Raw genomic sequence first — 288,358 nt, 5'->3', positions numbered from 1 at the left:
TCAGTGTCTTGCTAGACACTGAGTAGCTTGGCGACATGAGGATTTGCTATCACTACCTGAACCTATATGTTTACGTAAGGGTGTTCTTGTGGTATGTGAATAGATGCCTAGGGAATATAGGTTCTTTCCAGACTGGATGTCAACTAAATGGTAACTCTGAGGACTGAAATTTTATACTTGGGTTCTAAAAAGGAGGTTGAGGGCACCTTTATGCACATGCTCAAATTTGATGTCTGTTTCACAGCACAAACATTCACTGTTTGCAACAACAGAGCCTGGAGGCCACAGATGAATAGATTGCTGGGGTATGTACCATTATGGCAAACCTCAATATATTAATAAAGATATATGTGCTTTTTGCTGGCATGACGATTTGTTATGAAGGTGTCCATGACACCAAGGTATAATCACCAACAGGATATGGTGTATTTTCCACGTCTCAGCCCTGAAAAACTGGACAAGAAATGACTAGTCCAAAACAGGTGTTGAGATTAGTGCACAATTAAGTGTTCTTATGCCAAAAACCGGTTGAAGCCATAATATTTTTAATGTCAGACAAGTTTAAGGAAAAAAAGATGGCAGCATCCACTTCTATAAACAAGCACAGAACTGACTTTGGATTCAGGCATACATGTTTAGAGCTCAGTACCTGGATTGATCAGAATCTTATTTTGCTCTCAGGAAAATGGAAATTTCTAATCACTATGGTTTGGGGTTATAACAAACAAGCCTAGTGTAAGCAAATGCTACCTGCCTGAGTCCGTAGATAGCTCTGCAGAAATTCGACAGTCTCTCATCTCAGCGGGGTATTAATATCCAGACCCACAGTACAAAGCGAGTTCTGCCAATGCTCTCCTATAGATGACCCATGCATGTTGGAAGTAGAGTGCAGTAGACCTTGTACCATATTTTTCTCTTTAGAAGTAAAATAGATTCCTGCTGTCATTTTTGTTGGGCACCCATGTCATTGCTTTTTCACCTGAAGAATAGATGATTCTCCTTTATGAAGCAGTGCTCTAGATCATGGACTGACCCTGGCCAGTATTATTTGTGCCAGAGCAGGATCAAGTGATATGGTCTCTTTTTCAAGCTCAGAGCTGACTCAAGGCTTTTCAGCAGACAAAATCAGTCCTGTGCTGGTGGCACTGGATTTTGGAGGAGACACAGGATAAAGAATAGCCAGAGCGGATCTCTGGGGATTTGAGGATGCGGGGAGAGAAAACAGAACAAGTTTGGGGGTGTAAAAGATTAATAGGGATCACTGAGGTTCCACGGTGGAGCTTCGCTGGGATAAGGGACTGTAAGTGCAGTCATTAGAGATCTGGAACATACTGGGTGGTTTCAGAGACCCTTGAAAGAATGGGTGTGTTATTCTCTCTCTCTTTTTTCTATGAATCTATTTATTCTGCAAGTGCCCCACCCACCTTCTTATTCACCTTGTTTTTGGTGTTCACAGGTACCTTGTAGCTGCCTGCCTTCCCTTCTTCTTCCTCTGGTAGGCCTTCCTGGGCTGGTGGAAAGGGACCAATACAAAACTCACCCCCTATTGCGGAGGAATAGGAGAAAGGTCTGGGCTGGGACCCAGCTGCAGGGAAGTCCCAAAGAACCAAACTTTTTAGTACTCCCATGCTCTGGAGTGGGTAGCTACTATCTCTTTTGGGAGCTGGAAAATATTGTAAGCTCTGACTCTTTAGCTAGAAGAGCGGGAACAGGGGCTGTGCAGGCAGACAGCAGGGGGTAGATATTTAGGCTAGACACCCCAGGCCTTGCCTTCACAGGCATATAGATTTGTTAATATGTTGTACCTTGCAGCCTGCCACTCAAGCCAGTTTCCAGATCTGTGCTCCCTAATAATGAAATTGTAGCAGAATACTGGGATGAAGCTGGATACAAGCATAAGTGTGATTGGGTTAAAATCGTGATCATCTTGTAAAACAGAATGCTATTTTGGGCTGCTGTTTTTACTTTCTATTTCTTATAAAATAGTGAAGCCTTAATGGTGTTGATTGTTTATTTGACAATGTGATTTAGTCAAACCACTGATATTTTCAAGTTAGCTTTTGACTAATTTTAATCAGAAAACCTGCTGGGGTTGTAAAGGAGGATTTGTGTAAAAACACCCCATGATATAGTTTAAAAATAAAAAGCAGAATTCCAGATGACTTGGGAAAGTTCTTAAACAAGGAAAAGGGAGTTGAGATGAATAATAAGCTGTATAAAAGGAGGAAATGCTGTGTGAAGCTAATAGGAACCAGATTAAACATAAATTAATACCTTTGCCAAAATACTAAAGGGATTTAGTTTTTATTACTAGTACAGAGTAACCTCATTTCTGTAATATTAACTTTATTTGGGAAGGGAAACCTTCCTTTCTCTAAATATCTTCATGCTTCATATACTGATTTTTTTACCATCTCCATTCTGTGAAAAACAGATCTCCCAATGGGGAAAGCCGCACATTCTTCAAGGATTTCTCTCTTAATTCCAGCCAAAATGGGGATGATTTAGGCAAGAAAGATACTGAAATGCAGAATGTGGTTTATCTGGCTGGATGGCATGTTGAAGGGGACCATAGAGACGTTTACTGGGATAGGCAGGATTTTTGCGAGAATTGTTTATTTATAGAAAAGTGCAGTTTTACTTCACCCAAAGTATTCACATGCTTGCATTGACCTTCAGTGGTAATTTTGCCCAAATGCCTCCCCCCCACCCAGTTTCAACGTTCCTGAAATAATTTTATTTTGTGTGTTTAAATTATTGAGACTTGGTTAATAAAATGGATTTATTGTTGTTGACAAAACTGGCAAAGAGGAGATGGTTCTTGTACCATCCTTGTGAGTTAGAAAGCTTGTGGTTATGCAGTGTCCTGAGAGGTCTTTTGAAGATGAGTCATTCAAATCCTCTGCATCAGAGAGGGCTTGAAAATGATATATCCCATTTCTCAGAAAGTGTGGTAACCTCTAGGTTATATGGCATGAACAGGGTACAGCCAGTATGTCCTCCAGGGACCCACTGGGAAACTGAGCTTTTGCACAGAAAAATCCTGAAGTGAGACTACTCATTTCAAATATTTGATTCCATCCAAAATAAACTTTTTCACTTTTTTTTCTCTCACAGTTTTTGGCAGGAGCTCATTTTAGGTTGAAGAAGAACATTTTAATAATTAATTTTATTTCCACCACCAAATGAAAAGCAATAAATTGTTCAGAAGGCTCCAGACACTTATTAATGAAAGTGAAAGATGTAATCAGGTTTGAAACAGCTTCAGGTCCAACTCTGTCTCTGCTTTTGTTAACCACAAAACATTCCTTTACAGGAACTTGATATTATACAGACACAGAGAATAAATAATATTTTCCAAATAAATATAATTTTACAGCAATACATTCACTAAACAAACTGAAAACTAAATATATCATCAGAAATCACTACCTGACCCTTACTCTCCTTTGGATAGCATGAATAGATGTTATTTTAGACTTGCTTGCCAAAAATTATTGAAATAAAATAGAAGACAGGTGTTGTTCAATCTTTTCAGTAGAGAGCATGTCATTCTCCTGGATAATTTCAAGACCAAGGAAACAAGCTATTTAACCAATTCAGGTAAATCATCAGGTCAATTATCTTATTGGACTATCTCTTGGAAGACCAGAAAGAAAATATATAGGTTATGTCAAATGTAACTAATGGGTTCAATAAATAAGTGTGAAATCTGCTGGAAAATTTAGACTGAGTAAACCAAGCTGGTAGGTGAGAAAAAGGTTAATAAGATGAGGGAAATGTAGAATGGTCAGGTAAAAACAATCCCACTTGGCAATACCAATATCTATGGACATAATTACAAGCTAGTAAGCATTCAGAAAATCTTTTAAAATAGTTCTTATTTTTTGAGTCTTATCAAAAGTCAAATTCTGCCTTCCTTTCTAGTATTCATTGGGTTTAATTAGCAAGAGGAAGAAAAGAATTTGGCCATATGTTGAGCATTATAAGTACAGCTAATCCTTCAAGCTTTGAATGTCAGTTTGTAATCTAAGTTACTAAGAGAGATTTGAACTCAATAGTCTCACTTTTATTGTGTCCCACTGAAAAAAACAGTGAATTAAAAGCACTTTTACTTTCTCTAAAAATAGAAGATCTCAGTTTCCAAAAATGAACTTCTCAGCAAGATTTCCAGAGATCCTTGTGACCAGCTTAGCCTTATCTGCTTTGAATTTTAGTAGATCAAAAGGCCACTAAGCATAGATTAAGCTATATAGGCAGTTTAGGAGGGCAGCTACATAGGATAGAGAGGTCTATTTTCTTTTGCTCTGATAGCTTTGAAGTGGTTTATAAAAAGGTGTTCTGGCCTGGTTTTTCATGACTGGTGTTTGTTTTTGCCTCTGCTTCTGACTTTGCTTCTTCCCTAAGCTCTCTTACATGATTTTAGATGAGTGTAAGTGGTATCACTTGTCTATATAGATGACTGGCCAGTTCTGCTGACCCATCTGACTTGCTAAATGAATTAAATGTTGATTTAGCGTGCAGGTTACAACCCATACCACCTCGGTCTCTTCTTGGCCTCAGGGAGATAGGTTGGCAAATCTGTGATCTAGCTATAACACAACTTGGGTTTACTGTGAACCCAATCTCTAAGGCTACTGACTTGACTCACAGAGACAAAATGAACTAAAGAAGTTTCTTATTTTCCCAAGAGCAGTGAACTATGACTTGACTTCCGTTCAATGGTTATTGACATCCACCTAATCTAGTAATTAACATGAAAGAGTCTGAGATCAGACCCAGTAAACAAAGTGTAGAATCATTTATCTAGGTGGAATCTTGCATTTAGTTTCAAAAATCCTAAAACTGGAAAGCAGATGTGGGGTAACAGTGCTTTTGGACAACCTTACGAACTCTTAAACTCCTGGAGGTATTATATGTATTCAGCTGAGGTGTTCTCAAATAACTTCATCCCATTCACCACTTCAATATACAGACTTTGTCCTTTTGAAATAGGTCCTGATCATTTCGTAAAGGTAATAGTAAATAAGCATATGCAAATCATATTTTAATGCAAAACTTTAACTCTGATCTGAATGAAATAAAGCTATTTTGTCTTTGGGTGCTACTGTCACATATGACTTGATTCATCAGAGTTGAAGACGATAAACTGGAAAGGTTACTTCCCTGTCTTTCAGGAACAGTGGAAAGATGCTTGGCAGAGAAAGGAAGCTCAGACGGCTGTTTGACTCTGTTGTCTGAATTACAGGAAAGGAAGTGGGCCCATCTGGTGAAGTTTATTTGGATCACGGTGGCATTCTGTCTGGTCACAAGGTCTGTTTCTATGAAAGATGCTGGGTTCATCTAATTCATTTCAGAGGAGTATTTCATAATTATCTGACTCATAGGCTAACACTACCCAATCCAGATGAGGGGAGGGGAAATGGTGAAATAGCTTGCAGGGCGAGAGCTTCCCTCTCTGGTTTCTTTATTAACTCTTAAAAGCACTTTATTCATGATGTCTCTAAGAATGAATGAAGAATCTAAACCTGTTTATCTTTAAATTTCTAGTGTTGTAATTTGGGAAGGATTATAATTATTTGCTATTAATTGACCAGTGTTACAAGAAATGTTTTATAACCCAGTAATGAGATGACATCGCAGCAGTAGCTATTGGGAGCACGATTACTTTGTTTAGTTTACAAACAAGTTGTTATATAAAGTTATGGGATAAAATATATTGTATCCCTGCATTTTATCTTCATTTTTTTTTACTTTATTTGAACTTCTCTGAAGCTAAAATTACACCCATCAATACAAAAGATCTCCTAAAACTCATTCAATTTATCAGAATGACCAGTGAGATGTCAGATGAACAGCCCGTATCTCTGGACATCCTCTACTACTGCTTTATCTTCCATATGGTGTCATCCCAATAGTACACTGATGACCTAGGTGCCTCTTACCTGGCATTTCTGCCTTCAAAGACATGGCTTGAGCAGAGTGAACTTTGCAAAAATGTCATGTAAGTTCTGATGGGTTCATTCCCTTCAGTATTATAGTAGAAGCAGAGGGTAAGGTCGGGTAAGTCCGTGGACCACAGCTCATTCCCACTCACTGACAGGTCTCTGGGCTGATTTAGAAAGTCCTATTCTTCAAAGACAGGAGTGATGCTCCAGTGGAAAACATCTGCATAACCTCTTGTATGAGCAGAGGTGATCTCTTTGAATCACCCGCATTGATCCAGTAGTCCAAGAGTCTTCTGGAAGAAAGAAGAAATGTTTCATACATGGAGAAATGAGAAACTGTGATAACTGTTGACTTTAATAGTTGCAGTCCAAAGGACACCTGAATAGTACAAATCTTTTCAGAAGATTCCTGAGATGACAGCCCTGATGGCTGTCCTTGAGCAGCATTTACTCCATGCTACATACCATACACATAATGTTACCATCTGAGAAAAGACTATGTTGCATCTGCTAGTTTAATAGGACGTTTGGCTTTCTGGAAAGGAAATAGGAGCTGAAGAAATCTAAGCAGCTGGAATATAGCTGAGAGAGGAAGTGTAGGAAGTGTAGCAGTATTTAGAGAGAAAAGAATAAGATAAATTTCCTAATGTTGGTAGTAACGTATTTGTAAATAAAGCAGTTAGAGAGTGAACGTCCCACCATACTCTAAACAATTGGTGGCCTTTAGCAGAAAAGATACTAGCTTGTATTGGACTAAATGGCTACTCCATACTTTCTTGTTGCTGGTTAAAAAGGAGGCTGGGGACTTGAGAAGGTGGAACAAACTGGAATGCTGCCCACTACGGTCTTATTTTCAGCCTTGTGGAATTTTGTAAAGGTTTTGTTCCTTGGGCAGGCCAGATCCAGTGGCTTAGGGTGAAGAAAGGGGAAAGTATGAGTAACATACTCATTTCAATCAAAAAACAAAAACAAAAGCCAACACCCTTCCCCTTTCCTCTTCCCCCCCCCCCCCAAAAAAAAAAAATCTCAAGGCTTATGGAAGAAAACCAGAAAATATGATTCCTGAATGCCCAAATCCAGAAGACAGGTACTCAGTCTGGTGTCTGATCAACCAGATTAAAGAAAAAAAAAGAAAAAAAGGAATATATAAACCAGTCTGAGATAAGAAAGAGAGGCGCTCATATGATTTTTGAATACTTGAGACTAGCAGATGCTAGCTGGCACTTTCATGCTTTCTATTTGACCACTAAAGAGAAAATGTTACTCTTGCGTTCAGAAAAAAGAGAAAGTAGAGACCCCTCTACTATCTCTTTTTCATGCTGTTTGTAGTATCCTAGTTACTCAATTGAAGGGGAGCAAAGAAATGGGCAGCTTTAGAGCTTAAAGGTTTGAATTAACTGCTTTTAGTAAGTAATACTTTTTTTTTCCCACAAAGCCTCTTCTAACACACAAATTTATCTACAGTTCTAGAGCCTATCCTTAACTTCCCCATGTACCCCAAGTTCTACAAGCTGTTTCTAAGGTGAACTATCCTGCTCATTGTAAAGAACTGCAAAGTGCCATGTCAGAATTGAGTCAGTTTGATATCCCCCTAGAATATTCTTCTTTAGGCACCAGCCTGTGAATGACTGTCATGCATTTCAAGTAAACAGAAGAGCAGGACAGCTGTCAAACAGATGTGGAACTGCCATCTTTAAATAACAATCAACTATTTCCATTCTGAGTCCTAATCATTTATATATTTATTCCCTTGTCTTCTTAAAAGCTAATATTAAAAAAGGCTAACATTTACAGATTGTCCAAGAACAGAGAACTGTCTAAAATAAGGGACAGTAAATCTCTCATAATCAGGCATTATTTAAAACATCTGCTTCCATTTAGGCTTTGGAGTATCCTACATCTGTTTTACACACAATATATCTGTAATTGTTTTCCCCACCCAGTCTTCAAGTAAAATTTCTGATTTGTGCCTAACCATGCTAGTTAAAGAGAAGTTCACCTCAGTACTAATGGGAATCTTAAGATTTCAGAAATCTTGAGTCAGAAGCCTTGTGGTCTTGAAACTTACCAAAAAATATGTTCATAAAACTTACCAAATTTTAATTTTGTATTCATTTTATTATTTCTTTCTAGATTCTTGAGTCATGAAAGTGAATTTTAATCACTTTTGCAACCTGTTCTGTCTGATTATCAGCGTTAGAATGGTACTGAAATGAAAGCAGTGAGTTTTGTACAACCACATGACTCCAGATAGTGAGTTTTTAAGAAAATTGTCAGTTAAAACAATATTTTCACAAAATCACAGAACCATTTTGGTTGGACGGGACCTCTGGGGATCAGCTAATCCAACCCCCCTGCTCAAAGCAGGGTCAACAAGAGGAAGTTGCTCAGGATTGTTTCCAGTCAGATTTTGAATATCTCCAAGGATGGAGACTCCACAACCTCACTGGCAGCCTGTTCCAGTGTTTGATCACTCTTACAGTAAAAAAGTTTTTTTCTTTTATGTTTAAATGGAATTCCCTGTATTTCAGTTTCTGCCTGTTGCCTCTCGTCCTTTCACTGGGCACTGCTGAAAAGAGTCTGGCTCAGCCTTCTTTACTCCCTCCCTCCAGGTATTTACTCACAGTGAAAGAGACCCACCAAGCTGCCTCTTCTCCAGGCTGAACAGTCCCAGCTCTCTCACACTCTCCTCATAGGTCAGATGCTCCAATTTCTTAATCATTTTCATGGCACTTTGCTGGACTCGCTCCAGTATGTCCATGTCTTTCTTGTACTGGGAAGACCAGAACTGGACACAGCACTCCAGATTTTAACATACATGTTCCATTCAGGATTTCCTGTTACCCTCACACCTATTTTTATTCTTTACCTAGGCTAGATTTCTTGAAGACTGTGTTACGTAGTGTAAGTAAAGTAGTGTGGGAGCCAGTGCTTTCTTCTGCGGCTCTTGCACCATGTAGTCTTTATTTGATACCCATCCTGATTCAAGAAAAGCAAGCTAGGACTCAGTATTTTAGCACTGCTAAATTTGCTCAGTGACAGCTTTCTGCTAAGGGTAGTGAGTTCTGTTTCCTCTGATCTGAGCTTTACGATTCTAGCAGCTTCTTTTGGTCTCTTCATAACTCTTTCACCCTCCCACTTCTCCCCTGCAGTGATATGGAGAACACAACAGGATGACAAAACAAGTGATCCAAAAGAGTCAAGCAGTGGGCTAACTGGGTTTGACTGAGCTCACAAGATACTGTCTGGAATAACGGGGCTTAGTATTTCTAGAGATAGTTTGAATATAGGTAATTAAGATTAATTTAGCTGTAGCATCATACCTAAATTAATAAACTAGTTATGAAAAGGAACCAAGACCATCTGCAGAAATTTTTTTTTCCTCAATAAGGACTGAGAAACTTATTCTTTAAAAATCTCAGCATCGTTTGCAGGTTTTGAAGATGTGGTTGGAAAACCACCTTTCTTTCTGTGTTTGCTGGAAATACACCCTAAAAGTATCAAAAACCTCTCAGCTTTCTGAGGAAAGTTGTAGAAATCAGTAGTCCTACGTCAAGGAATCCTTTCATGGAGCATTTCCTAGAAGAGTGCAGCGCACTCCATAGCACATGCGTGGGGAGGAGTGCTGGTGCCAAATTCAGCTTTTTCCTTTTAGTTTGCAAAAACCCAGTCAGGCTCTGTGCGTAGTTTTACAAGTTGAACAGAACACTGAAACATTCCTCACATTGCTATGAAAACACCCACAATTAGAATACGAAGAGCAGATATCCTGGGATACTTTTAAACGCTTTAAAAGTTTGAGCTACTTGAGAAAAATGGAACCAAGAAAAACCTTATGGGGTCTGGTGGGGTTTGGAAATTTGCTGGGCTTTTCCTAATGCACTTACGTGATGTTTCTGGGAGCATGTATGACACTGCAGGATCTCTGGTCAGTGTTTCCAAGCATGGTTTGGATGGGAGTGGTCATTGCCTATGAATTATTTGTGCTTTTTGAGAAGAAATGCAACAAAGTATTGTTAAAAGGTTTGTTAAAAAGAGAAAGAACTCAGTACTTACTTTATTGTATCTTTCAAATTAGAGGTATAGCACTAACTCATTTTGCGTTCCTAAATGACCCTCGAACACAGCTGAGTACACCCCAAACAGTGGAGCAGAAATGGACATATCTGGGCTACCGTTAATCTAGCAGTGCTGTGAAACTGTGAAGCCTCAATGGAAAAATCTTCATCTACTTCTGAGCAGGCTTGAAACCCAAGTTCAATGAATAGTGTTGCTGAAATTAAGCTGATACCTGTTTTCTCTAGGTAGGAGAGATGCTGTTTCAGTGAGTCTGCATGTATTGCAAAGGTACCTCCTAGCCGCAGACTGGAAGTAGCCAAGTGCTCTTGCGGCGTGGAACGACTGCGCAGCTTGCTTCTGTTGTTTAAGGTCTTCTCTTTTTTTGTAGATGGTGAATATTGTGGATACACTGAGTGCTTGGATACACTCTGCTCACAGGTTTTAGTGTCTAATAATATTGTGCTCACAAATTTAGAGTTCTTGATAGGATACATTTGAAATGGTTTCCCAAGGTGACATCCAAAACTTCTGTCTACTCTCAACTGTCTATAAGCTGAAAAGATGTTAAAACCAGAGCTAGCAAGTGTAATACATTTTAGGGATGTAGTTAATGTCAAAGGAGCTCTGTGTCACAGGTAAAATGTTTTGGCAGGGAAGACATCTGGAGGCTGGTGCAGGCATCCTTCCTAACCTGCCACTTGCCAGAGCAATGCCACAGTGATTAGTAAATCGCTGAATGCAGTACTGTTCTGCTATTGATTCAAACTGTTCCCCCGAAGAAGTGTTTTCAAGATCTGTGCCATCATTTTTGTGCCTAATTTCAGCTTATGCTTTTAATTTTACAGCTAGCTTCCAATATCACCTCCCATTCCTTTTGGGTACCATGGGAAGAAGCGTTGTAGAAAGGCTGAGAAACAGCTTGTGGAAACAGCGCCCCGGCAAGGATGTGCTGTGGAGTTCTACCTGTCATGGCCCCTCTCATGGCAGCAGCGGGAGCTGCCACGCCGCCTCTCCCAGGCATGAGTGCAGGTATGCAGTAGGGCCCCAACTTTTTTGGTGACACTGGCATAGTGCTGCTCTCAGCAGCTGGCAACAGGAACTGTCTCTTCAGCTGGCCCTGCTTTTTGGCTGTGCAGTGTGGGGAGATGGGCAAAAATATTCTTGCAGTCCCACCTCCAAACTACCTTATGTCAAGTTTGCCGGTGTGAGGACCCTGAGGAAATAAGAAAAGAAACTGTAACTATTGTTACCTCCCCTGGCAAATGATGGTATTTGGGTGGAGACGAGATAGGTACAGAACCTGGGGTCTGTTTCATCACAGCACTCAGCAGGGGCAGCTGACTACTCTGTTTCTGGAGTATGCTGCATTAAACTAAGGAAATACACATTCCCAAGGTGATCTGCTGTGAAGTCACATGTTCTTGCTGGTGCTACTCAGGGACAAGTGCTGCTATGCAATAAATATTTGGGCATAAATGCATTAGGCACTTTACCTTTATATCAAACAGCTTTTGGCTTGCAGGTATGATAAGACATACTGGAAAACAGAAGTGCAGAAACACTTATCCCCCAATACTGGCCCAAAATATGCTGCATACATGCACTTTAATTGAGATTCTCCTGGCATTTTTTTTAGCAAATATTCCAAATAAGACTGAGTGTACTCCAGTTAGGTTGTTGTCCCTCTCTGTCAAGTCTGTCCTTGATGGGATTTGAATATTTGCATGGTTCTGTAAGGCTCTTTAGATTTGATTTCTTTTTGTGGAAAATGTTACCTCCCATATAGCAAGATGTGAGATATTCATGATGAAGTGTGTAATCTGCCATGCATCCCTCCTTCCAGCCTTATCTGTTTAAAACACTAACAGACAATACTTACACATCAACATTATATGTTGCTGAATAAATATCTTGAAGTGTATGCGAATTACACTTACACACTGTATGAATTAGCCTTATGCACATCATTGTATTTCGTAGCTTTTCCTTGCAATCAAAGTAGCCAGAAACATGTGTTTTAAATGACAGCTGGGTTTCTGAGAGAAGGAGATAACTGGCTGAGTGAGATGTTGGTATGGGATATTGTCAGTGCTAGCCCTGTCTGAATTGAGTTTGTGAGATGTGGCATGCTTCATAAGCGTCCACAGCTGGTGTGGTCTTATGGAGATATTGTGGATGCTGGGAGAAGCCTAAGAGCTCTCAGGATTTAGTTTTTCAGTTAATTTGCAAATTATTCTGGCAGATAATTTTCCCTAATATAACCTACTTAAAAAGGTGCCCTGCAGTGAAACAGTGTCCAGAATCATTTCTCATATAATTTCTCTGTGCTTTGAGGAGTTGTATTACACTGTATAAAGTTTATTAAATTAAATTAATTAATTAAAAAGGTTATATGAAAGCTTTTTTGTAAAGGCTATGACTCTGGTCCAAATATACCAATAGCGTGGGTGGACAGAATTCTACTGCAGTTAGTGAAATTGTATTTGCCTACAGATTTCACTTAGTTTCCACGTCAGTAATAAATAAGAATACTTAGCTACTGGATAGAAAAAAGATAATACACTTATTACAGAACAGAAAACCAGTAGCTCATAATGCTCATATTTATTGTGCTGTGCCTCTAATATAAATGTTTTCTAAGAGATGAAAACAGTATTTCTGTAATGATCAGATTCAAATTGTTATGGGGCAATGTGTGCTTCAGGATACTGCATGTTCTGTAAGGATATTTATAACACTGACATGGAAAAGTTTGTGTCCTTTTTTTTTTTTTTAATCTATGCTACAGGTGGACTGTAGCCAAACTGCATGTTTTGGCACGGTCTCTTACCCCTGCTATCTCCTGAACAGTCCCTAGAAATTTTATGCAAAAAAGCGAACTGGCACAGGCCAAGACCATGCCATGTGTTCAGGGGGTCCAAATACCCAAGCAGTTACGTAGCACGGGAACCTCTCCTTCCGGAGCTTCCAGAAGACAGGGCAGGAACAGGTATCGAAGTGCAGGCATCAGTGAGACTTCACACGTGGGGCCTGAAATACAGAAATGGAGCCTATAAATCTTCAGAGAAGTTTGGCACTTGTTGAGAGAGGATCTGGGGTGGGTGTCTGTCCTGCACATCAGGGTGATGGCATATGCCTGAGTGTGCATGACAACGAGGGTAACAATATCGTAGCATGGGCTTCTGTAGAAAGTAGTCTCCCTTCTGATTGCCATGTACCCGCAGATGCACACTCACAAAAGGACCTCGGTGTACTTGCTGAATCAATACTGCTCTGCTTTATTTGCCTTTTGAAGAAATCTCATCCAACCCAGCTGGTACTGCCACAGCAAGTTAGATAGTTCTGCTCAGGTTGTAGTCTCTTTCTGTTTGTGTTTTTCCTTTATATCTTTTTTCCTCTTTCTTCACAAACTTCAGGTTCAAGTTGTTAATGAAGCTACCTTTTTTTTGCAATGTTTTGTTCTGCTATCACTGCTCGTGAAGAGTCGTAGGTGTCCAAAACCTGGGTGGATATGCAGAGAAAGGGAGATGATGTATTTGGTAGTTCTGGTCTAAGCTTAGAGAAAACATGAGATTCAACTTCAAGACAGAGAAGAGATGCTAGATCCTCATTCCTATGGGTAAATTCAGCTAGTAGAAAAGGGGCTAAGGGTACTTAATCGTAAGAGATATAGATGCTCTTTGGTCATCTCTCATGTATGATGCCAGAACATTAAAATAGCTCCAAGAGAACAATGGAACATGTAGATCTGTTAACACAGAGAAATAAAAAACTAGCATTTCTAAACTCATTACAGAGGCAGAGGGATTGAATCAGACTTCTGTTATGTTTAAAAGAAAACAAATGTGCCAGTTGGTACACATATGAATAAATTTTGTTTTCATTATTTCTGTGTCTTACAAAAGTAAAAACTGCTGTAAGAGAGAGATTTGAATGAACTTCAATTTTACTGCAACTCAGACAAAAACCTATTTCAATAACATTTTGTTACTTTACATCCCTTGTTGTTCATATCCTCTTTTATAAGTTTCAGAGGTAAATGGCTTTTCCTCAGTTGTTTACTTAAATGCTCATTCACAGTTTGGCACTAGTAAATTTGTGTTTGCATTTTTCCAAGTCAGACTTCAAAAAAAGTCTCTGCATGAAAGCAGTCTATAAATTTTCAAGTACTTGAGCAAAAAACCATTAGAGGAGGCCAGGACATGGTTGGGTGATAGCAGTCCTAAACAGCTGGAATATGTTAGTTGTCCTATTGAATATGTGCTGACGTTGCCTGGTTATTGCACATTTTTCATCCTTCTTGTCAGCAAAAGAGAAAATGAAATTACATCTGTTCAATATTGTTGCCTACCCTGCTAGGCAGAAAGCATCCCTTGTGTTACTTATTGCCATTGATGCACTAGCACCAACAGCATTGATTATCTTCTGCTTGTGTTGCAGAAGGATATGACAGAACAGTTATATGGCTGCTATCTCTTAAGAGAGAGAGAGACAGGTTTTCTCTGTCGCTTGCACATGCCACCTCCCCACCTTAGGTGCATTTGTTGGCTGTCCATTGAGCTACACATTGACTTCAGCCTCTTTGTCTTGTGTTCAAGGCTTTATCTCATACAACCTGTCTTACATCCTGGGTGAAGTCATTAGAGGATAAGAACTGTGTTACTTCCATTGACCTCAATGAGATTATACAATTTTTCAGCAACTAAAGAGCTGGTCCTCTACCTTCTTGCATCTCCCAGACTATCCCATATCACCTATGAACTCAACCATGGACCATGGTGCACTCACTAACCCTGTCTCTTACTTCCATGACTCCTTTCATGTGTTTCTATTGTCTGTTGATGACAGTGCTGTGATGAGATGCTGGTTTGACTGTCTCTCACATTGTGCATTGCTGTCCATTACACATCATGCCCCTTTCACATTTTTCATCCTTGAAAAGAAAGTTTCTATTCCAAAATGCTGCTGTGGTACTCATGGAAATTGTAGTAGTTACAGCTTTCATTATCTATTTGACACAAAACGCTTGCTGCACCACTGTTCTTTGTGCACAAATACTTCAGTAGCTTTGCTCTGTTGGGCAGAAATCACATTCAGCAGGAATACTGAGTGAATCCGTTTCCACTTCTCTTTTATGCCATTGCCTCATTGTTGCTTTTCTCATTTTTTGCTTAGGAGGCCATAAAAATGCCACTCACTGGCAGTTCTGTTGGAGAAGGCAACCTAGTTTTTTGAAGTCATTTCAACAGTAAATGTATCATTGTGGCAAACATCAGAAGTATACCATTCAACACCTATGGATGCAGACTGATCTGTTTTTAATACATACCAAAACTAGGCAGGGGGGATGGGAAATATTTTGGTTCTACTAAGAACAATTTGTCTTTCCCCAAGGGTGAGAGGGAAAGCATTCTTTTGCCTTTAAATTTTTTATTCGAACTGCCAAGCCTTTCAGATGCTATGATTGTTCTCACAGCACTGGACATCCAGCAAAAAAGTGGCCAACTCAAGACAGTGGTTTTTACCAGTCCTGCCAATCCCTGCCTTGAGATTATTGCTGCCCAAAGGAAGCAGATTTGGCAGAAAAGTAGCCAGTGCTGAAGATATGACACCCTGTCTTCAGTAATCCTTGAAAGGATGCAGTATATTAAAGAACAATTGCACAAGAATCAGTACCATATGGTGGTGAGAAAATGCTGCAAATGTTTGTCCAGAGAGTGGTGCTCTGATCTCAGCTAAAGCAGCAAACCCCTGTTTCACCAACCCTGTTGCCTTGGGGCTCTGGCAAATTCCTGTCTTAATCTTCAGCCTCACCTGGAGACACACCTCGATTTGTGGAGCTTTGCAGGCAAGGAGTGGAATTTACTCATGTGGAAACAACTTGAAACATCCCTTTTTAAAGTGAATGCAAAAAGAGGCAAAGAGGATGAGATCTGCCCTGTTATCAAAGCTAAAAATCAGATGACTGGTATTAAGTTGCAGAGATAAGCTTACCAGCTCGGTAAGAGTGGGAGTATAGTTATGAATGATCATTGAGTTGCTCTTGCTTTTGCTGAATAGTGTCTTGAGAGGTTTGGCGAGTGTAAATTAATATACACAAAATTGCCTTAATTTAGCCATCTTTCTTGGGAAAACTTAAATGGGGAAAATTTTGAGATTTGTGTAGTCCACCTCAAAAAATGCATTATTTCAAAGTTAAAAGCTAAAATACTTAATCAGCAAGTTATTTCACTTTGTCAAGAGAGATATGTGTCTTATTTGGGAACTCATAGCCTTTTAATTTTTTCCTTTGTGTTATCCCCTTGTGTGCAGTCCTTTCTCCCCTGCTTATTACTTGTGGTTGTTGCCTCAGATTTTCATTGCAAGCTCTTTAGAAAAGGCCTGTTTGTTTGTCCTGCTTTTCAAGCAGGTTTTGCTGGCAAATTTATGGGCATACTTAAATATTAGAGCTAGCTATATTAAACTTGATGTGTAATTTGATGGTACTTCTCAAGTACAGCAAGAACTATGATCAGAATCCCATGTATGCTTTTAAAATGCAAAGGTCACATTTTCAAAGGTGCTGAGCTCTAGAGTTTTTTCCTGCCTTGGAGCACTCTTGCAAATTAGGCCTTGTTCAGGCTTAAACACCTGAAAAGAGTTTAATCTGTACTTCAGAATTAGCTGTCATTAATCACAGGCTGGTAACCCTCAATTACTATACCAGTTGAAGTCTGCTGGGCACAGGCTACATGTCAGTGACAGGATGCTTTGTACCAATTTTGTACTCAGAATCTGTTATTTTCTCTTTTCCCAGTTTTTCAGAGGATTTGTCTGAGTCAACTAATGGAAGTATTCCCTCTGATTTTGGTAGGAATTGTGCTTTCCTACTGCACTTTTCTTTTTGACCCAGTGTCCTGTTTCTGCCTCCTAGCTCTGAAACAGGTGTTTTTTTCACACAAGAGAGAAGAGTTTAACCGAGCTGTGATACTTAGGTATGTCACAAAGCTGGGAATCACACAGCTCTGGCATTTTTCTTTTTCAGAACAAATATCCTTCAGAGTTGCATTTGTCTCCTTGTCTAAATATCCTGCCCTATTCCCCAGCTACAGCAGTCTACTGCATTACATGACAGTGCTGGAACATGACTTTAGATCTAAAACAATTGGTGATCTGACTCATAACGCTAATCATTTTAGGTCTGAAGTCATGTTCTGTTGTGCTGTAATGAAGATGAGTCAACACAGTTTCTCCATGGATAACATTTAAGAGGATAAACTTTTACCCTTAAGAAAGTTTTCTGTACTTCATTCTTAATTCTTAGTTTAAGTTCCATGATACAAAAGACAAGGAATTCCACTGGGTGTTGCTGTTTGCGGGTTTTTTTTTCTGCTCAACTATTTGTAAAGCAGAAAGAAAGAGAAGAAAACAAAAAGGCAAATCAAGACACTGGAAATACTGTTCCTAAGTCCTAGGAGTACCTTACATTTTCGTAGTGGGAAATCATATTAGCCACTCAGATTGCCAGTGTCCTTAGAGGTCTAATCAGATCTGCAGCAAAATGTTATTATCTCATGTAAATATGTAGCCACATCCAACCCTCATCCTGTCCCCCCCCAGGGAATCAGAGATCCTTCTTAACTACAGGCCTTTCTTTCTCATCTATGAAGGGAGAGACAAGGAAAGCAACTTTATGTTACAGAAAGGTTTTGTGTGTAGTATTTCTCATATTCACTTTGATTTTTATTATTGGGAGGTTTTGTACGTGTCGGTTAATATGTAGTCCTCAGTTTCCAAGAAGTGCACCACCTCTCACAAGTCTTGGCTTGCAGGATCCTCTCCAAGCCACTGGCTTGCTAACCATGGCTCAAGGTGAGGCGAGGGGGCACCTGGGCAGCTAGCACTGCTGTTCCTCGGACAAGGGAGTCAGGTGCAGACTGTGGGTTGTTCCTAGCCCCTTCGGGATCAGTAGGAGCTGTGCCATTAGCCTCACTGAAACCTATGCTTTGGCCTTCGTTCTGCCTCTCGCTGGTTCTGCGTGCTGCGTGCTGCGCTCCCTCCTGGGGGGTTCGAGTTCTCTCACACGGATTAGGACCACTCCTAAATCTTTACATAATAATACCATGATCCTTTAAACCAAACTCTTTGTCCAGGTGAGAGAAATACAGAACAAGCCAGATGAAACCAGGTGATAATCCCTATAGGCTCTGGTTTTCAAAAGTTTCCTTCCACAGCTTTTACTGGAAATACGCTTTAATAAAATAATACAACAGCAGACAGTGTGCTGAGCCCCTGTACCACCCACTGCAGGCGCCTCCTAAAAGCGCTTGTAAAGACACAACTGTGTAGGCAGCCATCATTGTAACAAATAAGTTGCAGCAAAAAAACAGGTAAAATATAAGTTTGTAGCAAAAAACCTAGGGCATGATGGTACAGCCCTGATGCCATCAGATGGAGGAGACTGAAAAGCGCAAAAAGTCTGTGGCAACTGCAAACTTGGGAGAGTAAAACGGAGGAGACACTAAGATGCAGATGGTTGTTAGAGGTGCATTCGGAGGGAGCTACCATGGCCTGTATGGTTTCTGATGTAGACACATCCGTGTGACACGGGGTAGCTAAATATAGGCTATTATTAACTGAAGATTGCTGAAAAGCCTTGTAATAGAAGAGCTATTTCTTAATATCAAATAATTTCCTAGTATTGTGATTAATTTTTCCTAATTTTCTTCTCTCTCACTAAGGTAAATTCTATGCTTTAAGCACAGTGCTGCCCACATTATCTCTCAGACAGATGGAGATAGCAGCAGGGATTTGTTATAACACAAAGTACATGTTTTACTTGAATACAATGATTAATATGGGAATTTGGGCAAACATATTCTCTTTTTTTATTTTTCTGTAATGTCAAAACCCCCAGCTCATGCTTAAGCTGTTTTACTCATTGCTTAGTTATGGCATCAATGTTACACTTCTGATGTTGCATGACATTTAAAATATGTTCACTACAAAAGTGCAGAACGAGTTTTATTTTGGTTTAGCTTGGTTTCATTTTAACTGATGCAGTTCCCCACATGGCTCACTTGACCTAGGGTGCTTGCTACTGTGCATTATAGGCCAATTTCTTTTTGCTTTTAATACCTGAACCACAAACCTGGTGAAGTGCAGTTTCATGCGGATTTTAGGACATTTTCCTACAAGATGCAGAATGGTAGCAGAGTTATTTCATGGTTGCCAAGGAGCCCCAAGGCAGCAGCCTGGCTGGCTCGGGAGCTCTCTGCAGCAGCTGTGGTGTAATGGTTCACCAGCCTCTCATCTCCATTTTCGGGTGCACACCTCTCTACGCCTACATCTTCCAGATCCCAAGATGCAGATGACTGTGAGCCACATGTGCCCTTTCTTTCCCTCAGGTCCCTGTGCAATAGGATTGTAGTTGCTTTCCTAAAGCTGACCTGGAAGAATCCAGGAAGAAGGTATAAACATTGATTTCAGTTGCTCTGTGGGAGAGTCTCCTATCTATTTTTTCTGTGCTTTGAACTTAACCAGGGAACAAAACTGGAGTGACCATGCAAATGCTTTTCTTATTATGCCCTTGAGTTTATAGAGTGCTTTGTGCTTTGTAAATAGAACAGGTTCCTTCTCCAAGGAACTTATCATCTTAAGTCAGACAGATGTGATACGGGCAATAAAATAAAAAAAAAAAAATGCAGCACAACATGGAGCCAAAAGGAAGAGCCTTGCAGAGACATGCTTAGCACAGCCTTCCCAGTATTGCTCCACATGCTGAATTTCTGTTTGCTTGATGTTCAGACCTGTTTCTCCTCTGACAAAAACAATATGATTTGGTGCCAGCTGTGGCTCTGTGATGAGTAGAAGAAGACAGAGAGCCAACTTGCTTTACATGGGCCATGAAAGGGCCCACAGATGATGAAACTTTGGGCCACTAAGAATCCATTTTTCACATTCATAATATTGCTAATGTCTTGGCCTGTCCAGTTCCTCTTTGTTATGTTTTTAAAAGTATTTACCACTTGCCCCAGGTAGATTAAAATACAGATATAGAAAAGTTCAAAAATACCAAATAGCTGCTCTAGCAGAAACATCTGCTTAAAGGTAATAGCTCTAAATTGACAATAATGAGCGCTATCCACATTCATTGACAATAATGAGCGCTATCCACATTCAGCATTCAAACAGTCTGACTCAGCTGCTTGATTCAAACTCCTCTGCGCTTTGCATTGTGGAAGAGAGAGACTTTGTAGCATACCCACAAGGTTTATGAATTCCAAATCTGGTGGACTGAGGTAGGGAGCGAATTTCAGAAACCAGATTACCATGAGAGTGATGACACTTGCATGTTTACAAAATGGCATGTCCAGCAAAAGCTACACTGTTCAATTCTGAGACTACAACTATAGAATGTCTGCAAATAATAATAATAATGCAAATAATTGAAATGTGCTTAATGATATGGTAAGTAATTTATAACATTTAATATTTGTAAATACTGCAAAGACTGAATGTGTCAGCAGCATTCTAAATTTAATCCTGTCAAAGCAGGGATTTCACAGTGCATAAGTATGTCCAGCACTGGCAAATTTTAAATACCCAGTCCTCTGGAAAACATGACCCCACCGATATAAACAAGTAACTGTCAGCTTTGTAAAATTCTAATTATTGTTGTTGTACTGTGGAAAGGACAGCTTTGTCTTTGGACATGCTGATATGTCTTAAACACAGGAGAACTGTGATGTAGAGAAAGGTACCGGAGGCCCAGAAAGTGGAACTGTGCAGGGGTGCGAAGCACAGTCAGTACTTGCGTCAAACACCTGCCAGGTGTACAAAGATCCATAATCCACATGGCACCTCATTTAGTGTTGAGCGTTGCCTAGTGAAACAGAGATGCTTTGTCTACACTGGTTTAAAATCTAGGGAAAATGAAAAGAATAATAAGCTGAATAAGTTGAAATAATAATAAAAGAATGATAAGAGAACCCCAAAAAGCAATAGCAAACTATCCTAGGTTAAAGCATACTTGACTGACCGCTCCTTAGTGCATCAAAAAGAAACCAGCTTCTGGATTTATTTGGCAAATTGCTAGAAATATTGTCTAGTGAATAGGATGCAGAGCTGGTGCTCAACCTGAGTTCTCTATTTGATTTTACCACTGAATAGGCATAAGCTTATTTGGAATTTTTAGGCACATTCAATGTTGGCCTTTTCCTATAAACCAATAGTCCAGTTCTGCTTCCGTGAAAATATTAGAGCAATGTATGAGAGTTTCTGGCTGTGAGTACTCCAGAAAGTCAAGATAATTCAACTGACTAAATATATATTTCAATATAGTAAGTCCTACTCTAAAATTATGGGGCAATAAGTTTTAAAGCTCAAGAGGGAACAGGCTGTGAGAATGCTATTAGTATAGTCTGAGTACCGACAGGCAGAGAAACATGGGGCAAAATATAATTCTGTGGCAGAAGAGAAAACTGCTGCCTCATTTAAACAGAAAGGCCACAGTGACCTCTAGGTACTTTGTTTCGAGTAGGTTTCTTTTGAAGGATGTGTAAAACTTGACTCAGGCTTTTCTGGTTGTGACATTTGCTTATTATCTAAAAGAGTACATCTTTACAGCTGGGAATCACCAGGCACCACATCCTTATCAAGTGGAAACACTAACCATATGGCAAAGACTCTGCATAATTGCTATCCTAAGGTGTAGAAGACCAAGCCTATCAATGAGATTTATTTTACATAATATCTCACACCTTTTCATGTGACAGCACTGCTGTTTTCTCAGATAAAGTAGAAGAGTGGCCAACTTAGCAGAGGGTTATAATCTGAGAAAAGTAATTGGTTTTCTATCCAAATGGACTCAGCAATAGAAATGTCTTGTGAACATTTTAGTATCTCATTCAAGAAGCCAGTCTATTAAAGAAAAGATTGTTTGAAGTCCACAACTAAAGAGGAGGAAATAGTACAGTAACTTAGATGTTGCAATATATTTTCACACTATCTTCACCCCTTTAATACAGGGTTTCCAGAGCACAAGACAACCTGTTGACATAGAAATTTAATTCAGCAGAGAAGAGCCATTTCTTAAAGATCAGATACAAAATATTACCCTCGAATACATTGACAAATGGAGTACCAACCCTGTGCTGAATTCACCTTGTTCATTAAGCTTTTGCTAGAGAAAGCCAAGTGTGCTGGTAGGTTACAGATTCCTAGCAGCACCGCATCTGAAAAAGTGTACTTTAAAAGATACCTGTTTCCATATGCCAGAAAGTGCGTGATTTCAGTTCTCCATACCATGTAATCCCAGGCACTTGTAAATTGGTTTGCTGGGTTTCACCTGCAAAGATGGAAGATTTCAAAAAGTGAGTGAATGTAGCTGGTAAATGATCCAGGAATGTGGGAAAGAGGCAACCTCAAGCATCAAGACGGCTAAAATAATGATGTATCTTTTCCCTTTGTGGTTCCTTAATGGCCAGATCAGTTTCTTTAGCACTCAGGAAGACTATTTTACAAAATCAGAGACTTGATCATGATTTAGCTTGCTATTTACATGTATGCATAGAGTTCTTCAGTACAAAACCAGGGGCATGTCTTTAGTTAACTTCTGCCAAGGACAGATGAAAAGACTTTTATTTAATGGACAAGATAGAGAATTCAGATGAAACTTCAAAGGTATTCTCACTTAAAATGGCAAAAAATGTTCATCAGGGTAAATCAAGGTCATTTTTGTTTACCAGGTCATGCAGAAGCTGTTCTGTGTACCATAACCTAAATAACTATTCAATAATCCGATAGTCTTCAATAATGTCTTTATAGATAGAGTGTCCTAACTATAAGTGTTGAGCATGTAGATTAAATAATACCAGATTTTCCATGGTTATATCTATGTTAAATACATCCTTAATAGTGTTCTGAAGTAAGGAATTGCTGTTTTGAGATAACGCATGGAAATAATTGATATATGATCAAACATAGGGAAGGCTGGGAAGCAGAACAGGCCTTGTTTTCATTGAGAGGTATACCCTCATGGCAGACCTATCATAGAGTTATGCTGGAAAGCAGTAAAAGGTTATCTGTTCTTCTACATACCAGGTGCTAACATATTCCAGCCAGTTTTAATAATGTGTGTTCACCAAAGCTGATCCACTGGAAGTGTATGCAGTCCTGGTTAGGACTCTACCGAAAATGTAGAACTGCACCAACAACTGATTACTTGCAATGGTAAAACATTTGTGGCTTATAATTTGAATATGCCAGCTACAGTTGCGCTGGCTTTTCTCTACCTTTCTCTGTTTGGTTTATATTATTACTACGCAGTGATTGTTAATAGTGAAGCTGTTTGTATGCTGTAATCAGGACAGTTTTCAGTATCTATTTTGTTTGGGGGAAGAGATGATTTTTTTCAATTTGCCATTATAAGGAACCGTTTTTGGTTCAAATAGTTTTTTCTGGCTCTCTTCCACAGTTTTTTTCACAACTTCAACACAGTTCCTGAAATATGGACATGAGGCTGAGTGTCATATTCCAGCATAAGCCTTTTGCTAGAAACAGAGACATAATTTTCTCTTTATTCTTGTACATTGCCTCCTGACAAATACATCTGTGTGTATATATGTGGATTCATTACATGCTAATGGAGTTACCTGATTATTTGTATAAGTAGCAGACACATTGAAAATCTCCAACAGTAAGTACTTTTTAGAATTGTCATAATATCCCTATGCTAAAAATATAGCTTCTGCAGCTGTTATCTATCTTTTTATAAGCCTTCGTTTCTGATTTCTGTAAAGATCTAAACTTTGAAAAATTTTTGAGAAGGTATTATGGGAAAATTTAACTATTTTAAAATGTTTCTGACACTGCCTTTCCATGCCAATCAGCAAAATACATATATATATTTTTCTATATCTGTAGATGTATATTCTGGGAGAATGTTCCACTGAGGTCTTTTTTTTCCTTTTGATTTAATGGTGAACATTCACTTATGATTGTGAAAATGAAGTTACTTGATTTTGGATTGAGACTTCCAGTGAAGTAGAATCCATAAAACTCCCTGGTAAGTTCTTCCAAATTTTAATTACTCTGGCAATTAGGAGATTGCATTTCATTTCAAAGTCAAACTTATCTAAGCTCACTTCTGTTTTTTAGGTTTTGATATGTCCTCATTAGCAAGTTTCCATGTCTAAATAGCCATACAGAGTTAATGAATTGTTTATTATAGTTGTTTATTCTGTCCTAGCTGTGACATTATGTGTTTGTTAACTAGTCTGAATTCAGAAAAGGGACTTTAATATCAAATGTCAGTTCTATTTTCTTCTCCCTAGTGTGTTTCATCTCATCTGCGCTACACTAATCACTGTGAGCTTTGAGCACATAGCAAATATTTTTAAAAATCATTTAAAATCAGTCTTTTTTAACCTCATTTGATCTTCTTCCTCACATTGCACAGAGCTAATGCGATTCTTTCCATCAGTGCCTTTCTCCCTCTCTTCTGTAACTTAGTAATTGCTAGGAGCACCAGTATTACATTTCTAGCATCAAGCAACTGTGAGGGATGGAGCAAGAGAACAGCAGAAGAAGGAAGAGAATACTCTCTTCAGTCTGGAGGCCATTTTCTTGCAGCAGCAGGGTGGTTTAGTGCTCCATGCTGCAAATCTGTATAATTCATAAAAGAATGTTCTTTATCCTTGGGAGAATGAACTCTCTCATTCTGTATGGTTTTTTTTTGCTGGCGTGTGTTGACTCTAAGCTCCTTGCTTTATCTAGAAGATCTTGTCCAAAATACAACACCGTCTTCCCTGCTGACTAGCCCACACACAGTCAGTGACCACAAAACCACACAGATCCTGTTGTAATGAGTCGTTTGAATCTTATGTTCCAAAACGCATTACTCACACTCTCTAGCATCTTTGCCTATCTTCTTCACGAGGGTTAGAAAAATCTAATACATAGTGCAAAAACCTGGCAACCAGGAGGTGCAAGCTTGATTCTGTAGTTAAGCCATTGTGATCAAAATGTCACTGACTATTTATTTCAATGAACATGTATGTTAGCATAAGGCAGCATGATTATGATAGAAGCAGGACGTAACATTGGGAGTTGCATCATGGATATCAGCAATACTAGCATCAGTAGTTGCTTCTGTGCAGAATAAGGCAGAAATATCATATGCATATCTTGCATGAAGATTGATAGCAACAAGGTGCCTAGTGAATTTCTTCCCCATGGTGGTCAGAACTTGTTCTGCAGCATGATGGTAATATATATCCCTGCCAAAATATCATATATGGAAATATTCTTGGAAAGTTTGAAGGGTTAAGAAAAGTGGTACAGAAATAGGAGGAGGGAAAAATATGTTTCTTTCCTTTTCCTCTCCTGACTTGAATGCTAAATTTCTATCTTTGAGATGTCTCTAGTGACATTGACTTGTCAATGTCTCTAGTTAGCAGGTCTTATTATTACAGTATGATAGACAGGATGGGTGAAGCACAGAAAGGGGCTTCCTACAGCTGTTCTCTTGCTTGCTAGAATTTTTCTCTCTCTCTCTTAATATTATCCTGTCGTTAAAAGGCAGTTGAATAAATTTTTGTATCCGAGTGTCTTCACAGAGAGGAGGCAGGATATACAAAATCTGTGATTCTTGAAATTTCTTTGTTGTAACTGATTTGAATATTTGCAGATTGAAATGTACTATGGCATTTGCTTTTTAAAGTAGAACTAAAAGATTTATGATTTAATGCTATGAGAATCACCAGAAATGTGTTTTTAAAGATTGCTGAAGGTTTAGGGCATTGTATATAAAGAAAACCAATTAGCTGCTGAATGAGAGTTCTGGCAGGCATTTCCTATCATGAGGGCATTGATTTACTTTGCCTCCATTTTTCAGTTTTATCCTTTGCTGCCTTTATTTCATTTAAAAGAAACAGACAGACTCCTGAGGCAGTATTTTCAAATGCAGCTGTCCAGTCCTGCCATAATACCCATTAGTCTGAGTGACACAGAACATAATGTAAAACAAACGGATAAATACTTTGTACTGTAAAATACAATTAATCTAGTTTCAGACTGAGACAGGGAGATTAACCCAAAGGAAATAAAGAAATATAAGCTTTTCACCTATTCAAATTATATTTCAGATTGTAAGTAACAAGTAAGGTAATAAGACATCCACACAGAGACCAGTTTTCTACGAACTGTAGGACACAGAGTCAGTGATCATGGCTTTTTCTAAAATATGTTTGATAGAACAAAGCTATCATTCTCATTAGCTCTTTTGAGCCTTTGCATCTTTTAAAAGGGTCTGCAGTTAGAAAGGTTTGTTTTAAGGATAGTTGGCCAAGATGCACACCAAAATCTTCTATCCATAAAATAAAGTCCAAAGCCTTGTTTACAGTGAGGACACATTGCCCCTGGGAGAGGATTATGAGCATGAGGCGCCTGATCAGATGAGCTGCCTAACAGCAAAGTCTGGGCAAGTATGTCTGCCTTTAATTGTGTTGTCCTCTTGGAACATGAAATGTGTCTTGTTTTCTTCCTCCCACCATGTCTATTCCCCTCTAGAAATAAAAGGTACAGTCCCCCACCTCAGGGAGACACCTACCAGAAATGCTAGTGCAGTGCGAAATACTGGGCCCTCAAGGTCTGACACTGCTTAAGTGAGACCTTAAGATCTTCCTGATTCCACAGTAGTTACACATGCAAATCTTAAAGTTCAGACTGTAGCTCTAAGCAGATGGACAGTTGATGTGCAGTAACTTGTTACTCTCTGAGATAATTTGTTTGTGTGGTCAACCTCCAGATTTTCAAAACAGTCTGGGAATTTTAATGGAAGCGATATATGAAATTCCTTAGACTGATCTGAAACGGGATAGTAGACTTTTTCCCCAGATGTGAGAGAGTGAAAATGCAAACTTACTTACAGTTCCCCATCTCCTCCTCTCATAAAAAGTCAAGCTGCAGCAACCGGGAGATGTGTCATGACACATCTCCCAGTTGCTGTGGGGAATAGTTGGCAGGGTGACATCCTGGTGTCAGAACAAACACTCAGAGCCGCAAAATGCAGCCTTCTGACTGATACCCTGTTAATCTAATTTCCGAGACTCCTTATGCTTGTGGTCTCAGTGTGACATAGTGGTTTGCACTTTGGCAAGTAGAGTTAAAATGTTACTGAGCTGAAGCTCAACATTATTATTAGAGTACCATGTTTCAGAGAACATGTGCAGTTCTGCCAATAACAAGTTTACTGGCAGAAACTTCTATATTTACATCCAGATTATTAATAAAAAGTCTGATTATCATTGGAGAACCACAGTCCTTGTAGTCAACTAAAAACATCCCCATTCCATGTTTATTTCTCAGTGGCATCTACTTTGATGTCTATCAGTCAGCTTTCTTAAACTGCTTATTTGGTACTGCATGACATTCTGGTTAAAAATAACACTGTGCAATATCATTAACATGCCAAGTCAAACACTTTATCATCAGTCCAGGCATGTTACCTCTACATTATACCTCAACCAAACCTGTAGTCTGATTGGAGAAAGCAGTTTCGTTTGACAAGATCTGTTTTCTATAACACGATGTTAACAAGCAATAATTATATTCCCATCCTTTCATCTTTTATCATTTGCATTCCATATTAGCTCATCTCATACTTCACCTGGATTAATCAGGTGATATGTATTTAGGTCATTTTGCTGCTGTTGCGAATAATGGCACATTAGCCTTCAACCTGTCTCTAGGATGTCCATGGTTTTGTAAGATATATTTAAAACTAACAGTAGTGAGATATTCTTAGCCAGCTCTTTTAGGATTATTGAGTGCAAATCCTCCTGATTTTAGCAAATTTATCTCCAAAGATGATGTTGAACATAGCATTCTCCTTAATAACTGCAGGACTGGGCAGGACTTTATCACCTTTGCTGTACTCTCCTGCTTCTCTGAACACACACAGACACACGAAAGACAGGAATCTACAAAACCTTTCTGCCTTTTCTGCATGATCCCTGCTCAGCATACTGATATAGCTGCTACACTTTTCATTGTTCCTACATATTTTACCCAAACTCTTTATCCCTCCCTGTAAGGACTTTTCTCCTGACTTCTTAACTTTACTCCTACATTTTAACTCCTCCTGAATTGCAATTATCTGTTATACATTGCTACTTTAGTTCTAATTTCTACTTTTACTTTCCTGATTCACTTTGCCATGGGTAGCAAGCATCTTTTCATTCCTGATTGTATTATTTCCTCCATCTAATCAACTCTTCTAAAAGATCTTCCTATTTCCTTTTTTAACATGTATGTCACTCAGTTTTGCTGTTTTTCCTCAGTGTTAGGCACTTTATAACACAAATTGAGCTCTCATTTCAGAGTTTTTCATTAATCTTAATGAGTATTGTTCATTTAGACAAATCAAAATGATCAAATTTCAATCTATATTTTTTGGTTTAACTCTTTGATTTGAATACTGCTGAAAAGCTGGGATTCAGATTTGGATGTGAATGTCACCAATGTTTGTATGTGTCCATTTCTAGTATTATAGAGTTGTCCATTATAGAGTTGATATGTCAAAATCACACCGCAGACAGAATTAATTTTGACAAATACAACCATGCAGTATGTTGGTTGTGTGTCTTTCCCAAAGTCAGTGCCATTGCATCTGTGCTGCATGTCATAACCTGAGTGTTTGCTGCCCTAGATCTTCGTTCGTATTCACAGGAAAACTGTGAATGAGACATTGGAAGTTCTTAGTTAGATATTTTCAGGCATTTGTTGTCATTAAAATAAACCTTTTCTTGTTTTAAATATTCTGCTTTACCATTTACATTTCCTTGTCTTTTTAATTAATAGAAGCAAGGTTGCATCCTCTCCAGGTGCCTGGGCCTAGTCTGGGTGCCTGACTTGATTTACTTGAGTGGTAATGCATGTCCAGATAATGTATGTACATGCCCTATTATTTATTTTCCTTCACTGGTGATTTCCAGCTCAAGACTGGAACCATCAGGACAAGACACAGACCTAAACAATAGCATTTTATTGACAAAGTTTCAAATGAAGCATAAGAATAGAGGGAAATAAAGATATAAGGTGAGATCTAGGTCCTGGATAAACTTAACTAACAGAAGTATTTTGATAATTTCCTTATGACATGATGAAATCTTTGAAAACTTTTGGGATAAATGAAAGTTATGATTTCCCTGGAAAAATTACTCAGCTAACAACAGCAGTGATCTGTTGGGTCTGGCTGATCATATTTAGGAGTATTCATTAGCAAATGAAAGCTAAAATGAATGAAGGACAATAATTTTTCTGATCTAGATCCTCTTGCTGGTCAAATCTCCTAGCTGGTTAGCAATTTAACTCCCCTGATGTTAGCTTTCCTTCCTTAGCGCAAGCTTTGTCAACTGAAGAGTTGCAGAGTCTTATATAGCCCCTTTCTAACACGGGCCTCCTGGAGACCCATATAATCTCGAACCACTTTCTCCGTCATGACTCATGTTCCTTTCCCCAGCATAGTGATGTTGCTGTTTTTGGAGTGGAAACTCTCTGAATGGAAAAGGAGAGCTGGATTATTCTTTCTATTTTGCTCCTTAGATGTAGCCCTCTGGCTCTTGGTAAACTGCCAGTGGTAGATGTTTGGATTTTCTTGCCTTAGCAGGACTTTTTCATGTAGGTGGCAAGTTCTTAAAGTCCTTCTGTCTGAGTCAGGGCCATGCAGCTAGACATAAACTCAGCAGGAGCCACATGTTCAACAGCGAATATTGTGTCTCCAAGATTTCATATTTATTCATGGAGACTTTTTAATTCAGCTTCGGCCAAAGCAAAAACAAACAAGTCGAGTCTACCTCCTCCACCTTTCCTTCAGGCAGCTTCCACAGTCTATAAACAACAAAACAAATCATTGGTCTACAGGCTGTCTTCCTTTCTTTTGGTAGAGCTCAAGATTTAGTTTCTAGTTAACAAATTCCTGCCTGTTCCGGGATTCCAAAGCTCTGGCCAGATGAGATTGGCCAAGATATACCACCTGAAGGAAAAAAGAGAGGAACAGTCTCCTCCAGTCATCACTTTCTCAGGGAGATGTTTCCAAATGGGGCAATAAAAGCCTGTTCAGATCCACAGCTGAGACGTGCCATCAGGGCCTGCTTCTGTGTCTGACTTTCCCGGTTTCACTTAATCCCTTAGGTTATAGACAATGCGTAGTAACGGTTTATCCCAAGCATTTGACTATTGTGAGTTAAAGCCCTCCAGATCCTGAGACCAACCTCAGGAATTCTCTGCAATGCTTAAAAATAGTAATTTATGTACCTAAGGTTTTTTAACCTCCTGGTACTCTTGAATCGTATTTTCAAGCTTTTTCCTGAAATCAGGCAAGCTGGAAATTTATCCTTAAGCAAACAGCAGCTGTGATCATCTAAAAAATCCTTAAAAATCCTTCAAAATGCCAGTGACTGGGAATTTTGCTAACTGCTTCCTCTTTAATCTTGAATGACAATTAGAATGAGGCTTCTAGGCTTTACCAAAATGTTTTAAGACAAAACTGACTTATCCCTTTAGAGATACACTAGAAGGTTTCTCTATCACCTATACCTTGACTTATCTGTACACTCCTGACTGACTTGGGAAACATGAAAAATTGCCAGGGAATTGCATATCCTTCTCTTTTCTTTGTTTCCATTTAGCTTCCTCTTGTCATTGTGAGCTCTGTCTGGGGTATTAACATCTTGGCCCAGGTCAGGGACACCATCATATTAAAAAGAATTGCACAGACTAAAGTTGTGCCTCTTTGTAGCCATAAATACTATTTTCCTGCATCAGCAATAGTACATGTCAAGGGTCTGACATAGCTCTCAGTGTAACACAGATTTCCTTATTAAAACCTCTTTCATTCTATTTTAATATTAACTTATAATTTCCATTGCTTTAGAAATTCCTGTGTGTCTTCTTGTGGTTTATATCAGGACTCTTTCTCTTGCAATTAGACCCGATCACTCCCTTTTCTTGCAACAATATGAACAGAAATTATCTATCCCGTTAACCATAAACAGTTCCTTCTCCAGTGATGTGGATATTAGCCTTTCTATCTCTCTCATACCTGGTAAGTGGTGATTAAACCACTTGACCAGAAAGTTCAGTCTTGTTTAGTTTCTTTGTAGTTTTATTATACTTTAATTTTAGTGTTTCTATTTTAAATGAAAATGTACTGTTCTATCATGAGAAATTGGATGAATGAATTCATTTTTATATATATTGTATGCATATCCTCAGAATATGCATAAAAAGAGCACTGAGAATGTTGCTAGCACCAGCAAATGGTGTGCAGCTTTAACTGCTCCCACTTTTGCATTATGTTGGCCTTGAATTCCATGATTTCTTCTTATTTTTCCAGTGATCTTTGCTGGTTTTAATGCAATCAAATAAGGCATTTATGCTATTAATGTGCTTTCTTTTTCTTGTATCTGTAAGAGGCTGCAGACCTCATTCACTTCTCTTCTGGGTTATGCAAACCCTACCCTAAAAAGCGTTCAGTTTTTTTTTTCCTGTTTTCACAAGTATGCCTCCCATCCCTTTGGAAGTACTGATATTTAATAATAAATCTTTAGATAACTGGAGGCATTGAAGAGCTGCAAGTGGGAATTATTTGGTGAGAGAAAGCTGTTTGTGAGGAAACAAAGTAGCAAAATACTAAAAGCTCTGAGGTAAGCTTCCTCTCTTACCGCCCACATGTAAAAAGCCAGCATTAAAGCTGAATTTCATGGCAATGGACAGCTCTGGACCATATGTTTACAATCTGGACAACTCATTTTGGCCAAGCCTTGCAGCAATTACTCCTACTTTAGGTTGTGCTTAGGTTTCCACAATAAATCCAATTTCATGACATCCTAAGCCCTTGAGAAATAACAAACCTTCCCACTCTTCTGACTTAGGCAGAAGTGAAAGAGATAATTATACTGGCCTCAAAATTAGTGGTTTAGATATTAAAGAAAATGAAATTTGTCTACAGACTTCAAAATGAATTAGAGTAGGAATTCTTCAACCATGGCATCACTATAGTAGAGATGTTCAGCACAGGTATAAAATCAATCTATTTTTCTTTACTATTTTGGAAAATGGGAATAATAAAAAGTCAACTTAAGTAGAGACAAAAGTGAAATTCTATGCCCATAACTAAAATATGGACAATTTTAATAATAATTCTGAAACATCTTTGAAGTTAGACTACTGTCATATTATCATAGACCATTATCTCTCAAGGTTCTAATGCAGAACATCAAAATATTGCTGGAAACTTATGTTTCCTTTCTACTTTTAAAGAATTAATCGCTAGTTATCTTTCAAAGTAAAAACTCAGTTTCCAACTTCTCTGATACTCTCATCAAAAGAAAATATCTTTAATGAATAGCTTCACAAGGAGTCCTCCTCTTCTGCAGATATAATAGAAGGGCTGGAAATGTACTTTCTACTGCTTCTTCTCCCAGAATTCAATGAGACAGGCACTGCTGGGCAGCTGAAGACCTGGAACAAGAAAAAAGAGTAGAAAAGAAGCTTGGAGAATTGACAACTGCCTATACAAATCCTGAAATCAGAGCACTTGTGAGAGTAAATACAATGTGGCACCAAACCATACACTGCTCCTGGAATCACCTTAGCATGGAAATGTACAGAACTGGTGCCTTCTGGTAAGTATTTTCAATATAGTTCATACAAGGAATGGAAGAATTTTACAAAGGCAGGAATATGGTTTTGTGCACAGCCTGTCTGAGATGGTCAGCTTTAATCCTGCACTTCTAAATTTCTCATGATTAAAAGGGGGCTTGGAACTCATCTTCTGGAAACACTATATCCACGGATACATCCTTGAAATATTCACATGAACACAGTGTGTTAAAATGGTGTCGTATATCCTAACAATGGCTAAAAATCCCCTCAGAATAAAGTCTCTTGAAAATGACCTTCCACGTTGGCAAAAATGCTTAATATTGCCATGATAAAGAAACCCCAAGAAAATAAACAGGGAAGTATTCAACCAAATAGCTGAATATGGATTTGTGTGAATTTCTGTAGCTTTGCAATTTCTTTATGATCAAAGTGTGCCCATCCCTGTGGGAAGTAACACTCCAGAAATGGGTTTAATTGGTAGTTCAAGGCAAAAAAGACTAAAGGGCATGGAAAATACAGTATACTATTGTTCTAGCAGGTTGAGAACTGTTTTTTAATCCCAGAACAAAATCCCTTTTTCTGGCTTCCCAAGAATATATAACATTCAAAGAAATAAGTCAAATATTGATGTTTTAAATGGTTTACGCATCTGACCACAAATATATTTTTTACAGAAGTGAACAAAATATTCAAATAAACCTTAACTTAGAGGGCTCTAGAAGTACTGTTTTTCTAGGAAATGTAGGAAATGTTTAGGCTGTAAAAGCAATAAATATGTCTAGCATTTCATTTTTCACCCACACTATTTTTATTTTTCTCTCTCATTTGGGCTGTTATTCTAGGATAAAAATTTTTCTCTGACAACTTAGTTTCGACTAAGTTTGACTACATGAGGAAGTAACTGAGAATAGGTATGCTATCCGTATTTGTTCAGAGGACAGGGTTAGAGTTTGAGTTTATCAACAGATGAAAAAGTCAGGGTTTGACTGAATGGAGGGGGAAAATGGGACATCTTTTAGACTGGAATCTCCTTCCTTCTCATCTGCTCATCTTTAAAGCTATACCGTTAATTACTTTGGTGTCTGGCTATGCTTGTACTTCATGAGGGCATTTATTTAGTCTAGTTTCAAAAGGCAGAAATTCTTAAAACAAATAAATTTTCCATTTAAGACCCCCTTATTTCCCAGTTCGACTTTTATTTAGCAGAAAATATGCTGACAAAGTAGATTTTTTCTGGCCTTCATTAAATCACTTGGATATGTGTATACCTTCCAGAAACCCAGCACCATGAAGAAAATCAGACCCTCTGGCTTCAGAACTCATTATATTATATACAAACATAAATATCAAGTATTCTGTATTGTCAGAGTGCACGCACTCTTCTTCAGCTTGGGTAATGTTTGCACCACCTTTTAGTTTGACTTTTCTTGGTTACCGACAGCCATAATTATGATAATAAAATGTACCTGGGGCAATGTACTATTTCAAAAAGAACATCTAGTTAAGATATTGTATTTTTGTTGTTATTCTGGGTCAGTGGTTTTTAGAATTTATCTTATAGCTAGATTACCTGCAGGTTTCAACACATTCCTTAGCTCAAGACCAAGAATGTTAATTGACCTAATAAAGTGCTTATTACATATTTCATACTTTTTTAATGTTTAAAATACAGGATGCTATAAACTCACTTTTAACATAGACCTACATCTATTTTTTTTTTTTGCCTAGTGGGGCCTAATTCTGAGCTGTTTGCCTCTGTATTCTCCTGTTAGTCTGTTTGTTGTTTACAACATGTGTAGGATGAAACTATAGCCTGAATTCACAAATATGATCTTGATATGGGAACACTGGATTCAAGCTGATTTGACTGGAAAAGATCTAAATCTGCATCTGTCTCAGATTGTGCAAGGTGTCTAACCTCAAGGGTACTGTACAGAGGAGTTGCTGTCTTCCGCCTGGGAACTCAACATGCTGAATCCCAAGTTGATGGAGGTGCTTTGGTGCAGACCTGAGTCCATGATACATTTCATATATGGTATGATTGCCACTAAACATGATATTTTGAGTCATATTCTGGTGGTTTTCATAAGCCCTGCTTGTTTCATCTGAGGAACACAAGAAAAAATTTGAAAAAATAATAGAAGATTATTTGAAAGAAGGAAAGACTTTTTTTCTGTAGCATTTATATTAAGGGTAGATCTTGATCTCATTTTCAGCATTTCAGATACAGAGTAAATTCATCAAAACTGATGGACTAAATGCAGCATCATCAGCTGAAGATCATCTGGAAACAAATTCACTCCAGCTTTATACTGTTTCAGCTTCTGAATTTGGCCATTTTGCCTTTTCTATGATATTCATGCTAATTTTTAGAGTACTGCAAGAATTGGCCAAAGAAATCACATATTTTATAGTTCTCCAATGATGGCAGAGCCCAAACGTGCATTAACACATTTTCTCTGTTCTGTAGTCCTCCTGCAGCTTCTCAGCACACAGGGATGGGAGCACACAGGCATGGGAGGAGGAACTGGCTGTGTGCACAAATTGGTGATGTAGCCTCTTTCCTTGCAAAACCCTCCAGCATTTTCTGGTTCCAATTTCTTTGCATTTTATCTGGTTTATATATAATGTATCCCTATGTTTATTAAAAGAAAATTAGCTCAGCCCCAAGCATCAAAGACACATTTTTCTATGAACATATTACAGGAATGAGGTATACTTTTTCTTTCATCTGAAATGTGTCCACTAATTTCCAAAATAACATGCCTATTAATGGCAAGCTGCCAGCCCTACTGCACAGCCAGAGGCATTGTGCCCAAAAGGGACTGGAGGGCAAAACGGTTTATAGTTGACTGAAGAAGAAAGGAGGAACTGCTAAAAATGGTCTCATGGCAGCAGTGCCCTGTTTTTGAAAAACCAAGCACTTGCAGCCCACAGGAACATTCACAGCATTTGTGGGGATTGTTCTAAAACAAGATTTTCATCTGCCCTAGCCTTGAGGACTGCAGAAAAACATTTATTTTTCAAACAGAGTTTGAGACAACTTTGATTAGTTCGGTAACCTGTGTGCAGAGTCTGGATATGTGGAGCCTCTTTTTTTCATTGTGTTTGTTTAAATGAGGACAACTATCTACTTTAAAGATATGAAAGAGGACTTTTATGCTGACTGATTGATGGAATTACTCAAGCTTGCCTCTGATAAAGGTAATGTTTGCCTTTATTTCATCGTGGGGCACCTTTATTCTGCTGCCACTGAGACTTATATGAGTTCCATGACCACAAAGCTGAGGATCAGCTGGTCGTTGTTATCAACAAAAAGACTTCTGTTGTCTTCTGTGTATTTTGGATCAGATCCAAAGCCATCATACTGGACTAAGTAGACACAGTGTGGCCTACTGGATAGATTGCTGGTTTCAGACTGAAGAGATCAAGTTTAAATTTTGATCACAAGAGGTCTGCTTGGGTATTTGGGTCAAATAAATTCAGCATTGTGAGTGCTAGCTTCCCCAGCTGAGGAATTTTTAGGGGAAATAAAGTTAATGCAGAGTTTCCCTTCTCTTCCCTACTCTAGCACTGATGATGCTAGAGTTTCGTCATTTCTTTGGATGGTGGATCTTTGGATTTGGACTGTTTTGGCATCTCTTTGGATTACATGGACAGGGGGAGAATATGCTGTCTTTTTTTGTTGTCCAATTATGGCTACATCTGGTCCTGTTTTCTGAACTGGTTGTCGTAAGCTTAGTGATGTGCTTTGAGAATGTGCTGCTAAGAGGTAATTACCATGACTGATTTTTAGGTAGGGCTTTATATTGTGTTAAATATGGATTTGACCACTTCTTCTGCAGTGAGGCTGTGGATTTCTGTTCTTACAGAGGGATCCTGTTCTGTTATATACCAACAAACACACCACAGAATGACAGTCAGTACAACATAAGAAGACGTACTGGGAGAATCAGACTGACAGATGGTGGGTAGTAGGACAGGTCAGCAAGACAGACCGTATAGTCACTTGTGCTAAATAGGAGACGTGTGTTTCTAGGATGAATTTGGAAATGGAGTTAAGGGAATTCAACAAGAACTAAAAGTAAGATGAAAAGAATGAAGTGTGTTTCCTTATTAGGAAAAGGACTGTTTTCTTCCCTGTTTTAGGTGACCGCCATGCCAGATCATGATGCTATTGAGTAGTTTTACTTAATATTAGTTCTGTGGCATTCAAGAGGATCACTGTCAGAGTGAGTGTAAAGTAAAAGTGAGTACGTGATATCTATTCAAATTTGGGCAATACAGAGTTTATCCACTTTTCATATGCAGCAATAAGATTGAGTTTATTGCCGACTGGCATTGCAGTGTGAATGTACGTGACAACAACGATAATATTATCTTTACTTGACAGCACATAAGACACTGCTTAATAATAAATAATAGTACCTATCTCCCATAAAGCGTTCTTCCTCGTGTGAGTGAAGTTGCTCGTGTGTGTAAATAAATCAGGCTCTTAACTTATAGAGAGTTGCTTAGAAAAACAGAAAGTCCATGTGTGCCCTAAAGATAACAAGCTGCAAGTTGTGAATAAACAAGTTCTGTTAATCTGAGGCTGACAACCACTTTCGCAGCTGTCAGTGCTCTTAATAGAGTGTTAAAATAAGGAACTGTCATCTTGTCAGTGGTGATAAAAGCAGAATTTAAAAATGGATGGGAAATTTTCAAACTTTGTATCCTGGGAAAGTATTCAAGGGAAGGATCACTATGTGTTTATTCTGTTATTGTGTGTTTTCTAATTATCCACTTTTGGCCACTTTCAGAGTCTTTTGGTTTGATTCACTAGTCTCGTTTGTAAGCTTCTGATGTATGAAAATGGGAGTGACAATGCATCCATTTCAGTTTGGAAATACATTATCAGTTCTTCCAATCTGATGGTGCTAAATGAATGTGAAACATTGCTTCCAGTAACTTCCAATATATCTGTGTTTGAGAACTGGCCAGGGACTCTGCTAGCCTCATTAAGGAGAATCATGGAAACACAAGGCCATGAGAAAATGATCCCGTATTTGCAAACATTTGGGATAATTTACTGAGTCAATAACTCCCTCAAGTAGCTCTTGTAGCTGTATTAGTGTGCCAACTGAAGATAAAATATATGGTGCCTGTGCGTTCGGTGAGATATTGCTGAAACAGGTCATATTAGCAAAGTAGATGAGTCTGTATTTACCACTGTTTGATTTTTCATCATGTTCTCATGCTTCACTCTGCTCTTTATCTGGAATATTTGATGAGATTGAGCCAGGAAAGGGGAGCGGCACAGAGGAGAAGCTGGGTTGTGTCTGAAATATTGGTATCAACAAAGTTCACTTTGGTTCAAACTGTGCTGCTAATGACTAACCAATCCTTCTTTTCTTCCTCAGCCCCATTATTTCTGTTGCACAATTATCAGATCTTTTTCTCTTGATCTTAGCTGTTTCCTTTTTGGCTTCTTCCTCCTTGCCTGTGATTTCTTTTGTCTTCTTCTTTAATGGTCTTCCTTCCTGGATGGCTCTTACCATTCCCAGGGGAGAATCAAGGGTAAACTATGTGAAGGTGGCTAGGCATATAGGTGAAGTAGGTGATACCTTCTTAGGTCCTCATATGGTCTGTATCACTATTGCATAAAAAAGGAACTTGACAACAACTAAAATGGAATGAAAAAAAAAATACTGTTTGACATTAAATGAAACAGAATGAATTTACACAGTATCAAATCTACAAAACAATAGTGTTTTCTCAGTATTAGATTGGAATTAAATCTCAAAATTAAATAATTAGATGAAATTAAAAATAGTCCATCCTTACTGACACAATCAAAGAGATCTCACTTTTTTTGGTCTAATACCCAGATAAAGAACTGGACCAAAGCTGGTTTAATCAATGACTTGTAATTGGTAAAACCAGGATTAATTCTGAATCAGGAGTGTCCCAGAATGACATATGTATGGTCTAGAACATGAATGTGTTTACAAGATAATATTTTGGCATGATTTTCCTGGTATATTCCTGAAGTACATTTCCAGAGAGTATTAGCATCCCAAGCACAATAAGCTGCATGTTCATGTTCTTAATTAAAGAATGTAAAAATGGACATACAGCTCACAAAAATGGATCAGAGAGGGCTATATAACATTGTGAGAAATTTAGTTATTCCCAGGCTTCTGCTCAGGCAATACAATATAGCTCTGACATACAATACCTATAATGCAATGTTTGCATTCTTTTTATTTTTTTACAAACAAATCTACAATTTTTACGTTTCACTGTGATGGACCCGAATTATTACTTCAACTCCAAAACTGATGGCTAACTTCTATTTTGCCATCCTTCATTAGTATGAATTTCTTTTCATCTTTAGTAAAATTTAGAGTAATTTTTGCATGAGCAGCAGTTAGAAAGATCATGCCCTCAGTGTACAATCTCTCTCTCTTGTAGCTGAAATGCTTTGTGTTTTCATCTTTATCAGTATAAATAATTTTCATAGGCCTTTAATTCCCTTAAAATACACATAAAGATCAAGAGGCAAACTGATCTATAGCTGTCCTATTTTCCTTATCTATCATTACCATCATGTGTATTAGTTAAGAAAATCTGTCTTTAACAATGGATTTTGTTTGTAAACTCTAGGAAAATAGTCACTGTGAATGTCACAATCAACCTGAGCAACAAATTATGTTGTTATAAACAAGGTGGTTTTATATTATTGTCTTTAGAACATGAGAAAAAAGAGTTAGCATTTCCTTCAGTGAGACGCCTGTTCAGCCGTTATGTGAAGAAATGAAACCAAGATGGAATTGCTGAGACATTTCTGGACATACTGATACTGTGGGCACAGATACCTGAGCTAGCTTCAAACTACTCTCTGTTACGCTGTGCAAAATGTGCTGTTTGTCCTTGTATTATCCTCTCACTTATGTGAACACTCTATAACTAAAAAAAATGGGATTTTACAAGCCTTTTATGAGTAGGGAATGTTATGAGTAGGGAAGTAGTTATGTTACCTCTAAACAAGGCACAGAGATTTGCCCGTGGCCACAGCTGAGGCAGAAATAGGACAAGCATGTTTCTCTTCAGACACAATGGAAAGACAGACACTTGTGATGCATTTCCAGCCTGTGGAGGAATTTCTTGTTTTTATTACACCTGGCAAATTACAGTGGAGAAGTGACACTGAATATAGCTCCATACTGAAGAGTGGAGGCAGTCCTCGGGGAAGAGGACAAAACGTGAGATAGATAGAATGAAGAGCTGAAATATCAACAGGTGGGAGTGTGATACACCAGTAGAGGTGCATGGAGTTAGTATTTCAAAGAGCCTGTGATTTTCCAAGTAGGAAAATACTCATCACTACACTCTTAATTCTGCTGCAGGAGCATGAGTTCTCCTGAGCAAGCCAATTTCTACTCCCATACACTGAAATGAAAAATAAAAATGGAAACATTTTTTATATACTATACATGCAAATGTGCATGTACGTATGGATGTATGAATTAGATTTAGAAATATTAGCACATGGAACACAGCAGTAACATAAAACAAGTATGAAATAGTACTTGAAGATTACTAAAATCCTATTTCTGTGCAAAGAAAAAAACCCTTCTATTTCCTTCTAGATTTATGAGCTGTTGGCCTTCAGCTGATGTAGTGCTCCTCTAAAATAATGAAAAACAAACAGTGTAATGGCCATTGAAGTTGAAGCATATTTCCCCCCTGTGATTAATTGCCATCATTAAAAATCATGTCCTTTAGTAAATCTCATGTTGCCAACACAAATGTATGATCCAGTCATTTTGTGCTGGGATTTGGCATTGTCTTCTGTGAGTCTGCTTATACCAGTGTCTCTGAGAACAGATTAAATCATGTCAAGATTAGGATAAAAAGAGACATCTGGGTAATATATGTACTGAAATAATGAATTTGAGCAATAGACTTATGGAAACCAAGAGCCACTTGTTTTCTTTAGGCTCATGTGTTCAGTGCAGATGGAGATTGTTTCTGAAACTGAAAAATTCTTGTGGCTTTCAGCTTTAGGTTTGTTTTCTTTTCAGTCTAGAAAGACTAAGTAGTATGTTTGAGTATAGTAGAGGTATTATATGATATGATTGCCTTCAGTTACAAGGATCTGGACTTGATATCCCAGGATGTCCCTTCTAGGCCTGTGTTCCCAGTCTAACCAGAATAGCCTACTGTCTTCCTAGCCTGTGTACTTCTGATCTCAAGCTTTGCCCTCCACAGCATTCACAACTGAAGTTGGATAACACATGGTTAGTACTCATGAACAAGTTCCAGAGGAGGGAAGGTGTGCAAGAAGAGCTAGCACTGCATTAGCATAGGTTAAGCTGTCAGAACTATCTGTATCCAGTCTAAAAGACTCACATTCCTTTTCAACCAAAATGTTCCTCTACCCTTGATAACACAGGGGAATTTTAAAGGGATCAATAGCGGCATGTTACCTCGATTCTTCCTATAGCTTATAGCTGGATACATATCTAAACAGCAGAATATTGGAGACCAGGTATGCTGGGATGTTATTCTGGCAGTGTAGGAACTACTGGTGTGGGGAAGTAGTTTACCTTAGTAGTGGCGCGTAGCAGATTCTACTCACATTTTCTTTATACGTCACCATGTGAACCTCTTACTGGGAAAAGGAAGTGAAGATGAATAATGAAGAACAATTAATCTATGGTAGCGGTAGAAGATATTCCTCTGTAAAAACAATTCTGAATAGTGTAGACAAGTAAAAGAGACTAACTTCTTTTCTGGATGTCTAGTTTTGTCTGGGAGAAATGGCTGTGGTCAGTGCAGGAATAACTGAATGAAAATCTGCAACCTATTCTAGAAAGAAGAGGAAAAGAAATTATCTAGTACCTCTTAAAATCTGTTCTATTAAATGGGAGTGAGTGGAAGAGCTAAGTTCAGAAGGCTTGCTGGAGAAATCGTCTGATAATGTCAACATCCCCCACTGAGTTAGTCACCTTGGGCATCCTTTATACACAGTGGAGAGAACGACTACTTCTGGGGCTTAAGTCATTTTACCCTAAAGTGGATGTCTAGAAATAAGTTGGATGGATGAATCACTCCACAAGGGAGCTAAGGACAACTGTCTCAGATGTCATAATCTATGTTGCAGACATCTCAAATAAGTGAGATAAATCCCAGCCTTAAGGTCTTCGTTCCACCTCAGTGTCTTGCACAAACAGATATCTGCCTGGGCAGTTTCAGTTGTGCATCTGATTTGGCAGGACATGAAACAAGTAGCTTGAGACATAAAATGCCCTACAAAACTGACTGCACTGGGAAGCTCTGCTATGTGAACAGACTGTAAATGAATGCACTGTGGCCTTACTTGGACTACAGAAAGCAAGCTTCAGCATTACTGCTACTCACAACATGGTAAAGTTCGGCTGTTACTGCAAGGCCTAAATGAATTTTTAGAAGTTTACTGTTGATGAGAGATGGATTCCTATCAATAAATTCTGCTGGCCTTTCATTAGCTCCATGACAGGTTCAGTTATGACTCTGGGACACCTAAACGAGTTCTCATACACATACCTGGGTCCATACAGGAGGCAGTGGCAGCGTCAGGGCTAAGGCTAAGCAACCGGACTAAGGGAGAATATTGCCAAGAATCTCAGGTGACTACAGACTGCTTAGAGTGGAAACTTCTGCTTCAACATATGCAAGTCCAAACCATGCAGGTACATGCAATGACTATGCTTCGAAGCACACGGAGAGCTGTCTGAATATGGGTATAATGTGCTTATGCCAACTCACTCTCCTAAAGAAGCTAGAATGATCTAAAGCTGTGACTGTTTTGTTGAAACAACTCTCAAAAGAGTGTACAGCAGAAAACCAGCCTGACGGTGCTGGACACATGCAGCTATGATATCAGATGCAATCCCCAAATTGTTGCTGCGTATTGTGTTACATACCACTGGAGTGGACATTGCAATACTGATACTGAAAACATTATTTTGAGGCAGAGGGTTAGAAGACATCAGACTTATGGCTTTTAAAGGCTGAAGTCAGCATAATCCATGTGGAATTAGTCATGTTAAATATGTGACAGTGGGAATGACAAATCTGTTTACCTATACTAGGAAATAGAAATAGTGTGTAGAAGCCCTTGTAGTGGAGTGGCTGAGCAAGCGCTGTCTGCTTATGTAAGCACAGATGATGGGGGCAAGTGAACTTCAGGAAGGTGAATATTTGATGGGATGGAAAGAGTATTTCAGCACACTGTGCTACTGATCCCCAGACTTGAGCAATACCTGATGAATGTCATACCTGGGAAACTTCTTCCAATAACTTCAGGATTTTAATCAGCACATTCAGTGTGACATGACCAGTAACTGATTCAGCTCTGTTTATTCCCTGATGTGCCCACTCTTTTCTGCTTCACAGAAGTGTCATAATTGCCCCAGAGAAGTGTGTTTCACATTTTCCATTCCTTTTCCTTTTTTAAAACCCATCTGAAGTGTAAGCTTTGGTTCAAGTGGGTTACATGGCTTTTGGTTTCATTAAGTAATGTCTGAGTTAGAGAGTGTTTTTCCTTTCTCTAGGTACTTCCTATTATTGCTAAACCCATTTACCACTTACTCATTTACCCATTATCTTTGAGTTTATATTGTTCTGTCTAGGAGCTAAAGAACAATACAAATAAAAAAAAGACAGCATCTAATAAGCCTGAGATAAATTGTGTTTAATCTCTGTTTAAGGTTTATTTTGATAAATGTTAGTCTAAGTACAGGTCTGGATGGCTGTTTAATGTTTGCACTGCAAGTGGAGTGCAAACTGAATGTATTTCCAGCTCATTAGGCACATAACATAATGTTACTTTTGTTAATTTAATAGCCAAACTACTGTTTTGTCGGTGTCAGACAGGATGATTTGTCATTAACTGACAACATAAATCCTCTTGTAATAGGGTTCGGGAAAGAGATTTCAGTTCTTTGAACGGATACACTGAAACACCCTAGTGTTCCATTTTAAAAAGACCATATTTTTCCATACAAGAAAAGCACCTTGAGCCTGGCCTTGAGCTAATAGAAACGGGTGTCACTTCATTGGTTTAACTGAATCTAAACGGATGATCACCATCAAAATGGGGACCTTTATCCTTATTGGTTTAAGTCATAATGATGCTTTATTCACATTGATATACACATATCCAGCCAGGGATTCAGGGTGGAAAGGATTCAAAAGAAATGCCTTCTGCTCACTATGCATAGCCGCAAAATGGTCTTCCCAGCATCCCATTTCAGTGGGGTGGGTTTTTTTTTTGTTTTGTTTTTTTTGCTTTTCTAGAGATTTCAAACTCTTTGCCAGTCCCATTGTCTTTGAGTTGGTGGTGTTACAGAGATTTGTATGGTTACACTCTACATTGGACTTTCTGTGAAGCTGCTGAATAATAATACTCGGGGAATAGTCCCATCAGAGGAGCAAGAAATGTAGGGAATGCTCCATAACTCAGGCTCATTTCTTTGACATAGCTGTGGTTTCACCGAAATTCAGAAGAGCCTCACCCAATGCATGGTACGTAGCAGTGAAAGAATCCCACCATATGGATAAACAGTAACTCAGTAGGAGATGAAGTCTTGAAATTACATATTTTGGAACAGAAATTTCTGTCAAAAGTTTAATAGTTCTACGTAAATTTCCAATGGAATCTAAATTATCACTTTAAGCTATCAACCTGTATGATTTTATTGCACTTATACTGTTCAGTGCATTTTAAAGCCAAAGCTATTTTCCTGGATCTTTGCTTTAGGGAGGAGGTCATTTTTAAAAGAAAATAGATTTAGAGCTGTTGTGTTTGCAAAATAATAGTTGGAAAACAGGATCAATCCATGGACACCACAAACACTATAAAGGCATGAACCTCCATTGTAAGAAAAAAAACCACAGATCATGATTTTAGAATGTCTGAGTTGGGATTTGGGTATAATTGCAATGAGACAAGTAGAAAGAAGAATTTTATCCAACACACAGAAGTTTTCATATAACTAATGCTTATAATAGAAATGTCCTTTGGCTAGTGTAATTGTATTACATATTCCGATAAAGTTACTGGCAGACCAAAGGAAATATTTTTAGCTGTAGGAAAAGGTCTGAGATTTCCTGTGTAAGGTGAGGATTTGCCATGATACCTTCCATAGTCACTTTATTTTTTTTTCCACAAATTGCTCTGTTGTGTTACTTACTGTATTATTTAGTCTCATTCAGCTGGAACTCATGACTCTTAAAACCTCAAAATTACTTCCATAGATTAACAGTGACAATAAATGAATTTGAAAAAGATGGTGGTAATCACAAGAATATGAAGAAATTGTGATTTAGTCTGAGCAGTACTTTTCACTTATTTCTGTGTAATGCCACATTTATCAGGGAGGAAGGGTTGTTGTGTTTGTATGCATGTACAGTTTTCTTTCTATAACACTTCCCACGGTCTTGCAATATTGCTAAAGTTAAAATAAAATTACTGCTATGGAGAGCAAATCTATATTAGAGAGAGATGTTTTTCCTGTCAGATACTTAACTGGATGTCTATTTTGAAAGTAAGGTTACTATTTTAATGTATGTCAGTGTCTTTTGGTTCTATTCAGTATAAGATGGGGCAGGCTGAGGTTCTTCCATTGCATCAACAAACTTTTTAGCTGCTCAGTACAAGAGACAGGCCTTCTGACTGCAGCATAACTACTTTGAGATTATTGTGATAGAAACGACGCACAATATACATGCTTATTTACTGCTTGGTTATCAGTATTTCTTATCAGTTTTCATTACCACGGGTCTTGCAGCTTAACCTTCAAGAGTTTACATGCTAAGGTATAACTTTGTAATCAATGAGACTACTCCCATGCAGAAATAAGCAGATTCAAGAGCAGATTATTTGAGTACAAGCCAAAAAACCCAAGAATATTTATAGTGTTCACCACCAGGTGTGTTTTACACTACCCCAACATTTGAAGACAGCGAATCAAGGTGCAATAGCTGCACAGATAAGAAGCGTGGGTATTAGGTGTGGGTGTTTGTATAAAAGCATTTTATAATATGAGAAGAGGAGAGACAAACCATCCAATGTATTTTCAGCATGTGCTTTCTAAACAGATGGTGAAACAAAGGCTATCTTAACGTTGCTTTTGAGTTAGAAGCAAAATATGACTATGCTAACATACTGCTGTCATTGTAATAATACTAAAGTAATCTCTTGTCTTTGAGTACAACAAAAATATCACTCTGAGTTCTGAACAAGCAAATCATAAATATTTTACAGGAATATTTGGACCAAAGGCCCAGTTTCAGTTTTGCCTCTGTTAAGTAGTTACAGAACTAAAAATAAACTGTGACTATTAGAAGTGTACCAAGAAAAAACACTGTTCTGATTGTTGGCTATCTGTGTCTTTTCAGAAATGTGACCTGCCACTAGAACAAGATGGGATATAGAACAACTGGATCACAGTATGGGTACTGAAGTGAGTAGTCTTGGCAACGTTTCCCATAGAATCGGGGTGAAAAAAAGTCTGTTCTGTCATGGCTATTCCCTCAATATTTGCTTTGTTTGTTTTCTTCTGATGTGAGTATATGTAACTGTAGTAAGAATACTGACTTCAGTTTTATTCATCTTTCACCACTACTTGATTTTTGTTGACATTATTAGAAAAGTTTTGTTTAAAATGGCTTTGCAAAGTATGAAGTTTGCTTAGAAATGAGAAAACAGCTTGAAATATGTAGCTGACTTTCATCTTTTATATACATTTTTCTGTTATTCAGTTTAACACAATTCACAGCATCATGGCTAGCAACATAGTAATAACAGTGCAGTAGAAAGTTTCCTGTTGTCTTTACTTTTGTTCAAGGAAAGGTTACATCCTTATTGCCTTTTTCCAGTTACACAAATGATGTTTACATATATTATTTTCAGCCAAGTCAGTGATTCCTCATTGCTTTGAGAGCTGAAGTTTCAGACAGTAGGAATACGTTACATGTTTTGTACCAGCTGTCTGGGGAGACTCACAATGTTTGTTACAAACTGAAAAATTTTTTATTCGAAAACATTTGCTTAAAAGTGAGAAATCAGAAAACTGTATTACAATCTTTTCTCATTATGATTCCTTTGTAATAATAATGATGATAACTCTGTCTTGTCTAAATCTCTAGAAGCAAGGAAGAAAAATTTCTCATTTGCTTTTCTGAAGACCCCTTGCACAGACCCCTTCTCGTATTGCATGGGACAAATCTGAAATTAAGATGAATGCTCCTTTGTTCTACGTTATACAGTTCTATCAAATGACATAATAAAAATGAATATTCCAAAATTTCCACAGCAAACACCCTCAGTAATTACTCCTACAATTTTAAATGTAAGACATTAATCTTCCTTTGGCTTCAGTGACATTAGGAATTTTTAAGGGTGGAAAAAACTTAAGGAACTTCCAGGAAAAGTATCTTTTCATAGATACGTAAGTGTGATTCTGATCACCTATGATATACCTTAGAATTGACTTACAGAAGATTCTGAGCCAAAAGGTATGAATAGTTCATACTATAGCCTAGGTTATGAAAATGATCACTGGAAAGTCTGTACTTCATTTTCTTCTGGTACTTCATGTTGTTGGATATTGCCTGCTGCCAAAGTTTATCACACAAATAAACAGAAGTAGATTATTTTACAAATAATCCTCACAATTGCTGTTCTGCAAATTACTTTAGAACAATGATGGAAGTCAAATTTCAGCCAATACTGAATCAGTGGGAACTGGCCTTTGAGAGAAAAACAGTACATGATGCCTAAACCACTCACCATCACTTTGATATGTATCAGCAAAGCTGATATGAAAACTTTAACTGAAAGTAAAACATAAATGTGATCATCTCTTGGAGAACAATTCAAGCATTTCAGGTGCTAGCAAGGACATTCCTCATCACACCTGCTTGTGCACCATCAGCATTTGTCCTAGCCTTTGGATTTTTTTACCTCTGCTGAATTCACACCTTTAATCACTACCTCTACCAGTTACTGTCATTCCTGTATCATAGTCTTAGAGACACTGTATTTGTTAAGTGCAAGGAGTACAGAAACTCCAGGACAGGCCAGTCCAGCAGGCAGGATCCCGTCAATCCTGTTGTGAGTTCCTCAAGGTCTCTAAACTGAGCTTCAGGGCTCACCATTGGTTTTCTTCAATATCTCTCTCACCTCTTGGCTGTCTGCTCCTTGTTTTATATCTCTCTGCTGGCTGCATTCACCATAGGTTCCAGCTACTGCTTCACTTCTGCTCTCCATTTTTCTGTAATTTGTTTGGCACTTCCTAAATCCCAAGACACATTTTCTTTTTAAATGACACTCAGCAGCTTCTTTGCTCTTCATCTCTTTTGTCTTTAAAATGTTTTAATAGTGTTCTATCTAAAGACGATTTCTAAAGAAAGCAGAGAAAATTTCTTGGGTTTACATATAAACTTGGAAACTCTTGTTTTTTCTTGCTTTTCCCAATCCAGTTGCTTCACAAGTTTGACTGGGGATGTTTAAGGCTATTTGGGCCCATTCAATTCCCAGAACACTTTTCAGAAACTTTGAAATCAGCTTTTTATACACACGGGGAAACAGGAAAATGTTTCAACAGGGATTTGTAGCACTTAATTGGTCATCCGGTTAACAACTGGCATTGTTTTTGCCAACAATAAATTAAACTTAACAAACATGCCATAACCTTCGTGCCAAGGTCAAGACTGAAAATAACATGTATTTCTGATAGTTATGTCTTAAAAGAGTGCTAGAAGCCTGATGTGGTTGTTTTTGTTCCCATCCGCTTGTTGAAAGACCAATAGACGAAAATGGCAAAGACAGGATTTTAAAGGATTCTCTCTTTCTTTATTAAAAGGAAATGAGCCAAAGATAATAACTTTCCTATTGTTGTTTAACAAGGCATGGTGAATTGTAATAGTAATAATGAAGAATTATTGTGAAATGATGAAGAAACAATAGGAAATGCCAGAATTAAGGTTTCCCATGGAACTTTAATCTTTCCCCATGTGCATGCATTAGGATACAGACTGTAACTGCATATTGTTTTATTGTTTTTTCCATAGTAGACCTCTCCATTAGGTGCAAAAAACAGTGTTCACTTAATAGTTATTAACTAGTTACCTAATTATTAACTAGTTAGTATTAATTAGTTCACTGAATAGTTATTCACTGTTTTCTTTGCAGTGGGAGGGCCATACTTCTTTACTGTTTTCATGCAAATCAGTAACCTAAAGATAAAATTATTCCTGTTATCTTATGTTATTTTCTATGGCCATGGCCATTCTGAAGTCGAAAAGCTGATATACAACTCAACTGAAAAGCAATTAAAAGATTGGAATATAGCTGAGATCTCTGAGTTAGTATCAGTGTGGGCACCTAACACAGGCAAAGCATTTCTGAGATGGCTCTGTCTGGTTTGATGTAGATCCTGTCCATTCAACATTTTCACCAAAGAACTGGAAGTAAACATAAAACCACCATTCAAAACTTTTGCAGATAACATACAAACTTAGCAGAATAATGTATAACAGCAGGGACAGAACTGTTACATGAAGCAATCTGGATCAATTGATAATGAAAGTTATTAAAAAAAAAGCAACTGCCAAGTGCAAAATTAGTCATCTTCAATCAAGGATTACATGTCATGCCTTTCTGGGCTTTACCCAAGCTGAGCATTTCTTATTCCCTCTGTGACCTGAGTCCTTACTGTGATCTCTTTTCTCCCTGCCTCCTTGTAAGAAATCAAAAAGATTTCCGTGAATGCTAGTTCTCTGGCATTTTAGCACCTATTTTTCACTGACACAGCATCTTCATCTATCTTGCCAGAAAAGAGAACTTGATGTGCTCAGAGGAAATCTGCTGTTTTCAATATCAGCAATCTGACCAAAGAAGCCTTATGGCTTATGGGAGAAGCCTTATGGGCCTTTTGCCTTTTATCTCCGGCCCTTTGGAGATGGTGAATGCATGGTCTGGTGAGCCTAGAGACTACAAGAGAACAGAGCACAGGGAGAAATCTTTTAGTAACTACTGGTTGTATATGAATTGAGATTCTTCAAAGGGTTATAATTTGTTCAAATATGGATGTGTTTTCACAGAAGCAACAAAAAAATCTGTCTTGGAAAAAGGCTGTCCACTTCCTTAGCAGTCTTCATATGGTCTTTCTAAGAATAAGGGGTTGCGGGGCTTTTTCATAGAATGGTTGCCTATATTTTTAAGAAAGGCGAAACATATTTTTCCTTCTCTCATTCAAAGACACAGCGGTGAAATTCTGCCAAAATATTCATCATCGATATGTGAAATTTCAGCCCCCCTGGAAAAAGTTTGGCAAGTGTATAAGTAAGTGAAAACAAGATTTTATTAGAATAGGAAGTTTCAGGCAGTCTTAATCCTAGAAAAGATTAGCATCCTATGAAGAACAGCTGCCTGAAGCTGTACTTGAGCCAGTAAGATGAGGCTGGTAGATAGAAGCAGCTATTTGAAGCACTTGCAGCCAATGCACAGGTTCTTTCCACTGAACATACAGCAGATATACATTTCTGAATCACCTGTTCAGCTTAGTCTATCATTTGGGAAAGTTCAGCATGTAATACCCTTGCATAGTGCTTCTTCCTTTTTCCTTCTGAGTGTAAAAGAACGTTTCAATTTGCCATATCCTGTCCTGTCCTCAGTTTTTGAACCTTTTCCTTCTCTCATCCCAGACGATGTTGACATGTGTAATGTGTCTGTGTGTGAAACCATCAATTCCTAGGCATATTCAGCAAACACAGAACATAGTAGCACTCTCTCGAGCAACATGTATTATCACACATATTAGACGTAGCCTTTACTCTCTGTACTCGCTCCCTATTGAATCCTGAATCAGGTTCGAGATCCTGCTGTTCACATTCAAGACATTCCTAAGCCTGAGAAAAAGACATCTAGGAGGAAAACCATGTCCAGCTGTGCTCTTATGACATAAAGAAAGAAGCACGCTCTTACCTGGGGGTCTGAGGAACTCCTGCTCTTTCTGAGGACCATTATAATTGTTACACCTTTCACTTTGACTCCATGAAGCATTTCTCTAACATTGTGTTTTCTGTTATAAACACATAGCAACATTCATGCTAAACAAACAAACAAACAAATGGAAAACACTCCATCAATACCAGACTCTCCCCTACGTCTTCCCCAGGGAGAGGGAAGAAAACAAACAATATGTGACAGATGTTAGTCATGTTGCTTAATGCGTGAGTAAAGACGCCCAGATGTCGTAGAAATGACCACAGCAAAAAGGCACAGAATCAAAGAACAAGCCAGGTTGCAAGGGATCTCAGGGGGATCTTATGTCCAACCTCCTGCTCCAGGTAGGGTCAGCTATGAGATTAGATCAGCTTGCTCGAGTCTTTGTTCAATGTGGTCTTGAAAACTTCCAAGGACATACATAGATCGGTCTGATATTACAGGGGTACAGTGGATTGAATGTACCTGCATCCTGTCTGCAAAGTATCCTTAATTCCTAGATTTTATTATGTTTAAAGAACCCTGAGATGACCAAGTAGAAAAAAAACGTGGAAAGCCAAAAATCATAATAAACTAAAAGGAGGGAAAATGAACACTTGACAGAGTAGTACTATTGAAAAAAAAAAAAAATCCACACACACAGCAATCTGAATGCCAGGAAACATAAATCCTAGATTTTATGTAGCAGAAAACCCTGAAATATTTATGTGACAATGGGTCAAATATGTCAGTGACACATGTCAGGGTATGCTGTAAGGTTTGCTTAGCTATTCTTCAAATTAACCCTGCGCATTTGATTTCTAAAATGCTTTGTTGATGCTGTGATTCATGTGTGGGGATGCCTTGCAGTGACTGATGAGATAACAGCCTCTAAGTGTCAGCCCAAGCCTGCTGCATGGGCAGGTGAGTTGCAAATGCCTGTTTGCAATTTGCAGTGCAGTATTTTGAGGTAAGCCAAAACTGGTGATTGTTTTACTCTAAGAGACCTTATGGTAAATGGAGATGGTTGAACTGCTGCTTTGCGAAGGGCAGGCAAGCAATGACCTGACGCTGCTCCATGCTCTGCTCACCCCAAACCCCAGTCAGAAACCTCAGACTCTCAGGCTCCCGCTCCTTGAGCTGGTTAGAGACAAACTGTGACTACCAGCCACGGCATGCGAGTGGGTAGGTAAAGGCGATGCTGGAGCTCTAACAGGCTAACTCTTCTCTGCGGCACAGAGCACTGGAATAGCATGGGTCAGACCTGGAAAACCTTGGGGACACATCAGGAGTTCGTAGCTGGGGCCACATAAAGCTGATTCTCTTGCAGTGTCACCTGGTTAGTGATGAAATTGGTGGAGACTGGGATCTGGTTTGCACTTAAAACTTTGCTTCTGGTGAACACAGTTATGCTGGCAAATAACATAGAGAGCTATACCTGTGGAAACAACCTTTCTTACTGTGCAATTTGTTCCTCTTGGGGAACTGGTTCACTTTTGCTGGAGGCGAGGGGAGAATGCCAACATCAATCTTCCACCAAAATCAGGACAGCAAACCAACTTCAGTGATGACTCCTGTGGAGGACTTGCTGTTGTGTATTAAATCTTTATTTTTTCTTAATTCTTCTAATTGGAAACACTCTGTTTTGAGAGGCTTAATTGGTCGCTTAATCCTCCGTTGCTGCAGACACCAAAAATCTGGCCATACTCTGGAGGGGGGGTGCATCTGTCTGTGCTACTTAAGTGCAGTTTGAATTGGTTTAACACACTGCTGTTTGCATGTACCTGCAGCGATAAGAAAATATTTGCACAGACTCCTGCCGCTACGGACCTGTGAAAGGCCTGGCAGCGGGGACGGGGGCGGCCGGCTCCGGAGGTGTCTGGCCTGCGGGTCTGTGGCAGGGCGGCAGCCGCCCTGGGGCCAATCGCGGTGGCTGCAAGCCCTGGGCCTGCGAGGGCGGGTTGGGAAGGGGCTGAGGGAGGGCCCGGGGAGGAAGCGAGGCTGCCTCCCCCTGACTTCTCTGAAGGAAAATACCCCGGGGGGGGGGGATCCCCCAAGGGTTAGCGCCCTGCAGGAGAGGGGCGAAGGGCAGAAAGCAGAGTCCAGCAGGGCAGAAGCCGCTTCTTACATTTCCTAGTGCCTGGATTTGGTGCTGAAGGAAGGTGCCGCATCTGAACGCCTGCTGGGAGGGAAGGGAGGCCCGAAGCGGAGGAGAGCGGGGCTCTCCGAGGCATTGTCAGCGGTCCCTGGCACGGGGAGGCCGGCAGCGTGCACTGGCAAGTGGGGGGCTAGGCCGCCACGTTTACCTCAGCTGGGGAGGGGGTGAGGAAAGAGGCTCGCAGATCCAAAAAAGAAGACTGTAGCATTTTTTTTACACCCCTTTGATGAAGGGGGAACAGAAGAGCAAACCCAGAGTGGCTTTGTGGTGTGTGAGCTGTCGGTCTGCCCCTGCAGAGCCCGTGCGGGAGGAGGAGCGGAGCCGGGTTGGGCGCCCCAGGGTCGGGCTCCTCCGCAGGGACGGGCCGCCCCGGCCAGCACGAGGAAAGCCAGGTCCCCGGCCAAGTCCTGAGCGACATTTCACCCCCCTCCCTTGGCGTGGTTGGACGGACAACGTGGGAAAGGTTTGAACAGGGAGCGTGACTGTAGTGTTTGCTCTGCCTGGGGTCTGTGGTGGCGCTGGGTGCCAGCCTGTCTGTGGCACAGCGTCAGGGAAGGCCAGGGCTGGCCGGCCCTCAGGAGTTGTGTGTTTTCATTACAAGAAGGCAGGAGGTATTGGAAATCTCTCCCACACTCCAAGCTCGGGCTGCAAGAGAGCGCTGCGTCCCTTGGGAAGGATGGCAGCGCTGCAGGGCCAGTGACTCCTCTCGTAACAAGTCTCATCTGCTCTGTAGATCTGAAAAACAGTTGCCACTAGCTGATGATCTGTAGCCTGAACAAACATTATCGGTGGTGAAATATTAAAAAGGGTAGTAAAACCTGGTGCTCCATGGAAAGGACAGCAATGAGGATGAGATTTTTATCTGTCATATTTCTTGCATGGTTTCTGTATTTACATATACTTTCAATCTGGGAACTGCACAGTTTGCAAATGTCAATTAATTGAATCTGCTGTTTTGACAAATCTAGGGTTTGTGTGGTTTTAAGGTCTGCAGTTCAAAAACTAACCTCTCTTTCTGAATGCCTTCACCTCTTGTATTCAAATAGATGCGAGACACCTGTGTTGTGAGAGGCACTGAGCCTTTCATTCCGGTGAACACTGTTCTCTTCTCTTGAGGAAGCTTTAATGGGTTTTTGAAGCTTGGCCTGTCCTGGACTAACCCAGAGTAAGCCAGGCTGACATCTGAATGCTGCCAATAGCATTTATATCTTCGATACTTTAGGCTCTTTCCCGCTTTGCTCAATGGGAAGGACTATCAGCTGATCTCTGGATAAGCACTTCTACTTTTCTCCAAACACAGTTGCTGGGGCATCTTAAAAAGATCTAATCAGTCAAAAAATGTAATTAATGATTGTGAAGATCCATGCAAAGCATAAAGCCTTTGCCAACACATGCTTTAACAACAGTAAATTAATCCAAAAATTGTATCTAATTTTTTGTAAAGTTTTTCATTTTAGTTTCAGAGCACCTAGGCTAAAAGCCAATATAGTGCTTCTTAAAAATCAAAGTCCTAAAACTCTGTTAAATTCTATTTTAGAGCTACCAGTATGAATATACTGTGCAAGGCTGTCTGTTTCCATCAGTTCAGAGAATGCCTTGCCAAGTACTGAAATGTTAAGTTAAGCCCTGATGTTCCAATAATTGTTCTTTACTTCTTGATGCTGAATCTTGTGGTTAGGAATTGCAACATCTTAATAGACAGTAATTTGCTTCCCTTAATTCTTTGAGAATAAATTTCCATGCTAGAAGAGGAAAAGGAAAATAATCAGTCAAGTATTATCTGCATGAAGGAAAGAGAAGAAAAAAGGAATGAAAGATATCTGCCTGAGATACTAAGTAATTACCTGTAATGATATCTTTTGGCCTGAATAGAAATGAGTTCTATTGATACATCTCTGATAGGGAAGAGGGCTGTAAGCCTGTCTCTTCCGCAGTGCCTGTGATATGAGCACAGCCATATTCCATTATCAAATGGGACTGTGGGAGTGGAAACTCATATTACCTGGCTCTCCCTCACTCCTGGCACTGGGGAGGCCACCGCTGACATATTGTGTCTGTTTTGGGCCCTCATTTCCAGAGGAAAGGAAAGAAACCAGAAAGACTCTGGCAGAGGGGTAGTAAGTTGGCCAGGAGTCTAGAGCACATTCTTGCGAAGAGACTTTGAGGGAAGTGGGTTTGCTTAATCTGGTGAGAAGACTAACAGGTGATTTAATAACAACCCTGTCGGGTTACAGAACTAAACTTAGTAGTTCCAGATGATACAACAAGGGGCAAGCACTGCAAATTGCATCTTGTCGGGCTCTGCTTGGATATTAGGAAAAGAAAATTGCTAAGAAGTTAATGCAGTTCTGGAGTTGGTCAGTCACCCGCAGAGATTCTGGATGTCCATCCTTGCAGGTGTTTGGGCCATGGCTGATCTGATCTGTTGTTGGTAATGCTTTTTGAGCAGGAGGTCGGACTAGAGAACTCCAGAGGTCCCTCCCAACAACGGTTTCTGTGATTCTTTTGAAGTGTTTTCTAGCTATCCATGCAAGCCTGTATGTCAGGAATCTGGAGAGCCCAAACTGCTGTGCTGGAAGCTCATGGGTTTTTAGCCTGTTGTAGATAGGAACGTGGACGGCTTAGTCAGGTATGTCCATAGTGGTATCTTTCCATTCATCTCTATAAGCATTCTATCTGGTCCTCATATTTTGCTCTGTGTTTCCTCTGTTCCTAATTATAAGGGATGTATTAATGAATTATGCTTCTTTACCATGACTTTGCTAAAGAACATTGAAATGAATGATGGTGGCAGAAAGGATTATGTTCAGAGAGTCAAGTGGCATTGTCAATACTGAGCTGAGTTCAGGGCAATCAAAGAAATTTTGACCGGATGAGAAGTGGGCAATATCCTATAAGAAAGAATCCTTATGTTGAGGAAAATTTTCTGTCTCCTGAAGAACACTTTCAAATACCATCAGAAATGGTAACTTCTTTGTCTCTTCATACTGAGAAAGAAGGGAAATTCTGATCTGACAAACTTACTTCTGTCATCTGCTTCAGGTTAGAGTCTTCTGCATTTCTAGCTGAACTATGCTGAGGGTAAGAAAGGCTGTCCCACAGGCGTACAGAAGAGTTGCTAGCAGAAGATGTCCTCACAAGCCAGTGTAGGCAAGGGTGTGTGTGTGTGTGTGTGTCACACAAATTAACTCCTGCTTCCACTTGGAGAATGGGAAGAGAGCACAGGACACGGAGTGGCTTTCTAACCAACACTCCTGTGATCCTATGCGGTGTGAGGCTATGAGGGTTTGGGAAATGTGTTTTTTGGCTCCTTGTCACTTCCACTCCTAACTTCCAATAAACGTACATCCCCAGACTAGCTCCACAGTTCAGCACAGCTGGTAAGATCTACTTAAGCAGTGCAAATGGAGAAACTTGGCAGCTGCATAAGCCTAGGTAACGAAGTTCTACAGAGGGGATTGTGTGGTTCCAGCCTGCTTTGCATTTGGCTGAAGCTGTTGGTGCAGTCACTGTCCCTATAAATATTTGACCTCCAAGTTTTTAACAAAGTGAAGTGAGTTCATATAGTGTTTTCTCAATACAATTTGATGTTATGAGAACTAAGGAGTTATAGTTGGGAGTGTTGCGTTGTAATGATAATGACTACTTTTATTCCTGGGTAGATTAGAAGAAAGAGGATGTGCCAAGGTTGATGGAGTGGGGTAAAAAAGGGGCTGATGGACATTTTTGTGGTAATGGGATCGACATGCATGCATTGATTTTTTTCATGCATTAGAAATAAACCTATTTTTCTGGTGAAAAGGAATTGAGTGCAGGCAGGTATGGTTAGCGTGCATCCTGTTCATGTTCATGTGCAGCAGTCTTTGGTTTCTTCATACAGAAAGCTTGAGAAATTGGCTCAAAGGCAAACAAGTAGTACATAAAGATGAAAACCAGTTGGAGCCACTGGATATGATTCAGTATGAACCGGTGAGTCAGCAGGCTTGGGAACTGGGAATGATTTGTAGTGTAAAATAGCAGACCTCAAGTCACTGGAGCAAAAGACTTTAATATGAATAAACTGTAAGAATTCCTGTAATTTGAAGTTCCTGTGGTTTGCTGTCCAGCAATATGAAATAACCAAGGGAAAGAATTTCAGCATGGGGCACAGGGAGTACTCTTGGCAGCTGGAGTGTAATCCATGTTGCTTACTTGCATTGTTAGAAAATGACAGGGAAAACCATAGCCACTTCCAGCAATCTAAGCTGGAAAAGAAATATTTCACGTGACCTACAAAGGCATGCATCAGACATACCTAGTAAATTTCCGTTTGAAAAAATACAGTATACTTCACCCAAAATCATACTTGTGATGGTAATCAGATGGCTTTAAAATTAAAAACATTTTCTCTCTGGTAAATTAAGTTATTTTACACGGCCTTTAGATACTACATACATAACTTAACACACACTTAATAATCTTAATGTTAACCTTAATTATGGCAAACAATTCTATTTACAATTTGGCCCTTTAATGTTAGTTGATCAACTTGTGGACTAGGATGATTCTTAAAGAGAACGCAAGTACCAGAAAGCAGTGAGTATTCAAGCACTTGCACCTTCTGAATCGTCTTTGGTGGAAAAGGCAGGCATAATTCCAAGAGCAGTTACTGCTGTTCGCCTGCTGTACAGTTGAAACTTGGGTAGTTACTTAATGGTCAGTTCTGTTAAAAGTGCAAATCTGAGTAACTATAATATGTTCGAAAGAGTTCCTGAAAGTCGTTGCTACTTTGCATGCCTTCAAAGGGCACTGAAGGATGATGCAATGTCTTCAACAGATCACACAGCAACAAGGTGATTAAACCAGCATAGTAAGTTTCACAGATGATTGAGCTGATGGCAATGTATATTGAAATACTGTATTAGTGCTTTTAGTTCATTTACTGAATTCAATGAGAATAAACGGAGTTGTAACCACTAAACTATTAAAGCTGGGAGATCCCAAGGATCATTGTCTCCTTCATGCCTATTTTGTCTTCAGGTCAGTGTCTAGTTATTATTTAAGGGCTAAATTATGAATCTGAGTGGGCAGCTAACTGCCGGAGAAATAGCCCTCAAGTTAATCTTTGAAGTAGCAGAATCTGTTGTCTGATAGCTTCTGCTTTCTTGTGTGACTGACTAAGGAGTCCTGGAAGGGAGGGAGCAATGAAATGCAGATGCAAGGTTTCGCTCAGAAAAGAAAGCAGAGGGCCCAGTGCAGAGGTGAAAGCAGAGGTGAAGGTGCCTAATGGAATCTGTCAATAAGACGCAAGCAACTGTAAAGGAAGTCTGAGACAGACTGCAGATACAGAGGAGGATGAAGGGACTCACAGTATACTGTAGCGAGGGCAATAGCAAATAATCACTCTTTGAGTTTGAAGCTCAGATGAAAAAGCTGAAGAAGCAAGAATTTGCTGAGGTAAATTACTTTTTTGTTGGTTAATCCTTTAAAAATTCCTTTGCCTTCTATTTCTTGAAACAGGTGAATTTTGAAACTAGAAGTGCTACTTCAAAAGGAAACTTTGTAAGACATTCTTTTAAATTTCAATGTAAAGACATTTGGCCAGATTTTTTTGACAAAATCAATGTAGAATACAACTAACATTCTTTGAGGACTGACTCTGAACCTAACTCCCTCTTGTTAGGGGATTTTCATTTGGTGACTGACAGCAATATACTTTTCTAAAGCAAGTTTGCCAAAACATGTTCTCCAGTCTCTGGTGACACACGAAGTAGTGTAATAACCACTCATCCAAACCTTAGTCTAAGTGCTAATAAGCCTAAAAATGATTTTTTTTTTTAAAGATAGCTCTTTCTTCAGTAGCTTGATATATAGGAGTCTTCATTTAACCCATAGTGATTACTATGGGTAGAGAATGGTCCTGCTGGGTGACATGGCCCTGTTGTGAATGACATGTGATGTAGTTGGTGTAGGTTATCAGATGAGTGTGAACCAACTGGGAATGGGGTAAGGAGAGATCAGCAAAGCACCTGTTCCCATGGTAAGTGATGTTGTAGCCAGGCATGTAGCTCTCTCCTCTGACCTCCACTGGAGATATGTTTATGTTTGATTCAGCTGTCACTGATTCTTTGATTCATAAGTGACAAAGCCCAAATAGGACTGCCATCGTGCGATCTGACCTGTAAAACCTTTATGGAGGACTTCCCTTACTGCTTGTTTATGTATAACTTTTACTTTTTTTAATTACTAAATAAACTCTATTCTTGATTTTTTTGAATAGCTTTATCTTTAAAAATAAAAAGAAAAAAAAGCCTCCACAGTTAATTATTTTAAGCAGTCAAAGTGTATCTTATGCTTGCTAGGACTCCCAAATAGCAGGGACTAAGTCTTGTTAGGAAAGCCTGGGAAAGTTGACCTGGCAGTATGCCCTGATGCTCAAGTAATAACAAGCTCTGTTGGGCTAGTGGGGTGGGGAGCAAATTCCAGGAAGAAACACCAAAAATACCTCTTCTTATGGGGAAATTGTTTGTTTCAATGGCTAAATCCCACTATGCTTGTCTGGCTTGCACTGGTTTCAGACCTCAGGTCTGTGATACTTTCACCTTCTTTCACTCTTTTCTACAAAATACCTAATATTCCTGGTGTTGTCCAGGGCTTCTTTCTTTTTTGCTTGCTCAAAGCCGTTTTGCAGTCCTCCTGTTCTCCTTGTAGCTTCTTTGAGATAATAATTAAAAGAAAAATCTGTCATAAATCATAGCCATGTTAACTCCCCAGCTCTGCCTGATGTGCTTTGCAACCCAATTAGATATCAAGCCTCATCCCAATAGCTGGGCCTATTCAGGCTTGCAAAACTTCTCAGATATTGCTCACCTTAAAAATAAGGCTAACAAATCTCCCAGTCTCCTCTGTAAACTGTCTTAGCTTCCAAAGGAAAATCACTATAAAAAGGTAATATTGCTTGTTTTGTCTGCTTTTCCCCAAAGAAACCATCATTGCAGAAACCTTTTTTGTAATAAAACCTTTTAATGATATTTTGGAAGTTTGACTATTAAGACAGACTAGACAAAGGGAATGTGGCAGGAATGTTATCTATAAAAAGCAGAAAAGATCAGTGCTTGGGAACAGAACAGTTGCTTTCCCAGACCAGGATTTTTTTACCCATCAAGCCTGCTCTGCTGTTAATAGTGGGCAGTAATGGATGTTTGCAAACATTCCTCCGATGAGCAGCTTTCAACAAATTGCACTGGAAAGCTTTTCCCTAACCACAGACAAAACTCTTGATTTTTAGGCACAAATATAGTACCTGTGGCTCAGGCAGTCCCTGAGCCACAAAGTGCTGGAGGCTGACTTTGCGGAAGACTTTGCAGAAGAACTGGACAAATATGATGGTACTTAGCCCTTCCTTAGGCATCACTTGCTGGCCACAGTAAAATGAGCTAAGTGGTAGTCCTGGTCTGAGTAAGGCCACTGTGAGAGTTAACATCCCATATGTTTTTATAAGAGAGTTCTACCGTTTTTCAGACTCGAGGAAGCCTTATAAATGTGATTTGGTAGGAGAAGCATTAGAGATCTGCTCTGAATCCTGAGGATTAAAGATAGGCATAAATAAATAAGGAAAGTTAAGATTTTTGGGGGGGAGGTGGGAGTGGGGGAGACATGGGGAGGTGAGCTCCATTCCCTACTGAGATACATATTATTGTTAGTTTTATGTGACGCTAGCACCGACTACATGACTTTCATTCAGTTTAAAGTGTGTCTGCAGGAAGATATAGACAATCTGAGGGAGAAGCTATTTTGAACTGTCCTGACATATGTCCTTAGCTCCCAAAACAGATTGGAGTCCATGACAAACTTATCAAGTTCTATGTTGAAGCTTAATGATTTGATGGCTAAATTTCCCATCTAATTTCTCACCCAGCCTTATTAATGGTCATTGTAAATTTTCTATGCTATCTTGTGGCTTTAAAAAACTTTTTGATTTGTTTTGTTCTTATTTCTGTTCTCCAAGGATGTCTGAGAGGAGACTAAGAGCTCTGAAATGCATCAGTTCAATCTGAAGCCAGCTCCTCTTAACATGGATGACCAGCCCTGTATGTGGCATTCAGTGAACCCCCCTAGCATTTCCCAGTTCCTATGTTTGCTTCTATCTCTTTCATCATTCCTTACTTCAATACTTCCTCTGCACAGAACATTTGCTCTTGACTGCTACTAAGGTCGGAGTGCTCTGATAACTTTTCCCTCCTACTTTCTCTATATATTGTTTTTTTCCACATATGGTACTACCTAAGTTCATAGGAAGATTTTTTTTATATATATATATTCAGATTGCAGTGTGCTTCTACTCTGAGAAATTACCATTTCTCTTTGACCTGGCCACACTGAGCTTAGGTTCTGCTTCTCAAATTGGAAACTTCCATAGTCTCCATTCTGCTAGACAATCTCTTTGCTTTTAAACTGAATATCTCCACCCTTGTTAATAATGAGATGAAGTAATCATCTTGCTATGCAGTGAAGACAGGGTAAAAATTTAAGAGAATAATCCTACTTCTCCCCCTGCCACCCCTTTGTTTCTTTAAAGCTAAAGAACTATTTTCTGTTTAATATTCTGTGAAAGAGTTGCTATAATTTGATTCTTCGCAGTTCTTATACAATCCCTCTGCTTCCAAGAAGTAGCCTTCTGTGCTGAGGACTTCTTTTCCTCTTCGATAAGAGGCAATTGAAATTAAATTTAAGATGTTCCCTCCTGTCCCAAGACCTGAAAAGTCAGAGATACATTTTGAAAGAATCTGAGTCTTGTAAAGAAAAGGCAAAAGTAATATTCCAGATCATTGCATATGCTGTTCCTACTGAAGCATTTAAGAAGCAGGAGGAGGAAAGGGGGAGTTACCTAGTCATGGTTGAAGTGGATGTTTTCTTTGGCATTTCTAGAGTGCTAGGTATTAAAGCAGGTGTACGCTAAATGTGTTGTGGGCAGAATTACACCCTGTGAATTAAATTTTTACTCTTTGATGTCAATGGAAGAACTCATTTGGACTTACTGGGTGAAGCCTCTGGTGCTAGTGTGTGGTAATGGTTCAGTAACCATTTTCTTTCTTAAAACTTCTGTATTATAGCTCAAATTGTCTGCCTGTATTGCAATAGGCGGAGAAACTGGCTTGGAAAAAATAGCCTTCTGCTGCTGGAATTTGCTGCTCCTCTGCTATAGAATGACTTTTTCCTTAAAAAATTCTGTGTATGAGTGAACATACATGAGTTGCCTTCAATTTCCTTTCTGAACTCTCTTGGGTTCGTTTAAGTGACCTCCTTCTTTCCATCTTTGTGGTCACATCCTTTATGTGGTCATAAGCAGCCTCTACAACTCCTATTCATTATACCACCGATGACATTGCTGACAGGCCTTTTATTATGGAATAAGGACATGTTTCTCCCTAGGCATATCTGCATGCAAATCTTCCTCTTTACCTTGTCTAGCATCCTCATTCAGCCTTTTTTTTCCTGACATCTGTAAATAGTAATGACTCTAATTGACTCTGAAGACTTGACACCACACAAAAATAATCTGTATTGTACTCTTTGTTTTGGTGGTGTGTGGGAAGGACACACTTTGATCTTGGTTACGTCAGTGTAAACAAGGACTGGCACTATTTGCAATAAATGGCATTTGTGGCAATATACTTATGAGCAGAATCTGATGGTGGAGAGAGAAATGTCATGGAAGTGGCATTTGACAAGAGATGTGGTTGATGTGTGGTGAGCATATGGTTCAGTTCTGTTTAAAAGTTGAGTTAGGTGGAAGATTTGTCTGAATCCTTGGCTGCTTGTTAGCAGGTGGCTGGGACTGAACGTGCTGCAGTGGTGGTTACCCTTTGGCTGCCAGTCGATGTGCTGCAGCTCTGGGAGCAGAGGGCAGTGCCGTTGCCATCATTAGAGGTGCCGACTGCGCACGGCAGGGTTCTGCTGCTTTAGGTTCCAGGGCAGCAGGCCTCCGAGAAGGCTTCTGGCAATGAGTGTCCAAGCAAAAATACAGTCCAAGGAAAGCTACGTTGTGTTTGCAGTATTCTGACGTGGCTTATGCTAAGGGGCCAGGATGTGTTGCTGAAAGGCCCCTCAGCACCTCCTTCTGTTTTTCCCACGCAGGAAGCTGTGCTGTGCATCCATCTGCCCAGGTGCACCTCTCTGGGGTAGATCTTACTAAACTCCCCACTTGCTTGCACTGTCCAAATGTCTGTCAGGGTCTCATGAGACAGGAGGTTATGGAGGTGAAAATTTAGGCTTTGAAAGCAATTAAGCAAATTAGTGGAAGGAAGCTACAGTAACACAAAGATACAGAATTCCCTTGACCATAAATTGCTGGAAACCTGGAGGGTACACAGAGGAAAATAGTACTTGTTCTTTTACCTTTTTCTTCAAGCATTTGCTCCTGCTAGCCTCTATTTTGCTGAATGGAAAGCAGACAGCCAAGTCATTTGCATAGTCTCTTAATGTGGAAGCTCCCCAAAGCATAATGCTTTAAATAAAAGTAATTTGTGATGAACTGGCAAAGAAATAAACATTGAGAAACAAAAAGGAGAAACTGCGCACTTTGCTGAGGGAAAATTTTAGCCATATATTCCACAACTGGAAGTTTTCGCCCCCAGAGAGCCTGTCTTGCAGTGCTGTTCTCTGTGGATGTAGCTTTTCTGAGGTAAGTATTCAGCTCTGTATTGAGGGATTAAGTGATCTGGGCCTCAGATCAGAAAAGGCTTTTAGGATATTGCCTGTTTGGCTCCTCATTCCCACGGGGAGTTAGTAGGAATTAAGTTCCTAGGTGCCATTTGAGCATCTGGGCCTAAGATTACAATGCATGCTCTATTTTGTTCAGTATTAGCAGTGTTTGAAGGCCTGATTCTGCATCTGTTGATGTCTTTAAGACAGCCTTCTCTGAAATATTTTCTACTCTGCAGCATGTGTAACTTTTGCTAGATGAAAGGAAGCAAACGTCCTTAGTCTGGTTAATAGTGTTCACTTACGTTACTAGACAGCACCTCAAAGATGGAGAAAACAAGGGTGCACAGTAAAAATACACATCGTGGTCTTTGTATCCCCTTATTCCAAAAAGAGGAAAATTAGTAGATCAGTAACAAGGATAGAAACAAGGCTTTTAAATATGTAGCCACTGGGAGTGCTAAATATTTATTATATCACTTCAATGAAATAAAGGGGAAATCGGGAAAGTGGTGTTCTTCTATTTTAATCAGGAAGTCTTTCCCCACTTTTTAGACACTTGAATGTAGACTGGAGAATATGTTGGTTTTTTTTTTTTTCTCTACACTCTGTTGCATGACCTTGTCTTTAATAGCACATCCAGTTGCTGGAAAAATTATTGTTTTGCCTCATACCAGGGATTACTAATGTAGACTGAGACATCAGAGAGGGATCAGATGAAGTCATAAAAGAAAGTCTTGTTTTCATCCTGATATCCTCCTCAGTAGAAAATAAATGAGTAAAAGAGAGCATCAGGGAAATAAAAAAATAATATAAAAGAACATTTATATTAACTAGGAGAGCTTCTTCGTATTCTTTTGAGATATTAGCTGCTTTGTCTGGCTCTGATTCAGAAAAGCATTTCTGCTCAAGTAAGTATTTAAGAACACATTTATCTCCTCTTGAACCTGACTTGAGTGAAGATGCAAAGCTGGAATGATCTAGCTCAAATGTGAAGACTGTTTTTGAGAAATATCATTTCCTCTGTCAAGCAGCATATTGATTTTTAGTGCTAAATCAATTTTAGAATAGAGTAGATGTGACAGTGATTTCCCTTCAGGTACATTTATACTTTGTAAAGATGCCTAGTCACATCCAGGTTCAGATCAGGTTCAGCTGTCATCCATGTAACTTGAAAGTGGCAGGCTGGAAGACATTACTCATCATCTGTCCTTCTCCAAGTAATGCTTTCACTAATAGGCTTAAATCAAAATTCCCCAAAATTTACTTAATAAGTAACTTGTAAACAGCCATACAAGCCCACAGACTTTTCCTCCCATGCAACAGACCATACAGTCATACAAGTAGTGCTGAGCAAATAATTGATTTCTTTCATGTGGCTGATGAGCTAAAAGATAAACTGGAAAGAATGTGTTTCTGTTACACTCCTTACTGATACTATTTGGAATATTTGTGGATCTAAACAATTAGGCTTGGATAGAACAGAATATAACACTTTGTTTTGGGTGTCTATTGCTGTTTTGGAGAACTATCACTTTTTATGAAAGGAAAAGACGATTCACAAAACTGCTTCTGTGGGTTTTGTACTTCTAACCTAGCTTTCAACAAGATTTGGTCCATCTCTACAGATATCTAAGTGTTTTAGAAGAAATTAACAAGTTTTAAACAAGTGAGTATGTTGTAATATACTTTTTCAGAAAAAAGTATTTCTAAAATGAAAGGTTATGGCTATGGAATGCTAAGTCTTGTTCTTCTTTTTTTCTCTATTTCCCTGTTTCTCTTACCTTACCACTTTCCTCAAGCCTCCTACACGGTCTATCCTTCTGTCTCATATGCTCAAAGTAAATGAGCAAGGCACTTACTTCATCTCCTCTGGAAGGTCTGGTTTGGTATAATGGAGCATTTCACACAGCGTGCTTCATACCTGTCTGAACTCAGCTGAGCTTGCTGACCTCATGTAAACAGTTTACAGGATTTTTAGTATGAAATCTTTGAACCGGTCGCTTGAAACTGGTAGCATATTGTTATAAACCAAGACAAAATAAAAATTTTGAAAATAAGTATTAAGGTTAAGAGCATTCTGGATGCTTGTATAAAGCATACAAAAGTTTTTATCAAGCTCCTATTCGTCAGTAAGTTTTATATTAATATGTAATAATAATATATTATATTATATATTAATTGGTCATCATATCACAGATGGATCTGTTGTGATTTTTTTCTGAGTGGCAGTATCCTATACAATGATCAGCTATCATTGCAGGTTTGAAAGCAAACTAATATTAGACCTGAGTAAATAAGGTTGTGTGTAATTTTGTGTATTGAGGGAGAAGAAAGAAATGGATAGGAGCCAAAGCAGGCATGTCTCTGATACCTGATACCAGGCATGCCTCTGACATTGATATTCTCTGACACACCACCAGGAAAGAAGCAGTAAAAGTGCTTATAAAAATAAAAGCTAAAGCAGTAAGAAGTAGCAATGTCTTAGCAGAAAATAGGAATGAATGTTATTTTAAGAATTCAGCTAATCCATCCCTATGTTCCACTGTGGGAAAGGACAGAGGGAATAAACTAGTAACACTGAAACAGGGAGTCACTTTTGCACTTTACTTCCATTGCAAACAGGTGTTAATAGGCAAGTTTGTCAGTTTAAGGACTGTTGAGGATAAATAAGGAAATCACTTTGCAGCCATAAGAAGCCTGAAAAATTAAAACATGGGGAACTTGCAAGTAAAGTTCAGTTTGTCATTATGTACAATATTTTGGCCTTAATAATACTAAGAATATTATTTTCAGGTGATTTAGCATCTCCATTAGACAAGTCAATGCAGATTTTCATAAGATACTCTTGAAATAAATAAAGCTCAATGTCATGTGATAAAAGATTTTGACAGCACATCTTCTCCTTTTCCAATAAGCATTATAGCAATATTCAGCCATGAACTGTCTGCTCATAACCACATGTTAAACTGCACTCAAGAAACTGTGATGAGAAACCAGATGAAACTAGAGAGCAAGCAACGGAGAGAATACGATGCTCAGTGCTCGTCTGTATTCTGATGTGTTCAGAAACTAGAATCATCAGGAGCAAGGTGGAGAAGGATCTAATTAGTATTTCTGTTTTGTGTTTAGATGAAAAGAGAAGAAAGAATATTCACTTATCATAGCTGAGGATGTTTTTTATTTAAAACATTGACTATGTGGACTGCTGTGGCCAATAAGCTCTCTGGGCCATTAACTGACTTTTAGTAAATCTTAGAACACCATGGAATTTCCAAAGACAAGAAAGGTAGTTTTGTGTCAAATGCTAAAAAGGATAAACAGGGTGGCCGGATTAGGGCAGGATAGTGCCTGGACTTGTAACAAGTGGATTAATGAAGCTCCAAGACAAAAAAGTAGTGTAATGTAACTCCATCAGTCAACATAGTTTTGCGGAGAATAGATACTGCAAAACAAATGTGCTTTCTTCTGTCTCAGTGACAGCTTTGGTCCATAACAGATATAGTATGATGTAACACTGAGCTTCTGAAAAACATTCAATGTAGTATCACACAACACTTCAACTGAGAAACTAGAAAAGTGCAAACTTAAATAGGTGGATGAAGAATTGGATTGTGGATTGACCTCAACACTTGGCCGTAACTTGCTGGGGAGTCACACTCACATTTTGCATTTTCTTCCTGGTAGGACATGGAAATAGTTCAGGATTAAAAACATAAAACTTACCAATAAAAGTGGCCGATGGTGCAAAGACTGGGGCATAGGACTCTCTTATGATATATAAGAGGATGGATGATGTAGCATAGTCTGGACTGATTTATAACTGATTGCAAGGAGATGCCATGTGTTTTTATACAACTAAGTTTAAAATCCTACTTCTGAGAACAAAGAACCATATCTCTGAGTATAAAAGTTGTACTTTTAAAAATGGGGATTCTCTCTTGGGGAAAATGGCAGCCTGAAACAAAGACTTGAGAATCATGGCAGATAGTCTTTCAGCCATGAGTTCGCAGCACAGCTCTGCATCCCAGATGGTTGATGCTGTCTTTAGTGTACCAACAGAACTGGGGAAATTTATACTACTTCTGTATTTAGGACTTGCCACAAGTGTGATTGGAATGCTGTGACTAGTCTTAATGTCAACAGCCTCTTAAACTGCTGGCAACATAAAGTAGTTTCCTAGAAAAGCTACAAAACCTACTGAAAACACCTTCTAATGTGCAAAAAAAAGGGGGGGGGGTTAGTTTTCTTCATTCAGACTGGAGTTGGGGTCTAGCCTTTAAACTACCTACCAGCTAGAAAGAAAACAGACAGTCATATCTGCATCTCACAAATGTTTTGAAAGAATGTGAAACTTAGCTTCACTTCTATGACACTCCTAAAACCACTAATAATTATAGATCACATAAAAAGTAGCAGAACAACAAATGTCCCTATATTTAATTAACAATAATTCATGTATAATGAACAGTTCCAGTTTGGGTTTACTTTAGCCAATGGATGTCACTGTTGTTCCATTACACATCTGAAACAGAGTTCTGCTGGTACTGAAAAACATCTCTCTGCTTAAATGAACCAAAGCTGAACCAAAGCTGCAGGTAGGATGTTCCACTGATAGAGACAATCAGGTAATTTAAGACAACGGCGTAGAACATTCTACTTCATTAGACAGGAAATTTTGTACTATTTGCTCAGAAAAGCTCTTTGACTATTATTCAAGGGTACTTGGACTATTATCCAATCGATGCACTCTGATATAAAATTGTAAGACTGGTTTAGGAGAGAAGGATTGGCAGGGGAAGATAGAAGGCCTTGAATCTCAGGAATGTTTGTATTTGCTCTGAAGCCCAGTAAGAAGCAAGAGAAGTAACAGGAAAGAGAAAAATGACATCTTAGAGGGTTGCAGTTCAATTTACCCTGCCAGATTAGCAGTAAAGAGTTATGAGGGTTTTTAGTAAGTGACAGTAGCATGGAAAGGACCAGTTGGTACTGGGCGACTGCCTGCCTGGAAAGCAGTGCCAGGATACAACCCAGCTGGAAACAGGTTTTTTTAGTTTTACTTTTTAATGAAAGTGGAATAAACTATTGAAGTGATTACTTTGGATGTGATCTTGCTAGGGAGAAGTTAATTAAAACATCTGAAAGTGGAAGAAAATTTTAGATGCAAGAACAAATTGATGGAATTTGGGGAGTCAAGGAGAAGAGAGGGGAGGGCAGCAGAGTGAAGGCAAGTCATGCAGCTTCATTTCATCAATTATATCCTTACCAGTAAATTTAAATAGCCAGAACTCTGTCCTGGCTATAAGATTATGTGTCTATGCAGCCCTGTCTACTCATATACCCTCAAAAAATCCTCAGTGGCCTTGTCTGTGCTGCCTATCAGCATGAGACAACGACTGCTCCCATTCCATGAAGTGTTGGGGCAAATACTGGCTGGCACAGGCCAAAATTATGTCAGGAGCTTCATTAACAGCCACAGTGTAGGGATGGTTGCATGTCAGGGCTTGAACCTTAAACCCTGGCCTGGTTTAATTTATTAGGAGAGACTCATCTGTTATGGTACGTGAGAGTAAGGCTTGCCAGTCTCTGTGGTTGAGTATAATGAAAAGGAGTCAGGCCAGCCCTGACCAGTATCCATTTTGGTCCAGAGCAAGTTTCAAGCAGCTTCCACCTTAAAAGCCCTACTGGGAATATATCTAAACTACTGGGCCCTCTAGATGCACAGAAAGACCCCAGCAAACTTGAGTACCTGGTTAGTCAGATCTTCTGGGAAAGGCTCTAATGGAAAAGTACAGAGTTTCAGTCTATCCTGAAGGAGCCTAGATTAAAGACACACTGACAAGTCACTGTGTGCTTGTCTGGAATAGCTTTCTGCTAAGGTTGCTAAAGAGGTTAGACTTCTCTAGCATATGCGAGGGGACATCCTCGGGCTGCATCTCTCCCCTCACTCTTAGTGGTGCTGAGTTCTGACAGAGCTGGTGAGTTCCTTCTCCTATGGCACTATGATGGCCACCTCCACGGGGACTTGCTGTGTGAGCTGAAGTACTACGTGGGAGAACAGGAGATATGCCTCCTTGTTAACAGGCTCTAGTAACACACTGTCTGCCTACAGCACCGACCCGCAGTGCCTTACTTGCTCTGCAGCCCCATGTGCCAGGCCTTATGGGTTGACAGGTCGCCGCAGCCTCCTGACTACATGCATCTAGTAGAGAGAAAAGCAGAGAGGCTGCAACACCTGACGGTGCTGCAGGGGATCCAGGCCTGGCTTCCATGGTGTGTGAAGAAAGCCCACAGAAAGCTTATTCCCAGTCTGACGCTCAGCATGTGGAACATGATCAGCCTGCTGTGACCAGGGATCTAGCCCTTCCTTCTCTGCTCTTGCTTTCCTTGCTTTCAGCTTCCTCTCCCACATGAATAGAGATAACAACCTCATCCTTGTCTGAGTAATGTTGCCAAAGCTCCTAAGCATGGGATTTGTGGTAGTATTTCCCGTCTCCAGGTACCAGTCTCTCTGGTCTGGGTTTGACAGAGTTTATGGCAGATTAGTGGTTTGCTGCTGTTCCTTGGGAGACAGGCTGACCAGACGGAGAGAGACGCATGCTTGCACATACCTACATATGCTTCTAAAAAATAAAAAAATGTTAGAAAGAAAATGCTGCTTGATAGTGGAAGCAGCCCCTTTGGTGTTCTCGATGGAAATGTACCATTGTGTTTGAAGGCTGGGACTGGGGTAAAAGGGGGTGGGGGGCCACAGTATTTTATTTTTTTTTTCTATTCACGGAAGACATAGTTTATATTTCTCATCTGAGCACCTGCATTAGCACAGCTCCCTTTTGTGCTGTCCTGTGGAAGGAAGCCAGTACTAACCCTGAGCGAGGTAGCCACCAAATTACCACCATCTCTTACAGCGGCCCCATTTCCCCTAGAGAGCCATTGCCAAGTGCCGTTTCGGCCAGAACCTGCTGAGCTGAGGTGAACTTTAATGGCTGTACTGTGGTTTGAAGTGGTTATGTGCAATACTGAGAAGTCATAAACAGCTCTTATGTAAATGGTTTATGAGGGAGTGGGGAACCTTTAGCCATGTTAGATTTCTGTAAAACAGATCTAGGCTGATAAATTCATACCACACCGTTCTCACAGATTATTTTCTTTCATGAAACAATAACAAAAACACAACCCTTTCCCTCCCTTCCCAGAGCTGAGTATGAAGGTGGTATTTCCTCTTGCCTCCAGGGATGAGGATGATATTCACACACAGCTGAAGTTTTGAATTCAGCAGGCTGAACAGGGAGAAATCTGGACAAAGACCCAATGTTGCAAAGCAAATCATTGCAAACCCTGGCCTGTAGATCTTGCATTTGATGTAGGTGGGCTAGTGGCTAAAACTGACTCATCATTTTAGAGAGATTTAAATCAATTATTTCTAGTCTCTAAATGATAGCAAAAGCAGAAAGATGTTCTGTTAAAAAATCATTCCAAATAATGCAAGTTAAACATGAAAGCAATTGCGCTATATGCAGTTTTCTCAAGGGTAAAAGAGTATCTCCTCTGAATGAATTGGGCATGTTGCAATAGTAAGGTAGAATACAAGGCTATCTGATGTACAGATACTTGAGACTGTCATTCCCTGGAGTTATTTTAGAGATCTTGGCTCATTTTTGCTTTACAATCTTCATTTCAAACATGTCTTACTTGTATGAATCACATTCCTTTGCTTGTAATACAAGACTGGGTTTTCATGGAGACATGGCTGTGGGAACAAAAATAGCTTTTTGAAAGCTACTTTTAGAAAAGTTGATTTGTTTATGTATGAAAAGTCCTTTGGCAAAAAGTTTAGGGAGGTAAGAAACTCAGTGACTTTGCATTGGGAGCCACAACTTGGGAAATCTTAGGTTTAGGCTAGTTTCTTTATGGAAATTTGAAAATGATGTTATTCTATTGCTGTTTTCTTCTGTAGTCACAAAAACACATAGCTTGTTAGGAAAGTCAGAGTGATACCACATTGCTAATTTGTCTGTAGATATAGTGATAGTAATGAGTAAAACAACTCAAATGTAGTAATTACTTTAGACTTCCTCCCTCTTTTCCTCCCTCCGTCCCTGTTTCTGTTCAAAAGCACATGTACACCTGGTAATTGGTCCAGGCAAAAGAACTCTGCAGAACCTTGAATAGCAAAAAGTTCCTATTCCACCTGAAAAAGTTGTCCCGGGGGGAAGGAAATACTGTAAATGCCTCTGCTGAACACTAGCACACGGAGGTGACTGAAGGAAACTTAAGCTGTGAAGCTAAAAGTCTTAACTTTGGATAGAGTTAACAATGAAGTCTCAGATAAGTGTTTCTAACAATTTGAAAATTGAATGCAAGTGATTGAGTCTCTTGGTTGGTTCACTGAGCTTTGTTTTTACTATGCATGTAGCCTCCTTGCTTTGTCTCTGTAATTATTTTTCTTTTTTTCCTTTTTCCTTTTTTTCAACTTTTCAAATTGGATACAGTCTGCTTTCTTTTCTGCCAGATGCTTTCTGTTGTCCCTTCTTTCTGCTGCAGAATTACAGCTGACAATTAGTTCTTTTGTTTCATCAGAAAGATCAGGAATCTGAACTGTTCACTTTTTTATGAAAATGGTCTCACCAGAACAGTTATGTTAGTACAATAACAGATGTTGGCACCTTGGCCTAGTAAACTAACGCAGATGATCCCTGCACTGCCTCTGTTCCAAAAGAAGACGACATATGCCAGCTCAGTGCATTTATCCTTTCGTAAAAATAAAGCAACCTCCCCCAAAACAACGAAAAACCGAAAAACCCTCCAAATTCCATTAACTGGTCTTGATCACAGCAGCCAAATAAATCTGTGGGCTCAGTTTGTTTGCTTCAAAATCAATTTTGCTAATAGGATCTGGCACGCTAGAAAATGGTGATTGCCTAGGTTAAAACTGGGATTCTAGTAAATAAAAATTTTTGAAGCAGGTTCCTATCTGGCAAACACTGAGACCTGCTTTACTGGTGTGACTGTTCCACTGGAAATGTGTGGAACCCACTGCCCAGCTATTGAAAACCCAGGCAGAAAAGCCATCTTCTAAATATCTGGAACAATTTCTTCCTAAAAATACTGGTTTTAGATGAGCACATTTAGCGTGTTGGACTTTAGTCCAGAAATGGAAATTCATCTGCCTCCAAGTCAAACCATAAATCATGATGTATTAAGGCCCAGACCCAAGTGCCTACAAGATCATCCTGGCAACTTATTTTGAGTTCCCAGATATAGACAGCTGTGGATTTATGCAGGGCTTTAACTGCTTGCTTGTCTGTAGCAGCAGGCATTGCAATGCACAGTGGGCTGCACTGGCACTTGCAGCAGTGAACTTATGGCTGTGCGGTACCCCTCACACATTTAGATCAGAGCTGCACCCCCTGATCCGTTTAAAAGTTAATATACCCATTATATTTATTCCATAGTAATTACTGTGGAGACTGAGCATTTAATAAATGCTTAAGGCTAGTGCAGTTTACCAGTTTTCTTGTTCCTGTGGAATATGGCAACTTTTCCTTGTCTCTCACCCTGTTCTGTTAATGTAGATATTTCTTTTTCCATGTCTTTCATCATGCCATCAAAATGGTTGCCAAATTCACTGTCAATCACCTCTTGGTGGGAGATTTTCTGTTGACCAGGCCAAATGCAGAGAGGATTCTCTTTCATGCTCTCATGAGACACGCTGTTGTCCTTGACAGTTTTATTACTCATGAGGAATGAATTTGCCATTGACAGCTTCTTGTCCTGGGTAGAGACATGGAGAGGACACATAAAAGAAAGACTTAGTTCATCTCTGACATTTCCTGCTACCTATGGAGCCCACAGGGTGAACTTTCTTGTGTTTGCCTATAGCACATGGAAAGGGCTTAACTTAAGATCTTCATGTCGAATAGGGAGCTACCTAAATGAGACAACAGGGAATGCTGAAGCAGCTCAGTGCTTAATTTCAGGCTTCCAGGTAACATGCACCTCCGCTTAGGTGTGCAGGAAACACATTAACCCCTTCTCAGCCAGCATCCCGCTTTGTTCAATAGCTGAGCAGCTGGAATGCCTCTGTGGAGAGGGCAGCTCTCCTCCTGACTGAGCACCTCACCAAGTTGCTCTGAGCACCAGCTTATTGGATATTTTGACATTTTCTTAGACCTTCTTGTGGAAGCTCTATCATTTTGTGTAGAATAGCTGTCATCAGTCCGGGGGAATGAGGGAATTTACAGCTGTAGCCAACTATTTAGGGCACTGCTGAGAGCGGGCAGACATTATTTTCAGGCCCTGCTCTATATGCTACAGAGCAGTATTTAGACACTCAGAACCCCCTTAGACTCTTCAGAATATGGGACAGAGGCTGAGAAGCTATTTAAATTTAAGTCTTCTGAAACCTGGATAAGTTCTGTAAACATGGCACTGTTAGGTGTAAATTAAAAAAAAAAGGAAAGAGAGAAAGGAAAACATCAGTAGTACCTCCTCTTTAATGAGGCTGGGTTTTATGCAATGTGAATCCAGCAAAGCACCTTTCCTGCACTCAGTTGAAAATCTGAGAATGAGGTAGGGAGTTCCAGAAATGCCTTTTACGTGCTGAGGAAAGTTTACTGGTGGCTTCTGGGGACTTTTGGTACCTCCCTAGTCAGGATTAGCATGAACAAATAATAGTCTTTTTCACATCAGTTGTGTCACTGTTGTTAGCAACAGCACTAGGTATTTAGTATAAACTGTACAGACGAGCTTGATAACTGTAGGTTTTAGAGGCCTTTGTATGAGCATCCACAACACATTACTGTGACATGATATCCAAATATAAGTATTGCTATAGCCTTGTCAGTCCTATGGTTTGCAGGCTGAGTGAAGAACGGAGATTGAAATGGTTTAAAGGGAGTGCCCTCCTCTGCTTACAAATAACTGAGAGGCTTAGGTTAGCTTGAGAAAACCTCCACAAGCATCTGCTGACCTCAGCTGAGGCTGCGAGTGCTCAGCAGGTGGGGAAGCCCTCCTCTACCACTGTCGAGCAATTGTGACTAGAAGCAGACCTAATGTCAAGGGGCATGTGATGCCAAGACAAATATGTCATCTTCGTTCGTTTGGATTAGACTCTGTAGGAGGAAGTGGTATGCAGCTGAACTTTCGGGACGTTTCCTGAGTAGCCTACACAAAGTTAAACACTTGAAATAAGTCTTCCTTCTTCTTGTCTTGGCCCATCCCTTTCTGTACTCTAATACATACTTTATTTTTCTTCCTTTTGATTCTTCTTTGCTTTCTTAATTTTAACTTTCTTTTTTTTAAGTAATCTTCCATTGAGACAAACTAAATGAATGGCAGAATATACAGGTTTTTCTGTGAACAGAGCCTTTTGCAGGACTCCCACTATTGGTCAGATTTTAGTGAAATTAGTGTAAGGACTCTGGTCAGAATGAAAAAAGAAAAGAAAGAAAAAGAAAATGTAAATAGGAGGAGGTTCAGAAACATTTTGCTGTTATTTTCCCACTTAGTTGATCAGCTCTCTTTACACATTTGATAAGCAAAAGTTTTTAAAGAACTAATATCTACTTGGCTTTTTTTGCTTACCTCAGTTAGTTGTTTTCTTTTCAAAGTAGTTGTTAAATATTTCTGCACATTTAGACTGAATTATCTATATCTTCGAAAGACACAACCCAGAGCCATCTCCCAAAGCTCTCCTCCACTTTTTTCCCCCTGGGAACTAAAGAAATGGCAGGGCTTGTTTTTTTGTTCTTTCTTTCCCCCCTAAAAAGTCAGGGTCAGATTTGGTCTCCTTTAATCGGCAAATTGGTGGCAAACATAATCACTTTGAGTACGGGAGACTTATGTTCTAAATTTTCAAGCCTGAGGGCGGAGAGGTGGAGGATTTTAACCTCTCTTACCTCCCAGAAGTGCTGGTGGAGACTCCTCACTGTTCCTTGTTGCAATTGCTCCACTTAAAACAGTTACACCTTTGTTTGAGCAGAGAAAGTGGGAGTGATTATAAAGACTAGTGATTAGAGATTACTTAGCATGAGCCCTTTGTTTCATTTTCTATTCCATCAAAATTTAATTTAAGACAAATCATTTAAGGCTTGTCTCTCCAGCAAACTCCTGGCCTGGAGTAGTCAAGTGGTGAAGCACTTTCCTTGAAGATGTGCAAGTTCAAAACCCCTCATACATGTCAGGGAGACAAACCAGAGTTTTCACAATGTGTATGCGTGAGTCAGCTAACCACTAGGTTATTATATCCGCAAGGTGGGGAATTCCTTTTTATGCAGCTGTTTTATGTTGTGTTGCATCAAATAAATCTGCCAGATCAACTCTATCAGAGCAAGATAAGCAGATGAATCCTTATTTTCTCTAATTCTGCCAAAGTCTGGGTTTGAGCTAGATGCCTATCTGCTCAGGACTGCTTGGACTTCAGCAAGTGTGTATGTGTGTGCACCAAGCAGCAGCAGAAAGTAAGTGGGGGAATGTGACTCAGCTGTGTGCCTTTACAGCAACGAAGACAAGCTGTGTACTGGACTGTGTTAGCAGGAGCGTAGCCAGCAGGTTGGGAGAAGTGATTATTCCCCTCTATCCCTGCGTCCTGAGGCAACACCTGGAGCACTGTGCCCAGTTTTGGGCCTCCCAGTACAAGAAAGCTGTTGATAAACTGGAGAAGGTCCAGCAGAGGGTTACTAGTTAGGAAGAGGAGAGTACAATCAAGCAGAAGCTCAGGAACAAGGTTTGTTTAGCCCAGAAGAGGAAGGACTGGGGGCAGGGGAGCGCAGGAGTGGATGGGTGTAATTTCTCTTTTCAACTACCTGATGGGAGCTTATAGAGAAAATGGACCCCAAATCTGCTCAGAGGTGCACAGCTAAAGGACAAGAAGCAACAGTCACAAACTGAAGCAAGGACATCCCAAATGCATGTATGAAAAATTCTTTCCTTTGAGGATGGCTAAGCAGTGGACAGGTATCCAGAGAAGCTGTGGCATGCCCAACCTTGGAGATTTTTAAAAAGCAACAATATTTACAGCAAACTAATCTAACTTTGAAGCTGGGCCTGGTTTGAGCGGGGTGTTGGACTAGATAACCTCAGGAGGTCCCTTCTAACTTAAGTTCTATGATTTTACTAAGGAAGTTTGTGTCTATGGAGTTAGGTGGGTTTTGAGAATGCCATTCCTACATAAATTCTGGTCTTAGGCATTCAGATGGGTATTTGGCCACTAAAGTTTCCCTGTAAATCTAGCCTTCCCAGACTAGGTTTTTCTACTGTTTAATGCTTAGAAATTAATGCCAGTTGTGGATGATTCTTTATGCCTTCCAGTACCATCAAGTCTGCTTTTGATTAAGTGCTTGCAAGGTCTTGGCAACAGCACCTGGCTGTGCAGAGGTCCGACAGACTGGACGTACTGCTCCAACGCAGAAGAATCTGTGCTGCAAGTCTGCAGGTATGATATAGAGTCTGTGTTGGTGCGCGTGTGCTGTGCCCAGGGTAGGGCCATGTTATGCGCTAAACAGATTGCTGCCCGAAGGTGCTGTGCGTATACAGGAACACTGCTCACGGCACAGTGCTCTGTGAAGATGGATAGTCCTCCCCATAGTCCAAAGTGAGCCAGGTGCAGACTAAAAGACCTGTAGTCACATAAGCCTAGGATAGCACTTGAGCAGGGATTAGTTGCATTGCTTGTGTGCAGTGGGCACAGTATGCCTGACATTCACTTTCTGTGTGCCGGCTGTGGGTGGCCTTTGAACTGCCCACCTGGGGTATAGGGATACAGGCCTCATAAACTTGCTCTCTACCTCTTGAGTCAGTGAAGGAACAGATCGTGTGGCCAGAAAGGACCTTTAAGTCTAGTAATCTGGCCCCTTTCATATAATGCCATCCAGTAGTTCTCTCAGACCTTAAGTTACAAAATTTAAGTGTAGACTTTAGGAAAAGAAAAAGATATTCAGATGCTGATGGCTCAGACCCTAAATTATACATTAACTTACCTATGATTTTCATAAAACAAATTACTAGGGACTAATGATTAATTCTTGATTTATGATAATACATTGGCTCTAATGAAATTCATATTAATATCTTATTCATCATGAGTTGAGGAATTTAGATGAGGTATGATTGCCTAAGAAGACCATACCACAGTAACACATAAAATCATCTAGTCCAGGTTTTTGCAGTTTAATATTCCCATAAAGCTATTTTGTGGTTTTCTTTTTAAAATAAAACACATGTTTTTCTTTGCTGTAGTTTCACTCCAACCTCACAGAGTTAACAACCTGATGCACCAAAGGTTACATTTGTATGGTGCCTTTTTTGTTTATTTGCTTCTTTTCAAATATGAACCTTTATGAACATAAAGATATTTATGTATATTATGTGTTGGCCTAGTGCCATATGACTTCTGGCAAAATTTTTTGTGTATTCCTGTTGAATAATCCTATATAATTATGAAGACAAACACCAGAAACATTTCTGCTATGTTAAGTCATGTCTCATGACTGCTGAATCCGGACTTTTTCTTAATTGAGCTTGGTTTAGCGGTTGGTGCATCAGTACTGAAATACCTTCATTTGTTGGAAAAAAGCATCAGCTGAGAACTTGATGTGTGTACCTATTTGTATACATAGTAGGGCAGATAGATAGACTGAGCATAATACCACACAGTGCAAGGACAGCAAAGATGCTTAGAACTGACCAGTTTTCTGGGCTGTTTCCAATTTAAGGCCTGCTGTCAATTTCCATTTCTGCCCAATTTGGTGTTTTGGCTTGGAGCTACCCAGTGTTACTGCTGATCAGTAATTCCCTGGCCTTTATACGGACTGCCTTTTGCCTATTCCTGAGATTTACCAAACCTCCTCATAACAATACCTCCATCTTAGATTAATTCCAGCTTGGCCAAATATTAGGCTTTTAGGCTAAAATGTACCATTAGATGATATTGGGATCATTTAACTTTTTTCCAGAAAGTTTCATCCAAAACAGTTTAGCTATTTCCAAGAAAACACTGGAGAAAACACAGTGTGTTGCAATGTTAAAACAACCCTGGCAACATTTTTTTTGACTGACAGTTTACTATCCACACTTGGGAGCAAAGAGTTGAAACTTGGTTGGAGTGCTGTGGCCTTTGTATCAGGAAAGTGCTCAGAAAGTGTTCCTTCTTGAACCTATAAAAATTTTTGACAAGTTTTGGGAAGTCTGAATCTGCACGTGCAGAAATTGTGCTTCTTGTAATTGGCCAACTAAATTCAACTTAAATGATAGTCTCTCTCATAGCTTCTACCTCTGACTGGTCTGGGCATGCAGTATCTCACAAACCAAGTGAACCTGCACGCTGCTATGCATACCTAGAAAAATATATGCTCACACAGCCAGATTTCACCTCTGCTGTTTCTTGTATGTGATGGCTGGTAGAAAGTGAGAAAAGGGATAGAGATGTATTTCAGGTGGGACAAAAACTGTGAAGAAATTGTTGAGACAAGATGGACAAGACCAAAATGTCCAAAAGATAATTTTCTTCAGGGTGATTTACAGAAGAGTCAGCACTTGCAAGAAAAAACTATGTGCTGAGGCCTGGGAGAGAATAAAAAGGAGGAACACTTCAAAAACTTTCTGGCTAGATGCTTTCCTCAGAAATCGCAAGTCTGAGTGCAGGAACAATTAATTTGAAACATTTTGCATCCGTGATTTTGCCAGCTTCAAGGCAGATTTTCACCTTAACCGTCGTTTCTGAGTATGTGTACCATTTCTGGGAGGGCTCTGATTCATTCAGGACTGTATATTTTCACTGCACAGTATAGATCTCCATTTTATTTGCAGTACACTACTCAAAGGTCTGTTCAGTACACGATAAAAGAAACTGAATGTTTGGATAATTTATAAGGCCTTTACTTCTGGCACTTAAAGTTTTGAGTGCTTGGCTCTCCAACCTTAATTTTCTTTGATCACTGTATGAAATTTAGAAAATGCTTAAAAATTTAAGTTGCTGTATATAACTAAAAAATTAAGAGGAATAAGGATTAATGTATAACTTAATAGAAGACTTAGTGTGCTGGGAAGAAAGAAAAGACTTTACAGTGTACAGCTCTGTATATATAGCAGACCTATGCTAACACGTTTCAGGGGCTATTGCCCAAAACCTCCTACTACATTCTTAAAGTTCAGTCTGTTTCATGTTTTTAAGTAATCCTTAGGGAAGCATCTGTTCTACTCAAGTAGAGCAATTGCTCATCATTATGGCTACTCTGTAGTGGTGTTATATGGTGCAACTAATAGGATTACTGAAGTGCTTTCTCAGGCCCAAGGCAGGCTTTTGATGTCCCTCTATGCTTAACTCTTGCTGGCACTGATAGCCCCGGTCAGTTGTGAGTGTCAGAAATTGATTCAGATTTTAATTTCTCCTGTTTATTCAGGTCCCTTTTATTGTCAGGCTACAGGGAAATCTGGAAAATGCATTTACTTTTTTCTCTGTCAAACCTCTGAAGCGATCAATTGCAGTGAATACTATCTGAATGCTGATGGTGAATATTCAGACGTACGAGTTTAATGTGCATGCACAAACTGTCTGAAAATTCAAATAAAAAATGGACTCCTCAAGTGCTTGATTGCAGGAATGGCTCTTTTATATAGGTTCCAATTGGGATGAGAAACTTTTTCAAAGTTCAAAGGCTTTTTCTTGGTGGCCTTGTACCCTGGCTTACAAGAACAGTTTGAGGGAATTGGGCTTATTTTTAATTTGGCAAGGAGTAGGCTAAGGGGCAGTCTAACAGCAGCTGACAAGTACTTGAAGAAGTGTTATAAAGAAAATGGAGCCAAACTCTTCCCAGAAGTGGCAGACAGGGTAACAAGGGACAATGGCCACAAATTGCTGCTTGGGAGGCTCTAGTTGGACGTTAGGAAAAGCTTGTTCCCATGGAGGCAGTTGAGCATTGGAAGGGGCTGCCAGGGAGGTTGTGGAAAGTCTGTTGCTGGGTCTGCCATGGCTTTGTCTAGCCAAGTATTCAATGTCTCCAGTCTAGTGCTGTTCATAGACTGGCTTCAAGCAGCTTGGCCTGGATGGCTTGCAAACAACATTTCCATGATTTTGTGTGTATGTCTGTGAGCTTCTGCTGTGTCTCCTAGATTTTTTGGCATGTGCAAGGCTGGAATTCCAAAGTTATTTAGAAACCTAACTTCTATTGAACTCAGGTGGGTGCACAAAATTGTCTCAAACTTTAAAAACAATCAAAAATGTTGTTGTGATTGTGGAGTTTCCCTGTCCCTTAAAATGAAGACTGTTAGTAACCAAAGCCTCTGATATTCAGCAAGATAGTGAAATACTGCAAAAATCAGGCTCTCAAAGTTCGCTTGCATTTATTTGTGTGTGTGTGTGTGTGTGTGTGTGCGCGCGCGCGCATGCATGCACGTGCATGCACATGCACTTTAATCTTTCACAACCATGACTTTCTTTTAGTTGCTAGGCAAGGTTTTCTTTAGCAAGCCTATTTTAGGGGACTCATCCTGTCAATTTAGAATGGCCTCTATCTATTCTAGGGTCAAATGACAATTTTAGGCTTGAATTTTCATTGATGTCTTCACTGGCAGACACACAAAGTATGCAGAATGGGTTACTTAACAAATATTAACTTTTTAGATTTTTCATAAATCCTTGTTCACAGCACAAAAGCTCATTTTTAGTCTTGTTGTCGCTCCTTTGTTTCAGCAGGATGTGGGCCTGATGCTGAGATTCTGGGCCAAGGCAGTAAGGTTGAAAGTGTGATCAAGTCTTTTAAAATGTTTTTATTTGTTAATCTGTAGTTCATTTTTAGAGGCAATGAATCCTTTCCTGTTTTTAATAATGGGAAAATAGGTTTGTTGTTAAGCAATGGTAATAAGCTTGTGACTAAAGCATCATAAAAGTGGATGGGAACTGCACACCATTTAAGTGTATCCCAAGGTCAGATTTATGTTCATTCTGAGGCAAAATACCAGTTGAGATGAAATAAAGAAACTTCAATAAATGCATGACTATTATTCACTTCTTGGCAGAAGATACAACTGCCAGTTGCTCAAAAACTGGGGTCAAAACAAGAACCTTGATCCCTAGAGAACAGACTACTTGTGGTTAGTTCCCAGGATAGTTTTGCCAGGTTTCCCACTCTCAGAAATTGGCACAAAGCATTAACAACATCCTCAAAGTTGTTGAATTAAAAAGTAGACAGATACTAGTGGACAGAGTTCAAAAGGATTATATGTGATAGCTTATTTGTACACTCACTTTCAAGTCCAGGGAGAAAAGTTTGTTTTAGGCAGATAGTATTTCATAATGAATTATCTTCTTGCTGCTCTTTCCCTTGCTGTGCAAGGGTTTTACAATGTGGTTAATCTTTGGAAACTGTTAGTTTATTAGCTGAAAGCGAAAAAGATAGCCTGTATGATGTTTGATAAATTTGCATTGCTTCTCAGCACCCTGTGTGGGAGAGCTCAGAAGTTAGTTAATAGAGCTTGATTTTGATTGCCATTCATCACATTTACTTGAGTGATGAAATTACTGTGATAATATTGACATGAACCAATTTCTACCACCTTTGTGCTTTAGTGATTTGAAGAAGCTGAAAAAAGATTATGATTAAAGGGAAAAAGAAGAAAACTGGCCTGCAACGTGCTATCAGAAGTGACAGTTTTCCTCAAAGTTTAGGTTATTAAAGCAGATCAAAAGTAATACTATGGGTCTCATAAATAACTGATTAAATTGTAATACCTAAAGAAGAAATTCTGATAATCCTCAAGGATCATCTTTAGTTTTATTGAAAAACAGTCTTATTGCAACTCAAAACCAAACCATCAAGAATCCTACTCTGGGAAAATAAATTTAAACTTATGTGACGAGTTGAGAGGAAATCATTTTGAAAAAGCAGCTCGGGGGGAGGAAGGGCTTTTTTATTTTTTTTTTAATCAACCTCCTTGCTATGGCCTTCATAATTCTCATATTTGCCTGTAAGAAAGATAAAAAGTTTATATAAGAATGAACTTAACTTCTACCACCTGGGTATCATAAACTGAATTGTTGACAAAGACCATTTTGAAAAATCTGTATGGAAGAGACATGCTGTAAAATGTGTTCACCACATTGCCCTTAAAATGGGAAGTAGTAGGGGAAATCACATGAAATAGGGCTGGAGAGGATCTCAGGACCTCATCTAATTTTCCCTCTGCCCCAAGTCAGGATCAACTGTATCCAAACCATTATCGAGAGATGTCCTTAAAAACCTCTAAAGACAAATCCCATAAGCTCCCACACAATCCAAAGCTTCATTCTCCTTGTCCTAAGAAAGTTTTCCAGACTTTCATATTTCTTTTTGCAATTTGTTTCAGTGCTACTTTTCCTATCACAGTGGACAGAGGCAGTATCAGATTTTTCTCTTCTTTTTCTTTATTTTTAAAGGTAATCACAGTAAACTCAGACGTGCAACTGTGTCATTTTATCTGTGTCAGGATCCCATATGTGTGGCAATTATTCCAGAGGTGGAAAAACTCTGCTTCACTGGCTGGTATAAAGTAGAGGTTACAGAATTATCATTTGGTTGTACTATCTTTATAAACTGAGAAAATGCAATCAACAAGTCAGTGGGAGAGACCTTTTTTTTTAAAAAAAAAACATTGTTTTTCAGCCTTATATTGGAACTAGTTTTATTCTTGTATAAGTTGATGAAGTTCTTGCTGTGGACTTTCTTCAAACAAGATCTAAGTACACAAGGATTTTCTTATATGGGCTCTGGGAAGACAGTCTGTGTGGCATTTTTGGGTAGCAAGATTAAATCAATGAATGTTGTACAAACCAATAATGCAAGCTTCTAGATTTAAGCCTAAATTTGGCTGAGGAGATAGTGTCTGGCTCTTGGAAGCTGTGTAATTATTAAACCAGCCAAGAGAGACAGAGTATCAGCTGCAGTGCAACATTAGAGTGCCTGAACAAAAAAATCCCCAACAAAACCAACAGATTATTTGACATGTGAGCATGATACACAGCTTTAGAAGGCTTTGAGCATACCCTTCCAGGTCAGTTTTCTGAACACTGCAATTTGGTTGAAGGATGTGAAAATTTTTTTGTGCTTGCAAGGTAACTCAAATATTTGTGTCATTTTATAATATTCTTGACTTCTTTGTCCTTTGGTTTGTTAATAGAATGATAGACTTTTGTATACTCTACTAATGTAATTTTGTATTTCCATGCTTTTTTACTACTTTGTATTGAAAGAATGTTGTAGTGTGTCCTTGACCAGGCTACAGGCAGTGTCCAGCACATTAACCCATTTAAGTATGATTTACAGAGGTACTTTGCATAAACTGAACTTTAATTCTGTTGACATCAGTGATAAAATTTTATGACTAAGTTCACTGTGATAAATAATATAAATGACAACCACAGTAAAGTTACTGGCTAGTAATATATAGGTTATCTAAACAGTGGTGATGGGTGGACATCCAAAGTGATTTCATGGTCCTTTGGAGACGAATGAGCATCTAAATAATGAGCATCCGTAGTGAGAACACCTGCGGAAGATCTGGCAAGGAGTCAGTGACTGGCAGAGTACGTGGTAGCGGGCCATGCATGTGAACCTACACACTGACCAGATTCCCAGGGCCAGGACCGCCTATTCCGTTTTGTCAACAACGTCTAGCTCCTTACTGGGCAGTAGCTACTCAAGGTTAGCACAGCTGAGATAAGGAAACAGTTCTAGTAGATTTAAGGGGCCCTTAGGAACAACGAGTTGAGTCCTGCCCAGCCCCTGCATCCGACCCGTGCCTCCAGCAGCCTCCCATTGGTGACCCCTCCTCGCAGTTCCCAGGGCTCCCCATGCAGTCTGTAGTGTGAGTCCTTTATTAAATCTATCCTGTTTAAGCCCTTATGAACCTTGAGTGTCTGTGTCCACTGGTATCTGACCCTCCCTTGCCCGCCTTGCAGTGACAGCATCTAACTCTTCCTTCCGCTGCACAGAGCTGACTGATTGGGAAAAGTAATACTTATGGTACTTACTGTTTAGTAGACATGCCAAATATGCCCTACGATAGCGTTTTCCTCATTCCCAAAGGCAGAACCAGAAAGAACAAGGTTTGAGGTTCAATTTGTAGTCTGATTAACAATTTAAATGATTTATCTTCTCAACTATTATTTACTTAATTTATAAGGTGCTTTTTAAACATACAATGTAAATAGTATTTAAATAGTAATATCGGAAAACAGAATCAGAAACAGAATCAGAAAATAGTAATATCAGAAAACACTATCAAAAATCCCTAGGCAGTCCATTTTCAAAAGAAGTTTTACCAAGAATAATGACTGTCAGCCGGAGGAAGTGGTTTTACCTTAACAGAATAAGTGTAAACCCAAACCAAGGCTCCTCAGGTAAATGTAAATAGCCAGCAGGTTGTCTCTTAAAACAAACAGCTTTATCAAAATAAGGCTAGTACCTTCCTTAGTATTGTTTTTGCTCTCTTTGTTATTTTTGAGAAATCAGGAGTTCAGTTGTAGAAGCTTTAAACTGTCGAAACTTGCTGCAAGTGTAGTTACTGTAAAGAACTGCATTCCAAGTTTTCAGTCATGTAAAAAAAAATTTCCAGTAAATATCTCTGCTTCAAGGTCAGCCTGCGTTCATCAGAGAGACCAGATAGCAAGAAGCACGTAGCGTTGAACGCTTTTAACATGACTAAAAGCCTTGGACACTGAACATGTGAGTGCTGGGGGCACCGACATCCCTACTCCAGGTCTTCAAAACTACTCTCAGCTTGCATTTAACCCTGGAGGCATCTAGGGTCCTAAAGTCTCTTTTTTTCTTTTTTTTTTTTTCCTGTTAAAAGTTCTCTCAGAGCCTGGAGGTTTGCTTCTGGACAGGCCCAGAACTGTTTAAGTCTTGACAACACCTAATTCATGTCCAGTCCCACTGCATTTCATAAAGAAGGTACTCTGTAATTGACCTCAGCTGTGGATAACAGCACAACCCAATGGCTGACCTTGCTGCAACGGCTGGGTGGCATCTCCAGCAATACGTCACTACCAGCAGTTCCTCCTTTTCACATGCCAGTTGGTTGGTTGGAGTATTTGCCAAAAGGCCCATGGAGTGAAGATGGCTCTGTTGCCTGGATTGAGGAGTTGATAGGGAGGCTGTGAAAGTATACACAGGGTATAACTGTGAATCTGTGTCTTGTATGGATTCCTTCTATTATGGAGAGTGCTGATTAGTGGTCTAAAACCACGGCCTGTGACTCCATGAGAACCTCATTACAGGTGCTTGTACATGTTGTATTTTGGCTCTTTTGTGAATCTTGATTTGTGAGGAAGTTCTGCTTAGCAACCTGGAGCTGCCCGTGAATATGTTGTCTCAGTAGGTGTCTAACCCTAAAAAGTACAGAGGATCCCGGAAGAAAACCCTTCAGTTGTCACTGTTTTTCATGGTGGAACCGCTTGAGTGAGGAACTACACGCTCTTCTGCGTGCTACAGTTATTCTCCAAAAAGCACATAAGATTAAGGAAAACAGTTTAGGGAAGCAGTGCAGGGAAATAGTCATCCTTTGAGCAGAATGTGATACTATTATGAAGAGCCTCTTTGTGGTGCTGTTTGAAGACTAGCTTCCTAATGTGAGGCATGGGCAAAGAAAGAGCGGGCCTGGGAGAGAAGGCAGAAAGAAACAAGGAATTCCTATGGGAGATTCCTGCATTTTGACCTGTCAATGCAAATAGGAACCCTGATAAATGGCTCAAATTCTTGCTTTATCTGTACCCAGAACTACATTTGCAACCAAATGTCATTACCTCAGGTCATCTTTCTACTGATTGCTATTTTGTCTAAGTTCTCAAGTGAACAGTGAGGGTTTTGTGTTCTTTTTTTAAACTATGTCTGTCATGTCAAGGTTAAAAAGCTGTGGGTAAATAAACATGCTGTTAGTATCGAAGCAGAACAGCTAATCTAGAGTAAGGCTGATTTATATGTTCTGAGTTATAAAAAACTAGAAATTCTCAAGCAGAGATCAAGGCTGTGATAAGCACAGTTGCACTTTTGTTGCATAAGATTAAAACTTTTTAAGCTAATGTAAAGAACAGGAATTTTCCTATTGGTCTGTTAATAATCAACATTTCATCAAATCTGAAGAGCCAAGCCCATCCTGCATATAGTGCAGCCATAAACTCTGGAATTGCAGGAGGTATAAGCCTGGCCCAACACACTTCTAGAACTCCAGCAAACAGTTCACTTTATTTCAATTTGATTTCTCTCATTAAAGATAAGGGGGAAAGGGAAGTTTTGAAACACTCATAGAGTATTGTGTGAAAGTGACTGCAAAATTTAAAGCTAGATTGATCCTTCTCTGGCATTAGTGAAAATTTTTCTTAAGAGTCTAGTTGCGATTTGGATCAAGCTTTTTTGCTTTTAAGAAAAACTCAACGGTTCAATAAAAAAATCATAACTTTAATCACATCGTTTTGTAGCAGAGGGAGAAGGCACAGACCAATACGCCAGGTGGGAACACTTCTATTTAGATGACATCTTTGAAGTACTACGTTACATGGTTTCTTCCTTATTGTTATTTTTAAATGTAAGCGCCCTATACTGTGAGTGATGCTCTTATAACCAGTTTCATCATCTTAACATATTATGTGAAAAATCACATGTGCATACATATATATAATTGCAGCCCCAAGGACAGAACTTGCATTGTTTTCTGTCCATCAAGAAAATTGAAGGAATTGCTCAGCTGATTCATTTTCTGAATTTAGGATCCTGTGTTTAAAGAAGGAAAAAAAAATGAAGCATTGTGCTGAAGACAAACAAGTGCACTTGTTTCATTCTGTGACCAGGTTCATCCAGGAATATATTGGAGCACTCCATTGGAGCACTCTCAGTCAGTGTGACTTGTGCCTGGATCATATGATGAGGATGTATAGCATACAGGTGATCCTAAATATTAGATGTATCTGCAAGAGCCCGCTCTCACTTGCAGCGCTCAGGTGCCTAAGACAGTTGGGCTGAATTGATAAAGCCCTAGTTTTCATTCTTGGTTTTTCCACTTGATGTGCTGGAAGTCCTTCAGTCAACATCTTCTCATGCTCGCTCTCTCCTCCTGGTCTGCTCAGCCTATTTAGATATGTATTTGGGTGGAAACTGTCTCTTACTGCGATGTGTGTCAGCACAGTGGGTTATCAAAAAGGACTGTGGGCTTTAAGTACTGCTCAGCATCATCAGGATTTGAATTCTGATCTGTAAATTGTGTTCAGTGCAATATCCCAACGTAAAGTAACTTCAGTTCTCTTTTATGCAAAGTGGTAATCATAAACGTACAGAGAAAGCTGCAAGAAGAAAAGAATAATCTCAGGATATCCCTGACGGTCCAGAGTTTTCATTCAGATTTGTTCTCTCTTAACAGTACTGTCCTTACTGGTGACAAAACAAAAACTAGCCGTAGCATTCCTCTCCCAGCAATACTGCTTGACTGAAATTTGATTTGAAAACAACAGTACAAGCGGAGCTGCTGCATTACAGGGACAGAAAGCTATAATAATCTAAAAGTTTTGGAATGGGATTTTCAGTGCGCTAGGAATTAGGCCTCAGAAAATGCATCTACTGAAAGTGGAGACTTATTTTGTAGCTGGTTTCAAGCTGCTTTCTTAGACTGTTTCATACAATTGTCTGGAGTTGTGACATTCTTTCTCTAGCACTTGTTTAATTGACCCCTTCTTATAGCTTGTAGTAAATAGGCTTGGATTTACATACACACAGATCTGAAGACTACTGGGTTGGGTTTCTTTTGTGCTATATTTAAGTTGGTTGAAGATGAGTATTTTTTTTCTAGAGGAGAATAAAGTATAAATGCAACTTAAAAGTAGTGTTTTAAAGCATCCAGAGAAGAGACTGAGTGAAGAGAAGCTGCGATCATTGTCCTCTCCCCTCATGCAAGGGACATAATTTTGACAAACGCACAGGTTTGTCCTTTTGTTTCTCTAGGAGAGGAAATAGTTTTTTGTCATGTCATGCTGACAAATGACATCTGGAGCAGTAATGCTGCCCAGCATGACATCCAGGGATAAAGTATATGACCATTTACTGGAAGATGTGTTTATTCATCTAATATACAAAGAGAGGCTTTATTAAGCTTTTTGTAATAGCTAAATTACAAGTTAGTGCAGTTACAGCTATTATGGCTGAATTTCCTCTTCCTCTTTTGTTATAATGAGGCATCAGGCCTAAACTGGAGAAAGAAATGTGTAACACAGCCGTAACATAGTTATGAGCTTTTGGCCTCAATTCCCATGTGAAACAGCCACCCTAGCTCTGTGTTTTGCCCACGCTAAGACTCTTTTATTACCAATTTGATATTATTGATTGCTGTTATTGGTATGTCAAATCCGTTGTATCAATTTCATATCCCCAAATCTCTTTAGGCGACTAAATTCCCTAACAAATACCTTTGAGGACCATGGCTTTAAAAAAAAAACAGGCAACCAGACAAGAAATTTACCTAACATAGCAGAGCTTGGGTGACTTCTAAGCTACAGCACGATCTATCGGACTATGCCGCTCCCTCCCGTTATGTGCCAGAGTAACGGAGTTCTGCTGCTTTCTCTGCTAAGACTTCTCTTCCAGTTCAACAGTTTTTTCCTACTGAGACCTTCTTCCCATCTGAAATACTGTTTTGATTTGCTCTGCTTGTGCTTGGACGGTGATCCAGAAGCTAAGTTATTTTCATCTCCCCTTTGAAATATAAAGCATCGTTGCCTTTGCTGTCAACACACTGGTTTCTCTATCTCTACTCGTCAGCATATTCAACAAATTAGGTATCTGTTTTGGGTTGAAGTGTGTCCTTGAAGTGTAGCATTAAGATTGTCAGTGTGTGCTATATTGTTGTAGATGTCCGTATGGAAGATAGTTTATGGTCTTCTGTGGCAATGACAGAGATGTGAACCGGTTGTATAAGGCGACACTGCTGTTTCTCTGAACCCTACGCATTCTAGCTGAGGATGAATATGCCTCTGTGGTTAGGTATGCAGAAGGAAGGAGAAACTGCAGAATAAAACCTTGACAGACAAGCACTCCAACATGTGGGAAACAAATAATCCAAAACTAAAGATAAAACTTACAGCTGATCAGGGGAATTTTGTTAGAGGTGTATAGTATGTGACCATGCATTTCAGCTGAAATCAAAATATTTGGTGAAATGGAGCCAAGTTCATCATGCTATTACATGTATTTTTTTGAGTATTTTTAAATTTAAAATTTTCATTTCAAATAAAAAGTTAATTAAATATCTAAATCTCAGACACCTGTGAAATAATATTTCTTTCATCAGAACAGTTCTACTAAGAGTGTCTTGTTGACTGCATTTGTAGCAGGTTCCCTTTCTTATAAGGTTTAGTTTTTTAGTTTTTTAGTTTCTTATAAGGTTTAGTATTGAAATAGCATCATAGATGGCGTTGTGTGTTGCATAAAATTTGCTGTTCTTGTATTTTATGGACCATTTTGCCATAATGTGGTTAAGAGTTTGCAGTAGAAGTGCAAAATACCTTAATATTTCTTGGAATATTAAATATTATATTCCTTGGAATATATTGTATTCCTTGGAATAAAACTTGGAATTTTTGGTTGCTGTATTCATAGAATATATGTTTGTAGTACCCTACCCCAATCAAACAAGTTTTTGTGATCCTTATGTGCTTTGACTAAGAAAAAGAAAGATGGTATTGACTCCTGAAGCTGTGGTTTAGAAGCATGACTTCTGTCAATCCCCCAAACTAAACAAACAACCTGTTTTTCTGGAACAGATGCACTTTTAACTGGTATTTAAGTTGTATGTATTGTGCCTGTCACTGAAATACTTTTGGAAAAAAAAATTACTTGTTTTCAATATGATTTGAGAATACTTGGTTCCAGAAGCATGATTTTTAAAATATCCCAGCTTGTGAATTTCTAATGTACAGAGGAAGATGGTTCTTCTACAAAAGGCTCTTTGGAGTTGAGCCTAAGGTTCATCCAAGGTTCAGATGCTTCATTACCATCAGGCAGGAAATGAGCAAGTTAGACTTCAGACCAATATCGCCCTGCAAATAGCAGGAGAATTTGCTGACTAACATCTGATCTCTGATTCATCATTTATAATTAACATCGTTGTTATTCCAGACTGCTACAAGCATTATAAACACCAGCAGTAAACATTTCATTTATATGTTAGATAGCTACAATCAGGTATTGAGGCATGGGCAGGACTCGTTAAAGAGAAAAGATGAAGAAGAAAAATGAAAAAAAAGCTAGAAAGGAGATTTTAGAAAATACGTAATAGCTATGCCGTTACAATGTTATTCATTAATTAACATATGGCAGTTCTTTGACATGTGAGCAGGATTGAGGCATCTTTGTGTTGTGTGCTATAGAAGCACAAATATTCCCATGATTTCTGCTTCAAGGAGCTTGGTCACATTTTCAGTACCATCTGCACTGGTACTCTGCTTACCAGTAAGTCTTATTTACTGAATCTGCATCTTTACTTTTTCTAGGTTCTAGACAAGACAATTTTTTAGCCTCTGCTCCTCAAAAACAGGAGGTGGAACCATAAATCTCAAAGGACATGTGGCAAGCAAGAGAGGCACAGCAGAAACAAATTCCTGTGAGAACAAAGTAAGTTTGACCAATCTGTTGTTTTCTTCTTTGCTCTGTGAAATGATTTGTCTGACTCACATTCTTACAAAGCTGCTTACACAGTTATGCACAAGAATAATTCTGAGTAGTAAAACACTTTGTAAGAATCCTAATGAATTCATAAATAGTGTTTATGAGAATACAAAGTATTACAATTTACCAAATAAAGGCAGTGGAAACTTTGTTATTTCTTATTCCTATGGTGTTCCTTGCACAGCTGCTTTGATAATTATTTCTAGCTTGATCAAAATCTGCACTTATCTGAAATTAATTCTGGTGCGTCATTAAAATGTTTTCTGTCTTTCAAGGTACTTTGCTTTTATTCACATTCTGCAGTTATCTGCTGCTGATTGCTTTGAGTGAACTCACTGTTCAATATAGTTGCCTAACGGTGCCTGAGTGAATGGAAATCAGTGGGACAATGTCTGGGTGGAAGAACCCACCACTGATAGACCCACTTGTGCAAGCAGAACAGCAGAACTGAAACTTTGGTCAGGCGCTTGTGGTTGCATTCAGCTGGGACTTGCCTGTGTTCACATCCTCCATGAGGAAGAGTTCCATATTGCAGTCTAGAGAAAGAAAGTGGAATATGCTATATAATATATTCCATATATCTGCGGAATAATTATTCTAATTTTTATGATCTGGCATAGTGAACTAGAATAATACATGAAATTAATACTGATGAAAACTGGGGAATCAGTAAGCATTAGTAACTGCTTTGTATCAGTTAACCTAGTTTGCTTTGGGCCAGTTTACTACCCCAGTATGTCTTCAATTCAAATTGCAGAATTATGTATAAGGGTTGTAGGCCATACATAGAAGATCAAGAGTGTTATTTTGGAAATACGTGATGCACGAAAAGAACTTGAGGGTTGTAATGGGTAGTCAGCTGAATGTGAGCTTCCAATGAAAAGCTGTGACCGGGTGGAATAACATGATCCTGAAATGTATGAACAAGAATTTTGCATATGTCATTATATATTCCCTCTGTATTAGACATTGGCACCACCCAGTTTTGGATTGCTGTGCCCAGTATTAGTATCACAAATTAGGAAGGTTATCAATACGTGGAGAGAAACCATCCTAATAATGACAGAATTAGTAAACATTTCTCCTAATGAAGGGCTCAGGAAGCTCTGCCCTTTACCTTTTAAAAGGGGTTGAATAATAAAGAACTTAATTGGCATATATTAATAAGTAGTTGCTTCTGGAACAGAAGTCTGATAACAAAAGGCTCTTCAATCTGCTAGAAGCAAAATTCAAGAGCTGGAAATTGAAGCTTTACATTTACAGAGGAAAAAGAATATACATATATATTTATCTCATAGGATAAATAATGACTGGAAGAACTTGCTAATGGTGGTGGTAGATCTTTGGCAATCAAGAGCAGATGCCCACTTGAAATAAGTAAATAAAAAGTACCCTATAAAATAGGATTCAGTTTAAGATTTGCACTATGTAAGAGCTCAGAGTTAGTCAGTCATCTCTTCTAGTCTGTATTTTCTATGAATGTCATACATCATGCAAGAATAATTATATAATTACGTTGCTGTGCAGAGCACTAAATTGGGCTCATGTTACTTTTCAGTAATAGACTGTATGTGCAACTGTAAAACTATACTCCTATAGATTTGTCTTTCCAAGAATTCATTCCATTCAAAACACCATTTCCTATATACGTAGCACTTGTGAGCGCTTAAACTCAAGGGAAGCCACACTGAAGTCAGTAGATTTATTTAGGTACGTTGATGGCTGTGATGTAACCTAGAGAAATAGGGTCCAAAGGAAGAAGTAAAACAGCTCATTTCTTGAATTAGTAGAAATACTCTTTCTAAATGGAAGGTTTTGCGGGTATTTTGAGAGCATTGGACATAGCTGCTTTTCTGTAGCTTGCTAAATATTTCCTGTATAGATGATTTCTGTGTCAGCCAGCTAGTGAAGTTTTTATGTAACTAGCTGAAAGACAGGATACAGTAGGAATGTAATTTTTCTAATGCAAACTCTAGAAAATATTTTAGTTGCTTCTATTTCTTTTTTTTTAGTTACTATAAAAGACCACATAGATGAAAGTGCTGAAAGTGAAAATAATGAATGAAAAAATGTGGTATTTATTATTTTAGTACTATTCTACTCAGCATCAGAAATAAATACTTGATGGGAAGTGAGAAGGATCTTCCAAACACTGCCAAAATTCACTCTGCCGTAAGCCTTAGATTTTAGATTTTAGTCAGCTGAGGTCTTATTGTGACTGGCAGTAACACTTTGTCTCTTCTTTCATCAGTCTTGGAGCACTCCTGGAAAGTGTGTGTTCCTGGAACAGTAAAAGAAAAAAAAAAAAAGATTCAGGCTACTCAAACCTGATAGAAAAGAAAGTGAACACTCACCAACTTCAGAGAAGTTAGAAAACTTGTTTATTCCCAAGCTGAGCAGAATGCACAGGGAAGAGTAATTGTACTGAACAGAGTAACTCAAAGGAGGAATAGAAGCATCACTACTGCATCTCTGTCTCTTTACCATTAAAGTTCCTATCCTCTCTGTTGTTTTCAAAACAATGGTTGCAATCTCTTTGTGTCAGCAAACCCTGCCACCATCAACCTGGACATGCAGTCTGTGGCAAGTCTTGAAAGAGTGGAAACTGGTCCTTGGGCATGTGATTTGTCTAGCTGAAGGTAAAAATCTCTAGTGGTACTTTAGAGGTCCTAGTGTTCTGCAAAGATTCATCGTGATTATCCTGGCCTCTTAGTTTCTGAACACGTGAGATGTTTACATGTCCTCAGCTGTTGTATTCAGAGACACTGAAAGCTGTCTGCTGCGGGACTTCTATACATGTGCCACATACGTAGCACCCATAGCCTAAGCGTTGGACACCTGGCACTATCCTTGTTAGAGCACAGTTTTTCTTTCCATCTTTTTTTGCTGAGGCTGAGAAAGGAGAATGTCCTTAAGGGTTCTGGAAGATAAGGAGCCTCTGTCGACAGAGGACCGGTAGAGTCATACCCAGGAGAGAGGCTGCACAGGCCCACTCACCTCTGGTAATCCTGGGGAGAGCTTGCTGCAGGCCATAGGTCCTTCAGGTGGCAAAAGAAGGAGAGGAAGAAAAACCCCTGAAACTCATCTTCCACACTTAGTGGTTACAAGATGATATCATAGATGGTTTATTCACCTAGCAGAGGAATGCTGGTAGAATGGTCTTATTGTTAATAGTTAAGTTATTAAAGTAGGGTATCCAGATAAGCAAAGAAAGATTGTGTGTGTACTCTCTGACAGGCATATCCTCCTATATAAGAATAAGTCAGAGAAATAGCAATAATTATGTCATTTTCTGGGGTAGACACTGGCAACCACACAAGATGCCTGCTCCTCTACTCAGCCCTGGTTAGGCCACATCTGGAGTACTGTGTCTCGTTCTGGGCTCCCCAGTACAAGAGAGACATGGAGCTACTGGAGCAAGTCCAGCAGGGAGCTACTAAAATGATTAAGGGACTGGAGCATCTCTCCTATGAGGAGAGGCTGAGAGAGCTGGGCCTGTTTAGCCTGGAGAAGAGAAGACTGAGGAGGGATCTTATCAATGTGTATAAGTATCTGAAGGGAGAGTGTAGAGAGGATGGGGCCAGACTCTTTTCAGTGGTGCCCAGTGATAGGACAAGAGGCAATGGGCACAAACTGAAACACAGGAAGATCCATCTGAACATAAGGAAAAACTTCTGTACTGTGAGGGTAACTGAGCATGGGAACAGGTTGCCCAGAGAGGTTGTGGAGTCTCCTTCCTCGGAAATATTTAAAAGCTGTCTGGACACAGTCCTGGGCAACATGCTCTAGGTGACCCTGCTTGAGCAGGGGGGTTGGACTGGATGATCTCCAGAGGTCTCTTCCAACCTCAACCATTCTGTGATTCTGTGATATCAGTTTCACCCTTGAATATCTCTTGCTTTGGACAACCAGACAGACTTGCTCTCTTGGGTTTATTGGGCTAGGACAGTTTGATTCAAGTTATGAGCCTAAATGATTACTTGGATTTCATAAAACTGCCCATACTGCTACTATACAAGAGTTTATTTTGTTACAAGTATAATTAAAAATATACAGGAAATAAAAGCATAGATTTGGTATTACTTCCATCTTACCTAAGGGAGTAGGAAGAGTTTGAACCCTTTAGGTCAGCCGTTACAGACAGTGGGAGAATACTCTTTGCCATCCTAGGAGCTGGCAGCCATGTTTCAGTCCCATCAGGCCATCTCAGGGCTTCCCCAGGATGTCATCTGTCATGCTTTTTTTTGGTCTTCATTTTTTTGAGTGATTTGGAACATTTGGCCTTTCCTGATTCCCCTCCCCCTATCTGCACCATAGCCCTGCAATTAGTCCTCCTTCAATGCTGTCCCACCTTGGGATCTCCTAAAATATTTTCCCCTGACATTTTGTAGTTTCCCTCTCTGGAGGAGGGGATGTCTGTTTACTGCTCAGAAGGCTTTGCTTGCAATGTTTGCCTTCCTGCAGTTGTTTCCTTCATACTGTTCAAGTGACACAGGAGATCCGTGCCTTTCCTTGGTAGGTCTGTGATGAGGAAGGGGCTTGTTTCCAGGGTCTACTCTGATGTGGGACTCGAGCCAGGTGTGCAGCAGAGCTCTGAATCAGTGCATGCAAATATGAACAGGCCTGTTCTGTCAATAACCACCATATGCTCAAACGGTTCAGTAGGACAAATGGGACAGTATGGGATATGTTGAAACAGTAAGTAAAAATCAAGATATCTATTCAGTTTGACAGATATGTGTCATTAATGGCCTAATAACAACAGCATTAAGCCACAGTCAACCTGATAGGGAAAGAGCTAAAAGTTGTAGAGAACATTTCGCCATAGCCAGCATAGGTGGAAACATCATGTAGCCAAAAGCAGAACTCATGTACACACTGAAGAACAGAGATTAGTTTTCAACACCCCTAAAATGGGGAAGTTAAGCTGTAGAGGGAAAAAGTGTCCGCTGTTACCCAAGTGGAAAATATTTTGTACTTCAAAACTGAAGAGAAAGTGAAATAACTGACACGTGAGTTGAAACAATTGACAAAAGCACTTAACTATATATCCTACATGATTGAATGACTCTCACCAAAGGTCAAGCGGATCGGTAGATTACTTTTCTGAAGTCACTTTGTGCTTTTCTAGCAAGTTCCCTTCAAGGAGTTCAAAGGTGACTTTATTGCCCCAAAGTCTCCCTTTTTTGTTTGAAGATTAGTGTGATCAAGAATCAGCATCTTAAGAAAAAAGTAGTTTGATCATAAGAAAGATGCATTGATATATGAGACGGGAAGACATGATAAAGCCTTTATTTGGGTAATGAAACAAGTAAGAGTTGTTCCTTACAAAAGTTTGCTCTAATGTAACTGAACTTCCTGAGATAGCATTAAAAGACATGGAGGAACTTGAGAAAATGTACCCATTTGATTTTATGAATCTTGGTTGTAGAATGATCCACTACCTACAAGCTATCCAAACTAATAACAAATATAATATTCTAGACATTAACCCGTGAAAGGTTAGTGTCATACCTACTTTAGTATTACACAGAAAAGGTATTCAACACTGCATAGCAGATGTCTGCTGGAACTTCTGTTCCAAATGTCAGAAAGCTAAGCATTTTAAAGAATGAATGGATAATTTGTATTATTTAGAGTGTTGTTGGCTAAACAACAGTTCAGGCAAATAGGCCAAGACAAAAGTCTAACTTCTTCTTTTGGAGTACCACAAACCGCATGTTGAAAAGCAATGTTCCTCACAAAATTACCAACAGGAATGCTCTGCAGCTATGTTTGGATAATAGATGTCCTTGTTTTTCCCATGACTTTGTTACACATCATAATCCCATCTCCTCCCTGATATCATTAATAACTAGGTTCAGACTTGCCTGGCTTTTCCTGGACTATTTTCAAGGAGTAATTTTGTTTTATATTATTCCTTCCTGACCTATTTCTTCTGCATTATAAACTCTTCAGTATTTTTAATTAAACTTGCTTGGGGCTAATGATTTTTGTTTTTAAATATGAGCATGATGAGTCTGTGGTTTTCCTAGGCTGTTGCTGATTTAGTCAAAAAACAAGGCAGTGGGATTTTCAGGGAGTTTTTGTTTGTTTTTAGAAGGTTACAAAAATGAATCATCTTGGGCACCTGAAATCCAAACGCATATATCTGACTCTCAGAAAAACATTTCTGAAAGTCCCTGCCACAAATTATGTTTTAATGAACTAATTAAAAAAAAAAAAAACACTGTGTTAACCACTCTTCCTAAAGTAGCAAGTTTAAACACAACCAAAATGTTTAATTTAGGAATCTGAAAGTGTTACGAGGTTTATGGCTTTGAAAAATGTTGGCATACTGCAGAATGATGGCAGTGTCCATAAGGCCAATGCCAGCAAACTTTTCAGGTAGATTATGTTTTTCTTTCATGATTTATCAGTGAAGCATGTGATTAAAAGTTATCTGGGAGACACAGCGTGGCAAAGAATCAAGATCACTCATCAGTGTATCCGTGGTACTTTGCCCTTTGCAAACAGAGGCTTGAAACTCCCACTGAATTTGAGAGTTAGGAGCTGTTGTTTCTCCTGGATGCCTCTCTTGGGATACTGTTGCTCCCAGCCTTGCTTCATGTCACTCGAAATCTGATGAGTTAACAGTGAGTAGTATTGTCCCCCCTTTGCCTGTGCTTGGACCAAGTTCAACTCATCTGTGGTGCAGGCCTCTGGATACCCTTCCCCCTCTGAGCATTCACAGAAGAACAGCAGTTGCAGAATTGTAGGAGAGGCATATAAACAAACTTTATGCCGCTCATCCCAGCTAAATATAATTTCAGGAAAAGACATAAACCTTTAAACTTTACACTCACTATAAAATCCAAATTAACTCAGCAAAGAGGACTTTTTTTGCAGAAGAGAAAAGGATTTCACCAATGTTAGCAGAGGGCAGAATTCACCCGCTTGGTTCCATATGATATTCAACTAAGCCTGGATAATGTGTCATTTTCAGCACTTTTTCCTTTGGGCTTGTCTACATGCTTGGGACTGACATCAAAGTGGGAATCTTCAATGTAAGTGCTCTCTGGTAACTGGTATGAAGAAGCATGTCCAAACAGCTCAATTGCTGGCTGTTGCCTTTACACCAGAGGGTATTTCCTCAGCATGGTGAGTGAGCTTCCCCGTGCTTCTTTGGGCTGCTCCTGAGCCCTATGTATCGTGGAAGTGTTTCTATGGTGTGAGACAGAGTATCGAGATGAAGCTATGGGGAAATTGGCCTGGTCCACAGCTAGGAAACCAGCTGTGCAAACTTCTGGTTTCCTTTTTTCCTAAAAGGCTGCTTCCTATAAGGCTGCTGTCTCTGCTTTCATATTCCTATCAGGCCACTGGGGATGCTGCAGCTCCTTGTGCTGTGATGCTGGGTAACTGGGTAAATGCTGTAGCTTGCATGGATATATAAAATGTGCCATCACTGAGCAGAAGCTCTTCTGCAAGCCAGTAGCCATACTACTAAGCAGCTTTGACTTCTGTATTTGAACCAGCAGTTGGAGATACATACTAGAAAGGGTCCCCTAAGAAATCACGTCATGTAGACTTGAACTCTACTGAAATGCTGTAAGGGGGATGTATTCCACTGTATACCCAAAGAAGGGAAATGCGACATGTCAACGTATCTTTAAACCTGAAAAGGCTGTATAGGTGATGTGCCTGAACCTCATATGGTCAGGGACCAATCCTTTGTGTATTAAGTTGATATATGTTTAAGAGCAATGGCCAAATTCACATGCAAATTCATATGCATGAAGTGGAGTAAGTTTCACAATGTTTTACGGGGAAACAAAGGCAAGTCAGCTTCTAAACTCAGCATACTCACTCCATCATTCACCATGTATCCTAATGCAAATTTTGGACTGTAGCCTGGGACTGATGTAATGATTGGGTGTTTCAGTATAGGACAGGCAATATTACCCAAATGTTCTAGAGATCAAAGGATGATCTGTATGTGCATGTAAAGTGCTGATAGATTTTTGCTGTATTGTTTCTGGATTTGTAGGTCTAACAACATTTCTTATTGTTTTCCCAACATGGGTTGTATGCACAGCAATGCTTGCTTATGTTCATCTCGGATAAAAAAGAAGAAATGGAAAGATATCATCAATTTCCCTGTTACACACTGGAGATCCTAAACTCTATCTCATCAGTCAGTATCTCAAATGCATAACAAAGAAAGATTAGTTATATCTCAATCTCCATACCCCCTTTTGTTTACAGAAAGATTAATGCAATACCTTTTTCAGCATATCCCTCCCCCTTTGAACTGAGTAATGCACTAGCCACTGAACTGGGACAATAAAAAAGAAGTAAAATGCATACAGACCATAAGATAGAAGCAATAGGAACTAAATTACATGTAGTTATTTAATTTTACAAAGCAGTAAAATATGAGTTCTTTGCCTCATCTTTATTATTAAGTAACAGTGGTAAGAAAACAAAACAGTACAATCACATGAATCTGATATTTTGCCATATTGTTACATGCATGTATCATTTCACAGCCAAATACAGTACAGGACATTACCAATAACTTACACTCTATTATTTACATAAAAATAACCTTTAAATTACTCAGGCTTTTTTTCAGTCTTTCTTAGTTATACTCATTGACAGATAACAATTAAGGAAAGACCGGAGGATTTGGTTTACAGTCATGGAATTTCATGTTATTTTCTATCATGAGAGCAAAAACCTGTCAAACATGGAAATATTATCGTTCCAATTAAGCTAGACATTTGGCTAAGCAAAAGATTTTCATCGAGTCAGAAGTATTTATCTAAAATGAAATGTTTGCTAAGCTTTGTCATCTTTTAATGATTAGAACATTGAAATGTGTGTCAAAGATGAGGATGAATCAGAGAAATAGGTAGAATTACTGCTATATTTCATTGAAGAAAGCCTGAATTACATATTATTCCATGGCAAAGCTCACAACCTCTACCATAGTCATGTTCATTTGTCCCCATAAATGAAAGAAAAATACTCAGTTCAGTCTTTCTGTCATTGAATTGGTATTAAAACTTCCTTAACCCTAAGCAGAAGGAGCCTAAAAATATATAGAAGCTCTGTATACTTACAGTTAGTGTGATTGTAGAACAACCTTTGTGTAAACACTTATTTTACTTTCTGGCTTCTGCACAAAAAGTACATGGACCTTGATGAGGTGACATAGCCAACATATTGTATTTCTTTTTATATAGGAAAATCACAGATTGCTTAGGGCTTTTTCCTGTCCCTGTGTCATTTTCAGCAGGGCTACTATTTAGCCAGTCACTTCCCAGCCTGAACCAATGCCTGCAGTACTTCTGCCCCAGTTGCAGATCTTTGCACTTAGTTAACTTACTTAATTGACTTGCCCAATTTTAAGGTTTTCATGCTCTCTCTTTCCAATGGCCCTGCTCAGCCAAAGAGGCGTGTTCTATACAGTGTAAACAACGTATGGATTTCCTCACAGTGAAGTGTTTATTTTGGCAAAAATTAAAGGGTGGGATGATCTTGAAAAACCTAATTGCCTTTCAGCTCCAGGATGGATTTTGCTGTTAATGATTTGAGCTGCATATTCATTGTCTCTGGGTACAGGAATTAGCTTGTGTTATATGGCAAATACTCAAACAGAGATGTATTTGAAAGCCTGCTATACAACAGCAAAGCTAAAACATTCTGTGCCCTATCTACCCTGTGTCTGGCACACCTGGGGTGGGTAAATGTACCTTTGGCATAACTTTCTAACCTCCGGGCTACTAAGACGGACTAGGAATGATGCCAGTTTCCAATTCAAAATAGATTCTCTCGAATAGTGTTTAAATTCTCCTAAGTGAAAAAGCTTAAAGATTTGTTCCCGTAGCCAGGAATAATAGCGCTAACGGAGAGGTTTGTCATTCCCCTAGACATACCGCAGTGATTCCTCTTCTCCACATACCCACGCTCCCCAGTAATGATCCCCTCCATAATCAATCACTAGTTGTCGACTCATGGGCAATTCCTTTTACGTAACTGCCTGAGCAAGCGCTCTGATTTGTGCAGTCAGTAGGGGGACCAAAATATTTGTGTGCTGAGAAAACAGAAAAAAAGTGAATCACGTTCACGTAGACGGAGGCTGATTTAGTGGGTCTGCGGAGAGGGTCCATGACATCTATTATACAAAGGATTTCACTAGGAATGTGAAATGGCTAGCAAATCATCTTTCACCCGTATTGTGAAGATATTCAGAACATGAGCTAAAAATTGAACGTATGCTCAGATCTGCAGACAGTCTGAAATGAAAGAAAGGAGAAGAACAAATAGTTCCTGTTGTGTTAATATAGTAGTGTTGACACTGAAGTCGAATCATGGCTGAAATCTCCTTATTTTAATTCTGATCAAAGGAAGAAGAATGATCATATCATATAGATCTGCATTGTCCAGTGATTTTGTATTATGACTGTGCAGAATTTAAATTGTGGACAAACACTTTTTTTCAACTTTGCCTGTCAATGCAGGACTTTTTCTTTTTTTTTTTTTTTAAATTTATGTTGAGTTCAAATCAAGAAACCTTCTGTAGTCTTACAAAAGGAATAGACACCAAACAGTCCACCAAGTCTTATATATACCTTTAAAGAAAAGAATGTTATCTAATTCCATACCTAATCTAAGCTGAGATATTTCACGATGTGGTAATCTTTTCCCTTCCACACAGTAGTTTACCATCCAGTCCTGTATCTCCATGGTTGTTTTACACCAGTTGACCAAAATTTCTCCAGGCATTTGTTCTATAAAGCAAAACTCCTGGCATATGGTAAAGAACTAAGGAGTCAAAGAAAAATACTACCCAGAAACTAATCTTCTTGGACTGAACAATAGATAAGGATAGTTTTGAAAGAAATGGTGGAAACAAGTGGATTGCTTCTGTAATTCTTTGCCCATGGCTTTAGAATAGAGGAAGTGAAGTTTGAATAAAGGAAGATTTGGCATGAGATAGAGGAATATTGAGGAATAGTACAATGTACAGTAAAGAAGTACTAATGTCGTATGCCTTGGAAAAACAATGCAGTTAGAGAAATATTCCTACCAAATTGGAATAGAAAGTTGGGTGTGGACAATAAGAATCCAAATGTTTGTTCAGTAAGGCAGGGAGTCTAAGTGACAAAAGGAAGGAACTTGATTCAACCAGGCAGGACTCCAAAAAGGCACCAAAGGCATGATAGCCTAGTGGTAACAGTAATCATAGCTGGAACATGAGCATTGAGTAGTACTGACAAGGAAAGAAAGAAAAAACAATTGATATGGTGGAGTAGTATTGGAGAGAAAAAAACTTCCACTAGAAATTATGGCATCTGTTCCTCAGCAAGGATGTTTACAGCCATGTTCTTGTTTTTCTCTGAAGCCTCTGATAACCTCATCATTAAAGCAACGTATTTACGTTGGTTCAGATGACTAGTGATAGGCTAGAACAGCGACCCATAGAGTCTAGTCTTGGATCATGAGTTGATTCATGGAAAGATAAACAAAAATAAATCTGTGACAAAAGTTCTTGATTTCAAAGGGATCTGATTTGCGCTGACTACACTGAGGACTTCTGTGATGTGAATGTAAAAGAAGGCTGTAATTTCTCTGAGTCAAAGAAATAAAAACTATGCAAAGCATGTATCCTATCCAATGGGAAAACTTGCAGGTAAATGCTCCAGATCCACAGGTGTGAAGATTTACCTCAAAAATGATCTTCAGCGTAAGCAAGGAGCTTATAACCAGTGAGCTAAAATGGCTACACAGCACTGGGACCAGATCTGGCTGGACAGATCAATTTGGGCCATAACTGTCTGGTTTAAAACACAGGGTTGTATCTGGCTGAATTTTTCTGTCTAGTTGTACGCTGTAATGCAAACAACTAATGTTTTAGCTTTAGCACACACTAATTCTCACAGAGCTGCAGCTGACTGCTGTCCTAGTGCAATGCTCTAAAACAGGAGTGCACTCTGAAGTGCCGGGGGAACTGCTGTGATTTCCCAAGCAACAACCTCCATTTTACATGGAGTTTTGCCTGCTATTCCTTTGCTGTTCCTATTAATAATGCATTTTACTAACTAGACATATTGTTCTGTTTAGAGTTTGTTTTGTCTTCTCTGGTAACTGCAGCCTGTGCTTTGGCAAACTTTTGCATAAGAAACTACCTGTCTCACAGGCATGCTATGCACTTTTTCAAAATATTACAATTTTCTTTTCTTTCTTTTGATTAGTCTTAGGCAGTTAAGTCCACAACTTAACAAAAATGTAGGAGGTAGTCTAGGAAGGAGTTTCCTTCTTAGTTTTTGAAAATAAAATTGTATGCTTGTGTTACAATATACCCAGAGAGGAAATTTGTTGTGTTTTTTAAATTTGCTTTTTAATGATAGAAAGAGAGTTTGTTATGTAACAGCTAGAAGTGCTTGTCAGCAACATTACAAAACAACCCACAACTCAGTCTGGATGGAAAAAGGAACAAATGTATCTCTGATGTTAGCTGACTGTAAACAGTTCAGGAAGAATTTGACCCTTGGTTGCATATGGGATATTTCTCTCCCCGCTGAAGCAGAACTGGAGGCCTCTCCACAGCTCAGCAGAGATGTCTGACACAGTGGAAATAGCCTAAACTGGGGAATGGAAAGCTGTTCAGTGGGGTAGTTTGGCACCACTGCTGAGCTAATTTGCCCAGCTGAGAAGGAGACATGAGTGGCTCAGGTCTGACGCCGTTTTGACCCAGTTTTTATACAGCTCCTGAGCTGCCACTTTACTGCCATGCCGTTGGGTCATAGGCTGCACCAGCTCAGGGTGTCACAGCCACAGAGCTGGCTTGGTGTCACTGCGTACCATCGTTCTGCTTAAACCTGCCTGATACCATTCGCAGTTCTCAGTGGCAGTCTCCATCCTTATGATTTCATAAAAGTTTTTATAACAGGTATAGAACTTCACATTTTAAAAGCAGGTCCTTATACTGGTGGAAGGCCAGATTGTACCTGCCCAGAAGGAAAAGCCCCAAGATAGAGACTAAGGAAGAAGAAACCAAGACACCCTTTTTGCCTTTTTGTGAAGTGTTCCAAGGAGCTCTCGGATCTCCACAACCTGCACATCTTCAGTTTTACTGCATCCAGTCACTTCTTGCCAGCTCTCTCAATGACTTTCTATAGCACAAACATAGTAAGACTTAAGTTTTGGGCAGGGGCCAGATGATTACAGTCTGAAGGATGTGGCCTAAACATTTTCTGGTTTGATGGCTTCCATTTATTCCAATAGTTACAGTATATTTTTTAAACCATCAATCATATCAAAAACTTAAGAGAAAACTAGCATGTAGTATGTGGCTTCATTGCTATGGCTTCATCTCCAGGACAGGAAATGGTCATCTGGATCTTTTATTATTGGTAATGATTTATTTGAAGTAAAATTGTTGTACCTTCCAAGTTCTTCAGTGGCTCTAAAAGTAAAAATAAGAAATATACCAATGTTAATATTAATACTGACTTAATGTATAACGAGAGATAGAGGAAGCTTAAAGATATGTAGGGAGCCAGGGAACCACATTTTGTTTGCACAAGACTGTATAAAATTTTCAAGGCACTTTTCTTCCAGCAATGACTTTTATGATCTTATTGCATGTTATGACCTTTCCAGGTAAGAAATTCTGAAATGCATCAGTAAGTTTTGCCTTAGTCCCATGTTCTGACATAAAAGCCTAATAAGCAGAGACCTAGGGGAAACGTTAGAAGCTGACTAATTGTCTTGTAAATGATTTTGTCATGAACTCAAATTTTGTTTTATTTTTTGGGGTGGGGGGGTCAGAGTAAATTGTAGTAGTGAAGTAGTAGTTAAATTATTATGGGCACTAGTTTGGCAATGTTTATTCTAAGGCAGCAGATATGCAATTATAAAACATGGCACAACATGATGGTTTTGGTGAGCGTCCCTTTCCCTCTTTGAGAATTTATGTTGCAAACCCATCCAAATCCCATCTCTTCTTGTCACAAGTCAGCTCTTTGTACAGATCAAAGCAGTATGAATGTGCATGGATGCGGGGAAGGAAGGGTAACAGAGATTGTGTCCATCTAGTCGGTAACATTTATCATACCTTGTTTTAAATCTATTCCCACTCTCTCCCAACAACCTGGCTATGGCATACATTCCCATTATATCTGTCTGAAATCCAGAATAGCCTTTTGGTTGCCAGTACTGTCACATCGACCTAAACCGAGTTCAAGGGAGAGGCTTGGTTCTCATAGTGAAAATGGTCCTCAAAGCAGTTCTTTAAAAGAAAGGAAAATTCAGTTCTCCTTATAGATGCCAATGTAACTTAAGTTCCTTTCTTTTGGAAGGAGAGGCTGCAGAGCCCCATCTCTCAGGGACGGAGCAACTCAGGGTGTCTGGGAGACCAGGCTGAGTGGCTGAGCGGGAGGCAGGCAGACAGGCTGACAGATTGGCCAGGCGACTTGTGGCCCCAGCAGCTTGGTTTGCACTAGGTGTTCTGATGATGCTTCATATCATTCTATCCGAACTTCCATGTTTCCAAAGAAATATGATGCATTTGGAAAAGTACTCCCAGCCCTAGCTTTGTATTCAGTTTAACCTGCAACAGGCCTATTTTACATTTTACTTGTGGTTGAACAAGGACAAAAATGCTGGTAAGACTACTGCCATATCGACTTGGACGTATGTTTTACAGTGGTATTTGTGGTAGACTGACGGAGGATCTTTGGTGCTATTAGGAGCATAATTTCCCAGACTTATCTAAAGGTAAATCTGCTTTAGCTGTATTTTCCATTCTCCTTCTGTTGTGGATTATTGCAGTGTAAAAAGAGTTTTCATGAAACCAATGCACAGCTGACCTGCCAATATTGAGAGATATAATACAGACAGAGCTCTCAAATGAGACAGGGAAATAGATATACTGATAAAATGAGTGAATACATATTGTTTACAATGCAGAGCAGTGAAAAAAGAAAAGGAAAGCAAATACCCTGAGTGTATTTCCTCATTATAGGGAACTGACATGAAAATAAATAAAGTCCTGTTCAATCAACAGCCCGTTTGAACATCTACACAAAGATGTCTAATCTACCAGGAAGGGCATGTACCGATATTTGTGTCACACAGGTAGGTACTGCAGTGATGAGCGCAATAGAAAGATATGTTCTGAAGCTGACATACACATTGTCATATGCAATGCTTAATTAAACATAACTGAGTCAGATCGCACCTTCTAGTGTGGAGGCATGTTGGAGCTGAGACTCATTGTGCTAGAGAAACCATGTAGATCTTCACATAGAATTATTTTATTTTTGAATGAATTTGTCATATTGAAATTCTTTTCTTGAGGTGGAGTAGTTTTTGATTTAAGCATCAGTAAATAGACTGGCTATATCCGTGTTTCTCTCTAAGGCCAGTCTTCAAAGAATCCAGAATCTGTTTGTGCCTATCATCTGCCATCTGACTGTCCTGGGGACAGCCCAAAGGCTACCTGAGGATAGCCTGCCCAGGTGTGGCTGGCAGTATACCAGCCTCCAGAAGGTATACTCTGGCTGCACGTAAGCCTGCTCTGCCAGACCCACCCTTTGTATGGCCTAGGAGAGTGATCCTTTGTGAGGATAACTTCTGTGGCTGCCCCGTTTTTGCAGTGTAGGCCAGCCTGGTGAGTTGCCTCCTTCCTAGTCATCCAAGCAGAACACCTGCTGGAAGCAGAAATTCTAGCTACACTTCCTGAGACAGCTGGAAGCTTTGTAATAAAGTGGCTTGTTTTTCAGAAGATGAGAAATCACTGAAATGGACACCTCTGTATTGCCAATTCCCATTGAACCTTCTTGGAAAACTCTCTGCTCTAGGGAGACATTTCTGGTCAAAATTGCAATGCCCCTTGCCTGGAGCAGACAGACTAGCACTTACAACGTTAATTTAGGCTGAGTGATAGAAGTAAAAGTCTGTTTTTCATCTGGCATAGAAACATCAAACTTCGTCTTTCCCATTGGGAGGTTAACGCACTAAGCTATGAAACTGTGACAGCATTTTTTCTTTATTTTCTGCTGTGTTAAAATAATTAGACATTTCTTAGAACAGAAATCTTGTTTGCCACTATTGCAGGAAAATTGATGCTGCCATGTCAAATCCTTGTTTTTCTGGGTTTGAGTAGTTAACTGTTCAATGCAAAAAGCTGCAGTAGACACAGCTGGTCTATTGTGGCCTACTTTGGGAGTTTCTCCTGAAATTTGGCACAGGAGATCAGGCAAAGCCATGGCTTGAGTTCATTCTCTGCATACGAGCTGAGGGCACTCATGGCTAGATTACTGTCCAAAAGAACTGTTGTCTCCTTTGGCCTGATGTGCTCCTTCTCTGTCATGTTCATGAAAATCCAAAGATTTCAGTTTCACTGTGCAGAACAAAAGAAAAGGAAGGCCATATATTATGGAAATTCAAAATGCTTTTCAGGACAGGAAAACTCATTTCCATCCACTCTGAGTAAAAAGGGCCTTGATACTACAGAAATGAAACATCGTTTTCTAGAAACAGCATCATTTATTGCAAAATAGGCAAGCTATTTTCAATAAAAAGCTGGCTTGCTGCTAGGTACTTCTGGTATTTACAGTGTCTTTTTTTTTTTTTTTTTTTTTTTTTTTACCTTAGGTTGGAACTGGTTAATTATAAGCCAGATAAAAAGCTTTGATCCTTTGCTGAAGTAGTATAAATCATATGATAATTGATTTTGGAGTTTTATGTCAAACAATGGCATTGCCACTGAATAAAAAATGTTTGAAGAGTCTTAGGGCTTGTCAGTAATTAGGTATGCAAACTGTCAATCCATTGCATGTGATAGCTACACTAGAAAGTAAGTGTTATAAAGAGAGATCAGAACATACGTCTAGTGTTTAAGTATCCTTTTCATTTGATCCAAAGCCAATAAAAGGTAGCTAAATCAAATACATATATTTTAAAGTTATGGTCTGACAATTTTCTGCAATGGATGTGGGTCATTTCCATGACAGCAAATATTGACGGGTAATACCCAGCCTGAACAAACTAGAGGTATATGTGGCTTTACCAGCTGGTGAAGATCTTAATATATATCCTTACATTCTAAAAAATATGATAGAAATTTTATACTGATACAAGCTTATTGTGAAAAATATTGTGGAGAAATGCACTTTATACATGATGATTTCTACCAATTTATGCCATTTGAGAATAAAAAAAGGACAGGAAAAAGTAGAAATCAAGAAAAAAATAGTAATTCTATATGGAAATTAGCTGTCACAAGATAGTAAATATTTAAAAGAAACCTCCTAACTCATTTGTCCAAAAAGTTCCCCCTTGCAGAAGTTAGGGAGGAAGTAGTAACTTTCTGTAGGTGCCGTGTGGAACACCAGATTATATGTACTAATAACCGACTCTAAGAGCAATGAATCAGAGCACTTTGAGGTGAGGAGATATGCAAGACCCCTGGTACAGAACATGAAATAAGGCCAGAAGACCTGAAAAAGTCCAAACTAAGAGAAACTATTTAAACCTGACTTTTCCCTGAAGTAGATGAGCAATCACACAATCTTTTTCACTGGCTTGGCTGAGGAGTAATAGTTTTTCTCTGACAGGACAAATATTGTCATATTTGCTTCTGAGTGCTGCCTTGATGAGGGATTCACTTCTGGTCAGTTTATTCAGCTTGACGCTCTCCATTTGTTTATGTTATCGTGCACTTTTGCTAGGACATATACTTTTGTGTTCCCTCATCCCTGCTATTTTTAATGAACTGAAGTCTATGAGACTGAATGAAATATCTTTGAAAGAATTTATTCTATTAGGCCATTTACAGTATTCCACTTTCAGTAAATTTGAATGATGATCTATATAAATTGTTCAATAATATATATTTATGCAATTGCTAAGGCAAGGGCTTTCACAAAGCACGCATGGGAGGAATAAACCCAGCAAGGGTATTTTGTCGTAGTCAACAGATCGTGAAGAGATAAGCCAACACAGATGACATGTTTCCATATTAAATTCAGTCCTGATGCAAACGGATCCAAATACCACTGAGACTAAGGACTTGAAGGCTGAGACTAAAGGTGTTTCTAAATGTTAATGAGAGAAATGACCACTGGGTCTGGCTGCAGATCTGTTGATATGAGGCTTTCTATTCTTTCTTAATGGGGACCTGTAGAAAATTCCCACTTTCCTTATACCTCAGTTTAGCCCCTTCGGTAAGGGACACTAGAGTCCTGGGAGGTTCCGTAAAGAAGGGTACAGGGAACATTATTTTCTGGTTAACATTTAACGTAAGGTTTTCTCTTTTTTAAATAGTAGATAGTAACTCTTAAATGATTGTAAAGGAAGGAGTCAGTAGGGAATGACTTTTAAAGGTCACATTCAAAGCCAGTGTAATGTAATTAAAAGAACGGCTCAGAAACATGTGCTTTAAAATCTCATTAACTACATTTATATTTGTCACAGGAAAGTTTACCCAGGTATCAGTAAGAAACATGCTGAAATGATCTCAGAGTTATTCTAGTTTAGTCTTAATGAACAAAAATCTCTTACCTTTTTGTTTTGTATAAAAACTCAGTAGAATTGAACAATTGTCTTCTATCCCCATTTCACCTCATCACAGTCATGATATCTATGGGTATGTCTACAGGGCTCATTGCAGACGCTCCAACCTGTTACACATCTTCCTGGCTGAAGTTGGACACTGAGGTGCCCAGTGAAGCCTGGAACAGGAGTAAGCATTCTTGCTGTGTTTTAAATTATTCTTAATAATCCTGGTCCATGTACCATGCAGCTTCCTTAACTCCTTCACATATTATTTTTAAAAAACATACCAATGTATGGTTCCTGTCTTGTATCTGATATATTTAAGTTTACTGAGTTCTCTGTATGTTGATGCACTGTTTCTTCTTGCATCTGAATTAGATTGCAAGTCCACTGTAGAAGGTTTCATGGCCTTTGATTTCTCTAGGATGTGCCAAGTGCACTGCTGACATTTTGCATTCTCCACACTTGTTTTCGTCAGAGTCTCAGAATATCTTTTCCATATTACTGTCAGATAAACTGAGGGAGAAAGAAGTATATTACAGCTTGCCAGGAGGAAGCCAGGATGAGAACTGTGACTTTCCCCAGCAATATTTCTCTGGAGAGTCACTTTAGCTGTGTGGCCCACACACACAATTTTATTAAAGGTCAGTGTGAATTTTTTTAAAGCTCCATCTGTTTTCAGAGTCATGAGCTTTTTTGTAAGGAACCCCACATTTATTTGTAGTAATGGAAGTTGTTCACCTTTATGGTTATCAAACAAAACTTGAATTCACTTTTACATGGCACAAACAGATGGCCAATAAAATGTTTTCAAAGTGTACTATTTTTGATACATAGTTTTGAAGCTGACCTTATGATTCTTTGTGATGTGAATTAATATTTTTCAGCATCTGGCACAGACATACTGGCACAGACATACTGGTACAGACATAGCTACCAGAAAGTAACTTTCAAATTTGTTAGAGATGTATTATTTGGAAGTAAAATTCTCAAGTCTTCTAGTGATGGCTCCAATCATTTTGGTTGCATTCACATGAAGGAGTGCTGTGTACTGCTTAGGGGCTCTCCCTAGTTTCCAGAGAACAGCAGAGGGATTAGGCGCAGGTTTCCTGTCCTGGAGTTAGCAGGAGTAGGGTTATGAGCAGCAGTATGTGAAAGGGCTGCCTCACTCAGTTACTGGTACCAAGCAATGTTGGTTAGCTGCTTTCTTTGATTTATATGGCTTCATACCTCTAACACCCTTTCCTGCTGAGCAGACCTGCTGCAACGCTGTATTTATCCCACCAGAATTCTCACCAGCTTGTAGGTATGGGAAAGAGGAAATACCTAATCAGACGAAACAGTTAACGTAAGTTAAAAGGTAGTTTATGAAGTTTAGTTTTTAGGGCAGCTTAAAGTTGACATTTGGAATAGATGTGTATTATAAAGTCATTCTGGAAGGTGGAGTTCCATTGCCCAAATGGCATTTTCTATAATTAGATGATTTATGACCTTTAAAAAAAGGGAAATTCCATTTCTACCTCCTCTTCATTTCCTTAAGTCTACAAATAGTCTCTAAAAGGCAAGGTCATCAGTAGGGCTGGACAAACTGAGCAGTGTCAGTACATAAGAAATGCAAAAAAAAATTTTTTTTAAGTAGTATGCTTTTTGCTTGCTTTTCACTTATATACCACCATGTAAAGGTCTGCAGCCCTGCTTCTCAGCTTGTCTCCTCCTCTCAAACACACAGTGAGCAGAAAGGGAAGAGAGGTGTAACTCTAGAGTCTCCCTGAAGAACGGGTGCTGGGAACCAATGGCCCTCTCAATGCCCCTCTGAGCAAGGGAAGGGAAGCAAGGAAATCAAGTGCCCATCATGACTTTAAGCCCTGGTTGATTAGGATGTCAGGAACACTTCAAAGAGGGGATTTTTCTACTTCTCCCAGCAGCTGGGCAGTGGAGAAAGAAGTCTGATGTTAAAAAAGGGGGTCCGCAACTCAGTCCCTGGGGGAAAGGCGAGAACGATAGTCCCTGGAGTCTCTATCATGCTGGCGTGTGCAGTGCCCTCGGAGTATGTGCTGCAGGGCTGATAAGATCATTTGTGCCTGTGTGTATATGGCAAGGTCAAGAGAGCCAATTAATCACCCCTGGCTTAGGGAGTGATATACTACTTCCAGTTCATTATGATAAACAAATTCTAAATCTTCTCTCTCCCGATCTATTCTGAAACAGAAGAAAATGGGAGAAGCTTGGCCATAATCCAATCAATATGAATGCCAGTTCCCTGAGCTTGATACAGTGCTTTGTCTGCATTGCACAAGGAAACAAATATGCTGTGTGAGCTAATTAGGGGAGAGGGTGCCCACAACCCCATTACTCTACCCAAATCATCTCCTGTCCCCTCTGACATTCAAAAGGATTCCGATGACATTTTCTGTTTCAGACTTCCCTCTATATATACAATGTCTAAAATAAATCTAGAAAACTTTTCAGAACTGCATTTTTCTATAAGACAGTTAATTTCCTAACCTTTAAATTAATTTGAAGAGGTTCACCTAATAACTAAGATCAGTGTCACTCAGTCATTCCTAAAATTACAATTAAAGGCAAATAAAATTCATGACTCGTAGATTCTTATAGGAGAATCTCTTCCTCAGATCCACCAAACCAATTCCCCTCTTCCATTACTACCCTGTATCTGCTCTGTCTATTGGTTCTTTAAGAATATATATTTTCTTTAAGGACTAATTCTGGTCCTTTAAGCTTTTGCCTTTAGTGGTATTGAAATTTGCTTTACCTGCTTCTGTATCTTCACTTCTTATAAAACAGAATTGGGAGAATAAGTCTAATAAACAATCTTAAATTGCATGGCGACTTATGAACTGGCTGTGAATAAATGTGTCCAGGAAATAAAAGTGATTTTAAAATCACATCTAGAATAGCCTTCTACAGAAGAAGTGGGGACAAATTATTAACCAATTTTGAGGTGGAATTTTAGCAACTATAGCAAATCTATGAATTTGAAAAGCATTTAAAGAAGTGCATTTTGCATGCAGAATATTGTTAAAATACCATGAAATTCAGAACAACCTTTGATTTCACTAACTGACTTGTTGTCTACACAAAATGTAATCTAGAAAATCCAAATTTATTAAACTCTTAGTTCCAAAATATATTTTCCTTTTAATAAATTGCAATGCAAAATGCATTGTGTTCTGTGGTAAAGTTTCTTAACTGCTTCTACCAAGGGTTCATTTAGGGTAAAGTCACTGATAAAACATACTTGGATTGTGCTTGATATCTCACTAATTAAAGAGGAAAGCATGCTGTGAGAGACTGCTGCTGCTCTATCCCTTCTCAGACCATCTCTGTCACTAAGCTAATGGAGCGATTCTGCATTTCAGTCTAGAAGCAGACATTCTTATAATTGTCTGCAGTCTCATACTAAATGCTTCATCCAATAAATAATTTTTAGCTTTAACTCATTTCCTCCACTTCAATACACTGTGTGTTCAAAGATGTAATTAAAAAGTAGCGCTGTTGTCTAACATCAGTTGAGTCTAGCAAACAATTGTTCACCATCTGGAGGTTAGGCTATAAGAATGCTAATCTAAAAAGAAAAACATATTTGATTTCCCCTAAAATGTATAGCCTTCATTTTCATTTGTTTGATACAAATCAAGAGCAATTCTACTGTATACTCATCACAGTTGTATATTAATATATACTTGTATACTAATGTGATTTGTATGAGGCTGGCTGGAGCAGCAGAAGAGAAGAAAAATGAAAAGCAGGAAATAGAAAAAAAACCTGGCTCATATCCCTCCTCTTTTAAACTGCTTTTTACAGAAGCTTCTGGTCTGGCCAAATGAGAACAGGAGGTATAGCTTTCTTCAGCCCAGTATAATCGGGTAAGGCCAGCAGCAAAAATCATTTGGCTTGCTTCCTCTCATGGAAAACAATGTGGAGTGGAAAGAGCATTCTTGTAAACTATGTATTTTACCATAGGTCTCTTGATATTTAGCATGGTCTTTAAGAAAAAAACACCCAAATCTCTGGTTTCTCAAGGCATGTGAAAATCTTGCCTTTGTTTTGTTTTGTTTTGTGTTTTTATTAGCTCATTCCTGATGGTGGTAGAAAAACAACAACTGGTAGAATGAACAGCACAGTCTCAGAAGGCCAATAAAAGAACTCATGATTTTAAAATCTCTTTATTTTTCAGACTAGATTGTGATTTTAGGTCATGGTAGAGGAAGTGATAGATGACTTTTATACGCTTCAGTTGGCCTTACTGAAATATGCAGGATTGGCCATGCTGAAATCTGCAACTCTAAGTTAAAACCTCTGGGGAGGTGTTTAGGTGTTACAGCTGGGGTAATCTCGTGGCTCACTGCTGCCAAAAGGCAAAAGTCCTTCCCTGTTTCCCTTTCCCCTCTTTCCTGCTGTGCTGTGCTGTCCCTTTCTTTGCACCAATTTTGACACTTGCTTGGCTTGCTAGCACAGGAGCAAAATATCCACTCTTTCTGCACTGGGCTAGTTTTCTGATGCATTAGTGAGCTGAACTGGCTCTGACAAGTGCAAGAGTGGGTTCAAGGGCCAGAGTAGGAACATTTGGCTTGAACTAGAGGGATGAAGTGGGAAAGAAAGGAGCTTTCAATTTTTTGTGGCAGTAAGCCGTTAGATTCAGCTGTAACAGCTAACTTCACCTTGAGAAGCACAAGTTGTCTGGCTTGAACAAAGTGGAAAGATTAATAAACCCTTGATGCCTTCTGGTAATAAGGAATTTAATAATTCAGGTATCTGGGACTCTTGTGAATTTTCTCCTTTTTTATGAGCCTTCTGATGCTTTTTCTGTCTGTTCATGTATCTCCCTCAGTGAATCTTCTTGTAGATCTCCTGACCAGTTTCTCTGTGGTGAGAATGGTTTTCTCTTTGATGTCTTTTCTATGGACAGCTTTCTTGGTAGTTGTGTAGGTGTAAAACTATTGCAAGAGAAACTTGCTTCTAGTTGTTAGTGTTTGTTCCTGCTAAAAGACAGTTCTGCTGGAGAAAAAAAAAGATAGATTTGTGGGTACTAACTAGGAAAGTAAGAGGAAAGGTATTATAGTGCCAAGACAGTTCTTCATTTCGAAACAAGACTACTCATGCAAAGTAAGAGAAAATTAGCAGTAGATTTGACATGCTTGCAGGCAAAAATTCTGTCAGATATAAAAACTGTTCACCACTTCATTCACCACTTAGTATTTTCTTTCCTCTTTATATTTGACTTTATAGGGAATCCTCTGAATATGGAGGATAGGTTTGGAGATTGGCTTTTCACTTCAAGAAAGAGGAAAAACCACTTCAAGAAAGAGGAAAAACACACTTGCAAACATTTAAGTGACCTTGAAAATGTGTTGATAAAAGCAGAGTCTGGACTAATCGCTGCTCTTTGAGGGTTTATTTTCAGCTGCCCTGTCAAGTTGGGAATTGCAGCCGCTAAAGCAGCACAGTTTCAGATCTCATTTCAAAGACATTCAAATGAAGAACTGCCAGTTGTGACACATGCCCTTTTATTATCCTAAAAGTGATTGATATCTTGCTGGAGGCAACAGTACCTGTGAAATGTTATGCACCTTTTAAACAACTTCTGCAGTCTCTGCTTTAAATAGCATGGTACTAACAATTACACAGGGCCAAAAAAAGGCTTGTTTTTCCCATATGTCTTTCTCCACTACATAGGTACTGTGGAGATATCTTCAGCCTATACTACATATACATATATGTATGTATATATATAAGGTGGTCTCAAGGCAGCTCTGTAAATGCCACACGCCTTAAAAACATCCAAAAAGAGGTCAGACAAAATCATGGACAGCAAGTCCGAAACAGGCAGTGAATGGACATTCCCTCTAACATTCCTAATCATACTGCTGGAGAAGTATGAGGGAATGCATCACTGGCAGTGTCACGCACTGCACCTGTGTTCTTCCTATATAGCATCTTCTATCATCACTGTCAGAGAGAGAACACTGGACTTAAATGGACCATTGATTTGGCACAATAAGAGGTTCCTTATAATGGCAATTGAACAAAGACTGCAGCTGGCTGTGTGGGATAGCAATTTAAAAATCAGGCTGAGTTGCAATTGTTTTGGAGGAGGTACACATTTTGATTTAATGCCTCAGCTTCACACTTTTAATAAGATTTTTTGAAAATGTTTACCTATAAGAAAATACTTCCTGAACTGAAAAAGATCGAAAAGGATTTAAAAAATTAATATTCTTATAATTTGGTCTATATGAAACAGTGGGTGGGAGGGGTCTTCTGGCAAGCTTGGCCATGTTGAGGCTGGGGCAAATTTGCAATATGTACTTATCCACACAAGAAACTCAGATTTGAGATAAAAGTTTTAAAATTATCACCCAAAGATTACTTTGGTTATTATTCTTTTATAAACATACATACGGTCCAACATACCGTATTTGTTCATGTGGCTCTGCCATCTGTTTTGCTTGGATCCATGTTTGTCTGCTGTAGTGGCCTTCCTGCTTTTTTGAGTCCTTTTCACTATGACAACAATCTGTCAAATATTCTGGAGATAATTCTAATTCTATAGTCAGAAAGCTACAAAAATTGTAAAACTGGCAAACAACATATCTTCTTTAAACAATTGTTAAGAAAACGACTTTGATTTTAGAGATACAGCTTCCAATAAGAAAGTGAAGGAAGTCAAGGTCTTACTTAATTTTGTCCAGAAATGCTGACACTGGAACTCCCCACCCTGTTCTATCCTCAGTCTAGGCATATAAACCTACATCTCTGAGCACCCAGGAGAGTGGCTTGTAGGAAAAGAGTAGGAAAGTGAGGGATAAAGTCTGCTCTTCTTGTTGAAGCTGTTCCATTTCTCTGGACAAAGAATTATTGTACCTCTTCTGACACAAACAAGCCAGTCAACCGGACTAAACTGCTACCCTCTCACTGGGTCAAAACTTTTGGTACTTTACACAGAGCAATGGCTCTGGTACAAAGACTGTATACAGAGGTACTTCCCCTTTTCTTACCGGGCATCCTGTGGCTTTTCGGTGTGAGAGACTCGGTTCTAGTTTCTGCATAATCATTACTCTTTTTTTGTTTATTTATCCCTTAGTTCTCTTTTCCCACAAAAAAATGTTTTGCAAATTTACAAATAGTTCCAAGACAGTTGAAATTACATTTTTCTGGGTATATGACTGCTCAGTATTTTTTCATTTATCATGGATAATATATCCAAAAATGTCTCTCTAAAATTAAGTTCTTCAATGAAGTTTGACTATAAATGTGCCCTTGATTCTGAAACCAAGCTTAATTAGTAAACACAGGATTAGTTCAGTTCTGAGTAATACCATTGCTTTTTTGCCAGAGAATTAATACAAGAAAAATGCTTGATGGGCTGTACTGTTTAATGGTGTTGGCCTTTAGCATTTCTGCCAAATTAAAGGCTATTTTATAGTCTATGCTTCTAACCCAGACGCACTTGGTGGCCTCAACTGTCTTGAGCCAAGAAAATGTCTTCAAGATGGTTTGGTATGATTTTAAGAGCAAAAGTGGATGCTTAATGTTTACCACATGATAATTTCTTAAACAATTACAAGCAAAACTGATGGGAAGCTGGCTTGGGCTGTGCTCCACTCTTTGTTGGAGCATGTTTTATTGAATGGGAAAGTGTTTGGAGATCTCCCACTAGAAAATACAGGTCTCCTAATCTGGGGCTCTTGAAAGTAGAAAATTACTGTGCTAGAAAGTATCAGTGATTATCCATTTACACCAGTGAGAATATTTCTTGCTTTCATTCTGTGTCAGTGCTGAAGATGGAAATATGGGAAGAAAGGAGGGACATGGGACAAAATCTTGGTCATATGAAAATTGTTTATATTAAAATGATCTCAGCTAATTGCACTGTATTGTATTTAAGATGTTCTATGACAGGTTGATTGTGAATCAAGCAATCTCACTGCAAGACTATGGAGTTCAGTGCTGACTCATTTATAACCATGCTTCAGTGGAATCTGTTGTTGAAATTAGGCTGCTTTTGCTGTCTGTGCTATCATTTTTAATGCTGGCTTTGATGACTCCATACTATGTTATTGTCAATAGTTAAGATGAACCCTAAATTTCCAGATAGAATGATAGTTAAAGGGTTTAGATGAAAGTTATGTCAGCTCTTATATTATGAACTGCTCTCTTTAGTTTCTTAATGTCATTATAAAGCTTCATCTGCAGTGTCAAGGTCTTGTAGATTAGGTCTAGTCACAAAGGTATTTTCTTTGTTATGAAGTGTCTAAGAACCAGCACAAAATAAATCCCTAATGAACTAACATTGGAGAGGTAACTTGAGTGACTTCTACTGGGTAAAGAAGAGCAAAAAATTAATTTTTCTGCATGTGAAGACTTAGGGGGTAGGGCTAAAGCAATCGATTTTGCTTTTACAAACTGTCTTTGGTAACTATTTTTAGTTCTACCCCATAGGCGAAATGGATAGAGGCATGCTTAGAATAGGAATAATTCCTGCAGGTATAAGGCAAGTACCAGTCCTGTGAAAACCTGTTCTGAATTGGCTGGTAAGTTTATATATACTGTGCCTGTGCAATTACTTTTTTACTACATTTTGAAGGATTAGCTGAAAATGAAACTTCAACAAAAACACATGTGGAATTTTCCATTTCTTTTTCTCTGGTTTTCTAGTCAGCTTTATTGGGAGGTGCTCTAAAAACTATTCACTATTCTGGAACAACAGATGCATGAGTATGTAAGTGGGATCTTCTGTGTTGCAGACAGTATGTCTGACATGAGCCTCACTGAACATTATAGCATATGCAACATAGAGTTGCTTTGTGCATACGTGGTGAGCATTTGATTTGAACAGTCAGACATCTAGAAATCTGCTAGATCACTACACAGTGCTATAGGGCTATAGCCAACACCCCAAACCAATTGGATGTGCAGGTCTGAATATCTAACCCTGTGTGTAAAGGGAGCCAGGCTTCTCCATGTGGCAAACTGGTGGAGGATAGACCAGTGAGATGGATGAAATTTGAAGAGTGAGGAAACTACTGGACTGTGAGACTGATAATGGGACAGATAAGGAGCTAGGTAAAATGCCTGTGTTAGGGTTAGAGGAAAGTGGATTACTGTGGGAATTCCTGACCTGTTTAAAAACAGATTTCTCCAAAGTATGGTTTATTATCTTCTTTCTCTTTTTATAATGATTTCTTGCTGTTCAATACAGTACAGCAGTATAAAAAGATCTATTTAGACCTACATTGTGGGTTGTACATACAAAACGTAATTTTTAACAACTGGTGTTAGAACTGAAAGATCAAGCCAATCACTGCACAATAGTGGTTTTCAAATAGTGGTCAAGTCTATTTCCAGTTTAACCAGAGAATAGACATAAAATGTAGACAGAAGCATCCACTTTACCACACCAGCCGAAGTCGTAAAGGAGAACTGTAATCTTCCATAGTATCAGTGTGGTATCTGAAAAATTTGACAAAGACTGATCGACTGCAGAATCATGTTTCATGTTGCATAGCACATTTTGGAACACTTTCAAGGTTCTCAGGTTATTCCAAAATGGCATAATATTCAGGATCAGGAAGCTGGTTTTATCAAAATGGTATGAGTGGTTAGCTTTGTGATAACTTTGTGAATCTTCCCTGCAAAATCATTAACATGTTTCAGTATAGTAATCAGTTCAACTACCTGTTCAATTGCTAATAAAAACCAAAAAATATTTCTTCTGAACATACAACATACTACTGTGGCCAAGAAATGAAGCTGATATTTAAGTTACGTAGCAGGTTCAAACTCTCTGCCTGCATCAGTTAAGACTAAGATGCATATGCTAGTGGCTTGTATGAGACATTGCAGTTGAAGATGGAATCTGCTTGCCCAAATAAAAATGAAAATGATCCCACCTGTCTTGGTGACCAGATATGTTTTTGTAGGAATGGAAGCCAGGTAGTATTTCTTCTTGGAGTAGTGAAAAGACTTAAGAAAGGGATCTGTTTACTTATGATCCCCACCCATGACTATCTTGGAGCCACTGGGAGACCTGAAACATGGCAGTGGTGACATAAGGACCCTGGGTGTGTGATGCTAACTCTCAAGTTGAAGCTTCTTCTAAGGTAGCCAAACTGTCCTGTTTACATGTAAAGGTCTTGGTTAAGCATTTAAAAATAGAATGGTTAGATGCTTTTTCCTGACTAGCTGAACAAAATATAGGCTGAATGTCTGATCAGAATTTTTCCCAGAGACTCTGGCTTGTGTCCAGCTTTGGAAAGCGTGGTCCTAGTTTTAGAACTTTGTCCAGATTCTTTAATGTTAAGGTAATGGATTGCCTTTGCCTACACATATGCTTTGAGCTCCATTATGCTTTTGGCTTCCAACTGATCCCAAGTAATTCTGACTTCTCCCAGTTAATTTTGAAAACCTCACTTTTGGCACCACTTCAGGTTAAAGATAGAAGTGTGGGATTTTTTGTTTGTGGTCATTTTCTGCCCACATATATGTACAAACATACAAATATATGGGTGTATAGTATGAAAAAGTCCATCAGGAAGTTAGTACTTATTTCCAAATTTGGAGATAAAATGTACTGTCAAAATCTTTGAATGCCAGATAATCAATAATCAACAAATTAATGAATAAATTTAAAGTGTAAGTACATGCTCATAAACAGTCTATGTAGAATGTAGTCTGTTCTTCATTGCAAGGTGACAAGGAAATGCCATCATGGATAACAACATTTATCATTCTCTCAAGGTCCATGTCATAGGTACACCAGGATGCCTCTGACACTCTGCAATCTGGTTTTCTGATCGTGCCATTTATGTTTAGTTTGTTTTATAACTTCTAGTGCTTTTCATTTAGAAGAGAAACATTTGAATCTCTACCAACGAAATAGGAGTCTCCAGCCCTTAATAGGCAAACAGACAGACACTGTGAGGAGCTGTTTGGAGGATGATGACTGAAATGATGCTCACATTCCTCAGATCTACTCTCTGCTAAAGCAGATCTAGAGCTCTCTCTGCGTCCTCAGTGGGGAGAACGGGGTGGGGAGGAGTTTCTTCAGGATCTGTGGTTTAGAGCAGAGCATGATGTTTGCTATCCAGCGTTGCGTTTAGGAAACACTGATGTTGGATCTGTTTGGGTAGTGTGGGCAGGTTACACCAAAGCAGCAGCAGGTAAAATCTCTTTGACTGGCTCTGGGTATTTGAATCTGATGCCCATCAACATATTTTAATGGGAGCCCAAGGTTCAGCTGAATATTGCAAAACCCGAGTAACATTAGTCTGGCTCATGCAGACCTATGAGACAGCCAGTAAGAGGCTGCCAATATCTGGTGACAGAGGGGCTCTGTGCAGAAGGCCCTGTCTGGAAACCCAGGGCATTTCAGGGGAGACCTAGGAAGGGGGAGAAGGGACCACTGCTTTTATTGTACTTTCCAGACTGGTAAGAGTTGTTTTTGTTCTATAAAGTTAATTTTTTTTTTTGAAACAAGGATTTGATTGGCCTCAAAGAGTTTAGTTTGTCTACTTTCCAGGCAGTTAAACTTTCCCATGGCCTGTTTCGCATTCACTGCTATTGAAGTTGTTGTTTTGTTTTGTTTGAAGAAACCACTGCTCTGTGAGGCCACAGTAACAACGCAGACAAATATTCTTCTGCCTTAGTTTTTGAGAATTCACCCAGTGCCTGCTCAGATACAGACCATTTTAGATGGCTGTCCTACTGAAGAGAGAATCCTTGTGTTTCGTTTGTTTGTTTGGTTTGGTTTTTTTGGAGGGGGGAGAAAATTAAAGAACAAACAGTAGAAGTCTTTTAGGGGTTAGTTCTCCAAAAAATTTATTCTCCCTTTGACCTCCATAGTGCTTGGACAAATAAACTCTTTACTTTTGGATTCTAGAACTAGATTTGTGTGTTCATTAGGCTCAAGCCAAGTGGCTTAGGCCTCAGTTTCAGCTTCAGAAAGGCTGCTGTTGCCATAACAAGGCTTGTGTGTAGGACCATATGTTTGGGATGGGCTGGCGTAAAGTCAGGGCAGCGTACGTGGTGAAAAGCACGGGTCCATATCTGCCCTGTGTGTTGGAAAGGCTAATAACTCCGCATGGCTTTCCAAGCACAGAAGAAGGAGAGAAGCCAGGGGATTCAGTCCCTAACACAGCATGCTGTAGCTAGAGTCATTGCAGGAGGGAGATAGTTGATGGCAGATTCACTATAGGGTGGTAAGAATGGCAGCACAGGGCAACATTCGTCATTATTTTTGAATTCGTTTAATAGAATAATCCATAACATTTCTGCGGGGAATATCGCAGGATTTAAAATTAGAGCTGTGGGAAAACTTAGTGGGGAAAAAGCCGGCTGGAAAGAAAGTAGTATTTGTTTTGTTTTGTTTTGTTTTTATTCAAGAAATTAAAAATCTCTGTCTGTCAACTCTTTGAGGCTGAGCACAGCCTCAATAAAGCCCATTGAGAATTCAAATGCCAAATAAAAGTAGCAAAACTAGTGTCTACAGAGCCAAGCAGTGGGTCTCACTAGTTTTTGTTGTCATTGCACAATGGATCATGTGCAATACAAGGAATGTGGGCATTGCAACTCATAACCTATGACCTTGCTTGTCAATTCGCTATTTTTAAGCACACATTTGGAACCACCTCATTAAAGGTCACAGTTTCATGTGATATGAGCCAAGGCTAAGTGAAGAGCGTGCAAAAGGGTTTTTTCATTGCTGACTGAATTTTTCAAAATAATTGTCCACTTCCGCTGAGTTGTTGCTGTGTGGAGCACTTTTCCATGACAAGCCTTAATTTAATTACATTGTTCAAACTATTCAAGTCTATTAAACATAGATTCTTTGCCAAATAAGGATGCTGATGTTGCATATAAAATCATTGGATAGTTTCAGTATCAGAAAAGCATTTCTGAGTTTCTTGGAGTAAGTCTATTCACAGATTTTTCAACCATGGAAATTGAACTGCAGAAGCCAACATATTTCATAAGGGCTGGTAGAAAATAAAGCCCATCCCGTATTTTCTTTTTTAAAATGGGGAGAAATGGAGAGAGAAGAAACAGAGGTTTTGTTCCAAATCACAAAACTAATCAAGAATGGGAAGAATCATTAACAGTACATGTGTCCTGAATCCCGGGATCTGAAAAGATTAAGCAGTGAAGAAAGAGTACTGGAATGGGTGAGATATTTCTCAGAAAGGACCAAGGGATTTTTGATGTGTACACTTTCAGCAGTCCCAGTTGCAGGACCAGCACCAGCACAGTTATCCATCTTGGCTGTGTCTCACAGCAACCTATATGGATTTACCTACCTAGATAATAGGAAAAACTTTGAAAAATGTGTTTCCCAGATGACTCCTCCCATTGGTTAAAGATTTCTACTCAAATTGGGACATTATAGAAAAATTCTACAAGATCCCCAAAGAATCATATGAACAAAAAGGTTGTATTTATACAGCAGCCAGTCATGGGGTACATCCTATTCTATCAGGCAGAGCCCAGCTGGTGGTAACCCCAGCATCCATGACAGTCGGACTGGCATGGTGCAGGTCCTGGTGCCTGGCATTCAAACTGAAACAGTTCACAACACAGCAAGTAGTCTGGTCAGTGAGACATACAGTCATGAGCATTTTCCCTTGCAGCTGTCCGTACTGGCTTACAGTGTTACAGGACTGCAGAGTCCTTTTGAAATCTCTGTCCTCACATTCAAATCTCTGCATTGGCTCAAGCACATATGAAACCATATTTTGCCTTCAAGACAATGATCTCCCACAGTGCAAAATGGATCAAAGTGAAACTCTCATACAGTCAGAGAGAATGTAATCTTGGACAATATTTCTGTTTACCTTCAAACCAGGCATAGCTAGGAAAATATTCTTAAAGCTTATATTCCTATACGAAATTATAAACCAATGTGGGCTGAGCACTGTGCTAAAATTTAGTTCAGTTTTATAGACAAGTATTATAACAACTTCTTCAAAATAAGTATTTTTGAAGTCTTCAGAGGCATTTAGATGAATCACGGCTCAGATTTTTATGACTTTGGAAAACACAAAGTATGAAATAGAACCTAAAAAAAAACTTTTAGAAAAACATTCCCACAACTATAATCTCACACATTTCTCAGAGAATTGGTAGGTCTTCTTGTCACTTCAATATATTAAAGTCCAAAATAAGGTGAGTCACCGTAAGCGAATTGGGTGCTGAATTCTTCAACTTCATTTGCAGCAGTAGAACAATGCAACTCGTTCATTGAATACTGCTGTTTCCCCACTGCTGATTGTCGATAAATGGCTCAAACCCCAACGTGTCCTCTGAGATCCATCATTTATGACAGATAAGCACTATAGAAAAAAACAGAAAATAAGAAGTGGAATTTTAGACACGTTTATTATATTCATTTGTGATGGTATATTCTAACATGCTGTATATCAACTTGGAAATCATTTTTGGCAAATTGGCTGTTACTCAATTGTTCAATAGATTTTATTTTATCTCTCACAATTAAGTAGCATATTATGACATTCACAAGAAGTAGGATGCGTTTGCCAAGGAGCAATCAAACACTAAATTGCAGCCTTTCTTGGGTCGTGTTTTGGAAGGGCGTTTCTGCTGGAGGAGTAGATTTGGCATTGTTTTGAGAGATCCACGGTAACGTGAAAAATCTGGCTCGTGGAATCATGGTGCTTGCTTGCTTAATGCCTAGTATGAGCTCCTAGCAGTACTTTAAAAATAGCAGGACTTGGCTTTATATATGGAAATACAAATTGCCATGATGGAGGGAAATCTTTCTGCGTTGGCGGGGTTATTTTGAATAGATTCTTTTATTAGTCTTTTTTATCGCAGCATGAACCTCAAAAGGCGTTGGCCTTTTATTTTATTTTAGGGAGAGGAACTGAAATGTAAATGGTGATACCATCTAAAACTGCTGCAAGCTTTCTGCTAAACTGAGGCCAAAACTGCATATGCAGGGTTCTAAAGTTAGATATATACATTCTCTTCTCTCTTTTGGCACTTTGGTAAGTGTACTGAACATTCAAAGTGCTGAGAGCCTCCAGATTGCACAAAGATAATGGAAGCTGCGTTTCTGAACATCAACACTTGCATGCCAAAATGTGGCTGTCCTGTTCTGGCTGTCTGTAAACAGACAACTAAGGTAAACGATCTCTTGGCAGTACCTGAAAATAAACTTACTTTGCTGACAGAAGCATTCAGCTGTGCTCAGGTAATCAGTTGCCTATATTGCACATGTCTGAGTCCGGTAGGCATGGTTTTAAATTCAGGTTTTCTCACAGTGTTAGAGCCTGAAAAATAAAAGGAGCTTAAACTCTGTTGTTGGAAAGTAAATTATATTGCCTTTTAATCTCAGAAAATTCTTAGTGTAGTAAAACCCCTATATAAATTTTCTAAACTCTAAAAATAACCAACTGCTACTTACTGTAAGAAACATGAAATGATTTATTACAGATCTAGCACCCTTACAATATGTTGAACTAGTTAGTTATAAAACATCAGCCTCCTCTAAGACAAAAGAGGCATAATCTGGCTATATTTATCATTGAGAATGTAGTTCAAATGTATTTCTATCAGATGAGGGTGTCAAAGAACTGCAACAATACCCTGGCATCTTATGTTTGCTATTAAGCTCTGCAGAGTAAACATTCGGGTAGTGACAAGAGAAATCAAGCTGTTCTACCACAGAATGCCCTAGCTTTAAAACAAAAAGGCATTTCACTAATTTAGCAAGTCATCAGTTTTGTTTCCATGCTTTGGAAAGCTCTGGGGAAGAAATACCCAAATCACCTGATTTCATATTTAGAAAAGCTCCCAGGCATGGAAAGTGACTCTTTTTGCCATCAGTTTCCTGTTTTGTGATCTATGTCAGCTAAGTCACAGATACATTTTACCTCAATCCTCTGAATAAACATTCTCTGAACACTTAGAGAGAAGAGACACCACAGAGGAGAACACGAGTGTTCGCATGTGGGGGTAGTGAAGAGTTGCATATATAGCCAGTAAGGGGTATGTACAGTGTCTAGTTTATAGGACCGAGTAACAAGAGGATCCCTTCATTTCCTGAGTAGGTAATAGAGATTCAAGTGGTCTCCATTAGGTGACTCAAGTAGATCTGAGCCTTCTAGACAAATTGGTGACTTCTCATTGACCCTACATGAGAAACTGATAGCCACATCCCTTCTCCACTCCATTCAAAGTTTTTGGCGGGACTGCTGAATATTCCCAGTTTTAAATGTCTTCCAGAGATGTCATATACATCCCTTTAGAGCATTTTGATAAAGATACATAGGAGATACTTTGGGGTGGGATTGGAAATTCATTAATTTAAAGCTAAAACCTCCAAGCAAAATATGAATAGACCAGTTTAGTATGTGTATCCTAGGCAACATCCTTCATGGCTGTATCTGTACGGTGCTGCAGGCTTAAGACAATTGTAGTTATGTCCACAAAAAAGACAGAAAAAAGCAAATGATATTTTCATTGGTACTTCTTTTTACAAGCAGCTTTTCCTTATCATCTCACCACTACTAAGTTTCATACAAATATTATTTTTTAAAAAATATTATAATGTGTAAGACTTCATATGAGCTATGTACATGCTGAGAAAATAGGCATTAAAAGTAACCTTTGACTTTTTCAAAACAGTTCTTTCATTACATCTTAACAACCTAATAAATTACGGTCTATCAGGGAATTGCATTTTGGCTTGGAAACAATGACCTTACACACCATTCTACATAAATTAAGACTGAGAATAGTTTTCAAATCTAGTCTTCTGCTGTGCCCAATTTATACCTCTGATCAGGAGATAACAATGCAGTCATTTCAGGCAAGCACAAGAGAATAGTGGAAAGTCTCTGCTTGGTTCAAGGCAATAGTAACAAATTGTAGTACTAAGTAAAGCAGGACATTTGAAAATTGAATGTGTAATATTGCTCCTGAGGCATATCTGAATCAGGACAAATTCTAAGAGCAGCAGAAGTAGAAGGGCGTAAGTAAAAAATATAAGCTATGAAAAAACATAAGAGTTTCTCTGATATATGTGATAGACGATAGCAGGATTGTGTGTATTGTATGTTCTGCTTGAAGTGGGTGGCTGGCCAGAAGACTGTAAAGTCCCTCAGCTATGAGCTCCTTTCCCAACTGCTGCAGAGCATACTCCTGTTGAGCGGGTGGGGAGGGAGAACCTACTAGAGTTCAGAGCATAAGGGACATTATCCACAGGGACCCTGCAGTTTATAGACTGAATGTAGTCTGAAACTATGAGTTCATTCTGCCAAAATGTAGGATAAGAGCAAATTACACAACAAAAGGATCATTTTCTGCTATCTCCCCAGAGTAGATTCTGGCACCTTTGTTTTATGGAATTCCTGTTTGTTTTCATAACATAATGCCCATGTTCCCGTACAACCCATTGTAGAGGATCCAGGGAATGATAAAACTTTGTTGTTCCCATAGTGGTGTCTCCACAAAATGGGTCTTCACTGCAGTAGAAATGTTAATGCATTGTGTGTGCTGTAGTGTCCTGAAAGATTTCTTCATTAAGCTGTGCTTTAGTAAGATAACATTGATAGCAATAAAACTCATTAGAAATGTTCCTATGTACCACAGAAGGCGAAACATAGGCATTCTGAAGATGTCTCCATATTGTTCCCAGAACAGTACCCCAGATATTAGAAGATCAACAGTAAATATATCATCTTCATATCACTTGTTGTGGGCATCTCAGTAGTTATGATCAGAAAACACACATAATATTCCAAAACATTCTGATTTTGGGTATATTTCTGCTGCTTTGTCTTAGCATCTAATCAACTTATATCACATAATATTTGAGCTATGATGCTAACCTTCATATTATGAGGGGGAACATGGAAAACAGTATCTATTCGTGTTAGAGAATGTACAGGAGTGTAGTTCCCTATTTCCCATTGCCAATCCGCACCACTGCCCAGGAGAAGCTAATTAGAGAAATCTAATACGCAAAGGTGATGTCAGAAGTTGATGACCAATAGTCTCATACACTGTAGAGAGATCCTGTAGGACAAAGCTAGAATATCTTTCCTTTGCCTTTAGAAAAGAGCAACAAGAGCAGCTTTTGTATGTCCAGAAGCACGTTTGGATCGAGAGTTTAAAAGCCGAAAGCTGGAACTGCTTTTGTTAACTCCTCCAAGTTCAGGTTCATGAAAGGGATGTTCCAGTTGTTTGCAGGGCCTTCACTATCCAGCATTGGATGAATTTAGGACTGTTTTTTTTTTTTTTTTTCTTTTTGTAATGTTCTGTCATTTCTGGAGTGTCTTTGGAGCACATAGCTAGTTCTGAACCAAAGGGAACAGGAAATACATTATTCTTGGATACAGTAGTTTATATATAGCCTGCTTAGTACTTATATTCCTTTGTACAGTATATGTTCCATCTTGCAGTCTAGGACGTTGTTGTATACCATCTATCAAGATAGCACTAAAAGTCTGCTTCACAGCTTAGAGTAATTTTAGGTTTTGGACTGTTATTATACATTGACAAGCTGCTAGATGTCAGATGTCTTTTTTGTAGAAACAGTTGTCCCCTAAGGGACAATTTAAAGAAGCTATCTGGAAGAAAATATGAGTGCATTACCGTGTTCATCTAAAGGCATTCTGAGTTTTCCACTTGCCAGTGATTATGATCAAAGAAAAACTGGAGTACAAGTTACTAGTTGCCAGGTCTTGTATAAAGCTGAATTTTGAAGATAATTTCTTGTCTTTGATTGAAATGATTCTTCTGAAAGTGAGTCCTAAAGCTTATTTTTTCAACTAACTCAACCCGACTGTTCAACTAACATACCTGACTGGAAGCAAAAGTTCAAATTCTGTTGTCATTAAGAAATATAATCACTGAAACATGCAAATGTGCTAACTGATTGCTAACAAATCTGTAGCAGTTTTGCTCCGTTAAGGACCGAATTGTTTATTATAATCTATTAGGTAGCCACCATAATCACTGCGTACCTCCTCCTATCACACTGCTGTCTTTACTGCTTTGATAAAATCAGTTCACAAGTGGAAAGAAGCTGGGTGAACTGAGCCTGAGCAAATTATATAATGTTGGTGAGCAGGGAAATTATTAATAAAAATTTGCAGCTACATGGCTATATCCTTTTGTGGAAATACTTGCCCCTATTTGGTCTGTTCAGCCTAGAGTTTACAGCTTCTCTGGGATTATTGCAAGGACACCAAGACCTTGTGTAGGTGTGTTAATGAGAAAAGCAATCTGGCATCTTTCCTTGATTAGATGATGACCCATCTTGGCTTCTTGGCTGTCGGTGACCCTTCCTCACTTATTCTAGTTTACATTACATCTTTGCTACATTATGGCAGTTGTGATATACTTCAGTAAGGGCCTATAGCTTCCAGTAAGAAGCTTCATCTAATCAAGAAAACTTGTAGCCTGTTTCCTCAAAAATGGAATAATGGACTGTAGATTCTGTGTTTATAGCTGTGTTACTAGAAAAATAGACTTACCTGCTTGGTCCTCAAGGAAAGGCATATTTATTAAACTCTATCAGATGAACAAATTGTCGCTGGAAAATTTTGTTAATACCATCTAAGTACTTGCTGGGATTATGTGTTGAAAAAAAATTAGATTAAACAGTGTGGGCATGATCCCAACCCAGTCAGTAGGAAGCTCTGCATAAAACTCAGTGTGCTGGTATTAAGTTCATGGTTTGACCTTTCTGGAATAACGCCCAAAAGTCTGGGTACTTGTTCAGAATACAATGACCTTCAAAACTGTCCTGTCACACTGAGGACAGGCCTTTCTTTCTGTGGTATGCTGTGACTTCTTGGTTCTAGTTCAAAAAGCAAGTTGAAGGGCTAAGTAGAAAAACTTCAAAAAAGACCATGATAAATGTCATCTAAAGTTGTTTTTAGGTGACTTTGACCTGAAATTTTCATTCTAGGTTCAGAGGTAAAGCTTAAAAGCTTTTGCAGCGATTTTTATTTTGTGTGACCTCTCACACCCAATCTTACATCTGCTTCATTGTTACTCCTGGTGTTTGAAAATATTTCCATGAAAGAACGTGCTCAACAACCTCACTGTCTATCTCTTATATCGTTCGTAAGAGTCTTCTTTATCATAGTAAAAACGTGACAAAAGTTAAAATGTTGCAGTGCTGTGAATTTTGTTTGTTATGCTGGCCAATATCATTTCAGTGATTCTTGTGCTCTCCTATTCATTTGTGTTCACCTGTGTGCCTGTTGGCTTGTACACAGCTCGCATGTGTCTGGAGTAGCGGCTATTTGTTCTGTGCAGTGCCTGGGACACAGGGTCCTGTAACTCCAGGGGCTGTGCTCAGGCTGGTGATTTCAGCTTGCAGAGCTGCTTCCCAGCTCCTAGGTTGAGACACACATGCCAACTGCATTCTTACTTTCTTTCAGGACAAAATCCAAGAATAAACTAGCCATCACCACCTCTCCCTAGTTTTCCAGTTTTCACACAAAGGAAAATCACAGAATCATAGGGCAACCTCTGGGGTCCATCTGGTCTCATCACTTGCTCAGAGCAAGGCCAGCTTCAAAGTCAGATCTGGTTGCTCAGGGCCTTTTCTAATAAAGTTCTGAGTAAGTCCAAGGATGGAGATCCCACAATCTCTCTGGGCCCCCGTTCCCACATTTAACCACCCTCAATGAAGAATTTGTTTTCAAATATGCCCAGTTAGAACTTTCCATGTTACAGCTTGTGTCCGTCACTTCCTGTCCTTTCACTGTGCACATGTGAGAAGAGTCTGTCTCCGCGTTCTCTGTAATCACCAGTTAGGTAGCTGAGGACACTGATTAGGTTAGTTCAGGCAGAGCAAACTCAGCTCTCTCAGCCTTTTCTTGTGCATCAGATGGGGGAGCATGGGGTGCATTGCAAAAGGTACATGTGCAGGTAATGGGGGGACAGAGCCTTTGGACACATGACATAATATATCAAAATGTCAATCTAGTTGCAGTCTTAACTTAATACAAATAATAATGCCATGGTGACAGTAGTTTATAAAACTCCAACTCCTCCTTACCTTTTACACACATAGGATCACTGTGATTGTCTGTGCAAGTAAAGATTTTTCTGAGAGTAAACATGAGCAAATAACATAGTGAGTGTCTGTGTATAAATGATCTATAATAGCACAACTGCCTCTGTGTTTTATAACATCCCTCTCCATGCTGAATCCATAGCAGATGTGAATCTCCTGGAGCCAAGGCTCTACCCAAGCCAGGCCAGCTGGTACTGTGAACTCTGGAGATTCCCAGCCCTGTTCCTAGTGTGTTGGCCATGATGGCAACCATCAAAAAGCATGGTGGTGACTTTGGGAACCAGAAAACCTCAGAAAAAAGAATGAGAGGTGAGATTCTTTGCATAGGAATTGAGTCTAAGGGTTACTTGTATGCAAGAAATGGTGAATTAAATTTCTTGATGTAGGCTGTAGGGAAGTCCTTGTTTACTTGGATTTTGCATGTTGGATTGGATTTAGCGCTTAGATACTGGAACACTGTAACATATTTTTTTTGATCCTGTACACTGAGAACTGCCAAAACAAAGAAAAGCTATCAGAAAGTGCTAGTACTGCTAACAATGCACTTTATGTGCTATAAGTGATAGCAAAATCAAACAACAAAAAATGTAAACATCTTAGAATTTAGCCCAATATATTTTTTTTTGTCTCTTCAATGATTAAGAAGCTTTATACTTTTAGGGAAAAGTAGAACATATTTCTTAATGGAGAAATGTTCAATCTGTCAACCTTTTTTTGACATTTTCTTTTGCATTCTTGTAAGAGGTGAGACTTCTCTGATACCACCTATGTTTTGAGAAGCAGCGGGTACTAAATACCAGCTCTATGTTAAAAGTAATATGTTAGGAAATTGAGATAGGCAACATAATTTTTGTTTGATTCTCCTTAAAATTGAAAAAAATCTAAATGATGTAAATGTGAATTTAAACTGAACAAACCAACCTTAAAAAAACTGTTTTCAAGAAACGCTCCCCCCACCCTCCTTCCACCAAACTCAAACAAGTTATTTACATTTGAGCTAATGTGTTATGTCAGGCTCTGGTCCAATGTAAACACAGTCAAATTAGAAGCCTTCAGTAAGGGGATTAATTACTGAAGCCCCTTCAGTCAGGTATCTGACTGACACAGCTAGATATCATAATTAACTCTCAGGCATTATATAACATCAAAAGAAATATCTGGATTCTTCAGCAAAGGCTTTGTTTAAAATATGTGTTATATATATATTTAGTACAATCTTTTATCACTTCTCACAAGCAGTACTTTGGCTTTGGAGGAATATTTGGCAGGATGTTTTATTGGTTTAAATGTGTACACAACTGATATAAATTGCTATAATAAATATGCCATCATTGCCCTTTGGGTATGGGGGAAAGAACCAGTATCTAAGTTTTTCTGTTGTGTTATACAAAAAAGTTGGATAATCACGAATGAATGTTGGAATATTTTGCAATATTGGTATGATGGGTTTCAGTATTGTGCCACCTTGCATGCTTAGGCTCCCTTCAATGGCTTTAGTGAAAGTTTGATACTTGAGGACTACAGGGAAGACCGCCTTCATTTTTCCCCCTCCCTACTTTCCTATCATGCAACAGGCATTTTAGATATTAATGCACGTGCTGGAGGTGCTGCCCTGAGAGCTGCTGAGCTCTCTGGACTTGTTTCAGCCACATGCATACAGTTAAGCTGAGGAGAAGGCTCACTGACTTCAGCTTAACTCTCCTGAGGAGTTAAGCCCCCAGAGCTCAGACAACTCAGACAAATAAAAACTTGAATAAAATGGTTACGAGAAAGGACAGGAGCGATCAGCAAAAAAAATTCAAGTGGGGGAGAAGAAATAAGCTGAGGCTTGACTGATGTAGAGCAGGACAGAATGTAGCTGTCATCCAATAAGGGATAGATTTTAGGGAGGGACCAGGACATGTATCGGAACATCCATATGATGCGAATTGCCAGTGTAAATGTGAAAAGGCTGAGAGCTGAATACAGGAAGCTTGTATTTGTGACAAAGTACAAATATCCAGACTGGTAGGAAGGGAAGCAGATTGACAGCTGCTTCTGTAACACATCAAAAAAATAGATGTAATTAGAAATATAGCTCAGTTGCTAGATAATAACAGTTTCGGAATAAGGAGAGTGGCTATTGCTAGAGAATCAACACTGATTAAACTAGGCCTCAGTCTGTTTTATTACCACATGCTTGTGGCAAAGCTATGTTGCACTCCTCTTTAGTAGACAACTCACCTTTTATCTGCATTTTGTTTAGAAAGACTATGCTGAAAAGGAAAGTATATTTATAACTGTATTTCCATACAATAAAATTTACTGCAGATTTTAACGAGAATAAAACTTGACCTAGCTACCCTGGTATTTAGGACACAGTTGATTCTTGGGGCGTTGGCTCAGTTGTTTCATTGAGGAAGAGGTTATATGCAAGACTGGATGTGTATGTTAGGTATGGTAAACAGTCACACAAGTATTAATACCAGCTATATTCTCATGCAACTGAACAGTCAGCTTGTTCAGATAGTTCAAGTGTCTGAAAAGTAGCCCAACAACAATAAAGAAGGAATAAATCAACACCTTAACTTGACTTATGTTGCAACTGCATGAATGCTGTTACTGGTACATGGCAAGGGTGTGACCATATGGCAGCCCAGGGTTAGCTTGGCTTAAACTACTCTGTAGTGGCAACAGCTTCAGTGACAAAACATGTGGTCTTAAATAACAGATACTCATACCACCCAAGCCATCTGCAGGGATAAAAAGTTGGATTTCATTAATGTAGAAATGTATTTAGATTTGCATTGAATTAATAGTGCACAGCAGTTGTAGAAGAATGTATATCATGCCTTGTAATTGACACAAGACATTCAAGAGACAATGTAAAGATTCCCTAATGCGATGCTTTCTCATGAAAGCTTACAACTCAAGGTGGCTGGAAACCAGAACTTCCATTTTGTGGATAATTCAGACAGTACAAAAATATTTGTTCCAATCAAAATTGGAACAGAAAGTAAAGATTTCCAGTGAAGCAAAACCTTTTGAACATCAAAATTTATGACTCATGGAATGTTTGATTTTGAGAGTGTCAGATTTCTAAGTGGCTGATGACGATGCTGAACCATGAAGATAGCTTATATGACATGAATTTTTTACAATATTAACACAATGTAATTGTGTTATAATTGTGTAAACAATCAATAGTCAATTTGAAATACTAACTAATATATTAGTGAGACTAATATATTTTTCTTTATGGAAACAGCAATGTTATTGTGGTATGATTTCATCAAAAGCATCAATCAGTATATTCTGGGGAAATGTTTCATTTTCAGTGAAACTGCACTTTCCCATAGGAAAAAATGTTTCACTGAATTTTTGACCATCTGTACATAGTAAAAAGCGGTTGGAGCATTCACTAGCAACAAATGCTGCCAGAAGGTGCAATACTCCAAAGCAGGTTATTGGATTGTCTTTTAGCAGATGTTGTATTGTTACCTTTTACCACTTGTGTTAGGTAACAGCTCTTTCAATTATATCGTATGGTAAGGTTGTGGATCTCTGTATGAAAGTTAAGAAAACAACAAATTGCTGGTCTACCTTTCAAAATTCAAGTAATTTTTTTATTTCAAAACTGGGAATACATAAATGGCCATTCAGAAACATATCAGATCATGAGCCAGAATACCACTTGAATGTCAAGAGAAAAATGGAGAAAAGACATCAAGTGACTGTGTTAGCAAAGCCAGTCTCATGAAGCCCCAGACACATGTGTTATCTAGTCCTTCCAAAACATTTTAATTTTTACCTTAAAGCTAGTGAGAATGGGGAGCTGTTTCAGAACGTCAGCCAGAGTGCTATGTTCCCATCTGGGCTTTGTTCTTCAAAAAAATATGTGAACAAGCTGGAGACCCCCAAGGAGATCACCCTTGTTTCATCTGAGGTATGGAAAACCTGAGATATGAGGAAAAATTGAAGGAATTGGGATTTTTTAGTCTAGGGAAGAGAAGAATGACAGAAAATATAATAAATGGTCTGAAATATGTAAAAGATCACTGGGGAAAAAAAAAAGAAACAAACTGTTCCATATGGCCCTGGGGACCTGGTTAGATGTGATAGGCCTAAACTGCTGCAAAGGAGATTCAGATTACTCACTGGAAAAAACTTTTGAAGAACAAGTAGAGCAAAGCATTACCTGGGGAGACTGCAGAGATTCTGTGATCAAAGGTTTATAAGAACAGGTTAGATGAACATCTCAAAAGAGGCTGTGGAGAGGACCAGGTGCTCTCTGCAGGACCCTTCAGTTCCTTGTCTCCTTCCCACAGTTCTGTGATTCTAAACACTCCAGTTTCTCTCTGACCATGTTCACCACTCACGTGTTAAGACTGTACATCACACCTCATATGTCTCTTGATACTAGACAAGCAGTAGATTTTTATACCAACATCACCTTGTAGCTTAAATAGATCTTTTGCTTCCCAACTGTTACTCTTTCTTCCTCCTCTGATTTTACAGAGTGCAATTATATTCACCCTCTGAGCAAAAATTATGCTAAGTAAACAAGCTGAGGTCTTTGAGTTCAGATAAGCAAAGCAGAGCAAAGAACAGACATCTGTAAGCTGAAACAGATTTGTTGAAATGGTGTAAATACGACAATAGCGCTGGTACCCTAGCTTGCTGAGGAAAACACAGGTTGTTAACTGAAGTACAGTACTTAGCATTGGATCTTGCTAGTACCTCTGCCTGCTGTTGCAGTGTGGATGTACCAGAACAGTCAAGGAACTGCTGCATGATGCTCCATTGTATGCTGTATATGTGCAACGAGAGGCTTTTCATTCCCCTCAAGATCTTATTTGCTTACCTAACGCAGCTAGTCCAGGTTTGTTACATCCTTCTTGAATGTAGTGACCAAAGCTGCCTGATACTATACGTGTGGCCTCATGAGTGTCTTGTCCAAAGCCACGAGCATCTCACTGTCTTTACTGGGCCTCTTCTGAGGCAGCCCAATCACATTTGTCTTCTTGCTGGTTACTTCACACAGGGATGGCGTCTTATAATTTAGGGACTGACTATTGCACCAAAGCCTCCTTCTTTCTTCTTTCTCCTTCTCTGCTCTGAATCTATAACTTCAGTCTCCTAGAAAAAGAAGATAAGATCCAGTCAGAGACAGAGATTTTGATGCAGAGATTGGCTTTTAAGGGTACATGAAAGAAAGGTATCTGGACATGAAAAGACTGAGGATATGAGAGAGTAAATCAAAGCACAAGGTTGCTAGATGAGATACTGGGCAAAGATAATGTCACCTTGCACATAGCAGCAGCAGCAGCTGAAGCAGGAGCATCAGGACTGAGAAGTTTTGAGTATGGTTGTAGTTAATGTACACCTGCAACATCCACGCATTACTATCCCTGCTCATTCTTTGACTTGGTTTCTGAATAGCTGAGGGGCAGATGGCCATCCCCGATGGCCGTCCCTCCTACTCAGGCTTAATCCCTGTGTGTTGCCAGCTCATGTCCAAACAACTCCTAGTTGGACAAAGCTGATGTGGGACTGTCCTTACCCATTAGCTTTGCTGTCTCCTACATAATCCCATTACAAACCAGGTGCCAGAGCCAGAATTTTCATTAGTTGTAATGGTTTTCATTGATTCTTTTTGGGAGCAAGATTTCTATTTAGGAGATTCATCATCTATTAAATTCCTAGCATGAAAGAATTTGTATTATGTTGTTACTGCTATCTTGGGTAATCACCATGAGCTGGGTTGTATCTCTGCTTCGGGAAACTGGGATTTTAGGCAAGCCAAGTCACTTCTCTAGTTCAGTTTCCCATTTTTCTCTCTCCTATGTCCTGGCCCTGTAAAATAGAGTAAAAGAGTCTTTGTAAAGTTTTCAAAGATGTGTGGAAAAGTAAACAGCAAGCCTTTTTTTTGTCTTTTCATTATTCAGCATATAGCTCTTTTAGCAAGAATGCGAGATTTTGTGGAGCAGTATGAAATAAGAAATGCTTTTGTTTCACTTCACAATGATCGTCCAAGACTAAAATTTTCTCTTCTACTGGGTAATTAGGTAGACAGACTCTTTAAAGAGTATTAGAACCAAACTGGAAATAAAAAGATGCTTAGATAGTGAAAAAGAATATCTCTCTTGAAATCTAGAAAGTCACATGTTAGGTGAAGGCTGGAATTATTGTGTTGTAATAGCCACAGCCTAATAAAAGGAGCTGGATATCTACTGAAGAAAATTACTGGAGTCAGTCACTTGTATTCCAGGAAGGTTGGCTATTGATCCAGAAATCACAGTGAAAGTGAATGTATCTATCATGATTAAGAGCCAAAAAGGCACATATTTATTGCTTTAAAGCACCTTATCTTTATGCCGATCTTTTGGAAATTACGAAAACAACTAATTCTGCAGGAAATGGTGCCAAAAGTAATGATCTGGTGGCACATAGAGGCAAACGGCTCGGTAAAATTTGTGAAGACTGCCAAGTTGTTTGTTCCTGGATGTATCTGCTAGGCTGTTGAACAACTGCTTGACCCTCTCAAGATAACTGGATAAATCTTGATCAACATGCATAGATCGTAAAGGAAAATTGGCGACAGGCTGAAATCTGCATGCTCAGAGAGGGAGGGCCGGTGTTCTTGGTATTTATGCTGCCGTGCAGTCACCCCTTACAGGCTGCTACAGCAGAGCACAGCTATATGAAAATCTGTTGTGCTTCAGGGAGACGGGGTGGGTCTGAATGACCATCCTTCCACTTCGCTGCTCTGTGCAGTGGAGCCGAGCCAGTTCCTCTGCATTCCAGGCTTTTCGTTGTTTTGAAATCAGGAAGAATAACTGAATGTATTATTCCCACACATAAGTGAGCTCCTTATTCAGCCAGCCTGATGAACAGAGCCTTTTTAAACCATTTGAATAACATTTAGAAGTTTAGCCACAATTCAGTCTCATCATAGTCATTTAAATAAACGTTACTTTCCTGTTTCTCATACTCGAAAAGTCAGGAGCAGGTGTTGATTCTCTACAGGGACTCATAACCTCATTCCTTGTTGTTTTCTTTATTTCTATTGGAACAAGTATCAGCTTTAATCCTGTAATAATTCGTACAAAGCTGGAGGCTGTTCTTTGAATGTTCAGGGTCTGAAGATTGTCTGTGTTTTGCCTGATGCTAATTATTTTCTCAGTTTGTCTTGGCACTTTGCTCTGGATAATGAGTGTTTACCCTGAATTCCCTGCTGGCTATGCTGTGGAAGAAATAGGCACACAGACAAGATATCAGTAGCAGAGGAAATATATCCAATTAACTACATTCTGTTGGTGAATTAATTTCATTAGCATATTAAAATTACTGTGACTCAAATAGAAATTGGCCTGAAGAATTTGGATCTGATTTTTAAAACCCCAACGGTTATGGTTTGACAGGGTAATATTTTGGTTCCCATCCTGTATTAAACAGTAGAGGCTGGAGTTATGCATGAAACCTGGATCACATTTTGGCTCCAGATACCCATACGCATCCCAAATTTTGCCAGCGCCCAGATCTCTCATTCTGATCTTTCCACTCACCTTGTTAACTCTGCTTATGTGCAGACAAGATACACAAATAATTCAGTCAGGAGAGTCTTCTGTTTCTCAGTCCATTATCTTGATGGAATCAGGCTAAATAGGAAAAAGGACATGCATTAATATTCTTGAGAATTCATCATTTTCCTTAGTAAAAACATTGTTGCTTTCATCAAAGCCTTCCTTTTTCAAATAAAATTTATAACAGCTATTAATGTTGTTTTGTACTTAAATAAGTAGGGTAACATTTATCTTTAAAATATAGCACTCTTTCTTTCCAGAAGGAAATATCTGGCTCATCCTGGATATTTTTCCTGTATGCAATCAGTACAGTAATTTCTCCAAATTGCTTCCATTTATGTAGGACATCACTAATTTATAATTGCAGTTTAAGGGTGGAATTGTCACAGTGAGGTGAAAAATGTCACAGTAGCACTTATTAGATACTCTGTCACAATATGTCATATAGAAAGTAATATCTAACATGATTTAAATCCTCAGTCAACAGAGATGCTTCTTAGGGCCCAGACTGAATTTGTCTCATGCATAATGAAGCCCTATTCCTCAGTCTGCTTTTAGAGTGCTATGGAGGACTATGGAGAAGCAGATCCTTTCAAAGTGGAAAGAGAGAACTTGATATTTACTCCACTGCCACAAAAATGCTTCATCAGCTTTAACATCAGCATTTACACTAGATTCTTAACGCAATGGCAGAGGGACGAAGTGACAAAACCAGAATGAGAATCTGAGGTAAAATTCTGGCCCTATCAAAGTCAAATACATCTTTAATGAATTTCACCTAGTTCTCCTTGTTTTGCCTTGAGTGGCAAGGCTATAGCATGTTGGTTCCCCATACAAATCTTCTGAGCTTGAAAACCATCGGTCTTGTCCGCTGGAAACTATGTCCAAGGAGGACTTTGACAGTGAAGAAGCTCAAGCTCTCTGACCCTAATGTAAAGGTAGACTTAGATCTACTAGGCCATAGTCATCTGTCGATTAACTGTGACAGGGTAATATAGAGGATGAGTTTGACCTGATACAATTACATTTACGAGCAATCTTTTGAGGTAATAATCTGAATATTTATTCCATGTTCTTCTTCAAAAACAGAGCATAAAATTGCCCAGAGCCCCAGATGGAGCCAATGGGAGATTCAGATGCTGAGCTTCTAGTGTCACCTCTTGAGCTCAGCACACTCTTTTTACATCTTCCATAATATACAATGAAAAACTGAGACTAACAAACACAGAGACTAATTTCAGCCCATTTTACAAGGTTTACTTAGCAGCACTTGTGCTGATTTGGCTTGCTGCTTTTCTCTTGAACAGGTCACTACCAGCTTTAGGTGGTAGTGGTGTTGGCAAAGACACATTTTGAGACATAATTTTTGATCCATATATTGATTATGGCTCAGCATTAGAATAGAAATTAGGTAATAAAAAAAGAATTAGGTAATAAAAAGGCAGCAGAAAGAATGCATTAAAGCACTACTGATGTTTTCAAATTAGAAAGTGAATCAGATCGAAAAACATTCCCTACCAGCATGAGTGCTTTATGAATGCACTGAGTTCAGGAACCTGCTGAAAGAAAAATAATTAAGAAAGTCTGCTTTCTCTGTTGAATTAAAAGGAATAATACGTCTAAATAAAAATATGTTCTTCATAACACTTCTTCATAAATTGAGTTTTTCTAATGGTTATGTTTACTGATACAGTCAAACAAGGAGCTAAAGCCAGACCACTGTGTAATTTTGCATTGCAATATAATATCTCACTTGCTAGTTTTCATATCTGAGTCCTTGATTTGCCATGCAATTTAAAGTGTATGTTGTCTGTGTAGAATTAACTGCCAAATGATGAATGGAGAAACAATGTTAAAGTTGTTTAAATCAACACCTAGGTGAAGGTCTGTGAGTTAGCTTAGGGCTTAGGGAACAACAGTGGTGTAATTTTGTCTCACTCCATCTAAAGCTTGTGATTTTTCAGCTGAACTTTTGAATAGGCTCACTGAGCAGCCGTGGCCATTCATTGCAGGCCAGTTTGTTAACAGAACGATGCCACCTAACCATTTAGAAAGGTCTTCTGAGTTTCAAGTAAGAACAGACAAGAACCATGTTTTTAAAATCATGTCTTCCAAAATGTGATATTGAATATCCTCTTTGTGGTATGTTGGACTGCATTTTTCCTGTTTTTCTATTTCTCTGTTGAGTAAAATGTTCCATCACAGTGCTTCATTCAATCTGTGCAGTCATTTCCAGAACTGGTTTTCTGGTGTTGAACCGGATTTTCATTGGCTGTCTTTTACTGCTCTGCATGTCTAAAAATTAACAAGAAGCTATTGAGAAAAAAACAAGCAAAGCTATTTTCAGAAACTGCTTCTATTACTGTGTTTGTGGGGTTAGAGCAGTCGACGTTTACATGTTAACACTCACTTGTGTAGCAGGTAGTCAGATTAAAGAGAGAGAGAGCTAAGAATCACCGTGCTTGACCTTCAGGCATTACAATGCCTGAAGTGGAAGAATCAAATTAGGAAATTTAGTTGACATTAAATAGAGGATAAAAGTAGGATGTTAACTATGGGTATGTCACCCCTTCAGATAGACTGAAATTTTAGCTGTTCACTCTGTGATGCAGTTGCAAACGAGCCAGTTTCTGTCTAGAAGCAACATCACAAGGTTAGTGGCCCAAAACCCAAGGCAATAGGCTGTGCTGAGAACCAGGATAGTGCTGAGCACATGGGAAAGTAAGTTAAATACTCCGAACCTTATCTGTGCAAATGGTACTGTCGTAGCCGTTCATGAGGGACTCTGCTAGTTACAGTGAATACAGCCCGGTGGTTGATTAGGCAGTCTCTCTGGTCTCTGCTTTCTTTCTTTCCTTCATATTTCTTACTTATTCTTCCCTTATCTCCTCATCTACACTCTACCTTTTCCTGTCCCTCCTCTGCTCCTTTTTCCCTGACAGACTCCCTTTGCAGAATGTTAATTCAATATTATTTGAATTTACAGTTTGTTTATACCTAAAATCTTCAGCACATCTGCCCTTTCTATCAGTGCATTAGCACATTGCTAGTTCTGTCCGATTCAGAAGGAAGAACACTCAAACCAATTTGCCTATGGCACATATCTTGCATTTTCTTTTTCATAAATTGCTTTTAACTTATTTACATATGAACACTAGTTGTAATCTCTCCTATTAGGAAACTGATCCCTGTTCCCATTATTGCTGTACATTCAAACAAAATGTTTGAAAATGTTTTTACCTGGTTTTGTTTAGACCTGGAAGTGGAATGACACTGGATTTAAAGCAAGACAGCAGCTTGGTCATAGGCCTAGGTTACATGCAAGATGCCCAGACTACCCCAAAAGCTATGATAGAGTAGGAATAGAGGCAGGACTCTGGCTCCGTAATTCATACTGGGACACCTTCAGCCCTTTCCCAGGATTTCCATAAAGGATGGGACAAAAAGGATGACTTTCCATCCAGGGAAAAAACAGTGATCACAAAACAGGGATTTGTTTGCTGTTGTCCTGGCTTTTGTTGATCCAAAGTCAAGAGAAGCTTTGCATCTGAGGGAAATATGTTATTTCTTGAGAAAAGATGTTATTTCAGAGCAGTAGAAGGTGACTGCGGAATGAAATGGATGTTTTCTCTTCTGCTCTAGAGGTGATAATCCAGTCCTATGGTCCAGGATTTGTTACAACTCTCTTCAACTCTCTTCTGTCTGTCTGTCTGTCTGTCTTTCTCTCTCTCTCTCTCTTTCTGGGTGAGGTGGGGGTGGGGATTGGTAGGTATCTCTTTTTCTGTTTAGTATCCTTCATTGGTGACAAAAGACGGTTAATCTGGATCAACGCTAGATGTTTAATGGTCCACTGGTAGGCGCTGTCTTCCACGAATGCTACTGCTGGCCTCTAGGAAGCCATGGGAGAAGCATCCCTGTGTGGCACCATAGGGGCGTTATTCCCTGTGGCACTCATGCAAGTAGGCACAGGCTAGCTGGAGCTTTCCTCAGCTTGGGAGAATGCCAAGTGGGTAAAGCTTCTGTTTCACCTCCTCCACAGATGCTCTCTGAATGATTCATCTGGACCCAGAGCTGCATCTACAGCCTTCTACATCTATGCAAATTATCCAGAAACAATGCGCATACTGAGAAAAACTCTTAACATTTTTTCCTAAAAAATATAGATAGATAGCGTGTAATTAAGTATTGATAAAACAGCAGCTATATAGTCAACTTTGGAATTGGTGTAGACTAGAACACTGTATCCTTTTATGCAAAATATCAAGATTGGTTGATGATAGCTCATTCTTCTGCAATATACATGTCTTTTTAAATATTCTTCAATGTCTTAATTTATTTCATTGGAGTTCTGTTATCTGCTGGCTGTTATTTCATGAAGCAGAAAACAGTGTCTGGAACATGCTGTCTTTAGTGCAAATGTACTGAAGAAACATTTCCTAATTGGAACAGAATAGTTCAGCAGCAGCACAGCTATAAACATTTTTCACAATTTTTTAAAAAACTACGTATTTTCTTTTTAAAAATAGCGTAAAGCTTAGAAAAGATAATAGGAAAATAATGACTCGTTTTTCATGGCAGTTGATGAGATGTGACATTGCTAAGGAGGACAATCTGTTAACAAGTAGTGATTTGTTAATTCTTTGTACCAGAGTGAAATCTAATTCAAGTAGTGAAAAGCAAGTAACAGAGTTTTGAAGGACATGTTCAAAGTCTCAAAAAGTGATATATGTGTCAGTTTTTTGTTTATTTTGAGCAGTATTAAGTATGCATTCCTCTACTTATGGTCACCCAACATTTATAATTACAATACTTTCTTGTCGATGACTCTGAGTGCATCCATTCTAAATGTTTATGCAGAGTTTTCCATCCCAGCCTCTTGCGGATGTGCACCTTCTGTAGCGCCAGTCACAGGAGCAGGTGGGATGCGCAGCTTTGCCTCTCTTCCAGAAAATGGGCTTAACTCTGTAAAGAAGTGGGCATAAGTCTCTGCAAACAGAGGGAAGATTTGAACCAGTGCAGGCCCCATGCTAGGGATGGGAAGCCCATATCCACTGAATAAATGAGTGAAAAAGTGATAGCTTCCGTTTTCCTGGCTGTCATAACCACCTGTGACCTGAAAACTGTATGTTGCAATTCTAATACTATGGTAAAAATACATTAAAAGACCGCAGAAAGACTAATTCCGAGGAAGTCAGAAAAGGAGGGGTAACAAGGTAAATAAGCGTTGACTCATACATGGAGGTAGGAAAACACAAATAACTACTGAGTTGCTCCTGGGCAAAATAGGAAATATCCTGAACACAAAGAGGAGTAGTATTTTCTAGTACTCACTCAGTGGTGGTTATTTAGAAAATGGGCCTTCTATAAAATGTAAAGAATCTGTGGTTTTCTTATCCAGTTATATAACTAATAAATCTGTCATCACAGGTAGAGAGTGGTTTCAAGTTTCTGAGTGAGCAAGGCGGCAGCACTCTGTCTCCTGGTAAATAATGTATCCCATTGCACAAGATGCTGTAGAATAAGGTTGCCAGTAATTATTTCTCTAGTTTACATGTTATGTGAACATTAAAAAACAGGTCTCTGATCATCCAGTGGAGGGGAATATGTGTATAAGGAGAGGGGGAGCACGATTGTTATTGGCCTGCATCCTGTATAGCGAGGCAAAGAGCACACACAATGCTTCCTCTCTAGATCAGGAATGGTTTAAATCTACCGTGTACTCATCTCACACTGTTGAAATTTGTTTTCAACAAACAGCTCCAAAAAGGTGTTTGATTTTGAACAAGAACCTTTCTGGTTTAGGTTATCACCAGGTAAACCAGTCAATTAATATAACTGAACAGGGAAAGAGAATGGAGGGAAAGACAAGATTGTAGATTGGTTTTGCTTCTGAAGGCGTTTTAGTGTGGAATGGTATCTGAAAAAAACAAGACAATGGAGAATTGAACCTCAGATTGTAAAAAATTGGCATCGTATCCCTTTCTACAAGGAATATCCTTGAATATTTATTTATAAAATACTGTGTATGGATAATGATTATATCTAGAACATTTTCTAAATCTATGGCATTATCCATAACTTGGGTGATTAATTAATGCCATCTAGAGAAACATTATCTATACTTAATCCATTATAAAATAATAAAACATAGATAGATGGATGCACTGTGATTATATCTGACTGAAAAATATGTATTTGTAGAACTGCAGGAGAATCAAGAAGAATTATATTCTGAGATACAATGGCATAAAGTTGAAACAATTGTTTTGTGAAAAATGTAGGAAAGAATGCATAAAAATAGCAATTGCAGAAGAAATATTGAAAACGATTAGGTCATGGATCATATGGAAATGGCCGTCAACTGTATGGCCCCAAGTCAAATGGTCTAAGTAAATCATCATAATAACCATATTCATTACAGTTAGAGACTGAAAGTTCACATAGTTATTACAACCCCTAGTGATATATGGTATATTGCTAAAGAGAGACTTTGTATTTCTCTGTCCAAGACAACGAAAATTCAGATGAAGTGATCATGATTTTCTTGCAAAATACCACAAAATGCAGCCTGCATGTTTTCCCATGGCCACTTTCCTGTCCTATGTCATTATATTTTTATGTCCCAAGTTTTACAATTGTTTAATCAATTGTTAATATGACAGTTCAAATGCCCTTAGAGTGTGCCAAGATGACTACAAAAATTAAAAGGAGGATATCCACTTTGCTATATTCTTGCCTTTTCTCTATTACATGCGGTTAATATGACTTAAGTTGATTTTTCTATGTTTAGAACTTGTATGGTCTATTTTAACTGATAAATTGGTAATGTTTATTTTCTACTGTGCTTTCAGGGAATATCCCAGGCTCAAAAATAAACAATAGTGCAATCACATACTGAACTCTGTTTGGCATTCCACAGCACAGTTATTAGCCATTCAAAGTAAAATTTAAAAAACAAGCAAGTACAAATCAACACGTTCCAGATGGTTTTCCAATTGCAAAGTCTCCAAATATTTTACGTGATGACAATGACTGCCTGAGTTAGAACTATAATTTGCTCTGGCAAGAATAGTTATGTACATCCCACACACCCCATTACTGGCAGAGATAATAACTCAATGAAATATTTTAGCTTGATCAGTCTGCACACCCACATCTGCCTGTGGATAGAACAGAAACTACCAGCTGGCTTGGGGAAGATTGAACACACAGGATTTCCCGACTTCTCCCTAGCAGAACGCCTGCACTGGCATGTTAAATACACTCGTAGACTACATGGCAAACTTAGCAGGTTCAGGGCACAAGCACTGTGATGATGTTATTCTTGCCATTAATGTGCTCCCTGTAGTGGCACTGGTTGGTGCCAGCTAACAGTTTCTCTGATAATGTTGGCATATTGTTTGTGGAAGAGCCCGGGCCCAGGCCATTCCCAGTGGGCAGAATGGAAAAGGCCACTAGGTTTGGGTCAGGAAGAAAGTTTAGCCATATGGATATTATTTGTTCAGTGTAATTCTCCCCCTAGGTCAGAAAACAGTGTCTGTTCCCAGTTAGTTTGCTGGTATAGGCGTGCTCTAAGTGTATGAAGATACACAACTCTGCGCAACGGGCCCGGCTAAACTAAGGGTGCCCTGATGCTAAGGCAAAGTGGTGCAGCCTGGCCTGTGTTCCCACTGCTTAGAGCCAGCTGATTAGCAGGATCCATATAACATAACCTTGGGTCTTCTCTGGGCCCTCTTTGATACCTTTGCAACCCGAGGCATTATTGAACGTGTGCTTTTCCAGTTCAAATGTCTGACAGAACGTGAGAACTGTGTTGCACAGGCCACCAGAGTGCTGGTGTTACGGCACAAAAAATCAGGGTACGTATTGCATATCTCCAGAGTGTAGCATAGGGGGAGATGGGGGCTTTGAGGTTTCAAAGCCTACCAAGATAGTGCTGGAGGAGCATGGATGGTGCTGGTAGAGGGACCCAATGTCTCATAGTCTCCACACAGTCTTGGAAGCAGTCTTTAAAGTGAACTGTCATCAGAAGTGTTTCCAGGCTTTATATGGGTGAGAAGTAAAAGCTATCAACTAATCGTTGTGGACAGGCAAGGCTCAGTGTTTGATATCACTTCTAATCTACCAGCATAGCTTTATCCAAAGTGACTTGCATTACCATAGACTAATCACATGTATTGGAGAAGGAGAAACTCTTCTGTATACTTTACTGTGTAACATTGCTTCACATGGAATAATATTCTTTTCCCAAGTAGTGTTGCCATGTGTCTGAGTTTCCCAAGACTTGTCCTTTTTTCACAGGAATGAATTTTACTGAAATGCACAGCAGCCATGTCAGAGCAGTAGCTTTTTCCTGGCTGCCAGATATCTGGTATTGTCATATGTATCCACGTCAGTTTGGCTGCACGGGTTAGATGAAAGTATAGTGAGTTGGATGCTTCTAGGAAATACTGGCTCTACAGCTGAAGCACTGGACACGTTTGCATACGTGTGGTCCACCTGACGGGCCCTGAGTTCCAGCAAGTGTTGGAAATCCCAGCCTGAGCCATGGTATCCCTGTTTCTAGTGACATAGAGTGGTGACTGATGAGCATGCCTGATGCCTTAATCTTTGCATATGTTGGCTGTTTTCTGTTTATCTTGATGTAATTAACTGAACAGTCCCCGTATTAGTTCATTTAATGTCATGAGAACTGGTATCTTCCTTTCCTATCAGTTGCAGCTGTCCTTTCCTGATTTAACTCCAGTGCACACACTGTACTTCTTACAGTGACTCATATGCTGAAAAATGTTGTAACCACATGAAAACTCAGAAGCGACCCAGAGAGATCATACAGATGCATTCAGATATGTGAGTGGTAAATAATACTTAGTACAGACCAAAAAAGCACGGAAAGCTGAAAGGCCTAGCCAACAGTGGAAGTGAATGAGAGCAAGCTGAACTATTCATCTTCATATTTGTTAAGAATAGATGACTTGCTACGTGTGCGTAGATCCTTCTGACTGGCAAATGATTTCTAGGAAGGAGTTCGTAGTGACATAGCTGATGTTCACAGAGAGTTTGCAGCACAATTCCTGTGAACAAACCTCAGACTTGGAATTGATTGCAGAGTTTATTTTATCTGTTAGAGGTTCGAAATATTCCCTCTTCATTATTCATAGGAAATAATATAGATCCCAATGGCCCATGCACCATCTAAATCCCAGCAGGCCCTTGCGTTCTGCTGTCCTCACAGATTATTCAATCTGTTACGCAATTTGCTAACCCCTGTGGTGGTGGCTGTGGTGGTGAAGTGAGTCAAAGGTTTTTAAACCAAAGAATACCTGAATAATAGTTCATTTCTCATTTGTTTCTTAGACAAAACTAAAGCTTATCACACCCTTTTTCAAAATGTCAGTGGAAAATTAGATATAAATCAGCAAAATTTTATCACCTTCTTTTTCCTGCCTGAATTGTTCATTTATATTTTCATGTAACAGCGGACCTTCGTTTAATAACTCAGGACTAAAAGGTGATATATTTCTGCTTCAAATGGCAAAATACTCTCTCCACCACCCTTCGAACCTGCTTGCAAATTCACATCTTGTGCAAACTGATCTACTCCAGTGTCAACCCTCATTACCAACTATAGAGGGCAGGTGAGGATTATAAACCTGTTCACGGACTCGTAGAGTTGGTGTTTGAGTGCCTGACACAAGGCCTTTTCTGGAATGAATCTAAGCCAGTTGTTTCTTCCAGCTGTTGACTTGCACTGTCTCTTTCAGTTGAGATATCACTTTTAAATTTTCAGATGCATTAAGGAGTTCATTTTTCAAGATAAGAAAGAGGTAACAAGGGTAAAGGTTGCTTCATAGATAGAGACTGACACCGCATATTCACAATATAGGTTATGTAAAAGACTATTGTTTATGTTTCTTCTTTTGTTTTCTTGCCACCAGAGGTAACCCTGTTTCAGCACTTTGAAAAGTATTAATTACTGAATCGTTCGTTCCTGGCTGATGAATGGCACATAGTTTCTCTTAATCTAGCAGCTGTATGTTGTGCTTTCGGGTGGAACTTGGGCGATATGATGGTCCACAGGTCACATTGTTGTTTTTATACTTAATGGTTGCAAACTGCAGAGCTCTATAGATAGCAACAATGAGAGGGCTGTGTGAGAAAGCAGCAGTGTATACATTTATTCTGCTCTTTCTGAGTGGCAAATGACAGATATTTTGAAATAATTACAAACATTGCATTCAGGGGAAGAGTGAGGTTAGACCAATCCTGCAGGTATGTATAGGCATTTGGCAACATGACGTTTAGTTCAGTAAATAATTTCTTCCGATCTAAGTTCAAAAAAGAAAGCACGCATGTTTATATTTTTTACATAACACGGAAACTCTGATGCGTCAACTAGCTAGTGCTGTGAGTGGAATGAATTCTCAAGAAACAGAGAAAAAAAGTTTAAAATCTACAAAAGGAATTTTAAACTAGTGTCAGAAGGAAGGTGGTAATGTTATAGGAATGCAGGTTTATCCCTTTTCCTTCTCCCACTGTGTGATGTCTTTTTAGCAAAGACCAAAGCCAGGAAATCTTTTCCTGATTTGGAATTTTGTTAGAAATAGTAGCTTTCTGAAAAATTGGATGAAGCTTACAATGGATCCTAACCAGGTAGAATGGATCGTTTTGGCTACACTCTGAATTTGTTTAAAATAAAAATTAATTTTGGAGAGTACATCCTATGTGCTTATTCCTTAACATCCTTAGAAGAGGGAAGGAGTAGGGGAAACTGTGATGAAATCTTTTATTTTCCTGTACTTGATCTGGTTTTTAAGATTTTTCAGCTATTGAAGTGATACAGTAGTGCAGAACTTCAGTCCCAGTAAATGGTCTTGTAAGAACTTTTTGTTTGTTTGTTTTTTGATTACTCCTTAAAGTTGTGATCACCAGAAAACAGTCTAGTTTTGTGATGAAAACATGCAGTGAATCACTATTATACAAAGCACAGTTGGATTCGTTATCTCCACATACACATTCTAACCTTGCAGAGGCTTATCCTTAAGGGACAGCATTTTCATATCAAATGCATGTCCATTTCATGACTTCTAGAGACAATGTATCAATAAATTATTAGCTTTCTGTCCTAAGCAAAAACAAATGCATTTCCAGCTGAGTAAATGCAACCGTGTATTTACTACAGGTGGTAAATTCTCATGAGTGCACTCTCAAAATCAGACGAAGATGTATTTAATCTGTACAACAGATAAGAACAAAGCTGGTTTATTTACCAAAGTTTTTGTCTCATTACTGAAACTGAGACACTAAATTCCTGAACATATACGTTCCAGCCTCATTACATATACAGAGAGCCCCGGTGTTTTGAGAAGAGCCATTTGGCAGCTAGTAATACATTGATCAATTGAGTATTGGAATAGTTCAGCAGTTCCCTGCAGTGAGTGCATTAGTGAAAGTAGCAAGCCTATTGCCAACCTGCTTAATTTGGTTTGGTCAGAATTTCGTAGCCAATGCTATAAATTTTTATCTGCTTTTTCTCTCAAAGAATCGACCAGTCCTCCAGGCTGAACACATAGCTTTACTGATAATTCATGGACCAGAGGGCTTGGGGCTTTTTATTAAACAAAACTTACTTTACAAGCAAGTGGAAACTGGAAACTGGAAACCTTTTCCCTCCTTAGCCTTTCCCCAAGAATCACAGATATTAACCAGACTGAATTTTTCCGATCTCAGCTTAGATTTTGTATTTGGACTCTGCGTGTAATACCAATGTTTATTCCTGAATGCAAACAGAATCATGACCAGAGCAAACTAGAGCATTCTGAATTCTCCCAGAGATGATAACATCTGTAAAATTATCCCGAACTACCATTTCTAAACAGAACCATTCTTCTGTTTGAAGATATATTAGATTTTTTTTTTCATTTCTGACGTATTCAGACACAAGTATGTCTCACAAGTTTAAACTGCAGGCAGGTTCCCTACATACAGCATTGCCTAACTAGCATTTTTCCAGCTGGAGAAAAGCTTCTTCCTTCTCCAGAGCATATCCTCTCCTCCTGCATCCAGAGCGAGCAGCTGAAACCTGAGCACTGTTTTGATCCACAGATGTGGTTTGGGAAATCAGTTTCAAACTCAGATTTCTGTGATATTATAGTGAAGGCCTGGAAGATCCTATGTGCCCTGTAGCCAGAGGGTTTACCTGGCCAGAAAGCAGAGATGAAAGGCAGGAATAGGGCCTCCCCTTCTGGGCAACAGTAGCTTGATCTTTAATGTAGTTTATCTCATTCTAGGGAACTCTAATGGTAATTTGGCCACTCCACTGTGCAAACTGGGTTGAAAATCACACATAAACACTCTTGTTTAACCTTTCTGAACAGTACTTCTTGCAACTGAAGGAATGTAAAAATTGAACTTGATAATAATTTTAGATGCTATAGTTATTTTCTTACCTTGACAGCACAGAACTTAATTTTTATGTGAAGAATTAGATTAGTTTTTCCTGCTGTTTACTTTTATCCAGGAAGATCAATTTATCTCTATTAGAGACACAGTTATGACAAGATAGTGGAAGATTGCCCTAAGAAACACTGATTTAGCATTTTAGAGTAAAGCCCTATGTACACTCCCTGTCCTTGGGATTTCCCTTGGTGTAGGCAATGTTACCATCATTTTCTATTTCTTGGTGAGCAAAGTAGTGTTTGTTTTTGAGGTTTTCTGAATCACTTTAGGATTTTAAAGGATCAAAGTGGTCTCCAGTGTTACTGTATGTATGCTGCAATCTGATCTTCCTTAGACGGAAACAAAATAAAGCTAATTCTTTTGAAATGAATGAGGTTGTTTCTGTATGGAAAATAGACTGGACTCAACCTTTGAGGTTATCGAGATTGCATATGTGAGTGGAGTGGAACAAAAGGCTATCTTGTTTAGTGTTAGCTTTTAGCTGACTAGCTAAGAGATGAGTCAAAGTAAACTTCCAAATATTTAGACGCTCCCTGTGACGTATTTGCTGTTTCATGCTATCGAGTAGAAAAGTCAAAAATTTCCCTGTTACCCAAACCAATGAAAAGTGCCTGTCTTTATAACAGACAGGAGTTAGCAATTCTCTCAACCGCATAACTAGGAGAGCAGGCCAAGGTTGGGGTCAAATGGGGAGTTATCTTTGAAGGCATAGAAATGTTCTTCTTTTCCCATGAAGGAAGACTGAAATGTCTTGGGACATTCCATACTTGCATTTTGGGGGAGTGGAGGAAAGTCACAAAATATCTAGGTAATTATGGTAAAGCCAGATCATTCTGTTTAAAGCCCATCAACAAATGTATCACTGTAGTTGTTTATTGTTGTAAATGCTGCTTTGATACATAGCTCCAACAAAAATTTGGTTTCAATTAGTATTGTTTATCTAACAAGCAATGAAACATGATGTTTACATCTGAGATAAGCAGGGAATTGTACTTAAATGGTTGCATTATTTTAATGGATACTGGAGTGGCAAAAGTTGCCAACATAATAAGGCTTTTATAAATGAAATAATGAGGAAATCTCTGTGAGGAAGTGCTTAATTCAATTGAGAAGCAGAATCTCTAACTGATGCAGTAGCCTCACAGCTACAGTTCATGGCAGATTATGTTAGACACACAAAAATAACAAAGAGAGAAAGGCAGCAGGGAAAGCTAGAAATGTACAGACAGAGAACTAAATTGTGTATCTGAAAGATCTTGGGAGCTTAGGATGTCTTCTCCGTAACACTGGAGTGACAAACTAAATTCTCAGAATGAGGATCTGCTAGGGAGAAAAGTGCCACCTAATGAGTATCAGCCCTCAGGGCTGGCCAGCCACATCATCGCTAAGTTGCTAATAGTTTTATGCCCAATTGCACAGATTCTGAGACACCAAAAATTGATGTGTCAAGGGGGAAAGGTTCTGTGTGTCTCCCCCTTACGTATTTTAATTAGAAAGGATCAGCTTCAGTAGTTTGTTCACACTGATCAGTATCTTCCTGCACAAGCCAGTGGGATGTCATCGGAATAACGCTTTGAGCAATGAATCTTTGAGCCCCCTGACATTGCTCCCTGACGTTAGCTCAGCTGTGCAGAAAGTGGTCCCTTTAAATAAACTAATTATTTTATGAGGAATACATTTGTTTTACCCTGTTGCTTATTAAAGTTGTGTCTATAAGCCTATCCTTCTTGTTCAGCCTTGACAAATCAAGTATGACTTCGTAAGTTTGCAGCAAAAATGTGAACATGTTAAGCTGAAAAATTTTGTTAACACTTTTCTAGTCCAACTGAACAAATATAAAATGGAAAATTATTTCAAAATGACAGATTGAATCAGTTCAAGTGATGGTGATAGGCTGCATCTGACCACCTTTTTTTCTTCAGTCTACCTTTTACTTCCAGCTGAAAGCAAGGGTGCAGTGTAATAGTGCTGTCATCATAGACTTTTTCTTCTAAGTACTGAGAATTACAAGTAGAAATTATATAGGGCCTGTCTTGTGAAAAATCTCATTTTGCATTGCAGTCTGCCTTTATTCTCAAATGTTATCTGGGAGCTTGGTATCCTATATTACATCTTCAGAGAAATCACCAAATCTAAGACACTAATGGAATCTTAAAACTATTTTGCAGTAGCACTGAGATGCCCTGGGTGATACTAGGAGAAAATGGGGACAGCAGGGAGAGGAACGGTACTGATGAATGTTGGAAATGAAGAGCAGCCATCATTTGTCAGATCTTACAAGTTAAAATTTCAAGCCAAAGCACAGAGCAGGAGGAGGAGAAGGAGAGAAGTGACACCAAACTGGTAGGTATAGGCTAGTTGCTGTTACATGACTGGGAGTTTTCTCTTTAGGGAAGATGTTCTCTGGAGAAGTGTCCTGGCATGCTGATATCTTACTCTGTCTCCCTCCCCCCATCAAAACACAAAACAGAATAATCCATAAAACTAAAAATTTCAAAATGTCCAGGACAAAAACAAACAAAAACCAACCAACCAACCAAAACCCTCCAAGCAGTTTCAATCCCAAAGGGAAAAGTTTCAGAGACTCCAGAAAGGGACTACTCATTGCAAATCCAAGGCACTTTTAACCAATAATGTCTCATAAAGTACTGAGATACCCAAATTAGGATGTAGAATATGTCTTCCAAATCCCACTTCAGAAGCAGATTTTTATGCAGTGTCACACACTTTTTTTTACTGTGGACTGAGTTGGAACATCTCTGATCCTGAAACATTTTATCCTTATTGATTTATTGATCTGTGTTTTTTCAATGTTCTTTTTAGTAATGCATTCAGGAAGACACTCATATATGTGTACCTGATTTATTTATAATCTGAAATCATTCAGGGAAATAAATAAAGTACTTACCTTTGCATCAGTCATAAAATAAAGACAGTTTTTATCCTGGTAAGACTACAATCTATTAAGGAAACAGTAAGGAAAGGGAAAAGACTCTGGGAAGGCAGAGCATTTTTCTGCTGCAGTGTAACTTTTCTCTTTTGGACCAAATTACAACCCTCAGAATGAATTCTAAAAACATGCAGAGAGATTAAAAACAAGTTTTCAGACAACCAAGTCCTACCCAGCCCTGGACACAAACCTGAGTAAATATGGAGGCCTTGCACTGTAACCTAAGAATCAGTAAGTTTTGGCTCTGTCAAACTTTGGCACCAGTGAATTCCAGATTAAGGGAATGCTGCTAACAATCGTTTGCTTCCCAGCTGCACATAACCCATTGCACAGGCTATATGCTCAAGAGCCCTGACTAACCATGGCTGCTGTGGTGCCTAAAAAAGGCAGAAGTGGTTTTTCAAGTAGCTAAGCTACAAATAACATGAAGAGCTACAGATCAAGGTCAATAGCTTAGTTGCCACAAAATGTAATCATTTTTTAATGGTAATAATACCTAATATCAGAGAAGATCTCTATCTTGTTCACTTCGATATGACGACATTTTTGCATCTGCAATTACATTGAAGCTTGAAGGGCATTTGTTATTATATCCCCACTCAGACACCAGCTTTGAGAGTTGAATCGCTCAGCTGCTTATGAAGGAAAAACCAGGCCTGTGAGGAAGCGTGGAAATCTCATTTTTTTCTTCTAAATCAGGACACTATTAGTAATTGGTAATGCTTTTTCTTGCGTAATCCTAAGCCAAGCAATGAACTGTTTGGTTTAGAGAAGGTGATGCTGTTTCTGATGAGGGATGGCAAGGTGGGAGTGATGTGAACTGCAGATTTGACTCATTACTGAAGAATTTCTTCGGACTGTTTGTTTAGATGACAGAGAGTAGAACTGCACTTGTGTTCAGACAGCTGAGAAGTAGCGTTTCCACTCTCAAGTTTGTCAGTGCTCTGCAGTGAGTGATAGAAAATGTTTTCTTTATTTGGGATAAATTTGCATGAGAATACGTAGAATAACCCCAAAGAGCAACGTGGAACATTTTAGAGTGTCAGAAAGTGGTGCGCTCATGTTTATAAATAAATGGCCATTCCACTACAGTCATAATAGAAGATTTGAGGCCAGATTTATGTCACTGTGGAAATATGAAGTGGATGGACTTTGGCCTTTGATTTAGGATGATTCCTGGTGGCTTACAGTTGTCTCCTATAATATTCCCCCTATAGCCTTAGACGTCCATTATATTGAGATGTGTTAGCAGAAGTGATCCAAGCAGGTTGCAAATGGAGCTGTCTGTTGCCTACTTGTACCTAACTTTTGGGTTAGTTAGTGTGTGCTGCCTAGGGTTGCTTGTGCTCTCTCTGAACTTACTCAGGGGACAATGAGCTGGTTTCAGCAGGAGGGAAAGCCAATTCAGGGTATACATTGAGGCCTTTTCTGTTCAGCTCTAAAATGTTAAGTTGGCAAGGGTATATCCGTATTCTATTTCTGTATAATTGTTTCATGCAGCAGTCACAAATAGCAGCTACACGGACACTCACTAGGGCATATCAGGATGAGGGTCAGGATGTATCCCAGAGTGCCTGTCTAGCAGTGTTGTCCCATGCAGAGCAGTTGACTTCGAGGTTACTTCATGTCTGGAAGCTGTGTGGTGTGTGGTGTTTCTGAAAGGCATCCTGCCCACACTCTGTCCTTACACTTTGGGTATATAACTTCACAGGAAAATTCTATTAATGTTCTCTGAGGCTGGATGTATTTGGTCAATTGGCTTGATAATTTGGCAAGCAGCTCAATATGTGGTAATGCTTGTTCTTTAATTCAGCTTTCATTAGTGAATAAAAGGGTATCTTGTATATATTTTTTTTTATGTTGCACGCATTTATTTCTGTGTATTTAATGAGAGTACATAATGGTTCTCTTTTCACTATTAGCACTACAAACAAACCAGAGAAAAAGCAATAGATGTTAGATGTGATAAGCGACTTTTGGGGGACCGTTCTTGTAATGAAGTCCATATATCAGAGTGTGGAAAATTAAGTCTGAAAGCAAAGGCAACAGAATTCTGCAGTTCTTGTTTCTTTCCCCATTCCCTAACCTTCAGAAATTAGAAAGGGCTGCTGTGTTCTGGAGACAGATGAGTCAAACAGGGGGTTATAATTAGCTCTTTGGATGTAGATTTCTATATATATTTTTTTCTGTTGAGACATTTTTTAGCTGTTATAAAATTTCTCCCTTTTGACCTCCAGTAGGTCCCAGTATACAAGGGAGTCAACAGGGAACAGGAGAATCAGCTAATTTATTTTCATACTTAAACAAAAATATTCTCCTCTAATAACAACTGGAGAGAAGAAACAGCGCTGCTAGGCCAGTGCTTATACTATGCTGCATTTTGCAAGAAGTGTTTAGAGTGCAAGTTTGGCAGAGAGATCTACTACATATACATATACACTGTGACAGGATAGTCAGCTTTGATTAATGGAGGGCTCTGAGCTTGAGACATATTTTAGTGGGGATTTTCTTAATAAACCATCGTCTATAGTCAAGTGATCATAAGAGAATCTAGGTTTGTTTGTTTAAGTATGTTTCCAGCTCTTGCCATTGTGGGGACGAGACTGAGAGCCTGAATTACATGCTCTCCAAAGGTTCAAAATGCAAGTTCATAAGATGAGAATCCTTAAATACAGTACTGTTTTTTTAAATCAAATTATTTTCTGAACATTCAGAGTTGAGTATATTGGATGAGTTTTTTCACAGACATGCATATGTATGTCTCCCTGATGTGTGTAGGCTCTGTTCCTTAGAAGACACCCTTTATTATATGTATTTTATACTGGGACTGCCATTGAACACAGATATTCCCGTAGGTATATTGGTTTTACCTCCCAAAACAGGGAACTAGAGCACTAAATAGGCAAGAACTCCAGCCTTTCCCCTCCACCGCTGTCCCACGTCCCATCCACAGTTTGTCCCTGAAGTCCCTAGAGCAATGAGTAGTGATGATGGCTGTAAGCCGGCCATTATTTTCTGCGACATGACTCCACGAGTTCACCAGGAGCACATGCCACCTTTCCTTGAATGTTGTGGAAAGCTAAGCCCGTGGGCCTCTGTTTGCCTTGCAGTCCCAATGCAGGGTGAGCTCTGCTTAACATCAGCAGAAACATAGTCTGTGAGAGAAGCATAACAGTGGGTCCACAGATCACTCCCTCCCTTGCCTACGATCAGCACAACATAACGTCCAGATGAGTTTTTTCCCATCTGTCTTCTCTAAAAGGAATATTGGCATTTCCAAGTAAGTAGAAGCTACTTTGTTTTTAAATACCAGCAAGACTGCTTAGAAGGCAGATGCTTTTATGGAGTGCAGCTGCCACAGTGTGTCTTTAATATCCTCTGGGATTGGGTTAGAGTGGGAACAAATAAACCTTCTTACCTATGGTACAGCTATGTTAAGGAGTCTTACTGACCCTAAATAAAAGCTCCTATATACACAGGCTGTGGAGCAACAACAGAGCTGTCCTTTGAATTGTGCTACTTTGTGCCTTTACCCTTGCACAGCTTTGATTAAGGTTCAAGGTTGTCCTACATGGCACACCATCAAGTCAGCACAGATATTGCCTGGGTGCCAAAAGCAATGTCAGCATGCCAGGGCACTGCTGTTCCTGGGCTGATACATCTCATTTCCAAAGAAAGTTAATTTGCCTGGACACGGTGCACAATGATGTAGGTGACTGTGATTCCAGCCATAGTGGGGCACCCCACCGCGTAGTGTGGTGGTAGCATGTCCTTACACCCCTACACAACTTTAGGTGCTTCATTGATTGTTTTTTTACACATTTGGACTCCAAGCAGAGAATATAAAACTCAACATAAGGGAGTTTTGGCTCTATATAGCGTGCATAAGAAGGGTGAGAGACCTAAGAAAGTCATATAAGAAATGCAAATACTGGGGAGAGGTCCAGTTACAGTGAGATAGCAGAAAACAAATATAGGACATCTCCAGCTTCTCAGAGCTAGTGGTCTGAGCCATTGCTGCAATGGAGGCAATGACATCCATTTTGGGTTCAGGACTTCAGCTCACCGCTGAGAGCAGGCTTTACCAGTGCCTTTTGAAAGAATCAGGCTGGGCTCACCCTTTTTCACAGGCAGTAGTAGCAGTGTGGCCAACCATTCTAGTATAATAACCAGTGAGTTAAAATGCTTGCCTGACAGGCGAGAAACCAGGGTCCCACTCTCTCCCCAGCTGGTTGGATATACAAGCCCAGCTCTCTGCCCTTGTTACTTGGGTGCTGGACTGCAACTTCTGAGGAAGGAGTTTTCAGCAGAAGGAGCAAGGGGCTCTGTCTAGCTTGTAGCTGCAGCTTGAGACACATTAATGCAAAACAGGGAATTAAACTCAACTTTGTTAGTGCCTCATTAAACTGACTACCCTGGTCACCACCTTCTTTGTCACATATGGATTCAGGGAAGAGATTGACTTCAGTCTAGTAATTGTGCATAGCATCCATTTTCAGGAAATGGTCCGGCATGGGGGGGATTCACAGCCTGGAGTGAGATGCCAGCACCCTGGGAAGATGCACTGTCTCTCCTGCAAGCAGGCCCTAGACAGAACTCACTGTAGCTGAAATGATCTCAGGCAGCTCCCTGACTCCCCCAGTGGCCTCAGTGGGGCCCATTCTGAGGTTCTTTCCATGCTTTGCATAAAGCCCACTGTAGCACCAGGAAGTGGATTCCCCTTGGGAGAGAAGTAGGGGGAAATCCACTAAAGCATTGGTGTTGGAAAGTCTGACTTCCAAAAATTTGTACTCGTGATGTGAATAAACACACACATTTCACACATTTCCAGACTGTGCTACAGCGTTTTGAAACCACTTGTATCTGCTTGAAGATACAGTCAGGAAATTCTCATCTATTGTACCATGTGCTCTGTGTAAAGTCTTTGATAAATGTTCCTATTAGGCTGGACAATTTAAAATAAGCCATTATTTATTTGAAATTATGTAACTGCCTAAGAACTATTTAATAAAGGAATGAAATCTTTCGATGGAGTCATCTGAAGATAACACTTACCATTCAGAAAATGGATTTGGTTAGAATCCTTCTAGTGTAAGTCTATTAGAGGATATGTTGTTAGTCATAATGGACTTCAGTCATTTCAGAATGATGTGAAGCTTGATCCCAGGTGGCATAAATAAATGATCTGACTGATGGAACCAAGATTCCTGTTTGCAGATATTAACCTTGTGAAATAGATGATGAAATGTAAGGCAAGTGAGTTCAAAAGATACTGAGTATTTAAGTGACTGGATGCAGTGTAAACATTATGCCACATATTTAGTTTGGGAGCTACAGAATATGAGGTGAATGGAAGAGACATCTAGCAGAGTGATTAGAAAGAAAAGTAGCCCAAGGTTATTTTAAGAAAACAAATCTGAAACTTTCATTCCTATACAAGCAGGCAAGTAACTTAAAGTAGCTGGGCTTTTGTGGTTGTAAATCGTGCTTACTTTTAGTTCACCTGTAATGCCGGGGAACATTCCTGATCTCACTAGGGTATTCCTGAGTCCAAAAATGTCCCAGGACATCCTCTTTTATTCAAATGCTCGATGCAAAGACCAAATATTACCTCGGCCTGACAAGCCCTGAAGAAAGTCTGCCAAGAGACAGCCAGAAACGCCAGCTGCTATGAGCTGCTCTGAAAGTGGATTAGGAGAGACTTGGATATTTCAGTAACTTCCCCCTTTTTGGACTAGACTCTTTTGTCTAGGTGATCAAAAAAATAACATGGAGTTTGCTACCAAACCCTTATTCCCCCTTCTTACCTGACCCTGAATCTCTTGGTAAACTTAGACTGTAAACTGCGTGGGGCGGGAACTGCCTGCTCAGCACATATCGTAGGTGCTCCCCCCAGCATATCTCTTCTTGACACTCTACAACAACATTTAGAGCTTAGGTACAGTGATTTAGTTTTCTGTTAGAGGTTTTAGGAATGAAAAACAAAGTTCTGCATACCCAGGTAGAGAGTGGGACCTATTTATGTTAGAAAGGAAGTAACCCGGTGGAGAGGTTGAAATTAAACACTTCTGATCCCAGCCCTGGTATAAGCCTTTTGCTGTTTTAAAAGTTAGCTCATTTGCTCGTTTGTATTCTTGCTTACCACTGTGACCCTCTTGCTGTCGACTAACTAATAACCTCCCCAAAAATTCTGAAGATTGCTTACTGAACCTGGTTGTAGCTTTCACGTAGTTCAATGAGTGTATGAAATAGGCAATCCAAAATTCTGCGCTTCGATATATAATAGAAGCTGAGTACATAAAATGAAGCAAGAAATAAAATGGAATTCCATGTTAATGGAAGCCAAGTTAATTTGATATTAGTGAAGTTAGGAAAATGTAAAAGAGAAAGAAAAGGAGACTAAAGTAAACCAGGAAGAGGGGACAAACAGTGGGAATGATTTTTCTTGCTCCTCCAGTTTCTAATGTTCTTATGTGAAGGCACATTAAAGTATATTTACTTCCTTATATCGCATTTGGTGTTAATGCTGGTGCTTGTTTACTAAAGACTTGAACAAGCACCTTGTTATTGGGCAAGTTCTTATTCTTAAACAAATAAAAGGGATCAAAAGTTTTTGAAACAAAGAGCGATTCATGGAAGGAAAAAAAGCAGGTAGGTTGCAAGACATGATCCTCAACATGTTAATTTCAACATAGTCTGGCATTATCCTGACAGTCAACATTTTGAACAGCCAGCAGTACATTTAGTTACATAACAAGTAAAAAGTCCTGTGAACTGACAAGCCAGAAATCCAAGTAGAAGACAATCAATCTAAAAGCAGTGTGCTAATCATCAAAACTGTCTGATTTACCATAAACCATTAAAATGATTTTTAGGAATAGCATTGTTTGTGGGGAAAATCTCTCTTAGCAGGGTAGCCTCTCTGCCCCAGTGGTTGAAATCAGGAGATCGAATGTGTCTGACTTTCGCTTTGGGACTGGAAAGAGGAAGGTTATTATCATTGACACAAAAACTTCTGCTACTTGAGCACAAGAGGTTCTTAAATGAAACATAAAATTATGTTTAAAATGCCTGCAGCAGGAAGCTCTTATCACTGCAGTTCCTAATGATTTTATTTTTGTGGTTGGGAGATATGTGTTTCAAATGGAAATTCTTTCTGGTTTTTATTTTGGCTTTTACTTTGTCATTTGTAAAATCAGCAGAACTGAAATTGCTGTTACACTAATGTGTTGTTTTCTTAATAGCAGTTATTGCCAAGAATTTCTTCAAGTATATTTAAGCAGAAACTTCCAGTACCAAGGAAAATCATAATGATAGCTAGAGACAAAAAAAATCATGGTTTCATGAAACAAAACTTTCCATGATGCTTTGGCAGAGCAAAATTTTTTGGTTCTTTGTTGCAGCCTGATCATTTTGTTAACATCCTTGCTGTTTAGATGGAGTCTTTACTTCCACTGCTTCATTGTACCTCGTAGGCAGAATGTCCATGCAAAGTGCCACCTAGGACAACTGTGTCTCCTGTTGCACTCCCGGACCTGGCAGCTGTTTTGTAAGCTGGGCAACTTAGCAGCTTAACTACTGCTGGAGAGAACAGAGGGAAAATCAGTTCTGCATTTAAGGGGGCAAATTTAGGCTAATTTTGAGCCCTCTGAAAATCCCACCTTGGAAGTCTATCCGGTAGCTCTGCTTTCTAGAAAGACAGATTTTACATATCTGGGCCACAGTATACATCAAATAAGATGAAATACGTAAGTGTTTTGTCGGGCTTTAATTAGCTGGATGAGACTGGAAAACATATGAACTGTCATTACCACATCCAACAGCCACTGAACAGTCATACTAGGACACTGACAAAATGTTGCCATATGTATCAGGAAAAAAGACATGAAAGCACACATCCATGGAAGCGCACAAGCATGGAAGAACATGTTATTTTGTCATTCCTTTTCTAGAAGCAGTCCCTTAAAATACATTAGCTTGGATTCAATAAATAGGTAGTTGATCGAGAAAGTCCAGCACTATCTGCACTGAAGTTGGAAGGGTGGCTGCAGTTTGTGGGAATACAGTTGATCAATGTTAAACAAACTCAGTATGATACAGACTCTCTAATGAAGATAGTGGCTGCAAACATCTCTCCAGAGTTCTTCATAGCTGTTTCCGTGGCTGACACGCACTGAAAGCTGTCCACTATGGTTCCTGCGTCAGCTAGAGTAGAGTTGGTCTGCGAGTGACCCACACATGGCCTGATCACACATTTAAGCCCAGTGAAGGTAGAAATAGCATCGGTGTCAGTTTTGATATATAGTTTTCTTCCTGTTTGCATTTTAATCTTTAGATACATTTACTAAATACTTTGTATTAACATCTTTTTTTTTTTTTTTTTTGCATGTTTATCTTGAACTAGTTCAAGAAGAATAAAAAACAAAATCGAGGACAAGTATTCTCATATTTAGAGCTCCTTATAGGCCCTTGCAATCAAATCCAAGTGGAACACCAGACCAGGGCAAAGCCTGTCTAATTGTAGGATCCTACTCATAAGGTTGTAGTAATCTCTTTTTTATTAAAGAGATCTTTCAGAATTTCCATGGACCTGTGAAATATATGTTGATACTGTGCATAAAGTACGCTTATCTCTATATGCATTAGAAAATGTTGTAAATGTAGTAAAACTTCCATGCTTTCAAACTTTACTTAAAAAGAAATGATTTACCATGTGTTTCATGGTTTGCGGTTTGCTCAGAGAGCGGGCCCAGTAAAACTTCTCAGCAATATGATATCTCTCCCTGGTGAATTTTCCTATGACCTGATCCAGTAGTACTTTAGTACTTGACCTTGACAGTGATCTCAATTCCAATATTATAATTTATTATTTAAAGGAATGGTGTAGGAAACATTGGCTGATTATGTACTGGGAACATGGAAATAATGAGAGAACTCTGCTTGAGATCTTGCATGCCTAAACTGGTGAGACCTCTATCTTGATTTGGAGCTCATATGCACACATGCATGTGCATACACATATGTGTACACATCCCCCTTCATTACCATCTTCTAAGACTGCCCAGTTTTGATATTCTTGTTTTTTATATGATGTAAACTCTTTATTGTATACATTAAACTGTGTATTTTCCACATGTAATACAATACTGAGGTAAGTCAAGCACCTTTACTTTTGGGAAGTGATCTTTATCATCTGCTGAGAAGTTGATCTAAAATATTTCGCTATGATTACTTGACAAATTCCAGGGGAATTTGATTTGCTGTGTTGAAAAACACAAAATAACTAGTAGTGTGTGGTACAGCTTAGTTATTTAGATCAGCAATTGGCGGCAGAAGTCTCATTGTTGAGTAAAACACTGTGCAAAGATAGCTGCACACTGGCTTATCACCATCACACAGATCCTGGAAAATATCAGCAGTAAGGCTCTCATAGATAATGTTTTCAATTAATAAATCATTACTTAAATAGAAAACTACATTTCCCCCCTTTTTATACTAAAACAGATTTTTCTTTTCACTGTTCGTTCTTTCATTTATTTACCCATGACATTCTGATTGATATGATAATGTAGAAATAGTCTAGTCAGGTGGCCACAAAACCATTTTCATCAGGGAGAGCTCAGTGACAAATGGAATTTTAACTCTTGACTAAAAGCTATGCTTAGAGCAGGGATGGAATTATATTACAAAGTGCTTTACTGAGAATTTGTGAAATAAAAAACCTGGGATTTGGTTGTAGAGGAGCATTACTAGGAAGCATAATGAAAGTGCTACTTATAGGGCTATAATAAATTGGGCTAGGCTGAAATTAGAAATTATACTACATTTGAGGAATACATGCTTTCAGGAGAAGGCAGCAAACTAGATGACTTAGCAGTGTGTTTTCAACTCCAAAGCATATACTCAGTCCATGCTGAACAACTTTTATATCTTTTAGTCATGTACTTAGCTAAGGTAATACAGGGAGAATACAGAACAAACACAGGAGCTGGGATAAAGGTGTGCTAATGCTTTTTTATAAAATGCTCTCAGATATCCAGAAGGGAGAAACTTTAGGAGAGCACAGCTTTTCTATATGTAAGGACGATTTGAGAAACATCCTTTGCCTGCTTCTGCTTTGATTTTGATACAATGCATGTGTGTAAACACTCATCCACAGAGTAAACCTATTTGAAAATCTAACCACAGAGCTGAAGAGGAAGTGCTCTTCAGAATAGTTGTTGCAGTGTTTTAAGAAAGTTTTACTTTAAACTTATATAGTTGGAAAATGTCAAATATTCACTTCCCTAAATTTGCCAGGTGCCTTTTTCAAGCATGGCTGACAGAGATGGAAGTGAAGGGCATAAAAAAATCACACTCTACCTCCCTTGGCTGCAGTTGTGATGAAAAGAGGTGTCCAAGTTAGCAGAGCCCAGCTGAAAGGAATGGTGATAGCTATCAGAGCATTTGCTTTGGAGGGCTGGTGGTTGTTGCTTGCAGAGTGCTACTTGTAAATAGGCTTCCTGCATCTTGGCATTACATGTGGGATTTGTCAGAAGGTTTCTTTGTGTGAGACAGCCATTACTTTGGCCACTGGGGCTGAAGTAAGACCTCTAGAGCTAAGCTACTTCAAGAGTTGAATTGTCCTGGAGTAACAATAGACTCAAGTCCCATGTAGAACAACACAAGGAGAGAGCTGGACTGATAACAAGTGCTCTAGGGCTAGAGGAAACCCCAAACAAAAAAACTCATGGTCTTAGTATGGCCTATTAAAGAAGGAATTGGACCCTTCTTTCCCTTCTTTCCCATTCCCAGCAAACCTCCACCCGGTCACTCATCTGGGAACAGGTCTTCCAAAATGAGTGATCAGACAGCAGGCAACAATGCTGTGACTGTATTCTTTATTTGACTTTCTTTGTAAGAAAAAGGTGGAAAAATATGTTAATTTGTGAAAACATTAAGGAGCTCTCCTCAGAGGTACAGACCCCAGCTATCTGGTAATTGCTTGAATCTACATGGCCTTCTCACCATCATTCCCATTCATCTAAAGTATACACACGTATCTTACAAAAATATGGTAATCCCTACTCACTCATAGGGCTAAACCTTCTCTCTGTGATGCCCATGAAGATTTTCCTTTGGCTTCAACAGGATGGTGACTATAGCCCTTAGAGGAACTGACTGCTCTCAGCTTTTTCAGCAGCTGTGCTCAAGGAGCAGAAGAGAGGGGTTATGTGGACTTTCTGTTTGTTTTTGCTCACTTGTCAGGGACAAAAAATGACAGAGACATGACAGGGACAAATTTTGCTCTGTCTGCCAGTGGCTTCCTTTGTGGAGGAAGGCCAGGATGAAGCTCCAGCTCCTCCTTCCATTGGTCTCTAACTGCCTGGGATTTAAACTAATGGAAATTCAAAGCTTTTCACTAAAGCCTTGGTAGGGGGAGAGATTTGAAGGCACAAATTTACTGATGTCAGCACTAAACAGAGCAAAACCTGAGTTCCACTGTTAAGTGACAGGTTTTATTTCCAGGACACTGATTTTTTTAAAGAAGTCTTACAAACCCAGCTCAATTGCCTTTGGCCTTCACAACTGACAGAGAGAAACAGGATGCACTTCATTTCTCTTGCCTGCAAAACAAGGCCTCTGTAGTTAAAAAAGTTCCAACAAAAACCACAGACCACAGTTTGTAGCAATGGATTACTGACCTAGAAACATACTTGCAGGGCTGACAGTGGTTTTTGTGTTAACAAGTACTTATTACCCATTTTGTCCATTTAAACTATGATAAATCTTATGCTGCATGTAACGGTCATGTGTTTCCTTAAATTGGCCATGATTCTGCAAGTGTTTGCAAGATGTGCTTATCTGTATGCGCACAAGTGATCTCAGGAAAGGCTATGACACTATGCTTAAAGATAACCTTGCAAACAGTCAGGTATTTGATTTTAAATTACAGTTTTAGCAATTCAGCACAGATATGCAGGATATTTTGCTGTTGCAGACAAGCTCCCATTAAGTGGACTCATTAAAGACACACTTTGCTACCCACTGCGTTAGTTGTAGAACTTAGGATATTTATTTTTATAATAACCCTTTTGCAACAGAACAACGATTAGAGGATAACTTTTTGCTGAGGCAGGTAGGTGACTAGGATTCTACCGTTTTCTCAGACCGAAGACCATATTGCGTCTAAGAACTGTCTTTCATTTCTTCTTATCAGAGATGAGAACAATACTTCTACCTTTTAGCTGATGACACGAAGTCCAGAGGCAGAGCATAACTATCCCTGTTGAAAAGTGGGTAAAATGACATTCAGAGAAATGAAGCGATTTTTGCACGGACAAACTGTAGGTCAGCACCACAGATTATCTTCTGCTACCTGATTTTCTACAATAAAGGAGTGAATTGTACCCTTCATAGAAGTCCATATCCTTGGCTACAGAATATTTGACAGCTGCTCTTACATGTAGGGTATACCCAGACTTCTGAGAAGTATCACAATTACAAGCAAAGATCCCCTATGGAAGTATTGGCATGGCTAAAATATATCCGTACATTTTAGGGAAGTAAAACCTTTTGTGTTTCTTTTTTTACAGACTTGGGTTTCACACAAATAATCATGCTACTTTGGTTCCCTCTCAGAATTATCTGCTTTACAAATGAAAGTGTCTATTGAAGACCTTTATCAGTACCTGTCTGATTCGCATAGAGAAAATAAAGCTGTGAGAAGAGGGCTGAAGAGGATTTCAAGAGGTCATCCCTCCGTCCTGAGGCAGGATCAGCTGTTTATAGATCATTTCATGACATACATTCATAACATATCCCTGATTCTGTTCTTACAATCTTTGACTGAGGGAGATTCAACAGACTCCTGAGATAACCTGTTCCAGTACCTGACTACCTTTATTGTTAGAGAAAATGTCCCTGTGTCTGACCTAAACCTGCTAGCCTGCAATTTAAGCTCATTATTTTTTTTCTCTATCCACAGTAGACATTATTACCTCCCTCTTTGCAACAGCCTTTTACATATTTGAAGGCTGTTATTATGTTTCCCCACAGTTTTTCTTCTCTTTAAGAATAAACAAATACTGTTTTTTCAGGGGTCATGTTCTCTAGACCTCTGACCTCTTTTTAGCTCTCCTCTGCACTCTCTCCACTTGATCTGCATTTCTCTTGGGGAAGAGCTGAGAACTTGCCTGCCGTTCATGAAGCAAAAGGATTATTTCCTCTGTCTTATACATGAAACTTCTGTTTTGACATCTCAGTAAGTCTGTTTTGTTTTCTATTTTTCCTCTCCATATTACGGCATTGCTTTGTGCACAGTTTATAATCAGTTTTAATCCCTAGTCCTTTGTCTGGAAAACTGCACCCGTACCATTCATTCCCCAGTTACTAAAGCATAGTATTTTGTGACTTATTCACATAAATCCATTTGTCAAGAATGTGTTGAATTTAGATCGTGTTTTCCAAAATAACTGCAGGCACTCAAGCCTGTCACTTTTTACAAATTTAATATGTGAACTTTCCACACTATCTTGCAAGTTATCACTGAAAATACTGGCTAATACTAAATCCCAGACAGACTTTTTTGAAACCCTACCTTATACATAACTATGCAGTGTGACAGTAAATCCTTGGTAACTACACTCTGGACTTTCCAGTTAACACTAGGATTCACCTAACAAAAACTGAATCTAGGCTTTTTACTAATCTAGATGGCGTAGAGAAAAGAAGCCCTCTTCAAGTCAAATTTGTACTGTGTATTCCTTTTCACAGAGTCTGTTACTCTGTCATAGATACAAATTAGATTTGTTTGCTTGTTCTTGACAAATCAGTGGTTGTTATTTACTTCTGTACTGTCTTTGGGATGCTTATAACAGATTGATTGCTTCTTTTAATATTTTCCAAATAGTTTAAGCTAGGCTGATTAGTTATCACTCTTCTGGCTGCTCCCATCTGCTTTTTAACACCCACTGTCACTCCATCATTGCTTTAGCCCTGCAATTAGTCCTGTGCACCTGTGCAGACTGATTCAGAAATCACAGGATAAGAGAGTAATTCAGGTGGGAAGGGACCTTCGGAGGGCTCTAATCCAATGTCCTGTTCAGAGCAGGGCCAACTTCAAAGTCAGATCAGGCTGCTGACAGCCTTGTCCAGCAGAGGTTTGAAAATCTCCAGGGATGGGAATTCCGCAGCTTCTGCGGGCAGCCTGTTCCAGTGCTGAACCGCTCTCATTGTGAAACATTTTTCCTTCTGTCTAACTGGAATTTCCCTTGCTGCCACTTGCAGCCGTTGCCTCTTTCCCTTTCTCTGTACAAATGTCAGCAGATAAAAAACGTGTTCACTCCTTATGTGTGCTAAGAGCTGTACAAGCTGTAAGAAGATGCAGAATCAGGCCTGGTCTGTGTAGACCTGTTAGTGATCACTTCTTTCAACTGAGCTCTTGACAAATAAGTACTTCAGATAATATTGTGTTAAGTACCGGTGAAGTTTATCAGAAAGTGTTGGCAGACACATCTCATTTGTCTATAGATGTACAGTAGAACAATGCCTGCAACAAAGCCCCTTATCAAAAGCTGTTAAAGGAATGACATTGTAATGGGTAAAAGGAGACATCCTCTTGTTGACTGATAACTGCATAAAGTGCAGAATAAACAATCAGTTTTTACAAAGGAAGGTAGTTACTGAAAGAGTCCATGTGGGACCCACAGAGGGGACTTTTTCTGTTTAACCAACTCATTAATTCAGAAAAAAGTAAATAATGAGGACACAAGATATAATAATACTGCTGACTAGTGCAAATACTGCTCTGAAGGTGCAGGGTCAGGAGGAAAAAGTGGCCTTTTAGAATAAAAGCAAAGATGTGCAGTTTTCCAGCGGAAGGTTTCTCCAAAACTCCAAGCAGATGTAGCAGCAAAGCACACAAAAGAAAAATAAAGGGACCTGGAATCAGATAATGCATTATGCCACTTGGATAATTTTTCTGGGTATCTTATTTACAAAGTTTGGCAAGGAACAGAGTAAACAGGAGGGAGATTTAGAGAATAGTGATAAAAAATGAGCCCAGTGTGCTGGAAAGCAGCATGCTCTATCACCTTTTCCTTCCATGAATTTCTCTCTTTTTGCGAGGCGCCTTTTAAATGTTCCTTTTATTCTCTCTGCACATGTTTGAACACCACGTACTGATCATAAAGAGTGTTTTTGTTAGATTAAAGAGTCTGAACTTTAGAAAGTAGAGTGCATGGCTTTATATTAGAACTACGGTTAGGTTAAGAGGATAATCATGTCTTTTGCCAAGTGGTGATATATTAAGAGATGATAGCTATCATCCAGCAGAATGATGGAGGTGAACCTCAGTGAGACTTCTGATACCCACTAGCCTTCTTGTCCATTTGCTGAGGGATAAGAATGCCCTTCAGTGAAGTGGTTTGTGATTTTGAGTCTATTTATGAGATACCATATAGAAATATCACCTACAAGTGAGGAGTACATCATGGAGGCAAATACATGCACTCATTGACTTTCAGCAAACAGAGCACTCTGGGTAGTTATAGAGGGGTGTTCATGGGCTTCTTGCAAGAAAGTCTTTGCAGGGGGGTAACTATAATTCTGCTTAACATAATACCCTTCTAGGGAACCAGAAGTCTTCTGAGAAGACAGTCCGTGTGAAGGACATTGACAAAATATTAACAGAAGATCTTTCCTCATTCCATACCTCCACATAAAATTCATTCTACTTTCCTTCCTTCCCTCAGAAAAACTCATGACATTTATGCTCTTTCCTCCCCTTTTAGTAATCATTTCAAGCATGTTTTCTTCAACTTTTTTTGCATCAGGAAAATCTTAATGGCAAAACACCAACCAGTGAGTCTGTGGTTTTGCCAGTCTCCTGTTGTCTGAACACTACTCCAGCCCTAAATTAGGACATTTCGTGTGTCCTTGGGCTCTTCTGTAGCTGCTTAGTCCTGTCTCCTATTAACTTAGACTCTACAACCCAATACATGGCAGAACATATATATGTATGTGTGTGTGTGTGTGTGTGTGTAGAAATTTATATAGACAACATCTATACTGGAGTCACCACTTATGGCTTATGAGCAGTTTGAGTGCAACATCTGTGCTGGAGCATGAAGAAGCCCATGAGCATCAAGAAACTGTGCTCTCTTGGGGACTATAATTTAATCCATACTCCTTACTGTGGAAAGAGGTGAGCAAGTAAGGGTTGCTGAACTCAAAACCACAAGGTTGCCCTCGTTCCCATTTAGCCCAACTCTATCTTGGCAGCATGATACCGGGAAAACTGTTACCAACTTTTGTCACTACCACTGCTTGCCTTTTTGACTCTTCATGGTGTATGATGTGTGTCTTGTGGCTCTTAGTCATGAGATATTGGTGTGCAACAGGTATGGTCAAGAATTTTTATTTGGTTTAACTCCCTAGTGACTTTTTGAAGGCCCTGTCCATGATGCACTGGGTTTCAAGAAGATAAACACATGCATAAAATAACCATGGAACTTGCTTTAAATCAAGTCACCCAAGCTGTTATGCATTACAAGCTTTTGAAAGATGGGATTTCTGAATATTTATACAGTGTTAGTAGAGTAGTGGCTGGTAATAAATAGCCAGATATTGGAATCTGAAATTTTTTTCTGACTCCAGTGAGAATAAAAAAGCAATGTTTCCATAGAATAGTTTTTGAAAGATTACTTTATCTAAGAACTGTTGCAGTAAGATCAAAGCACATGATTTTGATTTTGCTGTTGCAATTTCTGATTATTCCAAATGCTCATTCAGGTTGCTCCCATGGAAATTTCAACAAACAATGAAAGCATTTAATTTTATCTTTTTCTGATGAAAAATGTTCTTTTTGAGAATCTACATTGATTTTAAATGTTATTGAAGTGCAAAGCAGATACAGCCCAATTCAATTGAATTTCAAAGTGAAGTAACATAAGAACACTTGGAATTGCTTCCTCATGCCATGGTGTTGCTTTTATAACTTACCATAAATGCTTAAAAAGCATAAATAAGTGTACTGAATTACAGTGGTATTATCTGCGATCCATCACAGGTGAATAGAAATCTAGAGCAATAATTAATCACAAGTTTTACATTACAAACTTTGTAATACAGAAATACTGATAGTTTATACTGCCTCCAATCTAGCAAGCAAATATTTCCGTAGACATCTTTTGGATAAAGGTACATGTGAGGAATGTATAAAACCTGTAAGATTTATGATGTTCCAAGACTAAGTGTTAGTAGTTTAAGTGTCTGCCTGATATAATAAAAAACAACCCCAGTCTGCCAGGTAATTTTTTGCGAAGCATATTTGATAGGAATCCAAGCTATCAAAATGCCAACAAATTTCTGGTGCTGGTGCCCAGACTTCTGTTATCTAAGTGAAGATAGCCATGTTCAAAAGTGCGTGTGGACGTGTGTATCTGTATGCGCAGATGATTCTTGTGGAAGTGTGGCACTTCATTTGACTTTCAGCTCAGCACAAGGATATCTGCTTCATTTCTATGAACCTGGTTGCTGAGCCTTTAAACTTGCTTTCTATTTCAAACAACGTGTCACATGTTGATCCTTTCCTGCTGGAAATGGAAGAGCACTAGCTAGCTACTTTGGGAAACTGAGTACAGTCGTTCCCCATAAGCTGCATTTTCAACGTTGACCATTATTCACATCATACAAACAGGCTGAAAAAAAGATTTCAGCGTGTAGGTCTGTTCTTTATACTCAGGTGTCACTGAATTACTTCCATTTTCTGTGGGATGAATTTGTTCCTAAGCATTTCAGTTTGTATTGGCCAGGATCAGAATAATTATAATATTCCTAGTTCTGTTTCCATCTGCATTGCTCCCACTGAATTTCTGAGGAATTCAGATTGCTCTCCACTGATGTAATTCTCAAAGGATGATAAGGATGGAAATCACCCCTTGCATTCACAGAATTACACAGAAATGCAGATTCTTATGAAAAACTGGAATCCATTTTCTATTTTTGGTTAGGAAAGTCTCCTTCACACTTGCTTCTCTTTCCATTAGCACAGTGATTTACTTGTAAAAGTCTCACTTGGGAGACACCCTAAGGACAAAACAGAATATCAAAAGTAAATGCTAAAACCTTTGGAGGAATTAAGGAACTGTAATATGTCTTGAGAAGAAAAGAGGGAAAACAGCTCAAGACAGCGAGCAGAAAGCTGTTGGCAAAAAAAGAAAAAGACAAGACACTGGTTAGAAGAGCAAACTAAAAAGCTGCAAAGTTCAGGAAGGGTTAAAAGAAGGTGAAGACTCCTTCAGCAGACTGTAGTTTGTGCAGACAGGAGAATCATGGAGAAGCTTTGGCCAAAGATAAATGTAGGAAAGAAGGAAACAAAGTGACAGAAACTTGCCAAAATGTTGCTCAACTTCTTGTAAATTGGGGACTTGACTTGCAAAATATCAGGTCAGTTGAACAACAGTTTTTTCCTCTAAGAACTGTAGAAAGGAACCACAGCAAAAAGCAATGAATAGAGCTTAACTCTAGAATTTGGATACAAATCAGGATGTGGTGAGGTCTGTTTATCAGTCTCAGATGTCTGATATTCTCCTATTACATTAACGATATACTTAAAGTAGCTTCCATGTAAGGATTGTGCAACAGCTTGTATGAAATGACCTTGGTGGTCTCCATCCTGTTCCTGGTAGGCATGTGCCAAAAACTGCCTTTGTCCCATTTGGCACTCAGTGGAACTAGATTGGGGTTGTAGTTCTCATGTCCTTACATCAGTCCAGTCTGCTCTAGTGTCAAATGTGGACAAGCCTCTTTCCAAAGGGCATTACATGGGGAATAGATTGACATGTGCTCATTCTACAAGAATATATTGAAAGAGGTGCAAAGAAGTGGTGAGTGAGATTCCTGTTGGGGAGTTTCAGAAAGAAGCTTCAGCAGTTCCCTGGAGTCACTTGCTTTTACTGCTTTATCAGAGAAAGTAGCTGTGATATGGTGACAAGGCCAGATATAAATTCTCCTCCTTATTCTGATCCTACTTATAAAGCAGAGATGATGGTTTAAAAAGCGTTTCAGTGGTTTACCATGTCTGTCATTTTTCATCAAGACAGAATCAGAATCAGGCACACTAGCTGAAAAGAAAGGCTGTTTTCAGAGATTTGCAGCTTTTGTTGAGAATAGCTCCTTTCCTTTTGAACATCAAGGCTGCTATCTTAGCCTAATTAGCAGAGGTACTGTTAACAAAGGAATGTATTTTGTTCTGCACAAAATGCTTACTGCCTGCTTACACTATAAAATCTAGAGAAAGATCTTCTGAAAGCAAATCCAAAGAAAAGCAGAGAAACTTTTTGACCAACTTAAAAAGAGTGAGAATAAAGGAAAGAAAAGAAGTTATCAAAGACTGAACTTTGCTGCTGCTAGATGTAAAGGGCTATTGTTTATATGGAAGACAGAAAAGACTGTTCTGCCCTTTAGTTCATACAAAGTTAGATTTACACAGGGAGTTTGCCAGCTTCTATAGCAAAGTTTCTATCTAGTTATTTATATTGCTCTTAGCACAGTAGTCTCTGAGAGCTTCATTATACTAATAAATTTATTCCCACAAATCCACTTTGACAAGAAGACTTTTTTAGTATTATACCTGTTTTACAAATATCACAGATTATGTGATCTAGCCAAAAATCACATAGCATATCTAAAAGAGATCAAAAAGCATGATCTGAGTGTCCTGCTATCAGTCCTGCTAAGTGCCTTGCATATAATTCAGTCCTTCTGCCCTTCCTTAAATCAAAAACTTCGCTTGGAAGAGTCTTTAATAGCACAAAGCACTTCTTCAAAAATGGCTGTGATTTGCCATGAAAGCCATAGAGTAGGTACTGGCACCCAAGGGAGTACAAAGTGATGGCACTGTATCTGATATACAGTGAGTTTTCTGCACTGGAGGCTGACCCACATCATATCTACATCTGTCAGCCAGTCTGTGGTATGTAGGAGCAGACTGAAGCTTTATTAGTTTATAAAACAGCAGTTTATTTTTTTAAGCTGTCAGCAGTTAGTCATAATAGCAACAAATATGGCCAAGTGTGGTATGATTAGTTAGTAAAAGTTGTTATTTGGGGTCTAGCTGTATCTCAGCGGTTTCCTTCATATTATTGTTTTGTAAAGAACAAAAATGCCCAAGTGCATGACTTTGCATGAAAAAATCCCAGAGCAAGGGAGACACAAGCTTCCTCATGGTGAATAGTTGTAGTCTGTGCAGCTCAGTCTAGAACTGACAGTTCATGATTCTTCATTTCTGATAGAAGCACACACACACACACACACACACGCACACACACATATATTATATATGTAAAAGGAACCCTGTGGCCACAAGTGACATCTCTCAAAGGTCCAGTATTCTCAGTTCTTCCTGTCTTCTATATGAAACTGCAATTGAAACCTGATCTGTGAGGAGCCAGAACAGCCCAGAATGTTTATTTCATCTCTGGTGATGTAGCAGAAAATGTAATAGAAATCCTGGGTTTAGAACTGCTTTCTGTATTTGAATGACTTTGTCTTGCCTCACTGTGTCAAGTAATGGGGCTCCAACATCAACTGAGATGCTGTTGTTTTTCTCACACTGCAATATTCATGATGTTCCTACCATTTTTACACCTGCATTTTTTACCTGTCGAATGGCAGTTTGTGAATCCCAAGGGGACTGGCATCATGCTCCACACAAGGAGTTTTTTGAGCAGTGTTAAGAGAACTAGTCATAAGTTCTCATGAGGAGCAACACATTTTATTACTGAAGGATTAAAGAGTAAGAATCAAGTTAATGTCATGAATGTGGTTTCATAGAAAAATAAGTCTTTTTCTGTAGATCTGCCTGCATCGTCTGAGGAAGTTGTATGTTGAACTGACAGATTTAACTGTATGAATGCCATGTGCTAGACGTTTTACAATGTGTTTTGAGCCACACACTATGCCCTATCAGGATAAGTGAATACCAGGTAGTCAAGAATTAGCTAACTGAAAGAGCTCAAAATAGTTATTAAGAAATCAACACTGCGTGGAGAGGTGCTCCAAGTGGGAGTACAAAGGATCAGGTGTTAGCCCTAGCATTTTTCCAGACATACACCAATGATATAAAAGTACATATGGAAACCAGAGAAAATAGGGCTGGAAAGGATCTTGAGAGGTCATCGCTTCCAAGTGTGAACAAGGGTCCCCATGCAGTTCCCTACAGGTACTGTCCAGCCTGTTCCTGACACAGGTGCCGTCTTCCCCTCGGCAGATTCTCACACTCCCTAGGCAGCCTGTTCTGGTGCTGCAGGTCAGGATCATGAATTTTTGTCCCATCTAAAGTCAATGTGGAAAAAAGATTATTCCCCTCCTGCTGGCTTTTTCATATCTGAAGACTGTTACCACTCAGTCCTCTAGTGTTTTTGTTTCTAAACTGAATACTGTTGATTCTGATGACTTTCTGATGACTTCTGATGACTTTCAACTTCTAGATCATGTTTCTAGACATTTTTGTTTTCTAGTCATTTTTTTCTTCTTCTCTTCCTCCACAATTGTTTGAAGAGGGAAGGAAGGAGGAGGAAGAAGGAAATTCCCTATTTTTCCCCAGTACAGAGGTGAAGGTATTTGAGCTGAACTTTTACCAAGGACAAGTGTGTCTTACAGAGAGTCTTCCTGTTCATAGAGCCATTGTTTGCCTTTTTCACAAGAGCATGACACTGTTGACTCATGTCTGTTTATGATCTTTTGTAAGACCCAGATCCTTTTCTTCCAAACTGCTACCTAGACCACTGTACTCCACCTTGGCCTGGAACAGTTGCGTATTCTTGACAAAGAAAGTTTTATGTTTGTGTTTAGTTGATTTATCTGTTTTACTTTTCTCAGAACATTTTTCTCCAATTTATCCAGATCATTTTGTATTCTAATACTGACCTCCAATACCCTGGCTGTCCCTGCCTGGCGTATACATATCCAGTTAATTCTGAGCCTCGTGAGGTGGTGATGGGAACAGAATAGCTTATAAGGCAGAACACAGTGTTATATTCATTGGGATTTGGTTTTCTCTTCTATATGGATAAATTAAATACATTAGGGACTCATGTCTATCATCAAGACCAAATGCATAGTTTCTGTCCATATTATTAAACTCCAGCACAAAATATCTGCACCTGAACTGTGTATTGGGATTGATTCTGTGATAAATACTGAATGGTGGCCAGGATTTGTTTGTGAGGGTAATCTTTGACCCAACCTAGAACTGTGCCAGGACATTGTAACAGTCCAGGTAATCAACTTGCACTGCTTGGGAACCTCTTGTTTTCTGTTTAATTTACTAGTATAGACTTTGCCACAGTGTTAGCAGCTAGGCAAATTTAACGAAAGAAGTTATCAGAGCATCCAAATGCTGACGACTAGGGCACCCGCTGTGTACAGATCTGTAAACACGGACACTCATGTTTGAAGAAGAAAGTAATCAAGACTAGGAGTCTTCCGCTTTGGCAGCATAAAGGGGATGTCTACTTACCTACCTGTGTGTTCAAAGTAGTAAGTTACTTGTTTGGCTTAATCTGGACTAATAGCTTTTCTGAGTGAATGGTTTAAAAATAAGTGAAATCTAACAGAAAACTACAAGGAGAAGGATTGCTCCAACTGAATGGCTCACCATTTCTGATTACAGCTCAAATAGGATATCAGGGTGCACAGAAAGTGTTTGGGTCACTCAGAAAAGTGTGTATTAAGAGAACTAAATTCCGAGGGCCTATGAAAAAGAATTGTTTACTCTCCAGTAACGTATACACACCTATGTATAATACTTCATATTGTTGTATATCTTGTTCCCACTAGAAGTGCTACTTATTTTTGAAAGATTAAATTAATGTTTGTCAGCTGAAGGACAGCATAATGTTTCTTCTTTCCCTTGTGACTATTCATTAGTCAATACAGCAAATGCAGTACAAGATTAGGCAAGAACCTCAGACACTGCATTTGGCATTGACAAGATCGTTCCATAATCTCTAATGCTGAAATATGTTGTTTCATTAGAAAGAAAGAGGACTATTCTGTTTGTCCTGGTTCTTATACTGGAGTCTATCCTGGAACATTTCAGCTTATGCAAATACAAACAGGCAGACTGAACAAGGTATTATTTGATAAACTTGTATTTGTAGGCTATGCAAAAACCTTTAGCATCTGCCTGTTGCTGTTGTGGCCAACACCAAACTTTAGATTCGGAGAATACCATTCAGCAACCATGGGACCTTGAAAGTGCACAGAGAGTATGTCTTTTGGGAAGCACCAAGAATCATGTCAGAAGACTCATGGCTTTTCCCTCAGCCTAACCTAGATCCTCTCTGGCGCATGCAGTGCCATATATGTTGCAGACAACCTGATTAGGTCAAGCATGGTACACAACAGGGCAGTGACTGCTGTCACCCACCATACACCCAGCAGTTGGTATGGAGCTTCACAGCTGTCACTGCTTTGCTTATTTCATGGAGAACAGGACCCTGGAAAGCTGTGACTGAAAAAATCTAGAGGTCACAGACGATAGCTCCCCATGCTCTCAGCTGAACCAACAGAAACTGTATGTGAGCTGTTCCAGCACTGACAGGGAGTGTTGACAAATTCCACTTCTAGTACAAATTGTAGCTGGAGTCATTTGTGAACTCCTCACTTCCATTCTTATGGCAGGCCTGTTTGGTGGTATCTGTTCAGTTGATGTTTTATTCCCCTTCCATGCACTCTTTCCATTCTGAAACCTAGACACTGAAATGCTCTGATCTTGAGGGACCATCCACTTGCAGAAAAGCTAGTGACAGTCCCCTCCTGTGCAATGAGATCTTATCCTCCACCTCCCAAGAGTGCTCCAGACCTCCAGAGTGTAGGGCATCTGACTGCAGGTTACTGTTCATCTCTCCTCTTGCTATGGATTAGATTCCAACTGTTTTTGTTTTCTTTAATGAATGCCCTTGCCACTGTGATATAGTCATTCTTTTTGTTTACAGCTCAGTTCAGAATTGTTTTCTGTATGGAAATGGGAATAAGTTCAACTGGACAGACTGAAGGAATCCAATTCTACCACTGTTCTCTAGGTTGGAGAATGAAGTATTCATGGGGGTAGCAATGCAAAACCATGCAGGCAGTGGAAGAATGTGGCCCTGCATCTCCTACATCCTGTGTGAGATCTCTAACCAACGGGGCTATTCGTTAGAACTGGACTGTCGCCCACTTCCCCCTCCATTTTATGAGGAAGAGTTTGCTTTAGATGCTGGCGTGGAGGTTAGCACATTGAAGGTTACAGAGTGGAAAAGGGGATCAAAATAATACATCAGAGCACAGGGACCCTATGGGATAGGCAGCAGGACAGCCATGTCTTCAGGGTGCTATGTCTGAGCCTGCTGGTATGTCTGTATGCTGCTCCACAATGTGTTGCCTTTTGTGGGCCTGCCAACTTGTTAGGAGCTTGTTTAGGATCCTCTCAGTCTGTTCTGCTCTGCCTTGTGGGGATGATTGAAATTCCTAAGAGAGAGGGTGGTCAGATCATCCACTTCTTAGCATTTTCTATTGGTTTGCTTGGGCAATGGATTGTTTTGATTTCAGTGGATGTTACTCTGAGATACCTATTATTACCCATAGGATGTATGGGGAGTTCTTTTAATATTTATGCAAAATATGTCTAATGCTGCATGCTCAAACATCTCACGTGTATGCAGACTGAGAGCACACTCTTGGAGGGCAGAAGCCCTGAATGGGGTCAAGAATTGAACATGTCAGGACATTGTACTGCATGCGCTTTCCCTGAACACTGGGGAACTTGGAAGCAGATCCAAAAACTCGAGTGAAACCTGTGCATTTTGCTTATTACCAATTAATGAATTGATTTTCATTTGACACTGTTTTCAAGGCTTCTAGAGAAAGGTTTTAATTATTTAATGGAGTTGGCCACATAATTTGTAATGATTTATTTTCTGCTGGAAAATGCTGGACACTCAGAATGTCTGCATGTCAGTTCAGGCCAACTAACTGAACGGCCAGTTTCCCTGTCTGGTCTTCTGTTGGTTGGTTACTCATAAGCACCCTGGACTATTTGCTGTTCAGGGAGTCAAAAGTGTGGGAGCAGGCCAAAAAATTCCTTTTCTATTCTCTCATCATCTTCCCACTACATTTTTTGGTTGAAATTTCTAATTTTAATTCTATCTGGAGACATTTTCCCATCTGTGTTTTGGTTTCTTTTACAGGGGAAAAATACATGTTTTCTGTTCACCTCTGCTATTTACCTGCAGAGTAATCAAGAGACAGGAACACACTGGACCAGATTCACATTATGGAAATCATAAGTCAAGCTCTTAAAGAAATAAGTAAATATTAAAATAAAATGCATAGTGGGGCCATTTTTTTCTTCTGTGCTATTGGTTATATGTGATTTTTCATACTTTTGCATAACCTGGTCTGGAATCTGTTTTAAAATTAAAAGTTGTAATTCTTCCAACTGAAGTGGATGTGGTAAAGGTAGATTTGACTGCTTAGCACTTCTCATGTTCTGCCACCCTGCAGAATCCTCCTCATGCCCAGTTTTTTATTCCTGTGACCCTAAGGAAGAAAAGCATATCCAGAGAGCTTTACCTGTCAGATGCAACCATTTTTTGCAGACTAGCTTGTCTAAAGGGAGAAAAACCTCTATGAAGTACTTTTGCCAGTTCTTTTTCTATTGCTTCTTCCACTGCTTCCAGCTTATTACTCATTAGTCCTCTCACCCGGTGTTTCTCTAGAGATAATGTGAATTCTTTACTTTGTGAAAAAGAATAAAATGTGCAAGTTAAGACAGATCTTTTCTAAGCTGAATCAAGCTGAAATTCATATAGGATTTCTAAACTGTGCAATAAATTCATTGTGTTTCTCAGTGTGTGTTAGTGGTGGCTTTTGTGCATAATCAGTATTCAGCCATGTGCTCATATGAACTCACTGGTAGCTTCATTTATTTCCCAGGTGAAGTTTCATTTGTTTATTGTTATTTTCAGAGTAAACTGAAAAAGCATCCAAACATACAGAAGTTTCAGTACGGTCTTGGAGAGAATTGTGCATGAGACCTGAGGCATGCAGTTTACTTTAATCATCTGGAACATTGATTTTGATAGACTAGCTGGATGCTGCTTGCTTTTCTATTATAAACCCCCAGAGGTACTTCGATGCATAATTAGAGCAAGAAAAATCTCAAGATCATATTTGTACATAACACAGCAAGTAAGTTGCAAATGTTCAGGAACATGTTTTAATTGTCCTTACCTGTAGTAACTGAGTGTAACTTGATTTGTAAAACAGAAACAAGGCTAAGACAAATGATTAAAGCTAGGTTAACCCGCCGTGAATGTTTTTGCTTCTGTACTTTAACTAGATGTTGGTTGAATGAAAGAAAATGAAGAAAAATTGTACGAGTTGCTGTCTTAATTTCTGATCTCATTGTGTGTACACAGATAATATGAATATTTTACTGTGCAGTTTATTTGCGGACCTATGATGATGCTTGTAAACTATGCCAAGATACAGAAGTACCTGCTAATGGAAGATGTTAAATCAATGACTTAGCACAAAGAGGATTTTTTTTTTTCAGCTGGTAATGCCTAGAACTTTTCCAATGTAGTTTGCAGAGTGGTAAATTCTCACTTCCCACTTGCAGATGCACATGAGAGCAGTACAGGCAAGTGGGTAGGAAGAGATTGTTCTTCTGGGTCTTGGAAGAATTTCATCGGTGATGTTCCCCCATAGAGAGGGAGGAAGGAGGATTCCTCCATTCAGAGGTTCAGGAAGACTGGCTGCATCTGGAGGGAGTGTGTGGGACACGTTCATGTTTCTAATGGTGCGCCTGAGAGACTGGCGACTCTGGGTTGGTGTTCTTTGCCTATTGTGATTAGAATAGTTGTCAGATTTGCTCTTAACTCTTTTCCAAGTCCAAATGACAAGGCTTACTGAATTTGGATTTTATTTTTGCTGCTTTCCGCTTTCTCCATCATATAGAATATGCTCTGTGTCACAGGATCACCAGGGCACATTTTGCCTGGGCATTCTTCTCTGTTATTGCAGGGGTTCAACATATTGGCAGCATTTTCTCTCCTCTTTTTGGTGAAATGATAGAAATATTGAGGCCTCAGGACAGGCTGGAGATATGCCATATATTTCATATAGAAGTCTGTTGGGTATTTTGTGGCTTGTTGTCTGCATGAACTAGGTGAGGTGGACTTTTGGTTACCCTTCTTGGCATAGTTTTCCGCAATTGCGGGGGTCTAGACTTACCTGGTGTGGCCCCTTCAGTCTTACACTCCAGAGCACAGTGGTAAGCATGGATGTGCCTGTCAGAGGGCTAACATCATATAGGAAAAGCATGGGCCAAATAAGGGCAGAGCTTTGTGTGCTCAGACGTCAGCGCTGAGATACAGCATTCTGCTTCTGTTAGGCTGGACAGAAATGTCGTTTTGGACAGAGGCCATGCCATCTGGCTGGGACACATCCAGTCAGAGCTTCATTGCCAGTAACCAACTGGTTGCATCCGCTAACCTCCATATCCCTTACTCCCTCAATAGGTTAAAAGACGTAAATTTAGCCCCAGAAGGGGTCAGCTAAGGAGAACTGAATTGGCATTCAACAAGTCTATGTTTCTTCATAGGCAATTTTGTAGTTGAAGACTTTTTTTTCCGGCCCCATAATAATATGCTCAGAAATTTTTTGGAGCCAGATAAATATGTATCTCTAGACTGCCAGTGCATTTATTCTCTTTATATCCACCTCGTTGCTATATACACACTGCTCAAACGGGATATGTGTGTGCTTGCACATGCAGTGCTACAGGACATTTGTACTTCATTCCCCAAATGCTCTCTATAAGTCCCTCCATCCGCATTCAATGCAGCAGTGTGCAGCCCTGCAATCTCAGAGGGTTTTGTCTGGATTGCGGAGGAGAAAGTGAAAGTATCCTCTCCCTTGGGTTTTGGGAGCAACATTCAGAAAGAAAGGCAATGAATGGGCCAGCTGGTTGATACGTTTTTAGATAAGCCAGTCGCTACTGTACGCTTAGGGAGGGTAATTAATCCCATTCCTGGGATGTGAACTTGTTGCCTTTTGGAGGAACCAGGAAAAATGTTACCCTTGTCAGCAGACTGGAGTAGGGTAAGGGTTTGTTAGATTATGTTATTTTGTTCTTTCCTTCTCCAAAGCAGGTTAAGAACTCCAAAGAAGGCAGCAGAAACATGCATTAGAAGAATTAGATTCAAGTTGTCATAAGTTATCTCATGCTGGGTACTTCATTCTAGTTTAGCTCTGTGGTAAATTGGGAACAGGTGAAGGTATTCCTTTAAAGGGCTGAGGAATGGGGTTGGACAACCCTCTTCTGTCTCCTCACCAGGGAAAATGGTAGGTGTATTGATGTATTTTGTGTGAATAGCTTATGGAAGCTGGTGCAGACAAGCCTATATAGAAAGAAATAATATGAATTTGTTCTGTACAGATTTGTAATTATTTGAACATTAAACCAGAGAGAGAAAACTGTTTTCCATTGTAATCTGTGAAAATAACAGCTTTCTAGTCTTTTTATGTTGAGGTTGTCTAATGCTTTAATAATTCCAAACCTTTGATCACTGGAAAAGCTAAAATATTTTGGCTGTTTTCCCATATTCTGTAGAGTCTCTTGGATTTACTTTAATTACCTTCTCCACTGATATTTGGCCTGGGCTCATAACCTCATGTGCTAGAGGCCCCGAACACCACATTTCTGTGTGAGCAGCCAGTCTAATGCAGTGAGCTTACTGCTCACCTACAGTACAGCTCCACACCCTCTATATTTTGAGACTATAGTATGTCTATGTTTATTTGCTGTATTATATGTTTTCTCTCTTATTCCTGTTTCTAGAGTGAGGAGCAGAGGTTGGTGTACAGACTAACTTGGTTTGTTACCATGCTTCATAGGTTTGATCAGAGGACCATGTTAAACTGTTGTGCATGTCAGTACCCGATTTAGTCTATTAACCTGTTGTGACACTACTACATGGCTAATTGTTTATCTACTAGTTGTTAGTTTTGAACTAAAAATCTGTGAGCCAAAAATCTGTCTTATGCTTTTTAATATAATGATGTTTCCTTGCTGCCTTTCCAATCTGCAGTTCTGATGAATGTGCTGAACTTCGTTTTGCAAGCCAAATCATCCCCTTTCTTTTAAGTTAACAGAGGAGCTTACCTTTGTTAAATTGTGTTAAATTTATTAAAAATAAATTTTGTAAGATAATTGCAATTTTCTTAGACTGCCCAGATGCTAAAAGCATTAGACTAAAAATGCCTGTATGTGCTTTCCTCTGTATATTCCCTGTAGTGCATCATGCCACTGAAACAGGCTTTCCAGCTGCATGTTCCCAGCTGTGACCAACTGAAGGGAGAGAATTACCAAATAAGAACAGGCTGAACAAGACAATAATCTCCTCCAATCAAAGCCTGCCAGGTAGGATAATTCAGAAACATTGTTTACATTACCAATTTACCTGAACAAAATTGCTACTCTGAACACCTGAATTGGGACTTAAAATACATGTTTTGATTCTAATTTGAATGGCTCGTGAATTTAACTCCTTCCTTTCATTCTGTGGCTTGTGTCCATCTCTGTTCCTGTGATTTAGACCTATTTGACTGGATTGCTTTCTAAAGAGAGTTCTGATCTATGTGCTGTTATTCGTCAGTTAAAAATGGCTCCAGGACGTGTTTCCTAAAAGCTTTAAGTGTTGGTTTCCACATGTCTATAAATCATTCTGAGGATTAGGGTAAACTCAGTGTTGTATTCAGAAATCTCTGATATCGATGCACCCGGTATTTTAATACCTGAAAGCTGTGGTTTCCCGTCATGGGAGAAGAAATGTGAAGTTTGTCCATTGGAATCTGTGCAGCAAAAGAAATGCAAGATAAAGGGATGATTTCTTTCCACCATTGCTTCCAAAGACCTTTATAATTATCGCTTTGGGTCAACAAACATACAAATCATCATCTCCAGCTTCAAAAATATTTAAAATCAAATTGCTTCCAATAACATGTATTAGGTTCATATTTGGTTACCTTTTTTGGAGTATCAATATGCATCTCAGCCTCAGTAATATAAAGTTAGGAGTAAATCTTATGAGAAGTTTACATTTGCATGTTTCCAAATTATATTAAAAAAAAAAAAAAAAAAAAAAAAAAAAAAGCCAAGCAATGAAAAATGTGGAATGGCTTTATTATGCATTACTCCCTAAAGATAAATATTGTTCAAGTTCTTTGCCAACTGCTTTGGCAAAAAAAGTTATTCCAAATAATAATAAATGTACACCAGTAGCTTTCCACTTTATTTGTGTCGATTGACCACTATTAAATATTTTTTCCCAACTGTTTCTTTCCAAGAATGCTTAAAATATACAGCTTTATATGGGAAATAGTGAACTGACAGTAGACTGACAGAGTCTACTTCTCTGAGAGGTCTTTGACTATACTGCTTCCAAGAAATGTGGCACTTTATTTAATGATGTGTCTCATTGTAATTTTGAAGGGGTCAGTTCACTGAGAAGACAAATATCTTAGATTCTGTGAACATCAGTTAACAACTCTTTGTGTTAGACTTGTAACTTTGCTATAGACTTAAATATGATCTGAAAACCAGTTAATTTGACTTCTATTTTCATTATAAGAAAATACATTTACAGGGTGCTAGGAATGAAGATAGAGCCACCATCAGCTGACTGCATACAGGATTATACAGATATAAGCAAGTAAAGTAAATGTACAGATGGAAAATATTGTGAGGGCAAGTATATGCAGTGTATCTGAATGAAAAAATGCACAGTGTTAAGGGAGAGCATATATTTTTAAGCTATAAAATGGGCTGGATGAAATATGTACATTTTTATAAATAGCCTGACATCTGGTATATGTTACATGGCTAACTTTGTTTGAAGAAACTCTACCAAGCCACTATTAAGCCAAGCCACTCCCTATTAATGAGATCTGTAGTTCATAAAAAGGCAGCCTACATGCTGCCAGTTCAAGTGCTCTGAGAAATGTCCTCCAAAATGTCAATTCAGATTGTCGCGCTTGTGCCGATGCCAGCAGTGCAGGGGAACTCTTTTCCCGTTTGTGTGGACCTGCCTGTGGCAAGTTGTTAATTTCATGGTCAAGTTGTCAGGGATGTCATCACAGAACGTGTGCCCTCATCTGCCTGCAGTGAATTTTCTCTTTGATTTTATGTACGTCTGAGAATAGTAATTAAGAGTTCTAGCTTGAGGCTTCGCCTTGCCTGTAAATGGAATCTATACTGCACAGTTCAGTTTGCTTTAAAACAGCATTACACCAAAGCTAAGATTTCTCCCACACACTTTTATGAACACAGAATGAAATCCCAGGGTTGGAAGAGGATATATCCTTTCTTTGCATTATACTGCTGCTAACTTCCTTCTCTATTTCTTGGGTCAATGTCCAGATTCAAAATCAAGGCCTCTCTCCTACATCTGAATGTGACCATCTATTGCAAGAATTTTCTTGCACGCTAAAGAAATACATTGTGTCAAGTCTGGATCTCAAATTGCCAAATGCTCTGTTTCATGCATGAAGAGCAAGTTTTATAGTAAGATTTTCAGCAGCAAATGGGACTCCAAGGGGAATTATGAATATTTATAATAGTTCATGTTTTCTTGAGAACTTTAGCTGTTGGAGGAAGGAAGGGTCAAGAGGCTACATTTTTATGCATTTCTCCCTCTCTAACTATTAGATATGATGTATAATTTATGATTTATCCAAATATGGACCTAGACCTTTCCTATAATGATCCTTTTATGGGGGGAGTTTGGGACAGCTAAAACAGTTATTATTATCAACTCCTCCACTCTTTAAATTTCTGATTTAAAAAGTGCCAGTGATAAAGGCCTTCAAAACATGAATCCCAGAACTGAAATTGTAAGCAATGCAGCTCCCAAGCTTGATATGAACATGACATGACATGAATGAAGAAAAGCACCCAGGGAATTAAACTCATGAGATTTCTGATCTCCCTTTAAAAATCTTTATTTTATCAGCTGAAAGAAGACTCCGTGTTCTGGAAATGGGCATGAGCAAGTCTCCCTAGATAAAGCACTTCTCCCAGGTTCAGGACAATTCACTGAGAAAAATTGATATGTATAAGCTGAAAATTATCTTTGGCACACGAATGCATATGCCTCTGCCACTGTCAGTACTGCCAGCCTGGGAACTTCTAAGCACCTGGTTAACAATAAGAATCCCAGCACTAACTTTCCTGGGATCTGGATCAAGTCAGTTAGCCTTAGACTGTTACCTAAGACTACGCAGATAAGATGGAATCTTGACCTTCCTTGTTGGCCTGAAACTGAAGGATAGCTCTTTTGTCCGAAAATAAGCTTTCCTTTGCTTTTAATCCATCAGAACAACACAGCCATTCATACCCCATGCTGCCAGTCATTTGTATATCGCTTTTCATGTTCTGTTTTACAAAACAGTTTATATAATTAAACAAAATAATACCTTAAGGCTTGAATACACAATCTGGGAGCAGGTTTGAACTAGAAAGGTTGTTCCCGTGTCTCTTCTTTTCATAAGCATTGTTTTTACACTGTCCTCATATGCCACAGAGCTAGCTACTTGTTCAGCTTGCTTGCCTGCCTCAGAGCTGGGACACTGAAGGTTTTGCTGCTGTTTCCCTTTTTCTGAGTGGGTCCCCCAAAGCCTCACAGTTTCAGCCACCCCTGGTTACTCACCATAACAATGTCTCAGCCCCAGAAAGTCGCCTGTAAGCCTTTCTCCTCTGTCATCCCATGACCAGGAACTGTTAAAATAGCTCCACAAGTTTTTTAAACAAAGTATTGTTTTCTTTCCTGGTGATATCTATCAAGCAGGGGAAGACTGTAAAACAGCAAAAGGCCCATATGTCCATGTCTTAGCTTAACTATATAGTTTACTTGCAAGTTTGGAGTAAATTCCTCTTCTCTTTGACTGCTGCCTCTGATCCGGAAGAGACAGGCAACCCTCACACGAGTCTCTCAGCATCTCTCTGCCAGAAACTCATTAGCTTCTGCCTGCTTATTCTCCCTTTCTTCTCAGCTGATTTCTCTTCATAGTGCAGAGTCTCCTTTGATCATGCGTTTGGTCCCCCAAATTCCCCCCAGGAATACATCATATTATGCTGCTCAGAGCCAGATGGGTGGATGTCCCTTGTGATAGCTCTCCCTTGTAGAAACAAGTACAATAAAGCCAATATGTAAAATATGCCAGGGTATGAATGCACAGCATATCTTTTATTTCAGTTATTGCTTGTGCAATTACCCCATAGCAGCCGCAAGGTAACTCACCTCTCTTTCATAACCCTTAGGCCTTACTGTTGGTGTACGTACACTCAATATGTAAAATCAGCCTCTCTGCTGATGTTAGTCCATGTTGTGCCACTGATTTCTGTGACCCCTGTCCTGTAGCACCTTCCAATAATCTGATCCAAACCTCTTAGATGAGAGGGCATCATCAGTCCTTCTATTTTTTCCCCTAGTTTCTTCCTTAGTTATATCACTGATGTGTGAAGTTCTCTGTGAATTTAGCATAGCCAACATGTTTTAACCATCTTTTTGCCCTCCCTAACTGGGGCTGTGCTTTATAGGCTTGAAGACAGTCCAGAGTCTCTGTAGCACTGTGTGAATCAGTCCTGCCTCTGGCATGCCTTGGCCCCAGGATATGCTGCACACACCCTTTTGCCCAGCTGGAGAGGACTTCACTGAATGAATGGCTTTTGGCAGCCTTCCATATGGCTTACCTTGACATATCCTTCTCTCAAGAGGTGGGATTTTAGGGCTTCTTTTATTGTGCTTGTTCTTTTGCCTCGTTTAAAAATGATAGGCTGATGAAAAGGCTGCATTTTCCATGCTGTATTACTGATGCTGGCTCTAAAAGCAATGTTTAGGTGGTGTCATCACAGAGCTGTGTAAGGGGACTGGTGTTGCCCTTCATTACCTGTTATATGCCACCCAAAGCTGAGAGCCCGGACGCCAAAAAGGAACAAAACCAGCCCCTAGGAGCTTCCAGGTGAAATGAGCAGAAGGGACCATTTAGTTTGCTTCGAACAATACTAGATAATGAGGCACAAAATGAATGTTGAAGACTCTAAGGGCAGTCCTGTTTACCAGTCATCCAGTAACACAAAGCCATTCTTACGTAAGGCCCTGCTGTACAAAAGTTAATCAAATGATTCAAAAAATGTTGTGCCTTTGTTCAATACTAATGACATCCCCATTAATCCAGCTACAGCTGCCTGTCTCCATGCTTCCAGGGATAAAAATTTTCTTGTGAGGTATTAATGATCAGGTAACTGAACATAAGCAACTTCTGGAGCTATCACCTTCTAAAATACTGCCTTATTTGACCACTGCCAAAAGCAAGACAGCTGGCCGATCCCAGAAGCTGGATCAAAAGTACTCCAGCTAAAAAGTTTTTATGTAATAGACAAATTACGAAAATATTACATTAGGATAAAACATTAGGATTAAAGTGATCAGAAGTAGTTTTGGACTGAAAAGTATGTGAAATACTCCATATAGATCATAAGGAAATTAATTTTGAAAAATGACCTTCATTTTGTACAAAGCTCTCCAAATCAACTCCTGTCATTCCCTATTCATAAGGAATTTGGCAGGCATGTACTAATCCAACTTGTATTTTTTTATGAAGCCAAGAAAAACAATCAATAAATTTTGATAGTCTTGTCTGTGAGCAACCAAAAACTATAGAAGCCCAGGGTTAGATCTTCCTCTTCCTCTCCTTCTCCACCAGTCCCAGAAGGCTTTGGGGTAATAAACTGGGATTTCAGCAAAATTAAAGTTCCATAGCCCTAAACTATGATTTTGCAGCCAACCCATCAACATGTGTAGTGCCTCTGAGCATGTCCAGGACTGCCCCACACCTTGACAGGGCTGAGGTGGTTGGCACTGAGATCATACCTAATCCCAGCTGCATCCTGAACTTGGCGTTCTTCCATCAGAGCTCCCTGAGGGCCCAAACCCAGGGCTGCTTTCCCAGGCAGCACCTGACATGCACTGATGGGATTGGGCTTCCTACAGAATATATGGGTGGTTGTCATTTTCTTTTAGAATATCTGCAAAAGGAGAAGTTCTGGTTGTGCCCCCTTCCTTTTATTCCTTATTAAGATAACAGCCTAGGAATTAAAGTATTCATGGAGGGGAAGGGAGCCTAGGTTCTGCGTCTCCTCAGGCTGAAGGTATTAAAATCCACATGCCCCAGTATAATGAGACAATTTGCTTGACAGTCAGTCTTTCTGTAGAAAGCAGATGTAAACAGCAGCACTTCTAATAGAATCTTCTGAAGTTCCCAGTGAGCATTAGTGAAAACATTTCTATAGTAATCACCCAGCTGTAGGGAGAACTTTGTCTCATGGAGCCAGATGAGGTGCCTTAAATAGGTCTTTTCCACTGCTAACTGCTCTCATTGCTCGTAGAATGAATCCCAAAAATGTCATCAAAGAAAAATCACATTTTTGTGTGTAGGATGATAGCTTCTGTCTCTAATATTATTCTTTTTCCTTTGTTTTTACTGAGTGCTGGTCTTGTTTCCCTTAGTGAGGCAGCCATAGCTGCATGGGAAAGTGCTACTTCAGAGCTCTATTATTTTGGAAACTGAAAACTTTGAGTCAAAAACTTTCCCACTGAAACCCAAAAATTTTTATTTGGGACGGCTGCCAAGCTGCCTGTTGTCCCAAGTAATTTGCATGTCCTGTGCCACAGTACTTCAATATCTCTCTGGGGGGGAAGAGGTGTACAAGTTAGCTCAACCAACGGAAAAGGGGAGCGTGTCTTCTCTCATCCTCCTCCGTGGTCGGACCGAACTCCACAGAGACGTGCTGGTTCATTGTGTGTCTGTGCAAACAGACTGCATCAGCCTCCATCCTTGTGATTCTGCTTGCTTAAAAGCTCTCTGCACAGCCCACCAAAAATCACAAAAGGCTTCATAAAATATACCCAAATCATGGCTAACTCCTCTTTTAGATCAGAGCTTCTTCTCATCTTTTGGGCATGGTCCAGGAAAGAGAATGAAGCCATGGAAGGAGGCTTGCCCTAGTCGACAAATCGCTGAGGTCAGAGTGAAAAAAATTTGTGTCTTAGCCAGGAGGAAGTTTCAAAACATCAGTGAAAAAAGCCATTTTATGCGCTTTCTATAACGTAAGACTTACTTACCTTTGTAGTTTACAGAAGTTGTTGCTTGAACTTTTAGCACTACCAGCAAGTGAAGAGATAAAGAAAACTCAGAAAAGATCTGCTAGCATTGCAGCACTGCTAAAATTTGGACCTGGATTTCCCCAACAGCTTGACCATTTTAATCTTAGAAAACAGTCGAAGTTTTGCCATTTATTTTGACAGACCTAGAATCTGGCTTTCAGATATGTAGTACTTGTCCTACTTGTTCCAGAGAGACTATATATCATTTTGATCAACACTCAAAGTTGAAGTTCTCCCCAGAGCCAACAAAATGACATTTACTGAGCCATAACCCATCAAATATTTATGAATCATATCACATTAAATAAAAATAGAAAAAGAAACTGTGAGAGAAAATGTTTAGATATATTTGCTTGTGTTATTCCCATCCAAAGTGAGCTCTTCTGAAGATTTGCTTAAATATGATCCATGTTTTTTTCCACACAAGACAAGCCCATTTCAAAATAGTTATAAGACATTGCAGTGTGCAGCATATGGGATATGCAAAGCTAAACTGATGACTAACTCTGTAGGCATTATTTATTAACTTTAATTCATACCCTCTCATATCCTCCTGTCAGCTCCCTCCTCCTCCTCCTTTTTTATTATAGATGAATGAAAACTGATGCTTTTGCATTCTTTTTAAGCCATCAAACTATGTTAATTATTTACGGTAAGGCACCACAGCTAATAACAAAGGTCCCTGAAGTTTTCAGCTTCCTGTTGCAGATGGTCCAGAAGTTTCTTAGCTTAGGCATTGTTTAAAACAAAAGTCGTGAAATGATCACAAGCAAAAAAAAACCCTTTTTTTTCAGAATTTCACAGGGCCAAGTTTGAAGGGGTCAGAGATTGTCAACACTGATACTTGGAGTAATCTTCTGAAACAGTGTAACACTCATGTATTCTAAATTTATGTGGCCAAATGTAATTTCAAAAGCTATCTTGTCACAGGAAAAAATTAAAAGAAATGGAAAGGGACTTTCTGTCATTGTAGACTGAAAATGCAGCATAAATTTTAACGTGAAGTGTGCATAAAAACAATTGTTGATGTGAATATCCTTAGCTACCATGAAGAAAGGGCTTAGATTCAAGTAGATGTTACAGACTGAAACTTTAGGCCTCTTTTTGCTAAAGTGAAGTCCCAATCCCAAACCTAGAGGCTGGGAAGGGCGACCTGATAACCTGTCATATACTGGCCTCCTGGCAGCTGAAAGCATCTGCCTGCTCCAAGCCAGGTCACATAGCTCTGCTTGTCTTCAGCCGGGAATCTGCTCCTGGGGGAGGATCTTCTCCCTAAAAATTGAAATGTGCTAATTAAAAAAAAAGAAAAAGAGGATTCTTAACATTTTATAAAAGAGTACAGACTAAGGGCCTTCATTTACAATGGGTAAGACCCAGATCCAGTTCTAGTCTCTGTCTCTGGAAGCTAAAACCCATCATCCTCATCTCCCAGGAGGGGTGTTGGAAGCTGGCTGAGCAGTGGGTATTTGCTACCTCTCACTCCCCTTGGGTTTGTGTTACAGTAAGCAATGAACTGGAGATTCGGCAGGTCAGAGAAAGGAGGAACATGAGGCTGGCTAACAACGCTGCAGCTTGGTCATTCGGGCAGTAAGGATGGGCAGATACTGGATTGTGGACTGTCCTTGAAGGACTGCAGCAGTATTTTACCCAGTGACCCTTTGAAGCTAAATCTGTAACATGTGGCCAGTGGCACCACTGGCACCAGTTTGGAAGACATTGGGTGCCATTGCATTTCTGTCTGCATTTTGTGACAGGGTCAGCCTTATCAACACATTTAGTTTTACTCTGGAAGTGACTGCCTATGGGACAGCAGGCTCATGCATGCTTTGGCATTGATACAGCATACCTAACTGTACGCATGAAAGTGAAGCATTTCTGGTAGCACTCAATAGCTCCAAAGGAAAGAAAGACACCTCCAGAGAGTGGTTCAGCTCTTCCACAGGCTGAACGGCCCTTTTTTGTATCCTCTTAAGATTATGGGGGATCAGGACTGGAGCTCTCTTCCTCGTACCATACTTTCTAAATCCCAAACTTGTGTAGCCAAACTTACTTCCTGTGTTGATCACACTGGGTCAGTTCTGGGCACATGAGGATACCGAAGGACCTTAAAAGTTCAAATTTCAGTGAATTTTCCTGGTGAATGTAGTGTTCCACCAAGTTTAGGCAGCAGGTATGGCTTTCATGGTAAGAGTTTGGAGCATTGCAGTTTTTAGGTATGTATCTCAATTCCTCCCAAATCTCATTTAAAGCAAATAAACCATGGATCTAGTCTTCTATGAATAAAGTTTCCTTCCTTCTCAGTATATTTCTCCTATTACTTTGAAAGACTACAGAGTCCTACAAGAAGGCTCATATATACTGGTAGCAGCATTTTGGATCTTTGTAATATCATTATATCCTGGTAGGTTTGTATTCCTTGTAATTCATGTGATCATTGCTGTTTAAGCTTATAAATAAGAAATAAGGTTGCTTATTGAAGTCAGTTGCATGATCTTTTAATAGCTGGGGATCTAGCCCTAAATATATACCATCTGGTGAAAAAATGTTCAGTCCAACCAGTTTGCCAAGGACTTTTCTGGGTTGGTGGTATATTGGTGGAGAGGCAGGATGAAGGAGACAATAAGTAACAGAAGGAAGAGCTATTTTATAAAAGGTGATAAGTCTAATTCTGTTCTTTCTTACATTGGCATCGGATTTCTTTCTATCAGTTTTGTTCTATATTATTACCACATTCAATGCAGTCGTGGGTATTACATTCATAAAATAAGTAACCTGAGATTAGGGACAAAAATCAGCTTTCCATGTATGTTTTAAAAATAATGATTAAGAAATAAGTTCTTGTCATGAAGTGGTCAAAAACACAATGAAGCAGCTGCATCTATGTTGTGTTTTAAAAACAGCTTCCTGATTGAGGTTAAAACCTAATTTAACATGAAACTATCTAATTTATCCACAGGAGTTAATTCAGGGCCAGGTTTAAGGTACACTAACTGCTATGCTCAGCAAATAACTGTACGTATACTGAGTACGTTAGTGATCTCCCCAGGTGCTTACTTCTGTATTATATGGACATGCTTGATAGAGCCTGCCTGGAGTGAGCACTTCCAGGTTTGTTGTCTATCCTTTCAGTAATGTTGCTGGGCAATAAGTTGGCCGTGACTTCTTCTGTGAAGAGAATCAACATCTCTCGCTGTGAGGGCAACTGACATTTATATGTAGCCTGAATTAAATGAAACTTTTCAAGGAGGCTTCCAGGATTACCCAGACCAGATAGAGATATAGTTGTTCAGATAGAGCCTATGCACTTAATCAGTGGTTCCTCAAAAAGGAGCACATTGGGTATATAAGAACCACAAGACTAGTCTCCTGAGAGTCAGACCTTCTGTAGATCCTACTATTTATCAGTTTCTTCGGTTCTAGGGAACAATCCACATCTTTTGTGACCACCAAAATAGGCTGAATAACAGTTTCTTGTATTGTTTCTGATATTTACAGCCTGAAAAAGCCCTCTTAACTCTTTAGACTATTCCTGGATGAATTAACACACAAGAAACAGAAGAAGAAAGCATAGGCTCTCTCAGTCTCAAAATTATTTGGATCTGAACTCTGAGTAGAGTTGTGGATCAACTCTTCCATTTAGAATGACTGATTCTTATCAGTGCGGGAGCATGCCATGGTTTTCATCGTGTTTGCACAACGCAAATTAAGTCAGGACCGTGCTACAAAGATGGATGAGGAGCTACCATATCCCCTTCTAATTACATGGCAAGTGGTGAAAGATGTGATTCATGTCTATATGATACTAGATGCAACAAAGAAATTAGAAGCAGATTTTATTTGGTTCTAACAGATAAGCCAAGAATTGCATGCTGCAGTTTTGAAAACATAATTATGTCCAGATGTAACAAAATCTATTTAATATAATTCAAAGAAAAATCAAGGGGAAATCTATGGCTTGAAGAGGATAGAAATGAAGACTAGGAAAAGTTACTTTGGGATAAAGGGATTTTGTATTGTTGCTTCTAATCGCAGGAGAGAACTCCCATCCAAACCACCTACGTTGTGGTTATCATCAAGTGCAGCTCCAGCTGCAGAGTTAAAGGAGTAGTAATATTGATCTGATAGCTACTGAATCTGTGAAACAAGAAGAGGCAGGACCCCAATTCTGAAAGAAATGTTTACACCCTTCCAAACCACTGTATGTTCAGAAGAGCCTGGCCCCTCCGCAATACCCAGAGGTGCAAAGTTCCCACGCTGCAAAGCTTCCGGACCCAACGACGATGCCTCCCTCTGTGCTGTGTGCAGACAGCGGCCCTGGGCCACAGCGTAACGCAGGAGCCCACAGCAGGGTGATCGGCAGCTCCCGAACTATCCTTCAGCTGCAATACAAAATGTGAACTGTGTGTCACTGAGCAGCATAAGCCAGTCTTTCCCGAGCCTGAGTTATGTTCCTTCATCTGCAAAGGAACAAGGAAGAATGCAGCTTTGGATAAGACTTTTCCAGAATTTCTGTATAGTCTTTAAAGTGAGTCTGAACCAAATCTATTTTGAGCTTTGAGGAATGGAGGTATCAAAGTGAACTGGTTTCAAAATCAGGAAAATGTCACTTTTGCTCCCCTGCATTTCCTAGTTCCAACAAGAGCTGGGCATAGATGTGTTTGGAAACTCTGGTGGAAGCTGTCGTGACAATATTTCCAGGCCAGTGAAATACGGGAAATATCAAAAATCTTTGGGGGATTGAGGATGATGAGATTAGCACATTAGTTTTACTTATCAGTAGAATTCAGAGAATTTGGAAAAGATTTTGTTGAGCTTATTGGAGAAAACTAAATCTTTAAGCCTTTGGAAATCCCACTTTAGGTTCTCATGAGCTAAACTGCCAGGGCTCTCTGGCAGGAGAGAGTAATTTTGCATCTGGGAAGATCATGTGATAGTTCCCAATTTCCTTCATAACAAAAAAAAACCCATTTCATTTCATTAAATTGTTTCTCTGTAGCACACAAAATGGCTCAGGCTACAAGATTTTTTGTTTGTATTTCCTTTGTTACAGATAATTTTGAGTAAATTTTCCTGTTAAAATTTTGAGAAATAGGTTGGGGAAGTCATAACTATTCATTATACAACCTCTTCTTAAGCAGAGTAACCTTGGAAAAATGTAATGCCTAGAAACTGGAGCATATACATATGCCATTATATCACAAAGTTATTGCTTCACTGAATAAATTCAGTTTAAAAAAAGGATATATTTGTGAATAATATTCTTAGCAGCTACACACATACTTGTAATACTTCAAATTTTGGGGGTTTTAGCAGGTTAGGAGGCTGTTTGCTTGTTTCCTTGTTTTTGAATAGTAGTTGACACCTAATAGAAAATTATGTAGTGCCTCTTTCATGATTTCATTTGGTTTGGGTTTGTTTTTTTTACTGAGAAAGCTTCCTTTCATTGTTTACCAAAGTGTATAACAAAGTGACACAGTTGATCTGATCTTGTGATCATTGCATGTCATTGGTTGTGTTGCATCATATGACCACATGGATCTGAACAAAAAAGGGGTATTTTTTTCTGTTTGTCTACAATGAGTCTTGTCAGGTCTCTGGGCCAAATACCCCAAGGTTTTAAGTGCATATTCTACTGATTATCTAGTAATTTTCATCACATCAGTGATATCAGGTGGCACTTCACACCTATGGAGACTTGAGGGAAGATGTGGAGTCCAGAGCGCCATCAAATTCCCATTCAGAGAATAGTTCAGAAAATAGGTGAATATGGGCCAGTTGGCGAATGGAGTACACATGTACTCACAGCAAAGAAATGCAGTGGTCTAAAACATTTCTTAGCTCAGCTGATTTATCTCTCTTGCTCAGCTGATTGCGTAAGGTTTCTTTGTATCTGTGAGATGTTAGTGGGGTTATTTGTAAGTGCTCACCACAGCAAAGAAATATTGCAAAATCTCTCTCTCTCCTGGGGAAAGGAGAGAAGCAGGTGAGTCTCTGTGTGGGGAACAGAGGGCAGGGAGGGGAAGGGATGTCACCACCAGCAAAATAGCTGAAATTTCCTTTTTCTCTTTTACAACCTGTCCCCTTTTATTTAGTATTATTATTTGGTGTCACTACAGGTTTTTGAGTTCCATTAAGTAGTCTTCCCTGTCATTTTTCTTGGAAGCAAAAAAGACCCTGGGCCAGATTTTGAATTAAAGTAAATCAGGATGGCGTCACTGAATGCTTTATACCAGCTAAAGATCTCTGCCCCTGCTTGGCACAGATTGTCTTCACTCTTACACTAAAGCAGGCTTTTTCTCACCAATAAAATTCCTGATGTGTTCTTAGCTGTGAACCAAAGATTTGTGTGCTTTAGCAGAACTGGGGCCTGAGAGGCAGAGGGAATATTTCACAAGTTAGGACACATTTCCACAAGTTGCCTTTGCTCCTCATTCTGGCTGCACTCACAAGTGACTTCATTCAGCAGCCCTCCCTCTTGAAAGGCTTGGAGATTGTTATCATAAAACTCGTGAGGCAATAGTCAAAATCATCTGCCATACCTAAAAGTTAACAATTTAGTTACAGGCTTTGGGAGCTTTTCAGAAGCATAATGGAAGGGATTGTCCAGTTCCTTGAGAAGAAATGGCTTCATAAATTCAGGATTTCCATTAGAAGAATCTAGGAATGAACTCTGCGAAGCTGGAGGAGCGTGATCGGGAATGAGGAAAGGGTGAGGGTATAAATGAGAAAGAAAGAGGGAACTTCTCAGAAAGGGATAATAGGCTGATTGTCGTAAGGATTTCAATTCTTTGTTTCTAGAAGGGCTGCAAGACAGGCAACTTCTGTGCAAGTTTCCCCAGACTACCCCTTAACCTTGGTGAATCAAACAAAGAGAAGGCCAAAGGCTTCTGGTTTGCATTAGGAAGAGTGTTGCCAGCAGGTCAAGGGAGCTGATCCTTCCCCTCTATTCAGCCCTGATGAGGCCTGGTCTGGAGTGCTGGGTCTCGTTCTGGACTCCCCAGTACAAAAGAGATACAGAGCTACTGGAGTGAGTCCAGCAAAGGGCTATGAAGATGATTAAGGGACTGGAGCGTCTCCCATATGAGGAAAGGCTGAGGGAGCTGGGACTCTTCAGCCTGGGGAAGAGAAGACTGAGGGGGGATCTTATCAATGTGTATAAGTATCTGAAGGGAGGGTATAAAGAGGATGGGGCCAGACTCTTTTCAGTGGTGCCCAGCAACAGGATGAGAGGCAACAGGCGCGAACTGAAACACAGGAAGATTTGTCTGAACATAAGGAAAAAACCTTTTTACTGTGATGGTAACAGAGCACTGGAACAGGTTGCTCAGAGAGGTGGTGGAGTCTCCTTCCTCGGAAATATTTAAAAGCTGTCTGGACACAGTCCTGGGCAACATGCTCTAGGTGACCCTGCTTGAGCAGGGGGGTTGGACTGGATGATCTCCAGAGGTCCCTTCCAACCTCAACCACTCTGTGACTCTTCTCTGTGCAGAAGAGGTGTGACGGTTGATGCTGTTCCTCGGGCAGGTATACCCAATCTCTGCATGCATGGGGCCTCACAGCTAGTTTTTTACAACAACTAATTGGGCAACTCAATACCACTGAGCTAGAGATGAAGGTCCCTGCATCATTTAAGAGCACTAATTTTCAAATTAATTGTAAAAAAAACCTGTCAGATTCATTCCTCAGTTATCACCAGCATATTCAAACTCTGGAAACCTTCTATTTCTTGCTTGCTGGATAACTACATTTTCTTCATTCATATCCCTTATCAGCACTTCTACAAAGCCCTCACTGGCCATGTCAGGAAAGTGATGCTATAGACCTATTATAAACAAACAGCAAATATATTTATGCTCTGGGCTATGTCTGAGTCTTTGGGTATATTTTGTACTTGTAGACTATTGCTTTTTTCTGTTTATAAACTTAAGGGTTAATTTCAGAAACTAATTTAAGACCAATAAATACAAAGGGCAAGTATCTACCCTCCCTTAGCTTCCTCCCTTTTTCGGTGGAGTTGTTCCTCTGTGTGAGTGTCTGCTTAGATTACTGGAAGTGAAGACACTTTCATGCTAAAAGTAGCTGAAAAGGATAGTGAGGAATCCTGTAGTTGGCAGACTGTTTTTTCTTTGCTTGACAGAACTTTCTGAATAGATGAATGCTCTTGCATCTTCTCCAGATTTCCCAGCACAGTTCCCTAGACAGTGTTCTTTGTCAGTCTGAAAAGTCAGTGAAAGAGGATATGATGGTGGTGTCCTGTATCTATCAGTCTTCCATTTGAAGATACAAGTTCTCACTTTTAGCATAGAAGAGATGACATTTATTAACTCTCTTGCAATTGCTGCTCTTCTTTATGTAAACTCTTCAAATACGATTTGATAGCACGGCAAGCAATCACAAAAATGCTAGTTCATGCAGTGTGATAGGACAGGTGACACTGTGACCTACCATCCCAGTTAAAATTTGAAATGACAGATTTTAAAATTCCATTTCAAGACAAAATTGCATTTCAAGATATTCCTCTTCAGTTTCTATAATGCTCGACATGACTGTTGTATATGAAATACAGCCAGCTCCTTCTAAGGCCATTGAGGAATGTTCAGATTTTAAAAAATACAATTTTGAATGAAGTATGTACCTATTTACAGAAATGTTTCATAGCTACAAGACTTGCTACAGGAGTTTCGTTTGGGAAAATGACCACAGACATTCAAACGAAGTCATTTTTATTAATTCATTTCATTTATGGAACTTTCCTAGAACCTGGACAACTTTTTACTGTCAAAGTTTAGGGATGGAAAAATGCCAAAAGGCAGAGAGGTGAAGCTGCATCTTCCACTGTATAATCTTTAATAGATAAGAGTTTGTTGGCAAAACTCAAACCTGAGTCATCCATAGAGCACTGATATTTCAGTAGACCTATTTTGAACTTTGCATAAACCTGAATATGGAAAGGAAAGTTTGGCTTTACATCAAAATTCTCAGCATCTTTCCCTTCTTTAAGCCTCAAACATAGCAAAAACTGTTTGCATTTGATTTGGTTTGATCACTCAGAGTCAAGGGCCTTGGTTACAGTGTTCCTGAACTTTTATATAACCCTGTAACTCTTTGCCAGGATTACCAATTCTTGTAGCTGCCCTTCTTAGCCTACAAGTAGCCTCTGCTCTGGTAGATGTTCCCCTCCCACCAGCTGCTCTTTGCTCCACTGGTAGCTTTAATGAACGATTCCAGCTCTGCTAACAGATTCTGTTATTTTAGCTCTTAGAAAGAATGTAACATTGTGAACAAAGACAGTCTATTGCACACAGGATGCCCCTAACTAAATTTTTCTGAGTCCCCATGAGACTCTTAAAAAGCTTTTTATATTTCAGATCTTACAAGAGACAAATTCTTCTGTATTTTTTTACTTTTTTTTCTTAGCTATAACGTTTGCATCCCTGTGCTAGAAGCTATTGCCTTATATTAGGATGATATACTACAGAATGGCCATACTGGGCCAGATTTCTGTATGCTATTACAACTAGAGACATCTTTCTAATTTCTGATATGTCTCTTTTTTAAACAACAAAAAAACCCAGCATGTAAAATAAACGTATTATAGCTTTGCCCCTTGATTCATAACATTTATCTCCATTTCCATCAGATGTCAAATCATTGGCAGGATCTTCACCAGGTTCCTCCCTGCTTGATCTCCCTCCCTTCTGAAGTTCTCTAGGGGAGAATGAGTAGCTGCGGGTGTTTTTCTTTGCTTTAGGCAACAGACGTCACATCTAAGAATCAATCTTATTAATTTATACAGGGTTTCAATTGGCACTGCATCAAGAATATCAGGAATAAAAAGCAATGCAACCTGGTCAAAAGAACATTTTATTCATGAAAATATGCAGATTCAAGTAGACCAAAGTTATCAGTGAATTTGTCTCAAATTTGGTAGCATAAGCCAAAAATAAATGGATATTTTAAGCTTGTTTTCACATTTTCTTAAAGAAATATATTTATCTGAAAACAAATCTGAGACTAAAATTCCTTATATTTAATTAAATATATTTTTAAAATCACCTAAAACTAGCATTTTTTAAGCATATTTTCTGAGGGAGGAGGGGGTATTAGGAGGAAAAAAAGCAAAGATTTTGATTTCAGTTTGATTCTGGAAATGGTGTCTCCAATTTTTCATTTTGATTTACCTCTTGTAATTGAATGGCAAAACTCTGCTGCCAAGATTCAAATCCATTTCAGCTGAAACAAGGAAAGGGGTTTTCCTTAAGGAATGAAGAATGAGTTGTAAAAACTGCCAATGTTATATCCAGTAAAAGGCTTAGCTACTACTTATCTTTTAAACAGTTGTCCCCTCCTCCTCAAGTGGATTCCACACCTGAGCACTGGGAGCTTGGGGATAATAACAAGTATGTGAGGACAAGTGTCTGAGAATGGGTCCCCAATAGGTGATAAGGTGACAGATACTGATAATAGGTCACAGCAAGAAATAACCAAAAGATGGTAATTCACACCCCTGGGGTACTCACCTGAGAAGGGGGAGTCCTGGTTCCTGCTCAAAGACTTACATCAGCGGTCACTAGATACAATGCATAGCAGATACCTAAAACTCACCACCTACTTGTAGCCCAGTATTTAAAAACAAAAACTTTTCTGAGTTAGTTTAAGCACCTGTAGGAGTCAGCAGATCCTTGCAGAGGAGTATTTCTTTCTGGACCCCATGAGCTGCTCTCTCCACAGCAGCACAGATACAAGCGGATGTGTAGAGAGCCCCCTGGCCAAGCTGACCTCTCAGACCACTGCTAGGACATCCATCTCAGGCACAGGAGAGGCAGGCTTAAGCCCTTGGGTCCGCTGGCCAGATAAATAGCCCAGGCAGTCGCCTGTCGTAGAAAAGATGGGTACACTTGCTGCTGATGTGCTCTAGCGCTTTCAGAGCATATCTGTAGGCACTTCCTCAGAGGACGATGCCATGGTCTGTGTCCCACGGGGAGGAAGATCTCAGCCAGTTCTACCAGGGGCTGGTGGTGGGTGTTGTGGCACAGCCCCGTCTGCAGCATTCCCTGCTGGCCAGTTCTAGGCAGCTCCCTACTCCGTGCACAGATTTTTGTATTGCTCTCCTGAAGCAACTTGTTCTTGCTGTAAACTCAGGTGTTGAATTCGGGGCCTTAGATGCTACACCAAGAACTACATTCCTAAAGTAGAGGTACTTGTGCTCCTGTTCGGATTTTGCCTCCAACTGATTGTAGGTCAGGATGTCCAATTCCCAGACATGTTATACCCTCACCTCCTTGCCTCCCTATCCGTGCTTCCCTTATATTTCTGCAACACGGGCAATAGCGAACACAGCTGCAAACATTACAGCAGATTGGAGGAAGCTCAAAGGGCTGCAGCAGATTTGCGAGAAGGCAGTGTGAGAGAGGTATTTGCCATGTGTACCACTTGGAGGTTGAGATATACTTAAGGCCACATTTATTGCTGCAGTTGCTTAGGGGAAGGCTAAACATCCCACAGTACCTTCTTTCCCCAGCGTGGCTGTCAGGTTCCTGCCACCACGTCAGTCCTGCTCTGTTGTCTTTGCAGGGTCAGAGGCTAGGCTGCCTGGCCCACCACCTGCCTTACCTACTTCTTGCTGGCTGAGGCACTCTTGAGACAGTGTGCAAGCAGCCTGCTCCCTAATAGCATCAGGCTTCAGAAGAGGACAAGGCAGAGACTGGGATGGGCAGATGTCCCCTGAGATTCAGAGTTGCTTCCCTTGTTCCCCATTCCAGACACTTAGTAAGGGCTGCTGAAGAAGTCAGTGTGAGCAAAAGCTGCATACTGGACCAAATGTGAAAAGAAGAATAGCTAATACTTTCAGCCTCCCCAGACAAAGGGTAAAAGACAAGATAAAAGACAGCATAGATGGATAAATGGGTCATTGACATCTGAGAGGGAGTTACTTAGCAGTATGACAATAACACTCTGAAAGAGACACCTTGTATCATAGTGATCCCAGTCTTTTGGAAAGAAAACTATATCTAGGCTCTTCCGTAAGTGTGAGGGAAGGATTTCCTCCTCTCCCTTTGGCATGTTTATTCTGTTTTTCGGGCCATCATTCTGCCCTCTGAGCACCTTGTGCAGGGCAACACTGGACAGTGAGCCTCCCAGCCAGAAAGATGATCATAGCTGTCTAACATAGGCGCAACTATACGTTGTCTGAAGTAAGAGTTGCAGCTTCAGGTTCTCTACTCATAGGGTTGCAATTGTTTACACCGGCTTTGTCATCATTAACAGGGCTGAGAACGCTGTGCAGTCCTCTTCTAAGCTACTGCCAAAACTGCCTCTGCTATTGAGCAGTGCCATGGCCGTTCTGCTCATCCCGCCATTGCATGCATGTGTGATAGTTCGGATGACACGAATGATGGACGTGATCTTCATGTCTGACACAGAGAGGGAGCTGTTGAGGCTGCAAATAGCAACAAGCAAAAAAATCAAGAGTGAGTAGGATGTTTGTGTGTCTGCTGGCTCTGTATTATCTCTGAAGGATTGTTCATACCCCGTCTCTATTTAGGGGGTTCTTTAAATGTGCAAGCAATAAATTGAAAGATAAAGCTTATTTAAGCTCTGTCTTACTTATGGCAATTGAAGCAAAGGACTTTTAGATCGTTGCTCTTTTATTGGCAGTTCTCGGAATTTCACAAAAAACTGAAAGCCTCAAGTTTCAGTTGAGAAGTGTTAGGGGAAAAGCAGAATTTTTCAGTCTTATTTCTCCTGATTTGTTCAGTTACACAGTTTTTCTGCCTTATTAATTGCCTCAAATCAAGTTGATAACGCCTGTTTAGATCTACTTTAGCTTATTTCTTCCTGAATGACAGGAAACTTTGATGATAACAACTTGAATGTTTATGAACACAGATTTTAATCTTTCTACTGGTATCTGGGAATGTATTTGACAGTATCTTCAGAGCACTTTCTGTTCTGCTAATACTTATCTTTCTGTGTATTTTAGTTTTACTGGATGTGTATAATAAAATGCCTACATGGCATGTCTTTCACTTGGCTAACACAGAACAGGTGTTTTTCTGTTGTTGGGACTTCTGGGAAAATATATCTAATTCCTTTTTCCTCCACACCCAATTATCATTATTTATTCAGTTCCATACTTAATAAGCAAAGCATGCCAGAAACACACATCCCTGATTTTATGATTCCATCTCTGAAGGCAACTTTATTTAAACCAACACTGCACACTGCAGTATAAAGTGTGGCTTTTCTCACAAACAGCTGAGCAGCTAGTCTTAAATCCCATTGATTTGTTTTGATGATGAGGCATGTTGAAGTTAAAAACGCACCAGTAAGATTGCTGTTACGATATTGCTTCCAGGTCAGGTGCATCTGTACCAAAATAACAGTCATATGGATCGATAGACCTTTGAAGGCCTCTGAAAACACTGTAGCTTCTGCATCATCAGAGCCAAGAACAGGCCTACCTCAAGTTTCAAGTGATCCCTCTTCTCTTTCATTTTTCTGAAAGAATATCTACACACATGGAAAAGATGGATTTATAAAAAGTAAGAGACAAACGCAAGGTTGTATTTAGTTGTCATATTGATTTTATTCACTTGAGTTAACATAGTTGATATTGTCTCATAACCCATAATATGGCTTATTTAATGCAAGTGCTCACTAAGAAATACAGTGTCAGGAAGACTGCAAATGTAATCCAGTAGATTTGGGCTAAGCATGATCTTAATCTAATTGAGGCCTTGGCCTCTTCTCCTGTAGCTAAAGAAAAGGCACCATAATATTACTTTATTTGATTGCAGGCTCTTCAGTATCTTCCTCTGTGTTTGTACGCTGTCTAGTGCCAGAGAGACTTCTCCCCAGTTAAGGCCTGTGGGTGCTGCTGCAGTATAAATAAATGAGAGTAAGAGGAGTGAAATGAAAGAAGAGATTGTTATAGTCATTTCATTTGTGAAGCTGTTACTCTCCCCTTCCAGCAAAAGCCCATCAAGGTAGAAGTGTAGACATTTCCTCAGAAAGTCTTAGTGAAGAGAAATAATCATCCTTGTGAGTGATTTTGCTTTAGACCTGGAATCAAATTAGGCTTGCTTATAATTGAGAACACTCTGGAAATGTATTTATGGCATGAGTTTGCCCTTTTGTCTGAAAAGCAATAAACAATCATCATGAGAAATGAGAGTCAAGAAGGGCTTAAAGTTTGAAATTTATGAGAAAGTTGTTTCCTCATACCTAGTGCTGAAACCTTCCTCCATTAAATGTCAATTTGATTTCCTTATTGAAACAATTAGAACTGCTGTCAAATACGGCCTGTCTCACCCTAACCTGTTGTCTAGAAATCTCTTGCAAAGCCAAACATTATATCCTTTGCCTGGAGCTGGGAACACTGGGCAACACTTCATCTGCAAATGGTAATGTAAATGGGGGAGCAGACTATGTCGCTCTGCAGACCTATTTAGTACTTTGAAAAACTATGGGGGAACCAATCTCTGAGCTCTGTAAGCAAGGTCCAAGGCTTCAAAATGGAAAACTTGGAAATATACTTTACGGCAAAATTGTCCTGCTCCTCAGCTTCCAGTGTAGTGCTTGCTTGTGTCCGCCCTCTACCAGCCACGCTGTTCAGAGAGCTCAGCAGAGTGTAGTGAGCTAGCGCAGCCAAGCCACGTGTCTCTGACTTTGACAGTCATGCTGAAATCACCCAGTGCACTGCCCTGCTAACGGAGGGCCCTGTGGGAATAGAAACACTTGAATTCTGTTTGCTCTAAGTAGCCTTGAAAGTGCTTTGCAGATGTATCACATTGTCAACATTATTTAAACATCCCTGACATTCCTAGCACACACGGAAAGAAAGCCTGGAGGAACTCCCTAAAGAACACAGTGTGTGTGTGATGGACCTTGCTTTGAAATTAAATCTTTTCTCTCCCCTAGTCCTGAATTTCAGCCTATACAAAAGCATCCCTTCCCTTTTTATTTCATGTAATCTGCTCCTTGGCCTAAGGATTGCTGGAAAGAAGGGCCTAAGCAACTCCCTCATTGATTTCATGTCTTGTAGCCTCCCCGCAGTAGCAGCGTAACACACCTATGCATGCAGGGAAAGGTTGCCAACCACTTTGTGTCCCCAAAAATGAACTCCATAGCTCACAGGACTTCAGTAATTCAGCCATATTTGTTTGAGGGCCCTGTACAGAGTAACAGAAGGACAAATGATTTTCCATTTGCATAGCCCCTCCAAATTGCAAAGGCTGTTATTCAGTAATAGTCCTGTGACACCTAGTTTACATTTTCATACCACTGTGTAAATAAATTACTCCTCCCTACACTTCCGTGGGATAGGTAAGTAAATGTTTGATTTTCCTTTCACAACCACAAAAGCTGACACAACTGGCATATAACACTCAGGTACAGCTTTGTGCTGCTTTGGGAGAACAAAAATTCACAGTCGTAGAAATATGCGTTGGTGAGGACCTTTGAAGGTCATTTAGTCCAGCCTCCTGCTCTAAGCAGGACTATTTCCAACCCAAGATCAGATGGCTCTTTTAATTTTAAATAATGATTAAGATTAGAAGGGATTCTTTAGAATGTTACAAATATCAGAAGTCTATCATTTTGGACTGCTATTTCCCCCCCCCCCCAAATCATTTATCTTTGTTTTAAAAATGCAGTGACAACAATTGATCCTTATTTTGCTGTCACACAGCAAAACAGCTATCAAACCTTGCTCCTTGGTAAGTTTGGTCCTATTTCTCCGAAGATTGTGTAATGTGCTCTCTGAAGGCAAGTCTTATCAAGCAGGTTCTGCAGTGCCTGCCAGTGACACATATACATTGTCATTAATAATGTTTCTGCAACTTAATTTATTTGCTGTTTATGTTGCCACAGTTGTGGCAATGCATTGTATTAAATCTGACAATTTGTATATGCTATTAAATGTATACAAATTCAGCAAGATGTTGCTGCTTTTTAAAATACCCTGTCACTTCAGCCTTCAGGGTCACTAAAGCTATCAAAGTACATTTTAATTCCATTCTAGTGCTAAGTGAAAGATGCTGCAGTTATGAAAAATAATTAACCAAAACCATTTGATGACAACATTTGTGGTTGTGATTGCCTGGCTGGACACACTTACAGAGGTCCACAGGAGCACTTTCAGCAGCCTCTGGAAATCTGAGCACATCATTTCTTCTCATGCCACAGGCCATGTCAGGTTAAGAAATGGGAACGGTAAAAATCATCCTAAATGTGAGTCTTCTGTGCCTATTGGAATATGGAAACTCATAATTTTAACTATTCATTTTTTCTTCCAGTGCTGTTTTTGTCAGTTTTAACTAATTTGTTTATTTCCAGAGCAAAGGAGTCATGAGGGACCACATATTGACCATACAGAGGTTATTTTCTTGTGGAAATCCTTGAACGTTGTGTGGAAATGAGTCGATGAACACAGTGTTACTGTAAGGTGATCATCCTCTAGACCTGAAGTGGGCAGTGCTGAGGAAGGTTAGCAGGAAAAGGGCTGATACCTACTAAGCCACAGGTTTACTGCAAGTGAATATAATTTTATGCTGTCAGGGAGATGCCTGGAATTCCTTGGCAACCTTTTGGCATCCTGGTGAATGCTCTCCTTTGCCCTTTCTCATCCCGAGGAGCTCAAAAGCAACAGACCATTTTACAAGTCTAGTGCTCCTTTGAGAAATTGCTAATAACAGCGGCTGTGGAGGAGCAGCTGGGGTCATACCGGAGGCTGCAGGGTCAAGAGCACTGCCCTGTCTCGCTGGACAGCTGACCTCTTGGAACCCCTAACAAGAGAAGGTATTTCCAGTAACCACAAAGAAGATAAATTAGCTTTGTTTTGTTTGGCAGGGACACGATGGACAGCCATGTAACTGTCTCAGCAGGAGTCAAGGAAGCTGTAGAGCTGCTTGGCTTGTTGAGTGCAGCACAGACTCACAAGTCTGTCAGACATGTAAAATAAATGAATGAGTTTTTTCCTGTTTTAGTGTGTAATTTACAATGGAGAGTGGCCAAACTGACCTCACTACTCTATCTAACCATGTCTAACCACCGCACATGGCCTCTACTGCCCCAGATTTTACTTCCTTCTGTGAGACAAATCTCTCTACTCACCTGAGAGGCTCTTGATTTCACTGGTATCTTGGGCAATTTTGGAGATCCAAACATATTTAAGTGATAACACAGACAGATTTTGCTACGTTTGGAATCCCAGGCTTCCTTGATTATTGCTGTTTTCTCAAAAAAGATGGCCTGATGCTCCACATGTGGTCATTAACATCAGGTAAGTGCAAGGGAGAGACAAGTTCTTTATCAAATCTGTTTTACACTGATTTTATATAGTTTTGACCATGCAAATCAATGAAGGTTCCTGTGCCTCCATTTTGTTGCATTATTCAACTGCCAGTGAATTCAGTAAAGTGGCTCCTGCTTTATCCTGGAGACATATATATACATGTAAAAATAAAATATATATTAGATATATATATATGATATATATTATATGTGTATATTACTGAAGCTGGATGTTAGTTCACAGTAATGGTTGTAAAGTAGTGTATTTCTTTGTCTGGCCAACATATCTTATGGTCATTTCCGCCTTCTGATAAGAAAAGAGATGAACTGAAGTACTCTATTTCCATAAATAAGCACTTAAGCCTCAAAAAAGTAGGGAATTATAATTTCTGTGTTGCAGTCAACTTGCCTGCATCTTTTTATCATTTCTAACTGGCCAAGTGATGTACCTGCATTTGTAAAAATATGCAATTTACTTTCATAAACATGCACATGAAAATATACAGGCAATGGCAGCCAATGAACCTTTCTGACATGTAGATAATCTTGAAGCCTTCAATAAACCAGCTAATAAATTATCAAACCAAATGGTAATCATCATTATAAAAATGATAAGTAAACGATAAGCCTAATGAAAAGCATAAAAGAGCATCATAAAAGTAAATGACATCTCTTGCTGGAGTCATAAATGGTAGAACATCGACTATCAATGGCCCCAATATACCTGAGTCAGAAAAAGTTCAGTAGCAAGGATGAGAACAAGGAAGTTCTCAGCCTGTCATCTATAATGTAGGAGGCTGGTCTTTAATAGATGTAGCAAAACAAGAGGCTGCATGAGTCTCAATACTACCTTTCAAAAAACTTTGTCCTTTTGAAAAATGAATGTATCTCCGTTCATGAAAAGAGAGGTTAAAAAATTTGACATAAGAAAAGAAAAACAGGCACTGTCAAGTTACAGGTGATCTGGTCTTCCAAAGGGAGGCTGTTGATTATGCTTGATCAGCATATCTTGTGGGCAGCAGCAGGAACATGCAGGTCTTACAGAAAGCTGAAATTTTCATTGTGCAGATAACCAGAGCTGAAAGACCCTGCAGTGATCCACTGAAAAAACTCAGCCAGCAGGTCCTGCTGGTACCTGTTCCATGTAAGTATTTTTCTTCCTTCTGCCCACAGTTACTGTCCATCTCTTTCTCCATGCTCTCCTTTTTTTCAGGAGGGGAGGAGGGCAAGGGAAAGGAGAGAAAAAGAAAAAGCAAAGGAAAAGGAGGGGAAAGTTTAAAACCAAGTGCCAAAGAAAATGAAATGTTAAACTTGAATTTTCATCAAAAAGCTTACTGATAAAGTGCAGGCCTCCTCCCAACCCCACTTACCAAATTCATTTCCATTCGAAACCTAGAATTAAAAAGACTTTGATGCATTTATTATAAAGTGTTTTCTGTTTGGATCAACTTCAACTTCCATCCATGACCACACTGAATAGGTGAAAAACAAAATCCACACAGCTATGAACTCTGAGGTAGCCTGACCACAGTAGATGACCGGCCTTTCTCATTTTAAAGCTGGATTACAATTTCACAATACAGCCTCAAGAGGAAATGTGGAGCTGAACCAACAGCAAGATAAGAACAAAGTTTTGGCATAAGTACAGTGTTAAAATTTAGTTCTTGCTTTCTTCTTTTTTCCAGATAAGGAGGAAAGCTAGGTCGGTAAGCAGCTGCTATTACCTTCACCATTTTACTTAGATGAGTATCGTGTGACAAGCATTTTTGCACTTTTCTGCTTTGAGCAGTTTCTGTGGCAATGTGCTACAGAGGAACAGTTCTTACTATACTGAGGGATCAGTGTTTGATCTAACCTAAACAAGTAAATTATCTTAAAATTAGATGTTACTGTCACTGAAAAAAAGACATCGCCCATCTCTGGAATCCACTCAATGTTGACTCTGATTTTCTTGAAAACAGATAGTGTTTTAATCCAGTTTCAATGTGAAGGATTTTTCCCCACTGTCTAGCTGCAATTTTTCATTCATTAATTACTTGATTTTGTCTCTAACTTTAGTAATAATATTGTTTCAAATAAGAAACATTAAATCTTTTCAACTCTGTTCTCTGTTCAATTATTAGTTGATCAGTTCAACAGTTGCAGGTGGGTTCTGCTTTTCAGCCTCTATTTTTTTCCCACATGGGACTTCTCTTTTTTTTCATATTTCTGCTCAGATTCATTGCCAGCTGAGTCGAACCACGAGTGTTTTGTCCATTTGCTTCTTTTGCTGCCAAGATGTTAAACAATTCCCTGATTTTCAGCACAGTTCCACTGGCGAAAAACCAATCATTTTCTAAAAGAAAGAGCAGAGCCTGTTCCTAAATTTCTGATTTTTCAGAATATGGTGGGCCATTCAGGAAATCCTGGGTGCAATTCAAGGAGCTGGACAGGCTAGGCACCGCTCTCAAAAGACAGCTTGGACGTGGCGCCCTGCTTTGGAGGGTAGAGGCCAGCGATGATCCCCAGCCAAGGCAGACTGCAGCCCGGAGCCTGGCTGGGGCTTCGGGGAGGGAAAATGAGAGGCTTTTGGGAGGAGACAGGGATTTACAGGTGAGACCTACTGGAAAGCTTTCGGCAGCTTTCTTTATGGTTGCCTTCCTCCTCTTTCAGAGCTATATTATTTCTTCTTCCAAACACAAGACAAGTGCCATTCCCTTCTGCCTCCCTTTTTAGTCAGCCCCAAATTTTGTCAGACAAGCTCTGCTTTGTATTATGCTGGGTGCTTTGACAGGGACTAAGGCAATGTACGTCCAACATGTTTCTACCTCCAGCTGAGAGTTGAATATATCACCCTGTAATATTAAATAATTCTGTACATTTTTTTATTTAATTAAGCACAGTAAAAAAAGATTACAAATAAACTATTTCCGACTATTTCATTCACTCCCGTAACTTCACTACTTCAGTTGTCTTCACAGTGTGGTATTCAAACTGTTCCCCCAAAGTACCTGAAATCCTTCAGAATCGCACTGGGTGAATACTTGAGGTTTAATCTGGTTTGTTGTTGTTTGTGGTGGGTGTGTGGGTTTCCAGCTCACACTTGAGCCAGTGACCTAATTATGTGGAGAGCAGAAAGACTCATAAAAGACACTGCTCCCAGAACAGCTAGAGATGCAAAGCACTGTTTTCAGCGAGTGCCAGGAAAATACCAAGTCCTGAAGTGTGTCCTGCCAGGTAAAATGGTTTTCAGTTCACTTTTAGGGGATTACATAATGAGGTGAAATAAAAAGTTGTTTCCCTGTGTGCCAGCATGATTCCTTACCATCTTAAAAGATCATCTGCAGAAACACGCTTTTAACATTACTGGCGACCTGCGCTCTCTTTCCACCACTGTGTTAAAAGGGACGCAGTGCCTTTGCTGATGTGTCAAAATTACGAACGTGCAAAGTGGGGTGGGATTTTCAACATGCTGAGCACTGGCCCAGTTCTCTTTCTCTGGATGTCAGTGGCCTTTCGTAGACTGCAGCGGAGCAGCTAGGGCAGAACTTTCTGTACTTTAGAAAATCCCACCTGTTTCTCTCTGTGAGGAACTGGCAAGATAGTTTTGGTATGTAACTCATAAAATGTATGTTTCCTGCAACAGAAAATGGTTTTCAACAGGCAGTAAGTTGTGTAAATGCCATCTGAAAATGCCTGCTGGTGTTTACATATAATGTGAGCAAACACTCTGCTCTTCTTATTGGTGGTCTCAGAAGAAAAAAAATGTTAAATTTACCATCGTCATTTTGTACAGTTTCATATTATCCACTACAAATAGCTCTCAAATACACATGGTGCTTTTTCCATAAACAGAAAGGGTAGTTAGTTTTCTGGCTGCTAGAAGAATGTGAAATGGACTGAACAAATTCAAATTTCAGTTCAAAACTCAGACAAAAATTCCAAATTTCTCTTGATTTCAGATTCAATCTATGTAAAACCATTAAGTTTCACATGCTGTTTGCTCAAAAACGTGAATCAGTTTATAAGTCCTAGAAACACTGTTCAATCTGAAGCTTAAATTCAATATAAACAAATAAGTGTTGCAAATCAGAGACTGCCTGGCTTAAATTTCAGTTTTGTAACAAACTTGAAAAACAGTGAACTTTGTTTGTTTTTAAAGTTAGTGTTTTAAAAATGTCCGTAGCTCCTTTCCTTTGCGCTATCACAGATTCTTTGAAAATCCAGTGCTTTAGTGCATGTTAACATTGTGTATATTGATGTTCATGTAAACTGGGAAGTTTATCGAATAAGCAATATTTTACACAGGTAAAGGCTGAATTAGTAGTGTCTTTAGAGTTTGGCACTTAAAGTTTATACAGAATGTTAAAGGGAGGCAGCAGACAGAAAAACAGGCAATCCTAAAATTGCAAAAAGACGGGGAAACATTCGCATTCTTGGATTACCACCTAAGTAGACCCTTTACATATGCAGAATGAATCACCAGAACAGTCCAGACTCCGGTTTGTCCCTTGGGTACGGTAGTCAGCTGTGTTTAGCTTTTCATTGACTCAAGCATATCAGTTCCCTGCTTTGTATGTTTTCCAGTTTTGTCAAGTCCCCGCTTTTCTGATATCCCTTTCCCCTGATGGTCAATTCGGGAATCACTGTCGCATAGTGTTCACACACTGAGATACTGCTTAGTCATCTCTGTAATGGCTTTCTTACAGCTATTGGGATTTAGTTTCTGGGAATACAGTCATTTTGCTCTGCTGTTCAGATAACAGTGTAAAGCACACCATCTTGTTAGAGTTTCAGTTTGTTTGATTCAGCCTCTCTCTCTTTTCTAAACATCATCTGTCTGCCCCTATTTATACAACACAGGACAGTTCAGATGCCAATGGCATCTGAATGCCAATTCCCTGATTTGGAAGTATCTGCATCTGGTTCAGTTATGGTTAGAAAGCTAGAAATTGACTGATTTGTATTATTTAGGATGCACTATGCACTGTTTTTAAAAAAAACAATAGCTAACTTGAGCTAATCACAGGTCTTAGGATGGAGGATTGAAGAGGTCAGCTGTGTCATCTAGTCCAGTTCTCTGCCATTCCACAACCAATTAAATATACATATGCCAAATATACCTACACACCAAGAAACTTTCCCAACATTGCTAATAAAATTTAAGACACAAAGCTACAAATAAATACATGTCACAGGTAAGCAGCTGGAGAGACAAAGCATTCTGCTGCTGTCTTAGATCCCTGCTACAGAAGGGAATTCATTGCATGAAAATGCTCTGGCTGGCAAAAAGAAAAATGTTAGCTTGGGGAAATGGGATAGAGAAATGATAGCAGCACTGTCAGTTCCCCATCAATTCAGTGTGTGGGCCCTGTGGTGGGCTCCATCATGCATGGATTTGAGTTTCTGCTGGGATCAGTGTTATTTTGGACAGCCAGACAGATTCAAACAAAGGCCCAGCAGCAATGATTTGTTCATGATATGTTTCTTTGTTTAATCCTCACGCCAGGAGTGTTATTTGGAGGGAGAAAAAAAAAACAGAATGAAATTTGTGGTTTATCATCACAAGATAGAAAAGTCATCCAGAAAAGAAAAATAAAAGCAAATTATTTTGAATGTTCATGGGAACTAATTAAAGTAGAACAGCTGGCTGATCTGAGACTATGCAACAGGGCTTAATGACCTATTAACTTGTCAGAAGGGGAACATGTGGTCTGATTTACAGAGGCGTCAAATGCCTGAAGCACCTATTTGTTTCAGAGCAGGGTACTGATGCTCAGTTATTTGAAAAATGGATCAGTGATTTTAACAAGGATTAGAAGTCTTATCACTAGTTTGATAGTGGTGTTTATTTAGCTGATTCCTTCTCAGGCCCTTCTTGACTTTGCATTTCCAGCTTTAAATTCTTTATAGAAGTTGGTCTTCTGGCATTTCTTCAAATAAACAGTCATTCGCAGATGTACAAAACGAAGCATTCAATGAAATACCAGGCCAACATACGTAAATACAACTGCATTGACTGCAGTGGGAGTTCAGCCTTCTTACTCAGAGGCTGGACATGACCCAAAGAAAAGTTGTGACTTGCCCTCGATCACAGTGAGGAGTCAGCATGCCTAGCACCTGAGTCACGTATGTGGCCGAGTCATCCACACCTCTGCTGGTACATAGCTTCATGCAGGATGCGTCATGCCTTCTTCCTTCCACTCACCCTTGGCTTGCTCCTAATTTAAGCTGAGTGATCCTAACATTTATCCTGGAGTCAGATATGTGTATGTGTCCCTCTCAGTCAACATGGTATTCTCCTTCCCCGTTCTGCCTCATCCAGGATTCGTGTCAATGGCTCAGCCCTTTCTCCGAGTTTCTGTAAGAAGTGTGGATTCGGAGCAACCCATCTCCCTTATCACCCCTTCCTCACTCTGGCTTGCTCCCTTCCCTTGCCCCACATAGGAGTTTGAGGACAGTGGGACCAGTCCTGATTTCTATCCATAGGTGATGACTACCATGTTTTTCTGTTTTTCTCTGATCAAACCAATCAAAAATCTTTCCCAATTTCTGATCATGATAAAGCTTGTTTGGTGTGAGCAGGGAAAAGATTCGCTCCACTTGAGTTGCAGCCTGGGGGATTTCTTCGTTAGTAAATTAGCATAAGGTGTAGGTAGCTCTAAGATACTTGTTTAACCTGGTGCCTCTCAGCATGCAAAACCCTACTGCTGTCGACTTGCGCAATTTTTATTGATAAATAGCACAATGTCTGTCTGCAGCTAGAGCCAGTCTTGTGATAACATGGGTCAGAAACCAGAGAGTAATGTGAGAAAAAGTGTATTCTTCAAAAATAATTCCATGATTTGTCAGCAGATATCATGTTTTGGGAGAGCTGTCACCACAGCTGTACTGTTGCTGAGAGACTGGCAATGCTGATGGATGAAGGGGTCCAGGTACTGCCTAGTTAACCAGGGCTGTATGGACAGAATTCGAGGGACCACACATCCTGGAGAGGAGACAGCTGAAGGTTAATGGCAGCAAGACAGAGACAGAGGAAAAAAGATAAAGGGGAGAAACTTGTATTAAATCCAGCTCATGTTCAAGAGGCTGGGATGCTTGTATAGCAATGCCTTGACATATCCACAGGGAGTTCACACCCAGTTAAGAGCTCCACAGTACCATACAATGCAACTGAAGTTGCATTATTTAGGGATGGAATGGTCCATGTCCAGTGTATTTTACCACCAAATACAAGAAGGAAGGTAGCAGTGATGCCAAGCAATTTCATGACACTTGACAATGCTCTATCTTTCTTTCAGGATTCTTTGAGTTTTTTTGAGTTCAGTAGCTTTGTTTTGGGCTAATATCAGTTAGAAGTTGCAATGTCTGATTCATTTTTTTATAATACAGCAGCACTGTCTGTTTGGAAAAATTTTAATAAGTATATTTGGACAATAGTCTTCTAATTTGTGTGTTCCAAACAACTGTAGGGAAACTTGAACTGAGGCATAAAATGTTTAATATTCTCAAATTTAAAATTCATACAGAAAGGAATGCCAACCAATTACAGTAATCATTATTCATCACTTATACCCATTGTCACAATCTTAAAAAAAAAAAAGAAATCAGGAGGGGTAATGATGTAATATGACTACAACTCCTGTTTCTTCATTAGGGAAGTCTTTACTTAAGTCTTACCTTGTTTTGACTGACTAGTACTTAAATCAAGGTTGTTAATGTCTCTGTGTGGACATGCCTAAAACAGGTGGACATGTCTTTTAATGGGTAAAGAACAAATATGGGTTTAAAAAAAATGAAGAAAAGTAAGCAGCCAAACCTCTCAAGTTGCTCAGATCACCTTTGGAAAAATCACAAGAATGGGTAGGCTGGAAGAAGTATTATGAAGCTTCAGCTTACATAGTGTTAGCTGGCTTTCAATTGCCTTGGACAGAAATAAGCTTAATATACTGAAGTTCATATAAACGTGTCTTCAACATCACCAGCTGCTGAATCAGGATTATCCCCAGATGTGAAGCAGGCACAAGAATCATCAAAGCTTCCTCATCTCTCTCTCTCTCTTCTCTCTCTCTCTTCATCTATGGTAATTGCAATTTATGATTAAAAGCCATTAACATTCTCACATGTTGTCCAGTTAGCAAAAGAAGGAAAAAAAAAAAAAAAAAAAAAAAAAAAAAAGGTGTGGTAGCTTTTAAGTACACTGACCCACTGACCATAAGGTCAAATTCAGAAGCGCTGAGAGTTGCCCCCTTCCCGTAGGGCATGGACAGAGCTGGAAGCCCTATAAGAGTGATTCAGAAAGCCTGTGTGCTGAGGAAGGCTCTGCCAGGACCTGGCAATAGATAATGCTGAGCACAAGGGTATGTCTAAAATCCCATCCTTCTCGGAGCCTGAGCCGCTTTGCGAGGGCTGTCTGTTAGCTACACAGGGTCTGCAGCCCCAAACCCCTTTGTGAAGGGTGGTGCCTTTGCATATTTTTCATTCAAAGGATGAAACAGGGTATGTTATTTTGTTTCTGGGAAGTCATGGAAAAAGGCTGCTCTTTTGAGTCAGGTTCTTGCAGCACCTGGGGAGGTGGGAAGCCTGAACTGATTTCCCAGACTGAGGAGATTTAAACTCAGCCCTCTTAGCTCTGGCTGAATGGCCCAGCCACCTTCTTCAGGACCATCCACTGGTGCCAGGTTCAGCAGCCACGGGATGGTTAGAGGAGCCACATCAGGAAGCACCAGATCCAAACCTCTCACCTGCTGCTGGGTGTCTAAACTACCAGGCTATACATACAAGCTTTTTTCCCCCTTTCTCTGCACAGTGGCACAGCCTCAGTGGGCAGGGCAAAAATGGCCCTTGCACTTGTTTTTGAACCCCCATTAGTCTTGGCACCAGCCTGCCCAAAGCAGGGGAGCTCTGCACAGGCACAAAGGCAGGACTGAGGGCACCAGGTCATACAGGGAAGCACTGCATGAACCCAGGTCCCCCTGCCATTAAGTTTTTGACTAGATGTTTCAGTTCCACTGAATTCCTGTCTTGAGTTTGTAAATCCTTAACTGAATCTAGTCCTCAATTCACAGATCTCCTGGCTATAGAATAAGATGGATAAACCATAGCTTGAGACCATCAAGAGATAATACATATTTCCAAAACTCATTTGGCAGTATAAATCATTTTAATAAAGCCAGCCCCTCCTAAACTGACTTTGTTAGACTATGCCATCAAATGGAATTTTATAGTGATATCTAATGGCAAACAGGTTGAATTACAACATCCCATTCAAATAAAATACAGCACTGTCGCTTCTCCTACCGTACTGAATTCTCACCTAATAATAAGAAACAATAAAAAGAAATGTATTCTCATATTCCTTAGCAGTAAAGTAACAATATTTTCCAGCTGTCTGTGTGCAGCTTCTGTCAGACTGCAGTGGAGTTTTTTTTCCAACAAGCCACTCTTCTACCTGCCAACAGGCAAAATACAATAGCACAGCAAAATGCCAAAACAGATTAGTCACTTTTCTTCCAATGTTTTCTGACTCTTTTCATCTACAGATGACATAGCAAATTGTAGGAAGGATGAAAGGGTGTGAAGTTGTAGGAGGTCAACAGTTAGATCTTTATTATTTCATTCAGCTGTTAACTTCAGCAAATCTTTTATGCTTATTAACACAGCAGTAAAGTATCTTCTGTTTTGTCATGAACTCCACAGTACATTGTAATTCTCATTGCAGGTGAGAAGTTTGACAATGAAGATATGTAAAGCACAGGATGTGCTACTCTAAAGGTAAGGCTTAATTGGTGGAGGGGAGAGCTCAATGACTACAAATTACCTGCATGAAAAATGTCATTAGGAATAATCTGTTTTTTTCATGGCAAAAGACAAGCGGATGCCTAAAAGATATGTGCCAGGCAGGTCATGAGTTCAGTGCTGCTTGGGAAAGAAATTGCAGAGCCTCTCTGCTACTGTGTGATGATAGACTATGCCCAGTACTTCTAGTAAGGCAGGATTTAGTCCTATTAGCCTTCTTCCCTCTGCCCTGTGAATCTTTTCCTGCTAGCAACAGATTTACTTAGCACATATCTCAGTGATTTACAAAAGTGAATGAGTGATAAAATGGGTTGATTTGCAGCCAGTCTGCATTACTGATATTTATATTGTTCTCTCACCCTGGCCAGTGCTTGAAGAGCACTTTGTATGGCAACTATCAGTATAGAGCTGAACATCCTCAATCTGTTCAGGTCCAACTGATCATATGACACTCAGGAAGATCTTCAAGCTGTTATTACAAAGTATGATTTGCATGAAACTGAGTAGGTAATTATACTGACTCTGCTTGGGCTTCTTGATTCATTTTTACTTTTTCAGCATTACATCAAGCAGTGAATGGCCTCAAGGGTCAGATTTTCAATTACCCTTCATCTTACATACTTATTTACATCATAGCAAAATAAAACCATTCTGCTTTGGGATTGTGTCACAGCAGCAGGAACCTCTTATCTCCATCTGATAGAGCAGCTGGTAGAAGCATCTCAAGCAAGATTTTTAACACAGAAGGCCTGATTGCCACTTACATGATCCTGGGACAGAGAAATAAGCTAATCAGAGATAGACATTTAACTGAGACCCTTAATGAGTCAGCCCACGTTGTAGAAGTTAACAATATTAATATAAAGTCAGCTGTCATTGAACTGAGAGCAAGAAGAAGGTGACTGGGAACAGCCAGCATGGATTTACCCAGGACAAATCATGTCTGACTAATCTGATTGCCTTCAGCCATGAGATGTCTTTGATTCTGCGGACAAGGGGAGAGCAGTGTATGTCAAGTGCCTGGAGTTTAGCAAGGCTTTTGACATGTTTTTCCATAAAATCCTTATAGCCAAATTGAGGAGGTATGGACTGGATGTATGGACTACAAGATGGGTAAAAAACTGCCTGGACCATCAGGCTCAAAGTGTAGTGATCAGTGGTTTGAAGTTAAGGTTTCACAGTGAGAGTAGTCAAGTAGGCCAACACGTTGCCCAGAGAGACTGTGGCATCTCCACCCTTGGAGATACTCAGGATTTGGCTGATGGCCCTGGGCAGCTTTATCTAACTTAGAAGCTAGCTTTGAATAGGATGTAGCACCAGGTGACCTTCAGAGGTTCCTCCCAATCTAAATTATTCTATGATTCTGCAACTTTAATTCAAATGAAGCTTTTCTTTTGTCTCACTGGAAAATGAACAAGACTTGCAAAAAGCTCATTTAAAAAAGAAGCATTTAAAAGGCAAGCTCTTAGTGAAACCCAGAACCATTTGGTTTCTTGTGCAACATCTGAAAAAAGTTGATGCCTAAGACATGCATTCAGAATAGGCAGAATACTGAATTTTATTCTCAGAGAGCAGCCAGCTTGACCAAGCATGTGATGAAAAGTGCTAAGCTCAAGACGCTCCTTACTGTAGGTCCTGGGAAGTTCCCTAATTCACACAACATTCACAGCCTGGATCCCCTCCCAGTGTAGGCACCAACAATCTTTTTTCCAAAAGCCAAACAGTATTTGTTTTCTGCTGCCATATTCCAGTGCAGTCTTCAGAAAATGTCTTGTTTGCCTTTGTTTACACTACAATAAACTGAGAGAGAGAGAGTGTCAGTCACTCAGTCTTCCTTAACAGACTCCTCAATCAAGAGCAGGAGGAGAGCTGAATTTCAAACACGATGAGTTCTCAAAGAAAGTGACAGTGTCAGCTGTGTTTGTCAGGTGCCCAGTTCTGCTGCTGTCCAAATGCCTTCTGGATAAATCCCTTCAAGGCCTCAAAGAAGAGGCATGCTTCTCTTTGGGATGCCAGTTCAGCATGGACATTAATTAAGTTCAAAGTGTTTAGCACTGTGGACACAAGGCAGTCTTAGAAATGAACAGAGCTGCAATTCTAGGCATCTGGAGAATGCTGAGGTCAAAACTAAGGTAACTACAGAGTTGTAAACATTTCACTTTAGGTGGCAGTTACATGAAGGGTTTCCAGACCATGATGCTGTGTGTAGACATCTAATTCTGCTCTGCCATGCAATGCGGGGGGGCCCGCAGGACAGCTCGCACCCGGGGTAACCCAACAGTGTTTGGATCAGCAGGTCTCATGGGGTCATTTTCTGCCACTGCCAAGAGGTTTGATTTCTCAGCAACTGCTATGCCAGATCCACCATGGGGCTTGTGGTGTAACACCGGATTTTTGCAGTCAGACTGGTTGCCAGCCCCTCATGAGTCAGAAGCCATAACCCCCCCGAGCCGGTGTGCACAGTCAGCACACGAAGGCCCCCGCACCCCAGGGAGATGCTGATCTATGCCACCTTCGCTCCCTAATCTGTGTCATCCTCTACCACTACTGCTGCTTCTGCACAGCTCTCCCTTCCCAAATGTACTAAACAGTCATAGGATAAAGACACTGGGGAATGATTCGCAATTCTACAGTCTGTGTGTTGGTTTTTAACCTCCTCTTTCCTGACCTGATTTAGAGCCACCAAAAAATTAAGTAAAAGTTAAAGCAGGTATTGTCTGGGTAAAAATGATAAACTGAACTCTTATAGAGCTGATATTACTACATACAGATTTTTTTTTTCAATAAAGGAAAAATGCTGGGCATAGTAGCAATGACTTAGTCATACGGTATTTGCAAAATAATGATTTAAAGGCCTCTCACTGAAAATTAAATAGCATGCTTGACTTCTGAATGTATGATTTTAATTCAAACATTCTATATATTAATACATTACATTTTATGTACTCCTGAGGATCATTTTCCTCCTATTCCGGGAAACTCCAACAACTTGTGCCTACCATAAGTTCCAGGACGAGGCAAGGGAAGGGGCAGATTATGTCTCTTTTCAGGAAGAGCCATGGCCTCTGTGGTCCTTTCCTAGCTCTCATTCAACACCAGGCAGTTTCCTTCTCTCCACTGGAATTTCTCAAGGAACATCCTGGTAACCACTCTGCTTTCAAGCCTGGCCTTGGTTAGTGCAGCCATTATATTCATAATTCATTTGGGGTTTACGAAAGAGTTGTAACACCTTGTCTGTTCCATGCTGTAATGGAAGTAAAAGTTAAATGCTTTCTTTTACAGTCGCTGCTGAGAATGGGGATTCTTGGGCTCTGTGGTGGTGCTACTACCAGCTAAACTCTCTGTTAACAAATATCTTAAACTCCTTTCTTGGGCCTGAGCATTTTCATTATGTGGTATCTGGTCCCTGGTGATGTGTCATCTCTTAGCACGAGGTGTACATTTTGTTAAAAAAGCAGTAAAAGATACAATTGAGGAGTGTCTAATAGTATTTTTATATGTATAAAGATGTAGCAAGATGACATACAATACAGCTAGCAACATGCCAGCCATGGCAAAATTGCTGACTGGACTTTTCAGTCACAGGTAAGCACAGAAATTAGCCTAAAATCCAGTCTGGTCCTGGGATTCCCTAGGTCTCTGTAAGGCTCCTTGAGATACCAGCATCTTTCTATCAGCCTAACTTAAGCACTTAAGAATATATAAACTTCATTCTGTGCTGCTCAATGGTTTTCTCTCACTAAAAAGAGATTCCAGTAGATGACTAACAGACATGTTATCAGACACGTTGCTCATTTGGGCAACAACTACTCCAACCTCTAACTGAAACATACTCCTGTGGCCAAACGCCACTAGATACATCTCAGTCTTGTAGCAGTTAGCTTTTGATGGACTATGGCTCTCCTCAGCTCTACATAGATTGAGAAGATACCTTCCTCTTCTGTAGGACAGCCAAAATCAAATGCTTTGTGTGGTTTACACAGGCAAAACACCTTATGCCTACAACGTATATATTGAAAGAGGACTGCTGAGAACCCACTTACACTCTCCATTCTCAGGCTAAGCCCTGGCAGGGACTGTATTGTCCACTAAACCCATTAAAAATGTTTGATATGTGATGAAGGTCCATTTCAAAGTATTGTTGGTTTAAAAAATGTGAAGCCTAATCATTGCTGCTAATTACAGAAATGCATACTGAGAAGGCTACCAATTTCAAAGGGAAACATTAATGCTCAAAGTAGCCCACAAGAGTATGCGGTTGGGAAGAATAGCTGATCTTAGATTCCCTTAATTTCTTTGAACTAAAGGATAAAAAGGAAACAATTCTTGAGGTTCTTGTAAAACACTGCAGAACTGTTGCTGAGGCTGCAAGCTGTAGCTGTGATCACACAGAAACTTGCACACCTCTTCGTATGTGTTTCCTTGGTACAGTCACCGAGGTCAAAAGGACAACAAGATTCAAAGAAGGGCTGTGATTTATACAGATGATGTGAACACAACACTTGCACTTGGAGTTATTTATTCCAAAAAGAAGTCTGAAAAGCTGTTGGACCCCCTTCCCCCCCTACTTTAGAGTATAAGTCCATCTCTGATTCATAAAGGCTAGGAAGAAACCTGTGTAGTGGGCAGCGAGCCTTGCACTTCCAAAGTGTTTGATAGCGGTACACTCACAGGCAGGAGGATAAATTATTTGGACCTCAAAGTAGATCAGGTGTGGATATTTTGTGTCCCTGGTTTGAAAACAAATGAGAGGTGCCCATGGGCAAAGAACATAAGAGGATGGTTGTGCAGGGCCAAAGACTTGCTTTGCTCCCTGCTGTCTCAGGCAGAGGCCAACAGCGGCTGCCAAGGGGAAGGTATAAGAAAGCAAGCCTGCAGCCATCTATTTTTGAGTGCTAGTATTTACAGAAGGGGATAGTCACACAGATCAGGTTTTGGGACCTCATCTAGGAGGGAGTCTCCCTAGGTTCCTGAGTCACTGGTAGAGAGAGGTGTCCCCACTTGTGGGGTACCGAGGTGTGCAGGGAACCGAGGATAATGAGGAGCCCAAATCACCACCGTAAGAGTTTCAGTACAGAGCCTCTGAGCTCCTGCATACGTGACAGTCTGGTCTGTGGTGCGAGACCCCTGAACGCCGTCACGTGCAGTGAAAGCCTCGGTGCTCTGCCACCACCACTGGGGAGCACCACGTAGCGGTTTTACAGCTGAACCCATGAGTACAGCCACTGCTCTCCTCACCTTGTTGCCTGCCAGCAGTGCAGAATATGCTGAATCTGTCACTAAAACTAAAATTATCTGACAACATTACGAGCGTTCAAAATTTTGGAACCTATTAGTGGAAAGGTTTCTTCTTTACAGGAAGGTGTTGCACAGGAGTATCATAATGCTGAGTGGCTTTTAGTGACTAACTTGGTGTGGTTAATGGTTAGGGCTTCTGATCTATTAGAAGGAATGAGCACTTTAGCAGCGCTAAACAAAGCCATAAAATAAACTTCCTCTCATCACTCAGTCATTATATTTGAGCAGTATCATCCCTATGTGGGAAAAGTTGATGGTAAAAGCATTCAGATTTTTGGCCAAATAATTGAATGGAAATTATGAATTATGTTTGTGCTACTCAGATGGGTCCACCCTTTTCTTAAAGTAGAGAAAGGACTCCAAGCTTGTAATTTTTAGATCATTAATTTAAAGTCCTAACCCAAGATGCTATAATGCTTATGATTGCCATTTTATAAGCATAATTACTGAGATTTTGGTGGTTACTTTGTCTTAGAAGTCACAAGAAAACTTGATGACATATACTTTTATTTTTTATTATATTTTTTATTGAATTATAATGTTTTGCCAAGGCCAGCATTTTATAGAGGTGTCACTGGGTCAATACGGTTTTCAACAGCATCATTCATTCATTTTCATTGAAACAAAAAAAGGAATTAAGAAAACAGACCTTTTTGATTTAAAAAGGAGTGTTTCGACACAATTCCATTCCAAAATGCTTGGATGGTTTCTCTTCTCCTTCTAACCCAGAATGAAAACAAATTTTGAAACTTCAACGTTTTCTTATGTACTGGAACTGCCGTCAACTGGCCAACTCCACTTTTTTTATTGAATCCTTGTGTTCCAGCTAAGCGCTTTGTACTGTGTGTTCCCAAGGCTGAGATGACAGAAAATATGACTACTCTTTTGAATATATATTTCTTTATAGGCCATTTTCACACAGGGCTTATAGATGGGAGCAATCCCTCTGTGGATGGATTCCCAATTTACAGTTTTGGAGCATTTAAAAAAAAACCTGGAATTCAAAGAAATCCCTGAAAAAGAAAATAGTTGAAAAATAATAGTGTTTAATTACAATTCACTTCATGCACTGTTCTTTTTATTTGTGCATGCAGGTGTATTGTAGTGGAAATATGTTTATAAAGCCAAATTAAATCATATGTACAAGTAATATACATATATAAATTAAAAATGTGTAAGCTTTCAAAAGTTGTTTTAATTCCTTCAGAACCTCTAAAAGAAGTCTATTTTAAAACCTAAATTTAAATCAGATTTTTTTTAACACAGATATAAGCTGCACATACAAATTCCCAAACTACATCTTACTATTTGGGGTTTTGGTTTACAGTTCCCTAGCTTAGGGACAGTTTAATAAACAAGCATTGGGAAATCCTAATTACATCTGCATGTCATTTATGAAGTCAGTAGATCTACTTGTATAATGTTTGGACTAATCATGCAAATTTTATTCTGCCCAAAGTATTACTCTCATTCATATCCTCTTCATTTCCTGTTTCTGTATTCAGCGCGGAATTAATGAAGCTCTTGAGACTTCTTAGATTGGACTCTTTCTTGTCCAATGGATGATGGACAAGATGAATGGATCTGGTCGTGTAGATTTTTTTATCTATTTTTGCATACAATTATAATTCACTTTCATACTTGAATTATAGAGAGAATTTCTTGAAGATAAGTGACATATTTAGTGACATGTAACAACATCTCTGATCCCATTTGAAGAATAACAATCTTCAGCAAGAAAAATGTGAATTTCTTTTATTGTTAGCTTTATTTAGGGATTGTGGCAAGCACAACTTTCATAGAATCAAGGATTATTTCTTCATACCTATAAAAGGGATAGTAAACAATGAGAACATTAACCAACAGAGATTAGATGGAAATAAAAGATGAGTCTTCTGAGTGTTAGGCATAACCAGCAGGGAAAAAAAAGACTATTAGAATAATTCATAACACTAATGTAAATAATATTTAATTGAAAATGTGTGGTTGAAGAAAATGTTTTAAAATACAGTAGCTTCATTTCCAAGTAAAGTATTAACTATAAGCACTTTGAGGAATGGAAATTGTATTATTCTAATGCATTGTTAAGCTTTATGAAAAAAATATAATATTCAGTAACTGCTCAGGGAGCCCAGTTCAGTGAAATGTGCACTTACTAGCTTGTTATATTCCATTTATTTCATAGGGCATAGTGTGTTGCTTGAAATAATATATCCTACAGGTAAAAATATAAGCACGTGAATCATGGTCAAAATGCCTGTGCTTTAAAGGATGCAAAATTTCTGTAAACAGAGCAATATAGTCCTGCTGAAATGCCATCTCCATTTTCAGTGGGACAACTCGTTCCCATGCTTCCAAAATAAGATAGCATACCTTATTAAATTATATTTCCTACACGTTTGTCATCCAGGAAACCGAAGGGCTGGACTTATTTGAATACATGCAGGTTTCTTATTTTCCTAATTATTAACTAATACGGTCCTCCCTTCATCATTACAAATTCATTTTTGAAATCATAATTAAATGACTAATAAATATAATGTTTTGTACTTAGTAAAGGAAATAACTAGGCAATTTCCTACATTTGATGCCCTTCTGGTCTATAAACATTGTATGATCTCATGCTCCCTGATGCTGGCATCGGAGCATTCTTAACAGCAGCATATGTGAGCCAAGACTAAACCCTGCAGCTGCTTTGTCTGTGAGAAGTTTGGCTAAACTTACAACCAAAAGTTGTGCAAAATACACTCTTTTTTGCTCTGAAAAAGGGGGAATGTGAAGGAGAGGGAGAGAACTGTAGCGATAAGATCCTTCTAAAGTTGAGGTAACTCCTAAAATACAGAGTATTTGACCTAAAACTTTACCAACAGTCAAAATGAATTGTTGCTGAAAAGTTCTGTTGCATTTTTAATCAATTGACGAGCACTGGAGAGTGTGATCATAGCTTTTGTTCCTCTTTATATGAGCTGTCTTAGAAATTCATATATACAAGAAAGGTCATTATAAACAAACACTAGTCAGGCATCAGTTATTGCAGATGACTTCTATTCTAATTATAGAGGGGAAATACAATTTTTTGCATAATCTTAATTGCTACTTTTTGGCAGTGTTAGCAGATGAAGAGTTGAAAGACATCATTACTGTTGGTAGATAGCTCTCACATTTATTTCCTTTATGTGATTTGCAGGAGAATGAGAAATGCTAATCCTGGTCCAGGAATCAGGTTCTGAATTCTTCTTGAAGTCACATTCAAGTGATATTATAGACTTAGAAAAGATGGCAATTTTAAAGCTGTATTAGGCTCTCTTTTTTGTTAAATATTTTGGACCTCCAGTCAGTGGCTATATCTGTACATTCAAATTCTGCAGAAAGTACTGCAAGAACCAGTATTGATAACTGAAAGTCTCAGATGCTGCTGTTCAGAAAGTGACTAATCCACATGTGAATGTACTATTTTAAGATAAATATTTCAATATGCATCTGTGAGGCCAAGAGGGAGAGAGTATAAACATATCAATTGTAGTAAGATGGAAAATAAGTAATACCCTCGTCCAAGCAGGAAAAGCAACTATATCCTATTGCTTAGGGGCTGCTTACGAACTGTGGTACTTTGGTCCCTTCTCCATACCAGTACTAAGCAGATAGGCTACCACTGCTCTAGTTTGCTCTGCAAGTGCTTTCAGTACAGATGTGAGCTGGTGCCACGTGTACCATCCATACCCCATATAGGCAGTGGGGAAGTCTGGAAGCGGAAAAGTTTGGTCTATTTCCCAGCATGTCCTACCAGTACTCCCACAGCTACCTTTACCCAGGGCAGCAGCAAGAGCCGAAGGGACAGTTCAACTCCCAGAAGTTAAATCTGCTCCCTGGGATGTGCATGGAAAGCAGCATGCCTTTGCTTGGTCAGGCATGTCATGAGACTGTGGACTTGAACAGTGCCGAGAGCATGTCGTTGCAGATAATGCAGCCTCTACCTTATAGGACTACCCTCGTCATCAGCCTGGGCAAGAGGTCAACAGGACGTGTGCAACTAACTATTGAGCTTTGAGATTTTATTTTTCCACACTGGTGGCACGGATAAAAAAGGAAATGGATAAGCTCAAAACCATATCAAACAAAAAGCCCAAATCTGCAGGAAGTGGTCTGTGTATTAGGAAAGTATGGCTCATTGAGTGGGTGGCCTCTGGGCATTCATTGCCTCTTATGTATGAAGGAATGAATTCTCCTAACAAGCAAAAAAAAAAAAAAAAAACGGACGGACAAAAAATATGCTTGAGAACAAAAAGCATAATATAACTATGACAAAAGAAATCTTAGAACTGCCCACTGTTTGTTGCAGGAGCAGACACCTTTGAAGAGCTAAAGGTCCGGCCTTACATACACCAAAGTTCAGCACAGAGGACTGGTGCTCCTGATCAGAAATGTTGGTTCAGGAGAATTAAAGGCTGTTATGCTCTGAGGCTGTTATGCTTCTCTTCCTGAGAAGTCAGGAAGGAAGTGTGAGGTTATTTAGGTCTATGTCTTCCAGGTGAAATGAAGTGCCAGGCAGAGCGCTCCTGCATTGCTGCCAGCCTGTGCTAGTAAACCTTCCTGGAGTCATGCAAAAGACCAGTTCCTGTACAACTGCAACAAAGCCAGGTTATGCAGTTCTGTGCCTAACCTAATAAAATTTTATTTGGAGATTAATAAGCCTTCTTAGAACAGTCACAGGGTCACAGGGTCACAGGTATACTATTTCAAACCAAAGCTGGCTTGCAGGGGAGACAGCTTAGGTTTCTCTGCGCTTGTGACATAGGTGCATCCGGAGATAGTGAGAGTAGGCGGGATTCATTTGCAAACATCACTTGGATTTGACGGGGAGCTTTCTAGACTCCCTCTGTAGTCAACTGAGAGAAATAGACGCTTCCAGAGCATGATTCATTTGAGCTATGTCAGATGTCTACTTTAGAATAAGAGGAATTGTTCCCAGGAAGTGCCTGGTTTTCCTCGGAGCACAGAGTGTAAACAACAGCCTTGCAAGTAGGTATCTTTGCTGGAGACATCCAGTATAGGAAAAATGAATCCTGCCTTCTGTATCCTTCCAGACTTTGCTGAGTTCTGAAAAGGGCTTTTGAAGAAGCGAATAAAGAGACTTGGATCTCAAAGAGAGACTTAGGTCTCAACGAGACACGCTAGGAAGATAAAAATGGAGAGCCTTAAGGATGACTCTGACAATGGAAGAGAAAGGTTTTATTTTAGTTTAGTTTTCAGTACCTCTTCAAAAGCAGAGTCTTTTGGTCTCGGCAGAAACCAAACATCCCTCATGCGTGACAGGGAAACTGCATCTGCCAAAAAGCCATGCCAGAAACTGGAAGCTAGCAGATGCAGGTTACTGGAAGATGTTGGTGTAGGACCCAATGAATAAAAATACTATTGAGATTGTCTTATTGCCTCACGTCCAGACTTAAGCAAGTATTTCATTACTCTTTATTTTTGTCTAGTTGCAGGCTCATGTTTCAGGACTTCTCTGGATGCATGCACACAGCACAGTGGTCTTTCAGCAGGGACTTTCAGTTCAGGCTGTGCACGTTCAACTGTATGGTGGCCAGCCCCCAAACAGAGCCACACTGTGCCGCACTGAGCCTTTGGGCTTACAGCTCCTGTCTCTGCTGGCTGAAAGAGTCATGGCACCACACTGCTTTCCTGCAGGCCTTTTGTGGCCTGTTTTGAGAAATCTACCGTGAATTTCAAAGTTGCAATGCAATATAAAACCAAGCCAGTTTCATATAGTTTCAGGTTTCACTGCTAACCTTCCAGGCAACTCCCTGAGTAAGATGCAGGCAAGCATTTCATGACCTTAATTTCCCATATGGTTGACTCATTATTCTACCTCCCGCAGTCAACACTTGATTTCTTAATGTATTTTCCTTTCATCTCCTGCTTACAGTTGTGATATTGGTTAGAAGGTATTGCTACTATTAACACTAGAAGTACTGAGGTAGTGCCATTCCCTTTCTCAAGGCAGCTGTGAAACTTTTAGGAATAATCAGCACATGTATGCACCACATTTTCTTATGTCCAAATACATATGCATAAATACATAAATTATAACAAAAATGATGACTGGCCATTGTAATTTTATTTTCCCTCTGCGAGAAGTCATCCTGCCAGGAAACAGGGCTGTTGTCACTGTAAACCTTTCTCAGCGGGCAGTCATCTTTTCTTATGCTTAATCTGGCATGCGGAAGTCCTTGTTCATGGCTATAGCTCCTAAAGTTATCATTACACCAAGTATAAATATGGAAGGAAACAGCAACTTATTTCAAGCAGAGGTAATGCTCCTTGGTTGGAAAGGTGGCTGTGGTAGTGGGGAGCTGAGTTATGTGATGTGAGTGGCCCCAAAATAGGGATGGGTAGTAAAGTGCAATCACATCGTTACCTGCTGATGAGTCCTCTCTGCCTAGGGCTGTGGAAGGAAGCTGGCATCATGCAGTGCCTGGGACTACAGCTCCAGGTGCCTCAGGAGGATGATGCGAAGCACAAGGTACAGCGGCCAGTCATCATTTTTGTTAACAGATCATGAGAATGAAAAATAAAAGAATTCTGTCCAGTTATTTTGTAGATTTTAATTAGTCTGTCTGAGGGAAATAACACCATTAGAAATATTAAGGAATATACAATGTATTCGCAATCTGGGGGCTGGGACCCCAATGATGTGGGGTCATTAGCATTGAGTAAAGAGGAAGAAGAGCCTTGAAATTCATCCCTCTGCTTCCCTACAAGTGATCGATAATGAGAAATAGCTAGTTTCCTGAAAAAAGACTCATAACTGTGGCCATCCTCATAATGCTAGAAGTCACATTCCAAAAAAGTAGCTAATAAATCCTGTTGTCGTGAAGTAGAGCAATGATGTTACCATACAGGAATAAATGTGACATTTGGCAAAAGAGAACTCATGTATTTTATACTGATTATTTGCAGCCATTACGGTAACAATTTTTTTTTGCTTTGGAAAGACTTGAAAAACCTCCTTTAAGGGTTACACTTCCTTAATTATGCATTCTGCATGGTTTGACCCTGCTCTTGCTGACTTTCCTGACAGCAGAAGCAGGGCTGAAATGTGTTCCCTTCCAGAGGACTTCATACTCTTCTCCCTCTGCCCCTCATTTTTTCAATGAATATATGGATTTTTAAGTAATTTACTAATGCTTGACGGCACAGACAAAATTCACTAAATCTCATTTAGTTGGGAGCATTTACTGGAAGGAAATGCCCACTGGGAAAGCCAATGAAAGCCAATAATGGATCATATTATTTTCAATTAGCCAACGGTTCTGTTCATTTCTAGCTCCTCCACGTGCTGGCTAAATCCCCTTAGAACTATTAAACAGTTTATTCTGAACAATACCAGTCAAAGAGAACAACTCCTGTTCTCAACACAATCAGTAGTTAAATGGTGACAAAACCTGCTTATTTGGACAAAATGCTATTTCACCTTTGCAGCATATTTGTGGAAGATTCGTTCTAGAGAATGCTTCATTTCCAGAAATGTTATACCTCAGGTGCCAGATATGCCCAAGTATACTTCCTCTAGGCAAAATCTGTGTGTTGTAAATAGAGTTAGGAAAATAAAATCCCCCAAATACGCAGACTGCATGGTCTGCTGCTCTGCAAAAAGTATATAAAGAATTAATGCAGGAGAATAGGGATGCTGTTCCAGGGCTTTCAGGATGCCAAAGGCATCTACAGCCTGAAGAATCAGTGTTCTTAATAATGGGTTCTCCTCCTTTCTGTTAGGAGCTAATTAAAAGTGACACGTGGTATAAATGACGTGTGTAAATCAGGAGGGGAACGGGTGATCTGTAATGGAACAAATCCTTTTTTCATTGGCACCTCTGAAAATGCTTTTTAGGTCATTCCTTCTCTCCTCAAAAATGTCAGTGCTCTTGTGCAAGCCTGACAAATGTTCCCTCTCTTCTCACTCTCCTGCTGTTGACTTATGGAAGTGTTTCAAAGGCCGGCACCAGCCAAATGGTGTAAAACAAACTTGTCAGTGTTTTCGTTAAATTGTCATGGTTCTGGGCTTTGCTTGACATACTAGAAAGAATTAAATATTAGCGTGAAATGAGAAATTACACATGAATCTCTGCAAAACCAGAGAGGAACTCCCAGGGAAGTCAGGCACATTTCCTCCTCCATGGTCTCCTGTGACTGTGCAGCTCAGCCCACAGCTGGGCAGGAGGGTCCAGCACGTGAGGAACCAGAATTCTCTCCCAGATACTCGAATCACTAGTATTTGCTAAATACTGTCATTCTGCAGCCAGATGTCATGCAAATATGTCCAGACGTTTTCCTTTCTATGGAGGTCTTAGTATTGGTATCACTTTCAACTAACTTAAAAGCTAGGGTCAGTTGTGATTAAGGTTTCTACAGAGGGATTTTGATACTCAATTGATTTGATTTGTGTGTCAACTCTGTATGCTTCAGTTCACCTGCTATAAAACTGGCCACAGTTGGATTTGCTGTGTTACAGTGATGTGCGGGTAAATAAAATAGGTGGTGAGCGGATTTGAACAACGCAGTGTCAGGTACATGTGTGTGCCTCAGCTGCACTGATCTAGATTGTATGCATGGAATGGGAATGGCCATTCCTTTCAGATAAGTGGGAAGAGTTTGTCTCAGGAACAGGATCCCCTAGAAACCTTGAGAAAGGCCTCAGAGATAATATAGAATATACTCTGGAGAAAAGATATAGCGAGATTTTTCAGGCAGAACATTTATTTTAAAAGCCATAAGAAGATTAAGAGATGGTATGCCAAAGATGCAAAAAAAAGCTGAAAAGTACAGAACAGGACATAAACTTTCATGCAACACAAAGTCAGCCAGCTGTACTCAAACCTGCAATGTCTCTGGAAGCAAAGATGTTTTCTGCAGAAGCAAGTAACTTTCATTTTGAAAAATGAGAATGACCGGAGTTGTCTGCAAATCCTCATGAGTCAGAATAAAACTGCCTAGAATTCATATTTTTTTTTACCTGAAGTATAAATGTCTACTGTGAGACTTTTGAAGTATCATGTACTACATACTTCATAACCCAAAACACTAGATAAGATGAATGTTTTTTCTTGTGTGGCAATTCCTAAATTCCTTTGTCTTTTTTTTCTCTTGTTGACTATCCTGTGAACTCAAGAAATCTGATGGCCTAATGGTGAATCATTATTCTTTGATTATGGCTTAGTAATTATAGGGAATGACATCAGTGCATTGTGATGCAGACCTTGAAATTACTCAGAGAGGTTTAATGCTTTTTACTCGTTCTTTTTATAGCTACACAGATCCATTTTATAACTGTATTAAGGCACTCCGGGGCTTGCATTACTGAGCATTGTAACACTTCTCAAGCGTCTGACAGTGTGCTGCCTCTAGCTCTCTGTTCTACAAAAAAACCCATATTGTGTGGAGCAAACAAATTATTTCTGGGTTTCTCTCTTCATGGAAATCCCACACATTTTACAGTGTGCCTTTCAGAGGCAAATAATTCAAAGCCCCAAGATGAGATCACATAACTCACATTCACTGAATTTCACCTCTTTTCTCTGAGAATTTTCATTCATTTCATTCATTCATTTCGTCCGTCCAGTTTCAATACAGAAACATATCTTCTTTTCTAAAATTGGGTCCAGGAAGCATATTGAAGTGATCTTCTTAGCAAGCAGCTTTTTAATGAAACCTTCAAGCAAGCTAGCGTCATGCATATGAGATCATTTCACGCAGCTCTGCTGTGTAATATATATGTTTGGGGTGTTTTGTCTATTAGTGACGGATAAAGCTCAGCACTGAATTTTTCTGATTTGGTTCAACTAAGAATGGCCAGAGTCCTAACTTTAGAGAGACTGAGGAAACAGGAAGAAAAAACTGAGAGAGGAAAAATAATCTAATGAAAATCTACATCTAATAGCATATAATGTAGTAAACTTGGCCAAAATGTTTAAAGTAGTAATGTAATATTTAGAACAGAGTTCTTGTTAGCATTAAAACAAATGATGAATCCTTATCCTGCTTTTCATTTCATCCCCTTCTGCAAAATTGCTATAGATTTATGCTGGTTTGCATTTGGAAACCTGAAAATTATCTGAAGATTTTTTTGCATGCTTTTCAGAGGTTTTATCTTTCTGTAGACTTTTTGTTTTACTTCTAGTATTTCAGGTACCAGCCATTCGTAACATTGGTAAGATTAGAAATACTGCAAGAGCACAGAAACATGGAAAATCAAGAGGGAAAACAAAGCCTAGGTAACAGCCGAACACAGATATTGATTAATTAAACATCAGTGGTCCCAAAAGCTCCAGCTGAGCCACAACTTCTGCTGCATATATGACATAGTTCCCCTATCCCCGTCCACCGTAACAAGAAAGAAGCATGTCAAGGAATAATTTAGACTTCTGGATTCGGTAGCTATCAGTAGAAAGGTAACACAACTAGACGCATGCTAAGGGAGGATTTCTTTTTAAGAAGACATATAACTCACTAAAATTGCTTGCATGTTTGGAATGGATTATATCTATCTAGGTGTGGGTGACAGGAAAATATAGCGAACTTTGAATTACAATACTAGCTTGTCAGAATCTAAATTAAGAGCTATATTTATTATATGTATAGTGTATTAAGGTGCTGGATGAAATCACATTCACCTGTGATTGTTTTTATCACCAGGCAGTAGCTGGGTAACAGTGGGCCAACAACAACCGTGAAAAATGCCAGGATTACATAACAAGTCACTTTGATTTGTTTCGTGTTTTATCTGCAACAGATTTGTTATGAGATTAATCAGCTGCTGTATTGGCTAACATACTGTGGCACTGCACATCAGCCCTATGGCCTAAAAGCCTCCTAAATGCCTTTACGTAAAATTCGCGCTTTTGTTGTGCCTGAGGCCCTGAAAACCATGCTTTTTGTGCCCAGAGGGTTAGCTCCACATTTTGCCAGGGATGGCGGCGAGCAGGGATTTCAGGCCGTGCGGCTCGCTGGGACGTGCCAACGGTGGTGCCACCAAAGGCTGCACACGTCCCGGGGCAAGGAGCGGGGACTCTCTATGTACGCGGGGCCTCAGAAAGCAAGGGCAGGAGAGCGCTCGAGGAGTCCCCCCAAGGATTAAAAGGCACATGTGCCACCCCCACTCAAGTCACCTCTAAATAAACACTGCAGGGAGATCACGAGTATCTTGACACTAACTCAGTCGTTCTCATGTGTGTCTCGCCCTCGGTTAAGGTCGTGCCTTAACCTCTTTCATGGGTCTATCAAGCTGAGGACAAAGCGTTGGCTTCTCAGAAATAGGCTGCAGATGTGACTGTTTCAGGCAGAACTGCCTTTTCTGATACACCATGGTTATACTGAAATGAAATCCTACACAAGGAAAGGAAATCGCTGTATATAAGGGCATCCCAAAACCAATGCTGCAGCATGGTTAAAAAGTATTTTAACATGCAGGTCTGCTCAGGTTCCTCGGCTGAATACTTTCTTCTCTTTTCAATTGTCGGGTTCGGAAGTAAAATCTTAGAGTGGATCTAAGCTTTCCAAAGTGTCATTTCAATCCAGTCACGGCTATGCATATAAGCATGGCCATAAACAATCAAATTTACTTGCTACTATTTGCCAAGTTACTGTTCGTTAGCTGAGCTGCGGTAATTGTGCGTGAAGGCTCCCTGCCCTAGGCAAATGTGAAATAATTTGAATTAGCTGAGCCTCAGTGAAAAAGCAGCAAGCTGGGACAAATTCCTGTGCCGTGCTGCAGACGAGGAGTGCGCACGCGGACACTGCCGTGACTCAGCTGATGCGCAGGACTGTGGCTAAGTGCGAGTCCTCCATTCTACAAACCAAATTGCTATTAAATGTCATTTATAAAGGACTATACTTTACCAGACCAATCTGATCCTATTTCCATTCCAGTCAGTTGCAAAATACCCATCAGCTTTATGGGAATAGGATCATGTGCCTAAATGTCATTCGATAGGACTTTCATCTAAGCACTTAACCAATTTCACTGAGGTCAATTAAAGCTGAATATTCTGTTCTCAGGACCTTAAAGAGAGAGCTTGCTATCTTTGAGGGATTCAGTAATCCTTGAGAAGTTAATTATTTGAGAAGGCATTAATAATTAAGATCTTACAGTAAATGCATGGCAACATAGCGGACTGATTCATTATTGTTTTTTTCACAGCGTCTGGAATTAGTAACGTGGGAGAAAATGTTTTTAATTTAAAAATGATACCTTAGTTAAGCAAGGCGGGGGGAAAGGTCAAATGATCATGCAACACAAATATGAACAGCCCTTTGATTGTGTGCTTTCATGTAAGCAAATAATAGAAACAAACATTGTTTCAGAGCAAATATAGTTGGAAATGGTCGCCTTTGGGAATACAGTTACACTTTTTGCAGCTCTGTTAGCAGATCAGAAATGTTGCTCTGAAGTGCAGCCACTGACAAAAAGGGAGGACATCAAACATCTGTATTTCATTATGATTAATACTAAAAAGGGAATTCTATTTAATCCCACTAACTACCCCATCACAGCGACTTAAGGAGTCTTGAAAGATGACCAGTGTTTTTCACAAAAATTTTTATATGTAAAATAGAAACAAGAAGTGAAAGAAAGGAAAAACTGACCATCTATGTAAGCACCGTAATACTTAAATGAAAAGGATCCTCTACCCACAGAGTTAAAAAAATTATAATATTTCTATCAAATGTGGTCCTACGAATACACTAAAATAACAATGTAACAGGAAATCTTTAGTCTGTAAATTGCGTCCCTTCCCATTTTCTCACTGGTCACAACGTAATTTGGACCACTGAGTTTCTCTCATGAGTCGCTGCCCCATGTACAGAAAGGCTCAGTATTAATTTGCAAGCACTTACATTTAAATGACTCATTCTGATTAGTAAGATGAAGACTGTAAATTAGAATAACTCATGTCTCACTAACATGGCATGGTTGTGTACAGTACTAGAAGTCCACAGAGAGAGCTTTTCCATTAATTCAGTGTCCTGTAATTTCCATTAATTCCATTCCATTTTTAATGTTTTTTACATACAGTCAGGAAAGCAAGAAAGTGGCGAGACAGAGTGGGAGGAAGTGTGTATGCCCAGCTCCTATATACCAAGGAAGCTAATGATATTTTGGAAAGAGTATGTCATTCTTCATTGAGCAGTGCCATCTTTAATATACTTCTCTCAAGCTTTGGAATTGTTGACATTTTATAATTATTCGATGATTACAAGAGCACTTTTATTTTAAGCCTTTTTTAAGCAGCCCTGCCCTTTCCATTTTATTCTCTCCATCTTCAGGAGTTTCCGGCATCACGCAGACTCTCCTGCCAGCCAAGGAATGAGCGTGGCTTCATCCCAAACCCATCGTCGAAATTCCTGAGTCACCCACAGGGGTGGCCGCGGGGCGGGTCAAAGCTGTCCCTCTCCCAGGATGCAGCGAGCGGCCACCGCTTTCTCCCAGACACTGACAGCTCTTTTTCTAAAAGGGGAACGCGTGTCCCCTGATAGCACTGGAGCATCATTTTTGCATTGGTTCCAAATAAGTTCACATTTTTGGGCAGCTGGTTCAAAAGCAGTTGCAAATTCCCTTTAACACAGTTGCGTAAAAAGCAGGACCCGCCAAGCTCAACCGAGAAAATATGGATTCCCAAGGAATCTGGACTAGCTCCTAAGTTTCTGCTAATTTTGTTCCCAAAGACATCTGCTTCTATTTGCGCATTTCTTCAGATACTAAAGACAAAATTAGAATACAGAGATTTTGGTGTTAAAAGCATAAGCGCAGATGTGCTGAAACTGCCACAGCCCTTTTAATGGTCATGCTTCAGAGAGAGACTCTGGGAGCAACTGGTAGAAATCAGTTTCCTGCCGTAAGCATACTTTTGAGGTTTTGAACCTCCAATATATCAGAAGACAGTGCCAGCCACTGAATTATGCTGCTAAGCTTCTTAGCAGAGCTCCTAAAATCATCACAGTAATTTTCAAGGTGTTTTTCAAATATGGCACTTTGGGAATCTGTTTCTGTGAACCCATTTCTGGGAAGGTCTTGCACAAATTCCAGGTACAAACAGTAACCCTGTAAAATGCCCTAAAATGTGCTGAGGCAAGCACTTCACTAGCTTTCCCCCTTCCTACAAAAAACAGCAAGTCAGATCACAAATTATTACACAATATTGACTGCACTTCCAGGACTTCTTTTGCTCAAGCCTCATATACGATTATAAAAAGGTTACATAAGATGACATTTTTTAAAGTGGAGGAGCCTCTGTTTACCATTTAAACTAGGTATTCTAATTCAGAGCTGCTAGTTATAAGGGATGCTCCTTAGACTTCGGCTGTTCTCTGAAAGTCTGATCTTCTTAAATGAAGCAAGTAAGAAACAAAATCCGAAACCACTTTTGAAAAATTGGATTGTAATATGCAGACCATTATTGACTGGTCTGTAAATCTGCAAAGTAGTAGGAAGTTTTAATCAACTTGGATTTCTAGTGTGGAAGGAAAGGTCAAACTCCAACAGCAGCAATCTTTCTCACGATAATGCAAAATATCTCCACTGAATTGTCACTGGGAAATTCACAGATTTCCAGAAATCACAGTGATATTTCATTTTCATCTTTTTAAAAGAGTCAAAGCTTCTAAACACTGAGTAGCTCAGGAGCCTGCAAATTCCTAGAGCCAGGTCCACAAGACTGCTGAAATGCTGAGAAGTTGTGAAATTGGGATTTCTGAGCTGTGGGACGATCCACAAGGAGAACCTAGAGGTGCTTAGGAGCCACACGACTGCACTAAGGCTTCCAAAATACCACAAGAAATAAATCAATTTCAGATGTTTTAATAAACAGAAAGCCTGCCGGCTTTCCACCAGACTTTCATGAAAATTGATGTTCCCACAAAATGCTTCCATTTTGACAAATATATTCCAATTAAAAATAAAATTTAAAAGCATTGTGGTAGAGAATTCCCCAATTCTCAATTTTTCAACATAGTTTTGCTTCGTCTTTCACAAATGAAATCTCTTTAGTACAAAACACCACGAACCAGCAGGTGGTAAACCAGCACTTAGTGATTGCCCTGTAAAAGTATCCCAGTTCAACTGTAAGAAAGAAACTAATTCACATTTTATCTGCCCATTTATCTTCTCTGAATAAAAGGAGAAAATTGTGGGGAAGAAGTCTGCCCAAGGGTTCAATATATCTTAAAAAAAAAAATCTTGCTGATGTTTTCTCCTCCCTTCCCACACAGTATACGAACCAGTAACGTTGTTTTTATGTGGCACACAGTGCTGAAGGTTTAAGAAGAAAGATATGAAGCTGGACAACTAGGAGACAGTAAAGCATGTTAATGTTCCCCTAATTGAGACAACAGCCTACAATCATTTCACCTCTTGAACAAAGGCAAGATTCACAGACTGTCTTAAAGTTTGTGGTATAGCACATACTAAATATAGTCAAGCTATGTAAAGCAGAGCAGCGAGGTGCTTTGGCACATTTTCAGGAACTGCACAGAAGAAAGGCCAGCTACTTTCAGTTCAGAGCAGAATGAGTCATTTATCACCAAAAGACCCATTAAACACAAACAAGATCCTGCAGAAACCTGCAAAGAATGAGACTGTTACTGAAAGTACCAACCTATCTGCCTTTTGTGAGCGGCCCCTAAAAAGATACAGAGTAAACAGGACTTCTCGCTGAGTACTGACTCTGGTTTCCAAGGTTGGAGCTCACCCTATGAGGTAAGTGTACAAACGTACTCTGCTCTTGCCAAGCAGCAGTGTTGGTTTGCCAGTGAAACAGCGCAGGTGGAGGCAAAGCCTAAGAAGAAGAAACGAGCTGGGTTTTGCTTACAAGAATGACACTTGCAGCAAAGGGAATTGTTTGCATTCTGAATTCATTGCCAAGGACTTCCCTGTGCCCTCTCACAACTGTCAATCCTTCTTCTCCTTGTTGCCAAGCTTCGCGGCTCAATGGGCAGTAACTGGACCCTTACTTCTGTCCTGTGCGGACCAGCAGAGCAACGACGGCCTTTCTTCTGAGCAAGCTGGCTAGTGGGAACTCCACCACAACTTCTTTATGCTGGGCAGCCTAATCGAGGTGTTCCTGCACAGAGACATCAAGCAGGTTTCTTTTAAATCTTGCTGACCTAAGGGCCAAGGACGGGAATATTATCCTCAGTTAAAAAAAAAAAAAAAAAAAAGGTGCATCATTATTTTAAGCAAAAAGAAACAAAATTGTTTGTTTACATTTACAAACCTTTTGTATACGATGAACCAGTGGAATAGCTGACCCCATTCCTAAGGCAATATTGCTTTGCCTCTGTGCACATAGAAGACAAAAGTAACCATCGCAGTAGGGCCATAAAAGGCCGTTTTCATCTCCCTGCAAGTGACAACACAAATCAAGCAAAATATGGGTAGCCAGAACGAGAGGGATATCAGAGCACCAACTTTTTCTTCAGTTGTATTTATTTGCTCCTTTACATTTGATTAGCGAGCAAAATAGATGAGCTAAGCTTTCAAAAATGGAACTGAAATGAGCAGCAGTTTAATGACGTGGTCTTCGCTGCTAGCCAGGAATAGCAAGGGGACATGGTACGGATACTGGTCACAGCACCGTAACAGATTGAAGGTCTGTCCACTCCATAAAACCTGCCCAGATCTCAGATTCTTGCTTTTCTGTGGCAGCTGAATTATGGCATTTCCCTTGAAAAAAATTACCGTAGGTACGAAATGCAGCTCTCCTGGAGCCAGTCTCATTTCTGGGGGAGCCTGCCCCCAGGCTCTGTCCGTGATGCTGTGGACTATCACAGCAAGACGGGGGGAGCTCCTAGGGAGCCTGGCACTGTCTCGGGGATATTTTTCCTGCATAATTGGAGAAGTTACGGCTGCTACTTTCCTTTCTGCTTGCCACATACCTCTTCCCTGGCCTCCAAGGGGCCCCGGAGCTGCATCAGTCTTGTGCAAGCAAATGCCCCTGAAGTCACTGGGAATTGCTCTTATGGCATCTGTCCGTGAGAGCATCATGAGTGGGATGTTGTTTTTACTGTTTACGGCATCTCTATTTTTGATCTCTCCGTCTTCGTGTAAAGTGCGTACATGTGTTTATGAACTGCTTGTTGCAAAGATAAGCGAATGTGGGGTGCTGGCCAATCCCTTTTTCCATTACTCCTTTGTTTTTTCTGTTTCCTACTCCTCTTTTACACTGCTTTTCTCTGTCTCCTATTTTTGCTTTTTTTTCCATCTCCTTCCTTCTATGGTAATGAGCAGGGTTTGCTCCTCAGCACATGCCAATCAAAATTCACAGGCTTTGTCCCTGCTGCTCTATAAGAAATCTGTTTTAAAAAAAAAATAGAAGAGAGAGAGAAAGAAATATTTGTTATCTAAAAGTAGCTCAAATTAAGTCACACAAATGCTATGCCCCATGCTGTAACATTAATTTAACATAAAGTTTAACCTGAGATTGAATCAGAACTGCACATTTTGGGGATCATTATTCCTTGACACTTAAAGCAACCATTTTGGATAAGCACCAAAAAAAAGCACATGCTGTACACTCCTGTTGCTTTAAGCTTAAAAACATTTCTTTGCATTGTAAATGTCGGTTCCAGGATGCTATTAATGCCCAGTGTCTAAATACCTCTTTGCAATTGAAAAAAGAAAATGACCGCATATGTAGCTGTTTTTCAGGTCCCCACCAGCCGACTGGCCTGCAACCATCTGACTATGGGTTGTGAAGCTCCCAGACTCTTCCAGCCAGAAAGATGACACAACTCTGAAGGAAACCCAGAAGTTCAAGAAGTGATATTAATATTTGCAGTGGAGTAGATTATTTCTGTCTGTGCTAGCAAAGCACAAATGCTTCAACTTTATTTCAAGCAAGTACAAAAGGCATTACTCTGATGTCAGGTATTTTTGAAACCCTCTTGTTTGAGGGGTGAGTCACTCATTACGAGTTGATGTAAAGGATTTTACATCAGATCCAGATTAATTCTTCAGCTTGCTTTGTGATTAAATTGAGCAATGTAAATGCATGTGTTTCTGCCATAACAGCATAATTTCTATCCTTTTTCTCCATATATTGCAGTGAAAAACTTGAGAAAAATGAATACAAGTATTTTTGCACAAACTTAAAATTCACTTTCTAAAAATACTATGATTATGATTCCAAGTTTTTGCAGAGGTATTTGTGCTGACAGGTATTACATATAGATCTATTCAGAAAATAAAGAGAATCAAGAACATTAATGGAAACTACATAAACAATTTGAGTTGTACAAAAGGAAAAAAAAGAAAGAAGAAGCCCTGGATGGTCTTTGGTCAAAAGAGTACATTTACTCTTGTTTTTTGCAGGGGAAGGTGTTTTTTTTAAGGTAGCCTCATGCACTCTGGATATCTTAGATTACCGTGAAAAAACACCTTTCCAGGTGCAATCATGTTGGGTATCAGAGGAAAGAGCTCCCACTGGAACAACCAGCACCAGTTGCTGCAGAACTTCCTTCCAGAATTTCTTTGTTTTGCTACAGCTGTTCATGTTGTTGTGTGCTTTGGTTTGTAGCAAAAACAGATTTTAAATTGTTTTCTTAAATCAGCCTTGATAATTTATAAACTTATGCTAAAAGCAGGGTTATCTTGGATTTTTGATAAATACAGCATGTTCAAAGACAGTGTGCTTGGTGGGTAAACAGTTGGATGGGTAAATCCCAGTGTGCTTGGAATTGAATAATGCTACAAAATACAGCTTAAATGTCAAACAGCTGCTATCAGTCCATGCAGCAAGAACATCTGCCAAGATGCTGCATGAGGCTGGTGGTGCTTTTTAAGTATTGAGCTCTTACATTGGATTAGGCCTGCTTCTGCTCGTAAGTGGGGAACAGGAATCTTACTGACAATTTCATGGAGAGCAGCATCAGCTGTCCGCCGCCGCGCTACCACTGAAACCATCTGTGAATAATTGTTTTGGGAATAGACAATTTAAATCTGGCCTTTCAAAACAGTCTACTGTGACAGCAGGGAACAGAAGGTTACTTTGATGCCATTCTGGTTAAGGAAATATTAACAATATGAGACTCAGCATAAAAATTAACATATTTGGAAGAAAGCCAAGAAAATAACAGATTTTATTTTTCCCTTTATGTGCACACCATGGTGAATAAAAGTTCAGAACACAGGTTAAAGAATCATCTGCCAAAGATTCACGTGATGATACCATTTGCTGTGAATTAGGTTTCAGAAGGCTGCATTCAGGCACCTGAAGCCAAAATGGTTTTTGGCCGATGCCCTTTGGAAGGAGGAAGGACACATTTCCATCAGCCTCTGTTGTCTGGGGCCTCGAGCTGTCTCTGGCCTTGAGGACAACCAGAACTGAAGGTGGTTTTCTCTGCTGTTGGCCTTCTGAGCGGCATCAGCCCTGCCCGCAGCCTTGGGTTTTCGTCATCCTCGTTAGACAAATCCATGTGCTGAAGCTTTCCTTCAGAAGGAGCTGGAGCTAGTGTGAGTCAGCCTGCAAGGCACACTACAGAGCTAGGCAGAAATGCCTGAACCAGCTTAAAATGATAGCACTCAGATACCAGCAGCAGTGTCGGTATGTTTATGTTTAGATTTATTATATTGCCCTCGACTTCTGTTACTTGTTCTGCTTAGTTTCACACCTGTTTCAAAACCCTTGAACAGATCCCGAAGTTCAGCACCACAATGTCTGAAATCAGTTACCGAAGTGAGCACCAGGCTTTAGCTGCCCTACCCCAACCGCCCATCGCTGACTGAGCCTGTCCACACCAAAGTCACTTGCAAATGTGGGCAAAACAAACTACATTAAAGTATTGTAGTTAAAGCCTTCTGCAGACTGGAAAACATCTAACTTGCCAAGTGGGTTCAGATCCCATTGGAGTCCTTAACAAAATCTGGATTTTTCACCACAACATGTAAGGTCAACATGTGCTGATAATCTGGCTCGTCACCTCAGTACCTAAGTGGATGGTCCTTTGAAAAATCTAGGTCCCTCCTGTCAGTGCTGAGCTTTGTATAAAGCCCTTCAGTTGCACAGCTGTGTTCTTGAGGTTTGCAAATGTACAACAATCAGCTGTCCGTGTCTGCATTATATATAAACAAAAGCCAACCTGCTTCCTCCACACAAACTGGAAACAATGCCTGGAAGATTTTAAAGCATTCAACAAAGATTAAAATGATTGTTTAGCATGAATAAAATATTTATATATCAGTGCAACATTTGGTTTCTGTTAAAGAAGAAGCTACAACACCCATCCTTAGCCCAAGAAGTGAAAAAGAATTCACAGGACATTTACTCTCTGAACAGTAGGAATTCTTTAGCCTATTGACAAATATAAGAAATTAGGGATGTTTGACATGTGGTGTTTGACTGCATCACTGACAGAAAGCTTGCACCAATCATCATTTCCAAGCAGCACGTCCAAACACATCTCTTCTGATTTCCTTAAAGAAAGCATAAGGTACTTCAGAGGAAGGACACACTCTGGATTTCTAGAGTCCAACAAATGGTAACCTACTAGTCACATTTGTGCCTTTCACAGAAACATACTTTCTGCCAGAAAGCACTTTGTTAAACCAAATTTCATAGCCAGTGAAGGAATCAATGTTTTTGTCTTCCAAAGAGATTCCTTTTAGCAAAATTATTATCTCCAGAGAGAAAAATGTAGCATAATTTCAGGATATATATGTTGTGATCCAGGTGGAAATTGCTTCTATGTGATTTTGACTTGCATAGGATTTAGGGCAGCATTTACAACTCCATCAATTAGATTTTTTTTTTCTTCTGTCTTTGATGGTCAAGTTCACAGAAATAAGTTGACTATCAATCAGGCATGAGTACATAGCAATGCCTAACTCATACCAGCAAGTGTGACAGCTGGAAAAAAAAGGTGGCACCACTGGTCCCCTGCCATGACACTCAGGAGAGGCCCAGGCTCCTTCTCACCTCCTGGAGCTGGGAAGCCTTCCCATGGCCATTACTCCTCCGACCAGAAAAGCTGGAGGTGAGCTGCCTGTGCAGCCAGCTCAGCCTCTGGGAGGCATGACACGCTCTGGCAGCACTGCTTTCCCACCCCATGGCAAGGCGAGGCTTCCAGGAGCCAGGAACCAGCCCTTAGCCACGTGGCAGACAGGCTACGTCCTCCTCCACCACTACTATATTCAACGTGATGTTAAACTTCTCTGATAGAGCAATTCTTAAAGTAGTTAGGAATAGATGACTCTGCTCTATAAAATGCAGTTTACAGGTCACTGGGGCAATGTATCCTGTATTTTATATTCCTTTAACATGTACAGCTCTTCCTGCTGCCTGTACCGTGACTGAAAAGGTGGTGCCCTGCACTGAAGTGAGCAGAGACCCTGCACATTCGCATGATACCAGCTCTGCTCAGGGACATGTTGAGCTAGTGCGGGAAGTGCCTTTTCCATAAAGCCATAGTACTGATCCCACGTGCTGTTGCAGTTCGCTGGCTGAGGCAAAGGAGCTGTGCTTTCAGGTGCCAGGATGAGCATGAGAGCTCATCCCATGTTCTCCTAGTTCCCTTCCGCTGAGACTGAGTCTTCAGGCTTTTCCTGGGATACAAATGGAAGATCCATTTGTGCCTGTCGAGAGAACCAGTCTGTGATAGGTCTGTGTAGTGTGACACCGTCTTCATTTTAGCATGGGACTGTCTCACGTAGAGTTGACATCTCTATTAAGGCACCTAGGTTGCATTTTGGAAAGGGTAAACTGTTGTAGCTGTTCGACTGTGACTTGAAATTTAGATTCAGTTATCTGCCCAGGTATAGACTGAGTCCCTGGTGTTTGTTCTGTTTAAAGAATATTCTTTGTCTTCAAGAAAAAACTATTGGTGTTTGGTTTCCTATCAATCAGCTTATATTTGAACATACCACTTGTTTTTCTTCCCAATACCTTTTGGGTGGACTTTTTAAAGGAATATATGCAGCAGTTCAGGATGTAATATATGCATTTTAATTTTTGTCTTTTATCGCCTCCAGCAATTCAGGCAATAGAGTCAAGTTCTACATGAAATCCATCTTGGCCATCATCAAAACAATAGTTGAATCAACATTTTCCCTTTTTCAGAAACAATTAGGCAGCGAACAACAGATTTACAAACATATTTAGGTGCTCCAAGAGACAGACATATACTTAACAGATTTTCTGAGATATCAAAAACAAATGAGGCACATAACTGCTTTTTAAAGCACGAGCAGCCTACATCACCTTCAAAAATAGAAGTTTAGACTTCCAAGTTGGTAAGGAGTTCTCCCTAAGTAACTACAGATGTTAGTAATTTTTTTTCCTTTTTAAATATAATTTTATTTAATAATTAATCTAGATTGATTATTCTTGTCTGGGGACATCACAGCCCAAGTCTTTTGGAAATCTGGCCAACTAAGTCACTGTATTGAATAGTATGTAATTATCTGCATGTTTTTGACAGCTTCAACATCAAGGTTTCAAAACTGAGATGAAATATTAATAAAGTGACAAAACATGACACTTGCCATTTCTGAATAGGTATTCCTTAGGTAGATTTAATGCTTCCTCAAGTATTCATGGCTTGATTTAATTACATTAAATGCATGCTGGTTTTGAAAGATATACTCTCCAGAGTAGCAGAAAGGGTGATAGCACAGCAAGGAAAATAAAAAGAAGAAGAATAGGACAAAGTTATTTAAAGTAATGGAGGACTTTATCATATTGCATGAGGAAGTCAGTCCTTTTCCTAACAGGTAAAACAAGTAAGTATATGACTTACCTGTGTGTTTATTTCACATATCTGGATTATTTGTCTCCCCAGTAACATTTCTGTTTGCAGAGCATTAAACTTTAAGTGGATCCAGAAGGAATATTGTTCAAATCAAACTTTCTGTTCACCCAGGAAATTAGAAATCTTTGCATCAGCTCTGAGTCACATGTTCTTTAAAAGCTTGTATTTACAACTTTATACGTTTCTTATTTTGCCACTAGGATGTTATGACTGAGACTGCTGTCTCAGTGGTCCAGAGGCAACATTGGAATCACTTTTTTCTCACTAACATATGTAATGATGGAGATATTCACTCTGCTAATAAAAGACTAACTTCAGTCAGTCTCTTCAGGCTGCTTTTGCTCAGCTTGTGGTTTTTTTGAACACTGACTGCCCTGAGGAGGCCCATGGAACTCACGTCAGTCAGGCCGGATATGGAGCTATTCTTAAAAAGAATGGAACTATTTTTAAAAAGGTAATAATGAAAATGAAATGTGATAATAAAGTGAGCTAGCCTTAGAAAATATAGATTTATCAATCACTCACAATGTGTATTTAAGAATTCCCTTAAGTTTATTAGACCAATATAATGATTCTCAGTGTGACAGACTTGTTCTGCTTTTCCAACTGATGAGGATAAATATTCTCCCATATTCTTTTGCCCCTGATCCTTGGCTCTCAGAAGTTGGTGGCACAAAGTTGTTGCTTCTATGCCCAGTCCAGCTGGCTGGGGAAGAGATGGTTAAATGCCTTGGCTTTGCACTACCCCATCCACAGAGGGTAATTTGCTCCAAGAGCTACTAAAATGAAGACTGTAGCTCTGAGTCAAACATCCCAGGTGAGCAGCCTGTGCTGAGGACAGACTTACTCCTAGACCATAGAGTTTCCTCCAGCTTTAGAGGCTGTGCTTCACAGCCCTTGAAAAGGGACTTGAGGTTGCCTAGGAACATGAATGTATTGAGTGATGACTGCCTGAAGGACCATATTAAAGCAGGCTAAAGGAATGGAGAGAAGTATGAACAGAAAAAAAGCTCAAAGGCAATATCATCATTTGTTATTTTTGAAACTGGCAACATAATGAGAGGAGTAGGTGATAAGCCATCAACATAGATGGACTGAAAGTCATAGAAAAACAAATTACAGGTTAATCAGGTGTGGGCAGACAGAGCTGAGAGTGCTCGGTGATGGTGAGAACAGGAGCTCCCTAACAAAGGGTTCGTGGAAAACAGGACAGGAAAGGACTTCCACTAGACGCGCTCAACTACCCCAAAACCAAATGAGTAGGTGGAATGACTGGGAGAGTTGACTGAGGTTTGTGGGTTGAAGACAGGAGATCAAGGAAATTTGGTCCAGGAGTCAAAACAAGAGAAGAGGGCTGTTAGAGAGGAGTCAGCTCAGCAGTAGAAGGCAGGAGCATGGAGCAGGAGAGAAGAGCTGGATGTGGTATCCTTCAGCAGACATCAGAAACTGGGAATATTAAAGAGGAAATGACAGCTGGTACTGCTCGAAGAGAAGATATCAGGCTGAATGTTAGTACAGCTTCTCATGCTCAGCCTCGTGACTGAGATTGTTAAATATTTGCATTAACAAACTCAAGTCAAAAGGTAGGAGAGTGCACAAAAATAAATGACATTCTTAACTTCGTTAAGCCTGCCATAACAGATGGGAGGAAATGAATTATTTCATGGACATGCAAGGTCTGGGAATGAAGAATATGATCAAAGAGGCGGCTTGTGATCAGCTGGAAATATCTGGAGAGGGGAGAAACCCACAGATATGAGCTGACCACAGGATAACAACGAAAAGTCAGAATGATGAATTCACAAATAAAGGCAAAAACATTCCCAGGATTTTCAAGGAGAGGAACAGTTTTGTATTGTGCAAGATATTGGTGAGGATGTATTGAGAATATTGCATGTTCCAGTCATCTGTGCTCAATAAAGATTCAAAGTAGATCAGACTGGCTACTAAGATGGTCAGAGGACTGGACAGACTCTCAGCTAAGGCCACTAGAGATCCTTGGCTAGTCTAGAAAAATTAAGGTTGAAGGGAAATTAAGAGCATGTTTGCTGTCTATAAATTCCTACTGGAGAGGAAACCAGGAAGGAAAAGGGTTACTTGTTTTACAGGACAATATTGGCACACGAGCTAACAAATATAAACTAGTCATGAAGAAATTTTGGCTCAAAATTATGAATACAAAGAGAAGTGATGTTGTGTAAAAATGCCTTCTGGGAGTAGTGGGCTAAAAAATTATTTTTTTTATTAGAATACAATTCACTCCTTATTGGAGGGATGATGAAGAAGCTCTTTAAGTGCTTTAGAAGAACAGATGTTGTAAATCTTGACCTGTTTGTGTGGAACTGTTCTCTGTTTACCTCTGTTGGGTCTTCAGATCTCCACTCAAAACTCACCATCACCTCCAGCCCATATTCCTAGTTTTCAAATGTTCTCTTCAGTGAGAGATATCCTTTGACATTTCATACCTAGGTAACTTTCATCAGGAAGCTATGCAGCCCAGCTTCCAGAGCCAAACACTTTATTTGCATCTTCTTTCCTTTGGCTATCTTCTGCTGTGACATCGGCTGCTAGTTTTCTTTGCCTAGTTCCCATACTTAAAGAAAAAAGATTGAAAATTCTCCAAATTCCCATGTTTCTGGTCTCCATTTGCAGCTGGCCTTTGTGGCTTTGGTCTAGATCAGATCTGCCTCTTTGTTCAGGCTTGGCAGTCCCTGCCGATCTGCCATGATCAAAGGCAGGAAGCATCCAGCACACATTCATCCCAAGACTTCTGGCCCAGTTACAACATAGTCCCTAAACAGCCCCTGAAATATAGTTCCCTAGGCTGTGATGTGTTGTACACCCACACAGAGGCTCGCTGACTTCACTATGGTTCTGCCCATGCATGTTTTCCTTCCATAGTTATGGCATTTGTATAGGAAAACTTCATATCATTTGAAACCCTCAGGCAGAGGAAAAAATACGAATTGTACTTAGGCAGTCTTTTGTGTCTTTGTAAGAGATAAAATTGTTTTGAAATATGGTTGTTTTGTTTTTGTTTTTTTCCCAAACAAACGCAAGTCTTCCCTTTATTTGGCTTGTTTTTTTTGCAGTATAAATTCAGGTTTGTCTTTCTTCCAAGGCTGTGTGATGACAAGGGAACTGCTGAATGATGATGTCATGACAGACTAAAGAGAATACAATTGAGCAATTTGACAGGAAACCTGACTTTTAGTTGGACTGTACACAATCCTTTGTTTTTTATTGGTTAACCACTCCAATACAATGACTGATATTTTTGCCATTTCAACTAAGTCATGACAGGTCATGATAAAATTCCTAAAACCTCTTCAGAGTTTCTCCCAGGTGAAAAAAAGGAACAATAAAATTGACAGTCAGAATGCTTCAGAAGACCATAGACTCTCACTTCAGCATGAAACATGTTTAAACTGATCTAATGTAACAGGAACCCATATAACCTAAAACGGTTAACAACCTACAGTCAGGTAAGAAAAGACGTAACAATTCTAGTATTAGCCAAGTAAGGTATCAAATAGGATATTCTTCAGAGTTGGTAAACCAGCAAAAGATTACATAATTCAGACTTTTAAAGTCCCCTTCAAATCCACTTTTGAAATTCTTTGCAGCAGATCTTGCCTCTCCAACTGTGTTTCTAGCCATAATTTAGAGAAACAATGTGGCATGTGCTGAAAAAAGTTAATATGGCTGGATGCTTGACATTTCTGGAAACTATACTTTTGTCAAAAATGGAAAAATAACTTGGATTTAATCGTTGTTTTATTAAAGGAAGCATCTTATTTGAATACCCATCCTATAAAGAACTACCACAATTAAAGTCATTGTCAGCAGTTTCTGGTCTGATCACAAACTCGTCATTAACAAGGCAGTGATCATTAGCAAGGTGGCAATACCAACAAGTCTGAACGCAGAAAATCTGGAAATATACATGATCACAGATTTTCAGTGTGAGGACACCCACCGTTCAAGAAAGGCCAATAGGTATTAAAATCTTTAAGTTGTATGTTGCCAAGTGTACATTTCTTGCTCACTTTTTCACACCAATACCACCTCTTATATTTTTTTTTTACCAACATTACGACTACCCAGCTGCACAGTCCATCACAAGTTCCTTTGACACATTCATGTTCTTAAACCTTTAAGAATTTCTTAAACTTTTAAGAATGAAGTACTAATATCCATATTACACTGGACTACTTACCCATCTCTTCTTATCTATCCAGCAATGAGGTCTGAGACTGATCTATTGCAGCAAACAACTCCACAGGTTGACCATTTGTGGCATAAAACACTGTGTGTGTGTGCATGTGTTATTTCATTTTCTTTAACTTAATTCAGTTGCCCCCTACTTTTGTGATGGCTTCAAATCAAAGCTGTACTCAGTGGACGCTCAGAAAGATTTCTCTCATCATGGGAAAAACGGACAACTAAGTCATCATGAAATTCCTGTTCAGTCTAAAATGTATTAAAGATTGATTTTCCTGCTTAAGGGAAGGAAATTTTAAAACTCACTATACAGTATTTAGCATCTGAAAGCAAATTGCCCACTGATTTTCATAGGACTGTATTCCCTTTCCTAGGATATTTGTGTGTTATGGTAATCCTATACAAATTGCATGGATTGCATTTTTCTGGATTTGTCTGTTGAAAGAACAGTATCTCTACAGATCTTTCGAAGTATTTGTATCGTAATGATGAAGGCTTAAATTGTCCATTGATCTACTGATACAGTGTTATTCAATTCCTAATTATATCTTTTATGTCTGTGAGTAAATGTTGTGTTTGGTCCCCTAAATTACTCCAAAATTACTATGTCTGTGCCTTCTTTCTAAATTAGTTCTGAAAAATCGGAGAAACCTCTGTACCTAGTTTTATAGGACTTATAGGACTGTTCTCTAATTTTTTTCTCTTTTTTTGAAACTGCTTACCTTTTTGTCATGAGAATTCTCTTCTGAGAAAATTCTAGCAGCTACCTGTGTGTCTTTGTCAGCTGAAACGTTGCTTTTGAAGACAAAATACAAACCCAAGTTCTTTTGTATATGCAATTGCACTATAGGAGGAAATGAGAGACGTCATTAAATTGACCTTTTTAAACATTGTGTGTCCTTTTTTGTCCTACTGTTTCTGCTTGTCTTCCTTCCCTACTATAAAGCAGAACTAAAGAAAATCTTAAGACCTAGTTTGTCATACCTTAATCGTTTTAGCTTAGTATTTTTATCTCTGCAGTGTGCTGAGTATTGATATACCTACTTGCCCTTACTAAAGTATATTTAAATCTATTTTTTTCTTGCTGAGCTCCATTTCACTTTGGGAGAGCCATGAGGGTGACAGTTTTCTGCAGACTGAGTAGATATACCTAAGTGAAAAAAAGGAAGCAGTCATTTTATTCTAAACACTGACACTATCCCCAGATTTTAAACCTTCCACAGAATGCAAAATTGACATGTATTACTTTTTGAAACATTGAGACATCTGCTTTTCACATCTTCAGCATGTTTGTTTGTATAATATTGACCTGGAAGGCTTGGATGGCATATTAGTTCAAACTTTTTTGAAAGATTTCCTTTTAAGTTACTCCATATGCTTAACCTTTTCACTTGCATCTTTCTCAGGAGATAGCAAATACATTTGATTCAAATTATTAATTCCTCCCATTAACCACAATCAATAGAATTTCTGGAGACGCTTCACAAGACAAGTTTCTGTTAGGTCACAGGCTCAAAATCTTAGCTTAATCAGCTCTGTTGGTATTTCCTTTGATTTGGCTCTCTTAAAAAACAAAGTATAGCACACTTCTGTTTTCTACTGATATCTATGTCAGTAAGACTACAGAAAGTAGATGAAAGCACGCCTGACTGCAGAGAACAGAGCAAAGTTTTGTCAATGTCTGCGACGCATGCTGTAGCGTTCTGGAGCATGCTTTCTGTTTTCAAGCATACAAAATTTGCACTACTGCAGGTTATTGCAGATTAGGCCAGTTTTTGGTGTTAATAATTCTGCATCTATCTGATATGCTCAGTGCACTACTCAACCTAGAGTTCACCAATCACTGCTTCACAAAGAAATGGAAGAATCGAAAGAATATTTCTGAGGACTTTTTGACTGAATTTATATAAAACACACCTTTCATTCCTGGTTATATAGATCAGCTTATTTTTGCAGAGATGACTGGCACTGTACATCTGCCAGAGAACAGTGCCCACATGTCAGAGAACAGCCAAGCTGGAAATCTGCAAAGGCAGCAAGGTCCTGGTTTCCCTGGTCTCCCACTGTGTAAATACATGCTAGTGCAATGAAAATGAATAATGAGCTGCTGTTTATTGTCAGCTCAGAGAGAAGGGTTTAGAGTTGGTGTCTGTGCATTTTTAGGTCACTCTATGAATAAGTAAGTGAGAAGTTGTCAAAAGTTTTAAAACTGGAGATGGATAAACTGAAGCATCAGCAGAATTTGTGGGAGCAAAATCAGGAATATATTTCATTTCTGATGTTGGATGACAGATTGGCAGGGCATGGATTGACTTCTTGGGTGGACTTCCACATGGCAGGGTGGGACGAGAAGATGTTCCTGCTCAAGAGGTGAGTCCTGGACACTTTCTGCATGCATAAGCAGAACAGGGCAGGGAAGGACCCTCCTGTTCCTGGATGCGGGCCTGTGTCCACATAGGAGCAGCCCCTAAGCTCAAAACTCAAATTTGGAGTGGAGGTTTTAACATGCAAATGCAAAAGTAAAATCACAATTTAATGGCCCTCTTGATGTTCAGAAGTGTCTAACTCAGTCCATGAAGACACAGCTATTTATGCCACAGTTAGGTATATTTTTAAAAGGAAGAAACAAGCAGTACTTTAAAATAAAACTTACATGGCCAAAGTGATCACCAAATGGGAAAGACAGTGGCCAGCTGTTTAGGCAAGTTCATGTCTCTCAGTCGTATTTTGTATCTAAATTGTGAAGATGTGACAATTACCTGTGAGAAAGTTGGCGGGAAGATGCAACCTGTTGTTATATCTCCTGATGTTTCCAGGAGGTGTCATCTTACAGGTGAAAACAAAAATGTAAATCATTTCTCTTCTTTCCCTTTTGGAAAATCCTAGGCTGCTGCTTTAGCACCTTTTCCATCTCCATTTCTTACTGGAAGTCTCTGTTTATTTAAGTCAATTTAAATGATCCATCAGATGAATCACTGTATTTAAAATGCTGTCAGGAGGAGCATTATGAAAGGCACCAGTTTGCTTAAAGTCCCTTAAGTACGTAGTCTGCAAAAACAAACTCCATACAATTTCACAAGGATAGCTGGAGTGCAAATGATTGAGTAATGAAGACACTAAAAACCCACAATAATTTGGCTTCATTAGACAGTCCTTTTCATAACAAACATGAAAAGTAAACATATCCATTAATGACAAGGAATACATATTTTATTCATTATTTGTATTCCTTTCATAGTGGATTTGGAAGAATATAAAATAAAAACCTATTAGATTTCTTACGCTTGCACTTTACATATTGCAGCAGTCTTGAGTGGATCATGAAACTGGACATCCCCCCATGTTGCTACACCACCAGGGATGATGGTGGGGAGAAGCCCAGCTTTAGCGGCTGCTACCTGCCTCTGAATAGCATTGCTTCAGGTTTATTAATCACCAGACTCCTTGGCCTGGCTTTCTGAGCTGTGTAGACAGCTTTATCAAGCTGCCGTGCTTCTTCTACTACCACAGGTGGTAGGTGTTTCCTTCAAGAAAGCTCAGGAACCCAGGAAGGAATTGCCCAAATTATAACAGGGGCAGAGCAAGTAGCAATCATGGCAAAATCAGGCCTGATAGCAGTAGGCACAGAGAAGACCCTGGCGGGTCAGGCACCTGAAATTATCATCCCAAAGCTATTGACTATTGGCAGGTCACAAATAAGGGCTTGCAATGAGCCACAGGGATTAATCCCATTTGCATGTAAATGTGGTTGTTAAGTTATACGTTTGGCCTGAAAAATAATGTTTCAAAAGCTGTGAACAACTTATGAAAATCCCGTGGCCTGAAAGAAAAGTTGATGCCTTATAAAAGTGCGGATTTATTAATTGTCTAATTAAGTGCGAGGACAGACAAGAATCCTGGAGTAAATATGTCAAATTTATCTCCCAGTTAAGAAGAGGAATATGTTTTTACCTGAGAAGGAAAAGATAGCATGGAAGAGCAAAGGATATGAATCTGAATGAATCCTTGATTGACTCACAAACGGTGTGAGTAGAAAATGTCCTGTCTACCTGAAACTGTGATTTTCCCCACTGACTGCAAGCTTTAGGATATAAATATTGCGTTGAGTGCCACAGGTTTGGTAACTGGTAAACAGCTTGCTAGCTGTTACCAGACAGTGAGAAAAGCCTTGGAGAAGTAGATGCATGAGTGGTTTGCTTTTACTTCTAGTCATCCTTCTTCATAACTTTTCTAACCATGTTGGCCGTGTTTGGATTTTATAAATAAGATGCTTTTATTTGCTTTCACCTTAACCTGGCCAGGTGTAAAAGTGATTTCAAGGCATCTGACAAACATCGAAGCACATTGTCCAAACACATATCAGCTACTGGCTCACTGTTGCAGAGCTCAGCACTCCAAACATTTCTCCAGGGTAGCTAAACAATAAGCTACAAAATATCTCCATTAAGGTGTAGCGATGGTATTGGAAGCTCTGGTGCCTGGTGTTGTCAGGAAATCTGCTTGGTCTTTACCAGCTAAATGGACCCACAGTTTCACACTAACTAAGCGAACGAAGCCTCCAGCAAGGAACCAACACCATCCCTGACCTGTTTGTTTCCCCAGTGTAGATCTAAATATGGGCCCTCAGGTATACCAGTTTGCATCATGACAAGTATTTGTATACTCATCTTTTCCTCAGCTGCTGTGTGAAAGTTGAGAATAAATTATTGTTTCTTTTTTTCTATTATGACTTCACTAGTTCTAAGTCAGTCCGTATGATAGCCTGGAAAAAGACCAGCGAGAACAACAAAACCCGCAAAGACTGTCTCTTGGGCACTTTTGCAAGTGGAAGGTCAGAATTTAATTGCCTGTGACTTATGAGGTCACAATAGTCATAAATTTCTAGTGTTAATACACTATGTAAGTATTAACACATTCAAGAATTTTCATCAGTTTTAGGGCAGGCTATGATTCATCTGACACCATAGCAAGTGAAATTACTGGTCAGAAATCTCAAAGTTTCAGTCCTTCAGCCAAGAGGCGCAAACAGTACTAGCTGGGTCTGGTAACAGATCACACAGCACAAAAAATGAATAACAAATAGTCAAGGTAAGCAAGTCACAAACAATTTCATAACCACAGAGGTGCAATTGCCATGACAAGCACCATTAAAAATCACTAGCTGTGTCAACTAAATGAGTCAATGATATTTTAACGAGAGTACTATTTGTTAATAATGACGAGTGATAAACACATTCTGTTCAGTGGTTCAGATTGCATAATCATCTCAGCTCTTTGGTCAGCCAACTTGGAAATTTCATGAGAACACTTGAGACTTGCAATGTTTTCAGTATTTCCTGCTTTGGCTAAACTAGGAATATATGAAAATCTCTTTCTCCCACTGTTTTGGTACTTCTGCTAGTAGGTGTCACCAAGAAATACAAAGGCATGTATGCTGAAGACTCGACCACTGGAAAGGATTAATTTTAATTCAGCTCAGTAAATGGTATTATTCACCATATATTATGATGGTATTATATTCACATGAACACATTTCGGTAAGCCTTATTTCCATATTTCTAACATAAACCTCTTGCACCATCCTCCAAAGCACTCAGAGAATATCTAGGAGACCAAATAACTTTATCTCATCTGGACATTTTTATATATCTTTTCTGCATACATCTTTAAATGAGCATGTATATTCAGTTTTCTCATTGATAGACTAGGATATTCTGGACTAAACCTGAATTCAGACAGATGAACAGTAAGCTTTACCTGTTGAAAGGATGATCTGAGGTGGCTGTGAGGTTACCATTTAATAAGAAGCTTCTTTGAATAGCTTTCAGAAGACATTTCAGTTTAGAATACTTCTGTTTTACCTGAGCAGCAGAATTTCTGGTTTCAGTTTGGGTTGATTTTTAGATCTTGTCTGTACGAATACAGCTATTCTAAAATTAGCATCTGTTTCAGCTCATGTAGATTCAAACTACCTGAATTTTCCTATTCAAAAACAGTCAAGGGAAGCAAATAAGCACAGATGAGAAGCTGTTAAGATAAACCTATTTGGGTCTTTTTTTTTTTGTCAAATCAGATGAATAGTGTTAGATTTTGCCGAGAGTCTATGGAGAAACCACAGCTTGGCAAACGACGTATTTGTTCCAAATAAAAAGAGAGACTCATCACCTTTAAAGAACTTGATTGGTTTGCATTGTAACAAAACCTCTTAGCAAGCTGTCTCTTGAGGGCAAACCACATACTGGACTGTGTTAGCAAGAGCATAGCCAGTGGGCTAGTAGATACGATATTCCCTTCTTCTCAGCCTTGCAGCACACCTACAGTACTGTCCCGTTTTGGACACCCAGCACAAGGAAAACGAAAAACCACGCCGACCCCCGCGAAGGGCCGCTACACAGTCTGGGGGGCTGGAGCCACAACATGCAAGGAGAGGCTGGGGCGGCAGGACTCGGTTACTCCAGAGAGGACCAGGACAAGGAGGGACCTAGCTGCCTTCAGCTACCAAAGGGCTGGTTACGGCCGTGACTGAGTCAGGCTCTTCTCAGAGGTGCATAGCGAAAGAAAAGGGGCAACAGTCACATGGTGCAGCAACTGAAATTCCAGTTAGATAAAAGGAAAAAGATTTTTACAGTGACGGTGGCTAAGTGCTGAACACGTTGCCCAGGGGGCTGTGCAATCACCATCCCTGACGATATTCAGATTTCTCCTGGACAAGGTCCTGAAGCAACGTAAGCTAACTTCAAAGACGGGCTTGCTTTGAGGGAGTTGGACTACAAATGTCCTACCTAAATTATTCTATGGTTCTATGATTGAGTTAGAAATTAGGAGTGTAAATCACACTGTTATTTCAGCAACTTAATAAACTTGAAGGAAAAACTTGAAAAACTTGAAATCGGCACTCTTTCTTCTTAATCTTTCTTCTAAATCACAAGAGACAGCAAAGCATTCAGAACTCATTAGCATGGTTTCATGAAAAAATGAAAAAATTCCTGAAAAAATCAGGAAGCGAAGAAAAAAAGATTCTTTGTTATTTGTCTTTTGGTTTGTTTTTTGTTTATTTTTGTTTGGGGTTTTTTTTTTGAATCATGTCATATGTTCAAGTTAGTTCTTATTTACAATCCTTTTAATGTTGTTTCCAGGACCTGGGAATTTTCCAGCAAAATACCAGATATTGCAAAACATCATAATAAAATAAAAGCAACACTAAACCACTGTTTTTCTCAGGTCCCTATCTTTAACTGAAATTGTACTTCCTACCTCATGAAAACACTAATGTGGGTAAAAACATTAAAGGTTGTGGTAGCCTCAGTTAGCTGGAGTAATGAAAGGTATCTTAGGAGTTACATATATATATTGTGTTACAGGCTGTTATGAAGTGCTTCTGAAAATCCCCTGTAAATGACCTACCATCTTTTTTTTTCCTTGATATGTACTTCCCATAAAAATGTTATAATAGCACTAACTATGCAAAACTGCTGCTGGCACTGCTGACAGGTTCCACTCAAATAAAATGCATGTGCTTAAACATTAAAACATAACTGTAGAGAAAAATAGCAAATACTTTTCCAGTGCTTTATGTACTTTAATTTAAAAGCAATGTCAGGCAGCTGTATTTGATATTTCACCACAAAGGAAAACAACTGCTAACACATAAGGACTCAAGGCCTAATCATCTTTAAAAATGATCATAGCCTATTGCTATATTAAAGTGAATGAAAATAAATAAATACAAATATAGGCTACTAAATTAGGAATGTAGCTAAAGACACTTGCTAAAAATGAGTTAGTCTGTTCTGGAATGAGCACATAAAAACAATTTTCTGAGTAGATAGTATCTTCTTGCACAATGTGAATTACGATAAATAGAATAGTGGAAAGTGTGCAGCCTGGCTCGTAGCATACAATAGAGGTCAGGCCCCTACCTTCTGACTTCCGCTCCCTCTTTAGGCACCTTTAAAACACTCCACATGCAATATATAAAATACATTTTATTTCTTCCCACTCATCCAAAACATTTTGAAGAGACAGAGTTAAGGCTGAATATATCTCAGTATCTTGAGCATTATTTTGACATAACTCCCCCCCCCCCCGATTAAACAATTATCCAAAAAACTTTAAAAAGCAAGGAAATTCAGAGGTAAAAACTCTAAAAACATTCAGGCATCTTAGAGGATGGATGCATGCAAGCATTTAGTCAATCATCACCGTACTGCAGTGACTACTTTACAAAACCACCATGTGGTTGTGACTACTGTTCAATGCTTTCTATATTCAGATTAGATATGACTGAGTTCAAAAGGAATAATCAATATTTTGATGGATGTCAGCTGGATTTTGATGATTCTTTCCCAATTTTAATTCAAAACTGTGAAGATTTTTACTTCCTTCTCCCCCTCCTGTTTTATACTTTTTTCAGCAAATTTACTACTCATAAAAAAATAATTCTTCTCTAGTATTAGGTTTTATAGAGTGAAAACCTGTAAAGCAAACCACAGGCTGGGCCACGTGCGCCGAGCGTGGTGGTGCCCCTCAGCACAGCTAGCTGCCAGACGAGAAGGCAGCAGCAGCCCCACAGCACTAACCCTCAGGCTGCTGCGTCAGCCAGCAAACACGTGACCTTCCAAAGACGCTTGACAAAATGACTTTCTCTTCTGTTTTTAGCCCTTTGATACACTAAGATTTAATAGCAGACAAATGCATGCCCTCTATTAAGAACTTCCTCATAACTGCTCAGTGCAAAATTAGCACTTGGCTTTCTTTCTTTTCTTTTATTTCAGAGGGTCAGCAAGTTTATTCCAAAAGGTGATGAACTGTTATGAAAAGCAATGTGTTTGATCCTATTCTCTCTCAGTTCAGACCATGTCTCATTTTGGAATTTTTATTACTCTTTCCAACATTATTCTACAGTATTTGCTTAATTAAGGTTGAGATTTTCAGCTGATTCAACTATGAGCAGTCAGAATTTGTGGTGCTGTTCATAAGAAATTTGTCTAAATTCCACTTTATATCAATAAATGTTGTAATAGATGTAGCCTCTTATACTTGGATACTTTGATGCACTATGTCATACAGTATTGGATATAATACAAGACATCTGAAAAAAACATTTATCAGAAAAGCAGAGCAAAACATGAACTATGTAAAGAATTCTTGGAATGAATGTGATTATTTTTTTCATAGATGGTAAGGAGGCTGGTTGGGAGACTTCTCTAAATTAAATGAATAGCAAGGTAGAAGACAACTTGGGCAAGACTGAGTGTGAAATAATAAAATCCTTAATTTTAGGAAAAGAAGAAATAAGAATAGAAAAACAGAATAGACTCCTAGAAGGCTAGAGAGACAAGTGTAAGCATGTAAAGGGGTTATGAAGAGCTATTAGTCCTTTGAAGAAGTGACAGAAAGATTAAAAGCCCCAATGCACAGGAAGGAAGGGATAGGTAGAAAGAGCACACAGACTTTCCACGGAGCTCAAACACGAGATGGAAATATGCAGAAAGTGGAACTAGGACAGATAGCTAAGGAAAAGTATAGAAAAGAAAGCATGGTTAAAACCAGAAAGGGTAAGACATTAAATAACATACAGCTAACGAGATGTGAAGAAAATTGTTCTAGAAGTAGAAAGCAGATCGAGGAAAGCACTGGCCTGATATCATATGCAGCTGGGAAGAATATTGACAAATGATGCTGAGAAAGTCAAAGGTCTTAATGTCTTTTTTGTATCAATCTTCACTAAAAAGATCCAATAGAAACAGCTGGCTAATTCCAGGGACAAAAGGGTAAAATTTCAGACTGGAATAAGAAAAGAGCAAATTAGAGACTAGATCATGACCTTCAAAAGATGGATTTTTTTAAACCATGTGGGCCTGACAAACAAGGAGCACAAAGAGCTGGCCAAGGCAGTCTCAGAACTGGTTAGTGATTACCTCTGAAAATTCTTGGACCAACACACTGAAAAAGGGCAATGAAGGCTCCTTTATGAAAGGAAGAACTAAGACATTGCAGATCACCCAATTAAATTTCAATTACTGGAATATTCCCAGATTAAATTGTCAACAAATCGTACATAGAAGCATCAGGAAGATAACAGCAAGAGAAGCAACAGATAGCTGGCCAAGATCCAGTTCTCTTCAATATTCCTATTGATGACGGGGCAACAGAAAGACAGCAGGTTTATTTTATGTGCAGTGATGTCAGGGATCATAAGCATATTAGAGAAGACCATTAGAACTGAAAATACTCACTAAAAACTGGAGACACGCAGGGTACTGCATGGAGACAAGAGTCCCCTGCACGAACGCAGGAACAACCAGCTTTAGTAACAGTTTGGATGAAAAGCATCTAAAGAGCGTAATGAAGCAGAAGCAGAATGAGAGTCACCGCCATGCTATTGCAAAGAAAATGTAAGCACCAAGTCAGGATGTATAAAGAGGAATATAGCCCATGGGATGAGAAGTAATCCTTTTGCAGGCCCCAGCACTGTGCCCAGTTTGGGGCAGTGCCCAAGCAAAATGTGAATGAAATGGAAAGAGTGCAGAAGCGAGCAGCCAGACTGCTCAGAGGGCTGGAAAACATGAGCTGTGGTAACATGGTGAAGGAAAGTGGTTGTTTGGGAATGGAAGCGAAGACTGAGGTAGAATATGGCACATTTATCCCTTCAGGTACATTAAAGACTCTCAGGAAAGGAAGGCGATAGTCAGTTCTCCTTCTCCTCGGCAAATAGGACAAAAAAGTATTCTGCTTTCACTGCCCTGAAAACTGAGGTGAAACACAAAGAAATGCTGTCTAATCCTAAAGCCAATTAAAAACACTGGAATATGGAGCCAGAGCACCCTGGAGAATCATCATCAGTTTTAGAAAGAAGAATCATCATCTACCTTTAAGAAGAGATTAGGCAAACTTCTATAAGGATTGGCATAGATATAGAGACAAACTACGGGCATTTTGACGTTCATTCCTTCCTTACCTTCCAGCGGTCTGTAACAGCTACTGCCATAAGTGACCTAAGAAGAGTGAAAAAAGTTGTGTGATTTCAGTACCATTCTCTTATCTACAAACATTCTTTAGTCCTCCTGTCTCTTTAAAACACCCTGTTTTTGTAAGCATTCCTGCCAATAAATTACTTTCTTAGAATGTTCACTGGAAAGTAGAAGTTGTAAAATTTGGAGGAGTAATTTTATTCAGAAGCCAATGAATAATTCACAGAAAAACCTTGCCATAGAGAACAGCCTTTCTCAGAGGAGGATCTACTTTCAGACTTCTGACTAAGACATGAGTCACACCTCAGCTGTGTCTGAGAGTCCCTGTGGCCAGTCCTTAATGGCTTCTTCTAAGAAATCAGTTCAAATCCACCTGCTGATATGCACTGAACATGCAAATGATATGATGCAGCAAGTGTGTGCCCTGCCGAAGCTGGTGCGATCGCCACTTTAGGATCTAGATGTAAAATCTCAGAGCCAAATTATGAATTTATGCTGCATCCTCAGTGGGGTCTCATGGACCACATCAGAGTGCCCTCCAGGCACAAGTGGACTCTTTGACTGCAAGTCCTGGGGCAAGGCTTCCCAGAATCCCTGTCCTACCTGTAAAATGGGCATATGATAAACTCTTATTCCCTTACATCATTATCAGATATAAATAATGTTTTGCTTTCTCACTACTGTAAAAGAGGTGAAGATGATGGCAGTATCTAATGTCTCCCTAAAAAGATGGTTTTCCATTGTTTATCAAACTGTCAAGCATAAACTTTCTAGAATAAAATTTATCATCTGGATATCTGCCTCCAGTGAAAAAAAACTTTGGGAAAATTCAGCCAACATGATTTAGTCATTTCCAAGCATAAGACAAAGAAAAATACATTGTTTTGCTCACATTAAAAATCCTGGCAGTGCTGCTTTTGTGACATAGCTTTGTGTGTGCAAGATACAAATTTTAATTAAGGCCAGCCACTGACAGAGATGGCAATGAAAGTTAAAGTGGCTTGCTTGCCTTACTCCATTACTCCACGCTATGCTGCTTTTACAGAAGCCACTGCTGAGAAATCCCCTTAAGTATTTAAGGAAAATTAAAAGGTTTTGTGAGTTTAGGTCAGCTAGAGCCCTTCAGCATGGCCACACTGGTTCAAATGGCCTTCAGGGTCAGGTGTATAAGCAGAAGTGAATTAAAATCAAGGAGATGAAGCCGCTATTGACCCTGCCCTTTGCCTTGCCGCTCTGAGGGATGCTGTTATGCCTGAGGCAGGGACATCTGATCCACTCATGAATCACACCAGGCTCCAATATGGTCAACAAAAGGGAACTGAAATTACAGTCAGTACAGTTTGCAGCTCTTGTCACTGGTATAGACTAGCAGCAAACACAATTAATCCACATTTGGGAAAATTTACATTTATTGCCCAACTTAATTGTGGGTGCTGAAGATGTGAGCATCAGACATGGGAGCACAGCAGGGTCTTGCTTCTTCCTCAGGGATGCTGGCTGCTACCTTGGTCCTTGGGCTATTAAAAGCAGCTGGCATCTGGGGAGGCTTCTCCTGCCCCAGGTCATGTCAAGGGCCCCTCAGCTGCAGACAGAGCACCCCTGATTAAGGTTATAAACTTTTGGATCAGAAATGCTTCCCAGAGTAGGACCCCTGGCTGGAAAATCTAGCAATGACAGGTTTGCTCTTTCATACCTGCTGGATCATAAAGAGTAGGAGGACTGACTTTATGCACTTGCTTTCTGGAGGAGAAATTAGAAAGGAAAACAAATCTCAGTTGGAGCTAAGCCTGCTAATTTTCAGCCCCAGAGGGTTTTCTCACTGTTATGAACAATTGAAATAGGAGAGCATCTGTAAAGAGCATTGCAATGCAATTGTAACTATCATGTATTTTTTTCTTACAAAAATGTTCAAAAGATAAAGATTTTAATTAGAAATACACTAGCATTCCACTAAACAATTTCACTTTGTCTTGAGATTTCCTGTGTTGGATGTCAGATCAAGATGCCATCATACAATGATCCATTTACAATAGAAGCTTGGCTTATAAGATGTTCCCAGAATGTCAAGTGTGACTCACTAGCAGACTGTGTCAAAACGAAAAAATAGAAAAATAAAGTTGACTTTGCTGGAAAAAAACTGCAAAGAACCAGTTTTCAAAAGTTTTTATTTATTCAGTTCCTCCTTTTAGAAGGAAATTCTGGAATTTTTGGTAAGAAGATACTTTATTCATAACATTTCACGCAGTATATAAAACAAACTGAAGCTATTCTCCGAAGCAGTATGGACATCTTTTGTCTTGTTCCGTGTTCATACTGACTACATCCTATCTTTATTTTTGGCCATTTGGAATATAGTATACAGGTCATGTAAGAGCAACCCTGTTCTTCCACAGGGGATGAGAGGGTAACAGATCTCTCAGCATTTCCACTGCATTGAACAGCTGGGGAAAGCAGGCACATGTCGTTTCTCACTAATTCACAGGGTTTATTTCCATAGCACGTTATCTGTGTGTGATGTGGGTACATATGATAAAAAAGGGGAAAGAGTCAGATTTTATCTTGTATCAAGCCATAAATAGCACAACTTCAGATAGATTTTCCTTGGTGCTTACATGTACATTCTTTCTTTCTTCGTAAATTCCGATTGTATAGCTGCATGGAAAAATATTAAAGTGATAATACAGTATTTATATAGAGGGACCTGTCCAGATGAAACAAGAACCAATCCGCACTGCACTACTTATCTTCCAAAGTACAAAACCAGGAACACTCCTCTGATCACAAAGTCTTGTATGCAACATCTAATTTAATTTTCTTCAGTGGTGCAGCTTGTCGAAATCGAACCTTGTTAAGGAAGCCATACCCTCAGATTTACGAATAGCTACACTTCCCTGATGAAAGCAGTACTGCATTCTAGCCACCACAGGGAAAATACCTTTAACTATAATACTACATATAAAAGGTAAGACTGGAGGCTAAGGGAGCTAAGCATCCAGCTTCTATTTGTTTCAGTGGAATACAGGGAATGGAGTATAGGTTTCTAATTCATGCGAGCCTCTTCTGATATTTCTAGACGTTGGCTGTGTAGGTTTATTATCATGATGTTTTTCAAGATGAAAATTAAGTGAGCATTTTACAATATGTCACAAAATATTAGCAGACATTTTAGTGAATTGGCTGCAACAGCTTTTCCTTCTGCCCTCCCTCTGATGACCGTGTTTTTCAAATCTACATTAGACACAAACTGAGCAAGATGTGCTCTGTTCTCGTTTTATGATCAGGGCAGTTCTGATATTATTCGGGACAAATTTATTGATGCATATACCACAGCTGCATATACCACAGAAGAATGTAAATTTTAGTGATTAAAGGAAAAGAAATAAGGTATGTCTTCTGAAGTACACATTCTTCTTCATTTGTGATTTTACTTGTTTATAGCACTGCGACAGTGTTGTCCTCAGAGCAGAGCAGTGTTTTCAAGTGTTGTTTACAACTCACTGAAACCACTGAAGTGTGTTCTTTTCTTTGCCCTCAGTAAGTTATGATCCAGACTTTTCATGAAATGAATTAATGTTCAGTTCACCTCATCTTTCCAAAGATTCCTCTAAACTTTTCAAGAATTTTACTGGACAGGTTGAGATTTTTCTATAAATCAAAGTGATTCTTTTTTAGCAGCCCCCATCAGCTTTCTTGGTAAAACACTTTCTAAATGGAAAAAAAAATCGGACGTCAAATATATGGGCAGGGTTTTCATCTGGGCAAAAATCCAGTCTCACAGCTCCATGCTGTTGGGATGGGAAAATAAAGTCGTGAGGCTGCTACTGGGCAAAAGAGCTGTAGCTCCTCTCTTCTCACTTCCACTCATGAATCACATCGTGCACTGTTCCAGGATTAGTGTTGCTTCAAGATAAACATCATCTGCAATTGTTATACATTACTAGGGGAATCTAGTGAGCACATAATCACAAATACATGCCATGTTCAAATAAAATGTCCTCCTTCATGCACATACTAACAAGTTGTGAGTACTATCTCATTGGAAATAAGGCTTAGGAAGAGTTATTTTTAAGCTCAAGCTTCGAACTTTACTACTTTGCAAAACCCTAGATAGACTACAAAAAATGTTCTTTGTAAGTAGTTCTCAGTTTGCTTAGCTTAATTTTCAGTAACCAGTTTAACTCCAGCCGCTAGTAAATGGTACTTATTCTACCACTGGAACTACTGAGTCAAACACATATGTCTTTAATGGGGCTTTTGGCAAGCAAGGCATGGATGCTATTATTAAGGTTGATACAAATAAACCTAGTAGTTTATTTCACCCTCTACAATAGGATAAAAATAATGTAGTTTAAAACACACAGTAAAAATATTTAGAGATAAATCAGCTAATAGGTGCATTATATTTATGTTCATAAATTATGAACTAGAGGGAAGGTGGCTGATAACTCCACACAGCACTCAGAGAGAAAAGGATACATTTTTAAAAGGTTAATGAAATCAATGTAGAGCTGTTAGCTTTGCAGGCTGAACTTTCTGTTTTGGAGAGGGAGGGATTTATAAGCCGTGTGTATATTCCAGCTTTTTATTAACACTTGTTATGTCTTTCAGGCTAAATGTTTGCCTCCCAGTAAAAGTTTTGTATTTCAACTGCAACCTCAGAAGACATATCATAATAGTATTGTATTGGACTTCTTAGAGTATTAGTATTGGAAATGCATGATTTAAAGAATCATTTGTAATGTCTCTTCTGTGGAAGAAGATGAAATATTTTGTTAGATAGAGACATGCTTGACATTAGAGCAAATTTCCTGCAGATAAAAACTAATTCAGGACACTCAGCACAGACCCAAAGCTAATGTTCATGATAGTTTACAACAGTTTTTGGATATCCTGAAATGAATAATTTTAATACAAACCTTTTGCCTTTCAAATACGGTCTGTTTGATCAGATTTGTTCATCATTTATACGAATCAGTCACGATGAATCCTGCCTACGTGCAAAATTCTCAGAGAGAAAGAAGGGACATAAAGGGATAGAACTAGTGCAATTAAGGGATACGGTTACAGTTTTATGCCCCGCTTTCACACTCCGGTGAGACGGCAGCAGCGTAGGAATCGGAGGAGCTCCGACCAGCCCGGGGTGTGCCGGGGCCTCCCCGCACACCCCGCTGCTCCTGGGTGCGCAGCCTCTGTGGCTCCTGCGCCCGGAAGGGGACCTGGCCCTGCATTCCTGCACCAAGACGCGAGGCACGGAGGTGCAACGGGGAAAGGCTCACTGGAACATAAGTTCAGCTACAAGCCTGTTTCCAGGGGGAATTGAAATTGCACAGGAAAGGGATCAAGTGCATAGTAATGTCTTAGAACTATATGCAGTAAAGTCACTAAACACAGGTTTCTTGGGACATCAATGAAGTAGTGGGAGATGAGGGCCAAGCATACTGCTGAGGCTGCGGAATAACTGAAGAATTCCATTTCATTGATGAAATTAACCTTTTTTAAGTCAATTTGATGCTTTATGAGACTGAAGATGTTCACTCCTGATGATCTTGGTAAAATTTCCATAAACTAGAAAGAAACAGCATATAAGGAGTCCATTTGCAAAGCCCCACACATTGCTGTGATGAAATAGCTAAACAGGGATACTCACATGCTGTGAAAACATGTGTGTTTTACGTCAGTCTGTGATGAGGCTAATTCTGCAAGATACTCCCACAAATCAGTTGTTGCTCTTTTAATCTATTTGTCTTGTAAAAACAGCTTCAGACTTAACACCCACCATCCTAGCAACTGGACAATGACTAAAACAAAAATTTCATCCCCTGTCCAAAAGCCTTCCTCAGGGTAAGATGAGTAGTTTGAAATACTGGGATTGTTTAGCTTAGGAAAGCAAAGAGTAAAAAGAAGAAATCATTAACACTGTGATGATGGCATTCAATTGTTCCTCATGCCCATTGGGAGCTGCGAAAGAATTCAGTTTTACTTATTCTATAAAAAATGCTGCCATCAAGAATAACTTTTTAACAATAAAGAGAGTCAAGCACTGGAAAAACTAGTTATGGATACTGGAGAATGTCCTTCACTAAAAGATTTTAAGACAAACATCTGTCATAGATGGTCTCAGGATAGTCAATCCTCTTCCAAGCAGGAGGATGTCTTAAGTGGACCTCTTGAGATCCCTCCCAACCATGCATGCCCAAGACGCATGTGCAGATAAATCAGGCAGCTTGAGAGAAAGGATGTATGTCAAAAGCATTTGTGCAGTGACTCACCAGTGCCCAAGGTAAGCATTTGAATGGTTATTTACTATTGTTCTATTTGTCATTCAGATTATTTTATTACTGGAGAACTGATACAAACCCATATACTTCAGCTGCCTGACATTTTCTATTAGAAAAGATTTTTTTTGTGCTCTCTTTGAAAAGAAACTCCACTATTGTTGAAATAACTTAAGCAGTCTACATGAAAAAGCCCACAAACTAGAAAAATCCCCTTATTGTCCAGTGACGTTTCATTCAGGATAAAGTAGGCTATAAGTTGGGAAATATGATGCATACCTCAATAAAAGGATGTTATGCACTTCAGCAAATGTCTTTTCCAACAAATAGTAATCACATAAAATACCTTAAACAGTTAGGTACATGCTGGCCTGGGGGATATCTGAGAGCTAAGTCAGATGCGGCTGGAAAGAAGAAGAAAACCAAGGACATTAAACCTGTGTGCCTGTGCATGTGTAAGAGAATTTACACATATGTATATGAGGTTTGTGGGTGAATACATATGTATAAAGTTACAGCTATATTTTATTCTCTGACACAGCTATGTAGCATTAATTTTCTCAAGTTCTGTCTGATTTATTTAACCAACCAACACAAAGCTAACAGATTGGCAAGCCAATATAACATACAAAATAATCTTCCAGTAAACAGATTAAAATGCATTTCCTTCACATATACATACCAAGAAAAAAATGGAAATCATGGAAAATTAACACAAAAAGCTTATAAAATCATCTGATGGGATATCATTTTTGCAGATCATGTTCTCAAATTATTTTCCAACACTTTCTTTGATTTAAACAGTATTAGAGCTCTTATAACATTTTGTTGCATTATGAAATTTGTTTCCTTGAGTGGAATGGAGTTGCTGGCAACTATCACCACCATTACTTCTTTTGTGAGCGTTGTTATCTAAGACCCCTTTACAGATACCTCTTTACCACAGTAAAGTCTAGAAAAGGACTCTCTCAAATCAGTTCAACACTGAAACTGTGAGACTGGTCGTAGGCTGTTTAGCAGACACCAGCATCTCGTGCTATCTTTTCCATTGTGTTTGATTTATGACTATTTATGAGGTTTTTCAAAACTATTTCACCAGTTTCAAATATGTCATATGTACTTATTCATTCAAGGTACAGCCTGCACAATGTCTTCATGAGGACTCTGACCACAGCATTTTTGCAAGCTTATTGATAAAATAATGGTAAAAATCCTAGCAGTGATGGTAAAAACTGGTAGTAATGAGAGCTGCACAATAAAAGGAGGTGACATCAAATAAGCATATTTTCTCCCACCAAACCCTAATATTTTAAACATAACTAAATGCTATACATACTTCTGTTAAAGGTAACTTTCTGTGCCTGAGTCATGTGCCTGAGTGAGGAGGTGTTCTCCAAGTTTACCTGCAATAGTATCGGACCACCTAAAGTAAATAAAAGATAAAGGGCCTGTCCTATCTTAAAGGTGACGCAAAGTGCCTGGAAATCTTTTGTATTGAAGTTGGTGGGTTTGGGTTGGTTAGAGTCTAGGCAGGACTTTGCACTGATAGCAGTCCTGCTAACTTAGAGTTAGTGGTTTGTTTTTGCTAGAAAAAAATGGAACTTGGCTACAATAACCTTTCCATATACATACCTGACTTTTCTGACTTTTTTATTTTTTATCAAAAACATGAATACTCACTTCCAACACAAAATAACTACAGAGGGAAAGGGATTTGGTTTCCAGATGAAAACAGGGTTTTTTTTCCACTGAGAGTGCCATTACTGTATGTTGTCAGTGTTGTACAGAGTACCACACTAGACACTGATGTCCTATTGTCCCCCAAGAGTCAGGCTTCCTGGTCAAACCACATCTTGCAAGAGTTAGCAAGTGCCTGGGGCTCCAGCAAGAGCAAACTGGAGTGTATAATGGAAGATGTATTCTGCTCAGGTTACAGGGAGTAGGAACTTCTGAGTCCTAAATATTAGTCCCCCAAGGCAACAATACATCCAAATAAATACACTACATTTTGAGCTTTTTCAAACACATGCTGATTAGTGAGGGTATGCTTTTTCGTTCTACCATACCAGCTTTGATTGCTCACACTTCAAAGGCTTTATATGAACAGTCTTTCTTTTTCCTTAAAAATCTTCTTAGGTTTTTGATAGCCTCTTGTTGTAGCAAAATGGAAAGGAGTGTTAATGCTGCTAGTTGCTGACAGCAACCAAGAGTACACCCTACACTTTACTAGCTTTGAAAACAACAGTGGATAGAATACAGTCAACTCAGCTTATGTTCACTATTGCTGCCTTTGCTAGGGCTGTATTGAGGCAACAAATAGAAAATTTTAAAGGCAATAGGTGAGTAAAGAGCCTAGGTACTAATCTGCACCATCAACTGATGTCCGCATCTTCATGCTTGTAGGTTAATGAATTTGGGGTTCTACATGCAGGTGTTTGATATAAATGAATATGCTAGCACCTGATTCGCAATCTCAGTTTAGCAGAGCTGCTTTTGAGTTGATTTTCAGAGCCGTGCATTTATTTCTTTCAAAAAAAAAAAGTTTTTGAAAAAATTCAAGCTTAGCTCACTGCCAGAGGCAGTGCCCTTTAGTTTCAGAGGAAGCTAAATAGCCCTGACTAAGGGAAATGGTCCTTTTGGGTGGCCAGAATAGACAGGCAGTGAAACTGGGGGGAAAAAAAAAAAAAAAAAAAAAAAAAACAGTTCACAAACTGTTTATAGAAAAAGCCTGACAAAAGCACTATAAATCTTCTAAGTATTATTCCTGTTGCAACATCAGTTTGGGGGGAAAAGAATGGTCCCTGCAGGATGCAAATCAGCCACAGAAACATGTGGTATTTGCTAATAGCAAATTAAAACCAGAACAATCGATTATCAGGGGATAGCATTCAGACTTCCACTCTGATGAAGGGAAGCACTATAAAAGTTGCTCTGTTTCTCATGGTATGTATGATACGAGTCCAAATCAGGGCCCAAGTGTGAGTTCAGTGAGATGTTCAGATCACTCCAGCTTCTAAAAGTGCAGATCAAAATTAGATGTAGATGTGTTCCTATCTGTGTGATTCATCTAGAAACATTCATCCTATGCACCATGCTGTCTTAGCCTCTGATGAATTACTCCTCACCGAAGATCTGGGAGATAGGGAAGTGCCACTGCTGCACTGTTATGGTCAGAAGAACCAAATTAAAGAGACAAATGATATCTGAATAGTCTCAGTCATCTTAGTCACACCTTTCCATTTATATATCTTCATAACCACAAGATCAACTTTAGCCCCTAGTTGTTACAGAGGACTGGAAGTAGGGTAACTTTCACACTCCCTTCAGTCTTCTCACCATGATGGCCTAAGGCCGTGTAGGCCTAAGAGAGCAATCAGCCCTTCCCTTTTCTAAATGTCCCCAGAGAGCCTCATTTCCAGTCAAACCAGTGAAGAGGATTAAAGACTAGGAGAGTTTATAGACTAACGGAGAACTGACAAGCTGGGAAGCATGGCTCTGCTGCGGCATGGAGGACTTTCATTTTTCCCCACAGAAGGGACACAAAAGCAGGAAGGGGCTGTCACAGTCTTGGGGCTCCACCGTGCCACAGACGAGGACTCTCTGTAGCCAGGGAGAAGTTGACTTTGCCTCTCTCAGGAGCCCTCCGGCACCAAGGTTGGCTATCCGGGCTTGGCCACAGTGGGAGGAGAATTAGTCCCATTTGTGTGACTAAACCACATTAGAATAAATAGCTGGTCAGCCTTCTAGCTGAAGCACAGATGTGCATCAGCCAGTTTGTTATACAAATCTGTTTCTCTTTTCTTGCTTTGAATACAAACCAAAACTTCCGGAAAGGAGAGATAAAGATTACCCACAAAAAGCTATCTGTGGCCTCCACAGCACACTGACTGTTCTCTGAAAAACAATGTTCCATGAGCAGCAGAACTGCTGAAACCTGATTCCCTATGGCTTTGTGTCCAGCGGTTGCTTGGTAATGCCCTGACTCCACCTCTTCTCCATAGCCTGTATTGACATTCATTTTGCCTGCTGGTGCAAGATGCAGCCTCTAATGCGGTGACACTGGAGCCGAGCAGGACATGTGGTCTCTGCACCATGAGGACAGCTCGTCAGGCTACACAAGGCCAGATGCCTGCGTTTATAAACCTCCCCTCTGTCAAGCTTGGCTGAACCTGGCCAGTGGCTCCAGAGTTGTTAGAGGTGGACCTACAGCAGCACAGCACAGCACAACTGAACCGAATTTCCTTAAAAAAAGCAGGATACACAGTCATGGCCTGCTGCAATCTCTCTTCCTCTGAAACACATATCTCTGTTATGTTAACCGTGTGTGATACTGTTTTAGCTACCCCTAAACATGTTAATCCAGGAGTCTCATGAATTGCCATTGCTGTATCACACTATTTTGCATGGCAGCAAAATATAGTGCACTTTCCTTTATCCTATGTAGATATGAAAGACCAGAAAACTAGCTAAAAAGTTTTACAGATTATTGGCACTGAGAATATTATTTTAAATGCAAGCATCTACATCACAAAATATTGCTGATAGCTTCATTCAGGAAGAATAATCTCATGCATACTCATACTAATTAGACATGAACACAGTAATTAAATAATTCAGAGAAGGTTAGGATGATTATTGGAACAAGAGAAATCTTTACTTTTAAATCCCTAGTTCAAATTTAGCTCAGTGATTGTCTATGCCCTGCCATAACTGTTCAGTCAGTGAAGTCATGCATTATTTCTGGATAAAACTTTAGGTCCCTTTTAGGAAGAAAGCTGGAGTAGAAGATCAGTTCTTTTTCTCCTAAAATCTGTAAGTGTGAGCTTGGTGCTTTTAGGCTATCTCTCAGCAGCTGACATGGCCATAATCTCAGGAGCAACGTCAGAGATCAAAGGCATACAAAGACTGAACTAATGTCTCACAGCTATCACAGACACATACACCCCACTGTTTTTCTGTGTCTGTTCTGTGGCTAGAGGAAGGATGAATACTTTAGGCCTGAGTCTCAGTGTCTTCTAATATATCTAGAAAATACTCTCAGGTTGATACCTATCAGACGTCACATTCTTCAGAGGCAACTCTCAGGTAGAAGGATCAGTAAGGAGGCAAGTCAGTGAGCCACTATGAATGATTTGACAATTTCTCGGTTAAATATCCCATAATCACAGGCTGTAAGAACTACAGGCATGGAAAGGATCTTAGGAGCTATCTGTGCCATGGGAAGAGGGAGAAAAATTATTTTGTTCAGTTTTCTATCAGCTTTTTGTATGTTTAAAAAGCAGGGCCATGCTGCCTCCTTCTTTCTCCCCACCACCCCTTATCTTCTCTTCTTTAAGTTAAACTCCTCAGTTCATTTAGTTTTTCCTTATAGGTCTTTGATCATTCTTGTGGCTCTCCTTTGCACTGTTTTCAGTAAGTCTAAATCTTTCTTATATATGGCACCAGCTTTTGGAGCTAGTGTTCACATGAGGTCTTAACCATGCTGGATAGAGCACAAGTATAGTTCACTTACAAGTGCCTTGTTTTATGCAGTGCAGTCTGGTGCTCATTTTTTCACAGCAACATGATACTGATGCTCTTGTCTAGCTTGGGATCCATCACCATCCCCAGATCTAAGAACTGCAATCTGACCGCTTGACCTCATCCTTTATTTATGCAATTGCTTGTTGAGGCCTAAGTACAGCATTTTGCATTTTACTCGCAGAGTACCAGCCTGACCTTTCTGACTACATCTCCATTTTTTCAAGTTAAATTTGGTTTCTAACCCTGTTGTCCTGTGATCTGACTGCCTGCTGCTTTTCAGGAGCACGTGAGAAAATCCTTAAGCAGATACAGCATGAATAAGGAAAACAAAATCATCATAAAGAGAGTCTTGGAAACATAATCTATCACCCCTCCAATGAAGACCTTCATCAGCCTTATTCTGCTTTAATTTAAGTCCCAGACTTAAATGGTGTTGTACATTACAGACTAAAAAGTGCAATTTGGGTTGCTAAGTACAACAATGTTGTGTATACCAAATCAGAACCAAAAAAACACCCAAACTTCTTGATGATACAGAACTGATGTGTTTGGGGGAAGAAGCTGTATGCAGAACAAATATTTTCTAAATTAAGCTTGGTTCACTAGTTTCAGGATGTTTGCTGAACAAGGCAGCTGGATAGAACATGATTACTCAGTTCATAATCTGGCACTGTTTTCTAAATCAATATAGAAAAATATGTGTTTACAGTTTGATAGTTGCTACTTAGTTGAGTGGCAAATGAAAAAAAAATCTCCATTTTCATGTACTGTCAAACAGAAATCTGCGCTAGACTTCTGATGAAATAAGCCAGTGGGTTTAGTGCTAGACTGGACAACAGAGATACCTGATTTCTGTCATCATTGTGTGATTTTTAAGTGAATCACCTAAAGCAACAGTTTTAGAAGCATCCTAATTTGGAGAAACTTAATCTATCTTAAATGTGTCTATCAGGCATTGAGGTACTGAGCTCTGAAAATGCAGCAGTCATTGTGCTTGTTTAGTTGGTTTGAAAGTTAGAAGGGTCATTGACTGAACCCAGAGACTCAGTATAATAAGATGCTTCCAATTTTTTTATGAAAGGAACTTACTGTAAATCACACAGTTGTAGCTAAACTTTGGCCACTTTGAAAATGCTGGCCTTAACTCCTGTGTTTTTCTTCATCTTTAAAATAAGAGTAATGGACAAGTCCTGGTGAAAACATCCACTACTCCCATAATTAACAAATGTGACTATACAAACAAGTCCAAGGTCAGGGTGGAAGGGAGTTCATATCACTTATATCTGTTCTTCAAATAATTTGATTTATGAGCACAGAGGTAGCAGTTGATAAAAAGGGGAGAAGCTCTGAAAAAGCTTTTTTTTTTTTTTTCCTGGAAAATGTAGTTAATATTTAGCATGTAGGATCTCATTACAGTTTCATAGAGCCGGGGCACTCTGTGCAACATTTCAGCTTCTTATCATGAAGAACAGAAACTGGAGATCAGCTGGGAAAACTAGGCACTTTTGTATCCATCGAATACTCTCCTGAAAACCAGGCACATCTGTTGAGAGGTGGCATGCCATTAACTGTTGCTTCCTAGCATGCTTCCTAGCATGCATTCCTAGCTGTTTCAAGTCTGAGCTTTCAGCTTTCCTAACCTATTTTGGCAAACTCTTTTTGCCCTATAATCCATAAAATGCTGCAGGTTCATGCAGTGTATTTGCTTTGATTTTCCAACCGTTCTGCTTTGTTTCCACATGACTATGACAAAATTTACTCCATAGGCAAAATAGTAAGAAATACCGCAAAGGAGAAAATGCATCAAAGTGGAAAGGCACACGCTAGACCTTTATAATTAGCACATAACTACTTTGTGCCCTGGCTTCTCTGTAGCCAAGCCCCAAGTGTGTGGCACTCACCCTGCAGTCAGCAGGAGATCAGCAAACAATGAACATGTTGGTGGATCCTTCTGCTTTTAGAATGTCCCTGAGACTCTATTTCCTGCCTGAAAGTGCTAATGTTAAATATATTTTTCCCCTTCTTCTGCTGGGATCTTGATTAAGGTTTTCCACCAGCAGAATGTATAGGGAATTTAATTAAAACCTCACTGTTTTTACATACACAAACACACATTGAGTTGTCTCTCCCTCTTCTGTCCAAGTGTTGTAAGTTTGCCTCCCTATCAGTTGGGTAAGATGTGGCAGGTCTCTTAATTATGAGTATTTAGAATAAGGTACACATTATTCCATGCTAGCCATCAGAAATAAGCACCTGGTCTAGGTAGTTGCTGAAACTACCACTACAGTCAAAGCAGAGAGGTGGATACCACCCACGAACGATTTATATCATCCTTGGAGAGGTATAAAAGGCATTTGGGGTCAGTCACTCCCCTGGCAGCACCTCTTCTGTCTCCACTGACTGCTTAGACAACCTTTGGCGATGAAAGATAAGTAGGATGAGCTATATGGTCTGCCATGGAATTATTCCTACGCACAGGTTTTCTAGTGTTGGCATACTTTAAAGCAAAGCATAGAACTGACTTTTGGAGTTTAAATTAGATATGACTCATTGATACAGAAGAGCTAAATCATCTCCATGTTATTAATACACTATATATATATATATATATCTACTATCTTATCCCGTGAACATAAATTCCTCCTACTCACTAAGCAGTGTTTTTCATCATAATGAACTGTAATGGCTTAAAAATTTTCATGCAATGGTTTTTGCAGGAAAATATGATTTTCAATTAAATCACTTTTATTTTATTTTTGTAGAAAATGGCTGCTGCCATTTTGAAATGTAGGGCTAAATTTCAGATCTTTGTTCAAAATGTAAAAGTTTACAATCTCATACATTTCCATTCCCCTCCTCCCAAAATAACAGAGACAATCATTCTATCTGGACTCTGATTAACTCTACTGACATAGTAGAGGGAAGGGATTGACATATCTAATTGTGTGGGAAGTAAACGGGAGTCTGTTTGAAAAGAATCTTTTCTGTGATGAAGAACCAAGAGGCATGGAAAGCTGAATGCCTTATTAAGTTAATGTTTACAAATGCTCCATCCATCAATGTACATTTTGAAAAAAATAGATTTAGAGAATCCATTTCGATTGTTGAAAACAAAGAATTTTCATGTTGAAAGGCAAACTTCTTACTTAACAGATCTGCTCTTTTGTGGCTGTTCTAATCCACAAGTGATCGATGAGATAATTTTTCATTTCCCTTCAGTATTGTCCATACTAGTACTCTGACACTATGTCATGTAGGATAAAGGAGATAGGATAAAGGATACTAAGATAGAAATGTTTTGACTAAATTAAAATCATTTCTACCAAACATAGATCGCAGTTAGAACTGATTTATATAGATGTTTGTTTCTGCTGGTTGTTATTAGATTAATAATTTTCAGACCTCAGAGGGGAACTATGGTGTTCAGGATATGCTGTTAGGATAAGGATAAGGTGTTAGGATAAGACTATATCTCTACTTGTAAACATGAAATCTGGGTAGCTTACAGATAAAAGGATATACTACACTATTTTACAGCATATTTTCAGGATATTATTCTTCATGATAAATGGCATATAGGTTTGCTTTTTCACATGACATTTTGTTACCCGGGGCTGGGTTCTCATCCTTTGGATTTTTGTCCTTCTGCCCATCTGTGCACTTATTTACAGAAAACAGACCTCTAAAGAAAAAGCAAGACAAAAACTTCTGATATCCTTTGTTTACTAGTACCTAAAAATAAGAACGATGTTAGTCATATGCCTATTTAGGGACTTTATCTAGGCTTTGTGAACATACCATGCAAATCAAATCTTTCCATTGACATTTTGTGCAAGATTAGATTACATTATACATCCTTTATTACATTATACATTTTTACATTATACATCCATTATACATCTTTTTTTAAAAAAAGACCAGATTCAGCCTTATTCATTTACTTATAGCCAGATTAGCACCTATGGGAAAAGATAGCCAGTGGATGCAAGATCACTGGGAGACCACGAGCTTTTCGTACAAGGTTAACGCCTTCTGCAACAAATCCCTGAATTCAAAAACTTATTTATGCAGAAACTTCTTTGAACGTAAACCTAACAAAAAAAGTGTGTGTGTGTGGGGGGGTTATGCATTTTCCAGTAACTGAGTCCTTCAAGGTGAATACATCTGGGCATGGAGGGAGGAAGAGGCCTCCTTACCCCCACCAGCCACTGCAGCAATAACCTGCTCATTCACACACCCACACACAGCAGACCTGGCGCAAGGCCTGGACAGCTACTCCAGAAACACACAATCGACAGATAGATAAAAGGATCCTGGGGCTGGTGCCTCTAGTGTGGCTGTATCCTCAGCAATGACTTCATTTCTGACCTCTTAAAATGAGTTTAAAAGACAGATTAGCTTGGCAATCAAATTCTTCTCTGATGGCAAACAGCGAAGAGACAAGCCAGTGCAGACAAGTTTTTCTGTCTACCTGATGTTTTCCTGTATGTTTGTGCAAACTTTAGACTTCTCCCATCTCCTCATGAAGGAATAAAAGCCAGAGACCCAGCCAGCATCCTCCCTGTGCATCTCCTGGGGTATAACAATTCCCGCTTTAGCTGGTTTTGGTTTATATAAGGGCCATTCCAACACCCGAGGGTTATCAGAGCACAGATACAGCCTAAGCCTTCTCTCAGCTACACACTTTAAGGCAAAGGGAAGCTTACAATGAGTCACTATGCCAGGTCTGCCCGCGTGTGGGTTTCTCCAGTAATTCAGCAGCCAATTTAACTTGCTTTCTAGCTCTGAAGCTAGAAAAGCTTCAGCGCTGAAGCTTCAGCACTGAAGAACAGCACTGAAGAAGTGCAATGAGGCTAAAAATCTGGCCTGAAGTTTTAGACATTGTTGCTTTACTCTTCTTCATTTAGGAATATCCTAACCTTGACAACATAGCTGATACCTTGGTATCACCTTAAATGTTTCAAAGTTTGATATTTAAAAGGATTAGGCAGATTATTTCCCAGTACAATGGGACAGTTGGGACTAGAAATTTGGCTAGACCCTTACTTCTGTTGGATAAGGAATGACCAAAGCTCTGTTATTACAGTAAACCATCATGAATACCTGAATTTCTGAAACATGTAGGATTTAGAGTGGATTTATAGACAAAGCGAATACCTGCTGATAAATATTCTTAGTCCAGGCATCTTCACAGAACCAGGTGTGGCTGCATCTGAATGTTAACTGGTTGGGCAAGTGTCCGTGCACGTCTACAATGCTGCCACAATATCTTTGTGCATTTCTGTTATTTGACAGTCCATCTACGTGGATGCTAGATAGATTATTTTGCTACCATAATTACATAAGAGCACATTATCAGCTTACTTCCTTGTTCTTATAAGACCACAAATGACACCGAAAGAGAACACAAAGTGAACTCCTGCAGCTACTACCAGCATATCAGTAATTCTTGCAGGCTATTTCCTCTGCACTGTGGTTATTTTGTTCACTGTGAATCTACATAGAGAGAAAAAAATATAAGAACATATTTCACAGTTCTGAAGTCAACAACCTCCCATCCCCAAAATTAGTGTCTAATTGAGGTATGCATGTCTGGCTTACGATGTCAATTGAACGTCATTGCTCAGTGTTTTTTCCTTTTCAACTGATACAACAAATGCTGCTGCACATTGTCAGACTGTACTGTTTAACTAAACCACAGTGACAGGAAAAGCCACCTACAAATGCCATGCTTAATGAAATTACAAGCATCAGAACTGTACTCCCTCACACACCTCATAAATCAGCCATGTCAGAGGTCTTACAACATCATTAGAAACCTATTCAATGGTATTTATATTTATAGTTCTCCAATGAGTAAAGTAAGATAACCAGTAAGTAAGGGAAGTAGGATAACCAGTAAGTAAGGGAAGTAAGGGAAGTAATTAAGGTAACTGGTGTCCCTTAGAAGGACTTTAGGCTTTAGAAGAAAAGGAAAACTATAAAAGAAGGCAGATTTTCACCCCCCAAAAAATCATCAACAAGAGCCTTTCCACACACAGTCAAAAATCTGTCTTGTGCCTTCCTGGAAAGGAAGGATTCTTCCAGGTCCTGCCCCACATAGCCCTAAAAAATAAGCCAAGATATACCAGAGCTGCTACTGATCTGATGCTGAGTTTTGCCCATTCGAGGCCTAAGGTAGAGTAATTTCAGAGGGAAAGACAGACTGACATGATTCGTAGGAGCTGTCTGAAGCTTTTCAGGGGGTTTGAAATGCTTGCAGCTGTCCTAAAGGGGGTAGACTGGAGAAGAAAGTACAGGTAAGACTGTCAAAAGACAGGAGATTAATGCCCTTTATTGCCTGGCTCTGGTGTTTTTCCAAGAGAGATTTTTGTTGTATCCATGACAGAGAAGACACAAACTGAAGACAGGCATGAGAAGGATTTGCAAAACTGAGCTTCTGAGACTGAGGCAAAAAAGAGAAACAGAGAAGGAAGAAGGAGAAAATAACAGAATAAGGAAATGGGATAAATGACTTGAGAAAGGTCCACTGAGGAGAGACAGAATATGCTTAACCACCAGGTCATTTGACTTAATTAAATCAGGCCTCCCAATCTCACCAGAGATGTGTGAGACTTCCAGGGGCTTTGTGGCACAGCAGGCGTTTACCCAGTTGAAGAATGTAGTAGTTGATTATTTGCTAACCTTCCCACTTTTTGCAAGACATGATTTGAGCTCAGAATATTTGCAAAATGCGTTCCAGCATTTGTCAGCTCTTGTTGCTACCCTGTCACTACCTTTCTTCTCTCTGCTCTCCCAGCACCTTCAGTTTCTGGTAATTAACTTTAGAGTAGATGAGCCAAAAATCTTTCCCATTTCGTCCATATAAAGATGCAAGAAAATGCAAACTGCACAGGAAATCCTGATAGCCAAATGCAATTTGTTATACAAACCTTCCAGTGATCCTGTACCATGGTAAGACATGTATTTGCATTTTACCAAAGATCTCAGTAGGTCTCTCCTGCATCTTGCATAATGCCCAGTTGCTGCAATATCTTACATCACCATTCAGCTGGGTTTTATTTTCAGAAACTTTTCAAAGATCTCTGTTCTATAGTAATGCAAAATCCTAGACAGTTGTCAGACCTTCACTGCATGAGGCAGGACAAAAATACAGTGGAAGAAAGCAGCTGAAAGCCCCAAAAGCTTACTATCTAAGCAAACTGGCAAAACTCAGACAAAATGCAGCATGGCTGCAAACTGTTTTAACAAGACAATGTTTCATAAGACACATCTGACTGAATTTTTGGTTCTTTGGAAAAAATGCAATTCCGTGCAATTCAGCAGGGTGGAGTAACGCTATATTTTAATAAAGGAAATTTCCCTTATAGTCTAGCTTCCTGAACTGCCTGTGTGATTAGGTTAATGCTTTCAAAATACAGGAAGTGGTTAGACTTTGAAAGTCTTTGCTTCACAACACCCAGCATACTGCAACTGAAACTGCAGTCTTTTACTCAAGAACTCACTGTTATTTTCCACATAACATTCTGGTACAAAGCTAATTTATGTAGGTGTACTGTCTGAACTTAACAACTGTCGATGGTTCACTTTGCTCCTTTTCCTAAGAAGCTGCTGTTACTGTAAATGAGGAAGTTGCAATGTTATTATCACAATAGAAACAAAATATAAACCCATGAAGAAACTGCAGAGAAGCTTTGGCTACTCCAGAACATACTAACTTCACGCACTATATGGTAAAGAGGAGTATTATTAAAACAGCATGCTAATCTTCAATATTATTGAAGATTATTCCATTGCTGTTTATAGTGTGTTGATGTTTTTCCTTTATTCGCAAGAGACTAATCTTATGACATCAACCCATCAGAAGTCCAAGAAATGAAAATAATAAATGCATTGCCAGTTGTTATAAAAGTGATTAATGGTTTGAATTTGGCCATTAGATGTGTACACACCTAAATAATAAGCTGTTTCATGCCTATATAAAGTCAATGAACATTTTGGTACTCAGCAACTCTGGAAACAAAGCCACTTAGACAGATTTAGATAATGAACTTTAGATGGCAAAGCGTCAGCCGCAAAACCTTGTCTGATTAAAATAGTGAAGTGTGTGTTTCATTTTAAGCATATACTTAATTTAAACTTTGCGCAAAAATTTTAACACACAGCAAGTACTCAAGACTTGTACTTAGTAATGCATATTCAGCATCTATCATAAACAGAATTAGTGTAAGCCCATAACAAAGATATTGGCTTTAGTGCCACTGTCGCTTAATGCTAATTCACAATAATATAACTTCAATGGACTTATTCCAGATATACTCCAGTGTAACTGAGAAGTCAGGTGCAGCACTATTACAAGCAAAAATTCTGAAATGCTCTGATTGAGCCTTTGACAAAGTCTTCTGCAAGTGCTTAATCTATCTGTGGTCCTTCCCCTTCCACCTGCCCGCTTCGTCCCCACACCATCAGCCTGCACACACTTCAAAGCCCAAGAAATTAAGATTCCACATCTGTGTTGTAAATAAACAGGAAGCAGTAGCCTGGCATAATTTAATTCTCTCTGACTATAGATGATTTGTATGGCTCATTCAGCTGCCAGCATGGCTTGCATTCCCAGCTTTGGTTTTATTTTGAGATTATGGTAAGAGCAAAGAGGAAAGGGAACCAGTTATTTTTCCATTTAGTGTCACTTATTTAATACTGTTCTTGCACCTTTTTTTTTTCATTTTGTTGATTCACCTTCTTTTTCCAGCTCAAACTGATGTAATATTATTACAGAAATTAAGTGGATATCACTCCATACCTGTCTTGGTTTTATAAGACTTCCCAGAGCTGTCAGATTGGACACTGTGAGACAGGATACCATGTAGGATGGGCTTTGGTTTGATTCCATCTGGGCATTCTTACGGTTAGTCTTCATTCTTAACATCTTCATCCTTTCTTCTTACAGAGAAAGTAAATATAATGCTAAATGGCAATGTTCTATCCATACTTAGGATATTTACAAGATAGATCAGTCTCAAGAGAGCAGAATCATACACTACCAAATATCTCAAGGTGAAGGGTTAGAGCTTTAGACTTTAAAGGACTTGGGAAGTTAAGTCTCTTCACCAGACTTAGTCTCTATTTCTTTCTGTAGCTTCCAAATCCAAAATGTAGTTCCTCAGTTGCCATCTGTAACTAAACACACTTGAAAACACAGGGCACTTGAATTTTCAGAAATAAAATTCTGCATGTCTGAGAGCACACTTCTGGGCGTGCACAGAACTGCAGAAACCCTTACACTGCTGAGCCGTCTCACCTCAAAGCCCCTCTGGATCAGAAATCAAGGCGCTCCTCCCTGTTTGCCGAAATCAACAGCCATGCTGGATCCGCCCCCACACAGTACACCGCTTACGGAGCAAAAAGTGTATTTTATCTCATCATTCAGTGTTTAGAAGGCTGACCCAAAACACAGCAGACATGAACCAATTTCCCTCAGCTGCCTGGCAGGATGTGAGCTATCTTTTGCCTCATATAAGTAAGCCTCTACCATACGGGAAGGGGACAAGGGAAAGACTGTGTCTGACTGTTTCCTCTTGAGTGTGTTCCACTTCTCGCAGAATAGCCCATTACTCAGTTGTTGGAGAAGATGGAAGAAGGAGAAGGAGACAGGAGAAAAAAGCAAGCAAGGCAATCTATGGCATTGTAATGGGAAAGGTCACATGGGGAGAAGGAGACCAGAGTTCCCATGTCCCTTCATGTGAATAGTTAAGATTATTAAGTACTCCTTAAACTTGGAACTGAGTTGCCCGTTCTTTAGCTAAATACCTTATCAATTAGATTATAAAGTGGCTCTCTTCATTTTTTTCCTCTATCATCACAGTTTAATTAATATTTAATTAGTTGCTGAAAATGTAGAATAGCAGCTGTGAAAAACTTGCATCCACCTGTGTGCAACACTTGGATTCATGGTCTTGTAATTAGAATTGGAAGAAGTTGCTCTTGAAAGCAGAGGAAAGAACTGAAACTGGGTATTCTGCATGACCTTGGCTGTCAGGTAAGAGAGACGACATTCATAAAGAGCTGGAATAGAGCTATGAATGCAAAGAGGAGGTCTGTGCATAAATCTCCAAAGCATGTGGGAAAACGTTTCACATGGCATTGGTAGTTTCCATTGCTCTCTTTGGTGCATCAGATTTGTGAGTCCTATTCTTAGGCAGTTCATGCATCATATAATCATCTAACTCAGAGCAGTTGACTCATGTAAGTGCCTAAAAGTTCAGCATTGCAATCCTTATCCTTCCAGGCAGGAGGGGAAAAAGGTAGAGTTTTTTGGATCCAATCCAAAACCTCTGTCCTGTAGAGTATAGCATAAATCATAAATTGGTGGCTTAACTAAAGGTATTGATACAGAAGTCCAGTGAGGCATCATAAATCTAATTTTTCAGGCACTGTTGTTTTTACTCTGGTAATATTAACTTTTTTAAAATTTAAAATGAATACCTTAATATACTAATAGATAATAGTCTATTCTAATGAATATAGGTGTTGTACAAGGAAGGCAAATCTATGTTGTCTCAGGAATATTAACAATTAGCATATTACTACAAATGTACAACCCTAAATATTTTGCATGCATCTTCTTAGCATACAGTGGAAGGGAATTTTTCCTTAATATGCTGTAGCATATGCATTTCAAGTTAGAGTTTTCTCACTAAATACTTTGGAAATTCCTGTATGCCTTACCGACCTTCCAGCTTAATAGAATCCAAGGTCTGAATCACAAATGAGAGTAAAGTCCAACTCCTGACTCTTTTGAACAACATCCAAAGAGATTATGGCTTGATACCTACACTGAATACACATTTCCAAATGATAGATGGTGCTGACACCGATGCCAGTGCATTGCCACATGGACTGCAAGGTAATCCTCTTATCGGATCCTTCTCACTGACGTCATACAATGCTGATTGCAAGGGTGGCTTTGCCCCTACGCCAGATATAAATAGTATAAATTAAATCAGTATTTACAATCTTGCAAGGACTATCACAGTTCTAGAAGACTGCATGCCTTTCTTCAGTATCGACATATCAAAAGCTCTCCTTTATTCATTAGTGTTGCAGGTCTTTTCCATATAAAAGCAAGTCAAGATTTGTTCTAAACCTTTTAAACATAGATAGCTGGGAGCAGTTGAATGAAAATGCTCATAGCTACAGTACCTTATGTAGGTGTGAAGGCCTATTTTTATTGTAGGTCCTCACTTGGGAACTCTGGAATTTGTAAACATACCTTGTTTCTACCTTAACTCCAGAGTTTTCCACCCAAAATTTATAAATGTTTGTGCTATTCAAGAAGGATCAGGTAATTATTTTTACAATTATGTCTGTCCATGGTGAAGATCCTTTTTATGTGGGGATATTGATGTACTTATACCTAAAATATTTGGATTCAAGTATATTTTATCAAAGTTCTTGGGGTCTGAAGAAACTTTACCTCTTCTCTTGGCTTTCGATACAGAAAAAAGAAAAAAAAAATTGTCTATGGGAAAGTGCAGTTCTTTAGCAGCAGGGCAAGAAACTGACGGCACTGTGAGACCTTTTCATCTTCTCATTCCATGCATCTGCTTTCTTGGAAGTGCTATTTTTCCAGAGAGATTTTATTTTTAATCTAAACTGCAGTTCTTCTTTAAGTAGGTCACAGCTGTATGCAAATGCAGTCATGCAAAATATGAGGATGTGCCAGGAGCCCTTTTCTGATGAGGCAATGTCCCTGCACGCCAGGTTAGAGACTCCCTTTTATGGTCAGAGGCACCACTACCTGTTACACACCTGCTTGTGAAAGACATCGGGGAAAAGGCGCGAGCCCAGAGTGGTTCAGCATGTGCTTATATGGCCTGTGGCCCGGCAGCACGTGCTCACCCTGCCCACGCGCCTCAGAGCACGCGGACACACACCAGGTTATGCACTGCATTGAGTTCTGACTTTCTTGGTGTTCCTCCTTCTTCCCTGTCCACCTTTTGGCTTTTACTAAACTGGATGAGTGACCAGTATGCTTACCCAAGAAGCTGGAAATCAAATTGTTTCAGTATATTCTTGGGGGAATTGATCGTATCCAGGAAGGTCCCCTAACTACAAGGCTGCAGGGCTGCAGTTGGGGCAGCCCCTGCCGCACCAGCAAAGCTGTACCTGTGTAAAGTAAGAAATAAAAAGATTCATAAAGTAGAAGGGAGAGTCCAAGAGGACAAACAGCTCTGCAGTCTAGCAATTAGGGTTTTCTCCAGGGAGAGGAGAATCCTGGGTCTCGGGCCTCACTTATGGGGTATAAATATCTGCATCAAAGCACTCTGCTGTTGTGCTTCACGCCAGGTCAAGGAAGGCTTTTCTGGTGGAGAAATCACATTTTTACAACAATTTGAACATTGGCTTCTGCTAGCTGTTCAGCTACCACTTATACATCTTTTCTCTGTTGTGCTGCTAGAGAACCCTTTGGACCTTTTACTTTAATCATGCTTCACCATTAACATTTGTCACCCAGAATATCCTGCTATATCCTTCCAGCCATCTTAGGCTGCACATGATGTGGTTATATTTAAAAAATAAACCTTAATATTATTAACTACTAAGGGACTCTACCTTACCCCACAGAACTATTCAAAAAAGTAGCTGCTGTTGTTTCTAACGATTGTTGTTTCCTAATATGAGTAGCTGGCCTAAGCATAGCTTAAAAGCTTTTGTCATCCTTTTAATAACTTGGTTTCAGTGTCAGTGTATTAAAAAATACCCCGCTGGTATTACAATGGGCCCAGCTAGCACAACAGGTTCCCATGCAGGTTCACAGAACTTGTAATTCCTGTTCCTTTTTCTGGGTTTGCTCTGTTGCACTTTCCCTGCCCCTTTAGGGATCCCAAGAGTTTACAGCTTTTTGACTCATCAGTAAGTAATGATGGTGCTTTCTGGAGAGCACTACAGCTACAGCATCACCATGCTGGCATAAAGGTCTGGGTGCGAAAGCGTTAACCTGACTGATGGCATGTCCTTGGGAGCCAAATTTCAGAGAATACAAAGGTTCGTTTGTAGTGGCAGACACAGATACAATATTTATCTGTTCTTCCTCTTCTTCATCCTCCTCCCAAATTTCAAACTCAGAGGAACTCAAAAACCCAAAGCAAAATTACCCATTTTATTTTAAAACCACAGAGAGATTCTTATGACTAGGTAGACCAAAACTAAAGTTCTGAGCTAAAATCCTTGCTATTGGGACTAGCCAGCATGCAGCTAGGATGGGGCTAGAATACACTTTTGGTTCTGACTCCTTTTCCTAGATTAGAGACAGCATTCCTGATGCAAATACTCCAGGCTCAGTGAGAACACACTGCCAGTTCTAGATGCAATGTGTGACATCCTTACCCCAGAATTTTTAATGACTTTCTGTACAAAAACTTAAATCAACGTAAATCCATTTCATTCTGGTAGTGAAATTTTTCAGGGCCATGAAGTCAATGCTGGCTGTTGGTGGCTGAAAGTGAAGATGACCAAACATAGATTAAGTGATCTAACTGAAACAGCTGGTATATAATTTTGACCATATTGTTTAAAGTGTTTGTGGACTGTAGATGTAGGTGAGAAAGGAGTTTACAATTTAGGACATTTTTAGAAGTTTCGCTCCTCCAAGGAAAATTAACATTTTTTCAGCTTTTGTGTTTAAACATATAGATGTTTGGGTGCTTACTATTAAAGAAACAAGACTGTTGACTTTACCTAATGTGCTACACAAATCTGATATCATTAGGCTATATAACAGAATATATGATCACATTTGTCTTCACTATTTCAATAGTGAAATAGGATTCTCCCCATGTTACATATCCAATATATGTTGTACTGCATTGTTGAGCTCACTAATATAGGAGAAGAAAAAGGTCCTAAAAAGGTGTAGTCACATTTAATTGCAAATACAGATGGTTGGTTTGTCAGGTCTTTTTTGATTTCTGGCTTGACAGTTGCAAACGGTTGTCATTATCCAAAAAAACTCCTATGACCCATTACCGGCCATGGGGCTGAAACTAGAAATTATGTTTGGTCAAGATGACTGTCATTTCATTCTTTCCTAGAATGAATTAAGATTCCCTCAGGTGAAAAACAAAGCTACCTCATCTGTTTTATGGATAAGAAAAAATAGGGAAAATATGTGCAGCATAAGGACTGAGAGCTAAAAACAATACCAACCATCCTTCAGCTTAATTCATTCCCTGCTTATTTAGTAGGAATATCTGAGATTTCAAAGCATTTTCTTCATCCACATAAGAGTTAATGGTTCACAAAAAATTTGGAAGAGGGGAAGGTGTCCTTGTGGTTCAGACACAGCAGCTATGGAAGGCCCAGACCTGAGATCCTCTTCTGCCTCATCCACAGCAGGTGGCTTCACCAACAAAATTTCAAATCAAACAGCAAAAGAAGTATCCTGTCCTGTATCTTTAATCAAGAAGATCTGAAAGCACTCTCCTTTTTCAGCACAAGATAGGACAATGGAGGTACATAGAAACTGATTTTTTACAGCAAACCTTTCCAGATAGCTCTAGCTGTGGTAAAGCACGGAAAAGAAATAGAAGAACAAATGAATATGGGGGACATGTGAACACAAAATGATTACAAAATTGCAGAAAATTCACCTCAAGGCAAGGGAAAGTGGAACTCCCTTTAATCGGTTAACAGGAAGAACAACATTTTTGTGTGTACATTCTGAGCTGAATTTTGAACCTAAAACAACTGTACGTAAATCAAGGTGCAAGTGGTTCTCCCTAAACTCCCCAAAAGAAAGGCAACCTCTTTATCAGCTTGATGTTATTAGTGGTAGCATTTCTCAGGTCCCAATTATATATTATCACTATCAGCATTGTTGTTTTTATTAATAATCTCAGGCTGTGTCCATCAATCTCATGACTTCTGAGGTCAAACTAAGAGAAGGAAATTGGCAAAACAGCATGAGTTTGGGGGAAGCCAAGTCTTTAAAAGACTCCTTAACTGTTGCTCTCTTCCACGCTGCTCACTTTAGTTATTCTTTGAAAATGAATATGGCTCTGGATTATTTTTTAATGTATATGATAGAAATATCTTACAGCACCTTTAGCTCAAAGTATATCCATTTTACAAACACCAGCTTATTTACGATGATGACAACAGAATTTTTTTAGTGTCACACATTGAGCATGTATGTATTTAAGACAATTAAGAAGATTCATTTCTTTCTTATTCCAACATGTCTGTATAATATGCTATTATTTCTTATGCTCTGAGAAGTACTAATAAGCAGGATTTTGAATAATTGTAGTTGAAATATTTTCTATATTTGAAAAGCTAGAATGAAAATAGTCATGCATAGATCAAGCTTAGAGAACAATAGATTTTCAGCAAAAGCCAATGGCACATTGAGAACAGATAAATTAATCTGGTATAAAATGAAAGATTTCTTGGATACTGCCCACCACTTGTAAATATTATCCATTTAGATGTCCTTAGAAACAGCAACATACAAGAAGCATCCAGGCTTTTACAACTGGCATTATTCTAGTGTTTGAATAAACATTTCCTTTTCTAACCACAGTCCATTCATTTATTTGCTTGTGCTCTTATTTCCTTTGGAATCTCTAACTGTTATGGAAAAACCCACAGCCAAAAAGGAGGCATGAGGAAAAAATGACAGTGTTTCCACTTAGAGTTCTGTCACTGCCATGGTATGCTGCAGACCTGTGGGTCTCCATGGATCCGCCACAGTCAGCAGTATCAGCACTATCTGTGGTATTCATAACATGCTGATCAGTATCTCAGCACCAAAGAAAATATTTTTAAATGAGTAAAGTAAAGTCAAAACCAGCTCTGAGAGCATCTTCTTCACTGTCAAGACATAAAATTTGGATGCACATTCTCCTTCTTTTCCTAATCTCATATGACTCATTGTCTTGCAGTTTTCACTTAATCTTTGGTAATAAGCTTAAGGGGTAAAACAATGAAATTTGCCATTGACTCTGAGAAGAGACAGCCTAGGATTTGCTCAAACCTCCCTGGGGGAGAGGCACTATAAGGGCCTTCTTGGGAGTTCCTTGGCTAATGCAGGGTTGGGAGGTTTCTTCTCAAGGGAATTTACCTCATCCCATCACG

General features: G+C 39.4%; 2 long non-coding RNA genes across 5 annotated transcripts; one reads left to right on the top strand and one right to left on the bottom strand.

Moving 5' to 3' along the window:
* Nucleotides 1-98,100: 98,100 nt before the first annotated feature.
* Nucleotides 98,101-241,031, top strand: LOC135324782 (uncharacterized). Of its 4 annotated transcripts, XR_010386036.1 has the most exons (9): nt 98,101-98,246; nt 183,132-183,257; nt 202,327-202,529; nt 203,417-203,603; nt 206,398-206,547; nt 208,423-208,498; nt 217,055-217,107; nt 235,753-238,180; nt 240,131-241,031. It is a non-coding gene; the product is annotated as an uncharacterized LOC135324782 (long non-coding RNA). The 4 variants fall into 4 exon arrangements; XR_010386035.1 differs by lacking the exon at nt 240,131-241,031 and having other exon boundaries at nt 235,753-238,633; XR_010386038.1 differs by lacking the exons at nt 98,101-98,246; nt 240,131-241,031 and adding an exon at nt 98,320-98,340 and having other exon boundaries at nt 235,753-238,633.
* On the bottom strand, nt 123,003-135,221 carry LOC112983598 (uncharacterized). Its single transcript, XR_003259264.2, has 3 exons — nt 135,003-135,221; nt 124,948-125,057; nt 123,003-124,097 (listed from the first exon to the last, which is right to left on the bottom strand). It is a non-coding gene; the product is annotated as an uncharacterized LOC112983598 (long non-coding RNA).
* Nucleotides 241,032-288,358: the final 47,327 nt, after the last annotated feature.

The sequence above is a fragment of the Dromaius novaehollandiae genome, chromosome Z, assembly GCF_036370855.1.
Source record: "Dromaius novaehollandiae isolate bDroNov1 chromosome Z, bDroNov1.hap1, whole genome shotgun sequence".
In the NCBI taxonomy this organism is placed as follows: Eukaryota; Metazoa; Chordata; class Aves; order Casuariiformes; family Dromaiidae; genus Dromaius; species Dromaius novaehollandiae.
The sequence above is the reverse complement of the archived record's forward strand: the minus strand, read 5'-3'. Positions and strand labels throughout refer to the sequence as shown.